The sequence below is a fragment of the Tamandua tetradactyla genome, chromosome 3, assembly GCF_023851605.1.
Source record: "Tamandua tetradactyla isolate mTamTet1 chromosome 3, mTamTet1.pri, whole genome shotgun sequence".
Classification (NCBI taxonomy): domain Eukaryota; kingdom Metazoa; phylum Chordata; class Mammalia; order Pilosa; family Myrmecophagidae; genus Tamandua; species Tamandua tetradactyla.
The window spans coordinates 118547341-118832058 of NC_135329.1; the positions used below are offsets into that span (position 1 = coordinate 118547341).

General features: G+C 37.8%; 1 protein-coding gene, 2 long non-coding RNA genes, 1 other non-coding gene and 1 pseudogene across 6 annotated transcripts; 3 read left to right on the forward strand and 2 right to left on the reverse strand.

Annotated features, from left to right (window-relative positions):
• The first annotated feature begins 4269 nt into the window (after window positions 1–4269).
• Window positions 4270–231272, forward strand: EPC2 (enhancer of polycomb 2). 3 transcript variants are annotated; one of them, XM_077153746.1, is made up of 14 exons: window positions 4270–4497; window positions 63272–63431; window positions 156026–156171; window positions 190596–190802; window positions 197823–197971; window positions 198684–198816; window positions 204100–204291; window positions 207938–208027; window positions 209345–209490; window positions 209600–209943; window positions 225282–225412; window positions 227010–227169; window positions 228718–229051; window positions 230007–231272. In XM_077153746.1, exons 1-14 carry the CDS (start codon window positions 4345–4347, stop codon window positions 230077–230079), a joined length of 2418 nt encoding a protein of 805 aa, XP_077009861.1. In that variant the 5' UTR covers window positions 4270–4344; the 3' UTR covers window positions 230080–231272. The 3 variants fall into 3 exon arrangements, with proteins under 3 accessions (XP_077009861.1, XP_077009860.1, XP_077009862.1); XM_077153745.1 differs by having other exon boundaries at window positions 4271–4497; window positions 225276–225412; XM_077153747.1 differs by lacking the exons at window positions 4270–4497; window positions 63272–63431 and adding an exon at window positions 65832–70784 and having other exon boundaries at window positions 225276–225412.
• LOC143678590 (U11 spliceosomal RNA) lies at window positions 228106–228238 on the forward strand. The gene has a single exon (XR_013173370.1). It is a non-coding gene; the product is annotated as a U11 spliceosomal RNA (small nuclear RNA).
• A 21094-nt stretch (window positions 231273–252366) lies between the features above and the next one.
• On the reverse strand, window positions 252367–262962 carry LOC143676310 (uncharacterized). The gene is made up of 4 exons (XR_013171994.1): window positions 262837–262962; window positions 254750–255055; window positions 253506–253824; window positions 252367–253092 (listed from the first exon to the last, which is right to left on the reverse strand). It is a non-coding gene; the product is annotated as an uncharacterized LOC143676310 (long non-coding RNA).
• On the forward strand, window positions 262518–275601 carry LOC143676311 (uncharacterized). Its single transcript, XR_013171995.1, has 3 exons — window positions 262518–262577; window positions 264662–265009; window positions 275379–275601. It is a non-coding gene; the product is annotated as an uncharacterized LOC143676311 (long non-coding RNA).
• LOC143676786 (RNA/RNP complex-1-interacting phosphatase pseudogene) lies at window positions 269645–270675 on the reverse strand (annotated as a pseudogene).
• Window positions 275602–284718: the final 9117 nt, after the last annotated feature.

Below are 284718 nucleotides of genomic sequence, written 5' to 3' on the forward strand. Positions count from 1 at the left end.
TCATCAGCTCTGTCACAAGAGCTTTACTTATTTCTGGTATCCCCATCCAAAAGCTTGAGTGAGCCACATCAATCTATTCCATGTGTGGACCAACGCCAGTGTTTTCCTGTCGGGGGTGCAGCAGCGAGTGGGGTGGGCTCTCGGTGTGATTCAAAACTGAGTATTGTGGACCCTTTGGAACTGCGTGTTTTCAAATCTGTTTCCGTTGATCACTTCTCATTTTTTCTTGGTTAATAAAATACAAAGCTTTGGGCTGATTATTTTTGTAGTGGAATTGGGAAGTAAATCGTCAGCTTATACACAAGGTGGCACCCTGTGATTCCTACCAGGTCTGAGAGGAGAGATGCTGCAAAGAGACTGAACCACAGCTACAAATTTCTGTTTACCATCTGGTATTCCCACTGTGGTGAATATAGAGGTGGAAGTACATGTTTGGCGTGCCACCTCTGAGTGCACTGTCTTTCCCCACAACACAAAGATTCAGAGCTGCCTCGGTAAAGGGCACTAGAACCAGGGGAGTGATTTCAATTGATTGCAAAGAACGCAAACTCCACATTCAGACTACATATGGAAAACAACACAGCTTTATTTGTTTATTGGTTTTGGGCTCCTTCTTGGGAATGAGGGGGAGGAGTGGGGAAGGCAGTTCACATACCAACCCAATTAACTTTCAATTGGGTTTGCTAAAACAGGGAGCCAATTAGAAAAGACATGACATTTAAGAAACTCTGAGATAGTTGAATGGTAACTGTGTTTACTAGTTTTAAGGTTCTTTTAAAAAAGTAATTTGTTCATTATTTGGAAGTTGCCTGCCCTGATAGCAGTACTGGGAAATAGAAAGTGGAATATAATCTCAATTCTTATAGTTACTTGACATTTATTCTAATTTTAGACCACATTTAGGCAATGGTTTTATTTTTGATATGGTTTATAACTGGTTCTAATTTTGGGGTGTTTATATAGATTACACTTGCTGGGCTAAATGCATGCCGTTTGGAATTGGTCTAGAGCATATCTGAAGTAGACTATGTGAAGGTCTGTACTCAGTGCATTGTACACTGAAATTAAAATAGGCTATTAAACTGCACAACCATTTTAAATAGACTTCGATAAAGACATTTTATAAGGTCTACTTTAGAAGTTGAAAAAGATATTTTCTGTTTGCAGCACTAAGAACTATATGGGTATTCAACAAATAGATTAGAAATAAACTTTATTTTATGAGAAATAATATTTATATACAAATAAAAGCTACTTTCCAAATGTGAAACAGAGGTACATTCTGGTTTGAGCACTGAACTGGAAGCCAAGAAAACACAGGCTGTGTCTCACTTGAAAAGCGTATTGTGTTATTTGACTCAAACTGTTTTATTCCCGCTCTATAATCATTGCCTACGAGGCAAAAAGGAAATGGAGCTTTGGGGAAGAAACCGATTACATGGTCAAAGCAAAAGAACAAAAGTAAAGCAACAACTACCTTAGCAAAAACCTGTCCCTATTATTGAATTTCAGATTTAAAAAAAGTTTATTTGAATTTCCTTAATTGGTTCAAAAATTCCTATACCCAAAGGTAGGAAGCTGGAGAGCAGGGTAGGTCCTAAGAGCAAATATTGGCAGCAGTGGTTAGGTCAGGTGACAGCCCAGTAAGGTACCTGAACTCTGTCTGAGATGGGGTGGAATGGGGTCAGTTTCACTGAATTTCCTGGTGGAATATCAGTCAACAACGTACGTTAGATGCCTGCTCTATGTTCAGATGTGATTGACAGAGCAGACAGTGTTCTTGCCCTTCCTGGGGCTATTACATCTTTAGGTTCTTGATTATACAATTTATAACCCATTGGTAGGAAGGGCTCAGTAATCTGGATCAACAACTTTGGAATACTGAATGGTCAATAAACAGAAGAGCTTGGCTAGCTGTGTAGGACTATTAAGAACACATGAGTTTTGGAGTAAAGCTAGACTTGGATTTGAATCTAGTCTGGATCTCAGCTTTCTTGCTGGTAAAATTACACTTCTTCACAGACTTATGAGAATTAAGTGGAATTCAATTACTTGAGCGAATACATCTATCCATTATAATATCTAGGATACTACAGAAACTCAATATTTTCTTTCTTGAGAAGGAGTAACAATAAATATAGGGAACAGAAGAAAACTATACTTTCTGAGAAGTGCTGGAAATTTAAATAGAAGTCCTGGATGACTCATTTATTTCTTCAACTATCACCTTAACTTTTCTCTCTTTCAGGCTTGAACCCAGTGCTGACCCTCTCCCAACAATGTCTTCCTTGCAGAGGACTGGAACTCCTTCAGAGTGCAGCAGTCCAGTAAGGGACATGTGCATAAGCTTAAGGAAGGTAAAGCTTACAAGAAGAAATGAGTCACAGCAACTCCATTGTTTCCAACAACAAAATGGATGGAAAACAGCTAAGCCCCAGAGTCTTGCTGGGCCAAACTGGTTAGACTGTTTAGACATAACCATGAACTCCATATCTACTATTCTGCCTTGAGGAGAGAAGAGGGCGTGAAAGGGGGAAGAGAAGGAGGAAGAGAAAGAAAAAAGGAGGGGAAAAGAAGGTAATAGAGGAAAAGATATAGTTTTGGCATCAAATGGAAATGACTGTAGGCATCTTTTTTTTTCTTTCACTGCTGGATTTAAGCAAACCATCTACCTTTCTTTGAGTTAGACAGAATATTTATCATGTATTACGAAATGTTAAGATGCATTACCCTCTTCCTAGGGATTTTGTGAGAAATCTGTAATGCTTAAGTCAAACCAAGAAACTAAACCAGATTACTTCAGCAAGAGCTCCTATTTATTTAAGACTCACCTTGATTTTCCTTTCTCCTTAGACCTTTCTCTGATCAGCTCAGGCTAAAAGTAATGTCTCCCTGCTCTGAACTCGCAATTATTGCTCGTACAACTCGTTTAGTAATCATGTGCTACTGCCTCATGTCACCTCTGGTATGGTGTTTTCAAGTATTTACATCTTTTGCTGTCATTTATCTTTCCAGCTGCCCGGTTCTTCAACTCTTTCTTTTAATGTTGTTCATCTTTCTAACTGTCCGTTAAAGTGAAAGATCATCGTGGGAAGGAATTTAATATCAAACTTCTTTGCGTCTTTCACAGCACCCAATATTTTACACAGATCTACCACTTCAAAAATGCCTACTGCCTTGGTCAAATTTTCTAAGTTTAACGTTAAAAAAAAATCTCCGCCTCAACCCGGCCCGAAATCAGAGATATATCTACCATCCTAAAAATATACTGAAGTTTGGAAGACCGGTACACTTGTTGCACCCAGCAGCCTGAAACCACTAACTCTCACTGCTGCCATTAGCATCCATACTCCCAGTGAAGGCGAGGATGAGCAAGGATGCCTTACCTTAGAGAGCTCTTTCGGTCAGGTATTAAAGAGAGTATGCGACGAAGAGGACTAGGACAGGACGAGCGTTTGGGGGTGGTGGGGGGTGTGTGGAGGGGAGGTCTGCTCCCCTCCGATTGGGCAGATTGAAAGGTCTTTTCACACTTCCAGGGGACGTGCGACTTGGAGGATGCGAATTAGCCTGCGCTCGGGCGTTTTGGAAATAAGCGCTTTATACGCACAACTTCGGGTGGTAGCTGTCGTAGCCCTGATCAGCATGTTCCATTCCCGCTCTCACACACACACACACACACACACACGCGCGCGCGCGCACACACACACACACACACTGCTCGGCACCGCCGGATTTTGCCGGAGCCTTCCTTCGGGGCGTCCAGAGAGCCGGGTGACCGGGCCGCGGAGGAAGAGGCGCACGCTCTGCCGGGCGGGATAACTTGCGCACCTGGCACCTGCCACACCGCGAGAGCGCAGGCTAGCGAGCCGAGGGTCGCCGCCGCCCCCTCTCCCCTGAGCGGCCCGAGACTGAGCAAGCTCCCGCGGGCCGGCAGCACCGCGGAGAGAGTGGGTGGGCAGGCGAGGGAGGGGAAGGGAGAGGAAGGAGGGAGGAAGGGAGGGAGAGGACGAGGCGCGTTCCTGCGACGGGGGCGCGCTCTCGCGCGGGCTGCCGGGATCGCTCGCCGCCGCTGTGGTAATGTCCGCCATGTTGGCCATGGCGCAGGGAGCGGATCGGGCGGGCGAGCGACGGATCTAGTGTGTGGAAGCGGCCGCGGGCGGCGGGGGGCTGTTTTCGGGCGGGGTGGGCGCCCATGCTGTGGCCGGGGGCAGTGAGGAGGAGGAGGAGGAGCGGGCCGGCCGCTCTGCACTGAGGAAGGAGGTGGAGGAGGAGGCGGGAGTCCTCCCCCCCTCCCCGCCCGCCCCGACGCCGCCGCCCGGGCTGTTCCTGTAAGGCGGGGAGACAATGAGTAAACTCTCCTTCCGAGCGCGGGCGCTGGACGCCGCCAAACCGCTGCCCATCTACCGCGGCAAGGATATGCCTGATCTCAACGACTGCGTCTCCATCAACCGGGCTGTGCCCCAGATGCCCACCGGGATGGAGAAGGAGGAGGAATCGGTAGGGACTCGAGTGTTTATTACCCCCCCTTCTCTCCTCCCCCCTCCCCTTTGTCAGTCGGGCCTCGCCATTCACAGAGCGCTTTACGCTCGCTGGAGGGCGCCGCTGCCGCTCCAACGCATGGGATCCTACGCCGGCGGAGTAGCGTAAACTCTCTCTGCCGGCGCAGCGCCCGCCCGCGGCCGCCATGTTGTTGCGTCCCAGTGTTGTGATTAGCTCGCAGCGCCGCTTACGCTGTCGTAAGGGGGCCTTGTCGTAAGCGGCGACCGGGAATGGCGCAGGGGATGCGCCGGCCGCACTTGGCGTAGGCCTCTGTTTACCTTTCTTTCCCCTGCCTCTGGCGCGGGGTTAATGGGTGAGGGATCCTTTGGTTCAGAAATATGTGTTCACTTCCCATTTTTAAATTTGGTTTTGCATTGGGTTCTTTTTAAAATGACGTATGGAACGTAAGGCGCTTTTAAAACAAATATTTTCCTCTCAGCAAGGTAATCCTCACTCCTCTTCCCCTCTGCCCGAGCTGGTGCAGCGGGATGAGGTGGTGCAGCATTGCGGCTGGGAGGGCGGGGGCAACGACTCCGGAGCGGGATGTAGCGTTGGAGCGGCGCGACGGGCTCGTACCTTGGCCGCGGCTCTGTTAACCTCGCCGGGACGGCCGCAGCGTTAGAAATGAACTAAGACGTTTCCGAGCGGCCGCCCGCGCTGCGCTGTGCCGGTGTTCGGTCTCGGAATTGTCAGCGGAGGGTAGTTTTTCAGAAGTTGAGGACCTAGTACTTCTAAATTGACAGATGTGTGTTTGATGAAATGCAGAAATGCTGCTTTGTCCTACCCTTATGGGTTGAATTTTGCATATGGATGAATTTCATCTGGCTTGACGAGAGTGTTTACGACTCTCGAGTGGTGTTACTTGCGTGCGAAGTTCATAGTAGCTGCATCCTCAAGAATTTCTTCAATGAACTTACGGTCCCGCCTTATTGTCAACCCCGGGTGTGTGTGGATTGGTTCTCTTGATTCTGTGACTGTCAAAAGAAGGCTCAAGGTCTCCGTGATTGGTTTTCTCTTTTGACTATTAATATTGCAGGAAATGCTTTTATGTCTTTGATTGGCTGCTGGAGTTCTGACCTCATTATGTTACCCTGTTATTACTACTTTCTGCTGTGATTTAATCGCATTTCTCTTTAGTGTTTGATTACTTGAGAGACTTAACCTTTTCAATAAAAATGAATAAAGCTGTAGTATAAGGGTGAACACTCAGTATTGTTTAAATATATAAAATAAAAATCCCAACATTTCTGCCTAAGGCTTTGAGCTGAATGCTATGTGAATTTTTTTTTTAAATTAAATTTGTTTCCAGCTTAGCTCAGTTTTCCATGCAGGATGGTTCACATAACTGAGTTTTCATTAATAACGTTTTAAAAAAGACAGGTTTGGATTTCACAAAGCTAAATTTCTATTAATATATTTTGAACCAAAAAGAAAGGTGGGTTATGAGTTTAGTATCAGTACTTTCTTTAGTTTCTTGAAATTAGTTGGGAAGAATTTGAGTCAAGAAACCTGTTCTAGAATGAACAGTTAACTCCTGGAAGATTACTTTTTGCAAACAATAATTAACAATATACCTGGTCTTTATTTTTTCGGTGTATCTTGGTATTTTATCTGAATTTAGAAGGAAAATCTGCAGTTCAATTATTTTTTTTTTATGTTGGTCATAAATAAGTTCTTAGCACCTGTTACGATTCTGTGCTATTATCTTTTTCAGTAAAACTTGTGAATTGCAGTCTAGGGCATGACTGCCAAAGTTGGATCTCTTCAGAATTGTTCAGTTTACTTCAGTTTGCTGCTGCATGCCTCAGTTTTTGAGGAAGAAGAAATCCAAATTCTGATAGAATTGAAACCCAGGACCTATGACTCTTTGTTTTGTCCTCTCTGCCTCTTTAAAGTCACTAGTGGAAGTTCTTAAACTTCCAAACAAAGCCAGACATTAAGATTTATAGTATAAAAGTCTTTTGCTTCCCAGAATGTTTAATTGGAGTGTTAGTTTTTTAAATTACATGTTAGTTTTTAATGTCAATTCATTTCTTAGTCTTATTTACAGAACTTCTTTATTAAGGAGATTTGTTCACTTTAAAACAAAATGCTATACCTTGATAAACAGTTCTAAGCAGCAGCAGTAAAGTATTTTGAATTTCACAAATTTTTGTGTTTCACTTGAATTGTATGTTCAACTGAACTTTCAGCATCTGTGTGATCCAGTTACTTTTATAAGTATTCTTAAAAATCACATGGAACTGTTTTTTTTTTTTTTTAAATCTTGGCTTATGTATTTACTAATAAACTTTACTAAAGTTTTTCCTATTTACTAATTTCTCCACAGTGTGACCACTATCTTGCTTGACTTTGCAAAATCCTGCCCTTTGACTTCGTGGATGGCTTCTGTTCCTCCACCCTACTCCCCAATAAAATTAAGTCTTCTCCTCTGTGCAGCCATTGAACTATCATCTTTGTTTATATAGTCATTGACTTGCTTTTTGAGTTACTTTCTGATATGCCTCAGGAAGGTAATCTAGGTGTTCTTTGGCATTGGTAGTGGTATTCTGTTAGTTCATTTTTTCTTTCAGACATGCAGGTATCTTTTACTGCTTTTCTTCCCTTTCCTTATTTTCGAAGGTTTGCCAGTTGGCATCTTCCTATAATTTGGTTTCTGAATTGATGCTTATGGCACTTGGTCTAAGTTAGATTATGTAAATTTATTATTTTTTTTTATTATTTTTTTTACATGGGCAGGCACCGGGAATTGAACCCGGGTCCTCGGGCTTGGCAGGCAAGCATTCTTACCTGCTGAGCCACCGTGGCCCGCCCTGTAAATTTATATTTATTCAGAATCTAAACAACCAGAAAGTTTAGGTGATCGGCAGTTCTGCCACCTCCCCATTACTGTTGCAGAGTGGTAGTTGATATTCTTAATAAAATTCTCCACTTGTTGAATATTTTTTCTGCCCCAGAAACTGTGCTAATGACTTTATTTATCTCATGTTATCCTTTTTAAAATCAGCTTTTTTGAGGTATAATTTATATACAGTAAAATATACCCATTTTAGGCATATAGTTTGATGAGTATTGCCAAATGTGAATGCCCATGTAAACACCACCACCATCAAGATAAAAAATATTTGTAGCACTCCTAAAAATTTCCCTCGTGGTCTTTGGCAGTCATTCATTTTCCACCCCTAGTCCCAAGCACCCATTGACTGACTTTCTTTCACTATAGATTGGTTTTGCTGTTTCTACAATTTCACATAAATGGAATCAGAATATTATTTTGTGTTTGGCTACTTGTGCTCAGCATGATACATTTGACACTCATCCATCCACCAGGTTGCATGTATTAGTCCCTTCTTTTTTGTTGCTGAATAGTAGTTGAGTGAATGGATATGCTATAATGTATCTATGCATTCATGTTGGATATTTACGTTGTTTCCAGTTTTTGATTATTTAATCCTTTAGCATCCCTGTGAAATGTCTCACTGCTAGTTTTGGTAGGACCTTAAATGTCAGAAAAGTCCATTCTCATAACCATTATGCTTCATTTTGACTTCTAAAGACTGCTGAATTATCTTCTCAACTATTATATAAGTATTAAGTTCATCATAGTTTTAACATATAGTGATTTACTTATTCTAATTTTGGGACTTTAAGAAATTATATTGATTTAGTCAGAATATTAAATGTAGTTTTTATATTAACTGTTTCTTGGCTGTTTCTTACAGTTCTTGACTTTTCAGATTTTCTTTCTCTCCCTTTTTTTCTTAGCAGTCCGTTAATTCTTTTTCTGTTTCAAAGACACGATTATGGTTATCTGAGTATATATGTTATCTTCAGCATATAAGAAATTTGTGGGAACTATCCTATTTTGTTATTTAGGTTTTCTCCTGCTAGAATATAAACTCCATAAGGGAAAGGATCTTTGCTTGTTTTGTTCAGTAATGTATTCCAGGTGCCCAGAATTGTGCCTGGCACCAGCATAATAATGTTCTTGGTAAATGCTTGTTAAATGCTAAGTGAGCTTCTGTTTCTTTTTCATTCCAAGAGTTAGGCTTTTGTGGAACACTGGTTCTGTATATGATTCATTAGCAGAATTTGGTAAAATCTTTCAGAGATTTTTTTTGGTTACTCACTGTGGTACTTTGTAGACTGAAATATTAAATCTTTTTTTCTTGGGTCAGAGGCCTCTTTATGTTTTTTCAGATGTAGATATGGCTGTGATATTAGTTTTATGTTGTGTTAATTAGCTCTCATAAGGGTACATATATTTGTATAATATTTTCATACATGAATGAATAAGCTACATGAAGCATATGATTCAGCTTATATTTTAGGAAAAGACCATTTGAATTACCATTTCTCTTCCCATGTTAATTGTCTTTTTTTTTGGCCATTATCTTAATATTAAGCAGTATTTTAAATAGTAGATTAGGACTGTATTCAGGTTTTCTACCTTTACAGAGTTATTAGTGACACTGATATACTTCATGTTTCATAATAGAAGGGTTCTAAAGAAAATATATCACAGATTTGTAAGTTGATATTGTAAAAACATTAAGCATTTCTTCTTTCAACAAAAGTAAATACCAGACTGTATGTGTGTGAAGATTTCTCAATAAAAATATATTTTTAAAAAAAGTTCATTTCAGGTGCCAGGTATTATTTAAATGCCAAGTGTTACCTATATAAGCTATGGGAAACTAAAGGGGTCTACATATGAAAAAGTATATGCAAGGCAGTGTGCTAAAGTGTTGAGATAAAAAGAAGAATAAAGCATAAACCATGACTTCATGGAACTTAAATGAGTCATTGAGCTCAAAAACATTTGTCTGAAAAATTAGTAAAAACTACTGGGCAAAGTCAACTTGACATTCATCAAAAGAACATTGGAACGTTAATATCAATGTCTTTGAGAGGAGGAACAACTATTACTAGGATGTATAGAGAAAGCTTCTTGGAGAGAGATTTAACAATTTGGGCTTCCAGTTTTTGGTTGAATTGGAGAAAAAGCAGAAGCTTTGCAGACATGATATATGTTAAATCAAATACATGAGCTCAGGAATGTTTAAAAGAAGTTCTATGGAGGTTAAGTAGACAGATGGAAAGTTCATCAGACTCATGTTTGGCTGTCGGCCTTTTTTGCTCCTGCTGATAGAAACTCCATAAGAGCAGGACTCTGTTCTCTGCTTAATCTTCAGCACCAGAAACAGTTCAGAAAGTAGGAAGCATTCAGTGATATTTGGTGAATGAATAAAGTTAGTTGGAGATTAGGTTGAAAGAAAAGTAGGATGATACCAGGTCTTAAGTAGTTTTGTATGTTAGACCAAGGAGTTTGTAGGGTGGTGTAGAAGAAAGCATTGAGGAGTCCTTATTTATAGTTCTGAGTGGTCCTGTAATCTGGGAAAGTTGCCCTTCTCTGAGCCCAGGTTGTTGTTCATTACTACCATCGCAGCTAACATTTATTGAGTATGTGTTGTTGAGCGTGTTGAACATGTGCCAGGCTTTGTGCTAAGCTCAGTAGATGGTTTAGAGCTCATTGTAAAACCCAGCTATATTTTCCTTTTCTGGAGGAAGACACTGAGGTTTTAGAGATTAAGTATGTTGTCCAAGGTCATCTGCCTAGAGATAGAACATGGTAGAGTCAGATTTTGAATGCAGATCCTTTGGGTGATTGGCTCCAGGGCTCGGATCTATACTGCAGTATGGTACTGCTTTATCTGTTATCATAAATGGTGGGGGACTTGCTGATTTGGAACTAGATGATATCTAAGGTTCATTATCTCTCCAGTGTTCTATCACTTATTATCCTGTTGGCATGGAGAAATCAGTAAAATTTGGGGAGTGATGTTATGAGAAAAAAAAGCTAAGGTGAATCCTTTTGTAAACACATTCCTTGTTAAAAAAAAATTAAAGACACAGTTTAGCCCTGGTGTAAGTTTAGATTTTGTCTGTATGAGCTTTTCTGAAAACGAGGCCTTTTTATATTTGACAATGAAATGATTAGGTTGGTTTCAAGTAACAGAGACCAAATTTGGTTACTTTAACAATCTTGGGGGTTGTTTTACAGTTACAGTTTACAGTCAGTTATTGGGAATGATAGGAGCCAAGGCAGATGTGGGCTCTTTATCAGCAAGGGCGATTAATGTCACTCAATTTGATTAATTTTCAATATTTGGAGAAGCGGTATAGGGTAGGAGTAAAGTACATGGGGTCAGGCTGTATGAGTTTGAGTCCCTAGGCAGGTTAATTTCATCTGTAAAATCTCATGGGATTGATGGGAGTATTAAATGAATTGTAGTGTGCTTGGAACTGAGCATTTAATTGATCTTAGCTGTTGTTAAGATTCTTTCAGATCAAAGTTCCAGATTCTTGACGTAGAGAATGTGATTGGTCTGGCTTGCTTCAGGTGTCTACCTGTAACATGCCATTCAGTGGTTCAGGGGAATTTAGTATACATATGCTAGTAAGGGCTACTTTCCTGAGAATGAGGCCTTAGCCAGGGAGCTGCTCTGAGAGATCTCCTACTGATGGGTGTATAACATCATGATCAAAATTAGTGACATAAAATTGTTTTAATGTCTGGTTTGTCCCAAGGTGAATTAGCATGCTCTGTATAGTTTTATGAACTTTACATTTGTAAGATGTTTTAATGAGATTGGAATATTTTGTATGTATTTACGTTTTTAAATGAAATTTGAATTAGGGACTAAAAGAAGTCTCAGTTTTTTTTTTAGAAGAAAACAAATACTTCATACTTACCAGTATTCAAAGTACCAAAGGATGAGTTTTGTCTGACCTCGAAAAAATTATTTAACCATTTTGGGTCCTTAGTTGTTTCATTTGTGAAAGTGAATTGAACTGAGTGAACTTCAAATTACCTTTGGCTCTACAAAGTACTTGCATCTGTGAATCCACATGTCTACCTACTGAGCATATTGTCCAGAATGTTAATAACATGAAAAGAACTAACAAATGTGAGACTTGATATTAGGAAGATGTTAATAAATCATAAGGCTTAACTCTTTAACACTACTGAGATGCCATCAGTTTGGTTTAGGGTCCTTTTTGTAAGCATTTATTACATTTATCCACTTCTGATAACCAATTTTTCTTACAGGTGAATAGAACAATCCATTCTGTAGGTTTTGCATATGCTTTGTTCTCTTTCATGACATTTTCTTTCACTAGTTTTACTTACTCATTACTGTAAATTTTCTGAATTTTGGTAGTACCTTTATTTAGTCCATACCCCTTGAATTTATTTTAATTTTAAAATATCTATTGTTTCCCATTTGGTGTGTATGTGTGTGCACGTGTGCACTTGAAAGGGGTGGGTGGGGTGGTTAGAAGCCTGTTTTCCCAACTACACTAAATGACTTAAGAAAGTATCTTAGCTTATACTTTGTTTTGTTCAGCGCCTAACACATGTTGGATTTCCCTCGTTTTTAATACAAGCACTGGTCATAACCCTGGCCACTAGGATTGAGATTGTATTCCCAAACATAGACTTCTGCATCTTCAATTCATTTTAAGTAGAGTTGAGATAGAAAAATTACAGTAGGTGCATAGAGGACATGTGGAAATGTTGATAGGTAGGAATAGGCCATAAAGGAGACCAGTGTGGATAATTGTCCATCATCTTACAGCTGATATTTGTCTTATTTACTATTTACACTATTTAAATGGAGCAGAACTTCAAATTTGCCTATGCTATCATGCAGGACTGTTCCTTCTGGAATAAATTCTGTGGAGGAAGATGACAGTCACTTCTAGATTCTCCTCAACACCATTTCTTTGTATCTGCTTTAGGTTTCTTCTGTCAGCTGGTGTTGCAGTTAAGTTAGAGGGGAATGCTAAGTTAGAGGGGAATGCTAGCCTCTGTGTTAGCTCTCCAACTCATACCATTGCTTCCAGGCTTCTTTTCTTCGTGGGCGAAGAAACATCAGGCTGTTGACTGGGGAGGTGACAAGCAGCACTCAGGTGTACTGCTAATTTGGTGAAGTGATCAGAACTTTGAAATAGTGACTTAGGTTCCAGTCCTGGCCTCTGCCACTTTCTGGGCAGGGTGAATTATTTAACTTCATTAAACCACATTTCTGCATCTGTTTAATGAGATGTACCTCAAAGGGTTGCTTTGAAGGATTACATTTTGTATAAATTATACAGTGTCCCCATGCATAATTAACAAAAACCATTCTGTTACATGGTTTCACTTTTTTCCCCTGCTTCACAGCTTTCAAGCATTAGCACATTGAATAGGTGTATTTTCCTCTCAGTTTGCAGACGCGGTAGTTAACAAATTGATTTTTTTTTTTTTTAATTAAGACTTTGAGAATTAGTGGCCAAAAAATTAAATCTTGAGCCAACCATTTGGGTAATAATTGGGTCCTGAATATTCGGTAGTTATATACTGTATTGGTTTTCCAGAAGTAATTTTTTTTTTGTAATTATCAGACAACTTAGTTGGTCAAGGGGGAAAATAGATTATGTAATGAAAATCTGGTCAGTGGGTGGTATAGATTAGAGAAGAGAATTAAGAGAGAGATGTTCTAATATACCAGTGGAGAATGAAGAGAGAGATGTTCTAATATACCAGTGAAGTCTTCAAGATGAGCACATAAGTTTGAAGGCTTTGGAAAGCAAGATACTGGTAAGATTAGTCATGCAATTTATTTGGTCTTTGAGATGTTTCTCATCTGTGATACCATTGTCGTTCAGTTTGTAGTTGGTTTTATACAGCTGATGCAGGCATGACAGGACATTTATTGTATCTATCCCCTGCCCACTAATTTCTGGTAGGATTCCATTTGGGATAACCCCCAAATGCTCCCTCCTTCAGGTTCCAGTTACCTGATTTGAGAAACATTATCCAGGGTTTCTTACCTTTCCTATACTGTGGACTCCTTTGGCAGTTGAGTGAAACTCCTCAGAATGATGTTTTAAATACATAAAATAAAATCAGATAAACCAGTCATTGGTATATAGATGTCAAAACGTTAAAACCATTTGTAATATATGTGCTTCTTTATTAATGCATTGATAAACAAGATCAAGAGTGAGATCTATTTACCTTAAATTTGAAGTAGTAATGAGTGTAAACAATATTTTAACAACTGCAGCCATTGTAATATGATATGAAAAGATCCGGGATTTCTCTTGGCAGAGTCACAGGAATTGCTAGTACTACTGTGGTCTGTTGCCTCCTTTAGTAATTGAAGGAGATGCTAAATTTTTGTTAGGAGTTAGTGGAATTAAAGAAATAATACTTTTCATGAAACCCTGAGTTCTTTCCACAGGCATTTTGGGAATTCATGACTCCAGGTTAAGAACTTCTCAAGAGAGAGTTTCCTTGGCAAATGGCAATCACTTTCTTTTGTCATCCTTGTCCTGAGTATATAGGCAGACTACAGATTTTATTTGCACCACTATAAAAGAGATGGTACTATAAACAGAATGGTATTATTTTCACATTTAAAACTTTTATACTATTACAATTGAAAAATAATTGACCCACATGTTTTAAAGATGAAAATTTAACATTAAAAAAGGATATACTTGAAAAATAAGTGCCCTTCCTTCCAGATATGCAAACCCTCCACAGAGGCAGCTGTTGTTTGCAGCTTGTGTGTACCCTAGAAAATTTCTAGACAAATGCTTTTTAGTTGGTAAAGTGGGGAAATATTTCTCTTGTACTCATTTTAAAAGTGAATAATAGGTGACCTTAAAGTTAATTTCTTAATCTACATAGAGTAAGAATTTAAATTAAATTTTTTTCTCTTTAAAATAGCTATGGAATTGAAAATCACATTGTAGCTTTCTGTTGGGTTGTTTGGCATTTGGATATGCAACACTTAACTTGTCATCCCCATATGAGGTTGTCTCTAAAGCCTTGCAATGTGCACGGGACTTTTGCTAATATTCTTAAATTAAAAATGTTAAAATCAGGTACTACTGATTAAATGACTTGTGTTTTTCTCTAGCTTTTTTTTTTTTTTATGTCGTCAAGTACTAGTTTGGGTCAGAAGAGCAACAGTAAGGATACCCCTTTGAAGAAGGCATTCTTATTTCAGTTATCATATTGGCAAGCCAGATCTTCCATACATACTGCATTTTCATTGTAGCTGTTAGTAAAGTTTGTTCATTTAATAGATAGCTCACTGAACACAGGGTCCTTTTCTGTATCACTTTGATATCACCCATCATCTGGTACAAGTGAACAGCGTGTGGTAGGTGCTCTTAAGTTTTAGCTGACTGGAAGAACATCTGCTCTGTGCTTTAGACATAGCAAAGGTTAAAATGTGGTGCCTGTCTTCAAGCAGCTTATAGTACAGTAGGAGAAAAAAGAATTGTATGCATATAACTCAATATGAGAGGTTAACATGTTATTTGGAAAATACCGTGGTGGATCTACCAAATGATTTGAACCAGAGTAAATGTGAATTCATGTAATAGCAAACTGAATGTAATGTATTATTGTATTAACTTTTACACATTAGTCTTGAAATTGTGTGTGCCAGGATACCATGAACTATTTTAGGCATGTTGTTCCTTTCATACAGTAAAGTTTGTGATACCCAGTACTGTTATTGGGTTGAAACAATTTTTAGAGTCTAGTGTAAGTTCACCTTTTAGAACAGGTTTATAAAATCCTATTATAAACAATGCCTAATAAAAGATTTCAAAAGAGAAGAAACTTTGTGTTATGGAGGATGGTTTAAAGAAATCTTGTTGCCCAATTATTATACAAGTAATGTGCAGTTTTAAGTATTTTGGTTTAAAGCCATTTTCCATTAAGAAAGTACTTGAAAGAGGATTGTCTTCAGTCAATGGCAGTTAACTTTCAGCTTTATTTGATTTTTTTCTTTTTTTTTTTTTTCATGGGCAGGCACTGGGAATTGAACCTGGGTCTCTGGCATGGCAGTGGAGAACTCTGCCTCCTGAGCCACCTTGGCTTGCCTTCAGCTTTATTTGATATAGCTTAGCCTCCTTTGCAGAATTATCAAGGTTTACGGAATGCCCCCAAAAGAAATACCAGAGAATTTAGGACAGTGATTCTCAAACTTTGACAATGCATCAAAATCACCTGGAGGGCTTGTTAAAACAAATCATTGGGTCCCACTCCTAGAAAGTCTGATTCAGTATGTCTGGAGTGGGGCTTGAAAACTTGCATTTTTAACAAGTTCCTAGATGATCCTGACTCAGCCTATTTGGGAACCCCTATTTAAAAACCACAATTTATGAGGTAGAATAGTTGTTTTTATCTTTGCTGTATGTCAGAATAACAAATGCTTTTAAAAAAGACACATGTAGGCTTTACCTTAGATCTGCCAACCAACTCATAATGTACAGGTGTTTGAGTCAATAGAATTGATTTGTCTAGGTAGAATAAAAGTTCATATGGCTATGAACCATGTCTATCTGCTTTACCATTTTACCACTCTTTTCAGGGGCTTTCTTGTGCTCAAATTCATTTGCATTTAAACTTTTTTTGACTGTTACTTATTGTGTGTATATGTGTAACTCAAACAGTACACTTTGTTACCCACACATACATACACGCATACTCATGCTTAGGTATTTTTTCCCTTTTCAGTTCTGTTTTATTTAAAATAGTTCTGTTCATAGGCTACTAAACCGATTTAATGATTTACTAATGGTTCAAACCACAGTTTGAAAAAACAATGTTCAGTGAATTCAAGAAGTATGAATTATATATCATTTGTTACTTATGCAAATGAAGAGTAGTAATTAATATTAAACTATATATATATAGCTAAATTTTCTTCATGCTAGAGCATATAAGGGTTTTATCTTGATGGGAAGGAAGACTTTTGCAGGGCATGTTAGTTATCAAATTTGTATTTGTAAAAAATCGTCATTTTGAGATGGACTGTGAGGAAGTATGTGATGGTGGTGGTAGCAGAATACTAGAGACAAAACTAGTTGGGCTAGTGCCGCAGGAATGTGACTTCTGTTATTTTCAGCAAATTTAACACAGCAGAAGCAACTTGGATGTCTTGTGGATTAAGGAATTTTCATTAAGTCTCCATTTTATATCAGGGTACCTCAACTGAGGTTCCTGGTACATAGAAAGACTTGAAGGGGTTTGTGAACTTCCCACAGTTTTACTTGTATACTCCCCTCTCCCGCACACCAAGATTCATCAGGTTATTAATGGAATAAGTGACCTAGAGGAGGTTAAGAATCTTATTTTAGGGCGGGCCACGGTGGCTCAGCAGGCAAGAATGCTCGCCTGCCATGCCAAAGGACCCAGGTTTGATTCCTGGTGCCTGCCCATGAAAAAAAAAAAAAGAATCTTATTTTAGTGATGAACAATGTAGCAGATTTTTTTTTATTGTTATATGAGTTCTAAAATTTCTAACTGAGTTTACATTGCTGTGAAATGCAGAATTCTATTTATTGATTCTTAATTTTTTTTTTTTTTTTTGCATGGGCAGGCTCTGGGAATTGAACCCGGGTCTGTGGCATGGCAGGCAAGAATTCTGCCACTGAGGCACCCTTGCACTGCCCTGATTCTTAATTTTTACACATGGAAATACATCACTGAAAAATGCACATACACAGAATATAAGGAGGATTCGTTCAAGTGCTAAAGTATTCTAGTTTGCTAGCTGCCAGAATGCAATATACCATAAACAGAATGGCTTTTAAAAGGGGGGATTTAATAAGTTGTTAGTTTACAGTTTTAAGGCTAAGAAAATGTCCAAATTAAAGCCAGTCTATAGAAATGTCCAATCAAAGTCATCCAGGGAAAGATACCTTGATTCACGAAGGCCGATGAAGTTCAGGGTTTCTCTATCATCTGGAAGGGCACATGGTGAACATGGTGTCCATCTGCTAGCTTCTTCTCCTGGCTTCCTGTTCCATGAAGCTCCCCGGGAGGCATTTTCCTTCTTCATCTCTAAAGGTCACTGGCTGGTGGACCCTGCTTCTCTTGGCTGCATTGTTCTGCTCTCTCAGAATTTCTCGTTCTCTGAAATGTTTCCTCTTTTATAGGACTCTAGAAATTCACCAAGACCCACCCAAATGGGTGGAGACGTGTCGTCACCTAATCCAGCTTCACTTTTGATTGAATCACAACTCCAGGGAGATGATCTAATTACAGTTTCAAACATACAGTATTGAACAGGGATTATTCTGCCTTTATGAAATGGGATTTTGATTAAAACATGGCTTTTCTAGGGTTCATACATCCTTTCAAACCAACACATAAAGTAAATAATTTTAGATATCTTTTGCCTGTATTGCAGTGGAGTCATGTTTAGAAACAGGAGCATAAAAGAGGTTGCCTAACTTCTCATTCCTTTTATTAACTGTTAGGACATAAAGTGAGTATAGGAAAGTGCTTATTCTAAAGCATGCTCAGCCACCTGAGAATAAGGTGAGACATTTTCTGTACTTGGAGAAATGAAGCCCTACAACATCCAACTTGTTTTATTCTGTTTTTAGGAATAATACACCCTCATTTCCCATTATAGCATGACCATATATTTGTTATTTGTAAAAATTCAGAATATTCAGGAAAGGTATAAAGAACACAGAGACCACATCTAGTCCTACCGTTCTGAGATACCTACAGTTGAGTAGTTGTACATCCTCACATGCTTTTTTCTGTATATTTATATATGTATAGGTATATGTGCATGTGCTGGTGTGTCTGTATCACATTTGTTTTTAACCTGTGTACTTGTGTTTGTATTGAGGTATCATGTTTGTTTTTAACCTGTTCCTTTCCATTAAAAAAAATCTAAATCTGTTTGGTGGGGAGGCAGGACAAGATGGCGACATAGGGAGATGTGACATTTAATTAGTCCTCTAAAGCAGCTAGTAAATAGCTAGGAACTGTCTGGAACAACTGTTTGGGGGACATCCATGACCAGACACAAATGATACACTAGTCTGGAATGAGTGCAAGGACTGACATAACAGCGCAGAACTGTAAATATAGCCTCTGAACTGTGAGGCTGGTGCCCCTTCCCCACTGGCATGGGAGACTGTGTTGGAGACACTTCCCTGTGGGGAAAAGAAGCAGTCTCAGCTAGGAACAAGGGAAACTAGCTCAAGCAAGCCCCAGTTGCAGTTTTAATGAACAAATTTGAACTGCTGAATAAAGACCCGTGCATAGAGAAACCCAGAGCAAGCAGGAAAGGAACCCTGAAGGAAAACAAACAAACAAACAAACTGGCTTTTGAAGTTGGCTGAGCTCAGAATGCTGGAAAAGAGCTGTTCCCCAAGAAAAAGGGCACATAGAGCTGGGTACCAACTCCAGCTCTTGACTGGCGAAACATGGGACCTGGGGACTGTCTGAAAAAAACAGTGGAGAAGTACAATAACATTTGAAGAAGCAGAAGAAAGGATTTGTGATCTAGGGGACAGGACATCTGAAATCCAACACACAAAAGAATAGATAGGGAAAAGAATGGAAAAATAACAGGTTCTCAGGGAATGGCTGATAACATGAAGCTTACATATTAAGAGAAGGAAAAGGGGCAGAAAGAATAATGAAGGAAATAATCACTGAAAATTTTCCATCTCTTATGAGAGACATAAAATTTCACATCAAAAATCACAGTGTACCCCCAAACAGAGTAGACCTGAATAGACCTACTCCTAGACACTTACTAATAAGTTTGTAAAATGTCAATCACAGCGTACCCCAAAACAGGATAGATCTGAATAGGCTTACTCCACGCACTAATCAGATTGTCAGATGTCAAAGACAAAGATAATTCTGAAAGCAGCAAGAGAAAAGCAGTCCATCACATACAAGGGAAGCTGATAAGACTGTGTGAATTACCCATCAGAAACCATGGAGGCGAGAAAGCATTGGCATGATATATTTGGAATACTGAAAGAGAAAAATTGCAAACCAAGAGTTTTATATCCAGCAAAACTGTCCTTCAAAAATGAGGGAGAGTTTAAAATACTTTCAGATGAACAGTTACTGAGACAGTTTGTGAAGAAGAGACTGTTGTACTAGAAATACCAAAGGAAACACTACAGGTAGATAGGAAAAGATAGATTTGGAGAAGAGTGCAGAAATGAAGATTATGAATAAAAGTTACAAAATAAAGTCATGATGCATACAACAACATGGATGAACCTCTAGAACATTATGTTGAGTGAAAGTCAGAAACAAAAGGACAAATACTGTATGGTTTCACTAATATGAATTAACATTAATAAGCTCACTTTGATAGTTAAAGTTGAGAACACAGGTTATCAGGAGATAGAAAGAGGCTAGAGATTGGGCATTTGGAGCTGGAGTGCAGGATGTTCAACAGGATTGATTGTAAAGATCCTGAAATGGATAGCACAATATTATCTGATGTGCTACCATATTATGCTGTTGTTTTAAGTACATGATATTTGTAAGTACAGTGAACAAAACTGAGTGTGAGTATAGTTGAAAGAGAAAGGCTAGACGCATGTATGACACTGGACGGAAAGATAGATGATAAAGACAGACTGTATCACATAGCGAAACAGACTGGACAATGATGGCGTGTAAATGTACAAATATAAAAGAATGTTTTACATGAGGGAGAACAAATGAATGTAAGCATTGCAAGGTGTTGGAAATGAAATGGTATATGTAAAAAATATAATCAGTGCATAATAGGATATATAGTGAACAATAACATTTTAATATGTGTCCATTAACTGTAACAAAGGCAATTTACCAAAACTAAATGTCAGTAAGAGGAGGATATAAAGGAGGGGTATGGGATTATTGGTGGTGGTGGTGGTGTTTCTTTTTTATTTTATTTTTTATTCTTTTTTTTCCCTTTTCTTTGTGGAAGAAATGGAAGAGTCCTCGTGTAGACTGTGGTGGTGAATGCATGTGATTATACTGGGAGCCATTGATTACTTAAGATGAACTGTATGGTGTGAATAAAGCATAAAAAAATAAATAGGACGATACAAGTGCTGGAGAAAATATGAAGAGAGATGTACCTATTTACTATTGGTAGGGAAGCAGAATGGTGCAGCCCCTCTGGAGGGCGAGAGGCTAAGTATAGGGTCACCATATGATCCTGCAACACAGTTGTTAGGTATATACTTGGAAGAACTGGAAGCAGGGACAAGAATGAACATTTACACAGTGGTGTTTATGGCAGTATTATTCACGATTTGCAATGGATGGAGGTGGCCTAAGGGTACATTGACTGACAGAAGGACAGCGAACTGTGATGTAAACATACAGTGGGATATTGAGCAACTGCAAGGAGAGAAGTTGTGAGCATCCACCTAGGTAAATGAACCTTTAGGACAGTATGTTGAGGGAAATAAGCCAGAAATGAAAAGACAAATATTATAATGCCTCCCTAATATGGACTAACTATAATGTTCAAACTCTGAGAATTGAATTCGAGAGTTTGTTATCGGGAGAGGGCTTATTGTAAAGGTTCCTAGATTGTAAGCTCTTAGAGCAGTCACATCTGTTCTGAGTTGTGATGGTTATTTCTAAATTCTGAGATGCTGAGCTCTTCGTGCATAACCTGGTCATCCCTGGAACTCTGGGTATCTGGGTGACACCTGAGGCTCAGAGCTAGCCTTCTGCAGCTAAGACAGGCAGCATTACCCCATACAGCAACTGTTAAAAATACTGAAAAAGTGATCAGACTTCAATTAGAGATATGAATGAAGCTGATCTGTTAGGACTAAGGTAAATCAGACTAAAGGGTAAAGAATGATATTGACTGTGTTTTAAAACTTCAACTTCTGTGTGAGACCAAAGGAAGAAATGTTTTGGTACAAAATTTTTATTTTCTGTAGCACACTGTCTAATTTAATTTATATGGTCAGTTTATTTGAACATGATAATTACATGGAACCTTGAATAGGAGTGAGATCTTGTTGGTTTGTACAGGTTAGTGTGATGCCCCGGTACATCTTAGAGTCATTTGAGCAGAAAATAAAAAAGTATTTGCAAAGTTCCCTTGAGGGACTGTGAAAAAAAGTGGAAATATTAAACTTTCCCACCTGGGGAATTCCTGCTATTCTTGAAAGCATTGGAGACTACCAATTTAATAGGCCACGCCATTGATCTTGGGGTTTGCCCTTATGAAACTTATTCCTGCAAAAGAGAAGCTAAGCTTACTTCTAAATATGTCTGCGAGTCACCGCCAGAGAGCCTCTTTCATTGCTCAGATATGACCTTTCTAAGCCAACTCAGCAGGTAAACTCACTGCCTTGCCCCCTACCTGGGATGCGACTTCCAGAGGTGTATATCTCCCTGGGAAAGTGGGACATGAGTCTCAGGAATGAGCCTGGACCTGGCATCGTGGGATTGAGAAAGGCTTCTTGACGGAAAGAGGGAAGAAAGATGAAACAAAGTTACAGTGACTGAGAGATTCCAGATAGAGTCAAGAGGTTATTCTGGAGGTTATTCTTTTGTGTTATTTAATACTCCTATTTAGTTTCTAGTTGTATTAGAATAGCTAGAAGGAAATATCTGAAGCTGTGGAACAATAATCCATAGTAGCCTTGATTCTTGAAGATGATTGTGAAAGTATATAGCTTTCACGTTGTGATTATAGAAAACCTTGTGTTACTGACACTGCCTTTATCTGGGATAGTCAGATGAGTACAAAAATAAAGATAAAAAATAAGTAAATCGTGGCAGGGGCAGGGGGTATGGGATGTTTTGGGTGTCCATTTTTATTTTTATTCTTGTCATTCATTGGTTTTGGAGTAATGAAAATGTTAAAAAATTGATTGTGGTCCTGAGTGTACAACTATATGATACTGTGATTGTACACTTTGGATGATCATATGGTATGTGAATATATCACAATAAAATTGCATTATTTAAAAACTGTCTTAATAAAACATCATATCTTAAGCCCCTTTATGACTATACTAGAGGCCCAATGTCCTCAAAGTATATGGAATTCTTTGTTCTAAAATCATATGCATATTGTGTCCGTGTACTCCTGCCCCTCTGTGGAATGCTATCCCTCCATACTGCCACACCAGAGACCCTCTCCAGTTCATAATTCCTAATAAATCTGTTTCTGAAAGAAAAAAAAGAATCTGTGTAGCCCAGCTTGAGTCATCTTGTCAAATGTTGGACTAGTCCTGTTCACTGTAGCCAGCTTGCATTTGAATCACTGATCATTTGAGAGGAAAGAGTGGTAGTTCCTCAAACCAAGAGAATTTATAAATAGTTGTGATCACTTGAGAAAGTCTCCTGAGCTGGACATTAATCCTAATTTGTTACTGCTTTAACTAGATGGTGTTCTAATTGTCTGTATTTACAACAATCAATTCTGTGTTGATAGATATTGATGGTTATATAATAAGGTTTTTCAGTTCTTAATTTAAAATGCCTCTGCTTTTGGAGTTAGAGAACTTTTCCCCTCTCATAGATTACTGATTTTCTCGGGTTTTCTTCTAGAACTCATTGTTCTGATATACACTTGTTTTAGTCTGAAAAGCTGCTGGAATGTGATATACCAGAAGCAGAGTGGCTTTTAAAAAGGAAAATTTAGTAAGTTGCAAGTTTACAGTTCTAAGACTATGAAAATATCCAAATTAAGACACCAACAAGAGGTTGCCTTCACTCAAGAATGGCTGATGAAGTTCGGGGTTTCTCTCTCGGCTGGCAGGACATATAGTGATGTCTGCTAACTTTCTCTACAGGCTTTTCCCCCAGGACTCTGTCAGTTCTTTTGGCTCTGTTGGTTCTGGTGGCTCTCAAACTTTTTCCACAATTGTTGCCTTTTAAAGGTCTCCAGTTAGAAACCCCACCTTGAATGGGTGGAGACACATCTCCATGGAAGCCATCTATTCAAAAGTTACCATCCACAATAGGGTGAATCATATCTCCGTGGAAACAATCAGAAAGCTCCCACCCAGTAATATTGAATGAGGATTAAAAAACTTGGCTTTTCTGGGGTACATAACAGATTCACACTAGCACAACACTGTTCTGTTAGATGTAAGTTTTTCATCCAACTGAACATCCAGATACTGTTTTCAGAAATAATCTCTTCTTACTGCTCTCTTTTCCTATGTTTTCCTGGCTATTCTTGCTTGTTTATTTTTCCATAAGAACTTTATAATTATTTTATCTAGCTTTTAAAAAGTTGGTGTTTTTATTGGTATTTATCTTTCCTTTATAAATTAAGCTTGGAGAATTGACATCTATATATTAGTTAGGGTTCTCTAGAGAAACAGAATCAACAGGAACTATCTGTAAATATAAAATTTATAAAAGTGTCTCACGTAACCTCGGGAACTTAGAGTCCAAAATCCATAGGGCAGGCTTTGAAGCCAATGACTCCATTGATGGATGGACTGGACGAACTCCACAGGAGAGGCTCACCTGCCGAAGCAGAAAGAGAGCCTGTCTCTTCCGAATCCTTCTTAAAAGGCTTCCAGTGAATAGATTAAGCATCACTCATTGCAGGAGACACTCCCCTTGGCTGATTACAGATGGAATCAGCTGTGGATGCAGTTGACATGATCATGATTTAATTCTATGAAATGTCCTCATAGCAACAGACAGGCCAGCACTTGCTCGACCAAACAGGTACCACCACCTGGCCAAGTTGACACATGAACCTGACCATGACAACATCTTTATGATGTTGACTTCCTACAGAAGAACATGTTTCATCTTTTCATTTGTGAAGTCTACTTATATATCCTTCAGTAGTGTTTTTCTTATAATGATTTGCACATTTTTTTGTGAAGCTTATTCCTAGGAATTTATTTACTTGGTGGCTATGTAAATGGCATCTCTTCTTCCATTATACCTTATAACTGGCTATTGCTTGTATTTAAGAAAGATTTTAATTTCCTTATGTTAATGTATGTCCTGTAGTTTTTCCTCAACTACCTTAATGTTTGTACTAGCTTTTGTATTGATTCTTTTGGATTATTGAGCTAGATACCACATCATCTGCTAATGTAATTTTATCTCTGTTTTTCCAAATGGTATGCCTCTAATTGTGTTCCTCTGTCTAATTCTATTGTCATGTATGTCCAATTACATGTTAAATAGCAGTGAAGATGGGCATTTTTTTTTTGTTTCTGACTTTGATGTAAATGTGTCAAGTGTTTATCCATTAAATGAGAGATTTTTTTGACTGATGTGTATGTAGAATAGAAAATAATACACATTTGTAATGATATAATAAAGAACATATTATATAAATAATGTATTAATATATACAATGTATATATAATCTTCAGTGTTTATATCATGAGCAAATGTTAAATTTTCTTAAATGACCTTTCTCGCATCTATGGAAGTGACCATATGATTTTTACCTTAGGTCTATTCATTATTGATGAATATTATAATACTGACATTACTGAAGTGAATCTCACTTGATAATGAGGTTTTTTTTTTGTTTTATTTTTGATGCTTTTGCTTTATTACTTTCTTCTCTGCAAAAGGACTTTTCAGAGCTTTGGCCTCATCTTGGCCAAAGGTAGGTAGTCACCCCCTTGCTTCTAATTTTATAGCTCTAAGCAACCAGTTCTGGCTAAGACTAGCAATTCTAAATTTCCAAGAAAATGGGATATGATTGGCCTTGTTCAGGTCACTTATCTAGCCAAGTTCACTCAGCTGTGTTTGGGGGTGTAGGATAAGGTGATTTCCTATCTTGGCTGATGGCATATCTGTGGGAGAAGATGGTAGCTCTTAGAGGACATTGGTATGAGGATGCTGACACTTCAAAAGGTATCTGCTGCAGTTTTGTATTTCACAATACCAATTTTATAGTCACAGCAAGCAAAACTCCAGTTTTAATGTACACATTAAGATATCCTTAGTACATAGCATTCTGTCACCTGGAATGCCACTGCCTTTTTTTTTTTTTTTACCTACTTTACAGTACAATTTCGGTGGTTATACTTGGAAAGTAAAATCTTAAAGGACCTCTGAATCACCTGCACCCTCTCCAAAAGGAGGCTCTTATTTTTAGTATATAGATATAATATGTATTATATGCAATTTTCAAAGAGTAAAAACTTATCTGTATTACATATAGTAGCATTATTTTAGGCAGAGTTTTGTATTAAAAAAATTCACTGAGATATAGTTGAAATATAAAGTGTATATATTGAAAAAGTGTACAGTTTGATCTGTTGACATATGTGTATACCTGTGAAACTATCAGTACAGTCAAGAATTTGAACATCTCCATCACATTTAAGAGGTGTTTCTTCATGCCCCTTTATAGCCCTTTCCCATCCTTGTTCCTTGGGCAAACACTGATCTACTGTCTATCACTGTTAAATTAGTAGTTCGCATTTTCTAGAATTTTATATAAATGGAATATATGATATGTACTCCTTTTTGGTCTGACTTGTTTTACTAAGAATAATTGTTTTGTTTCATCTATGCTGTAGCGTGTATCAGTAGTTCATTCCTTTTTATTGCTGGGTAGGCTTCCATTCTATGAATATATCACAGTTATTCATTCACCGTTGATGGATTTTTTGGCTTTTACAAATAAAGCTGTTGCTGTGAACATTTGTGTTCGGACATGTGCTCTCATTCATCTTGGGTAAAATGCCTAGAGATGAAATGGCTTGATCATAGATATTTTTAAAAGGTTTAACTTTCAAAAAAAACCCCATCGAACTGTTTTCCAGAGTTTACCGTAAGATACCTTTTTTGAAATGTTACTTAGTTTAGAATCTTGCTGCTCAAAGTTTGATCTACAGCATTGCATCACCTGGGAGAGCTTGTTAGAAATGCCCAATCTTAGGCCCCACCCTAGAACTATTGAATCAAACTTGTAATTTAACAAGATCTCCAGGTGGTTCAAATGCACGTTAAAATTGAGGTGCTTTTGTTTAGAATACTAGTCTCAACCTTTTTTTCTGCTGTTAAACACCTTAGGTCTTTTGTATGAGCTTCTCATATGGAACTTGGTAGAAATAGGATGGCATTTTTGTTTTGATTTGATCACGATGGATTTTGAAAAGTCTAATACATAATAAAGTTGGAGTATTCTGCTCACCCCACCCCACCCTTCATATGGCTGCTTCATAGTAATTTACTTATGGCAGTAAAGTATTTTTGACTTTTGCCGTTTTTGAATTTGGTATTTTGGTAGGCTACTCAAGCATTTTCAAGTGTAGAGCTCTCTAGCCTAACACAAATAATTTCTGTGGACATTATAGTATTCATTTTCTTTTTGTATAATTTCCATGTCAGTGAATGTTTGCTAGTCATATTTTTCATATATGAAAATAGCACAAGAATATAGGAGGCTAGAGGGTTTAAATATTTTTTTTTATCATCACGGTAGATTTTTTCTTTCTTTTTTAATGAAAAATAACCTATATACGAAAAAGCTATAAATTTAAAAGCACAGCACCGCAAATAGTTGTACAACATATTTCAGAATTTGACATGGGTTACAATTTCACAATTTTAAGTTTTTACTTCTAGCTGCTCTAAAATACTGGAGACTAAAAAAGATATCAATTTAATGATTTTCAGCATTCGTAGTCATTTGTTAAATCCTGTCATCTCTGTATAACTCCACCATCACCTTTGATCTTCCACCCCTCTCTTTAGGGGTGTTTGGGCTATAGCAGTTCTAAATTTTTCATATTGAAAAGGTCTGTCACTAATAATGGGGTAGGGAGTGGAACTATCTGATACTCTGGAGAGGATGGGCTAGGTTTCAGGACTTATCTGGACCAGGGTATCTGGAGGTTATAGGCTTCTGAAAAGTTACTCTGGTGCCTGGAACTGGTGTCCACCCTAGGTGTTCTTTACGATTGGCTGAAATGTTCCTGATTGGGGATTGGCAGGTTATTGTAGGTAGCAAGGTCTAACTGAAGTTTGCATTTAAGAGCAACCTCCAGAGTAGTCTCTCGACTCTATTTGAACTCTCTCTGCCACTGATACTTTATTAATTGCACTTCTTTATGCCCCTTTTGGTCAGGATGGAATTGTTGATCTTACAGTTCCAGGTCTTGATTCATCCCTGAGAGTCATCTCCCAGGTTGCCAGGGAGACTTTCACCCCTGGATGCCATGTCCCTCATGGGGGAGAAGGCAATGATTTCACTTGCAGAGTTGGGCTTAGAGAGACTGAGGCCACATCTGAGCAACAAAAAACGTTCTCCCAAAGTAACTCTTAGGCATGCCTATAGGTAATTGAAGCTTCTATGCTACCTATATAACTTCACAAGAGTAAGCCCCATGATCAAGGGCATGGCCTATTGATTTGGGTGTCCCTAAAGTTTGACACAGTATTAGGGAATTCCCTGATGGCAAGGTTTAATAGTTGCATATTCTTTCCCCCTTCTTCAGGGAACTTTGCCAATACTTTTTGATTATCTGCTTAATATACTCTAAGATATATGCAGACATTACAATAATGTATACAGAATTAAAGGACCCCTTTCTTATTCTGTGCTCCCTGTGTTTCAGTTGTTCAAATGAACTTTACAGATAGGTTGAATTAGATTATGCAGTACAGAAAATTTCAGTTCCAGACCAAATAAGCCTTTCTTCCAATGACCTCAAAGAGTATGTGTGGTTCTATAATATAGACACTGTTTTCCTTACTCCTGTATTCTGAATTACTTTAACCCAAACCTGTTCAGCTTCGTTCATATCTCTAAATCTAATAATCATCACTCCAGACTTAGCATGTCTGCTCTAAAAGCTTAGAGTCTAGGTCCCTGTTTTCTTATAAGCATTTTCTGAAGGTGACCATACCATTCTTGTTCTTTTCTTTATGGCTTGTTTTGTCTCACCAAATGTCCCACCTGCTCATTCACATTGTTGCATGCCTCAGGACTTTGTTCCTTTTTTGTAGTAGCACAACCTTCGTTCATAAGTATATACCATCATTCGCCAATCTACTTCTCCATCAGTTCACCCTTTAGGCACCTGAATTCATCGGGCATCATGTGTAGGGTCCAAAGTCCACAGTTCATCAATATTCTCAATTTTAGATAATTTCATTGTTCCCAAGAGAAAGAAAACCAATAAGCACAACCTGGCCAAATATGAAATCTAGACCTTCTCTTAACCCTTGTCCCTCCCCCCATTATTTACCTCTGCTGTTGCTCTCGTACTGCTGATGGTTTCCTTTTGAACACAGCTCATAGCATACAACAGCAGTTTTCTGCCTGTACCCTAGACTTAAACACTCTTTGTACAAGAATCATATTGTTGAAATAGTTCTTGCGAGAACTAATTCATATTTCTAGTATTAATCAATGGGACACATAGGTCTATACAACCCATTTCAGTCGTGTTCATCTTCAATGTAGTAGTATTACTTATAGACCCATTGGAGAACTATCTTCACTCCTCTCAATTCCTTTACAGTAGAATTAACCTCATTAGCTAACCGTTCATCCATTTCTAGCTTCTATGTATCTCTAAGTTCCCTTTATTCTGTATTATAAATCTCTGATTATACTTTTATGCTGGTCATAAAAGTGAAATCCTACAGTGTCTATCCTTTTGTGTCTGGCTAATTTCACTCACCATTATGTCCACAAGGCTCATCCATCTTGTCATGTGCTTCAGCACATCATTGGATCTTATTGCTGCATAATATTCCATTGTATGTATATACCACATTTTGTTGACTCACTTGTCTGTTGATGGACATTTGGTTTGTTTCCATCTTTTGACGATTATGAATAATGCTGCTATGAACATCACTGTGCAAATGTCCGTTTGTGTCGTTGCTTTCAACTGTTCTGGGTATATGCCAGTAATGCTATTGCTGGGTTGTAGAGCAACTCAATAGTTACCTAAGGAACTGCCAAACAGTCTTCCATAGTGGCTGCACCATTATATATTCCCACCAGCGATGCATAAGTGTCCCAGTTTCTCCACCTCCTCTCCAACATTTATAGTTTCCTGTTTGTTAATAGCAGCCATTCTTATAGGTGTGAGGTAGTATCTCATTGTAGTCTTGATCTGCATTTCTCTCATAGCCTATGAAAATGAACATCTCTTCATGTGATTTTGAGCCATCTGTATTTGCTCTTTAGAAAAATGCCTGTCCATATCTTATAGCCCATTTTATAATTGGGTTGTTTGTTGTTGAGTTGTGTGATTTCTCTATACAGGATATCAAACCTTTGTCCAATGTGTAAGTTTCAAATATTTTCTCCCATTGAGTTGGCTGCCTCTTCACCTTTTGAAGTCTTTTGAGGTGCAGAAGCATTTGATATTGAGGAGTTCCCATTTATCTATTTTTCTTTTATTGCTTGTGCTTTGGGTGTAAAGTTTAGGAAGCTACCTCCCATTAGTAGGTCTTGAAGATGTTTCCCTATATTTTCTTCTAGAAGCTTTATGGTGCTACTTCTTATATGTAGGTGTTTGATCCACTTTGAGTTAATTTTTATGTAGGGTGTAAGTTAGGGGTCCTCTTTCATTCTTTTGGCTTTTTATACCCAGTTCTTCCATGCCCAATTATTGCAAAGATTTTTTGTCTCTGTTCAGAATATTTGGGGGCCTTGTCAAAAATCCATTGACCATAGGTTTAGTGATCTATTTCTGCAGTCTCGATTTGATTCCATTGGTCAGTGCTTCTGTCTTTGTGCCGGTATTATGCTGTTTTGACCACTGTGGCTGTATAATAGATTTTAAAGTCAGGGAGTGTTAATCTTCCCACTTCGATCTTCTTTTTTAGGATGCTTTTAACTGTTCAGGGTCTCTTTCCCTTCTAGCTGTATTTGGTAATTAGCTTTTCCAAATCTTCAAAGTAGGTTGTTGGAATTTTGATTGGTACTGTGTTGGCTGTTTAGATCAGTTTGGGGAGAATTGACATCTTAACTATATTTAGCCTTCCTATGCATGAGCAGGGAATGTCTTTCCACCTATTTAGAGCTCCTTTGATTTCTTTTAGCAATGTTATGTAGTTTTCTGTGTACAAGTTCTTTATGTCCCTAGTTAAGTTCATCCCTAAGTAGTTGATTCTTTTAGTTGCTATTTGGAATGGAATTTTTTCATTAACTAACTCTTCCGCTAGGTCATTGCTTGTGTATAGAAATGTTACTGATTTTTGCACATTAATTTCATATCCCAACACCTTGCTGAATTTATTAGCTCAAATAACTTTGCTGTAGATTTCTTAGGATCTTCCAAGTATGGTATTATATAATCTGCAAATAATGAGAGTTTTACTTCTTCCCAGTTTGGATGCCTTTTATTTCTTTGTCCTGCCTGATTGCTCTAGCTAGAACTTCTGGCACAGTGTTGAATAATAGTGGTGACAGTGGGCATCCTTGTCTTATTTCTGATCTTAGGGAGAAAGCTATCAGTCTCTCTCCATTGATTATGATGCTGGCTATTGGTTTTTCATATATTCCCTTTATTATATTGAGGTAATTACCTTTGATTCCTATCTTTTGGAGTGTTTTTATCAGAGAAGTATGTTGAATTTTGTCAAATGCTTTTTCAGCAGCAATCGAGATGTTCTTGTGATTTTTCCCTTTTGATTTGTTAATGAGCTGTTTTACATTAATTATTGTCTTGTGTTGAACAATCCTTGTATTCCTGGTATAAACCCCACTTAATCATGGTGTATAATTCTTTGAATGTGTTGTTGGATTCGATTGCTTTAATTTTTTTTGAGAATTTCACTCCTTATGTTCGTTAGAGAGATTGGCCTGTAGTTTTCCTTTCTTATAGCATCTTTACCCAGTTTTGGTATTAAAATGATAAGAGCTTCATAAAGTACGTTAGGTAGAGTTCCTTTTTCCTCAAGTTTTTGGAAAAGTTTGAGCAGGATTGGTGTTAGTTCTTTTTTGAAATGTTTGGTAAAATTCCCCTGTGAAGCCATCTGGCCCTGGGTTTTTCTTTGTAGGAAGATTTTTGATGACTGATTGAATCTCTTTACTTGTGATTTGTTTGTTGAGAACCTCTGTTTCTTCCTGAGTCAGTGTAGCTTGTTTGTGTGTCTTGAGAAATGTGCCCATTTCATCTAAGTTGTCTAGTTTGTTGACATACAGTTGTTCATAGTATCCTCTTATGATTTCTTTTATTTCTTCAAGGTCTGTGGTAATGCACCCCTTCTCATTTCTGGTTTTGTTTTTTGCATCCTCTTTTTTTTCTTTGTCAGTCTTGCTAGTTGCCCGTCAATTTTTTTTTGATTTTTTATTAATTAAAAAAATAATTACAAGAAACACAAACATTCCCAACACATACACTCAGCAATTCACAATATCATCACATAGTTGCATATTCATCATCATGATCATTTCCCAGAACATTAGCATCAATTCAGAATAAGAAATAAAAGGACAACAGAAAAATAAAACAAACAGAAAAGAAATTTTTACATACCATACCCCTTGTCCCTCCCTTTCATTGATCACTAGCATTTCAAACTAAATTTATTTTGACATTTGTTCCCCCATTACTTATTTTTATTCCATATGTTCTACTCATCTGTTGACAAGGTAGATAAAAGGAGCATCAGACACAAGGTTTTCACAATCACACAGTCACATTGTGAAAGCTATATCATTATACAATCATCATCAAGAAACATGGCTACTAGAACACAGCTCTACATTTTCAGGCACTTCCCTCCAGCCTCTCCATTGCATCTTGGTTAACAAGGTGATATCTACTTAATGCATAAGAATAACCTCCAGGATAACCTCTAGACTCTGTTTGGAATCTCTCAGCCATTGATAGTTTGTCTCATTTCACTCTTCCCCCTTTTGGTCAAGAAGGTTTTCTCAATCCCTTGATGCTGGGTCTCAGCTCATTCTAGAGTTTTTCTCAATCCCTTGATGCTGAATTTCAGCTCATTCTAGGATTTCTGTCCCACGTTGCCAGGAAGGTCAACACCCCTGGGAGTCATGTCCCACGTAGACAGGGGGAGGGTGGAGAGTTCGCTTGCTGTGTTGGCTGGAGAGAGAGACCACATCTGAGCAACAAAAGAGGTTCTCTTAGGGGTGACTTGTAGACCCAATTTTAAGTAGGCTTGACCTATCCCCTGTGGGGTTAAGGTTCATATGAACAAACTCCAAGACTGGGGGCTCAGCCTAGAGCATTGCTTGCCCACACTGCTTGTGAGACTATCAAGAGTTCAACTTGGGGAAGTTGAGTTTTCCCCGTTCTCACCATTCCCCGAAGGGGACTTTGCAAACACTTTTCCACTCACTGATCAAATCACTCTGGGATTCATCAGGGCTTCACCTGGACAAACCAACAAAATCTCATGTCCTATACAAAGTTCCATGTACTTAAGGCGTTCAGTCAACTATCTACATAAGTTATATTAGGAGATGCACTAGTCAAAGTATAAATTTGTACCGAATAAACATTTTTTTGCTTTAGTCTCAAACATAAGTTGAAGTTTTAAAATATTAATTACCATCTATTTTCAGCATACTGCAGCAATGACATTCTTTTGTTCTTTCTCATGCAAAAACATTTTTTTAATTTGTACATTTAGTCACTAACATTATACACTCTAGGCATTCCTAGATTATACCATCTCAATCTTTATCATCTATCTTTCTTTGTGATTTCATTTATGCCCCAGCCCTCCTCCCTCTATCATTCTCGTATGCAGCTTCATTCAGTGTTTTAATATAATTGTATTACAGTTAGGTAATATTGTGCTGTCCATTTCTGAGTTTTGAATTCAGTACTATTGCTCAATCTGTATCCCTTCAGCTCCAGTTACCCTATATCTTACCCTGTTTCTATCTCCTGATGGTCTCTGTTACCAACGAAATATTCCAAGTTTATCCACTAATGTCAGTTCATATCAGTGAGACCATATGGTATTTGTCCTTTTGTTTCTGTCTAATCACAGTCAGCATAATGTCCTTAAGGTCCATTCATGTTGTTACGTACTTCACAACTTTATTCTGTCTTACAGCTGCATAATATCCCATCTTATGTAAATGCCACAGTTTGTTTAGCCAACCATCTGTTGATGGACATTGGCTGCTTCTATCTCTTGATAATTGTAAATAATGCTGCTATAAACATTTGTGTGTAAATGTCCATTTGTATCCTTGCCCTCAAGTCCTTTGAGTAGAGACAGCATATAGATGGGTCCTGTTTTTTAATCCATTCTGCCAGACTATGTCTTTTGATTGGAGAGTTTAATCCATTAACATTCAGTGTTATTACTGCATGGGGAGTACTTTCTTCTACTATTTTGCCTTCTGGATTTTATATGTCATATCTAATTTTTCTTCTTTTTACCTTTACTCATAGTCTTCCTTTCTACACTCTTCTCCACACCTCTCTCTTCTGTCTTCATATCTGTCTCTAATGCTCCCTCTAGTATTTCTTGCAGAGCTGGTCTCTTGGTCACAAATTCTCTCAGTGATTTTTTATTTGAAAATGTTTTAATTTCTCCCTCATTTTTTGAAGGACAGTTTTGCTGGGTATAGAATTCTTGGTTGGCAGTTTTTCTCTTTTAATAATTTAAATATATCATCCCACTGACTTCTCGCCTCCATGGTTTCTGCTGAGAGATCTGCGCATAGTCTTATTGGGCTTCCCTTGTATGTGATGGATTGCTTTTCTCTTGCTGCTTTCAAGATTCTCTCTTTCTCTTTGACCTCTGACATTCTGATTAGTAAATGTCTTGGAGTATGTCTATTTGTATCTCTTCTCTTTGGAGTACGCTGCACTCTTTGGATCTGTAATTTTAAGTCTTTCGTAAGAGTTGGGAAATTTTCAGTGATAATTTCCTCCATTAGTTTTTCTCCTCCTTTTCCCTTCTCTTCTCCTTCTGGGACACCCACAACACGTATATTCGTGTGCTTCATATTGTCTTTCAATTCCCTGAGTCCCTGCTCATATTTTTCCATTTTTTTCCCTATATTTTCTTTTTCTTGCCAGATTTCAGATATTCCTTCCTCTAGTTCACTAGTCCTATGTTCTGTCTCTTGAAATCTACCATTTTAGGTTTCAATTGTTTTTTTCATCTCTCCTACCTTGCCTTTCATTCCCAAAAGTTCTGATTTGTTTTTTCAGACTTTCAGTTTCTTCTTTTTGTTCATCCCTTGCCTTCTTTATATTCTCCCTCAATTCATTGATTTGGTTTTTGATGAGGTTTTCCATATCTGTTCGTATATTCTGAATTAATTATTTCAGCTCCTGTATATCATTTGAATTATTGGTTTGTTCCTTTGACTGGGCCATATCTTCAGTTTTCCTGTGTGATTTGTTATTTTTTTGCTGGTGTCTAGGCATTTAATTACCTTGATTAATTTATTCTGGAGATTGCTCTCACTTCTTTTACCTAGGGTTTTCTTGTGGATGAATTTGTTGTCTCTCTGTTCTTTGACATTCAGTTCAGCTTTATCTGGACCTCTAGCTTAAGTTTTTTTTAACAGAGGAGAATTTTTCAGTTCATGTTTTCTTGTGTTTTGCCCTGCTTGTGTGTTTCCTTTTCCCCCCACACCTAGGAGGGTGTACTTAGATATTATAGACGCCAGCTGGATTTTCCCAGACCAAACTGGCCTCCTAGCAGGAGGAAAGAATCACCTGCGTTGGTTTTCCCTGAGGGTGAAACCCAGTAGGTTGAAAGACTTTCCTGTGAAGTCTCTGGACTCTGTTTTTCTTATCCTGCCCAGTATGTGGCGCTTGTCTGCCTGCAGGTCCCACCAGCGTAAGATGATGCGGTACCTTTAACTTCGGCAGAGTCTCCCTGCTGGGGGCATGGTCGAGACAGATGAGAGGTTGTAGGCTGGTTTTAATGGCTTCAAATTACCAAGCCCTGTTGTCTGAATTCCTTGAGGGAGGGATTCCACCTGAGTTGGTGGCCCATCAATTTTTTTTTTTATGGTTTTCTTATACTTTAATGTTTCCCCACCAGTTATATCTTTGTCCATTGTATGTCCAAAAATGAAGATTTCTCATTACATTTTATGCATTTGCATTTCACCACTTGTGAGAAGTAAAAAGTGCAGTTGCGTACAAATCACTTCAGAAAAAAATTATAAAAGAAAAAGACTCATACATCCCATACCCCACACCACTTCCTCTCATTGACAACTGTTATTTCAATTTACCCAACTTTTTTACCCCTTATCCCCTATTATTCATTTATTTTTGTCCTTACTTTTTTAGTCATCTATTCATACCCTGAATAAAGGAAGCATCAGATACAAGGTTTTCACAATCACATGATCACATTGTAAAAACTATATATTTATACAGTCATCTTCAAGAATCAAGGCTTCTAGAACACAGTTAAACAGTTTCAGGTACTTCCCTCTAGTTACCCCAATACACCAAAATTCTAAAAGGGATGTTTACATAATACATAACAGCAACCTCCAGGATAACCTCTGAACTGTTTGAAATCTCTCAGTCATGCAAACTTTATTTCATCTCATATTTCTCTTCCCCTTTTTATCAAGAGGCTTTCATAATTCCACGATACTCTAGTTCCAGGCTCATCCTCAGGAGTCCTGTCCCATGTTGTCAGGGAAATTTGCACCCCTGGGAGTCATTTCCCATGTAGGAGGGAAGGTAGTAAGTTCACCTGCTAAAATGGCTTAGAGAGAAGGCATAAGCTTTTCTCTTCAACCTGAAAGATGATAATTTCCTTCTCTCTTCCCCAATCTCACTTGGCTGATGCATCTCTTTAGTCTGCTCACTTCTAGCCTCCTCTTGCTATTAATTGACCCTTGCATTTTAAGACTTCTCCCCAAGTTTATTTATTCCAGGCTAGAAGGGTGGCCCATCAATTTTATTGATTTTCTTAAAGAACCAACTTTTGGTTTTATTGTTTTTTTCTGTTGTTCTTTTGTTCTCCCATTTATTTAGCTCTGCGTTAATCTTTGTTTAATTCTTCTACTGGCTTTGGAGTTAGGTTGCTGTTCTTCCTGGAGTTCCTCCAGGTGTGCTAAACATACCTTTGCTGTACACCGTATGTTCTGATAAGTTATATTCTCATTTTCACTCATCTCCAGATAGCTGCTGATTTCTCTAGCAATTTTTTCTTTGACCCACTGCTTGTTTAAGAGTGGGTTATTTAATCTCCATATATTTGTGAATGTTCTCGTTCTTTGGTGATTGTTGAGAGCCAGCATTGTTCCATTGTAATCAGAAAAAGTGCTTTGAATAATTTCAGTGTTTTTAAATTTATAAAGATCTGTTTTGTGCCCCAGTATATGATCTATCCTGAAGAGTGTTCCATGAGCAGTAGAGAAAAATGTATATCCTTGTGCGTTGGGGTGCAATGACCTATATATGTCTGTTAGGTCTACCTTGTTTATCAAGTTATTGAACTTCTGTATTTCCTTGTTGATCTTCTGTCTGGTTGTTCTGTCTATAGAGGAGAGTGGTGTATTGAAGTCTGCTACTATTATTGTTGAAACATCTATCACTCCCTTCAGTTTTGTCATTGTCTGTCTCATGTACTTTGGAGCTCCTTGAGTGGGAGTATAAACATTTATGATTGTTAATAATTAGTATATAGTGTCCTTCCTTGTCTCTTATGATGTCTTAACATTTAAAGTATTTTGTATTAGTATAGCTACTCCTGCTTTCTTTTGGTTACAACTTGCCTGGAAAATCTTTTTCCATCCTTTCATTTTCAATTGATTTGTATCCTTGTGTCTAAGATGAGTCTCTTAAAAGCAGCGTATAGCTGGATTATGTTTCTTAATCCATTCTGCCAATCTGTATCTTTTAATTGGTAAGTGTAGTCCATTAACATTCAAAGTTATTACTGAAAATGTGTTTCTTGATTCAGCCATCTTACCTTTATTTGTCAGATCTGTATATTCTTTTCCCTCTTTGTCTTTATATTCTTTGAATTACCCTTAGTGGTACTCTTCAATTCTGTGCCCTCCTCCACACCTCCCTCTCTTTTGTCTTTTTTTTTTTTTTTTCAGCCAGCAGAACTCCTTTTAGTATTTCTTGTAGGGCCTGACTCTTGTTGACAAATTCTTTCAGAACTTCTTTGCCTGTGAAAACTTTAATCTCTCCCTAAGTTTTTTTTTTTTTTTTAACATGGGCAGGCACCAGAAATCGAACCCGGGTCCTTGAACTTGGCAGGCAAGCATTCTTACCTGCTGAGCCACCGTGGCCCGCCCTCCCTAAGTTTTTAAGGACAATTTTGCTGGGTACAGAACTCTTGGCTGGAAGTCTTTCTTTTTCAGGATGTTGAATATACCACTGCCTTCTCGCCTCCATGGTGCTAATTGGATGGTCTAAACTTATCTTATTTGGTTTCCCTTGTATGTAGTAGAAGTTCTTCTCTTGCCACTTTCAGGATTTTCTGCTTCTCTTCAACATTTGATAGACTGATTATTATGTGTCTCGGGGATTTATTCTGTTTGGAGTTCATTGGGCTTCTTTGACTTTTGTATATATATGTCCTTTATGAGAGTTGGGAATTTTCCCCCCTTATATCCTCAACTACTCTTCCTAGCCCTTTTCTCCTCTATTCTCCTTCTGGGACACCATTGATTCTTATATTTGTGCACTTTGTTTTGTCTATCATTTCCCTGATATACAATTCAATTTTTCCATCTTTTTTTGCCATTTGCTGGTTTGAATCCTCAAAGTCAGTTATCCTGCCCTCTATTTCACTTATTCTTTTTTCTGTCTCTTTAAATCTGGTGTTGTGTGCCTCTAGTATGTTGTTTATTTGGTCAACAACGTCTTTAATCTCTGTGATATCTGCTATTTTCTATTTATTCTTTCAAATTACTGTTTATGCTCTTCTGCTGTCTTCTTGAGCTCCTTTATGTCATTAACCATCCCATTTATTTTATTAAATTGAGTTGTATGAACATCTTTGATTAGTTGTTCCAATGTCTGTCCCCTCTGGCGGTTTAATTTGGTTATCAGTCAGGGCTATATCTGTCTGCATTGTAATATGCCTAGTGATCTTCTGCTGTCTTTGTGGCATGTAAATATCTTGATTTATTTACTTTGGGAATTGATTTCTTTCAGTAGTTTAAAGCCATATGTTTGTGGATGATTGTACAGCAGGGAGCAGGGTACGAGGTGGGGCACTTAGTGCAATGATTTGTTTCAAGGCAGGTATAGGCCTAGATTGGGGGTGTTACGCTGATGCTTGTGATCATGGGTACCCATTGGCCAGGGAGGATGTAGCTGTGCGGGTGTACTGATCTGGAGGGTGTAACCCTGGTGTGCGCTGGCCTAAGGCACAGTGCCCTTTGTGCACATGCATAGTGCTGTGGCAGCAGGTTGATGTTATGCCTTCATGGATTGGGGACAGATGTGACCCGGCTGTGCAGGTCAGCACTTTTTCAGAGCTGGGAAGTGTGGTTGAGGGCCATGTGCATGTGCGGTTCTAGGACTGCTGTAAAGTGCGGTTCTGAGAGCTGAATGATGTGATTGGGGGCCCATGCACATGTGTGGTCCTAAGAGTGCAGTAAACTGATCCGCAGAGCTCAAGGGAGGCAGGGTGAGGCTGTGTGACACTATGGACAGGGGGGGCAGGGGTAGCCTGGGTATGGATGTTAGTGTCCACGGCCTCTATACGCTGGCAACAGCTTGCAGGGAACAGGGACGGGGAGATAGTGCTCGGGAGGGGTTCAGGAGAGGTGGGTTGGGCTGCATTTGGGGTGGGGAATGGGAGCAGGTGACTGGGTTTGGGTGCATGGGGTGTGGCTTGAATTGCTGGTCATGGGACTGTGCTGGTGAGGGTAGCACGCCCAAGGAATGTGGTCTGGCTTACTTCCTAGTCCCCAGTTCCCGTCGGTGCACTTCCGTGGGCTCTGTACCTCCAAGCCAGGCTCCAGCTTTCTGCCTCTCATTTCCTTGGCCTCTGCATCCCGGGTACCTCATGAGGTACAGAATGTTCTCCCAAGTTAGCCGCACTCCTGAATTGCTGCCTCAGTCACCCTCCTCTCCCTTCTCTAACTTTTCTGCGGAGCAGGGCTAACTAATCTTGAGTTACTTTATTTGGCCATCTTCCCGAAAGACGACCTGGGTGAATTTTTGAGAGTGAACCATGGTACTGTTTTTAGTGTCACTTTCCTTAATTAATAGGCTGTGTTGGTATTGATGATTATGGTCTTAGTCATTAAGCATTGGGAAAGTCTCAGTTTGAGACAAGGTTTCAAAAACCCAGCAATTAGATATGGGAACAAAGGAGTAAACATTTCTTTGTTAGGCTCTGTGAAACAAGTAAGTGTTGTACAACTTATAATTGAGGTGTTTTCCAAAAGTTAATATATAAATCAGATATTCTAAAATTATAGTGCTTATGACAAAAATGTCTACACAATAAGATTATTTCACTTTCACCTTTACGTTTAAGAACGGCACCAGTTACTTAGACCATTAAAATCCTCCCTTCTTCCCTTCCTCACACTCTCCACAGGCAGTTAAGACAGAAAAAGAAATTATGGTTATTGAACTCTTATTTGTTTAAAATTTAATGTCACTGTTTTTCAGGAGAGAAAAACAACTACCATGTTGTTAAATCCTAAAAATAATTTATTGCAGATGGGCACTTATCTGTTCAGTTGATCAGTGTCTTCAAGTGCAGTTTCAGAAAAAAAAACAGGAACCTTAATAATGTGACTGTTAATTTTATTGATTTTCTGCCAAATTTAAGTATTTCTTTGGGAGACAAAGTTAGTGAAAACATGTGAGTTTACTACAAATACAGTACTTAGAATACTAGAGAAATGGATGAAAAGCATGTTCTTTAGACCAATGTTTTTCAAATTTTCTGTGGTGAAAGACCAGTTCTTTAAGTAATTCATTGCATACTAATACATTTTTAAAGTACAATTAAAATGAATTATTAGAAATTTTTCTTAAGATAGAAAATACAGGCCCACAATTTTTAAAAATTTACTGTGTAAAATATAGATAAAATTGGCAATTTTAACCATTTTTTCAAGTGTTTAATTCAGTGGCATTTAATTACGTTTACAATATTATGCAACCACCAACACCACCCATTTCCAAAGCCTTTTCATCTTATTTTCCCTTTCCATGGTTTATTCTTAAAAATATGTTTAGTTTCCAAATATTTAGTGATTTTACAGTTATCTTTCAGTTACTGATTTCTGGCTTTTTCTGTAGTGGTCTGAAAATTCTGAGTTGAATCCTTTTAAATTTATTGAAACTTCTATTATGGTTCACAGTATGTTTCTGTCTTGTTAAATGGTCCATGTGCACAAGGAAAGAATGTTTTTGTGCATTTGGTGGGTGGAGAGTAAGTGTCACTCAGTAATGGTGGAAATGTAAAATGAGGCAGCTGCTGTGAAAATCGTTTAACATTTCTTCAAAATGTTAGACATAGAATTATCATATGACCCAACAATTCCACTCTTAGGTGTATACCCAAGAGAATTGGAATTAGGGACTTGTAGTTGTGCACCAGTGTTCGTAACAGCATTATTGACAGTGGCCAAAAGATGGAACCAACCACTGTGCCCATCAATAAGTGAATGGAAAAACAAAATGTAGTATATACATACAATGAAATACTACTTAACCATGAAAAGAAATGAAGTTTTGGTGCATCCTACATTATGGATGAGCTTTGAAAACATTATGTTAAGTAAAGTAAGCCAGATACAAAAGGACAAATATCATGATTCTGTTTTATATAAAATAACAAGAATAGGCAGATTCATACAGAAAGTAGATTAGAGGTAACCTGAGGCCAGAAGGAGGGAGAATGAACAGTTATTGTTTAATGGATACATAGTTTCTGTTTGGGGTGAAGTAAACAATTTGATAATGGGTGGAGGTGATGGAAGCACAGCATTGTAAACCTAATTAATGCCATTGCATTGTACACTTAAAATTGGTTATAATGGCAAATTTTATGTTTTATAAATATATGTTGCCACAATAAAAATAAATGTTAAAAAGTCTGTCAGGTCAAGTTAGGTGTTTGTATTGTTAAAGTCTACTTTATCATCCTGATTTTCTGTCTGTTACTTGTCTATTTATTTTTGGGAGAACAGCATTGAAATCTCTGACAATAATTATGGATATCTGGCCTAGAAGATCAGAAGAGCCAAAGTTGAGAAATTCTGCTTTAGGGTTTATAATGTACATCTTTTACTTATCACAGTCATTTACCATATATGGTATAAGAACCTTACAGTAGTATAGCCCCCCTCACCCACCCGTTATCCTGTTCCATACATTTTATATTTATATATATTATACTGTTATATTAATTTGTTAAATTCTGCTGGAATGCAATATCCCAGAAATGAAGCGGCTTTTATAAAGGAAATTTATTAAGTTGCAAGTTTATAGCTCTAAGGCCATAAAATTGTCCCAACTCAGGCATTCAGAGAAAGATACCTTAACTCAAGAGAAGCCAATGTCTGTCACATGGGAAGGTACATAGCTGGTGTCTGCTTATTCTTGTTCCTGGTTCCATTGCTTCCAGCTTCTGATGCCAGTAGTTTCCGTTCTAAGCGTCTGTGGGCCTTCACTTAACTCCTTGGGGACACAACTCTGGGTTTGATTAGCTTACTGTCTCATGGGAAGGCACATGACAATGTCTGCTGGGCCTGCATCTTTAAACATCCAAGTCTAGGTGTCTGCTCTCTATTAACACGTCAAGCATCTCCAATGTCTTCATCTCTGTTGGCTCTCTAGCAGCTGTTCTCCAATCATCTGAGTTTCCTCCAAAATGATTCATTTCCCTTTTAAAGGACTCCAGTAAACTAATCAGGACCCACCTTGAATGGGCGGAGTCATGCCTCCATCTAATCAAAAGGTCCCACCCACAGCTGAGTGTGTCACGTCTCCATGGAAGCAATCCAGTCAAAAAGAGCCCACCCTGCAATCTTAAATCAGGATTAGAGAACATGGCTTTTCTGTAGTACATAACAGTTTCAAACCAGCACAAGTGTAATAAATTGTTATAATATATTGCTATTATTTTTGTCAAAACAGTTATCTTTCAAATAGTTTTAAATACTGTGGAAGAAAAGTCCTTATGGGACTTCACTCGTAATTATCATCCCTCATACTCTTCATTACTTTGCCTTAAATCCAGATTTCCATTTGGTATCATTGTCCTTCTTGAAGTACTTCCTTTAACATATCTTATACTGCAGGTCTGCTGATGATGAATCCTTTCAACTTTTGTATTTATTTTTAAATACATTATTAAAGTGTATCTATTTTGCCTTTTAAAAAATATTTTTATTGAGGAATCTTCATGCACATACTATCCAACCATATGATACAATCAATGGCTCATAATATCATTACATAGTTGTGTATTCATCGCCATGATCCTTTTTAGAACATCGCATCACTCCAGAGAAAGAGATAAAAAGAAAAAACTCATCCATTTCATACCCTCATCCCTCCCTCTCATTGACCGCTAGTATTTCAGCCTACCCAGCTTTTTACCCTTTACCTCCCCCCCATTATTTATTTAATTTTTAGTCTTATTGTTTACTCATCTGTCCATACCCTGGATAAAAGGAGCATCAGAAACAAGGTTTTCATAATCATACAATCACATTATAAAAGCTATTTAATTATACAGTCGTCTTCAAGAATCCAGGCTATTGGAATACATTTCAACAGTTTCATTGCCTCTGTTTTTGAAAGTTATTTTTCCTGGATTTAGCACTCCTTAGCTGGAATTCTAGATTGATTGTTTTTTCCTTTTTTTTTTTTTGGTTTCTTTGGCTGCTCAAGCAAATACCATGAAATGAGTGGCTTAAACAGTGGGAATTTATTAGCTTACAGTTTGAGGCTAGAGGACTGTCCAAATCAAGTCATCATCAAGATGGTTATTTCTTCCCAACTGCGGCATTCTGGGGCTGACTGCTGGCAATCTTTTTTTTTTTTTTATTTTTTATTAATGGAAAAAAAAAAAAGAAATTAACCCAACATTTAGAAATCATACCATTCTACATATGCAATCAGTAATTCTTAACATCATCACATAGATGCATGATCATCGTTTCTTAGTACATTTGCATCGGTTTAGAAGAACTAGCAACACACCAGAAAAAGATATAGAATGTTAGTGTAGAGAAAAGAAATAAAAGTAATAATAATAGTAAAAAAACAAACAAACAGACAAACAAACAAACAAAAAACCTATAGCTCAGATGCAGCTTCATTCAGTGTTTTAGCATGATTACTTTACAATTAGGTATTATTGTGCTGTCCATTTTTGAGTTTTTGTATCTAGTCCTGTTGCACAGTCTGTATCCCTTCAGCTCCAATTACCCATTATCTTACCCTGTTTCTAACTCCTGCTGGACTCTGTTACCAACTGCTGGCAATCTTTATCTCCTCTGTCTCATGACAAGGCACATGGAGGCATCTCCTGGTCTGTCCCTTTTCTTTTGAGTTCTGTGGATGTCCAGCCTCTTGTTTCTTTAAAGATGTTGCTTCACTGTCTTGTCTCTTTTATTGTTTCTGAAGAGAAATCTGATGGCATCCTTATTTTTGTTCATCTCTGTGTAGCATGTCTTGCCCCCCCCCAGCTGTTTTGAAGTTATTCTCATCATAACCAATTTTGAGCAATTTGATTATGATGTGCCTCAGTATAGTTTTCTTCATATTTTGTACTTGGGGTACAAAATTAAATTTGGACCATTATTTCTTCATTTATTGTATGCACCCTCCTTGCAAATGGGGACTCCAGTTACCTGTATGTAAGTCTTCTTGAAGTCCAACATCTCAATGATGTTCTTTTTTCTGTTTCATTTTGAATTGTTTCTATGGGTCTGCCTTCTAGTTATCTTTTCTTCTGTGTTGCCTGATTTGCTTTTGTTTGTTTTTTTGTGTGGCCAGGAATGTTTGTATGCTAAGAATGTTCGTGTTTGAAAAAGAAAAAAAGAGACAAGAATGATGTTAGCTGTGGGTTTTCCATTGATGTTTGCTGTTTATCAAGTTGAAATTTCTATTCCTTGCTTCTTAAAAGCTTTTATCATGAATGATATTGCAGAAGTTGTCTTTCAATTGTCAAATTTTAAAAAGTTGTATTTTTTGCTTTTATTCTGAAAATGGAACTATTTTGGCTATTTTCACCTTTATAATAATGTTTTAATTTTAAAAATCCCCTGTGTGCCATGTACTGTAAAATTAAATGGCCATCACAACAGCCTTATGAAGTTTATATTATTATTCAGGTTTTACATTGAAGAAACAGATGCAAAGTGGTTAAGAAACTTGCTCAAAGTTATACACTAATTAATAGAAGGTTCTGAGTGGGCAGGTCCTTCATTGCTTAAAAGTAAATAAAACAAAATTACTTTCCTTTTAGAAATAATTTCAGACTTTTAAAATATTGCAAAAATGTTGCAAAGAAGATCCATAATTCCTTTACCTGACTTCTGCAAAAGATCAAACTCTGGACCACATACTGCTTTGGAAGCCCCTTCCAAACTAGGACAATTCCTCTTTCTTTGTATTTCATAATCTTGAAACTTGAGGAGCCACTTATTTTGTGAAACATCTGTCAATTTTTGTTTGTCTGATGCAACTTTGTAATTAAATTCAGTTTAAATATTTTTAGCAGTTATACAGCAGAAGTGATGTCTTCTCAGCGTATTAGGAAGCACATGATGTCCTTATGAATGATTACTGATGATGATAACTGATCTCTGATCCCTTGCTTAAAGTAGTGTCTGCCACATTGCCCCTGTGTAAAGTTACCATTTCCCATTATAATTAGGTAAGTGTCTTCTGGGGATGATCTTTGTGACTCTCTAACGATCTGGTTTCTTATGCTTTTGGCCACAGTTTTTAGAATTGAGAATCCTTGTCTGTAGCAGTTTTTGTTGGGGTGTTTGGCAAATGATGATTTTACTTTTCTATCATTCTTTCTACATTTATTAGTTGGAATTCTACTGTTAGCAAGATATATTTTTTAAAAACTTTTCTGTTATATAGCATATATACAAAGCAAAGAAAGAAAAAGCAATAATTTTCAGAGCACTCTTTGACAAATAGTTACGATACAGATAGATCCTAGAGTTTGTCGTGGGCTACCATATCATCGTCTCTGATTTGTCTTTCTAGCTGCTCTAGGATATAGGAGGCTAGAAGGAATAAATATTTTTTTATTGCCACAACCAACTTATTTTCCTTTTTTGTGAAAAATAACATATATACAAAAAAGCAATAAATTTCAAAGCACACTATAACAATTAGTTGTAGAACAGATTTTGAAGTTTGCTATGGGTTACAGTTCCACAATTTTCTGTTTTTACTTCTAGCTGCTGTAAGATATTGGTGACTAAAAAAAATACCAATTTAATGATTCAGCAGTCATTTTTGTTTGTTAAACCCTACCTTCTCTGTATAATCCCACGATCCCACTCTTTAGGAGTATTTGGGCTATGGCTGTTCTAACTTTTTCATATTGGAAGGGCTGTCAGTAATATGGGGTAGGGAGATGGAACTAGCTGATATTCTGAGGGACTGGGTCCTCTAGGTGTCAGGTTATGTATATATATATAAGTTTTTCAAAGCCTCTCAAAATCCAGAAATAATAATTACCACTCTGGATTAAATGTGTATGCTGTAAAAGCTTACAGTTTAAGAGCCCTTCTTTTCTTGTAAACATTTTCTAAAGGAGACCATACCATTGTTGTTCTTTTGTTTCTGGCTTATTATGCCTTGCCAAATGTCCCACATGATCATTCACATCGTTGCTTGTGTCATTACTTCATTCCTTTTCTGTAGGAGCACAACATTCGTTCATAAGTATACACCATTATTCGCCAATCTACTTCTCTGTCAGTTCATCCTTCAGCCACCTTCATTCATTCGTCAGGGATCATGTATAGTGCCCAAAGTCTATAGTCTGTCAACACTCTAAATTTTAGATGATTTCATTGTTCCCAAGAGAAAGAAAACCAATAAACACACTCTTGCTAATAGGAAATCTAAACCTGCTCTTAACTCTTGTCCCTCCCCCCATTATTTTCCTCTGCTGTTGCTGTGGTTCTGCTGATGTTTTCCTATTAAGCATAGCTCATAGCATACAATAGCAGTTTTCCTCCTGTATCCTGAACTTAAACACTCTTTGTACACAAGTCATACCTTTGAGGTAGTTCTTGCAAAAATTTATTTATATTTCTAGTGTTAATCACTGGGACACATGGGTCTATACAACCCTTTTCAATCTTGTTCACCTTCAATATGGTAATAAGACTTATAGACCTACTAAAGAATTACCTTCATGTCTTTCTATTCCCCTATGTTGGAGTTCAACCTCATGAGCTAACCATTCACCCATCTCTAGCTTCTGTGTATCTCTAAGTCTCCTATAGTCTTTATTATGAGCCTCTGATTTTATCTTAACCGTGGTCATAAAAATGGAATCATATAGTATCTATCCTTTTGTGTCTGGCTTATTTCACTCACTGTTATGTCCTCAAGGCTTGTCCATCTTGTCATGTGCTTCAGGATGTCATTTCGTCTTACTGCTGCCTAATATTCCATCATATGCATATTCCACATTTTGCTAATCCACTCGTCTTTTGATGGGTGTTTGGTTTGTTTCCATCTTTTGGTGATTGTGAATAATGCTGCTGTGTACATCTGTGTGCAAATGTCCGTTTGTGTCATTGCTTTCAGGTCTTCTGGGTATATACCAAGTAGTAGTATTGCTGGATCATAGGGCAGCTCAATATTTAGTTTCCTAAGGAACTGTCAAACAGTCTTGTATGACATGTATAATGGCTGCACCATTATACATTCCTGCCAGCAGTGCATAAATGTTCCAATTTCTCCACATCCTCTCCAACATTTACAGTTTCCTGTTTGTTTAATAGCAGCCATTCTTACAGGTGTGAGGTGGTATCTCATTGTGGTCTTGATCTGCATTTCCCTTATAGCCAGTGAAAATGAACATCTCTTCATGTGCTTTTGAGCTATCTGTATTTGTGCTTTAGAAAAATGCCTATTCATATCTTTAGCCCATTTTATAATTGTGTTGTTTGTTCTTTTGTTGTTGAGTTGTATGATTTCTCTATGTATACAGGATGTCAAACAGTTGTCCAGTATGTGATTTCCAAATATTTCTCCCATTGAGTTGACTGCCTCTTCACCTTTTTGACCAAGTCTTTTGAGGTGCAGAAGCATTTGATTTTGAGGAGTTACCATTTATCAATTTTTTCTTTTGTTGCTTGTGCTTTGGGTATAAAGTTTAGGAAGCTACCTCCTATTACTAGGTCTTGAGGATGTTTCCCTTTATTTTCTTCTAGAAGCTTTATGGTGCTACTTCTTATATTTAGGTGTTTGATCCACTTAAAATTAATTTTTGTGTAGGTTGTAAGTTAGGTGTCCTCTTTCATTATTTTGGCTATTGATTTCCAGTCCTTCCATGCCCATTTATTGAAAAGACTATTTTTTCTCAGTGCAGAGTATTTGGCGGCCTTGTCAAAAATCAGTTGATCATAGATTTAGTGGTCTATTTCTGCACTCTTGTTTCAATTCCATTGGTCAGTGCTTCTGTCTTTGTGCCATTACCATGCTATTTTGACCACTATGGCTTTATAATAGGATTTAAAATCAGGAAGTGTTAATCCTCCCACTTCGTTCTTCTTTTTTAGGATGCTCTTAGCTATTTGGGTTCTCTTTTCCCTTCCAGGTGAACTTGGTAGCTAGCTTTTCCAAGCCTTCAAAGTAGGTTGTTGGAATTTTGATTGGTACTGTGTTGAATCTGAAGATCAGTTTGGGTAGAATTGATCCACGATCAGGGAATCTCTTTCCATTCTGTATACAAGTCCTTTATGTCCCTAGTTAAGTTCAATCCTTAGTACTTTATTTTTTTAGTTGTTGTTTTGAATGGGATTTTTTCCTCATTTCCTCATTTTCCTCTAACACATTGCTTGTGTATAGAAATGTCATTGCTATTTGCATATTAATTTTATATCCTGCCACCTTGCTGAATTTGTTTATTAGTTCACATAACTTTGCTGTACATTTTTCAAGATCTTCCAAGTATAGTATTATGTCATCTACAAATAATGAAAGTTTTACTCCTTCTTTTCCAATTTGGATGCCTTTCATTTCTGTGTCCTGCCTGATTACTCTAGCTAGAACTTCTAGCACAATGTTGAATAATAGTGGTGACAGTGGGCATCCTTGTTTCATTCCTGATCTTAGGGGGAAAGCTTTCAGTCTCTCCATTGAGTACAATGCTGGCTGTCAGCTTTTCATATATTCCCTTCATCATATTGAGATAGTTACCTTTGATTCCTATCTTTTGGAGTGTTTTTATCAGAAAAGGATGTTGAATTTTGTTGAATGCTTTTTCAGCATCAGTCGAGATGATCATGTGATTTTTCCCTTTCAATTTGTTAATGTGCTGTATTACATTAATTATTTTCTTGTGTTGAACCATCCTTGTATTCCTGGTATAAACCCCATTTGGTCATGGTGTATACTTTTTTTAATGTGTTGTTGGATGCGATTTGCTAATATTTTATTGAGAATTTTTGCATCTAAGTTCATCAAGGAGATTGGCCTGTAATATTCCTTTCTTATAGCATCATTACCTGGTTTTGATATTAAATATTAGCTCCATAAAATGAGTTTCCAAACGTTTTGAAAAGTTTGAGCACGATTCTTGTTAGTTCTTTTTGGAATGTTTGATAAAATTTTCCTTTGAAGCCATCTGGCCCTGGGCTTTTCTTTGTAGGAAGATTTTTGATGACTGATTGAATCTCTTTACATGTGATTGGTTTTGTTGAGATCTTTTTCTTCCTGAATCAGTGTAGCTTGTTTGTGTGTTTCCAGGAATTTGTCCATTTCATCTAAGTTTTGTTCGTTGGTGTACAGTGGTTCACTGTATCCTCTTATGATTTCTTTTATTTCTTCAGGGTGATGCATCCCTTCTCATTTCTGATTTTGCTTATTTGCATCCTCTCTCTTTTTTTCTTTGTCAGTCCTGCTAGTGGCCCATTGATTTTATTGATTTTCTCAAAGAACCAACTTTTGGTTTTATTGATTCTTTATATTGTTCCTTTGTTCTCTGATTCATTTACTTCTGCTTTAATCTTTGTTATTTCTCTTCTGTTTGCTTTGGAGTTAGTTTGCCGTTCTTTCTCAAGTTCCTCCAGATGAGCAGTTAAGTGCTCGATTTTTGTTGTTTCTTGTTTTTTAATATAGGCATTTAGGGCAATAAATTACCCTCTCAGCATAGCCTTTGCCACATCCCATAAGTTCTAATAAGTTGTATTCTCATTTTCATTTGTGTTCAGATAGTTACTGATTTCTCTAGCAATTTCTTCTTTGATCCACTGGTTGTTTAAGAGTATGTTATTTAATCTCCATGTTTGTGAATGTTCTTGTTCTTTGGTGGCTATTGAGATCCAGTTTCATTCCACTGTTATTAGAGAAAGTGCTTTGAATAATTTTAGTGTTTTTAAATTTATAAAGACCTGTTTTGTGCCCCAGCATATGATCTGTCTTGGGGAATGTTCCATGAGCATTAGAGAAGAATGTGTATCTTTGTGTTTTGATGTACAGTGCCCTATATATATATCTGTTAGGTCTAATTCATTTATCAAGTTGTTTAACTTCTCTTTTTCCTTGTTGGTCTTCAGTCTTGTTCTATCTGTAGAGGAGATTGGTGTATTGAAGTCTCCTACTATTATTGTTGAAACATCTGTTGCTCCCTTCAGTTTTGCCAATGTCTGTCTCATGTACTTTGGAGCTCCTTGATTGGGAGTGTAAACATTAATGTTTGTTTATCTTCTTGGTGAATTGGCCCTTTAATTAATATATAGTGTCCTTCCTTGTCTCTTATGATGTCTTTACATTTAAAGTCTATTTTGTCCGATATTAGTATAACTACTCCTGCTTTCTTTTGGTTGCAACTTGCATGGAAAATCTTTTTCCATCCTTTGACTTTCAATTTATTTGTGTTGTTGTGTCTAAGATGAATCTCTTGTAAACAGCATATAGCTGGATTACATTTCTTAATCCATTCTGCCAATCTGTATCCTTTGATTGGTAAGTGTAGTCCGTTAACATTCACAGTTATTACTGAAAAGGCGTTTCTTTTATCCACCATCTTATTTTTTTTACTTTGTCAGAAATATTCATTCTTTTCCCCCTTTCTCTTTTTATCCTTTAAGTCACCCTTACTGGCAATTCCGTGCTCTCCTCGAGATCTCCCTCTCCTGTCTTTTTTTCCAACTGTCAGAACTCCCTTTTGTATTTCTTATAGGGCCGGACTCTTGTTGACATATTCTTTCAGGATTTGTTTGTTTGTGAAAACTTTAATCTCTCCCTAAGTTTTGAAGGATAATTTTGCTGGATACAGAATTGTTTTTTTTTTTTTACATGGGCAGGTACCGGGAATCAAACCCAGGTCCTCGGGCATGACAGGCAAGCATTCTTTCCTGCTGAGCCACCATGGCCTGCCGTGGGTACAGAATTCTTGACTGGAAGTCTTTCTCTTTCAGGATCTTAAATATGTCATACCACTGCCTTCTCGCTTCTGTGGTGCCAGTTGAGTAGTCTGAATTCAGTCTTATGTGGTTTTCCTTGTAGGGTTCTCTAGCCTCTTTCAGAATTTTCTGCTTCTTTCAACATTTAACAGACTGGTTAGTATGTGTCTTGGGGAAGGCCTGCTTGGAGTTTGTTGGGCTTCTTTGACTTGAATATTTATGTTCTTTATAAGGGTTGGGAAGTTTTCCCCCATAATATCCTCAACTACTCTTCCTATCCCTTTAGTCCTCTCTTCTCTTTCTGGGACACCAATGATTCTTGTATTTGTGTGCTTTATGGTTTTTTATTTATTTTATTAATTTTTTTATTTTTTAAGAAATACCAAAAAAACCCCCAGCAAACAAATGCAAACATTCGTAATTTTTGATCATTTCGTTCTACATATATAATCAGTAATTCACAATATCATCACATAGTTGCATATTCATCATCATGATTATTTCTTGGAACATTTGCATCTATTCAGAAAAAGAAATGAAAACAGAAAAAAATTCATACATACCATACGCCCCACCCCTCCCCCTCACTGATCACCAGCATTTTGCTCTAAATTTAACATTTGTTCCCTCTATTATTCATCTTTATTCCATATATTTTACTCGTCTGTTGATAAGGTAGATAACAGGAGCATCAGACACAAGGTTTTCACAATCTGTGTGCTTTGTTTTGTCTATCATTTTCTTAAGATCCAATTCAAGTTTTTCCATCTTTTTTTTTTTTTTACTTTTTGCTGTTTTAAGTATTCAAGATCAGTTGTATTGTCCTCTATAACACTTATTCTTTCTTCTCTCTCTTCAAATCTGGTGTTGTGTGCCTCTAGTATGTTTTTTTATTTGTCAGCAGAGTCTTTAATCTCTGTGGTATCTGTTTTTTTTCCGTTTATTCTTTCAAACTCCTTTTTTATGCTCTTCTACTGTCTTGAGCTCTTTTATGTTAGCTGTCCCACTTATTAAGTAGAGTTATATGAACATCTTTCATGCTGTTCCAGTATCTGTGTCTCTGGTGATTTAATTTGGTGGTTAGGCTGGGCTATATCTGTGTGCATTGTGATATGCTTAGTAACTTCTGTTGTTTTTATTACATGTAAATATCTTGCTTAATTTACTTTGGGAGTTGATTTCCTTCATTAGCCTAAAGCCTTGTGTTTGTGGGGTGAATGTGTAGCAGAATGCAGGGTATGGGCAGGGCATAGCAGTGTGGTGATTCATTGCAGCGCAGAGGTAGGGAATAATATGTTGATGCTTGTGAATGTGTTGACCAGCGGCCAGGAAGGATGTAGCTGTGTGGGTGTACTGGTCTAGGGGGCGTAACCCTGGTGTGCACTGGTTAGGGCACAGGGCCTTTTTGCGCATGCACGCAGCTATGACAGTAGATCTGCGTTATGCCTTCATGAGCTGGGGGCAGATGTGCCCCAGTTGCGCAGGTCAGTGCTTTCTCAGAGTTGGGGAGCATGAATGAGGGCTGTGCACATGTGCAGGTCTAGAAGTGCTGCAAACTGGTGTTCCCAGAGCTGAGGGGCATGACTGGACCCAGAGCGCATGTGTGAGTCTAGGAGTGCTGTAAATTGATGCGCAGAGCTCGGGGTGTGGGATGAGGCTGTACAACACTATGGGCGGTATGGGTGTAGCCTGGGTATGGAGGTATGCACTCTTAGCCTTTATGTGCTGGCGACAGCCTGCAGGGAGCAGGGAGGGGGAGATAGTTCTCCGGAGTGGTGTGGGAAAGGTGGGTTGGGCTGCACTTGGGATGCGGGTGTGGGGCAGGTACAAGCTGGGAGTTGGTGGGGGCCGGGGTGCTTGGAGTGCAGGGAGTAGGGGTAGGTGACAGGGTTGAGGTACATGGGGTATGGGGTGAGTCGTGGGTCATGGGGATGCGCTGGTCAGGGTAGTGCATTCAAGGAACTTGACTTGGTTTACTTCCTAATCCCTATCTCCCCGTCTGTGCGTTCCTGTGGGCTCCATGCTTCGTGTTAGGCTCCAGTCCTTTGCCTCTCAGTTCCTCAGCCTCTTCAACCAGGGCTGCCCTGTGTGGTGCAGAAGGCTCTCTCATGTCAGCTGCACTCCTGCATCACCATCTCAGTTGCCCTCCCACCCCTTCCCTAACTTTTCCTTGGAGCAGGGCTGCATTTGATCTACTCTATTTGGTCATCTTCCTGGAACTCAGCCTATCATTACTTTTTTAAACATGTTTTTTATTGTTAAATATAACATATGTACAAAGAAAAGAAAGAAAAAGCAATGATTTTCAAAGTACACTTCAACAAGTAGATACAAAATAAATTTCAGAGTTTATGGGTTACCATTTCATGATTTCAGATTTTTCCTTCTAGCTACTCCACAACATATATTTTTCTTTTTTGGTGAAAAATAGCATAGATGCAAAAAAGCAGTAAATTTCAAAGCACATTACAGTTTGTTGTAGAACAGATTTCAGAGTTTGGTATTGGTTACAGTTGCACATTTTTGGTTTTACTTCTATCTGCTCTAAGATACTGGAGATTAAAAAATATCAGTGTAATGATTCAGCAGTCATACTTGTTTGTTAAACCCTAACTTCTCTGTATAATTCCACCATCACCTTTGATCTTTCTCCCAGTCTTTAGGGGTATTTGGGCTATACTCAGTCTAACTTTTTCATGTTGGAAGGGGTTGCTGATAATATGGGGTAGGGGGATGAAACTATTTGGTGTTCTGGAGAGACTTGCCCTTCTGATTTCAGGACCTGCCTGATCCAGGGACCCATCTAGAAGTTGTAGGTTTTTGGAAGTTCCTCTCATGCATAGATCCTTCGTAGAATTTTGTATAACACCCTGGGTATTCTTTAGGATTGGCTCAAATAGTTTTGGTTGAGGTTTGGCAAATTATGATTGGTAGCAGTGTCTAACTGAAGCTTGCCTAAGAGTGACCTCCAGAGTAGCTTCTTGACTCTATTTGAACTTTCTCAGACACTGATACCTTATTTGTTACACTTCTTTTCCCCCTTTTGATCAGAATGGCATTACCTTATTTGTTACACTTCTTTTCCCCCTTTTGATCAGAATGGCATTATTGATCCCACAGTGCCAGGGCCAGGCTCATCCCTTGTAGTCATCTCCTATGTCGCCAGGGAGACTTTCACCCCTGGATTTCATGTCCCATGTAGGGGGGAGGGCAATAATTTCACTTGCAGAATTGGGCTTAGAGAGAGAGGCCACATCTGAGCAATAGAAAGGTCCACCGGAAGTAACTCTGAAGCATAGATATAGATAGACTAAGCTTGTCCACTACATATAAAAGCTTTACAAGAGCAAGACTCAAGATCAAGAGCTTTGGCATATTGATTTGGGTGTCCCTAATGTTTGACACAGTATCACAAGTTTCCCAGGTAAGAAAATTTAATAGTTCCTTATTTTTTCTCCTACCCCTTAAGTCACTTTGCCAGTACTTTTTGATTATCTTCTTAATATACTCTGGGATATATCCAGGCATTACATTAAGCTATACAGTATTAATGGCCTTCATTCTTATTCTGGGCTCCCTGTGTTTGGATTGCTTAAATGATCTATCCAGACAGGTTGAATTAAGTTACGTGCTGCAGAATATTTAGGTTCTGGTCAAAAGAAATCTTTCTTCCTTTGGCCTCAAAGAGTAGATATTAACTTTTATGAATGTACCATGGGTAGTTGAGACGAAAGGATGTTGGGCGTAGAGTCCGATATATGTTATAAGATCTACCTTGTTGATTAAGTTTTTTAGGGCCTTTTTTATTGTTGTTGTTTACTTGTTTATGCTAAGAATGACAGAATAACTTACCAAAATTTCTTATCATTAGTATGTTTGTCTATGAATCTTTGCATAGACTGCAGCTTTTGTTTTATAACATGATTGCGTTACTTGATGCAGAGATGTGCATAAAATGTCTTTGCTTTGAATTGTGGCTTTTCACATTAGAAGATGCTTTTCTTTGTCATGTTTAATGCTCTTTGGTGCGAATTCTGGTTTCTGATATTAGAATCTACCTGTCTTATTTTATCCATTTACCTGATATACTTTTATCCATACCTTTATTTTTACCCCTTTTAACCATTTTTTTATGCTGAAAGAGTTTCCTCTATTCAACATATAGTTGGGTCTGAGATTATAACCCAAATTGAAACTGTTTCCTTTTACTACATTAGGTAAGTCCATTCACATTTATTGATACATTTGGTCTCAACTCTGTCACAATATTTTATTATTTTATGTATTTTTATATTCCTATTTTTCCTTCCTCTTTAGTTTTTAAATTTCTGATTCAGGTGATTTTTCGGGTCTCTAAAGGATTTTTCAAATTTCTGCACTTTTTTTTCAATACAGTAGAGGAAGTACAGGGAGAAAAAAGGTAGAACTCTGAAAACTTACAATAGCAGAAAGAAAAAAGTAAAGAACATAGGTAAAGAAATCAAGGAGAGAGAGAGAAAAAAATCTCTACACTTTTGAGTATATTTAAGTTTGGAATGTTTTCTTAGTTTTCTTCTGTTCTACCACACCAACTGTGGGGGTCCATTTTCACTTGTAAAGGTATTGTTGAATCTTGTTTTCTGATTTTTAAACAGTAACTGAATAGACTTAGTTTTCTCCTGCTCGTTTTTGGGGGCCTTTTCTCATCCTAATTGTTTCTAGTTTGTATTTCAAAATCCCCATCTTCTTCAGTTTTCTGCAGGGCAGCTAGGTTCAGTTTTTATTCTTCTTTTCAAGGATTTGAAAGTTTCTATGCACTTCTGTATCATACACTCTTAAATTTAATTTTGGTATCCCAGAATATTGATACACTCTCTGTTGTGCTAATCGCTCATCTCTCATTCTCTTTGTCATTGTGGTTTTATAAATTTCTAGTTCTTTACTAATAGGTTTGCTGTAACAGAGAGGTAGACTAGATAAGTATAGGTATTCAGTCTCTTATCTTCGGGTGAATTTTTAAAATACCAATGAATAATTTTTAACTTTCTATACAGCCTGAGAACTGATAGATTCTGACTCAACAAGAGGAGCATGAATTTTGCAAGGTGGGAAAGAACCAGACAAATAAAGATTTTGCTTGGCTCCTAAAAAGTCTCAGTTTAAATTTTACTTTATTTGGGCATCATTCAGTATCCTTCCAGACAAGTGGGTTAAAGGAGACATGCTGGTTAGGCTCAGACATGATTACATACTTAGATGTCTCTCTTTTCCTAGGTACATTCCTTAAAGGTAAAGGCTCTGTCTTATTCATATTCATTCTTGCAATTCTCAGTGACAGGAGTAATATGTGGTGCCTAGTATGTACTCAGAAATGTATTGAAAGAATAATTAATGTTGAATATTCTTAAGTTTCTACACTGCAGCATAGTCAGCCTCTCCTAGTTTTTTACTTTGATCTTCTTCTATAACTCAAGGCCAAACAAATGCTTATTTCTTTTGAGGATTAATGAATGTTCACTTTTAAAGTTTCCTGTGGTGCCAAAGGACATAAAATATTTTATACTGATAGCCCTAAGTGTAGAATGAAATTGACAGGAATCATTGGGAAGAACATAATTCTGATTAGCCATATATTCTGGGTGGGGTAAAATGAGAGCAAAGAGGGAATCAGATAAACTAAAGAAAATGGAAGGTTTGAGGGGCACAACAGACACAGTTCTTATTTGCTGTCCAGTGGGGAAGAAGGCATTATTCACATGATTACAAAAATGAATGTAAAACTAATAATCTAAGAAGCCTACATTGAAAAGCTGTATCATTCTCTGAGAATAGATAAAAGGAATTTTTTACTAAGGCTGGCAGAAAAGTTTTCACTGAGGAAGTGATATTTTAAGTGAGAACCTGAAGCATTATCATCTAGGAGAAGCAAGGGTTTGTGCAGGGGGATGGTTCTGGCAGGAGAGATAGCAATTTATGTTACTATTTTCACAGTTAAACAATCTTTTGAAGACTCTGTTTGTTTGATTTTCTTACATGCAGTGAGATTTTATCAAAACACATCAGATAGGTAGTTTGAATTATAGTTTTTAAAGACTTCTTACTGAGCCCAACTGTAAGAAATATATTTTACATACATATATAACTAAAATAAGTATTTCATAAAACAGTACTTATCCTCACTATGTGTAGTGCCTTCTGATTTTTTTCTATTCTCTTATTTTTAAAAAATCCTGGCTGCAACCTCTTAGTGGATGGTGACCTGCAGTTTGTAAAACATGAGCTTAAATGACCTATCACGTTACGTCCCATCTTGTTATTTTATGTTTGTTAAGTGGTTACCGGTATTCATAAGCCTTTATCGTCACCATTAATCAGTGAGCCATGTTTTTGATCCGTGATTATTGGAATGCATGGAATACGTAAGTGAACAGTTCTTGTTCAATCTTTAAATAGGTTTGCAAACTTCTACAATATATAGTGTTATATAGAAGTACTTTTTCTTTATTATTATTTTTTAAGGCAGAAACTCGGTTGCAGAGGGTTGACCTAGTAATATACCTCAGTTTATGGTACATTATCATTGGTCCTTGCAAAGGCCTTCTCTCTGTTTTAATTTTTATAATGGAAATTGCCGAACCTACCCAAAAGTAGAAAAAACAATAATGGATCTCCATATGCTCTTCTTCTTCTACAGTTTACGTATTGCCAGTCTTCTTCAGTCTTTAACATTATACCCTATCCAGCCTGGATTTAAAGGAAATTTAAGGCCCCTTCTCGTTTCATTTATTTATTCTTTTTTATCCCTTTTCTTCACTCTCTTTCCCCCCTCTGCTCTCTCTGATATGTTTTATGTGTCTCTTCTGGGAAAATGTATACTATTTTGTATGTATTTAATTTTCTATAAATGGTATATCTGATTTTATTTCTTACGGTTTTTCTTCACTCAACCCTGATTTAAAATCCATCCTGTTGCTGTCCTCTGGACTACTGTGTGGTATCACGGTATGCATCTAGTTCGTTTTGCTTTTCCACTTTATCAGTGATGGATACACACATTGCCTCTACTTCCCCCCACAACAAATACCACTTCAGTAGCTATATTCACTAATCAATCTGTGTGAGATTTTTTGGGGGTTATATATCCTAGACAGGAATTGCCAAAGGACAGAGTATGCGTATTTAATTTGACTAAGTAATGTCACGTTGCTCTCCGGAATGGTGCAGCAGCATGCACTTCCACAGTAAAGCATATAGGATTCTGTATTCCCACATCCCTGCTAAAACTTGGCATAATTCTTATTTCTAATTTTTCTAGTCTAATAGGTGTAAGTTGTCTCATTTTAATTTGTAGTTCTCTGATTAGTAATGAATTGAGCATATTTCACATGCTTTTGGGGTTTCTTCTTATGTAAATTCCCTGTTTATATCCTTTATCATAAATTTTTCTGTTGAAGTTGCTATCCTTTCCTTGTTGATCTGCTGGAGTTTCTTATATATTTGAGATATTAATCACTTAGACATTTTAGATATTGAAAATAACTTCTGCCATTGTTTAAATTTAACGATATCCATCATGTCCTTCATTGAACAGAAACCTTTAATTGGAATGTAACCTTTATTGTTTGTTTGTTTTTTTGCCTTATGGTTTGTACTGTGATTTTTTTGTTGGTATGGAGTGCAGCTCAGGCAGACCTTGGAGTGCAAGAGTGTGGTGGGAGGTGGATGGGGAGGCTTTGTAGATGCACTGGGGCCAGTGTGTTTGGGACAGAGGTTGGGACCCGGGGTGGGACAGGGTGTGTCCTTGCACAGGGAAAGAGGTCCAGAGGAGTCCTGGCTGCGGATCTGAGAGTGTATAGGGGTGGGCACAGATCAGCGGGGTTGTGGGACATGGGCTGGGGTCAGGTGATGGTGTCAGATGGGTGGTGCCCTGGCATGGGTGTACAGGTGTGCAGGGGGTTGGAGCAGGTGTGCCCGTGTATGCAGTGCAGGGACTATGTAGCACAGATTTGCCCGTGAGCACTGCCAGGTGTGGGAGCAAGACACTTGTGCCAGGGGATGAGGCAAATGTTTACGTTTGAGGTGTTGGGGTTGTAGTGCAGGGGTCAAATAGCACACGAATGCGTGGGTGCCTGGTAGCAGGAAGGATGTGGCTGTGCGGGTGTGCAGGTCTAGGGGGTGGGGCCCTGGTGTGCCCTGGTTTAGAGAGTGGGATCCTTGCATGCGCATGCACGGAGCTCGGGCAGTGGGTCCAGATTGTGTCTGCTTAGGTTGGGGGCAGGTGTGGCCTGGCTGCACCGATGAGCGCTTTTCCAGAGCTGGGAAGTGTGACTGGGGGCCTTGTGCGGATCTGGAAGGGCCGTAAACTGATGTCCACATGGGCATTGCTTAGGGGGGTGGGATGGGGTGGGGTTGCACAACTGTATGGGCTGGGGGTGGGTGTAGCCTGGGTATGAAGGTAAGCGCCCTTAGCCTTTATGTGCTGGTGACTGCCTGCAGGGAGCAGGGAGGGGAAGGTGGATCTCAGAAGAGGTTGGAGAGACTCTGCTTCTGGAGGAGAGATGGGTTGGGCTGGGGCAGGCATGCATGCACGTGGGGGGCGTGGGTGATGGGGTTGAGGTGTGTGGGGTGTAAGGTGAGTTGCAGGTTGCAGGGCTGCAACAATGAGGGTAGCGTGTTCAAGGAAAGTGCTTAGCTTACTTCCTAGCTTGGTTCACTAATCCCAGTCTCCTAGTCTGAGCACTCCACAGACCTCTCTGGGCTTCCATTTGTACGTTAGGCTGTTTGCACCAGCCAGGATGATTTCCAATTCTCTGCGCCTCAGTTCTTCAGCTTTTGCAACTAGGGCCTTCCTGTATGCTGTGGAAGACCCTCCCAGGTCACTTACACCCTAGAATCGCTGTCTCACTTGCCTTCCTGTTCCTTCTAGCAGGGGTGAACCCAACCTATCCTATTCCGCTATCTTCCCAGAACTCAATAGGTGTATTTTCCCTATATACTACTCTATTATTAACTCCCTATAATAGTTTCTTGCATTTGTTCTAGCTTATGGAAGAGAATTTTTATATTTGTACTGTTAATCTCAGTTAGCATCTACCTTGAGATTTACTGAATTATACAGTCCCATGTTTTTTTGCTCTTTTGTTTTTTGGAGGGGATGGTGCTTGGTCTGGTATACAAACCCAGGTCTCCCACATACAGTCTCATGTTTTAACCTTGGCTTTCATTCTGGTGACATTTGTGACTCTGAATTTTCCCTACAATCACATTCACACACAGTTTGGCACTGTTAATTATACTCCCAATAATGTGCTGCCATTAACTCCAGACATGTTCACTCATTTAAATTCCACCTGGATAAAAATTCTGCATGTCTTAAGCAACCATTCCCTACTCTCTAGTCTCATTCAATCTCCTGGTAACCTGTATTCTAGATTCTTTATCTGTGAGTTTACATAGTATAATTAGTTCATATTACCGAGATTATACAATATTTGTCCAACTTATTTCACTAAACATAATATCCTCAGGGTTGATCCATGTTGTCACGTGATTCAGGACTCCATTCTTCCTTCTTTCTGTTGAATAATACATTTTTAAGAAATCCTTCTCTCTTCCTACAGTACAAATATATTTTCCTTTTATCTTCAGCAGTTTAGCCTTTGCCCATTTGTTATGTGGTACTCTCTTTATCTTGTGTTAAGTTCCTGTTTATACATGGATCTGTGTGTGAGCACTGATCTGGTACGTTATTTATGTGAGGGGCAGCTTTCCTACTTATTGCCCAAATAATCTTTGACAGATCACTTACTCTCTCTTTAGTTTCCTCATCTAAGAAAATGGGAATAATGCTACCTATCTCACAAGGTTGTTATGAAATTTGAATGAATTAATGTTTTAAAGGGCCTGGTAACCATAGTAATTATTATATAGTGCTTATTAAATACATACTTACATGAATGTAAACTGTTTATTCTTTTGATACACTTATTTATTGCTATGGCTTTTATAAATATTTGTAATTTCTGATAGGTCCCCCTTCCTTCAATTTTTAAAAGGTTGATTTACCTTTTCCTGGACTTTTATTCTTCCATTTAAATTTTAGAGTATTTTTCTTTAGCATGCTTGTGTTTTCTTGATTTAAATTAGTCTGACAAAATGTCAATATGATGCTGATGGTGATATAGTACATATTATTTTTGTGACCTTTTGGAGGAAGCAGATAATACCAAGATATGACTTGATTTGAGCTAATGAAACAGAGAGTCTTAGTAACTGTCCTGGCTATACTGTCTATATCGTAAGAAACTGTTTCTTCACTTATTCATATCAGGTCTCTTTTCTTTATCTTGTATATCATCTGTGTCTCTGCTTGCATTACTAATAATGAGTGGCAGGAGATCATGGAATATAGTTCTTTTGTAATCATTACTTGATATTTACCCTCCTTTAGCAGCCTACCTTCCTTTAGAATATTGCTTTTAATCATGCTAATCTACTGTATGTGTTGCATTTAATGGACCATCAGTGTAGCTTTATTTCTTGCTGCATTAAAACTTTTCTTCTTAGATCATTACATTAATTCTTTTTAAATAACTTCACATACCCTAAAGGCTTGAACAAAATTAAGATCTTCAAATATCTTGGACTCTACAGAGTATCAGAAAATATGATTACTATAGTAGAATTAAGAATTTTGACTTTACTTGCAAATAACCCAAATTCATTTCTCTGTTTTTGTCACTTTTTGGCTATGTGACTTTGAATAAGTCACTAAAGTATCCTTATGCATCAGGTTTATTACGTGTTAAGTGTTTTGGATAACCTGGCATTTGATAAGAATTCAATAAAGATTTCATTTATTCATTCTTTTAATATGTAGTGAGTAGTCTTTATATGCCAACCACTATATATTAGGCACTAGGGATATAGAAATGAATTAAGCAAAAATCCTTGCCCTCTTGGAGCTTACATTATCTTTAGGAGAGTTGACAAATAAATTAGAGCTGTAATATGTCAGATAGTGCTGAGTGGTATGGAGAAAAAACAGGGACAGAGGATAGGGAGTGCTGGAGTGGAGGTATTCTTTTAGATAAGACTATCATGGAAAGCCTGTGAAATTTCATGGAAGTTAGGAAGCAAGCAGTTTGAATATTTAGGAAAAGCAAGGAAGATAGTGTGGCTAGAGTGAAGGATGGGAGGGCTGAGAGGGGTAGGAGTTGAGGTCAGAGGGATAGAGTGATTTTACCTTTTACCAAGAATACCATGGAAGCAGGTCCATTGGGTGTGACATGACCTAATTTACCTCAAAAGGTAAAGCACTTTTGTTAAGAATGGTCCATAGTGGGGCAAGGAAAGAAGTAGGGGAAAGACTTAGCAGACTATTGCAGTAAGTGGCAGAGGTAGTGAAAAGTTATTAGAAACTGGACATATATATATATTTTTCATTCTCAGCTTATGATCATTCCGTTCTACATATATAATTAGTAATTCACAATATCATCACATAGCTACAAATTTATCATCATGATCATTTCTTAGAACATTTGCATCAATTCAGAAAAAGAAATTAAAAGACAACAGAAAAAAATTTATACGTACCATACCCCTTACCTCTCCCTTCCATTGATCTCTAACATTTCAATCTAAATTTATTTTAACATTTGTTCCCCCTATTATTTATTTTTATTCCATATGTTTTACTCTTCTGTTGATAAGGTAGATAAAAGGAGCATCAGACACAAGGTTTTCACAATCAGTCACATTGTGAAAGCTGGTATCATTATACAATCATCTTCAAGAAACATGGCTACTGGAACACAGCTCTGCATTTTCAGGCAGTTCCCTCCAGCCTCAGAAACTGGATATATTTTTTATATGATTTTTTTTGTTGAACCTTTGTTAAAAACATTTCCAGCTCTGATAGTAATGCAATCTGTTGAATGTAATTTTATCCTACTTAGAAGTGTTCAGAATTTTGCAGTGTTGAAGCTTTCAAGTATACGAATGTGGAAAATACTTAAAAATCTGAAAACCAAATTCTTGTCTTGTGATTTGCATATTTTTCCTCACTCTTGTAGTAGTACAAATACCTCAGTTTCAAAAACCAGGGATTGATTGTCTTTTAATTGAGATTTGATATTCTGATTGGTAACTATGCATATATTTAATCTTTTTTTAGTCTATATTAAAAATGTTATTTAAGGGAATATCAACATGAGGACAAGTGTTAAGGGAGAGCGGTGGCAATGTTTTCTGTAGTCTGTAATACAGAGCTATTTATAATTGATCCTTAAAACCCCTGGTAATTATTAAGCATAGTAACATTTAAATAGAATTGTTCATTAAATTAGTATTATTAAAACAACGTATGTTGCCTGTTTTATATTTTTCAGGAACATCATTTACAACGAGCTATTTCAGCACAGCAAGTGTTTAGAGAAAAAAAAGAGAGCATGGTCATTCCAGTTCCTGAGGCAGAGAGCAACGTCAACTATTACAATCGCTTGTACAAAGGAGAGTTTAAACAGCCAAAGCAGTTCATTCATATTCAGCGTAAGTTTGTTAATTCATTGTTTTCTTTTTGTAACTTAAGATTTTATTGATTCAAAAATTTATCTCTCCTCTTGCCCAAAGAGATTTTAATTTTTCAGTTCATAACGTAGTAGGATTAATTTTATATTGATTAATAGAAATGTTAAACAGTAAAGAATGATGTCCTTCTAATGCTTGTGTCTGAGCTTTGAGGTCATTTTGAGTATTAGTATTTGAAGCATTTGATGTTTATGTAGAATAGAATTTTATATAGCACTTGTACTTTATTATATAGCTTAAAGGTGGCTTATTAGCATATCCAAATAAGATTTCTCTTTAAAGGCCCTCTGGCCACAATACCCAAGAGTAGGAGTAGTTTTCTAAAATTTTTTAGAATTAGATTTTATGGCTGTACCATCGTCTAGTTTTTATAAAACTCTGTCTGATTCTGGCTCCTTAATATAACTGTCTTATCTTTTCTTCATCTCTACTGTTACTTTTTGACGATCATCATCTCTTGAATTAACTGTTTCGAGAATTACTTAGTTATTTACTTCCCCCAATTCTCCACCTCTATTCGTTACCTTCTAATCTCTCTTCTCCACAAAGACCAGGACCAGAATAGTCTTCCTAAAATGTCTGTGATCAAATTATGCTCCTGCTTAAAAACCTCCTGAAGTTCTTCATTGCCTGTATGAATTTTCACCCTAATCAGCAGACACATCCTAGTGTCTTGATATCTTGTCTAGTTGCATATAAAACTTTCAGTGCCTTGTAACATAGATTTTAGGTCTTTACTTCAAGCCTGCCTATCTTTCTGAGAATCTCTGGGTATGCAGCCTGGTGGTGTGTATTTTTTTAAAGTTCCCATGGTAATTGTGAAACATTGCCAGATTTGAGATTGAATATAATAAGATCTGCTGGTTTTTATTGATTCTAAGTCACATCTTTTCATTTTTCATCTTTAAAATGGAATTGTGTCTTAAATTGCTGTTGTCCTAGATTGAAGTCCTGTTCTCCTAGAGAGAATTTGCATATTTCTGCTAGGTGGCTGCACCCAAGACCACTTTACATTAGTCTTCACATTGTTTTGCTTTGTTTCGTTAGTTTGGGACCACTCTGGTAGATTTAATTCAGGCTACAGACTTGCTTGTGCTTCAGTTCTCAGAGGAGATCTTTCATCAAAAGGCAGATTGAGAAATAAGAGGTTCCTTGCTGTCCCTTTCTGAGTGGCTGGCTTATTTCTCCTTTATCATACGCTGTGGGTATAGCTCTTTGATAGTGCAGCTTTTTGCAGGGGGGTTTAATTAAATTTCTCAATACATTCCCATATAGAGCTTTTTCCTTTTTTAGTGTTCATACAGTAATGGTGTGTCTTGTAATTGTTGGAGGTTTAGATTTAATAAAATTCAGTAATATCAATGTTCTCTAGTATTAATACAAGACCCTTTTCGTGATTTGTTCCCTGCCTACTCCTTTCACCTCATTTCCTACTTAAAATTACCATTTGCTTCATTGTTTCACATTTCATACTTCCCTGATGTGCTAGTCCAGTCTTACTTCTCTTCCTGTTCCTCGTTTAAGACCTAGCTCCTTTATGAAGCCTACCCTGACTTTTCTCCTTTTACCTTTCTTCTTATTACAGATTGATGTACATATCTCTATTTGAGAACTCACCATACTTTATTGCAGTTATTTATAACCATTCTTTCTCTCCTTTTAGACTGTGACCTACTTGAGAACAAACTATGTTTTGTTTTCTCTTTGTATCTTCAGATTGAAGTGCTTGGCCTATAGATGCTCAATAAATGCATGTATGTTGGCTGACTAGATTGTTTTGAAATGGCTTTTAAAAAAAACTTTAGGTATTAAGATCATTTTCCAGGGACTCATTTCTCTGAAACATTCAAGAGAAACACACAGGCAAAAATTCTTGTATGATTTATTTTCTCCGTGTTCTTGGACTTGAGTTCCTGTAGCTTGCTGAATTTGCCTTAACTTTTTGTGTCGAAAGAGACAGCTTGTTCATAATAGGAACTTTAGAAATTCCTCATAACCCAAATTATCGGAGGTTTTTGTATTTAACAACATAATCTAGTAGATAGCAGGATCATTTGTTTAAAAAAAAACATTCTAGGAAAGCAAGAACCAGAGATTGGATATAGCCCATCTGGGTCATGGCCACTGCATACAATAAACATTAACCTGGTATTGACTTTTTAAATTTTATTTTATGCTATTATCATTAAAAAAGGAATAAGAATAAAATTATTTAATCTTTTTTCTTTTATAGTCTGTCAGCATATTCTACATATAATACTATACAGTATCATACTGTCATCACACTACACAGTTTTTATTTTCTTTTCTTACATTTTAAGTTTTCAGAATTTTCCATAGTCTCTAATTGTCATTTTAAATGTTTATATAATTTTTTATCAAGTTGATATTCCATAATTTGCTTAACTGCATGCATGTTGGACTCAAGGTTATCTTTATTATTGAAACTTTTCTTTTCTCAAGGAAGATTTTGTTGTTGTTCTTTAACTTTTGTATAATTTCTTGCCGACCCCTTAGGTATAAGGAATTCCCCCGCCCCATACACACACCCCAAATAAAAGAACAGAATTCAGAATTTATCCTTCTTTTAGTGATGTATTTGAAAAAAATCTCCATTTACTTGACTAGAAAAAACATTGTAAAATTGCCTCGACTTCACAGTAGGGTGACTGGGTTCAGTCCCATCACATTTCTTGTCTGGTCTTTGACAGAAACCTCCTTATTGTTCTCTCTGCTCTAGTCCTGATGCTTTCCAGTCCATCATTCATACTGCTACTACTGGGATTATTACCCATTTCAGAATTTTTAAAAAACTCATTGCTTATAGAATGAAATTTTAGTGTCTTTGATATTTAAGGCCCTCCTTGTACCTCGCCAACCACATTTACCCATGTATTATTCTGTGATACCAACCTTATTGCATTTAACTCTTTGAGGGTTGTGATGGTTAGGTTCTGGTGTCATCTTGACCAAGTAATTTTGCCAGTTGTCTGGTCAGGGAAGCACTCACCTGACCATTGTTGCTGCAAGGATATTTCATGACTGTTTGATAAAATCAAAGGCTGGTGTATTAAATCATCAGTTGATTGCATTTGTGGCTGACTCCATCTGAGATTAACTAAGGCATGTCTCTCACAAAATAATCCAGTCAGTTGAAGACTTTTTAAGGAGGAAGAGAGACTTGTCTGCTTCTTCAGTTAGCAAACCTTTTCTGTGGAGCTCGTCCATACCTTTCACTGGAGCTCCAGCTTCACAGCCTGCCCTGCAGATTTTGGACTTTTCCATTCCCATGATTGCATGAGACGCCTTTATAAATCTCATATTTATGGATATCTCCTGATTTCTCTAGAGAACCCTGACTAACACAGCTTGGTACCAGAGTGGTTCCTGAGAAACAGAATCTTAAAAATGGGTTTTTACAATTGATTTTCTACTCTAATTAGACTCAGTAATCAGGATGGCACTGATAGTCCATGGGGTGAATTGGTAAGATAGATACTCAAAATATCACCGTTAAATTCTGCTAATTGTACACTTATACGAGGCTCTTGGGGAGAGTGTTTTTGCCACCTTTACAGAGTTTTGTGGAATTAAGAGTTACTATGATATTGGCTTATTGTTGTTAGCCAACAACAATACTGGATGCAGTAATGAGGGAAAGGGATGGGCTTTGAAGGCTTCAAACTTAAAACATAAGTACCTTATGAACAATGTAGAAGTTTCCATGTTTGCCCTGACAGAAAATCTTATTTCCAGACACAGTCTCATTGTGTGAATGACAGATTTGCAACATAAACTAAAATCTCAACCTTACACGGTATCTGTTGTTAAAAGTGAGGGCTTTGATTGGGAAAAAATGTGATAAAAATGGTGATATATGGCTTCATAATTATGGCAGTGGGGAAACGGGATCCCTGGAATCTGCTAAACCTTTGCTAGATAGACCTGTGATGGACTGCCCTGAGGAAAGAGCTTCCTGACTTCCAGGCTGCCTTGATGAAGCAGTTTCCCTAGACTCCAGTCTGCCCGGAGGAATCAGCCGTGCAACCTCCACCTAACAAGATTAAACTGCCTACTAACCCTGTAACCACCTCCCTTAGGGAAACAGCCCCCATTCCTCTGGAGCAACTAATCCTGTTTCACCAGATGAAACTGTAACAAAATGCTCTGAGGAATTTGGTGTGAAAGACGCTTCTATTTCTTTTCATGACCCACCCCCACCATTCCTCTTTTCTTCAAGACCTGTAACTAGGCTAGTGTCCCAACAGTCCCCAAAAGGTGAGGTACAAAGTGTGACCCATGAGGAGGTATGCTATATACACTCCAAAATAACTGCATGTGTTTTCCAATCTATATAAACATAAATCATAGGAATATGTGTGGGAATAAATAGTAAGGCTGTAGGATAATCATGGAAGGAATATAAAGTCAGATCAAACTGAATTTATTGATATAGGCCCACTAAGCAGAGATTTTGCATTCAGTGTTGTAGCTTGAGAGGTTAGGAAGGGCATTTGCAGTTTGAGTTGTTGGCTGAAACGTGGCCAAAGGTGGCCGATATTACTTGAGGTCGAAATGCCAGAACTGCCCTAGTATAATGTAGGTAAGGAGATCCAGAGGCTTAGAGAGATTGGAATGTTAGAGTGGGGTGCTCAAACACCCCAGGAGTGTCCAGAGGATATATCTTTGAGAAGTAAATTCATGAGACTACCTCCATCAACCATGAAGAGCTCTGTAGTCACCCTTCTCTGTAAGTCAGATATTACTCTGATAACTGCTGTCATTGAGCTGGAATCCTGTGGTGGGCCACTATAGGAGAATCAAAATGCAGACCCTTAGGATTTTGGAGCAGAGCTCCAGATCTGCTGCAGATAACTACTCTCCTTTTCAGAAACAGCTTTTAACCTGCTACTGGGCCCTTGTAGAGACTGAACAGTTAACCATGGGCCGCTAAGTTACCATGAAACCTGAGTTGCCTCTCCTGAGCTGGATGTTGTAGTTGGGCATGCACAGCAGCGCTCCATCATAAAATGGAAATGGTATATAAGAGATAAGTGATAAGGCTTGATCAGGTCCTGAAGGCAAATGCCCATGGCCGCATACATGCCATTATTACCTACTCTTTCCCAGACCAGAGCTGTGGCCTCTTGGGGAGTTCCTTTGTGAGTTGACTGAGAAAGAGAAAACTTGGGCATAATTTACTGAAGGTTCTGCATGACATACAGGAAACACCCAGATGTGGACAGCTGCAGCACTATAATCCTTTCTCAAATGTCCTTAAAGGGCAGTAGTGAGGGGAAATCCTCCCAGTGATGAAACTTCAGACAGTGCACCTGGTTGTTCATTTTGCTTGGAAGGAGAGCTGGCCAGAGGTGCATTTCTATATAGACTCATAGGCTGTTGCTAATGGTTTGGCTGGATGGTCAGGAACTTGGAAGGGGCATGATTGGAAAATTGGTCTGGGGAAGAAGTATGTGGATTGACCTTTCTGAGTGGGCAAAGAACATGAAGATATTTCTGTCCCATGTGAATGCTCACCAGAGGGTGACTTCAGCAGAGGAAGGTTTTAATAATCAGGTGGATAAGATGACCCCGGATATAAGTCATCCTCTTTTCCTCAGCCACTCTTGCCATTGCCGAATGGCCTCATGAACAAATTGGACTTGGTAGTAGGGATGGAGGTTATGCATGGGCTCAGTAACATGGACTTTCATTCACCGAGGCTGGCCTGGCTAAGGCCATTGCTGAGTGCTCAATCTGCCAGCAGCAGAGACCCAACTCAGTTCCCCATATGGCACCATTCCCTGAGGTGATCAGCCTGCTACCTAGTGACAGGTTGATTACATTTGACCACTTCCATCGTGGAAAGGTCAGCGATTTGTTCTAATTGGAATAGACACATACTCTGGATATGGGTTTGCCTTTTCTGCACTCAGTGCTTCTGCAAAAACTACCATATGTGGACTGACAGAATGCCTTATCTACCATCATGGTATTCCACACAGCATTGTTCTGATCAAGGAACCTATTTCACAGCAAAGAATTGCGCAATGGACACATGCTCATACAATTCTCTGGTCCCCATCATCCAGAGGTAGCTGCATTGATAGAATGGTGGAGTGACCTTTTAAAGACCCAGTTATGGTGCCAACTAGGCAGCCACACCTTGCAGGGCTACAGCAGTTTTCTTCTGGAGGCTGTGTATGCTCTGAATCAGTGTCCACTCTATGATGCTGTTTCTCCCACAGCCAGGATTCACCAGTTCAGGCATCAAGGGGTAGAAATGGGAGTGGCACCACTCACTATCACCCCTAATGAGCCACTAGGGAAAAATTTGCTTCCTGTCCCTGAAACCTTAAACTCTGCTGGTCTACAAGTCTTAGTTCCAAAAAGAGGAGTGCTCCTACCAGTAGACACAACAATGGTTCCATTAAACTGGAAGTTAAGATTGCTGCCTTGCCACTTTGGGCTTCTCATGACACTGATTGAACAAGCACAAAAGGGGATCCTGTCTGGTATGACTGATCCTGACTATCAGAGGGGAAATAGGACTTCATCTACATGGTGGAGATAAAGAAGAATTTTCCTGTAATACAAGAGATCCCCTAGGGCTTCTCTTAGTACTACCATGCCCTGTAATTAAAGTCGATGGAAAACTGTAACAACCCAGTCCAAGCAGGACTACCAAAGACCCAGAAACTTTCAGGGTCACTTCACCTGTCAGCACCCATGGCCTCCTGAAGTGCTTGCTGACGGCAAATGGAATATGGAATGGGTAGTAGAAGAAGGTAGACCACATGATCAGTTACAGAAACGAGGACTGTGATTGTATGAATATTTCCTCTCTGTTTTGTTATGTTTGCTCTGTACGTAAGCAAGTATCCTGTTTTCCTCTTCTCCTATGACATAAGTTGTATTGTTCATGTTATAGTATTTAATAGGATATGAAGTTTAACAGTGAATGCTATCTAAGGACTTGCAGCCCTATTCTGGAGAGATGTAGTGCATTTCTGGTTGTACACAGGACAGTTGAGTATTGTTAGGCAAAACATATGTCTGTTACTGTGTTCTTTTTGGAAATTAAGCGTGTTTCAAGGTTATGTGTATAGCTGCCAAGTTAACAAGGGGTGGATTATGATGGTTAGGTTCTGATGTCTACTTGGCCAAGTGATGATGCCCAGTTGTCTGGTCAGGCACACACTGGCCTGACCATTACTGCAAGGATACTTCATGGATTTTTGATAAACCAGAAGGCTGGTTTATTAAATCATCAGTTGATTGCATCTGTAGCTGACTAGTCTGCAGTCAACTAAGGTATGTTCCCCCACAACAAGATAATTCAATCAGTTGAAGGCTCTTTAAGGAGGAAGAGAGACTTTTGGCTGCTTCTTTAGTCAGCGAGCCTCTCCTGTTATACTCTTCCAGATCTTTCATCAAAGCTGCCAGCTTCACATCCTGCCCTGCAAATTTTGGACTCTTCCATTCCCACAGCTGGATGAGACACCTTTATAAATCTCATATTTACTGATATCTCCTGTTGGTTCTGTTTCTCTAAAGAACCCTAATGTAAGGTTTTTTTTTTCCTGCTCCTAAGGAGGCTATAAACTAGAGGAGGAACTTAATCTCTTTCAATTTAGTATCTACTTGGTCCAGTACAGTCACAAACTTCCATTTCAGTAAACTTTTTTTAAAAAGTTCACCTAATCCTTCACATTATAAGCTATGATAATATAATGAGCTTCTTGCTGTTTTTTTATTTATCCCTTGCTTTCTCATGTTTTCATGTCTTTACATAGCCCTTTATTTCTCTCTTCCACTTGTCAAAATACAGCTTGTTCTCCAAGTCTTGCCTTTAGGAGACTTTCCTGACCCCTCCAAGCAGAGTGAACGTCGGTTATCTCATGCCACACTGTTATGTGCATACCTTCATTGTGGCATTTGACCACCTTCAATTGTGGTTTTCCTCCCTCTGTTGCCTCACTATGCTGTAAAGCTCTTTGATGGTGGGGACTTGTTTTTTCTGTTTCTTAACTTCACTGGCTAGCACAGTACCTTGTATATGATTAGTTATGTATGTTGAGTTTGAAAGCTGCTGGAATGCGATATACCAGAACTGGAGCGGCTTTTGAAAAGAGACATTTGTTAAGTTACAAGTTTAGAGTTCTAAGGAAGTGAAGGTGTCCAGATTAAGGCAGCAACAAGAAGTTATCTTCACTCAAGAAAGCCTGATGGGTCAGAAACACCTCTGTCAGCTGGGTAGTCACGTAGCTGATAATGTGCTGGTCCATTGCTTCTGGGTTCCATTGTTTTTAGCCTCTGTTGCTGTAGGGGTTTCTCATTTTGCTTCTCTGGAGCTGGCTTTCATCTGTTGGCTTCCCTTGGCTCTCTCCAGGTTCTGGCTTGCTTAACATCTCATGGTAATGTCTGCTGGACTCCAAGGATCTCCATACACCTGCGTCTCTGTTCTCTGTATGTCTATATCTGAGTGAGGTCTCCTGTGAAGTTCCTGTCAACTCTGAGGCTTCTGTCATTTCTGACTGTCTCCAGAATGTTTCCTCTTTTAAAGGATTCCAGTAAACTAATCAAGAATGGGTGGAGTCAAATCCCCATCTAATCAGAAGTTTATACCCACAATTGAGCATCGCATCTCCACAGGGATATGTGACATTAAATTTCTCACAATTTTTTGAACATGAAGTAACTTGAGATAATGTTTCATAAGTATTCTGAAGTTAATTGCCATTCATTTTTAAACTTTTTAAATTTTTATTGACAAATCTTCACACATACAGTCCATACATAATGTACAGTCAATGGCTCACAATATCATCACATAGTGTATATTAATCACTATGATCATTTTTTAGAACATTTGTATCACTTCAGAGAAAGAGAGAAAAAAGGAAAATCTCATATATCTCATGCCCTTCACGAAGCCTCCCTCTCTTTGATCACTAGTTTTTCAGTCTACCCAATTTATTTTACCCTTATCCCTCATTATTATTATTTTTTTAATCCATATTTTTTTTACCCATCTGTCCATACCCTGAATAAAAGGAGCCTCAGCCTCAAAGTTTTCACAATCACACATTCACATTGTAAAAAGTTTTATCTTCATACAATCGTCTTCAAGAATCAAGGCAACTGGGACACAGCTCAACGGTTTCAGGTACTACCCTCCAGCCACTCCAGTACACCATAAACTAAAAATGGATATCTATATAATGCATAAGAATAACCTCCAGGATAACATCTCGACTATTTGAAGTCTCTCAGCCACTGAATCTTCATTTTGTCTCATTTCTCTCTTCTCCCTTTTGGTCAAGATGGCTTTCTCAGTCGCTGATGCCAGGTCCCAGCAAATCCCAGGAGTTCTGTCCCACGTTATCAGGGAGATTTACACCCCTTGAAATCATGTCCCAGGTAAAGGGGAGGCAGTGACTTCACCTGCTGCGTTGGCTTAGAGAGTGGCTACATCTGAGCAACAAAAGGGGTTTCTCTGACAGAGACTCCTAGGCCTAATTTTAAATATGCTTAACCTATCCTTTGCAGGAACAAGTTTCATAGGAACAAACCCCAAGATCGAGGGCTTGGCCTATTGATTTGGTTGTTGCCACTGCTTGTGAGAATGTCAGAAATTCTCCAAATGGGGAATTTGAACGTTTCTTTCTACCAGTCCCCCAAGGGGATTTAGCAAATAACTTCTTTTCTCACTGCCCAGATTACTCTGGGATATATCGGAGCATCGCACTAACTTGGGCAAAATCTCACACCCTATTCAAGATTCCCTGTTTCTGGTAACAGTTCTCTGTTTCTTGTTTTGAAATAAAGTTCTGCTCTCCTTACTACATGACACCTACAAACATAGCTCAGTAGACTGTCTCATCTGCTTCTTGGCTGAAAGAAAGGAGAGTCCAGAAAAAGGGGTCAGTTGGGGTAACTTCTTGTTTTGTCAGGCAAAGAGAGGAACTCACTCAAAGAAGATTGAATTTGCTGTTTGTGTTTCTTCAAAGTCAATAAACACCAGAGAAATTCCTCTGTATGTGTACTGTGCTGTACACCTTAATAAACTTGAAGCTGGCTCCTTCTCAATCCAATAAATCTGACTTTTGTCAAGTCTGCGTTGGAAAAAGAGGAAAATTTATAGTTATTCTTTTAAAGTGAATGTGTACATCCAGTAGACTTTCAGCAAAAGTGAGAATGATGCCAGCCAAATAACTGACTTCGTCTCATTGTTCTTGAAATGTCATTAACTTTTGTTATTCCTCTCATTTAATGAAAATGATAATAATTGACCCTTTGCTCTGATGAACATGTTTTGATTAGGAAGAATTGGAAAAGATCCCCAGTGAAAAGCATAGTTTTGTTTATAGTAAAACTCAGATGAAGAAGAATGCATTGCAGTTGCATTTTGTTGTAAAAATGACATTGGATGTATTCAGAAATTAGGTTCAGCACAAATCTCATGGAATAATATAATAGATTTAAATAAATAAATAAATAACAATTATTGGAAAAACAGTACCTCAAGTAAATGAGAACTTTTGAGGGATTCTTCAGTAGAAACTAGTTGTATCAAATTTGTCGAGAAGACATTCTAGATTGATGCTTGATCCCAAGTTGGGGTGGTTAGAATTATAACGGGTCAGTGAGTAAGACAAGGCCCAGAGGGTTGATTTCAGATAAGCTGGTTCTAAGGGCTCCTTCTCTCTTCTCAAAATTGGGCTGAGCTTGTAACTACCTTCTGTTGGATAAAAAAATGCTGTGTATAGGTACTGAGGCTGAAGCGTTAGAGCTGTAACCAGATAGCTACTAATCCAGAAAGGGAGAGCCTCAAAACTCAGAAGATATTAAAGCAATGCCAGGTGCTTTGAAAGAAGCAAAGTAATAATTTGGTAGTCTGAGGTAGAGAGATGAAAGAGAAGGGTGAGTAAAAGAACAGTGCCCCTTGGGCCTGTATACATTTAATTATGTCCACTATTTTTAAAAAAATAGAGCAATGAGATGATTTTGAATAAAATACATAAATTAGAAATCATGGTTAAAGAAATCAGAGAAAATAAAGATAACATAGTAAAAGGTAACTTTGATGCATAATGGTACATATTTTAATGTGAGGCAATTAATAGACAAAGTGAAAAATCAAGATCAGTCATAAGGTAGATATTTCAGGGCATGCTTTCACAAACTTAAGAATTAGAACTGTCTCTTGTGGGGCCTCACAAAGAAGATATTGTGATGTAACCCAGCACAGTTGATTGTGCCACCAGTAGGAGTTACCAGGAATAGGCTTTCAGCATATTCACCTAGCAACTAGCATCCCTGTGGAAGATTCTGCAGGGACACCACACTGCCCTGAGAATTGACACCTTTCAGCATCTTGTCTGTCTCCCTGTTCACTATAAAAGACTGAAGGGAATTTAACCTTTCCATCTTACCCCAGTATTATAATTTTATGGGCTAGCATACCCTATAAAAAATATTTTCTCATATTTATTTTCTGTAAATTTTAATAGAATACTAAATGCTTCCTTCTACAGTTGTGAGTAAATAACATAATAGAAAGCTAACATTTGCTGACCTCTTTTGCCTAGGTCCTGTGAGTGCTTTATATCTATTAGGCCAGTTACTCTTCAAAGAAACCTTACGAGGCAACTAATATTTTCACCCCATTTTTAAAATGAGAGATTAAATAAATAGCTCATGGTATACAGTTAGTAAGTGAAAGAGTCAGAATTCATACACAGGCCATCTGACTCTGAAGTCTGCCTGTTTTAATTACACTGCCTCTCAGTCATGGCTCATCATTATGAGATGCAAATATTTGATATGCATTGAACTTTGATAGAAACCCATTATTATTTAAATGTGGTTGGTAATAGAATGAACAATGGGATAATTTTTTTTTTTTTTTTTTGACGAATAACTGCAGTGTAGAGGATAGATTGCTTGCTGATAGAAAAAGGAGCCCTGTATATGAAAGGCAGATGCATACTGTTAAAAGATACTTTTCTGGTTTGACCTGGCACAGGATTAATGGATAGAAGGACAGTATGCACTGGGAGAGGTGAGAGCAAAAACTTGAAGAAGAAAAAGAAGCCATAAGAGAAATAGAAACAAGCCCTTCACATTTTGTTATTTTGTTTAGAGTAGTGAGAAGCTCTGTTGAAAGGCCACATTTACCTTTCAGGAAGGCCCAAGATCCAGTTTTTAAAAGAGCCTTTTAAGTTTGACATATCAAAGATAATGGAGGGAAAAGTGGGGGAGGAAGCCACCAAAACAACAATATAGGCTGAGCCTTTAAAAATAAAATTAGTCCCAACAAGCTCCTTGTCCCAGCACCCACCAGTACACATGCATGCTTATACACACACACACAGAACTAAGAGGATCTGCAGGACCTTTGAGCTGTAGGATTTAACTGAGCACAGGTAGAGAGAACCCTTCGGTGACTCTTGTTGACCTGGCTTGTTCCAAGTCCAACCCGTTTTTTGAAGATAGTCCTGTAATCCTAATTGAGTAAGGCCCAAGTTGGGAAATGGGTGTGTATCATTTATTCCTTTATAATCCCTCAAACAAGTGCTGTGCTTGGTACACAATAAAGGTTGCCTTGGTAAGAATGAATTGGACTTTGTAGACTTCATTTTCTCTATATGTTAAAAATAATATCAAAGTTGATAGGAGTTGTGAAACTGTAACCCATACCAAACTCTGAAATCTCTTCTGTAACTAATTGTTGTGGTGTGCTTTGAAATTTATTGCTTTTTTGTATATATGTTTTTTTCACAATTAAAAATAATAAGTTGATTAGAGAAAGCTAAAATGGCTAATAGAAGTGATGCAACTGATGTAAAATAGATAATAAAGATAATATAAAGGGTGAAAGAGTAACGAGAGCCGCCATGATGTTGCTTTTCCAATAGTCCAAGATACTATTTTAGTGATTATAATAATTTTGTTTTTTTCCGTCGGCAGTTTTCTTATCAGTAAAGTAATCAAAGTTGAAGGTATTTTCAGTGTCCCCTTCCCCAATGGGTTCAGTAATGCAACTTTTTCTCCCTAAATTGGAGTTGTTCAGAAATAGTTTTTCATCACTAGCTTAAGAATCTCCTTTGTTTCTCTAATAGAAACTTAAAAAACAGGGTTTTCTTTGAGAAGTTAATGTTTATAGTCTGATTATAATGAAAAGTAAAATGTGTATTGTAGGAAAAGTAATTTCCATTCCCTAAAGATAACCAACCAAGATAAAAATTGTGTGTCCTTTTTTTTTTTTTTTTTTATTAATTAAAAAAAGAATTAACAAAACAATTAGAAATCATTCCAATCTACATGTACAATCAGTAATTCTTAATAACATCACATAGTTGCATATTCATCATTTCTTAGTACATTTGCAGCATCGATTTAGAAAAAGAAATAAAAAGACAACAGAATAAGAATTAAAACAATAATAGAAAGAAAAAAAACCAAAAAAAAACAAAAACAAAAAACCTATACCTCACATGCAGCTTCATTCAGTGTTTTAACATAATTGCATTACAATTGGGTAGTATTGTGCTGTCCATTTCTGAGTTTTTATATCCAGTCCCGTTGTACAGTCTGTATCCCTTCAGCTCCAATTATCCCTTCTCTCTTTTTTTTTTTTTTAATTAACGGAAAAAAAGAAATTAACCCAACATTTAGAGATCATACCATTCTACATATGCAATCATTAATTCTTAACATCATCACATAGATGCATGATCATCATTTCTTAGTACATTTGCATTGGTTTAGAAGAACTAGCAACATAACCGAAAAAGATATAGAATGTTAATATAGAGAAAAAAATAAAAGTAATAATAGTAAAATCAAAACAAAACAAAACAAAACAAAACAAAAACCTATAGCTCAGATGCAGCTTCATTCAGTGTTTTAACATGATTACTTTACAATTAGGTATTATTGTGCTGTCCATTTTTGAGTTTTTGTATCTAGTCCTGTTGCACAGTCTGTATCCCTTCAGCTTCAATTACCCATTGTCTTACCCTGTTTCTAACTCCTGCTGAACTCTGTTACCAATGACATATTTCAAGTTTATTCTCGAATGTCGGTTCACATCAGTGGGACCATACAGTATTTGTCCTTTAGTTTTTGGCTGGATTCACTCAGCATAATATTCTCTAGGTCCATCCATGTTATTACATGGTTCATAAGTTTATCTTGTCTTAAAGCTGCATAATATTCCATCGTATGTATATACCACAGTTTGTTTAGCCACTCTTCTGTTGATGGAGATTTCGGCTGTTTCCATCTCTTTGCAATTGTAAATAATGCTGCTATAAACATTGGTGCGCAAATGTCCGTTTGTGTCTTTGCCCTTAAGTCCTTTGAGTAGATACCTAGCAATGGTATTGCTGGGTCGTATGACAATTCTATATTCAGCTTTTTGAGGAACCAGCCAAACTGCCTTCCACAGTGGTTGCACCCTTTGACATTCCCACCAACAGTGGATAAGTGTGCCTCTTTCTCCGCATCCTCTCCAGCACTTGTCATTTTCTGTTTTGTTGATAATGGCCATTCTGGTGGGTGTGAGATGATATCTCATTGTGGTTTTGATTTGCATTTCTCTAATGGCCAGGGACATTGAGCATCTCTTCATGTGCCTCTTGGCCATCCGTATTTCCTCTTCTGGTAGGTGTCTGTTCAAGTCTTTTTCCCATTTTGTAATTGGGTTGGCTGTCTTTTTGTTGTTGAGATGAACAATCTCTTTATAAATTCTGGATACTAGACCTTTATCTGATATATCATTTCCAAATATTGTCTCCAATTGTGAAGGCTGTCTTTCTACTTTCTTGATGAAGTTCTTTGATGCACAAAAGTGTTTAATTTTGAGGAGTTCCCATTTATTTATTTCCTTCTTCAGTGCTCTTGCTTTAGGTTTAAGGTCCATAAAACCGCCTCCAGTTGTAAGATCCATAAGATATCTCCCAACATTTTCCTCTAACTGTTTTATGGTCTTAGACCTAATGTTTAGATCTTTGATCCATTTTGAGTTAACTTTTGTATAGGGTGTGAGAGATGGGTCTTCTTTCATTCTTTTGCATATGGATATCCAGTTCTCTAGGCCCCATTTATTGAAGAGACTGCTCTGTCCCAGGTGAGTTGGCTTGACTGCCTTATCAAAGATCAAATGTCCATAGATGAGAGGGTCTATATCTGAGCACTCTATTTGATTCCATTGGTCGATATATCTATCTTTATGCCAATACCATGCTGTTTTGACCACTGTGGCTTCATAATATGCCTTAAAGTCAGGCAGCGCGAGACCTCCAGCTTCGTTTTTTTTCCTCAAGATGTTTTTAGCAATTCGGGGCACCCTGCCCTTCCAGATAAATTTGCTTATTGGTTTTTCTATTTCTGAAAAATAAGTTGTTGGGATTTTGATTGGTATTGCATTGAATCTGTAAATCAATTTAGGTAGGATTGGCATCTTAACTATATTTAGTCTTCTAATCCATGAACACGGTATGCCCTTCCATCTATTTAGGTCTTCTGTGATTTCTTTTAGCAGTTTTTTGTAGTTTTCTTGATATAGGTTTTTTGTCTCTTTAGTTAAATTTATTCCTAGGTATTTTATTCTTTTAGTTGCAATTGTAAATGGGATTCGTTTCTTGATTTCCCCCTCAGCTTGTTCATTACTAGTGTATAGAAATGCTACAGATTTTTGAATGTTGATCTTGTAACCTGCTACTTTGCTGTACTCATTTATTAGCTCTAGTAGTTTTGTTGTGGATTTTTCCGGGTTTTCAATGTATAGTATCATATCGTCTGCAAACAGTGATAGTTTTACTTTTTCCTTTCCAATTTTGATGCCTTGTATTTCTTTTTCTTGTCTAATTGCTCTGGCTAGAACCTCCAACACAATGTTGAATAATAGTGGTGATAGTGGACATCCTTGTCTTGTTCCTGATCTTAGGGGAAAGTTTTCAATTTTTCCCCATTGAGGATGATATTAGCTGTGGGTTTTTCATATATTCCCTCTATCATTTTAAGGAAGTTCCCTTGTATTCCTATCTTTTGAAGTGTTTTCAACAGGAAAGGATGTTGAATCTTGTCGAATGCCTTCTCTGCATCAATTGAGATGATCATGTGATTTTTCTGCTTTGATTTGTTGATATGGTGTATTACATTAATTGATTTTCTTACGTTGAACCATCCTTGCATACCTGGGATGAATCCTACTTGGTCATGATGTATAATTCTTTTAATGTGTTATTGGATACGATTTGCTAGAATTTTATTGAGGATTTTTGCATCTGTATTCATTAGAGAGATTGGTCTGTAGTTTTCTTTTTTTGTAATATCTTTGCCTGGTTTTGGTATGAGGGTGATGTTGGCTTCATAGAATGAATTAGGTAGTTTTCCCTCCACTTCGATTTTTTTGAAGAGTTTGAAGAGAATTGGTACTAATTCTTTCTGGAATGTTTGGTAGAATTCACATGTGAAGCCGTCTGGTCCTGGACTTTTCTTTTTAGGAAGCTTTTGAATGACTAATTCAATTTTTTTACTTGTGATTGGTTTGTTGAGGTCATCTATGTCTTCTTGAGTCAAAGTTGGTTGTTCATGTCTTTCCAGGAACCCGTCCATTTCCTCTAAATTGTTGTATTTATTAGCGTAAAGTTGTTCATAGTATCCTGTTATTACCTCCTTTATTTCTGTGAGGTCAGTAGTTATGTCTCCTCTTCCATTTCTGATCTTATTTATTTGCATCCTCTCTTTTCTTCTTTTTGTCAATCTTGATAGGGGCCCATCAATCTTATTGATTTTCTCATAGAACCAACTTCTGGTCTTATTGATTTTCTCTACTGTTTTCATATTTTCAATTTCATTTATTTGTGCTCTAATCTTTGTTATTTCTTTCCTTTTGCTTGCTTTGGGATTAGTTTGCTGTTCTTTCTCCAGTTCTTCCAATTGAACAGTTAATTCCTGCATTTTTGCCTTTTCTTCTTTTCTGATATAGGCATTTAGGGCAATAAATTTCCCTCTTAGCACTGCCTTTGCTGCATCCCATAAGTTTTGATATGTTGTGTTTTCATTTTCATTTGCCTCGAGGTATTTACTAATTTCTCTTGCAATTTCTTCTTTGACCCACTCGTTGTTTAAGAGTGTGTTGTGGAGCCTCCAGGTATTTGTGAATTTTCTGGCATTCCACCTATTATTGATTTCCAACTTCATTCCTTTATGATCCGAGAAAGTGTTGTGTATGATTTCAATCTTTTTAAATTTGTTAAGACTTGCTTTGTGACCCAGCATATGGTCTATCTTTGAGAATGATCCATGAGCACTTGTGAAAAAGGTGTATCCTGCTGTTGTGGAATGTAATGTCCTATAAATGTCTGTTAAGTCTAGCTCATTTATGGTAATATTCAGATTCTCTATTTCTTTATTGATCCTCTGTCTAGATGTTCTGTCCATTGATGAGAGTGGGGAATTGAAGTCTCCAACTATTATGGTATTTGTGTCTATTTCCCTTTTCAGTGTTTGCAGTGTATTCCTCACGTATTTTGGGGCATTCTGGTTCGGTGCATAAATATTTATGATTGTTATGTCTTCTTGTTTAATTGTTCCTTTTATTAGTATATAGTGTCCTTCTTTGTCTCTTTTAACTGTTTTACATTTGAAGTCTAACTTGTTGGATATTAGTATAGGCACTCCTACTATTTTCTGGTTGTTATTTGCATGAAATATCTTTTCCCAACCTTTCACTTTCAGCCTATGTTTATCTTTGGGTCTAAGATGTGTTTCCTGTAGACAGCATATAGAAGGATCCTGTTTTTTAATCCATTCTGCCAATCTATGTCTTTTGATTGGGGAATTCAGTCCATTAACATTTAGTGTTATTACTGTTTGGATAATATTTTCCTCTGCCATTTTGCCTTTTGTATTATATATATATCATATCTGACTTTCCTTCTTTCTACACTCTTCTCCATACCTCTCTCTTCTGTCTTTTTGGTTCTGACTCTAGTGCTCCCTTTAGTATTTCTTGCAGAGCTGGTCTCTTGGTCACAAATTCTCTCAGTGACTTTTTGTCTGAGAATGTTTTAATTTCTCCCTCATTTTTGAAGGACAATTTTGCTGGATATAGGAGTCTTGGTTGGCAGTTTTTCTCTTTTAGTAATTTAAATATATCATCCCACTGTCTTCTAGCCTCCATGGTTTCTGCTGAGAAATCTACACATAGTCTTATTGGGTTTCTCTTGTATGTGATGGATTGTTTTTCTCTTGCTGCTTTCAAGATCCTTTCTTTCTCTTTGACCTCTGACATTCTAACTAGTAAGTGTCTTGGAGAGCGCCTATTCGGGTCTAATCTCTTTGGGGTGCGCTGCACTTCTTGGATCTGTAATTTTAGGTCTTTCATAAGAGTTGGGAAATTTTCAGTGAAAATTTCTTCCATTAGTTTTTCTCCTCCTTTTCCCTTCTCTTCTCCTTCTGGGACACCCACAACACGTATATTTGTGCGGTTCATATTGTCCTTGAGTTCCCTGATACCCTGTTCAAATTTTTCCATTCTTTTCCCAATAGTTTCTGTTTCTTTTTGGAATTCAGATGTTCCATCCTCCAAGTCACTAATTCTATCTTCTGTCTCTTTGAATCTATCATTGTAGGTATCCATTGTTTTTTCTATCTTTTCTACTTTGTCCTTCACTTCCATAAGTTCTGTGATTTGCTTTTTCAGTTTTTCTATTTCTTCTTTATGTTCAGCCCATGTCTTCTTCATGTCCTCCCTCAATTTATCGATTTCGTTTTTGAAGAGGTTTTCCATTTCTGTTCGTATATTTAGCATTAGTTGTCTCAGCTCCTGTATCTCATTTGAACTATTGGTTTGTTCCTTTGACTGGGCCATATTTTCAATTATTTGAGCGTGATACGTTATCTTCTGTTGGCGTCTGCGCATTTAGACAGATTTCCCTGGGTATTGGATCCAAAAGTTTGGAAGATTTTTCTGTGAAATCTCTGGGTTCTGTTTTTCTTATCCTGCCCAGTAGGTGGCGCTCGTGGCACACGTTTGTCTGCGGGTCCCACCAGTAAAAGGTGCTGTGGGACCTTAAACTTTGGAAAACTCTCGCCATCCTGGGGGTTCGCTAGCCGAAGCGGCTTGAGCCGGCCCGGGTTCCGAACGCAGGGAGGGTTGCTGGTCGCCGCAGCCAGGGAAAGAGCCCGTCCGAATTTCCTAGTCGGCCCTGGGCAACAAGCGTGGCGGGAGGGCACCAGCGGCAGCGGCCCGCCCGAGAGAGTGCACGTTCCCCGGGAGTCACGGGTTTGGAAGGGGCCTCCCGCACCCGTCACCGTTCTCCACGGCCTGGGGGTTTCCGATCCAATTCTCTCAGTTGGTCCGGGGGCTGCGCGTGGTGTGGGCGCCAGCCGCCTTGGTTTCAGGGGACCGCCTCTCCAATTCTCCCAGCCGGCCCGGGAAGGGGGAAGGGAGTAACTCCGGCCGCTTGCCACCCCGCCCGGTAAGGCCCGCGCGCCTCGACGATCTCACCCGAGCTGCTTCTCTCAGCCAGCCAGCCGTTCCAGGATGGGGTACGCTGTGTTTTTTATCTCTGTTGTGGCTTTGGGCGCTTTCTGTATCGTTTCTACTCCCCTAGTAGGTGTCCTGGAGAAGAAACTAAGATCCGCGCGTCTTACTAAGCCGCCATCTTCCAGCTGTTTCCTTTCTTTTTATCTGAGCATATATTTTTGCAAATTTGCACTGTACTTTATATATGTATGTATATGTTTGTAGATTTGTGCATTGTTTTTGTTTTTGTTTTCACTTAGTATCATGGTGTAAGCATTTTCCCATGTCATTAATAAATTTTGAAAGCTGTCATATATAACAAGGCATTAGTTTTATATGCTTCAGTAGTTAGGAATATGTAAGAAAGAAAATTCAAAATTGAAGGTTTTTCTTATTAGTTTCCACCTTAATAAGGAGTTTGGGACTTATTTGTGATTTTGTTATATTAGCAAAATGTGATTTGCATATCAAGGAAGAAAATAATTTTAGGCTAATTTTTTTTACGTTAATAGGCTTTATTTTTAAAAAAATAAACACATATATTGCTTCCCCTATTATTAACATTTTGTATTAGTATTAATATTGATGCCTGATTAAATTAAGTCTCTAGTTTACATTAGGTTCATTCTTTGTATTGTACATTTCTGTGGATTCTGATGAATGCATAATCTCATGTATCTACCATTACAATATTATACAGAATAATTTCACCATTCTAAAAATCCCTTGACTTCACTTATTCATTCCTTCTTCCTTCCTAAACCCCTGGCAATCACTTATCTTTTTACTGTCCCTACAGTTTTGCCTTTTCCAGAATGTTATATCATTGAAATCATACAACATGTAGCCTTTTCAGACTGGCTTCTTTCACTTTTCAGTATTCATTTAAGGTCCCTCCATGGCTTAGCCTGACTTGATAGCTCATTTCCTCTTTTGGTGAGTAATATTCCATTGTATAGTACCACAGATTGCTTATCCATTGTTCTACTGAAGGACCAGTTTTTGGTTGCTTCTAGATTTTGGTTATAATGAGTAAAGCTGCTTATAAACATTCATTTGCAGGTTTTTGTGTAGATATAAGTTTTTAACTCATCTAGGTAAATAACGAGCACAGTTGTTAAATTGGATGGTAAACTTATGTTTAGCTTTGTAAGAAACTGCCAGAGTGTCTTCCCAAAAGTGGCTGTACCTTTTTGCATTACCCCCTGCAGTGACTGAGGCTTCTGACCATTTTACCGTCTCACCAGCATTCGGTATTGTCAATATTTTGGATTTTAGCCATTCTAACAGATGTATAGTAGTTTTTCATTGTTATTTTAATTTGCAGTTCCCTAATGATATCTGATGTTGAACATCCCTTCATATACTTATTTGCTTTGTGTATCTTCTTTGCTGAGATGTCTGTTCATATTTTTTGCCTGTTTCTTAAGTTTGTTTTCATATTGCTGAGTTTTAAGAGTTCTTTATATATTTTTGATGCAAGTTCTTTGTTAGGTAGGTGTTTTGCAAATAGTTTCTCCCAGTATGTGGCTTTTCTTTTTAAGACTTCATTCTTCATCACATTGCCCATAAATTCTGTTCATATTTTAAATAAACAAACTTTACTGCAAGTAGCACTTTACAAGTACTAGACTAAAAGTAGATGCAGAGCCAGAGTTCATTTGCAAATGTTTTTCCTCTTTTCTTTTTTAATTTTTGTTATTGATAATATAATATATACAAAGCAAAGAAAGAGAAACAGTAATTTTCAAAACACACTTCAAGTAGTTACATTACACATCCCAGAATTTGTCATGGACTACCATTCCATCATCTCCTATTTTTCCTTCTAGCTGCTTCAAAACACTGGAGGCTAGAAGAAATATTAATATAGTGTGATTCAGCAACCATATTCATTTGTTAAATCACCTTTTCTATTATACCTCCTCTTTCTCCTTTAATCCTTCTCCTATTCTTTAGGGATCTTCTGACCTTTTCATGTTGAGAAGGGGTATCTACACTGAAGGACAGAGAGATGTAATTAATTGATAGACCTGAGAGGCTGGTCCCTCTGGGTTTCAGGATTTATCTGATCTGGGAACCCTCTGGGAATTATATGTTCCAGGAAGGCAAATCTAGTACATGTTAACTTTATAGAGTCTCACTTTGAGCCCTATACGCTCTTAAGAGACAACAGAATGATCTTGGTTGGGGTTAGCAAACCATGACAATTAGCACTATCTAGCTAAAGCTTATATAGGGACAGCCTCCAGAACAGCCTCTTGACTCCCTTTGAGCTCTCTTGGCCACTGATGTCTTACTTTATTACACTTCTTTTCCCCCTTTTGATGAAGAAGGCGCTGTCGATCCCACAGTTCCCCTGGAACCACGCCCCAGATTGTCAGGAATATTTTCATCCCTGAATGGCTTGCACTACGTAGGGGAGAGGACAGTGATTTTCCTTGCAGAGTTGGGCTTAAAGAGAGGCCACATTTGGGCAATAAAGAGGCTTTCTGGAAGCAGCTCTTATGCTTCATTTTGAATAGTCTTAGCTTCTCCCATACAGAAATAAGTTCTTCTTAAGAGCAAGCCTCAAAATCCAGCACTTGATCTATTTTCTTGGGAGTCCCCACTGGTTGGGAGGGTCCTTGGGGTTTCTTTCAGATCCCCATGGGACTCTACCAGTACTTTTTTTTTTTTGGTGTATATGCAGTCTCTGGGTATCAAACCGGGTCTCCTGCATTGCAGGTGAGAAGTCTCCCACTGAGCTACCCTTGTACCACCCTCTACCAATACTTTTAAATTATCAGCCCACCACAGTCTTAAGATGCATCCTGGCACTACACCAAATCATAGAAAATCATAAGGCCTCATTCCCATCCTGGACTCCAGAATGGGCTGTCTAAGTGACCTATCCAGAGAGGCTGATTCAAGCTATCTGTTACAGAAAATTTAGGTTCTAGACATAATAAACCTCTGCCTTTGATCTCATACAGCAGCTGAAGGTCTAGAGTACATACACAATCATCTCTCGCCTTGCATTCTGATTTACCTTAGACCCAGCCAGATAGACTTTGTTTTAAACTCTCATTGAGGTTTGATCTCTTTGTTGGTTACTTCAACTGTTATTATATATAGCTATGCTAACTTTCAGGTCTGTGGCACTCTGTTTCTGGGACCCAGGTGTTACAGAGCTACTCGAAGTTCCAGGGAAATACCAGCTGATGGACATATATAGCTCAGAAACACATCTACAACTTCAGAACAAATATGGCTGCTATAAGGGCCCACAATCCAGGCTCTCATTTTTAAAAATAAGTATTATATGAGAGAGACCTTAGCATATTTGTTAGTTTGTTTTTGGCCCATTCTGCACAGCCCTTTGTCCCCAAGGTTTATTTAGTTCACCATAAACTTCTTCCCTTTTGTAGCCACATCAAATTCTATCTATGTGTATATACTATTCACCAATGTACTTCTCAGGTTCCCTCCATCTGTTGGGCAAAATAAACAAACGATGTCTTACAGTATCTTCGTTTGGTTGTACAATCAGCAGCACTATCAATTTTAGACAATTTTCACTGATCCATAATGACAAGGAACCAGCAAACATAACGTGACCAGCTATCGAATCAAAACTACCCCTTATCACTTGCCCCTCCCCAACTAGTTACCCCTGTAGTACTGTGGTACTGTTGATGTCTTCATGTTAACTATTGACCGTAGCACACTTGCAAGTAATTTTACAAGTATAAAAAGAGACTACACTTTACACATACTTTACTTGATTGAAACCTTTCTTATTATACATAATGTTTTGTGTAGTTGTCCATTTTGTTCATGCTAATTTCTGTAAATTGTATTTTGTTTTTTTTCTGCTCAAGTGCTGCTATTGCTGTTAGTTTCTTTTCTTCCAGGATCAGAGTGGGTGCTTTAACATAAAAATCTTATTTTTGACTCCTTCTGTGGCTATTCTTTCTTTGATTCTTAACTTTCTGTAATTATATCTACAGTGGAGCTAGCACCCTAAATTCACCAAAATAAATCCTCCTACTCCACCATTACAGGATCTTCTAATTCTTCTGGTTAAAAAAAAGCCAACCATGACAGATCATAATGAATGATAAAATATTGAATCTTGTGCACAGGGAATGTTATTGACATCTAAAATCCCCAGAATATTAAAGGACTGGGATAAAATAAAAGAACCTTCCCTTTCCTGGGCTTGCCAGGCTCCAACTTGGCCACCATGGGGACGAATAGTGCCCTCTTTTCATTTTTTTGACAATGTCTTCCGAAGAACAGAAATCGCTCTTTTTAATTAAGTCTAGTATACTGGTTTTTTTTTTTTCTTTCATAGACTGTGCTTTTGGTTTTGTGTTTGAAAACTCATCAGAAACCCAAAGTCATCTAGATTTTCTCCTATGTTATCTCTTGCAAGTTTTATAGTTTGCATTTACATTTAGGTCTGTGACTAATTTTGACTTCATTTTTGTGAAAAGTGTAAGGCAACATTGCAGCATCATTTGTTGAAAAGACTGTCCTTTCTCCATTGAGTTTTGCTCCTTTTGCTCTTTTGTTAAAGATCAGTTGATTATATTTGTGTGGGTCTATTTCTGGGTCCTCTTCTATTCCATTTATATAGTTGGCTTTTCTATCACCAGTATTACAGTGTCTTGATTACCTTAGCTATATAATAAGTCTTGGTGAAGTACAGTCAGTCCTCCAACTTGATTATTCCTTTTCAGTATTATGTTGGCTATTCTGGATCTTTTGCCTTTCCGTGTAAACATTAAGCAATCATTTTGTTGATATCCAGAAAATATAATGCTGGAATTTTTATTATCATTGTTTTGAATCTGTAGATCAAGTTGGGAAATACTGACATCTTGACAATATTGGGTCTTCCTATCCATGAACATGAACTATCTCATAATTTATCTAGATCCTCTTTGATTTCTTTCATCAGAGTTTTATAGTTTAGATCATATACATATTTTGTTATATTTATACCTACATATCCTCTTTTTTTGGTGCTAATGTAAATGGTATTGTGTTTTTAATATAAAATTCTAAGTGTTCATTGCTGATCTATAGGAAGACTGACTTGTGTATATTAATCTATATCCTGCAGCCTTTCTGTAATCTCTTATTAGTTCCATGATTTTTGTTGTTTTGTTGTTGATTCTTTGGGGGTTTCTACATAGTCATATCTATGGACAAAGTTTTATTTCTTCTGTCCTGGTCTGTATACCTTTTAATTTCTTTTCTTGCCTTATTGCATTAGCTTGGAGTGCCAGTGTGATGTTGAATAGGAGTGATGAAAGAGAACATCCATGCCTTATTGCCAGTCTTAGGGGAAAAGCATCTAGTTCCTTACCGTTAAGTATGATTTTTGCTATAGGCTTCTTTTTTATGTTGAGCTGTTAGCTTTTATTTTTGTTTAAGCAAAAATCCTAACACAGGTGCCTTAGTTTTCCAGGAACAAATACCACAGACTGGTTGGCTCAAACAACAGGAATTTATTGTCTCACAGTTTTGAAGGCTGGAAGTCCAAAATCAAGGCGATGGCAGGCTGGGCTTTCTCATCTGCAGTGTTCTCTGGTGGTGGCTCAGCCCTTGCTTCTGCCATATGATGACCTGTCTCCTTCTTTTTCCTCCTCTGGGCTCTAGTACTCTGTCTAAATTTTCTTTGCTATGACTTCAGTTATATTGGTTTAAGGACCCCCTTGCTACAGTTTGGTCTTTTCTCAATAGGATCTTTGAAGATCCCATTTACAAATGAGTGACACCCATAGGACTGACGCTTAGGATTTTAACAAGTCTATGTGGGGAACATGATTCAATGTCCAACAACAGGCATTAAAAAACTCCAAGTGTACAGAATAAAATCAGCTGTCCAAGATCACCTGGGGAACTGATTGATTCCATGGAAGGGGTGGGGAAGAGCACAGAATCTAATTTCACAAGCATTCCAAGTTATCCTTAAGATAACTTTGGAAATTTGGAAAATGCTGTTCCAACCCAGCTTGCACATTTCAATATGTTTTGCCTCACAGTGAATCTACTAATTTTGGCCTCCGGTATTTTTGGTCAACACAGATACAAAATCATTAAAAACATCTCTAATATGACTAACAGTTAACTTTTTTCCATCTTTTTTCAGTTGACTTTTTTAAAAAAGAAAGTGCCAGTACAATTAGTTTTAGAAAAGAAACTATTGCTACAAACAGTCCTGTCCATCTCTCTAAACAGTGAAGAAAAAATATTATCCTAGCAGAAGAGAATGGGATTAAAGGCTTCACAGAGCTTTTTTTTTATTATGTTTTGCTATGTCTGTGAAGTCAAAGTGGAAAAATTATGTGTGGGTCCGGGGGAAAGGGTGTTGGGATATGCTCGGTTAGGAAGAAGAAAGTTTTTTAAAGAGTATTCTGGTTGTATTAAGAGAGAAAAGTCCACTTTGAGTAGGAAAAAGGAAGTGAGCTGTTAGGCTTCTTTGACGAGATGATTTTTTTTTAATTGTGAAATATGACATATATACAAAAAAAGCAATAAGAGTTCTGGAAGATGGCAGAATAGGATAGGTCGAGTTCACACCTGCCCCCAAAACAGCTAGAGAAGGGACAGAAAGGTTACTGGGACAGCAATTCCAAGGTGTAAGTGATCTGGGAGGGTTTTCTACACCATATAGGGAGGCCCTGGTTGCGAAAGCTGAAGAATTGAGAAGCAGAGAACCGAAGACCATCGACTAGACAAACAACCTAGTGCACCCCTTTTGAAACTGACGCTGGGAGCCCTTAGGAGTGCACGAACAGGGAGACGAAGGTGAGGAAGTATGCCAAACTGCCCTCATGTGCACCACCCTTGCCCTGCGACTCCCTCCACACCCCATGCACTTGAACCCCATTACCTGCCCCCACCCCATGCTCCAAACATCCCCACCCTGACACCCCTCCATCGTGGCCCACCCCACACCCTTGCCCTGCATATGCGTAAGTGCACTGTCTCACCCTGCCCCTCCCAAGATTCACGCACCCATGTCCAGCCTCAGCTGCCCCTTGCAGGCAGTCACCAGTGTATTTGGGCTGCAGGTACTTACCTGCATGCCCGGGCCACAACCTGCCCCAGGCCCATGCAGTTATGCAACCCCACCATGCCCCCTCTCCCTACCCCAGCTCTGTGCACATTTACCTCTGTGTCCATGTCCCACAGTTGTGCACATGCACACACACACTGCAATGTCCCTAGCTCTGGACAAGTGCTGACTTGCATAGTAAGGCCACACCTGCCCATAGCCCACACAGGTGCAACCCCACCCGCTGTCCCGAGCTCTGCACATGTGCACAGCAGGGCCCTGCCATTCAGACCTGCAGATACAGGGCCCTGCCACCCAGACCTGTGCAAACAAGGGCTCCTCCACCGAGACCAACACACGCACACAACCACATCCTCCCCACTGGGCACACATGTATCCACATACTAATCTCTTGACTTCTGCACCCCAACCCCTGCCTCACACATATGCACACCCTTACCACACCCCCCGGCACAAGCGCCCTGCTTCCACACCTGACAGGTGTTCACGTGCACATATGTGCTATGTAGCCCCCACCCTGCACATTCATGTTATCACTGCCCCACCTCCCTCCACACCTGTGTACCCATGTCAGGACTCCACCCACCCTGCATCACCCTCCCCGACCCACATCCTGCAACCCCCATGCCCTTTGTCCTACCCCTACACACTCACACATCCGCATTCCAACCCCCCCCTGGATCCCTCCCCATACAAGAGAACATACTTGCACCCTGCCCTCCCTGTACCCCGACCTCTATGCCCTGTATCCCACACCCAGGTATCCACGACCCCCATGCTCCACACTCCAACCCACAATCTGCCTGTGCAGTTTGTTTAATAGCAGCCATTTTTATAGATATGAGATAATATCTCATTGTCATCTTGATTTGAATTTCCCATATAGCTTATGAAAATGAGCACCTCTTCATGTGCTTTTTTTTTTTTTTCACATGGGCAGGCACTGGGAATCGAACCCGGGTCCTCGGGTATGGTAGGCAAGCACTCTTACCTGCTGAGCCACCGTGGCCCACCCTTCATGTGCTTTTTATCCATCTGTATTTGCTCTTAAGGAAAGTGTTTATAACTTCTGCCCATTTTGTAATTGTGCTGTTTGTCCTTTGTTGTTGAGCAGTATAATTTCTTTATGTACACACAATAGCAAGCTTTTATCCAATACTTGGTTTCCGAATATTTTCTCCTATTGAGGCAGCTGCTTCTTCACTTTTTTAACAAAGTCCTTTGAAGCACAGAAGCTCTTGATATTAAAGAGTTCACATTTGTCTGTTTTTTTTCCTTTCACTGCTTGTGCTTTAGGTAAAGTTTAAGAAGCTACTTCCTATTACTAGATCTTGAAAATGTTTAATGAATTTTGAATTAATTTTTGTATATGGTACAAGGTGGAGTCCTTTTTCATTCTTTTGAGATCCAGTTTTCTTATGCCTGTTTATTAAAAAGATTCTTGTGTCCCAGTTCAGAGGATTTGTGGGCCTTATCAGACAGCAATTGTTCATAGATTTGGTGATCTATCTCTACACTCTTGATTTGCGTCCATTGGTCAATACTTCAGTCTTTGTGCCGATACCATGGTGATATGACCACTGTGGTTTTATAGTAAGCTTTAAAGTCGGGAAGTGTTAGTCCTTCCACTTTGCTCTCTTTTATTTAAAAAAATAGGATATTTTTACCTATTCAGGGTTTCTCTCCCTTCCAAATACATTTTTTGTTTCTTCTTGGTGAATTGTCCCTCTTATTAATATATAGTGTCTTTCTTTGTCTCTTACAATGTCTTTATATTTAAAGTTTATTTTGTCCTACATCTTTTGGTTACAGCTTGCATTGAACATCTTTTTCCATCCTTTCACTTCCAATCTATTTGTATCCTTCTGTTTAAAATGAGTCTCTTATAAACAGCATATGGCAGGATTATATTTCTTAATCCATTTTGCCCATCTGTATCTTTTAATTAGTAAGTTTAGTCCATAGACATTCAAAGTTATTACTGTAAAGGCATTTCTTAAATCTACCATCTTATCTTTTTCATTTTATTTGTCAGAAATATATACTTTTTCTCTCTCTCTTTTTATTCTTTAAGTTGCCATTAGTTCAATTCTGTACTCTCCTCCAGACCTCCCTCTCCTGTCTTTTCTTTTTTTTTCCAGCTGGCAGAACTCCCTTTAGTATTTCTTATAAGGCTGATCTCTTACTGACAAATTCTTCAAATATTTATTCGTCTTTGAAAATTTTAATCTTTCCCTCAGTTTTGAAGAGCATTTTGGCTGGATATATAATTCTTGGCTGGAAATCTTTCTCTTTTAGGGTCTTAAATTCATCATGCCTCTGCCTTCTGGCCTCCATAGTGTCAGGTGAGTAGTCCAAACTCAGTTTTATGTGGTTTCCCTTGTACATAATAGATTGTTTTTCTCTTGCTGCTTGCAGGATTTTCTGCTTCTCTTCAACATTTGACAGGCTGATTAGTATGTGTCTTGAGGTAGGCCTATTTGGCTTTATTTTTTTTTGAGTTTGGTTTTATTTGATTTGCATATTTATGTCCTTTATTAGGGTTGGGAAGTTCTCCCCATTACATCCTACACTAATCTTCCTAGCCCTTTACTGTTCTTCTGGGACACCAGTGATTCTTATATTTGTGTGCATTGTTTTGTCCATCATTTCCTTGAGATCTAATTCAAATTTTTCCTTTTTTTGCCATTTGCTCTTTTGTGCATTCGAAATCAGTTGTCTTTTCCTCTAATTCACTTATTCTTTCTTCTGCCTCTTCAAATCTGCTGTTGTGTGTCTCTAGTGTATTTTTTATTTGGTCTACTACATGTTTAATCACTGTGATATCTACTATTTCTATTTATTCTTTCAAATTCCTCTTTATACTCTTCCAGTGTCTTCTTGATCTCCTTTATGTCATTAGCCATCCCATTGATTTTATTTTGTAGCATTATATGAACATTTTTGATTAGTTATTCCAAAGTCTATGTCTCCTCTGGTGTTTTAATTTGGTTATTAGGCTGAGCTATATCTGTCTGCATAGTGATATGCTTAATGATCTTCTGTTGTCTTAGAGCCATGTAAATATCTTGATGGGGTTATTTTGGAAGTTGATTTCCTTCAGTAGGAAGGTATTTACAGTAGGTGGAGCAGGATGCAGGACACAGCAGTGCTGTGATGAGTTGCAGAACAGGTATAGACATGGGTCAGGGATGCTACGCTGGTGCCTGTGAGCCTGGGGTGGGGGACACGGGGTTGTGGAGGTGTGGTGTGGGGGCTGTGTAGGCAGGGTGTGGCGTGGGGGACACAGATAGGGCATTTCGGGAGGTGGTTGGGGTTACTGAGTGCATGCACAGGGGCTGGTGTGCAGGCAGGATGCGGGTGGGCATGTGGAGCATGGGGGTCGTGGGTATCAGGATGTAGGGTAGGTGGCACAGATTGGGGCACAAGGGATACAGAGCATGGGTGAATCCTTGCGTAGGGGGAGAGGTCCAAGGGGCCCAGGATGTGAGTGTGTAAGTGTTTAGGGGCAGGACGCAGCTTGCAGGGGTTGTGGGATGTGGGTCAGGGTGGGTAATTTTGGGTGAGTGGAGTCCTGATATGGATGTGCAGGCTCAAAGGGGGTGGGGCCCTTGTGTACACGTGAACAGAGGTCAGGGGCAGTGGGCTGGGGTTATACCTGCATGAACTGAGGGCAGGTGTGACTGAGATGTGCAGGTCAGTGTTTACCCAGAGCTGAAATGCATGGTGGGAGGTGTATGCATGCATGGGTCTGGGAGGGTCTTGACACTGATGTACATGTGTGGAGAGCTCAGGATTGGGGCGGAATTGCACAACTGTATGGGCCAGGGGCTGGTGTGGCCCAGATAATGATGAGAGCCCACGGCCTGGATGAACCACTGACCACTTGCAGAGGGTAGATAGAGGGAGGTGGGGTTGAGGTGCTGGGCACAGGAGAGGTTAGTTGGGCTGGGAAAGGCATGTGCACGTGTGGGGCAGGGGATGAGGCTAGGACCCACAGTGGGGGGGGTTGGGCCAAGAGAGCACGGTCGGGGGCCAGGTGACAGTGTTCAGTCACATGGGATGTGGTGGGAGTCGCAGGTTGCAGGACAGGGGTGGCGCATGTGATGGTAGTATGTTCAAGGAATATGGTTTGGCTTACTTCCTTGTCCCTGTCTCCCTGTCCATGTACTCCTGAGGGCTCCAGGCTTCCATTTTGAAAGAGGCATGTTAGGCTGTTTGCACTAGCTAGGCAGTCTCTAGTTCTCTCCCTCTGAATTCTTCAGCCTTTGCAACCAGTACCTTCCTGTATGTTGTAGAAGACCCTCACTTATACCCTGGAATTGCCATCCCAATCATTTTCCCGTCCCTTCTCTAGCTGTTCCTCAGAGCTGGGTGAGTTTGACCTATCCTTCTCCACCATCTTCCTGGAACTCCTTCCCATCCAAATAAATTTGATAACTAGCTTTTCCCAGTCTTCAAAGTAGGTTGAAGTTTTGATTGGCATTGCATTGAATCTGTTAATCAATTTGGGTAGACTTGACATCTTAATGATATTCAGCCTTCCTATCTATGAAAATGTAATATCTTTCTATCGATTGTCATCATTTTTAATTTTTTAGCAATGTTTTGTAGTTTTCTGTGTATAAGCCCTTGACATCTCTGGTTAGGCTTATTGCTAGACAACTAATTCTTTTAATCCTGATGCAATATAACAGGGTGGAGACTTTTAATTAGATTGAATTCACAGAGATTTGACATTCCCATTGTGAGTGTGGCCTTTTGATTAGATAGAGATGTGACTCCTATTCAAAGTGGGTCTTGATTAGTTTACTAGAGTCCTTTAAAAGGGGAAACATTTTGGAGAAATTTCAGATGCAGAAGCGTGGAGCACAGCGGTTTCAGAGCTGACAGAGACACGTATGTTTGGAGGTGCTTGGAGTGCTGACAGAGTAAGCAGATGCCTAGACCTTGGGCAGAGCCCAGCACACATTGCCATGTGCCTTCTATGAGATACTAAGCAATCCAGAACCCAGAGTTGTGTCCTGGAGAAAATAAGTGAAGGCCCACTGATGCTAAGAGGGGAAACTACTGGCATCAAAAGTGGAAGCAACAAACCAGAAACAAGGACTGGAAGATGCCAGCCACATAACTTCCCAGACTGGCTTTCCTTGAGCCAAGGTTTTTTTTTCTCTGGTTGCCTTAGTTTGGACATGTTTATGACCTTTTAACTATAAATTTTTTACCTTTTTTATTTTTTGCTTGGTTAGGCACCAGGAATCAAACCCGGGTCTCCGGCATGGCAGGCGAGAACTCTGCCTACTGAGCCACTGTAGCTCGCCCTTAACTATAAATTTTTAACTTCCTAAATTTCCTTTTTAAAAGCCATTCTGGCTGGTGGCCATCAGCCACACCAACACCACATGGCGCTGGCTCTCCCCCGCAACCCAGATTAGCGTGTGCGTCCAAGTCAGCGCCCTGCGCAGCACCAGGCGAGGGGCGACGCCTAGAGACAGACCTTTAAAAAGTACACATGGACTTCCGGAGAAGATGGCGGCTTAGTAAGACGCGCGAATCTTAGTTCCTCCTCCAGAACAGCTACTTAGGGGAGTAGAAACGATACAGAACAGCTCCCGGAGCCACGACAGAGATCAAAAAGACAGCGTTCCCCATCCTGGAACGACGGACTGGCTGAGAGAACCCACTCCGGTGAGATCGCCGAGGGGCGCGCGCTTCCCCGGGCCGGGGCGGCAAGCGGCCGGAGTCCCTCCATTCCTCCTTCCCGGGCCAGCTGTGACAATTGGACAGGCAGTCCCCTCAAGCCGCGGGGGCTGGCGCCCCCGCCACACGTGGCCCCCCAGACCAACTGGGAGAATTGGATCGGAGATCCCCAGGCCGCGGAGAACAGTGACCGGGGTTCCTTCCAAACACGTGACTTCCCGGTCCGGCTGGGAACGGTGCACTCTCCCGGGCTGCGGCGGCTGGCGCCCTCCTGCCATGCTTGGCGCCCCGGGCCGACTAGGAGATTCGGACGGGCGCTCTCTCGGGCTGCGGTGGCCGGCAACCCTCCCTGCGTTCGGATCCCTGGGCCAGCTGGCACTCTTCCAAGCTGCTTCGGCTGGCGAACCTCCCCCAGGGCGAGAGTTTTCCAAAGTTAAAGGACCCACAGCACCTTTTACTGGTGGGACCCGCAGACAAACGTGTACCACGAGTGCCACCTACTGGGCAGGATAAGAAAAACAGAACCCAGAGATTTCACAGAAAAATCTTTCAACCTGTTGGGTCCAACACCCAGGGAAATCTGACTAAATGCCCAGACACCAGCAGAAGATAACGGATCACGCTTAGAAAATTGAAAATATGGCTCAGTCAAAAGAACAAACCAACAGTTCAAATGAGATACAGGAGATGAGACAACTAATGCTGAATATACGAACAGAAATGGAAAACCTCTTCAAAAACGAAATCGATAAATTGAGGGAGGACATGAAGAAGACATGGGCTGAACAAAAAGAAGAAATAGAAAAACTGAAAAAACAAATCACAAAACTTATGAAAGTGAAGGATAAAGTAGAAAAGATGGAAAAACAATGGATGCATACAATGATAGATTTAAAGAGACAGAAGATAGAATTAGTGATTTGGAGGATGGAACATCTGAATTCCAAAAAGAAACAGAAACTATAGGGAAAAGAATGGAAAAATTTGAACAGGGGATCAGGGAACTGAAGGACAATTTGAACCGCACAAATATATGTGTTGTGGGTGTCCCAGAAGGAGAAGAGAAGGGAAAAGGAGGAGAAAAACTAATGGAAGAAATTATCACTGAAAATTTCCCAACTCTTATGAAAGACCTAAAATTACAGATCCAAGAAGTGCAGCGCACCCCAAAGAGATTAGACCCAAATAGGCGTTCTCCAAGACACTTACTAGTTAGAATGTCAGAGGTCAAAGAGAAAGAGAGGATCTTGAAAGCAGCAAGAGAAAAACAATCCATCACATACAAGGGAAACCCAATAAGACTGTGTGTAGATTTCTCAGCAGAAACCATGGAAGCTAGAAGACAGTGGGATGATGTATTTAAATTACTAAAAGAGAAAAACTGCCAGCCAAGACTCCTATATCCAGCAAAATTGTCCTTCAAAAATGAGGGAGAAATTAAAACATTCTCAGACAAAAAGTCACTGAGAGAATTTGTGACCAAGAGACCAGCTCTGCAAGAAATACTAAAGGGAGCACTAGAGTCAGAACCGAGAAGACAGAAGAGAGAGGTATGGAGAAGAGTGTAGAAAGAAGAAAAGTCAGATATGATATATATAATACAAAAGGCAAAATGGTAGAGGAAAATATTATCCAAACAGTAATAACACTAAATGTTAATGGACTGAACTCCCCAATCAAAAGACATAGATTGGCAGAATGGATTAAAAAACAGGATCCTGCTATATGCTGTCTACAGGAAACACATATTAGACCCAAAGATAAACATAGATTGAAAGTGAAAGGTTGGGAAAAGATATTTCATGCAAATAACAACCAGAAAAGAGCAGGAGTAGCTATACTAATATCCAACAAATTAGACTTCAAATGTAAAACAGTTAAAAGAGACAAAGAAGGACACTATCTACTAATAAAAGGAACAATTAAACAAGAAGACATAACAATCATAAATATTTATACACCGAACCAGAATGCCTCAAAATACGTGAGGAATACACTACAATCACTGAAAAGGGAAATACACACATCTACCATAATAGTTGGAGACTTCAATTCACCACTCTCATCAATGGACAGAACATCTAGACAGAGGATCAATAAAGAAATAAAGAATCTGAATATTACTATAAATGAGCTAGACTTAACAGACATTTATAGGACATTACATCCCACAACAGCAGGATACACCTTTTTCTCAAGTGCTCTGAATCATTCTCAAAGATAGACCATATGCTGGGTCACAAAGCAAGTCTTAACAAATTTAAAAAGATTGAAATCATACACAACACTTTCTCGGATCATAAAGGAATGAAGTTGGAAATCAATAATAGGTGGAATGCCAGAAAATTCACAAATACGTGGAGGCTCAACAACACACTCTTAAACAGCGAGTGGGTAAAGAGGAAATTGCAAGAGAAATTAGTAAATACCTCGAGGCAAATGAAAATGAAAACACAACATATCAAAACTTATGGGACGCAGCAAAGGCAGTGCAAAGAGGGAAATTTATTGCCCTAAATGCCTATATCGGAAAAGAAGAAAAGGCAAAAATTCAGGAATTAACTGTCCACTTGGAAGAATTGGAGAAAGAACAGCAAACTAACCCCAAAGCAAGCAAAAGGAAAGAAATAACAAAGATCAGAGCAGAAATAAATGAAATTGAAAACATGAAAACAATAGAGAAAATCAATAAGACCAGAAGTTGGTTCTATGAGAAAATCAATAAGATTGATGGGCCCTTAGCAAGATTGACAAAAGGAAGAAGAGAGAGGATGCAAATAAATAAGATCAGAAATGGAAGAGGAGACATAACTACTGACCTCACAGAAATAAAGGAGGTAATAACAGGATACTATGAACAACTTTACGCTAATAAATACAACAATTTAGATGAAATGGACGGGTTCCTGGAAAGACATGAACAACCAACTTTGACTCAAGAAGACATAGATGACCTCAACAAACCAATCACAAGTAAAGAAATTGAATCAGTCATTCAAAAGCTTCCTAAAAAGAAAAGTCCAGGACCAGACGGCGTCACATCTGAATTCTATCAAACATTCCAGAAAGAATTAGTACCAACTCTCCTCAAACTCTTCTAAAAAGTCGAAGCGGAGGGAAAACTACCTAATTCATTCTATGAAGCCAACATCACCCTCATACCAAAACCAGGCAAAGATATTACAAAAAAAGAAAACTACAGACCAATCTCTCTAATGAACATAGATGCAAAAATCCTCAGTAAAATTCTAGCAAATCGTATCCAACAACACATTCAAAGAATTATACATCATGACCAAGTAGGATTCATCCCAGGTATGCAAGGATGGTTCAACATAAGAAAATCAATTAATGTAATACACCATATCAACAAATCAAAGCAGAAAAATCACATGATCATCTCAATTGATGCAGAGAAGGCATTTGACAAGATTCAACATCCTTTCCTGTTGAAAACACTTCAAAGGATAGGAATACAAGGGAACTTCCTTAAAATGATAGAGGGAATATATGAAAAACCCACAGCTAATATCATCCTCAATGGGGAAAAATTGAAAACTTTCCCCCTAAGATCAGGAACAAGACAAGGATGTCCACTATCACCACTATTATTCAACATTGTGTTGGAGGTTCTAGCCAGAGTAATTAGACAAGAAAAAGAAATACAAGGCATCAAAATAGGAAAGGAAGAAGTAAAACTATCATTGTTTGCAGACGATATGATACCATACGTCGAAAACCCGGAAAAATCCACAACAAAACTACTAGAGCTAATAAATGAGTACAGCAAAGTAGCAGGTTACAAGATCAACATTCAAAAATCTGTAGCATTTCTATACACTAGTAATGAACAAGCTGAGGGGGAAATCAAGAAACGAATCCCATTTACAATTGCAACTAAAAGAATGAAATACCTAGGAATAAATTTAACTAAAGAGACAAAAAACCTATATCAAGAAAACTACAAAAAACTGCTAAAAGAAATCACAGAAGACCTAGATAGATGGAAGGGCATACCGTGTTCATGGATTGGAAGACTAAATATAGTTAAGATGTCAATCCTACCTAAATTGATCTACAGATTCAATGCAATACCAATCAAAATCCCAACAACTTATTTTTCGGAAATAGAAAAACCAATAAGCAAATTTATCTGGAAGGGCAGCGTGCCCCGAATTGCTAAAAACATCTTGAGGAAAAAAAACAAAACTGAAGGTCTCGCGCTGCCTGACTTTAAGGCATATTATGAAGCCACAGTGGTCAAAACAGCATGGTATTGGCATAAAGATAGATATATCGACCAATGGAATCGAATAGAGTGCTCAGGTATAAACCCTCTCATCTATGGACATTTGATCTTTGATAAGGCAGTCAAGCCAACTCACCTGGGACAGAGCAGTCTCTTCAATAAATGGTGCCTAGAGAACTGGATATCCATATACAAAAGAATGAAAGAGAGCCCGTATCTCACACCCTATACAAAAGTTAACTCAAAATGGATCAAAGATCTAAACATTAGGTCTAAGACCATAAAACAGTTAGAGGAAAATGTGGGGAGATATCTCATGAAACTAACAATTGGAGGCAGTTTTATGGACCTTAAATCTAAAGCAAGAGCACTGAAGAAGGAAATAAATAAATGGGAACTCCTCAAAATTAAACAGTTCTGTGCATCAAAGAACTTCATCAAGAAAGTAGAAAGACAGCCTACACAATGGGAGGCAATATTTGGAAATGACATATCAGATAAAGGTCTAGTATCCAGAATTTATAAAGAGATTGTTCATCTCAACAACAAAAAGACAGCCAACCCAATTACAAAATGGGAAAAAGACTTTAACAGATACCTCTCAGAAGAGGAAATACGGATGGCCAAGAGGCACATGAAGAGATGCTCAATGTCCCTGGCCATTAGAGAAATGCAAATCAAAACCACAATGAGATATCATCTCACACCCACCAGAATGGCCATTATCAACAAAACAGAAAATGACAAGTGCCGGAGAGGATGCTGAGAAAGAGGCACACTTATCCACTGTTCTTGGGAATGTCAAATGGTGCAACCACTGTGGAAGGCAGTTTGGCGGTTCCTCAAAAAGCTGAATATAGAATTGCCATACGACCCAGAAATACCATTGCTGGGTATCTACTCAAAGGACTTAAGGGCAAAGACACAAACGGACATTTGCACACCAATGTTTATAGCAGCGTTATTTACAATTGCAAAGAAATGGAAACAGCCAAAATGTCCATCAACAGACGAGTGGCTAAACAAACTGTAGTATATACATACGATGGAATATTATGCAGCTTTAAGACAGAATAAACTTATGAAGCATGTAATAACATGGATGGACCTAGAGAACATTATGCTGAGTGAGTCTAGCCAAAAACTAAAGGACAAATACTGTATGGTCCCACTGATGTGAACCGACATTAGAGAATAAACTTGGAATATGTCATTTGTAACAGAGTCCAGCAGGAGTTAGAAACAGGAATGAAGACTTAGTTTGCTTCAAAGATATCAAACAAGCAGCACCTCATCATATCTTGTAGTGCCAAAGAGGCATATTAGAAATTGCACAGAACTTAAGAAAGATGAAATAGAACTGGTTGAGAGCATGGTAATTGTTGGAAAGGCCATTCTTGGAAGGAGTAATTTCACTGACTTCAAAAACATGAGGATGGGTTTCCATATGCCGCCATTCTGTTCTATTTCCCACTTGCATCTTCATGTCCTGGCACCAGTCACTCAGCTTGGCTTCATATCAAATTTTGTTTATAGAGTCAGTTCCTACTGGTTTATCACAGCTGATTATTTGATTGATAAACTACGAACATGAAAATGTCGAATTAAGAAGACTTTCCTAATCATAGTCCAACATAAATTAATATTTTGATCCCTTTGAAGCCTACTTGCTATTTTAAGGTTTGTTGGGTTTTATAAGCAACTATTGCTGAGTAGCCTGAGATCTTTTCTGAATGTATGTTTCTTGGCCTATGATGTAGTTTAAATAAGTATCTGTCATTGACTTCTTTGTTTAAATGGTTTACACTTATCTGAAGTGTAAGATACTATGGGTAAAATCCCATAAAAAATTGTTAATCAGTAAGGGCTCTGTATTTTAAAAATTCAAATGTTTTCATCTCTCAATAGTTAGAGGAGTGATTTATTTATATGTTTCCACTATGAAGAAGAATAAACAAGTATAAAAAATACTTTATTAGAACCTTTATTACTTTGAAGAAGTAAAAAATTATTTATTGACGGTTCTTTAGTTTTAAACACAATTATTCAAAATATGGAATACTCCAATATAAAACAATCTCTGATCTTGTTGATGGAAAGAGGTTTATCATTTTTCACTTAAATTTCAGATGTTTGTTTTTAACTCCTAAAACCTAGCATTTTTGTAATATACTGATCCTGAAATTTGGGAACTGTGAATTTGTAATAACAATCACTGGGGCTAACAACAGAAGTCACTGCAATGGAATTTACTGTAGGAACATAAATGGGAAAGAAACACAAAGTGGTTATGTTAACATATTAAAACTGACAGAAACTATTGCTTCATGGCTTGATTTTTATGCCAAAGGAAAATTTAAAAGATTTCATCATGAAAAAGACCTCATTTGAAAGAAGAGATAGAGTTGGTTATTAAAATAAATTTTCATATCTACATTTTAATATTAAGGACATATCATTTCATGAGGTGTATTTCTTTAGGACTTGCCTGTTGGTGCTAAGCCATTTAAATACATCTGTGTATCTCCAGTAACTGTAGTGAATGTGAATGGAGAGTAAGTGCTGAGACCTAATCCTGCATTGTGTCAGTGTATAATGGGCCCATGTACCTGAATATAAATGGACATAAGGATTAATATATTGACGCTGGAAATAAGCTGAAATTACTAGTTTTCTTTCTTTGGGTGTTTGTGATGTAAAATATAGTTTTAAGAAATGAAATACTGCAGTGTTTGGCTGAAACATCTGGAGTCAATATTGTTTAGTTTGTTCATTCATTTATTTTTTCAGCAAACATTTGTTGAGTATTTAATGCATACTATGCCCTGTGATAGGATCAGGGAATAATAGAAATGAGAAGAGACAATCTGCTTCAACTGCTAATAAAGGGGTAAGACAAAATCAGTGGTTAGAATTTAGGGTAGAATGTGTTGTAATGGTTATGTGTCCAAAGAAGCGATTGGAGCAGGAAACACCTCTGAAAGCATGTGGCAGTGAAGCTGAGTAGGAAAGACTTAATGTTAGGCAGGCAGATTGTGGAAGTTTAGTTGAGGGACCACATGTACTTTTCTTGAGTTCTGCTTTTATTATTATTTACTTTACAATTGAAATGAATGTCAGTTTCATTTTAATCATTGGCAGTGGCGAAGGTAATTTGGAAGTTGGTATTATGGGCTGTCAAAGTTGGATTACAAGGTTTTCAGCATTGCTTTGTGAAGTAGCTCACCGAACACCTACTTGGATTAGCAGTTACAAGTTTCCATAAATCAGCTAAAATCTGACCAGCTATAGGAAAGGAATTTTCAACATGTGAAATTTGAGTGCTTAACTATGTATGCTTGCAATGATATAACTGACAATAGTATGAAAATAGTATACAAATTATTTAAGGTGTTTTGAAATGCCTTATGGACCTCTTTAATTTATATAGTTAATATTCATATGTTTTTCTTCTTTTTGGAGAGTCTCTGCTTTTACATGTAAAGATAATCAAATTGCTGCAATAAAAATTCACTTACCCTTTTCAAAAAAAAAAGCCATTCTGTTTCTGGTGTATGACATTCCAGCAGCTTTAGCAAACTAATATGCCACCATTTTGCTGAAGTTGTTTTTTATTAGCTGAGGTAGCTTTGCCATACATTTTTCAGAGTTTTCCAAGTATAGGATCATGTTGTCTATAATAATGACAGTTGTACTTCTTCTTTTCCTGTATGCCTTTTTGCTTCTTTCTCATGTCTCATTCCTCCAGCTAGGTCTTCCAAAACAGTGTTGAATAAGAGTAGTGACAATGGGTATCCTTGTCTCATTCCTGATCTTAGGGGAAAGGCTTTCAAGCCTTCACCATTAAGTTTGATGCTGACTAGGGGCTTTTCATGTATGCTTTTTATGATATTGAAGCAGTTTCCTTCGATTCCTACCTTTTATAGTGTTTTTATCAAGAAAGTATGCTGAATTTTGTCAAATGCTTTTTCAGTATCAGTTAGTATGATCATGTGATTTTTTTCCTATTCAGTTTGTTAGTTCAGTATTATGTTGATTGATTTTCCTGTGTTGAACCAGCTTTGCATTTCTGGTCTAAACACCACTTGGTCTTGATGTATGATTCTTTTGATGTGTTGTTGAATTTGATTTGCTAGTATTTTGTTGACAAGGTTTTCATCTATGTTCATTAGGGAGATTGGTCTGTAGTTTTCCTTTCTTGAAGTGTCTTTATCCTGTTTTGATATTAGAGTGGTGTTAATGTTATAAAATGAGTTAGATAGTATCCCTTTTTCCTCAAAAGTTTTTAAGCATTTGAGCAGGATTGCTATTAGTTTTTTGTTTGATAAAATTCCCCTGTGAAACTGTCTAGTCCTGGGCTTTTTTTCTTTGAAGGAAGATTTTTGATGACTGATTGAATCTCTTAACTTTTAATTGGTTTGTGGAAATCTTCCATTTCTTCTCACATCAGCATAGTCAGGCTGTATATTTCTAGGAATGTGTTTATTTCATCTAAATTGTGTAATTTGTTGGCATATAGTTGTTATAGTATTCTCATGGTTTTTAAAATTTCTTCAGGAACCATGATAACAACACCTCTTTCTTTTCTTATTTTGTTTATTTCTGCCTTTTTTTTTCTCTTTTGTTAGTCTAACTAGAGGTCCATCGAGTTTATTGATCTTTCTCAACCATTTTTAGTTTTGTTCATTTTTTCTATGTGGTTTTTTGTTGTTGTTGTTGTTCTCCACTTCGTTTCTTTCTGCTTTAATCTTTATTATTTCTCTTCTTTTATTTGCTTTGGGTAGTTTGTGGTTCTTTCTCTAATTTTCCAGGTGAGCAGTTAAAATCCTTGATTTTTTCCTCTTTTTTAATATAGGCATTTAGGGCAATGAAATTACTCTGAACTCAGTCTTATGTGTTTTCCCTTGTATGTAGTAGATCGCTTTTCTCATGCTGCTTTCAGGACTTCCTGCTTCTGTTCAACATTTAAAAGTCTGATTAGTATGTCTTGTAGTAGGCCTATTTGGATTTCTCTTATTTGGAGTTCATTGGGCCTCTAGAACTGCATATTTATGTCTTTTATAAGGGTTGGGAAGTTTTCCCCCATTATATCTTCAACTAACATTACCCACCCTTTACTCTTCTCTTCTACTTCTGAATCACCAATGCCAATGTTCTTGTATTTGTGTGCCTTCGTCTTTCTTGCCATTTGGTCTTTTGTGTGCTCTAGTTCAGTTGTTGTTTCTTCTATCTCACTTAGTCTTCCCTCTCATTCTTCAAAGCTACTATAGTGTGTCTCTAGTATATTTCTGATTGGTCTACTGTATAGATCTTTCTGAGATCTATTTTTCTACTTAATCTTTCAAATTCTTCTTAATGCTCTTCTAGTGTCTAGTGTCTTCCTGATATCCTTTATTTCTTTATTAATACCGTGGCATTGTTGTTCCATATTCTGTGTCTCTTCTGGTATTTTGATGTGGTCCTTTGGCTGGGCCATTTTTGCCAGGATCTTCATGTGCTTTGTTATTTTCTATTCTTTTTCAGGTATTTGATTTTCATAATAAGGTTATTTAGCAAGTTGGTTTCCTTCATTCATCAAAAGTAGTTGTTTTGTTTTTAACTTTTTTTAAAATTGTGAAATATAACATATATACAATTTCCAGTACATTTTAACAAGTGGCTAATACTTGGTTTTGTGTTAAAGGTTCCGTTTTGCACGTGGTTTGTCAGTAATTCCCCACCAAACCAAGGCCTGGATCTCATGTTTGAGGTACAATTCTACTTGAGGGTCTGTTAAAAGGTAGGCAGGGATGCATGGATAATTCAGTAGCAGAATGCCCACTAGCCATTGGGAGACCTGGGGTCATCTCCTGGCCCATGTACCCCACCACCATCACCAAAAAATAAAATAAAATAAAATAAAATAAAAATTATATGAAAAACAAAACACCTCAGCAGTAGTAGGCCCCAGTGACACAAAAAAACACCCCAAGATATAGTGGGAATGAACTCAGACTGTACCCACAGAAGAGAGAGAAAACTAAATAAATAATAGAAAATATATATAACTAAAAATAAAAAGCTAAAGTAATAATAATAGTAAATATGGAAAAATATATTTAAAAGAAATACACAAGTAAGGAGTTTGCCAGACTACACTTACCACTTCTTCCCAGCAGGTGGCACTCCTGAGGCACCTCTTCCCCTCAGGCCTACCCCTCCACTACTGCAGTGGCTAGCTGGGAAGATGGCCTGTGTTAGGGGGGTGGGAGGGGATATTCCTAGCGTGCAGCAACAGGATGGGAAAGCTGATCGCAATACCCAACAGATCTGCCATTCATCTTACCCAATGGGACACCTATTGCCATTGTCTGGCAGGATGCCTGATCCCTGTGCCTGGGGGCACAGCATTTTGCGGTGAACTACTAGTTATGCCCTTGGGCTTTCACAAATTTTAGCCAGTAATGATTATGACTTATATAAAAATTTGAATTTTTTAAATTAGGAGAAGAATGTAGTTAGTTAAATCATTTAATTCTTAAAATGATTAAGAACAACCATGATTATGGTATAAACGAGGAGTTTTTTTTTTTAGAACAAATTAACCAGTAGATAGAGTGACTTACACCACTATATAACTTTGAAGAAGGTAACTTTGAACACTTTTGTACCTCATTTCCATCATTTATAAAATGGATGTGGTGAGCAGTGTGAGTTAGATTTTTGTTCAACTCTTAAATTTCTAGGAAAGTTAGAAGAATTAAAATTATGAGTCTTAGGTACTAAAATTCAGTGCCTCAGTACAGCATTCAGAATTGCTAGACCTGGAGTCTAAGTCAGAACCCTGGAGAGCTCCAGGCAGAGCAGGCAATGGTGCTTGAGTTTCTTTTGAATTTTGAGATGCTTTAACTTGTCATTAGCTATCTGCAGATTATTTGAAGCCTCTAGGGACCGTCAAGATTTAAAATACTGTGAAGTTCTTCATATTGGTCTCAAGTGCAGTTTATAGTATTTTAGAGCAAAGACTGTGGGTTTTGAGCAGTGGCTCTCAACATGTAGTACATCATCACTTGGAAACTTGTGAGAATTGCAGATTCCGAAGTCCCAGCCAGACCTACTGAATCAGAAACTTTGAGGATCGGATCCAGTGATTGGTGTTTTGACAAGTGATCTGGTGAATGCTGAAGTTTAAGAAACACTGGTTTTAAGGCTTTGATGGTACTTATATCGGGGGGAACTTTTACATCTTTATCAGATCCCTGGAATTCTTAAGGTTAGGAAGTGTATAAGATGTGATGATACTGTGAACCATTCATTGTACACTTTGGATGATTACATGGTATATGAATATATAATGCATATCAATTAAAAATTTAAAAAAATTTAAAACCATTGATAAAAGAAGTGTATGGAATTTTGAGAAGATACTGTTTCAGACTACTTTCTAGTTCACAGGTCTATGTGGTCAGAGCTCATTTTAGTGTACACTAAGTTCCATTTAACTGAGATTTAGTTATGCAATAGCATTGTTGATGCTAGACTTCTTCAAACTGTTCAACACTGCTTTATTAAGAAATAACATATTTTATATTATGTGTGCTTACAGATTCACTGGACTGAATATTGTTCTGAATATTTATTCTATTCTTGGAAAGTGGGTGTGGATCATATAGCTTCCTCTCCATTCTCATGATTGATAATTTATATCCCTCATAATTAAGCATGTCTTCCCTACTTTCTTGTCTTTGCTCCTGCTGCTTTGTCTGCAATTCTCTTGTACCCACTTTCTCATGCAGATTTTATCTGTGCCTTGTGACAATATGTTTCAAAGTGTGGGCCTTGAGCCCCTAGTTTCAGAATTATCTGGGTGCTTATTACAGTACGTATTATCCCTTGGTTCTACCCCATCTTTTTTCTTTTTCATAATTGTTACCTCTTTCTGTATTCCCAGTCCTAGTTAATGACAGCATTATCAACCTAATTTAGAGTTGTATTAACATTTCATTCTTTCATTTTCTATAACTGATTCAATAAATTCTATCTAGTTTACTTTCATAGCATTGCTTTTTAAAAAACTTTTTTTTATTGTATAATATAACATTAAATACAAAGAAAAGACAGAGAAACGCAATACTTTTCAAAGCACTCTTCAAACAAGTAATTATAGGACAAATCCCAGAGTTTGTCATGGGCTATCATACCATCCTCTCAGATTTTTCCTTCTAGCTGTTCCAGAATGTAGGAGACTAGAGGGCGTAAATATTTTTTTTTTATTATCACAATTGACTTTTGTGTGTGTGTGTATGAAAAATAACATATATACAAAAAAAGCAATTAATTTTAAAGTACAGCACAACAGTTAGTTGTACAACAGATTTCAGAGTTTGGTATGTGTTACGATTCCACAATTTTCTGATTTTACTTCTGCTCTAAGATACTCAGACTGAAAAAAATAGCAGTTTAATGATTCAGCAATCATATTCATTTGTTAAACCCTACCTTCTCTGCATAACTCCACCAGCATTTTTGATCTGTCTGTCCCACTCTTTAAGGGTATTTGGGTTATGGCCATTCTAACTTTTTCATGTTGAAAAGGGCTGTCAATAATAAGGGGTAGGGGCAGGAAGGAGCCAAGATGGCGGCTTAGTGAGGTGTGAAATTTAGTTCTTCCTCCAGAGCAGCTAGTAAATAGCCAGGAACAGTACAGAACAACTGCTGAAGCCAAGTCATTGACCAGACACACAGCATACACCAGTCTGGGCAAGCTGGATCAGCTGCAATCTAACCCATTACCATGAGTCCCCAAGCTGTGGTGGCCGGTACCCCTCCCCCACAGGCTGCTTCCCAGAGTGGAAAGGAAAGGGACTTTACTAGCATGAAGGAGTTGAGCTCAAGCAATCTCGAATTTGTGGAATTCGTTTACAAATTCTGACTACTAAAGATAGACCCCCGGCTCAGCTGAACCTCAAATAAAAGCTGAGGTTGGTGTTTTTTGCCCTGGTGCACATGGGGCAGGGCTGACTGGAAAAAACAAAACAAAACGATAAAAAACACGGAGGTTTTTTGGGATCGGGCAGCACAAAATACTTGAAAGGATCTGGGCCCTGAAGGAAAGCGGGAGACACATAGGACCTGGAGATGCACAGAGCAACATACCAACTTCAGCTCTTGATTGGCAAACTCAAGCAACAGGCGGCCTTTTCTGAAAAGGATCTTTTTTCTTTTCTTTTCTTTTTCGTGGCTGTTTCTATGGCTTGACTGCTCTTTGGATACACCTGCGAGGCTTCTCAGGCTCCAAGTGCCCCAGGCAAGGGTGCAGTTAAGCTTATCTGAGAGTTTGTCTGGAGACTGTGCCATCCCCAGGAAAGGGGTGGGGCCCAAATCAGCTGGAATCCCTCCCTCAAGAAATTCAGACCCCAGGGTCTGGAAAGTGAAAGGATTAAAGCCAGCCTGCAACCTGTCCTCTGTCTTGACCACACCCCCAGTAGGAAGTGTCTGCTGAAGTTAGAGGTACCACATCACATTAAGCTGGGGTGACAACCGCCGCCTACTGGGCAGAATAGGAAAAAACACAGAGTCTAGAGGCTTCATAGGAAAGTCTTTGAAACTGCTGGTTCTCACCCTCAGAGAAAACTGATGCGGGTGACTCCTCCTGAGAGGAGGCCAGTTTGGTCTGGGAAAATCTGACTGAGGTCTGTAATACCTAAGTAGACCCTCTTAAGGGGAAAACAAAAAGGCAGGGCAAGAAACAAGAAAAAAAGAACTGAAAAATTCTGATCTGTTAAATCCTAAGCCAAAAGTCTAGAATAAGCTGAACTGAATGTCAAAGAACAGACAACCAAGTCATCCAGCAAGGAAATCCTAGGTAAAAAAAAAAAAAAAAAGGGAAAACAATCTCCAGAATAAACTAATTAAGGAAATTAAATGCCTAGATGCCAGCAAAAAAAAAAAAATAATAACAAATCATACTAGAAAAATTGAAAATATGGGCTAGTCAAAGGAACAAACCAACAATTCGAATGAGATGCAGTAGTTGAAATAATTAATTCAGAATGTTTGAACAGACATGGAAAACCTCATCAAAAATCAGATCAATGAATTGAGGGAGGCTATAAAGAAGGCAAGGGATGAACAAAAAAAAAAGAAATCAAAAGTCTGAAAGAACAAATCATAGAACTTATGGGAATGAAAGGCATAGTAGAAGAGATGAAAAACAATGGAAACCTACAATGTTAGATTTCAAAGGACAGAAGATAGTATTAGTGAACTGGAGGGCAGGACATCTGAAATCTGATAAGCAAAAGAAAATATAAGGGGAAAGAATGGGAAAATATGAACAGGGACTCAGGGAATTGAATGACAACATGAAGCACATAAATATATGTGTTGTGGGTGTCCCAGAGGAGAAGAGAAGGGAAAAGGAGGAGAAAACTAATGGAGGAAATTATCATTGAAAATTTCCCAATTCCTAAGAAAGATGTAAAATTACAGATCCAAGAAGTACAGCATACCTGAAACAGAATAGATCCAAATACATGTACTCCTAGACACTTATCACTTAGAATGTCAGATGTCAAAGAGAAAGAGAGAATCTTGAAAGCAGCAAGAGAAAAGCAGTCCATCCCATACAAGGGAAACCCAGTAAGACTATGTGTAGCTTTCTCAGCAGAAACCATGGAGGCAAGAAGACAGTGGGATGATATATTTAAGTTACTAAAAGAGAAAAACTGCTAACCAAGAATTCGATATCCAGCAAAATTGTCCTTCAAGAATGAGGGGGAAATTAAAACATTTTCCGAGAAAAAAATCACAGAATTTGTGACCAGGAGACGGGCTCTGCAAGAAATACTAAAGGGAACACTAGAGACAGGAGAGAGAGGTGTGGAGAAGAGTGTAGAAATGGAGACTTTCACTAAAGGTAAAAAGAAGAAAAATTAGATATGACATATATAATCCAAAAGGCAAAATGGTAGAAGAAAGTACTACCCTTACAGTAAGAACACTAATTCTTAATGGATTAAACTCCCCAATCAGAAGGCATACCCTGCAAGAATGGATTAAAAAACAGGACCCATCTATATGTTGTCTACAGGAAATGCATCTTAGACCCAAGGATAAACATAGATTGAAAGTGAAGATATTTCATGCAAACAACAATCAGAAAAGAGCAGAAGTAGCTATACTAATATCCAACAAATTAAACTTCAAATGTAAAGCAGTTAAAAGAGACAAAGAAGAACACTATATTTTAATAAAAGGAATAATTCAACAAGAAGACATAATCATAAATATTTATGCACCTAGCCAGAGTGATCCAAAATACATGAGGCAAACACTGAAAAGAGAAATAGACACATCTGCCATAATAGTTGGAGATTTCAATTCCCTGCTCTCATCAGTGGACAGAACATCTAGACAGAGGATCAATAAAGAAACAGATAATTTGAATAATACAATAAATGAGCTAGACTTAGCAGACATCTATAGAATATTATACCCCACAACAGCAGGATGCACCTTTTTCTCAGGTGCTCATGGATCATTCTCAAGAATAGACTATATGCTGGGTCACAAAGCAAGTCTCAATGAATTTAAAAAGATTGAAATCATATAAAACACTTTCTCAGATCATAAAGGAATGAAATTGGAAATCAATAATAGCAGAGTGCCAGAAAAAATATGGCACAAATATATAGAGGTTCAGCAACACACTCTTAAACAACCAAGGGTGAAGGAAGAAATTACAAGAGAAATGAGTAAATATCTCAAGGCAAATGAAAATGAAAACACAACATATCAAAATTTATTCATGCAGCAAAGGCAGTACTAACAGGGACATTTATTGCCCTGAATACCTATATCAAGGAAGAAGAAAGAGCAAAAATCAAGGCATTAACTCTCCACTTGGAAGAACTAGAGAAAGAACAGCAAACTAACCCCAAAGTAAGCAAAAGGAAAGAAATAATGAAGATTAGAGCAGAAATAAATGAAATTGAGAACATGAAAACAATCAAGAAAATCAACAAAACCAGAATTTGGTTCTCTGAGAAAATCAAAGATGGACGAACCCTTAGCGAGGTTGACAAAAAAAAGAGAGAGGATGCAAATAAGTAAAATCAGAAATGGAAGAGGAAACATGACCACTGACCCCGCAGAATTAAAAGAGATAGATAATGAGAGGATACTATGAACAATTTTATGCTAATAAACTAGACAATGTAGGTGAAATGGACAACTTCCTTCAAAGGTATGAACAGTCAACATTGACTTGAGAAGAAATACATGACCTCAACAAACCAATCACAAGTAAAGAAATTGAATTAGTCATTAAGAAGCTCCCCAAAAAGAAAATCCCAGGACCAGAGGGCTTCACATGTGAATTCTGCCAAACATTCAAGAAAGAATTAGTACCAATCCTGCCCAAACTCTTCAAAAAAATTGAAGAGGAGGGAAACCTACCTAACTTATTCTACAAAGCCAGCGTCACTCTCATACCAAAGCCAGACAAAGACACTACAAGAAAAGAAAATTACAGACCATTCTAATTATTATAGATGCAAAAATCCTCAACAAAATTCTTGCAAATCGAATCCAGCAGCACATTAAAAGAATTGTACACCATGACCAAGTAAGATTCATCCCAGGTATGCAAGGATGGTTCAACCTAAGAAAATCAATTAATATAATACACCATATCAACAAAACAAAGCAGAAAAACCACATGATCATCTCGATTGATGCAGAAAAGGCATTTGACAAATTCTTGTTGAAAACACTTCAAAGGATAGGAATAGAAGGGAACTTCCTCAACATGATAAAGGGAATTTATGAAAAAGCCACAGCTAATATCATCCTCAGTGGGGAAAAGCTGAAAACTTTCCCCTAAAATCAGGGACAAGACAAGGATATCCACTGTCACCATTGTTATTCAACATTGTTTTGGAAGTTCTAACCAGAGCAAGTAGGCAAGAAAAAGAAATAGAAGACATCAAAATTGGAAAGAGAAGAAGTAAAACTTTTAGCAGATGATATGATACTATCTGTCAAAAACCCCAAAAAATCCACAGGAAAACTACTAGAACTAATGAATGAATACAGCAAAGTGGCAGGTTACCAGATCAAGACTCAAAAATCTATAGTAATTACTATACACTAGTAATGAGCAATCTGAGGGGAAAATCAAGAAAAGATTCCATTTACAATTGCAACCAAAAGAATAAAATATTTAGGAATAAATTTGACTAAGGATACAAAAGACTTATACAAAGAAAACTACAAGAAATTGCTATAACAGATCATAGAAGACTTAAATAAATGGAAGGGCATACAGTGTTCATGGATTGGAAGGCTAAATATAGTTAAGATGTCCATTATACCTAAATTGATTAACAGAGTCAATGCAATACCGATTAAAATCCCAGAGACTTACTTTTTAGAAATAGAATAACCAATAACCAATATATTTGCAAGGGCAGGGTGCCCCAAATAACTAAAAATGTCCTAAGAAAGAAGAATGAAGTTGGAGGTCTCACACTACCTGACTTTAAGGCGTATTACGAAGCTACAGTGGTCAAAACAGCATGGTCCTGACATAAAGATAGATATACTGACCAATGGAATTGAATACAGTGTTCAGATATAGACTCTCTCATTTATGGGCAATTGATCTGATAAGGCTGTCAAACCAACTCACCTGAGAGAGAACAGTCTCTTCAATAGATGTTGCCTAGAGAGCTGGATATCCACATGCAAAAGAATGAAAGAGGATCCATATCTCACACCCTATACAAAAATTAACTCAAAATGGATCAAAGACCTAAACATTAGATCTAAGGCCATAAAACTTTTAGAAGAAAATGTGGGGAAATATCCAGAAATTTTATAATAGGAGGTTGTTTCCTAGATCTTACACCCAAAGCACGAGCATTGAAGAAAGAAATAATGGAAACTCCTCAAAATTAAACACTTTTGCACATCAAAGAAATACGTCAAGAAAGTAAAAGACAGCCTACACAATGGGAGACAGTATTTGGAAACAATGTATCAGATAAAGGTCTAGTATCCTAATATATAAAGAGGTTGTTCAACTCGACAACAAAAAGACAAACAACCCAGTTACAAAATGGGCAAAAGACATGAACAGACACTTCTCAGAAGAGGAAATACGAATGGCCCAGAGGCACATGAAAAGATGCTTCATTTCACTGGCTATTAGGGAAATGCAAATCAAAACCACAATGAGATATATTTGACACCAACCAGAATGGCCATTATCAATAAAACAGAAAACGACATAGTGCTGGAGAGGATGTGCAATAAGAGGCATACTTATCCATTGTTGTTGGGAATGTAAAATGGTATAACCACTGTGAAAGGCAGTTAGCAGTTCCTCTGGAAGCTAAGTATAGAATTGCCATATGATCTGGCGATACAATGCTAGGTATCTACTCAGACAACATGAGGGCAGAGACACAAACGGAGATTTACACACCAATGTTTACAGCAGCATTATTTACAATTTCCAAGAGATGGAAACAGCCCAAATGTCCATCAACATACAAGTGGCTAAACAAGCTGTGGTATGTACATACGATGGAATATTATGCAGCTGTAAGATAGAATAAAGATTTGAAGTATGTAACAACATGGATAGACCTTGAGGACATTATGCTGAGTGAGATTAGCCAGAGACAAAAGGACAAATACTATATGGTCTCACCGATATGAACTAACATTAATGAATGAACTTGGAGAATTTCAGTTAAGAACACAGACCATCAGAATATAGAAATAGGGTAGATATTGGGTAATTGGAGCTGAAGGGATACAGATTGTACAACAGGACTGATTGTAAAAGTTCAGAAATGGGTAGCACAATACTACCTAAGTATAATACAGTAATGTTAGTACACTGACTGAAGCTGAATGTGAGAATGATAGAGGAAGGAGGGCTGGGGACAGAAATGAAATCAGAAGGAAAGATAGATGATAAAGACTTGAGATGATATAATCTAGGAATGCCTAGAGTGTGCAAGGATAGTGATTAAATGTACAAATTAGAAAATATTTTTGTATGAGGAAGAACAAAGAAATGTCAGTATTGCGGAGTGTTGAAAATAGATAGTAATTCATATTTTAAAACTTTATATGTGAGACTAAACAAAAAATGCTTATTTGGTACAAAATTTATATTTTTACTAGTACATCTCCTAACATAATTTATATGAACAGTTTAATTGAACGCCATAAGTCCATGGAACCTTGAATAGGGCATGGGATTTTGTAGGTTTGTTCAGAGTGATTCCCTGATAAATCCCAGAGAGATTTGAACAGTGAATAAAAAAGTATTTGCAAAGTCCCCTTGGGGGAATGGTAAGAAAGGGAAAATTCAACTTCCCCTTATGTAGACAGCCTTCTATTCTCGCTAGCAGTGAGGACAACAAAATCAGTAGGCCAAACACTTGGTCTTAGGGGGTTTTTTTGTATGAAACATATCCCTGCAAAGGATAGGCTCAGCATACTTAGGGAACCTCTTGTTGCTCAGATGTGGCTTATCTCTTAGCTAACACAGTAAGCAAGCTCACATATACCTCTCGATGTGGTATATGGCTCCCAGGGGTGTAAATCTCCCTGGCAATGTGGGACAGAAATCCTAGAATGAGCTGGGACTCAGCATCAAGGGAATGAGAAAACCTTCTCAACTGAAAGGGGAAAGAGAGAAATGAGACAAAATAAAGAGTTATTCATTCTTACACATTGTATAGATAGCTCCTTTTAGTTGAAGGTGTATTTAGAGAGGCTAGAGGGAAGTACCTGAAACTGTAGAGCTGTGTACCAGTAGCCATGTTTCTTTAAGATGATTGTATAATGATATAGCTTTCGCAGGTGACTATGTGATTGTGAAAACTGTACTCTGATGTTCCTTTTATCTATGGTATAGACAGATGAGTAAAAAATATGGATTAAAAATAAATAATAGGGGAAACAAATGTTAAAATAAATTGGGTAGAGGGAAATACTAGTGGTCAGTGAGACATATGGGTAAGGGGTACTGTATGTATGAGCTTGTTCTTTTTTCTTTTTATTTCTTTTTCTGGAGTGGTGTAAATGTTCTGAGAAATGATCATAGGGATGAATATACAACTGTGTGATGATATCGTGAGCCATTGATTGCACACCAAGCATGGAATGTTCATATGTTAAGAATGTTCATGTTCTATGTTGATTGATTTTATTACTAAAAATTTAAAAAAGAAAGTTCCTTATGAGTAAATAAAGAGCTCTACATTCTTTGTAGTGTTTACACAGTATTATGATATATGAATATAACACGATTTTTTTACCTTTCATGGGTAGACATTTAGGTAGTTTACTATCTTAGAATTACCCCCCCCCCGCCCCCAAATACTGCAGTTAATAACTTGGTACAAAACCAGTTGGTACATGACATTTCATTTGGGTTTTGGTATATTAGTTCTCTTATTTATACGGGTTCTAGGTAATATACAGTTCTTCCTGTTTTATTTTTTTTATATTTGTTTTATGCTTGATTAGTTGGTTAGAAACTAACCAACACCCTAAATAATCTTGATAGAGCAACAAAGGATTTTCTACGAAAAGCAAAATTATGCTGATGGCCTTTATGTGAATATATGTTTAACCATTAGAGTTTAAGTAGGTGTTGATTTATCTTATAATGTTGGGAAGAAATGACATGTTAATCCAGGGAACCATGTGGTTTTGCATTCGCAAGAGCAGAAGGGTCATGCCTGCCTTCTTCACTTATCAAAATGTGCAGAATATTTCCCTGAAATTATGGTGTTCAGTGAATAAGTTCATTTTAACATTAACTTGGGGAAAAGTGAAGTGTTACTTAGGGTGTGTAGGAGGTCTTTGGGAATTCCTCCAAAGTTATTTATCTTAAAAGTCTTCAAAGGCTAAGTTCATATTGTGAGCCAGTGATATACTCTGGATGGACTGTATGATGTGTGAAGCTATCTCAATAAAAATATTTTAAGGAAAAATATATAATAATAAGGGGTAGGGAGATAGAACTAGCTGAAGTTCTGAAGAGGCTGGGTCCTGTAGGTTCCAGGATTTACCTGGTACAGAAACCCATCTGGAAGTTGTAGGTTTCTATAAAATTATCCTAGTGCATGAAACCTTAGTAAAACCATATATACTGCCCTAGGTGTTATTTAGGATTGACTGGAATGGTTTTGGCAAGTTGTGATAGGTAGCAATGTCTAACTGAAGCTTACATACTAGTGACCTCCAGAGTAGCTTCTTGACTCTCTTTGAACCCTCTCAGTCACTGATACTTTATTAGTTACGCTTCTTTTACCCCTTATTGTCATGATGAAATAATAGATCCCATGATGCCAGAGCCAGGCTCATCCCTGGGAGTCATCTCCCGCTCCTCCAGGAAGACTTTCACCCCTGGTTCCATGTAGAGGGAATGGCAATGGTTTAACTTGCAGAGTTGGGTTAGGGAGAGTGGGGCCACATCTAAGCAACTAAAGAGGTCCCCCAGAAGTAACTCTTAGGCATACTCTTAGGTAGGCTAAGCGTTTCTGTCTCATATATATATTTATATATAAGCTTCACAAGAGTAACCCTCAAGATCATGGGCTTGACCTACCGATTTGGGTGTCCCTAATGTTTGACATAGTATCAGGAGATTCCCTATTAGTAAAGTGTTAAAGTTCTATATTTTTCCTCCTATCCCTCAAAGGACTTTGCCAATACTTTTAGATTGTCTACATGTTCTAGAATATATCCAGCATTACATTAAGCTATACAGGATTAAAGGTCCTCATTCTTATTCTGGGTTCCCTGTGTTTTGTTTGTTCAAATGAGCTATCCAGACAGGTTGAGTTAGATTATGTGCTATAGAAAATTTAGGTTCCAGTTAAAATAATCTTTTCTTCCTAAGGCCTCAAAGAGTACGTGCCGTTCTAAAATATAGACAGTGTCTTCCTTTCCTCTGTGTTCTGAATTACCTTAATCCCTCTGTGTTCGGCTTTGTTCTTATCTCTAAATACCAGATTATAGATACATAAAACAGCCTCTCAAAATCCAAAAATAATAATTACCACTTTGGACTAAATGTGTCTTCTATAAGAGCTTACAATCTAGGCGTCTGTTTTCTTACAAGCATTTTCTAAAGGAGACCATACAATAATTGTTCCTTCATTTCTGGCTTATTTTGCCTAGCAAATGTCCCGCAGGTTCATTCACATCATTGCATGCCTCACGACTTCATTCCTTTTTGTAGCAGCACAATATTCAATCTTATGTATCATTCACCAATCTACTTCTCAGTCAATGCATCCTTCAGCCACCTGCATTCATTAGCATCGTGTATAATGCCCAAAATCTGCAGTCCATCAACACTCTCAATTTTAGATAATTTCATTGTTCCTAAGAGAAAGATAACCGATAAACACTCCCTCACCAAATAGGAAAACTAAACCTTTCCTTAATTCTTGTCTATCCCCTCATTATTTACCTCTGCTATTGCTGTGGTACTGCTGATGTTTTTCTGATAAACATAGCCCATAACATGCAATAGCAGTTTTCCCCCTGTACCTGGAAATTGAGCATTCTTTGTACACGAATCATACCTTTGAGGTAGTTCTTGCAAGAACTTATTTAAATTTCCAGTGTTAATCAGTGGGACACAAAGGTCTATATAACCCCCTTCAATCTTGTTCACCTTCAATATGGTAATATTACTTCTGGACCCACTAGAGAAGAGCTTATTCCCTTACATTTTGAGTTCACCCTCATTAGCTAACCACCCATCTCTGTCTTCTGTGTATCTCTAAATCCCCCTGTATTCTGCATTATAAGCCTCTGATTTTTTTCTTTACCGTGATCATAAAAGAGCAGTCATACAGTATCTATCCTTTTGTGTCTGGTCATAGTATTATGTTTATCTTACCGTTTTTCCTTTTCAACTTTCCATTCCCACTGCTGCTTCCTATTACCCAAGTGTCTCTCTGTTTCAGGTCTTATCTTCCACCTTACTACTAAATGTCTGTCTCTCTTTCTGTCTGTCTCTCTCTCTTTTTCTTTAAGGATTTTTCTCTCACACCCTTCATTTTTCTTCTTATTCCCCTTTCTCCAAGACTAAGTAGTATAGCCCAGTTGTAAGAGCCCTACTCTAGTTTCACATCCCAGCCCCCTGCTTACCAACTGGGTTGTACCTCTATTTTTGTAATCTTTTACAAATATTCTCATTCCTTCCCCCCTTGTAACCTCTAATCTGCTCTGTCTCTGCTAATTTGCTGTTTTTAGTCAGCTCTTACAAATGATACCATACAATTTTTGTGCTTATATACCTTAGTTGTTTCGCTAAGTATGTTTTCAAGGTTCTTCTATGTTGCACCATGTCTCATAACCTCATTCTTTCTTATGGCTGAATAATATATTCCCTTGTTAAGTATGTACCACATTTTGTTTATTCTTTTGTAGATGATGACTTGGCTTGTTTCCACCTTTTGACTGTTGTGATTAATGTTGCCACAGACATTGATGTACAAGTATGTGAGACCCTGTTTTCACTTTCTTTAGGTATATACCTAGGAGTGGAATTGTCAGGTAATGCAGTAATATTATATTTAACTTTCTGAGGAACTGTCATATTGCTTTCCATAGTGGGTACACCATTTTACATTCCCACCAACAATGAACTAGAGTAGCAGTTTCCCCACATCCTCTCCCAGCATTTGCTATTTTCCGTTGTTTTAATAATAGCTGTCCTTGGGATGGGAGAAAAATGTGGAACTATTAAATTTACCACCAAGGAAGCCCCGGTACTGTGTCAAACGTAAGGGACACGCAGATCAATAGGCCAAGCCCTTGCTTGAGTCTTGCTCTTGTGAAGCTAATGTATGTAGCGAAGAAGTTTTGTCTACCTGTAGGTATGCCTAAGAGTTACCTTCAGAAGACCTCTTGTGTTGCTCTGATGTGGCCTCTCTCTCTCTCTAAGCCCAACTCTACAAGTGAAACCATTGCCCTCCTCCCTATGTGGAACATGACATCCAGAGGTGAAAGTCTTCCTGGCAGTGTGGGAGATGACTCTGAGGGATGAGCTGGGCCCTTGCACCATGGGATCAGCAGCGCCATCCTGGCAAAAGGGGGGAAAGAAGTTTAACCAATAAGGTATCGGTTGCTCAGAGAGTTCAGAGAGAGTTGAGAGGCTGCTCTGGAGGTCGTTCTTATGCAATCTTCATTTTGACATTGCTATCTATCATAGCTTGTTCCAGACCCCAACCAAAACCATTCCTGCCAATCCTAAAGAGTACCTAGGGCATTATGTAAGATTCTACAAAGGTTCCATGCACTAGGGTAATTTTCCAGGAACGTACAACCTTTAGATGGGTCCCTGGACCCAATAAATCTTGAAACTTAGATGGGTCAGCTGTTTCAGAACATCAGCTGGCTCCATCTCCCTACCCTTATTATTGACAGCCCTTCCAACATGAAAAAGTTAGAATGGCCATAGCTCAAACACTCCTAAAGATGTGGGAGAAAGATCAAAAGATGATGGTGGAGTTGTACAGAGAAGGTAGGGTTTAACAAATGAATATGATTGCTGAATCACTATGTTGGTATTTCTTTTATCTCCAGTATCTGAGAGCAGCTAGAAGTAAAAACCATAAATTGTGGAATTGTAACCCATAGCAAACTCTGAAATTGTTCTACAATTTATTATTGTACTGTGCTTTAAAATTTATTGCTTTTAATTTTGTATATATGTTATTTTTTCACATATACAAAAAATTTCTTCTTGCCTCCAGTGTTTTGGAGCAGCTAGAAGGAAAAATCTGAAATTGTGGAATGGTAACCCATAACAGACTCTGAAATCTGTTTTGTAACTACTTGTTGAAGTGTGCTTTGAAAATCATTGCTTTTTCTTTCTTTTCTTTGTATTTATGTTATATTTAACAATTAAAAGACGATTTAAGAAAAAAGAACAAAAAAAGTTTTTTATACATTCTAGCTGTTAAGCACTTATCCTGGCTAGAAATTATTTTCTTCTAATCTTTTCATCTTAATGAATACTTCCTTTATTGCACAAAACTTTTTAGTTTTGATGAAATCATATTTATTTATTGTTTCTTTTGTTGGTTTTGTGCTTTTAGTGTCATATCTAAGAATCCATTGCCAAATCCTAGGTCATAAAGATTTCCCCCTATGCTATCATGTAAAATCTTAGTTCTTATATTTAGGTCCTTGATTTATTTTCGTGTTGGCTTTTGTATGTGGTGTGAGGTGTAAGGGTCTAACATCATCATTCTTAGTATATGGATATCCAGTTTTCCCATTTATTGAAGAGGCTATTCTTTCCCCACGGTGTGCACTTAACAACCTTGTTGAAAATCAGTTGGCCATAGATGTGTGGGTCTATTTCTGGACTTTAACTTCTGTTCCATTGATCTGTTTCACTGTCTTTATACCAGTAACACACTGTTCTGTAGTACAGAACTGTTGCTTTGAGTCCTCCAACTTTGTCACTTTTGCCAGATTCATTTTGGCTATTTGGGCCCATTGCAGATCCATATAAATTTAAGGGTTGGTTTTTCCATCTCTGCAGAAATGACTGCTGGAATTTTGATAGGAATTGTATTGAATTTTTATATTGCTTTAGGTAATAATAACATATGAGCAGTGTTAACTCTTCCAATCCATGAACATGAAATGTCTTGCCATTATTTAGGTCTTTTATAATTTCTTATAGTAGCATTTTGTAGTTTTCATTATACAAGTTTTTGTATCCTTGGTTACATTTATTCTTATTTATTTTTTTATATGCTGTTGTAAATGGAAATGTTTTCTTAATTTCCCCTTTGGATTGCTTATTATTAGTGTATAGGAACACAATAGATTTTTACCGATTGGTCTTGTACTTGGTCACTTTGTTGACTCAGATTAATTGCTCTGATAGTTTTCTTCTGGATTTTTAAATATTTTATATGTATATATTAATATATATGTCATCTATACATAGAGGTAGTTTTACTTTTTCCTTTCCAGTTAGATACGTTTTATTTCTTCTTCTTGCCTAATTGTTCTAGTTAAACTTCTAATACAATATTGAGCAACATTGGTAAAAGCAGATAACCCTTATCTCGTTCCTTTCTTAGAGGGAAAGCTTTAAGTCTTTCACCATTATGTATGATGTGAGCTGTGGGTTTTTAATAAATGGACTTTAACATGTTGAGAAGTTCCCTTCTATTCCTACGTTTCTGAGTTTTTATCAAGAAGGGTGCTAGATTTTGTCAGATGTGTTTTCTGTATCTGTTGAAATAATCATGTGGGTTTTTTCCTCTTCATCCTATTTATGTAATATATTACATTGATTGATTTTGATGTTAAAACACCCTTGCATTCCTGGATAAATCTCATTTGATCATGGTGTATAATCTTTTTACTGTGCTGTTGGGTTAGGTTTGCCAATATTTTGTTGAGGATTTTTACGTATATGTTCATAAGGCCACTTGATTCATAATTTTCTTTTCTTTTGATGTTTTTTCTAGGCTTTGGTATCAGAGTATTTCTGGCCTCACAGAATGAATTAGGAAATGTTTTCCTCCTTTTGAATTATTTGAAAGAGCTTGAGAAAGGATTAATGTTAATTCTTTAAATTTTAAAACTTTTGTAGAATTTCCTTGGTGAAGGTTTTTGATTATTGATTCAAACTCTCCTTGTTATATGTTTGTTGAAGTTTTCTATTTCTTCTTGAGTCAGTTTGGGAAATTTGTGTATTTTCTAGTTTGTTGGCATCCAGTTGTTCAGAATTTCTCTTACACTTTGTTATTTTTGTAAAGTCAGTAGTAATAACTATTTTCTTTTCTAATATTAGTTATTTGTGCCTTTCCTTTTTTTTTCTTTGCTAGTCTAGGTAAAGGCTTGTGAATTTTATTAACTTTTTTCAAACATAACTTTTGTTTGTTTGTTCTTTCTCTTATTTTTCTAGTCTCTGTTTCAGTTATCTCCACTCTAGTGTTAATTATTTCTTTCTTTCTGTTAACTTTGCATTTAGCTTGCTCTTCTTTTTCTAGTCCCTCAAGATATAAATTAGGTTATTTCAGATCTTTCTCTCTTTCAGTTTAGACACTTATAGCTATAAATTTCCCCCTGAGCACAGCCTTTACCACATCCCATAAGTTTTGATATGTTGTAGCTTTGTTTTCATTCATCTCTAAGTATTTTCTAGTTGTCCTTCTAATTACTTTTTTAGCCCATTGTTTGTTTAAGAGTGTGCTGTTTTATTTCCACACTATTGTAAATTTTCCAGTTTTCCTTGGTATTGATTTCTAGCTCCATTCCATAATGACCAGAGGAATTATTTTATATGATTTCAATATTTTTAAATTTATTGAGACTTCTCTTGTACCCTGGCACATGGGCAGAGAGGAATTAAGCTCTCCCACTTGAACCTGATGAGTGTGAAAGAATTTAAGGACAGTTTTTAAATATATAATACAGTTGCTTGTCCTCCTGTGAAAGCCTTCCCTATTCCTTAAAACCAGAAGTAATCTGTCTCATTTCTGTTCTCCTTGCAAATACTTCTTTTAGTACTTTTTACTTACATTAGTATATGAATACCTTATCTCAGTTATTGTAAGCTGCTCAAAGGCACTATTAATATGTCTTTTCTGTTATTTATTCTGTTTACTCTCCAAATAGTTAGATAACCTATTGTATACTATGCTCTGTGCCAGCTGCTGGTAACAGAATGGTGAATAAATTTTACCCTGTTCTCAAGTACTTTACCGTCTTTGGGGAAATTGAAAAATAAATAGGTAATTACCTTGTCATATGATAAGCACATTGATATAAGTATACAAAAGCAAATAGCTGTGGTTTCAAATCTGTTTAACCACTTAGAGGTTACACAGGGGTAAGGGAGATTACAGTTCCACAGAGGTTCATGAAGGAGATTATATCTGAACTGAGACCATAATAATAGTAACATTAAGTAGTCAGAAGGGTAGTATGAACAAAGGCTAGAAAGCACATAATTAGGTTTGGAAAACATATGATACCGTAGGTGAAATGGCTAGAGTTGTAAAGCTGGAGAGGTAAACATGGATCTAGATTATGCTAAGAAAGGAAATGAAGGGTATTTTGCTGAGGTATTATTGATCAGATTTTATTAAAAGCTCAATATGCAGATTAGGACTAAGAAGAGTAGGAATACCTGAAAATTCTGTTGTGATTCAACGAAAGAGAGAAAATCGTCTGTCCAAAAGATGTGCAAATGGGATTGAGATGAGTAGCTATCTAAAAAAGAAATTGATGGTATTTGATGATTGAATAATTTTATGGAAAAGAATGATGAAAGGGTGATAGAAGGAATAATGGTAATCGAAGTCACAGGAGTAGATGAACTCTCATCATGTACATAGAGTATTTAACATGTAGAACCCCTTCAGTAAGTATTGATGAATGAGCATTTAGAAATACTATAGGTATGTAAAATCCCATTTGACTAAATAGAAATGAATATGCATGAGTTTAAAATAAGCTCTTTATCTGTTACCAGCAATTGTCATCTATCTCTATCTGGGGATGATCCTTTTTTTTTTTTATTGGCAGAAAAAATTTTAACCTAAGTTCTATATTTTAAAAATTAATTGATCTGGACCCACCCCAGCTTCTTCATATGTACTAAAGGGAGTTGAAATAAATAATAAGACTTTTATGCTAGTGAATTGCTTGAGCTGCAATTTTTGTGCTTTTTCATAGTGATCATAAATGTGATTATTTTCTTATACTAGGTGGGGATGCCTTTATTTCTACTTATTTTCTGCTAAAAACAAAAACTGTTGCTCCTAGATTATACGAAACAAGATTGCCTATATTAAAACACATCAACAGTGTGCAGTTTCTCTGTCCTGGCTCAGTTGAAGTTAAGAGAGTTGATGCCAGAGTTTACCTTTAATACAAGTTTCTCAGTGATCTCTTGCTTCCTAGCTTGTCAAGAAATTACTTAATAACCAGTAGTTCTGTGCTTTCTTCTAGAAACATGGTAGTTTTAGATTTTAGATTATGAGCTATCTCAAACTGATTTTTGCATTTTGAATGAGATATAGGGGCTTAGGTTTACGTTTTGTACAAGTGTACAGTTTTTCCTGATCCTTTCCAATGCGCTTTCTTGGTGTTTTTGTTAGTAATCAGGTAACTTATAAATATGTGGATCTAACTTTAGACTCTGTTCTTCTGCCTCTTTGATCTTTCTGTATATCTGCATATCAGTACCACATTGTCTTTATGACTGTAAAAGCTGCAGTTCCACAGTGTCATCAGCTTATATTTGGGCTGGAATCTCTTTGTCCCAAACCAAGATAACCAAGTAAAGTCTTAAAATTAGGTAGTATAAGCACAGCATCTGACTTTGTTCTTCTTTTACAAGATTATTTTGGTTATTTTAAGCCCTGTGGCTTTCTGTATAAATTTCTAAATGAGCATGTCATTTTCCTAAGAATGAAAAACCTGCTGAGATTGTATTGGCTCTGTAGGGTTAATCTGAGTAGAATTGCCATCTTAACTGCTTTGAATTTTTCAGTTGGTGAACATGATATATCTCTTAATTTAATTAGGTCTCTAAATCCTCTCTGTAATGTTTTATAGTTTTCAGTATAGTCCCTATTATTATCTCCGTTTCTACTCACCCCCTGAACTACACACACAAACACACACAGAGCCTATCTGTGTCACCTAGTATGTTTTTTACGTAATAGGTTCTGTGTTATAATTACCAGAAAGTTTCTTTTATTAACCTTTGTCTTATGTTTTGTAATACAACCATATGTCACCTGTTTTATTATCTTTGTTTGTATAGGAAGACGATAAATGATTCTTTCATTAGAACCCACTTTCTTTTAACAAAGGTGTTGCTAATATTCCTTCAAGAAAAAAAGTGATTGAAGGTACATTATTTTCAGCTATCTTATATTTTATTCTTATGTTATGTGTGATTAGACTAATTCCTCTCTTATCTTCTATTTTAAAGGAATACAAATAATTTATGTTTTGAACTATAGGTAAAAAAGGAAGATACCAGTCAGTATCTTGTAGAAGCTAAGCCTGAGTTGAATAAAGGCCTCAAACCATATGAGGTATGTGGGTGGTGGGACAGATATTGAGGAGAGATGCTGGGAAAAGGAGCTTTATATGTAGTTAGTAGATACACATTGTACTGGTTTGAAACTGTTATTGTACCCCAGAAAAGCCATGTTCTTTAATCCTCATTCAATATTGCTGGATAGGATCCTTTTGATTAACTTATTTCCATGGAGATGTGAGCCACCTAATTGTGGGTGGGGCCTGTTGATTAGGTGGTTTCCATGGAGATGTATCTCCACCCATTCAGAATGGGGTTGCTTACTGGAGTCTTTTAAGACAGAACCATTTTGGGAAAAAGCTCTAGAGCCCACAGAACCAGAGACTTTGGAGGCGAAGAAAGAAAATGCCCCCAGGGAAGCTGTTTGAAACAAGAAGCCAAAAACTCCAGCAGATGCCAGCCACATGCCATCCTAGCTGACAGAGGTGTTCCAGACCCATCGGCCTTTCTTGAATTAAAGTACTTTTTCCTGTATGCCTTGGTTTGGACATTTGTATAGCCTTAGGACTGTAAACTTGCAACTTAATAAAATCCCTTTATGAAAGCCAACCCATTTCTGTATAATGCATTTCAGCAGCGTTTAAAAACTAAAACACATGTATAACACATGTGAATGACTTTTACGTATAGTATGTGCCAGTATATAATTGAGTGCTGATTTGCTTATAAGGACTAAATATCAAGTTAAGTATCTAGTTTAGTTTCTTGTTTACAATAGTTGGGACTAGACTTAGGTAGACTTTGGGGGTTTAGGATGGTGGAAGAGAAGAGGAAAAGCATTTTTCATGTGGGAAAGAGCACAAATGAGAGTAAACAAATAGGAGACCCAAATGAACATAATTGTTCATAGAACATAAGAATTTGGATATATACTAGGAGTAAGACATAAAATTAGAAATCTAGAGTCAGAAGAGGTTACTGAGTACTATACAAGCCTGGAGGAACTGGGTTGCCATAGTTTTTGAGATAGGAAGTGAAAATATATTTGTTTAAAAGGAATATTTCATGGAACCTGAGAGGAGGACTGCAGGTGACCCTCAGGAAGGAATGGATCCATGGATAGGATTGTTTTAGGAAGCCCAGGCAGAGTATTCTCTTATCTTCCCTTTCTCTATCCTCTTCCCTCTTCTCTTCTTTTTCTATCTTTCTTTCCCAACTTACTTTTAACCATAAGTGGAAAACATAGCTGAAGTTTTTACATTTCCCATATTGAAGAGATTAGCCTAGATTTAGTTCCAAACTAAGACAAGAGAGAAAAGGGAGAAGTTATGCCCAATTTATTTATGAATCTATCACCAGTAGTCAAGTGATTTGGAATAATATACTGAAACATGATTTATGTGAACCTCCTCCTGCATCCAAGTGAATTTGATGTGGGAACAAAACCCCATACATGTCCAGGACCTGTGAGTGAATTTTAAGGAATAATAGTTGACTAGTAATATGGCCAAATGACAGAGGATAATGATAATATTCCTAGTGGGAGGCAGGAAGGAATTGGAATAGGACAAGGACAGTGGTGAGAAGTGAATATAAAAAAAAAAAAAGCATGCATCATATACACAGGAGATACTGGAAGAGCAAGACTCTGAAATGCTCTTGATCATAATCACACTTTTTTTTCCTCATGTTAGTTAGCCACACATAGCTGTGAGTTAATTCAGAGTTGATAGACAGAATTCAGTTGTAAGATTAGGAGCAAATGGTCCAGCATACTTAAGTGATTTTTGAGAAAGGATTGAGTTCAATGTAGTGTTGGTTTCTAGCTTAATTTAGAAGAGAGCCTGTTGCATGTGTTGTATTTGAGGTATAGTCATTATTTTTGCTGGGTTCATTGGATTAGTAAATATAGTTTTGGAAAGTTGTGTAAGAAGAAATAGAGAGTTGAGAGAGTGTATAGAGGAGGATGTTTTTAAGTGAGTGGCATTCTTAGAAAGCACTGTTGTAAATACTTTCAAAAAGAAACCTTTAGGGACTTCCAGGAAGATGTCGAATAGGATAAGTCAAGTTCATTCCTGCTCCAGCAAACAGCTAGAGAAGAGACAGAAAAAAGACCTGGAGAGCAATTCCAGGATATAAGTGATCTGGGAGTGTCTTCTGCACCACATAGGGAGAGCCTGATTGAAAAAACAGAAGAATTGAGATGCAGAGAACCAGAGACTGGCCACCTAGCACAAACAGCCTAGCACATCCATTTCCAGACAGAGGCCCAGAGCTATCAGAAGTGCACCAACAGGGAGATGGGGGCTAGGAAGTCAGCCAAACCACATTCTGTGAGTGCACTACCCTCACATGCGCTGCCCCAGCCATGTGACCCATAACTTACTCCAACATAACACACACCTGAACACATCACCCACCCACCCCCACCGTGCTTCCAAGCACTTCCACCCTGACATCCCTCTCCACGCATTCCTGCCCCACACCCCTGCCCTGACTCACACTTATACACAAGCCTGTCCCAGTCTCTGCCACACAAGCACAGAGTGTTGCCTTGCCCCTCCTGAGACCAATGTAACTGTGGCCAGCCCCTCGACCTCCTCCTTCCCCTCCCTGTCCCTCAGCAGGTAGTCACTTGTGCATCCAGGCTGCAGGCATTCACCTTCATACCTAGGCCACAACTGCACCCAGCCCATACAGTCTTGCAACACTGTCCGGCCCCCCCTGAGCTTGGTGCACACACACATTAGCATCCAGCCCTCCAGATGCATGCATGTGCATGCACCCAATCATGCCACACCCCTTCAGCTCTGGGTAAGTGCACCCTCCTCAGCTAACGTAGGCACAGTCCCACCCCACGGCTCCCAAGCTCTGTGCATGTGGACACCAGATCCAGACATCAACACAGCCACTTCCTCTATGCTGGACACCCACATATCCATGCATGGATCTCTTGACCCCTGTACCCCACACTACCACCCCACATATGTGCACAGCCTTGCCTCACCTCATGGCACAAGTGCCCTTCTCCCATACCTATCAGGTGTTCTTGGGCACATCTGTAATATATAGCCTCTGCCCTGCACTAATGAGCACCTCTACCCCACCTCACCTCTGTACCTGTGGACCCGCACCAGATCCCCATCTACCTATCATCACCCACCCAACACACGTCTCACAACCTCCTCAATCTGTGCCCCACCCCTACACACTCATGCTTTCGCCTTCTGGCCCCTACCCCAGGCCCCTTCTCCTGCACAGGACACACTCATGCCCTAACCTCCTCTTACCCGTACTTGCTACTGTGCTCCAAGGCCTGCCTGAGCTGCACCTTGGCCCCCACAATGCACAAACACAAAACTGTGACCTGCATCCAGTGCTCGCAGACACCAGCGTAGATTCCTGGACCTGTTCTTGTACCTGCACTACAACCCATCACCACATTGTTGTGCCCCTTTCCATACCCTACATTCTGCTCCACACTCATCCCACTAATACAGTGCTTTAGACTACTGAAGGAAATTAACATCCAAAGTAACCCTATCAAGATATTTACATGCTCTGAAGACAACAGATGATCACTAACCATATGAAGATGCAGACATATACATACCAGTCTAATGAACAAAATAAAACACCAGAGGAGCCAAAGACGTTGGAATAACTAATCAGAGGTTCATATAATTTTACTGAATAAAATCAGTGGGATGACTAATGACGTAAGAGAGATCAAGAAGATACTAGAAGAGCATAAATAGAAATTCGAGAGAATAAATAGAAAAATCTCAGAAATCATAGAGATGAAAGATGCTGCAGAAAAATTAAAAATATACTAGAGACACACAACAGCAGATTTGAAGAGACAGAAGGAAGAATGAGTGAACTAGATGACAGGACAACTAATTTTGAACACGCAAAAGAGCAAATAACAAAAAAGATGGAAAAATTATCTCATGGAAATGATGGACGAAACAAACTGCACAAATATAAGAAACATCAGTATCCCAGAAGGAGAAGAGAAGAGTAAAGGGAATAGGAAGATTAGGATATAATGGGGAGAAACTTCTCAAACTTTATAGAAGACATAAATATGCAAATCATAGAAGCACAAAGAATTCCAAATAGAATAAATACAAATAGGCCTACCTGAAGACAAAAAGAGATTAAAATTTTCACAGACAAAGGCTGAATGAATATGTCAGCAAGAGAACCGCTCTACAAGAAATACTAAAGGGAGTTCTGCTAAAAAAGAGACAAGAGAGGTAGATCTGGACGATGGCACAGAATTGAAGAGTACCAGTAAGGACAACCTTAAGGATAGAAACAGAAAAAAGAAAAAGAACATATATATAGATCTGAGAAATAAAATCCAAAGGATAAAGTGGTGGGTTCAAGAAATGCCTTTACAGTAATAACTTTGAATGTTAATGGACTAAACTCACCAAATAAAAGACACAGATTGGCAGTATGAATTAAGAAATATAATCCAGCTATATATGCTGTTTACAAGAGACTCATCTTAGACACAAGGATGCACATAGATTGAAATTGAAAGGGTGGAAAAAGATATTCCATGCAAGCTGTAATCAAAAGAAAGCAGGAGTAGCTATGCTAATACCAGACAAAATAGACTTTAAATGACATCATAAGAGACAAAGAAGGACACTATGTATTAGTAAAAGGGAAAGTTGACCAAGAAGAAATAACAATCATAAATGTCTATGCTCCCAATCAAGGAGCTCCAAAGTACATTAGACAGACATTGGCAAAACGGAAGGGCGCAATACACATTTCAACAAAAATAGTAGGACATTTCAATACACTACTCTCCTCTGTTGACAGAACAACCAGACTGGAGATCAGCAAAGAAATAGGGAATTTAAACAATTTGGTAAATGAATTATTCCTAACAAACACATATAGGTCGTTATACCCCAAAATACCAGGATGTACGTTATTCTCTAGTGCTCATGGAACATTCTTCAGGATACAGCATATCCTGGGGCACAAAACAAGTCTTTAAATTTAAAAACATCAAAATATTTCATAGCACTTTCTCTGATCACAAGGGAGTGAAGCTGGAAATCAGTAACCACCAAAGAACAAGAAGTTTCACAAATATATGGAGATTAAATAACACGCTCTTAAACAACCAGTGAGTTGAAGAAGAAGAGATTGCAAGAGAAATCAGTGGCTACCTGGAGATGAATGAAAAGGACAATACAATATATCAGAATTTATGAGATGTGGCAGAGGCTTGCTGAGAGGGAAATTTATTGCCCTAAATGCCTATATTAAGAAAAGAAGAGGGTAGGCCACGGTGTCTCAGCAGACAGAGTTCTCTTTCTCTCGCCTGCCATGCCGGAGACCTGGGTTCGATTCCTGGTGCCTGCCCATGAGAAAAAAAGAAGAAAGAGCAAAAATTAAGGACTTGACTGCTCACCTGGAGGAACTTGAGAAAGAACTGTAAACTAACCCCAAAGCAAATAAAAGAAGAGAAATAACAAAAATTAAAGCAGAGATAAGTAAGTGGAAGAACAAAAGAACAATAGAAGGAATCAATAAAACCAAAAGTTGATTCTTTGGGAAAATCAATGGACCGCTAGCAAGGCTAACAAAGAAAAAAAAAAATGAGAGAAGATACAAATAAAAACAGAAATGAGAAACGAGAACAGGTGGTCATTAAGACAGACCCTGAAGAAATTAAAAAAAAAAAATCATAAGAGATACTGTGGACAACTATACGCCAACAAACTAGACAACTTAAATGAAATGCACCTTTGGAGATGAAGGAAAATGCCTCCCGGGGAGCTTCATGAAATAGGAAGCCAGGAGAAGAAGCTAGCAGATGATGCTGCGTTCGCCACGTGCCCTTCCAGATGAGAGAGGAGCCCTGACTGTGTTCACCATGTGCCTTCTCACTTGAGAGAGAAACCCTGAAGTTCATCAGCCTTCTTGAACCAAGTTATCATTCCCTGGATGGATACCTTTGATAGGACATTTCTGTAGACTTGCTTTAATTGCGACATTTTCTCAGCCTTAGAGCTGTAGACTAGCAACTTATTAAATTCCCCTTTTTAAAAGCCATTCTGTTTCTGGTATATTGCGTTCCTGCAGCTAGCAAACTAGAACACCTGGATATACACAAACTACATTGACTCAAGAAGAAATAGAAGATCTCAACAAACCAGTCACAAGTAAAGAGGTTCAAACAGTCATCAAAAATCTTCCTACATAAAAATGCCCAGGGCCAGATGGCTTCACAGGGAAATTTTATCAAACATTCCAAAAAGAACTAGCACCAATCCTGTTCATTCTTTTCAAAAAAAAATTGAGGAAAAAGGAATATTACCAAACTCATTTTATGAAGCTAATGTCACTTTATACCACAACCGGGTAACAATGCTACAAGAAAGAAAAATTATAGACCATTCTCCCTAATGAACACAGAGGCAAAAATTCTCAACAGAATATTAGCAAATTGATTCCAACAGCACATTAAGAAAATTATGCAGCGTGACCAAGTGGGGTTTATATCAGAAATGCGAGGTTGGTTCAACACAAGAAAATCAGTTAATGTAAAATCAGTTAACAAATCAAAAGGGAAAATTCATATGATCATCTCGATTGATGCTGAAAAATATTCGCAAAATTCATCATCCTTTCTGATAAAAACACTTCAGAAGGTAGGAATCAAAGGTAAATTCCTCAACATGTTAAAAGGCGTATATGAGAAACTCATAGCCAGCATCATACTCAGTGGTGAGAGGCTGAAGGCTTTCCCCCTAAGTTTGAGAACGACAGTGATGCTCTGTTTCACCACTCTTATTCAACATTGTACTGGAAGTTTTAGCAAGAGCAGTCAGGTGGGAAAAACAAATAAAAGGCATCTGAATTGGAAAGAAAGAAGTAAAACTTTCATTATTTGCAGATGACACGAAACTACTTGGAAAGCCCTGAGAAATGTACAGCAAAGTTACTTGAGCTAATAAACAAATTCAGCAAGGTGGCAGGTATAAAATTAATGTGCAAAAATCAGTAATATTTCTATACACAAGCAATGACCTGAGGAATCAATTAAGGAAAAAGTCCATTCAAAATAGCAACAAAAAGAATCAAGTATCTAGGAATGAACTTAACTAGAGATGTAAAGGACTTGTACACAGAGAACTAAATAACATTGTTAAAAGAAGTCAAGGAAGATCTAAATAGGTGGAAAGACATTCCATACTCATGAATAAGAAGGTTAAATGTAATTAAGAGGTCAGTTCTACCCAAACTGATCTCCAGATTCAATGCAGTACCAATCAAAATTCCATCAACCTTCTTTGAAGACTTTGGAAAAGCTAGTTACCAAATTCATCTGGAAGGGAAAGAGACCCTGAATAACTAAAAGGATCCTTTAACAAAAAAGGAATAAGTGGGAATATTAAAAGTACCTTATTTTAAAACTTATTATAAAGCCACAGTGGTCAAAACAGCATGGTACTGGCACAGAGATAGAAGTATTGACCAATGGAATCAAATTGAGAGTGCAGAAATAAACCGCCAAATCTATGGTCAACTTATCTTCAGCATGGCCCCCAAATACACTGAACTGGGACAAGATAGTCTTTTCAGTAAGTGGGCATGAGAAAACTAGTTATCACTAGCCAGAAGAATGAACAAGGACCCTTACCTTACTCCTAATATAAAAGTTAACTCCAATTAGATCAAACACCTAAATATAAGACCCAGTACCATAAAGCTCCTGGAAGAAAATGTAGGGGGACATCTTCAATACCTAATAATAGGAAGTAACTTCCTAAACTTTATATCCAAAGCACCAGCAACACAGGAAAAAAGAGTTAAATGGGAACTCCTCAAAATCAAATGCTTTTGCACCTCAAAAAACTTTGTCAAAAATCTCGAGCAAGTACTAAAAAGCACTTAAGAGATGGTCACTCTCATTAGCTATAAGGGAAATGCAGATCAAGAGTACAATGAGATACCATATCACACCTATAAGAATGGCTGCTATTAAACAAACAGGAAACTTACAAATGTTGAAGAGGATGTGGAGAAATTGGGACACTTACACATTGCTGGTGGGAATGTGTAATAGTACAGCCACTGTGGAAGACAGTCTGGCAGTTCCTCAGAAAACGAAGTATCAAGTTGCCCTATGACCGGGCAATACCACTACTTGGTATATATACCCAGAAGAGCTGAACGCGGTGACACTGAGATTTGCACACCAGTGTTCATAGCAGCACTATTCACAGTCACTAAAAGATGGAAACAATCCAAGTGTCCATAAGCAGAGGAGTGGATCAACAAAATGTGGTATATACATACAACGGAATGTTATGCAGCAGTAAGATGAAATAATGTCCTGAACCACGTGACAAGATGGATGAGCCTTGAGGACATAATGCTGAGTGAAATAAGCCAGATACAAAAGGATAGATACTGAATGATTTCACTTATATGACCATGGTAAAGGTAAAATTAGAGGATTATAGTTTAAAATATAATGGACCAGAGATACTTAGAAGCTTGGGATGGGTGAACAGTTTACTAATGAGGTTGAACTCCATTGTAAGGGAATAGACGGAAGTGTAAGCAGTTCACCAGTGGGTCTGTAAGTAATATTACCATATTGAAGGTGAACATGAGTGAAAGAGATGGTATAGACTCATGTGACTTACCAATTAACCAATTGTTATACAATTGTTATTGTATAACAATATAACTATAAATAAGTTCTTGCATGAACTACCGTAAAGATATGACTCTTGTATACAAAAGAATGTATAATTTCAGGGCATAAGGGTTAAATGATATTGCATGCTTTGCGCTGTGTTGAACAGGAAAACATCAACAGTACCACAGCATTACCATGGGTACAAGATGGGGGGAGGAACAAGAGTTAGGGGGATTTAGGTTTTCTGTTTGGTGAGGGTATGTTTATTGGTTATCTTTCTCTGGGAAAAATGAAACTATCTAATATTGAGAGTGTTGATGGACTGTTGACTTTGGACATTATACATGAAGCCCAGTAGATAAGGTGCCTGAAAAATGCACTGACTGAGAAGTAGATTGGTAGTGGATGGTTTAAACATATGATGGAATACGGTGCTGCTACAAAAAGCAACGAAGTTACAAGGCGTGCAAAAATGTGAATAGACTCTGTGGGACATTTGGTGGTAAAATAAACCAGAAACAAAAGAGCAGATATTGTATAATCTCATTTCAAAAATATTTATAACAAAACTGAGGCCTAGATTGTAAGCTGTTATAGCAGTCACATTTATCTGGAGTGGTAATTATTGTTTCTGGATTTTGGGGACTGTTTTATATATGTATAACCTGGTGTTTAGAGATAGAATAGAACCAACTGGGTCAATATTAAGGTAATTCAGAGTACAGGGGTAAAGAACTTCACCTACTCTTTGAGACTAAAGAAAAAAAGTTTTGTTATGTCCAGAACCTAGGTTTTCTTTGGCACATAATCTAACACAACCTGTCTGGATAGATCATTTAAACAGTCCAAACACAGGGAGCCCAATATAAGAATGAGAGCCTTTAATCCTGCATAGCTTAATATAATGTCTAGATACATCCCAGAGTATATTAAGCAGGTAATCAAAAAGTATTGGCAAAGTCCCTTGAGGGATGAGAGAAAAATTATTGAAATGTTAAACTTTACCACCAGGTGAACCCTGGATACTGTGCCAAACATTATGGACACCCAAATCAATAGGCCAAGCCCTTGATCTTGATGCTTGCTCACTTGAAGCTTATGCATGTAGTGAAGAAGGTTAGCCAACCTATAAATATGCCAAAGAGTCACCTCTGGAGGACCTCTTTTGTTGCTCAGATATGGCCTTTCTCTCTGAGCCCAACTCTGCAAGTGAAACCATTGCACCCCCACCCCACCCCATGTGGGGCATGACATCTAGGGATGAATGTCTCTTTTTATTTATTTATTTATTTTAATCAAATCTTTGAATGTCTGATGCACCCATGTATACTATAGGTTTCTTTCTCTCTCTCTCTTTCTTTTTAATAGCTTTTTAGTCAACTCTTAATTATTTCTTTTATTTCAGATCAATCTTTTTCCTTAACTTGGCTATTAAATATTATTTATAAGCTTAAATGTATGAGTCCAAAAGCATACAAAAACAATCTTTTGATTTTTAAATGTATGTAAATCAAATTATATATATATACTATATAAGCTATATGTATATCTTTGCTCTCCCTTTGATAGCTGAATTTTTCATTACTGCAATAATCACTAGAAGTGTTTAATTCAGTTTCTTAAATGGCGTAATGGGAAAAGTTCTGAGCACTGTAAGTGAAGATCCCGAAACCTTCTCTGAGTTTCCTGATCTGTAAGATAAGGTGTTTCCAACTCTGAATTATATAGCTGTTGATTACTTGTAAATTTTGTTTTTAAGTATGACCTTAGTAGTAGTATTTTAGAAAGAAAAAAAGATAGGAGGGATTGGGTAGGGAGGGGTGACAATACGTTCAAAATGGACTCCAGGAATAAAGAAAATTTTCTAAAAATGAAAAAAATGTAAAGAATTTTAACTTTTAGGAGTTATTGATTTTTAAGATTTTTACCCCCCATGTGCTAGAGAAGAATAACTGCTATGTAATAGGTTAAGCTAATTGGAATCTAGATATCCCGGCATATCTTTTTTTATTCTCATATTCCTATTGACAAGATGCACATAAATTAAGAATTTTTATTTTTAAGAATCAGGAAGCACTTATTCTGGGTATCTTAACCCCATCTCCTTCCTATTGCTGTTATCTAGCGTGTTATAGACCCTAAAGAATAGGAAAATCAGTTTGTAAGGGAAAGACTCTGAAAGTATAATAATAATTGATTCTCATTGCCTTTACTGTCTACAGCCTTATTGTTATATTTGATTGCTCTCCAGAAGACTTACACTTTTTAAGTTTAAAGAGAAAGTTCCTTATGTGAGTTGAGCAATTTTGATCATAAAAAAACAAAACAAAACATTTTAAACCAGTAATTGCCATTCTCTTATTTATATCATTGAATCCACTTTGAAACTGTTTTAAATCTCTGGGTTTTGCTACAATTTGTTGCCATTTCAGAGTGGGGGAGGGTGAATGTGTGCGGATGAGTGAATTTTTAGGTGAAAACTTTTCTTCTTAATGTCAGAGTAAAATGTAATAATGTTGAAGAGAGATGCGTTGGAGATTGAATCATGTACCCCAGAAAAGACACATTCAAGTCTAAATGTGTATTCCTCTGTGTATGAACCCATTTCTAAATAGGACCTTTTGAAGATGAAGATTTTAATTAATAGTTAAAATATGGCCAAATTTGTTCAAAATGGGCCTAAGTCCCTCCGTTTGGAGATCTCATTAAGAGAAGAAATCTGGGTGCAGTCAGAAATAAAAGCCTGAAGCTAGAGAAAAGAGAAAGATCATCACTTGATGGAGGACTGCCATCACCAGATGCTGCCAACATTCTAGTCAGCATGGCTTTGCTGACGTCTTGATTTGGGACTTCTAATCTTCAAAAGAGCAAGACAGTATTTATTGTTTAAGCCACTCCATTGTGTAGTATTTCTCATAGCAGCGCTACCAAGCTAAAATAAGATGTGAGAGAATAAAGTATTTAAGGCAAATTTTGGCTAGTGAAAGAAGAAAAAGCTGTCAACCAATAGAACTGGCTGCCTTCTTTCACTAGAAGTATCTAAGTTGGATCTGCTAGCCTTTTTGCCTTGTTTTATAACTCTATTATGCCAAACAGTTTTTACCATGTTGTCTGTCTGCTGGGTTTTTGTTTTGTTTTGTTTTGGAAAAACATGAGACAACTTCATTACATGAGCTAAGATGGGAGGTGGAGGGTTTGCTTCTCTTGGCCCTGATCATCCTTAAATGGATCTCCCACTCCTTGCTCTTTACCATATGCATTCTACTTAGCTTCTTAGCCATACTAGTCAGGCCTTGAAACAGTGCTCTCAAGAAGCTTGCCCTGATGGAACTCTCCTCCTGAAAGAGAGCAGTTCTATCCCAAAGAATTAAAATTCAGAAATATGTACCCAAGGTAAACTCTTTCCTGCAAATAACCAAAAAAAGAGTAGCATGTGACTTGATTGCTCCTCTGAATCAAGGGGCAGAAATCTAAATTGGAAACAATCAAGTAAATCAAAGAGTACAGTGTAACATTTTTTGGTGAAATGAAAAAACAAGACTCTAAGCATAGTGACCAAAAGGGGCGTCTGTGTGAAAAACCTTGATGGACACAGTTCTTTCCATACCCAGGTGTGTTTTACAAATAAGAGTCAGTGCTGTCATCTTCAGAAATGAGGGAATAGACCTCTAGAGCAGGGAGTTATCTTCTCAGCTACTTGAATTGGCACTGAGCTAGGCATTTAGTATATGGTTTTTTGTTTGTTTGTTTGTTTGTTTGTTTGCATCGGCAGGCACTGGCTATCGAACCCGGGTCTCTGGCATGGCAGGCTAGAACTCTGCTGCTGAGCCACTGTGGCCCACCCATTTAGTTTATGTTTTATAGACATCTTCTGATTCACTCTATAAACCATTCTTGTGATACCTGTAGGATATAGGTATGATTTTTATACAGTATTAAATAAATTCATATTTTTGACAAAATAACAAGGAAATTATGGATAAACTATTTTGGATACTAATTGAACAGGAATATTGATGTAGGTGTTTATTTGATTATGTAAATGATTGAGATACTGTTGTATATATTTATCTAATTTTATTCATTTGATAGGCTTTATAAGCAAATTCATTTAATTTTTTACAAAGAGCTATTACATAAATAATTTGGATTATTTAGGATATTATCATAAGAAAAATAATATCAGAGCAGATGATTCAGGTAAAATTATTCATTTTGTCCTTAGTAAGAGTTTTCTCGTACATTGTGTTATGCTGCACATGTTTCTATAATACCAGTTAGTTCAACAATTGGTCAAAGAGAAAATGATGTCAGTGCTACGTGAAATTTGTCTTGATTCTTTTATGATTTTTCCCTAACCAAGGGGGCCTGGAATAATGGGAGAAGAATTAAGATTTTCAGTTGGAAGGGAGAAAAACTTAAGCTTGGTTGCTCCGCACATGAGGCCCCCTTTCAAATTTATTTTAAGAAAATTAAAAATGAGTGCCTACACCTAGGGTTTCTTCCTCAGAGCGATGCAGCCAGTAGCCTTGCACAATTCTTGGTAAATAGCAGGTTGCATTTCCTTCTGTATTCACTTTAACAGTGGCCCCAGGAGCCCCAACTCAGAGCTCCATTTCCATCTGTGTTGTTTCAGTGTTCACAAGCCAGTAATTCCATTCTATTATTTATTTATTTATTTATTTATTTTTTGCAATTTTAGTATCCCCTGAGGTAGTATCCTGCCACGCTGAGTGGCTTACATGAGTGTCTAAGATAGCTCTGGTGCTTATTTGGACCTTGATAACAAAGTTACATAGGTTTGGGGTGCCTATTTTTTCCATAAGCCTTGTTATTTTTGGTGCTCAGTATTGCGTATAAAGACTTTTTTTTTTTTTTAAAGGAACTCAGGTTATAGGAGAAATAACTGTACCTTTTTCTGTCCTGCCTCTTCTATGAACTATTCCTCAGGTCTCTAAATGTTGGGGGGCAGGGGAGCTTCTCTGTATAGAAATATTCTAACTCAAATAAATGAAGAGGGAATGATAGAATATCACTATTTTGCAACCCCTAATGAATTAATGGATCGCACAATAGTCATCAATGGTTGCCAGTATCACAAAAGAAAAGACGTCCAAAATTTATGTACTTCGTGATAAGAGGTTGGTTTCTTAGTACCCACCAAGATTTGTTTTGCTTTAGAATCATTATGAATCACAGATTTACATATATTTTTGTTGCATTTCAATCCATTGCATTATTATCCATTTTAATATTCACCCATTTTTTTGAAGATAGGGATCTATTATATTAGCTCCTGAATCCTTTTGGCATGGCGTGTCATACCAAAAAGCTAGAATGCTAAAATGTTCCATGCTCATCTTATACGTTTTGACCCAGTCTGGCATCTACCATTTCTTTAGGTAATTCAGTTTCCTTTTACTGGAAAACTGTATTTAGAGACTCCAGTCTGGGCACTAGGAGTGTTCATTGCTTCTAGGTTATCCATTGTTTCTAAGCTTTTTAGTGGGCCTAAACTGGGAAATATGAAAAGAAATTTTTAAATATAAAAAAAATCATGAAGTTGGGCCATGCTGACTCAGCAGGCAGAGTTTTCACCTGCCATGCCAGAGACCTGGATTTGATTCTTGGTGCCTGCCCAAGAAAAAAAAGAAAAAAAATTGTGATTCGATTGTATAGAAGTTCAGTGCACTATGATTACTTTCCAGAAATCTACTCCCTCCACATGGGTTCCTAGGCCAGATGTATCCTGAAATGCAGGAGAGGCCAGCCTCTCCAGAACATCAACTAGTTCCATCCGCCTATCCCGTATTATCGACAGCCCTTCCCAACATGAAAAAATTCTAATGGGTATTACCTAAATACCTCTAAAAATTGGGAGAAAAATCAAAAGAGAAGGTGGAGTTATAACAGAGAAGATAGGATTTAACAAGTAAGTATGATTGCTGAATTATACTAATATCTTTTATTCTCTAGTATCTTGGATCAGCTAGAAAGAAAAACCTAAAATTGTGGAATTGTAACCCATACTAAACTCTGAAATCTGTTCTACAACTGATTGTTGCAGTGTGCTTTAAATTTTTTTGTTTTTTTGGTTTTTTTTTTTGTATAGATGTTGTTTTTCACAATTAACAAACAAACAAACCAGTCTGTGGTGATAGCGGTCATGATAGTGGTTACATTTGTCAGAGAAGAGAGGAGATGATGATTGGAAGGGGGGAGGGGGCAGATTTTAGTGTATTAGTTATGTTCTATTTCTTGACCTACATGGAAGTTTCACATGTTCTATTCATTTTGTAATAATCCATTGAACTCTGATTTGTGCAAAAAAACATGAATTCGTGCTGATATTTCTTCCTCAAATTCAAGACAGCAATGCTTTACTTACTTATCCTTATGTATTTAGAACTTTCTTCCTTATCCAGTATAGCAGTTCTCAGTGACATCCTCATAATTCCCATATGGCAGATACAACTGTCTCATAATAATAATCCCAGCATGTTCACCAATACTATTATTATTGGAAACAGTTTACAGGGTTTTGTTTTGTTTTGTTTGGAGGTTGGTTTGTTTGGGCTTTTTGTCCTTAGAATAGATCCCATTTGATATGTATAGTCACTGTTCTGTATTTTAAAGATACTTGAAATAGAACCCAAGCAAACAATTGAGTTTATTTGTTCTATTTTATTTTTAGATATTTATTTTGTTTTGTAATTATGTAAAATACTTACATTGGTCTGAAAGTCATATCTATAAAGCAAAGTATGTTTAAAAGTTGCTATTCCTATCACCTCTGTCCTATTCCTCACTTCTCCTTAGAGTTAACTCTTTCTAAAGATTTTGGAGTTTGAGACAGTAATCTCTTATTCCAAGATCAATAAATAGACCAGTGAAGCCGTGAAAGAGGGTCAACAGTGAAAGATTTCACAAATATATGGAAATCTAGTATGTGACCAAAGAGGCATTACAAAATGAGTGGGGAAAAGTTGGAAATATTTTATATAGTACTGGGATGTTTGGTTTTCAATCTGGGGAAAAAATTAAAATGAATTGAAGAATAAATATCATGAATAAATAAACAAAATGTGATATATACACAGGATGGAATATTACTCAGCCACAAAAGAGAATGAAGTTTTGATACATGCTACAGCATGAATGAACCTTGAAAACAGCATTTTGAGTGAAGTAAGTAAGACACAAAGGGACAGATATTGTATGATTTCACTTATATGAAATATCTAGAGTATGCAAATTGAGAAAAACAGAAAGTAGAGTATAGGTTACTGGGGATGGGAAGGGGAGGATGGATACCCTTTATAATGCATAAAGGGTACAGAGTTTCTGATTTGGGGTGATGGAAAATTCTGCTAATGGATGGTAGTACAACATTCTGAATGTAATTAATCCCACTGAATTATGTGCTTAGAAGTGATAGGATGGGAAATTTTATGTTATATATATGTTTCCCCAATTAAAAAAAGAGAGACGAAAAAATAATGACAATTGAATGCAATATGTGAGCCTGGGCCAAATTTAATAATAGAGGAGAAAATACCCAAAAGGACATTATTGGAACGTATGAAATAATTGAATTATAGAGTGTAAGCTTTATATCAGTGTTAAATTTCCTGATAATTGTATGTAAGGTGGTTATATAAGTGTGAATATCCTTGTTCTTAGGAAATGTACGTGGAAGTATTAAGTGTTTAAAGAGCATCATACATAAACCTACTCTCAGATGTTTAGAAAATAGATATATAAATCGATTGTTAGGTAAGTGGATGGGTAGGGAGATGGATAGATACAATAATAAGGCAGATGTAGCAAAATAATAAATGTTGGTGGATCTGGGTATCTGGAGTGGGGGGATATGTTGAACTTCTCTCTTATAGAATTTGTATTGTTTTTGCAGCTGTCCTGTAAGTTGAAGATATTTTGAAATAGAGTTTTTTTTTTTAAATCGCCAAGGCTTGTAATGAAACCCTATATATACACCAACAGCTCTTGCTGAATCAATGCAATTAAATTTGTTTTGGCAAACATTAGTGGCTACTGAATATGTACAAGGCAGAGTACTAGACAGGAGCTTTGGGTTGATATAATCACATTAAGACTTGGTGTTTTCCTCCAGGCACTGGAGATCAAAGGAGGAAATGCCACAGTCCTCCGGTCTATGTTTTGCATAATCATGCTACTTCTTGAAAAATACAAGTTTAGAACCCATGAGAAGCTGATTGTTATTTTGTCAAAGATATGAGTTGCTGCATTCCCCTTAAATCAGGTTCTCAAGATATATCTACTTTTTTTCTAACCTTTTGTATATGTATTTATTATAACATCATTGGATTCTTTTCATGGAATAACATGTTCCATCACATTTCCTAGATAAATGTGAACATTGTATTGTTGTGTACCCTTTAAATATGTATTGCTCTATGATTAAATAAAGGAAGAATAAATGTGAAAAGCAAACTTAAAACATTTTTAGTAGAAAATATAACAGCATACTTTTATTATCTAAAGATAAAGAATTCTTAAAACAAAAAAGATTTATAAATTGCACATTAAAATTTCACTAGTGAGGAAAGGCCACTTGTATTTCTAGAACAGACTGGATTTTATGCAACCTTTTTTCCTTGAATTAACAGCAATAAAAAAAATGAAAAACAAAAAAAAAATTTCAGTAGTGATCAGTGAAAGGGGGGAGTAAGGGATATGGTATGTATAAGTTTTTTCTTTTTATTTCTTTTTCTGGAGTGATGTAAATGTTCTGAGAAATGATCATGGTGATGAATATACAACTATGTGATGATATTGTGAGCCATTGATTGCACACCAAGTATAGAATGTTCATATGTTAAGAATGTTCGTGTTCAGGTGCAGATGTTCCAATAAATGATCATGATAATGAATATGCAACTATGTGATGATATTGTGAATTACTGATTATGTATGTAGAACGGAATGATCAAAAGTTAGGAATATTTCCGTTTGCTTGGTGTTTTTTGGTATTTTTAAAAATATTAAAAAACAAGTAACAAACAAAAAAGGATGTCCGTGTTCTATGTTGATTGGTTTTATGATAAAAATTTTTTTAATAATTCAAATTTGTATGCAGGAGAAGACATCATAAACAAAACAAACCATCTCTAGAACTCATAAATGTACTCCTTTTGCAGTAGAGGGAAACATCATGGGTTTGGGAAGCCAACAGACTTAGGTACAAGTTCTATCTGTGTGGCCTGGTGCAGATTAATTAAAATACCTTGAACTCTCAGTTTCTTTTTATGTAAAATGAAGATGCAAGTACTATTCCCTTCAGAATTTTGTGAGGATTAGAGAAAAGTATGTAAAGCATACATTTAGGAATGGGAATTGTATAAATAGTAACCATTGTCATGAATAATTATAATTATACTACTTACAAGCAATAACAGCATTAGGATTTTATTGTTACTTAAAATTAATCAAAATGTTTAGGGTTGCAAACAAAATGAAAAAAATAAAATTCTGCTTTAGAGACCCCATGAAAACCTAGAAATAAAAGTTTCTCATGGAAGTTTATTTTTTGTGTTTTAAGTAGGCACTTTTGATCATTAGGTTGGAGACAACTCATATAACTAAAATTAAAAAAAGAATTGTGAGGATTCTTAATTGTTAGGGTACTTGTGAATTAGAATTGGAACTTAACATTGCACTATTTTCTCGCTAATTGCTGTTATTATACAACTATGGTGTTCTGTGATCCATGTTATAATAAATAGCATCTTTTCATCTCTTTGCTACCCCATCAACTATCTTATTGTCTGTTTTTTCTTATTATTTTTTGTTATTTTAGTTTTTATATTTCTTTTATTTTTTGTCTAAGTAATACATATATTATTAAGCTTACTTAATTTTTTTTTCTAGAAAGGGCAGTATACATACATATACATATATGTATATATGTAACATATATACAAAGCAAAGAAATAACAAAGCAAGAATTTTCAAAGCACACTCCAACAAGTAGTTACAGGACAGATCCCAGAATTTGTCATGGGCTAGCATATAATCCTATCATATTTTTCCTTCTAGCTGCTCTACAATATAGGAGGCTAGAAAGCTTAAATATTTTTTTATCACCACAATTGACTTTTTTTCTTTCTTTTTTTGTGAAAAGTAACATATATACAAAAAAGCAATAAATTTCAAAGCACAGCACCACAGTTAGTTGTAGAACGTATTTCAGAGTTTGACATGGGTTACAATTCCACATTTTTAGGTTTTTACTTCTAGCTGCTCTAAGATACTGGAGACTATAAGAAATATCAGTACAATGATTCAGCAGTCATGTTCATTTTTTTTTTTTTATTAATTAAAAAAAGAATTAACAAAACAATTAGAAATCATTCCAATCTACATGTACAATCAGTGATTCTTAATAACATCACATAGTTGCATATTCATCATTTCTTAGTACATTTGCATCGATTTAGAAAAAGAAATAAAAAGACAACAGAATAAGAATTAAAACAATAATAGAAAGAAAAAAAACAAAAAAAACAAAAACAAAAAACCTATACCTCACATGCAGCTTCATTCAGTGTTTTAACATAATTGCATTACAATTGGGTAGTATTGTGCTGTCCATTTCTGAGTTTTTATATCCAGTCCCGTTGTACAGTCTGTATCCCTTCAGCTCCAATTATCCCTTCTCTTTTTTTTTTTTTTTTAATTAACGGAAAAAAAGAAATTAACCCAACATTTAGAGATCATACCATTCTACACATGCAATCATTAATTCTTAACATCATCACATAGATGCATGATCATCATTTCTTAGTACATTTGCATTGGTTTAGAAGAACTAGCAACATAACCGAAAAAGATATAGAATGTTAATATAGAGAAAAAAATAAAAGTAATAATAGTAAAATCAAAACAAAACAAAACAAAACAAGAACCTATAGCTCAGATGCAGCTTCATTCAGTGTTTTAACATGATTACTTTACATTTAGGTATTATTGTGCTGTCCATTTTTGAGTTTTTGTATCTAGTCCTGTTGCACAGTCTGTATCCCTTCAGCTTCAATTACCCATTGTCTTACCCTGTTTCTAACTCCTGCTGAACTCTGTTACCAATGACATATTTCAAGTTTATTCTCGAATGTCCGTTCACATCAGTGGGACCATACAGTATTTGTCCTTTAGTTTTTGGCTGGATTCACTCAGCATAATATTCTCTAGGTCCATCCATGTTATTACATGGTTCATAAGTTTATCTTGTCTTATAGCTGCATAATATTCCATCGTATGTATATACCACAGTTTGTTTAGCCACTCTTCTGTTGATGGAGATTTTGGCTGTTTCCATCTCTTTGCAATTGTAAATAATGCTGCTATAAACATTGGTGTGCAAATGTCCGTTTGTGTCTTTGCCCTTAAGTCCTTTGAGTAGATACCTAGCAATGGTATTGCTGGGTCGTATGGCAATTCTATATTCAGCTTTTTGAGGAACCGCCAAACTGCCTTCCACAGTGGTTGCACCCTTTGACATTCCCACCAACAGTGGATAAGTGTGCCTCTTTCTCCGCATCCTCTCCAGCACTTGTCATCTTCTGTTTTGTTGATAATGGCCATTCTGGTGGGTGTGAGATGATATCTCATTGTGGTTTTGATTTGCATTTCTCTAATGGCCAGGGACATTGAGCATCTCTTCATGTGCCTCTTGGCCATCCGTATTTCCTCTTCTGAGAGGTGTCTGTTCAAGTCTTTTTCCCATTTTGTAATTGGGTTGGCTGTCTTTTTGTTGTTGAGATGAACAATCTCTTTATAAATTCTGGATACTAGACCTTTATCTGATATATCATTTCCAAATATTGTCTCCCATTGTGAAGGCTGTCTTTCTACTTTCTTGATGAAGTTCTTTGATGCACAAAAGTGTTTAATTTTGAGGAGCTCCCATTTATTTATTTCCTTCTTCAGTGCTCTTGCTTTAGGTTTAAGGTCCATAAAACCGCCTCCAGTTGTAAGATCCATAAGATATCTCCCAACATTTTCCTCTAACTGTTTTATGGTCTTAGACCTAATGTTTAGATCTTTGATCCATTTTGAGTTAACTTTTGTATAGGGTGTGAGAGATGGGTCTTCTTTCATTCTTTTGCATATGGATATCCAGTTCTCTAGGCACCATTTATTGAAGAGACTGCTCTGTCCCAGGTGAGTTGGCTTGACTGCCTTATCAAAGATCAAATGTCCATAGATGAGAGGGTCTATATCTGAGCACTCTATTCGATTCCATTGGTCGATATATCTATCTTTATGCCAATACCATGCTGTTTTGACCACTGTGGCTTCATAATATGCCTTAAAGTCAGACAGCGCGAGACCTCCAGCTTCGTTTTTTTTCCTCAAGATGTTTTTAGCAATTCGGGGCACCCTGCCCTTCCAGATAAATTTGCTTATTGGTTTTTCTATTTCTGAAAAATACGTTGTTGGGATTTTGATTGGTATTGCATTGAATCTGTAAATCAATTTAGGTAGGATTGACATCTTAACTTTCTTAGTCTTCCAATCCATGAACACGGTATGCCCTTCCATCTATTTAGGTCTTCTGTGATTTCTTTTAGCAGTTTTTTGTAGTTTTCTTTATATAGGTTTTTTGTCTCTTTAGTTAAATTTATTCCTAGGTATTTTATTCTTTTAGTTGCAATTGTAAATGGGATTCGTTTCTTGATTTCCCCCTCAGCTTGTTCATTACTAGTGTATAGAAATGCTACAGATTTTTGAATGTTGATCTTGTAACCTGCTACTTTGCTGTACTCATTTATTAGCTCTAGTAGTTTTGTTGTGGATTTTTCCGGGTTTTCGACGTATAGTATCATATCGTCTGCAAACAGTGATAGTTTTACTTCTTCCTTTCCAATTTTGATGCCTTGTATTTCTTTTTCTTGTCTAATTGCTCTGGCTAGAACATCCAACACAATGTTGAATAATAGTGGTGATAGTGGACATCCTTGTCTTGTTCCTGATCTTAGGGGGAAAGTTTTCAATTTTTCCCCATTGAGGATGATATTAGCTGTGGGTTTTTCATATATTCCCTCTATCATTTTAAGGAAGTTCCCTTGTATTCCTATCCTTTGAAGTGTTTTCAACAGGAAAGGATGTTGAATCTTGTCGAATGCCTTCTCTGCATCAATTGAGATGATCATGTGATTTTTCTGCTTTGATTTGTTGATATGGTGTATTACATTAATTGATTTTCTTATGTTGAACCATCCTTGCATACCTGGGATGAATCCTACTTGGTCATGATGTATAATTCTTTTAATGTGTTGTTGGATACGATTTGCTAGAATTTTATTGAGGATTTTTGCATCTGTATTCATTAGAGAGATTGGTCTGTAGTTTTCTTTTTTTGTAATATCTTTGCCTGGTTTTGGTATGAGGGTGATGTTGGCTTCATAGAATGAATTAGGTAGTTTTCCCTCCGCTTCGATTTTTTTGAAGAGTTTGAAGAGAATTGGTACTAATTCTTTCTGGAACGTTTGGTAGAATTCACATGTGAAGCCATCTGGTCCTGGACTTTTCTTTTTAGGAAGCTTTTGAATGACTACTTCAATTTCTTTACTTGTGATTGGTTTGTTGAGGTCATCTATGTCTTCTTGAGTCAAAGTTGGTTGTTCATGTCTTTCCAGGAACCCGTCCATTTCCTCTAAATTGTTGTATTTATTAGCGTAAAGTTGTTCATAGTATCCTGTTATTACCTCCTTTATTTCTGTGAGGTCAGTAGTTATGTCTCCTCTTCCATTTCTGATCTTATTTATTTGCATCCTCTCTCTTCTTCTTTTTGTCAATCTTGATAGGGGCCCATCAATCTTATTGATTTTCTCATAGAACCAACTTCTGGTCTTATTGATTTTCTCTACTGTTTTCATGTTTTCAATTTCAGTTATTTCTGCTCTGATCTTTGTTATTTCTTTCCTTTTGCTTGCTTTGGGATTAGTTTGCTGTTCTTTCTCCAGTTCTTCCAATTGAACAGTTAATTCCTGCATTTTTGCCTTTTCTTCTTTTCTGATATAGGCATTTAGGGCAATAAATTTCCCTCTTAGCACTGCCTTTGCTGCATCCCATAAGTTTTGATATGTTGTGTTTTCATTTTCATTTGCCTCGAGGTATTTACTAATTTCTCTTGCAATTTCTTCGTTGACCCACTCGTTGTTTAAGAGTGTGTTGTTGAGCCTCCAGGTATTTGTGAATTTTCTGGCATTCTGCCTATTATTGATTTCCAACTTCATTCCTTTATGATCCGAGAAAGTGTTGTGTATGATTTCAATCTTTTTAAATTTGTTAAGACTTGCTTTGTGACCCAGCATATGGTCTATCTTTGAGAATGATCCATGAGCACTTGAGAAAAAGGTGTATCCTCCTGTTGTGGGATGTAATGTCCTATAAATGTCTGTTAAGTCTAGCTCATTTATAGTAATATTCAGATTCTCTATTTCTTTATTGATCCTCTGTCTAGATGTTCTGTCCATTGATGAGAGTGGGGAATTGAAGTCTCCAACTATTATGGTATTTGTGTCTATTTCCCTTTTCAGTGTTTGCAGTGTATTCCTCACGTATTTTGGGGCATTCTGGTTCGGTGCGTAAATATTTATGATTGTTATGTCTTCTTGTTTAATTGTCCCTTTTATTAGTATATAGTGTCCTTCTTTGTCTCTTTTAACTGTTTTACATTTGAAGTCTAACTTGTTGGATATTAGTATAGCCACTCCTGCTATTTTCTGGTTGTTATTTGCATGAAATATCTTTTCCCAACCTTTCACTTTCAACCTATGTTTATCTTTGGGTCTAAGATGTGTTTCCTGTAGACAGCATATAGAAGGATCCTGTTTTTTAATCCATTCTGCCAATCTATGTCTTTTGATTGGGGAATTCAGTCCATTAACATTTAGTGTTATTACTGTTTGGATAATATTTTCCTCTGCCATTTTACCTTTTGTATTATATATATATCATATCTGACTTTCCTTCTTTCTACACTCTTCTCCATACCTCTCTCTTCTGTCTTTTTGGTTCTGACTCTAGTGCTCCCTTTAGTATTTCTTGCAGAGCTGGTCTCTTGGTCACAAATTCTCTCAGTGACTTTTTGTCTGAGAATGTTTTAATTTCTCCCTCATTTTTGAGGGACAATTTTGCTGGATATAGGAGTCTTGGTTGGCAGTTTTTCTCTTTTAGTATTTTAAATATATCATCCCACTGTCTTCTAGCCTCCATGGTTTCTGCTGAGAAATCTACACACAGTCTTATTGGGTTTCCCTTGTATGTGATGGATTGTTTTTCTCTTGCTGCTTTCAAGATCCTCTCTTTCTCTTTGACCTCTGACATTCTAACTATTAAGTGTCTTGGAGAACGCCTATTCGGGTCTAATCTCTTTGGGGTGCGCTGCACTTCTTGGATCTGTAATTTTAGGTCTTTCATAAGAGTTGGGAAATTTTCAGTGAAAATTTTTTCCATTAGTTTTTCTCCTCCTTTTCCCTTCTCTTCTCCTTCTGGGACACCCACAACACGTATATTTGTGCGGTTCATATTGTCCTTGAGTTCCCTGATACCCTGTTCAAATTTTTCCATTCTTTTCCCAATAGTTTCTGTTTCTTTTTGGAATTCAGATGTTCCATCCTCCAAATCACTAATTCTATCTTCTGTCTCTTTGAATCTATCATTGTAGGTATCCATTGTTTTTTCTATCTTTTCTACTTTGTCCTTCACTTCCATAAGTTCTGTGATTTGCTTTTTCAGTTTTTCTATTTCTTCTTTATGTTCAGCCCATGTCTTCTTCATGTCCTCCCTCAATTTATCGATTTCGGTTTGAAGAGGTTTTCCATTTCTGTTCGTATATTTAGCATTAGTTGTCTCAGCTCCTGTATCTCATTTGAACTATTGGTTTGTTCCTTTGACTGGGCCATATTTTCAATTATTTGAGCGTGATCTGTTATCTTCTGTTGGCGTCTGCACATTTAGACAGATTTCTCTGGGTATTGGATCCAAAAGTTTGGAAGATTTTTCTGTGAAATCTCTGGGTTCTGTTTTTCTTATCCTGCCCAGTAGGTGGCGCTCGTGGCACACGTTTGTCTGCGGGTCCCACCAGTAAAAGGTGCTGTGGGACCTTAAACTTTGGAAAACTCTCGCCGTCCTGGGGGTTCGCTAGCCAAAGCGGCTTGAGCCGGCCTGCGGTCCGAACGCAGGGAGGGTTGCTGGTCGCCGCAGCCAGGGAAAGAGCCCGTCCGAATTTCCTAGTCGGCCCTGGGCAACAAGCGTGGCGGGAGGGCGCCAGCGGCAGCGGCCCGCCCGAGAGAGTGCACGTTCCCCGGGAGTCACGGGTTTGGAAGGGGCCTCCCGCACCCGTCACCGTTCTCCACGGCCTGGGGGTTTCCGATCCAATTCTCTCAGTTGGTCCGGGGGCTGCGCGTGGTGTGGGCGCCAGCCGCCTTGGTTTCAGGGGACCGCCTCTCCAATTCTCCCAGCCGGCCCGGGAAGGGGGAAGGGAGTAACTCCGGCCGCTTGCCACCCCGCCCGGTAAGGCCCGCGCGCCTCGGCGATCTCACCCGAGCTGCTTCTCTCAGCCAGCCAGCCGTTCCAGGATGGGGTACGCTGTCTTTTTTATCTCTGTTGTGGCTTTGGGCGCTTTCTGTATTGTTTCTACTCCCCTAGTAGGTGTCCTGGAGAAGAAACTAAGATCCGCGCGTCTTACTAAGCCGCCATCTTCCAGGAAGTCCCTCATGTTCATTTTTTAAACCCTACCTTCTCTGTATAACTCCACCATCACCTTTAATCTTTCTCCCACCCTTTTGCAGTGTTTAGGCTATGCCCATTTCAACTTTTTCATGTTGGATGGGGCAGTCAGTAATATGGGATGGAGGGTGGAACTAGTTGTTCTGGAGAGGCTGGCCCCTCTCCAAAAAAAAAAAAAATCTCTTCATGTGCTTTTTAGCCATCTTCACACACATGCTTTCTATACATGATGTACAATCAGTGACTTACAGTATCATCACATAGCTGTGTATTCATCACCATGATCTTTTTTAAAAACTATTTTTATTAATAAATGACCACATACAAGCATGAGCATTCTTAACATAAAAACATTCCATACATTATGTACAATCAGTGGCTCACAATATCATCACATAGTTGTGTGTTCATCACACAGTGATCACTTTTTAGAACATTCGCACACTCCAGAAAAAGAAATAAAAAGAAAAAACTCATATGTACCCTTACCCCTCCTTCTCATTGACCACTAATATTTCCATCTAACCAATTTATTTTGACATTTGTTCCTCCTATTTGTTTTGTTTTTTTTTTTATCCAGATTGTTTACTCATCTTTTCATACTCTAGATAAAGGGTACATCAGATTTTCACAATCACATTGTAAAAGCTGTATCATTATACACTCATCTTCAAGAAACAAGGCTACTGGAACACAGCTCTGTAGTTTCAGGTACTTCCCTTTAGCCACTCAAATACACCATAAACTGAAAAAAGATATCTATATAATGCATAAGAATAACCTCCAGACTTGGTTTGAAACTCTCCACCACTGACACTTAATTTTTTCTCATGTCTCTTTTCCCCTTCTTAGTTAAGAAGGCTTTCTCAGTCCCTTGATACTGGGTCCCAGCTCATCCTGCGATTTCTGTCCCACACTGCCAGGGAGATTTACATGCTGGGAGTCATGTCCCACATAGAGGGGGAGGGCAGTGGATTCCCCTGCTGTGTTGACTTAGAGAGAGAGAGGCCACATCTGAGAAACAAAAGAGATTCTCTTGGGGGTGACTCTTAGGCCTAATTTTAAGTAGGCTTAGCCTATCCTTTGCAGGAATAAGTTTCTCCCATACCTGTTTATGTCCCAGTTCAGTGGATTTGGGGCCTTATCAAATATAAATTGTTATAGAATTGGTGGTCTATCTCCATACTCTCGATTTGATTCTGTTGGTTGATTCTTCTATCTTTGTGCCAATATCATGGTGTTTTGACCACTGTGACTTTATAGTAAGCTTTAAGTCAGGAAGTGTTGTTCCTCCCACTACTTTCTACCTTTTTTAGGATATCTTTAGCTATTCAGGGTCTCTTTCCCTTCCAAATAAATTTGATAGCCAGCTTTTCCAAGCCTTTGAAAGTAGGGTGTTTGGATCTTGATTGGTATGCGTTGAATCTGTAGATCAGTTCGGGTAGAATTGGCATCTTAACAACATTCAACCTTCCTATCCATGAATATGGAATTCTTTCCATCTGTTTGGGTCATTTCTTAGTTCTTTTAGCAGTGTTTTGTAATTTTCTGTGTACAAGTCCTGGTTAGGCTTATTCCTAGATATCTGATTCTTTTGGTCACCATTTTGAATGGAATTTTTTTCCTGAATTGTCTCCTCAGATAGGTCATTACTTGTGTATAGAAATGTTACTGATTTTTGTATATTATTGGTGTATCCCGTCACTTTGCTGAATTTATTTGTTGAGGTAGCTTTGTCATAGATTTCTCAGGATTTTCCAAGTATAGGATTGTGTCATCTATAAATAATGAGTTTTACTTCTTCTTTTCCTGTTTGAATGCCTTTTCTTTCTTTCTCCTGTCTAATCACTCCAGCTAGGACTTCTAGTACAATGTTGAATAATAGTGGTGACGGTGGGCACCAGTGTCTCATTCCCAATTTTAGGGGGAAGATTTTCAGTCTCTCACCATTAACTATGATGCTGGCTATGGGTTTTTTGTATATGCCCCTTTTGATATTGAGGAAATTTCCTTTAATTCCTACCTTTTGAAGTGTTTTTATCAGGAAAGGATGCTGAATTTTGTCAAATGCATTTTCAGCATCAAGCAGTATGATCATGTCATCTTGCCCTTGTGACTTTTGAAAACTTTTTAACTCAGAAGTGCATTATACTGGGTTAATTCTACTTGACAGTTTTTAAAATCTTTCTCTAAAAAGTTGTCTAGTTGTATCAACTACCTGATTTTATTGACTATTTGTGGACTAAAGGCAGGTCATTGCACTTTCGTTTACATGCTTTTTCAAATACAAGAGCCCTTTTTGGAAGGAAGAGTAAATTTTAGAAATCCTTATAGTTTATGGGGGCTGCATAATCTGTGGTTGAGTTTGAGGCAGATTGGATTGACTTTAAAAACACACTTTCAAATTATTGTCAAAAAATAAAGATTGGTAAATTTATTTTCAGTAGTATTTTAAATGACTTATGCATACAAAATAAGGTGTGAGACTAGCTCACCAACAGCTATAATACCTGATTTTCTAACTTTATTGTGTACTTTACAATATAAGTCAAATAAAATAATTTTAAGTTTTAGAATGTGAAATTCATTTGGTAGATGCTACCTACCTAATGCTTCCTACCACACAGGGTGGTATGAAATTTAAATTAATATGTAGTAGGTATAAAGCACTTTGAACACTGTTAAGCCCATATTAAGTGCTGTGTATATTTATAAGTGTTAGCAAACACAATTTTTGTTTTTGTTGTTGCATAATTTTAAAGAAGTTAACCCCAGATTTCATATTTGTAAGATAGAGTTGTTTGCCTTATAATTAATTAGTTTTGCTTTTTAGCCTATCATTATCATGTGTAGTGGGGTGCTGATTTTGCTAAAATTATATTGTTGTATTATAAATTGCTTTTAAGAATGTCATGTTGAATCTGAGACTGCCAAGACATTTTAATCTTAGCAAGGTATGACTGTGAGATACTCATTCATACATTGATCCACAGGCAGTCTTAAAATAGCCATATACTGATGACATAATTTGGGTATGCATTTTTTCTCCTTTTTAATTGATATTTTAAGCATTAATACATGTACATGCTTAAAATGTCAAAGAATACAAAAGGGAACAAAGAAAAATTTTTAATTCTTTCCACCATCCTGGAATCCTATTCCCACAGTCTTGCTACCCTGAAGTAGAAAACTTGTATTCTTCCAAAAATATACGCATTTACATCCATATGCATATATATGGATATATGTATCTTTGCCCTTTTATAAACACAAAATCTTAGTATACTGTATACACTGTTTGTACCTTAGTTTTTCTCACTTAATATTCTTGAAGGTGAGTTTTATTCTGTATCAGTCTACATAGGTGAATGTCATTCTTTTTCAGGGCTTCAGTGTATTCCATGTACATATCTTTTTTTACTTAATAATTTTTACTTCAGACAGTTTCATAGCTAGTATTTTTGACTCTGTGTGAATCTGTCAACAGGATAAATTCCTAGAAATAAGATTGCCAAGTTAAGAAGCACATTATATAATGAACTAAATATCAGCTTATAATCTCATCTTCACAGTTTTTAAGTGAGCTTCCTTCCCCCATTTTTGATCTTCTCAAACTGATGGGTGAAACATAACTATCTTGTTATTGTATTTGCATTTGTTGAGAGGTAGGTTGAACTTTATTTTTCATGTTTACAAGTCGTTGGTAATTCTTCACTAAAATTCAGATCCTCCGATTTTTCTGTTCAGTTAGTGGATTTTTCTTACTTATAAGAAATTGCTAATAAAATCAGCTCCTTGCATGTATGTTACATTTTTTTCTGTTTGTTCTTTGTCTTTTGACTTAGTTTATTACATTCTCCCTGTAGAAATTGATAATATATATAATCAAATTAATCTGTTTCTATTCAGTTTTAATGGCTTTTGAGTTTGTATCTGCCCAAACAAAATTTTCCCATGTTTTTTTTTTTTCTAGTAATTTTACAGATTTTAGCTTTTGCTGTAACAATTTAATTGAATGTGTCACTTTATTGGTATGTTAAGAGTAAGGTAGGAATCCAACTTAATTTTTTTTTAAGATATCTAGTCTGTTATGCTCAACAGATTTTTAAGGTTTTTGTTTTTTGTTTTGGTAATTTAATTTGTCTTAACCTCAGTGATTTAAAGTGCCATTTCTATCATATAAATGCTACTTTATTTTTTTACATATATTTATGGTACTTTACTTTTTAAATAAACAGTTTATTATTGTTTTTACTATTCTTTTAAACTTTATACCATATATGAATCAAAATTTTATGACAAAACTATGCAGTTTGTCTCTGAAACCAGTTTTTAGACATTTGCTCATGATGCCTCTCTAGTCAATGTATTGTAATTTAGTAGTATTCTGAGGTCAAATTTGATTTAACACTGGATACCTTCATAATTTCTCCTTAACTTGAAATTTTTTTTCTTTTCTAGCCTTTAATCTAGACAACGAGCAACCAGATTATGATATGGATTCAGAAGATGAGACCTTATTAAATAGACTTAATAGAAAGATGGAAATTAAGCCTTTGCAATTTGAAATTATGATTGACAGACTTGAAAAAGCCAGTTCTAATCAGGTACTGTACCGTGTAAACTGTATCTTGTCTTATAATTAACCCAATTAGCTTTTTTTCCCATTTTCTTTAGACCTGAGTATATTGAATTTTTCTTTTGAATTTCTTTTCCTAATATCCTGGCATCTCTGTTTATAATGGCCATTGAACTGAATACTTAAGCCTAGTTTCTTTGTGTAGGAGTATAATACTAGTTACAACGTTACATTATCTTCATAGTCCTTTCTATAGGATTATCCTTTAGGTGCTTCAGTAACTAAATTTGTATAAGTCTCTGAGGCAGTCATCTCATCAGTTTCTGCTCAGTTGCTCAGATTTATATTAGATACTCTTATAATCATTTCAAATAAATTTTAATTTTAAATATGTATATGTCACTTAAAATTTTAAGTGATGGAAAATTACAAAGTAATTTATTTTTAATAAGGCATTCTCATATGTGACATTGGAAATTTAAAATGGTATAGCCTTTCTGGAAAGCACTTTAGCCAGTATATGTCAGGAACCTTAAAATATTTATACCTTTGATTTTGTAATCCTACCTTTAGAAGTTGATATCAAGAATAATTAATGAAAATGTCAAAGATCTTTGAACAGGAATGTTCCAAATTACGGGTTGTCTGTATGGTAAAATATTATGCAGCCATTTAAAAATTCTTGTTTTGAAAGGATATCAAACCATGAGAAAGTGCAAATTATACAATGTTAGATTTTAAAACAGGATACAGAATTATTTATGTAAAAAAATTGGGGCGTTTTTTTAAAGTATTTGTATGGTGAAAAAGACTAAGAATATGCAGCAGAATGTCAGCAGTAGGCTATATATGGATGCTGGAGTTATTGGTGATTTATCTTTTTAATGAATTTGTGTTGATATCTGTTATCAAACTTAAAAAATAAACTTTCAAAAATATAATTGTGTATCGTAATCATTGTTATGTACTAAGAATTTACATAAGTTACACATTAATAAAGGTGCAAGTAAACTTTTTACACAGGACTGTTTATTAAAACTTCTGAATACTTTACCACACAAATTTTTCCCTCACCCAGTAACCAAATTATTAAAATCCCTGAGGTTAAGCATTATAAGCTCTTTAGAAATATTTCCATAAATTTTCTGTTCTAAAATGACTGCTGCATATTTGGCCTTATATTCCTCCGCCCCCGCCCCCCCCCCCCCGTTTTTATAGAAAATAATATCCAGTGAACTATCCAGAGTAGTATGTTGAAAATGAGTTTTGTAAAATTCAACCTATTGGTTTGCTTTACTACTGTTTTTATTTATTGGGAATTTATTTCAGTTAGCAAATCGGTATTCATTAGAACTAGTGCCAATTAGTTTTCCTGAAGTTTCTTGTTTGTTTGTTTGTTTACTGTATTGAGATATAGTTCATTTTTTTCTTCTTTAGATGCCTATTTTCCTGGGTATCTTGGACTGGATCAGCCAGGGATCAGATCCCGTATTCCCCATATGGGAATATTGTTCTCATCACTGCTGCTGTGGCTTACTCAGTGATTTCTTTTTTCCCCCCTTTCTCTGGTTTTCTGCTCCAAAAGAGTTAATACACTTAAGTGTTGAAGCATTTAAAAACTGTTAACAGTGGGATGATCAATTACAAAAACATTTTAAACATGTTATAATGTGATTGTGTCCATCTAGTGAAAATTAAAGTACAGCTTCCTAGCATTCACTCAAAATCTAAACTCCCTTTTCTCCACATCTATGTCTAGTATCCTATTACCTTCTTGAAAACAGCAGTTCGTTATTGTTTCTTTTTAGATGATGGTGCTCAGAATTTAATTCAGAACTTCAGATATAGTTTGATATATGCAAAATACAATGGAACTCTTATTCCCAGATTCTGTATATGTTCCTGCTTTTGTGTGTCTACATGTGGCTAATATGGCGTTTTGGTAATTTAATAGCTCTACTTCACAGTGTTGATTTGTACTAGGTATGTTTTCACCTAAAAGAAACTATGATTGTATAATTTTTTTAGGCTAATAGTTGTCTGTTAGCTTATCTTTTTCTCCATAAAATTCCACTTTGTGGTTTTCGAACCACTGTCAACCCATTGAGATGACATTGAATCTTTAATTTTATCAGCTGTGATTTTCTCCCTTCTGCGTTTTTATCCTCATCAGTTTTCATAGGTATGCCTTTATGGAGGTCATTGGTAATGTCAAACAAGTGAGACTTCAAATCAGCATTTTAAGGGCCTTCCACTGGAGACCTGTCACATGGACAAAAAAACTGTTCATTGGCAATTTTGAATATGTTTTCAAATTCTTTCATCAACATTATTTAATCTGTTTGTCCTTATCTTAGCCATAAGGATACAAGCTTTTTTTTGGCATGGGCAGGCTCTGGGAATCGAACCCAGGTCTCCAGCATGGCAGGCAAGAATCCTGCCACTGTTGTACTGCCCAGGATACATACATTTTTATCATAGGAAAGCAGCTACATTAGTTTATATTTTCTTAATCTCCCTATTTAATAACTCTTATAGTAAGTTATGCCTTGTTTCTCTTAAACTAATAATAGAGCCATGTTGACCCCTAATGGCTTCTTCCTTCTAAATATTGTGAGTGGATAACCTTTACTTTTCAAGGATCTACATTTTTTCTCTTCCCTCCTGCCATTTTATTGGGCTTATTCATGTTTGTTTAGGGGATATTGGCATATTTCAGTCTTCTGATATTTCTGTTTTCCGTGATTGCTCAGATTACCCATGGCAGCAGAGATTACATCATCAAAAGTCTTCAACTCTCTGTAATTTGTTTTTATTCAGTCGGCAATACTTATTTGGTATACGGGTGAATAAGACAGGTGATAGAGAGGTGACAAAAGGTCCTGACCTTATGGAGCTTATTTTCTAAGTAGGGTCATGATAAACAATATAGCATGTAAACAATACATGCCTTACGTATTCAGCACCATCCAGTTAGTAGTTTTCTTTGCTCAGAAACAAGCTTATAGGCTGTAAAACAACTTGCTGACACAGTACCAAATAGTGTCTTCTTGCAGCAGTAGAGATAAAGGTGGAGATTTATTCTGTTACTAGAACCAAGGATTGGAGATGCTATAGGGCTGTCCTCATTCCTGATTTGTGGATTCTCAGATCTCTATTTTTCCCATGTAGGGGCTGGCAAAGCACCAGAACCCAGGGCAAGGAATTAAGTTTCTGGCCAAACCAATATTTATTAGGTTGGTACAGAAAGACATGAAAGAGTGCCCCCATCAGTATGTGGAGAGACTATTTCAATGAAGTAATTCTTGAAAACTTCCCATTGCCAAATGCCATGATTATTTTCAGTCCCCATCTGTTTATCTTATTTGAGTTCTTCTCTTTGAGCTCTTCTTATTTCTTAAAACTTTCTTTACTTTCAATTTCTTGAGTATAATACAGTCCCTCATAGTTTCCTTATCACTTCTCATGACCATCCCTTCTCACTTTCCTTTGCAGACTCCTCTTTCACTCAAATCCTATAAATACCAGGATTTCTCTAAATTTTTTCCCTGATGTTCTTATCCTGTGTAATTTGGGGTATTATCATCACTTCAGTGAGTGTTTTTGTGGACATAATCCACATATCTTTAGCCTTGACCTCTTTCTCCATCTCCAGATTTTTTTTCCTTCTTTTGTGCTTTGTGTTGGGCATCTCCACCTAGAGGTCCTCAGACCTCTCAAATTTAGTCTTTCCAAACTGTACTTACTCTTCTTGCCTGAGATGATCCTGTATTCCTTGTCTCCCCATGGACTCCCAGATCTCAGAATCATGTATGTTTTTTCATTTGTTTTATTCAGTCCCTAAATTTAATTGTTTATCAAATCCTTTTGATTTTATTTTTAAAATATGTTTTTTTAGACAGAACAGCCAATTGCAATACTTGATCTGGGACTGGATTCTCTATTGAAGGAGAAAAAATATATAGAGGTCATTGTTGCGTCATTTGCAAAATTGGAATATGGGTGCTATAAAGAACCTATGTTAAATTTACTGAATTTAATAACTGCACATGGTTGGTAGGAGAATATACCTATTGTTGAGAAATTTATGCTGAAGTATTTAGTGGTGAAGAGCCATGTCGTACCCTCAAATGAATCAGAAAAAAAAATTGCATGTATTTAGAGTGTGCAAACAAATGTTAAAGCAAAAAGGTTTAGGAGATGAGTCTGGGTAAAGGGTATACAGGTGCTCTTTGAAATGGTTTCATTCTTGTAAATTTCTTTAAGTTTGAGATTATTTCTAAAAAGATTTTTTTTTAATCACTAACCACCTTAATAGAATTCATTCATATAATTTCCTCTAAAATACCTTATGAAACACTTGTTAAGAAATAAAATTTTCTTTCTAAATCCTCAATGTCTTAATTTATAGACCCCTTTCTAAAATTATCAGTTATTTAACCTTCAATATTCTTTTGACCTTTCACTGCTCTCCACTTAAATCATACATTCCCGTACAGCTAGACTTTGTCATTACTCCTTTCCTTCCAGCACCCCTGTCCAAAACAGAGCACCTTGCCTCCAACATCATGAAGAAATAGATTATCAGCCTCATGAGTCCCATCATTTTCCTTCCCTACTACTTCCATATCACCTTTTCTCCTCTTATACAAGGGTTAATCCTAAATCCTTTCTAATTGTAACTCTTTCTGTCACTGTACCTGTTACTATTCCTTCAATATTTCATCTCCAATGTTCTGTTCTCAATATGTACTCAAGGGTCCCTAACTTTCAAAAGAACCTTTTTATTTTTGTATTTTTTACTAAACTACCACCCTGTGTCTCACAATTAAATGTCTGAAAAATTAGCCATACTCATTGCTTCCTACCGTTACTTTTTATTCATACTACAGTCTGTTTCACTGTACTGAAGTTGGGCTCTTAGAGCTCCATACTGACCTCTTAAATGTTATTCAAGAGCCTCCTTTCAGCCATTATGCTATTTTGTATCCTTGTGGTATTGTATGCTGTTGACTAACATTTTCCCGATTCGTGTCTTTTTCTTTTTTCACCTACAGTTCCATTGTTCCTCTGCATCTTTTGTTACTATTTCTTTTGGTATCTGTGCTTGTATCTTAAGCTACCACCAATTTAGTACTGATTCTCAAATCCATGCCTCTAACCAACTAAGCTCCAGAACATTTTTCATATGGGTCTTCTCCACCTAAATATCCCGCAGATATTTCAGCTTCAGCCAATCTAGAGCTTCTCTATGTCCCTCAGATTTGCTTTTCCTATCTCAATTAATGACATCATCATCTTCCATCTAGTTGACCAACTTTGTGATTTGAGAACTTGACTTCTTACTAATCTTCCATATCCAGATATCATTAAGTCAAACCAGTATGTTTTCCCCAAATATAATGTATTTCTTGTCTGTAATTCACAAACCCTTTTTTATTAACTCTCACCTGGAACACTGCTATTCTACCACTAGTTGGATTGTTTGGCTTTTGTTTTGTTTCATTTTAATTGGTCATCTTCTTTTAAAACAACAACACAAGGCAGAGAAAGATGGCAGCTTAGTGAGGTCTGGAATTTAGTTCATCCTCCAGAGCAGCTAGTAAATAGCCAGGAAAAGTACAGAACAATTGCTGGAGGCCACTTCAGTGACCAGACACAGGACATACACCAATCTGGACCAGGGGAAACAGCTGACACCCACACGGAACTCTCTGTAGATAGAACTGGAAGCGCACTCTCAGGCTCCAGCACTGTTCCAGGCAAGGGCACAATTAAGCTTCTCTGAATATCTTCCTCAAGAGAAAGGTGGGGCCCAGCTGAAGTGGAATCCCTCCTTCAAGTAATTCAGGCAAATGGATTGGAAAACTGAAACAATTAATACCAATTTACAATCTCACCTTTATTTCAACCATGTCACCAACAGAGAGTCTGCTGAAATTAAAGGCACCACCATCACTTTACACTAGTGGGAAGCCACAGGCAGACAAGTACCGCATGCTGGACTGGATGATAAAAGCACAGAGTCTAGAGGCTTCTTAGAAAAGACAGACAACCTGCTGGGTCTCACCCTCAGGGAAAACTCATGCGAGCGACTCCTTCCTCTTGAGACTTGGGCCTGTCTGGTCTATAAGAACACCAGCCTTCAAAAAAAAAAAAAAAGGCTCCGTATAGGCAGGGCAAGAAACAGAAAAACAGTTAAACAGAGCCTATGCTAGAGATCTAGGTTACGTTGAACTGAATGTCAAAGAACAGATAGAGAACAAAGCTATCCAGCAAGAAAATCCTAGGTAAAAGAGTGAAAACAACCTCCAGAATAAACTAATTAAGGAAATCAAATTCCTAGATGCCAGGAAAAGTAGCGAGTCATACTAGGAAAGTTGAAGATATAGCCCAGTCAAAGGAACAAACCAGCACTTCAAATGTACAGGTATTAAAAGAGCTAATTCAGTATATTTGAACAGACTTGGAACATTTCATCTAAAATCAACTCAGCAGGTTGAGGAAGGATATAAAGAATACATTGGGCAGACAAAAAGAACAACTTGAAAGTTTGAAAAACAAATCACAGAACTTACAGGAATGAAAGGCACGGTAGAAGAGATTTAAAAAACAATGGACACCTACAGCAACAGATTTGAAGAGGCAGAAGAAAGGATTAGTGAACTCGAAGACTGGACAGCCGAAATCCGACACACAAAAGAAAATATAGGAAAAAAATGAAAAAATATGAGCAGTGTGTCAGAAAATCAAATGACGACATGAAATACACAAGTATACGCATTGTGGAGGTCTCAGAAGGAAAAGAGAAGGGAAAAGGAGTAGGAGAATAATGGCAGAAACAATTAGTCACAATTTCTCATCACTTAGGAAAGACATAAAATTACAGATCCAAGAAGTACAGCATATGCCAAAGAAAATATATGCAAATAGACATACTCCAAGATACTTACTAATCAGATTGTCAGATGTCAAGAGAATGAGAGAATTTTGAAAGCTCCAAGAGAAAAGCAATCCACATACAAGGGAAATCCAGTAAGACTATGCGTGGATTTTTCAGCAGAAACCATGTTGGCGAGAAGGCAGTGGAATGATATATTTAAGATTCTAGAAAAGAAAATCTGCCAACCAAGAATTCTCTATCCAGCAAAACTGTCCTTCAAAAATGAGGGTAGGTTAAAATATATTCAGACAAACAATCACTTTGAGAATTTGTGACTAAGAAACTGGCTCTGCAAGAAATACTAAGGGAAGCACTAAAAGTAGATAGGAAAAGGCAGGAGAGAGAGGTCTGGAGAATTGTGTAGAAATCTGTGAAGATAAAAAGAAAAAAACTAGACATGATATAAAAAATCCTAAAGATAACGTGGTATAGAAGAGAGCATTGCCTTTACAGTAGTAACATAAAATGTTAATGGATTACACTCCCCAATCAGAAGATGTAGACTGACAGAATGGATTGCAAAGGACCCATCTATATGCTATCTATAGGAGACTCATTTTAGACCCGAGGACAAAAATAGGTCGAAAGTGAAAGGTTGGGAAAAGATATTTCATACAAACAATCAGAAAACATCAGGAGTAGCTATACTAATATCTGACAAATTAGATTTCAAATGTAAAACAAAAGAGACAAAGAAGGGCATTATATATTAATAAAAGGAACAATTCAGTAAGAAGACATAGCAATCATAAATATTTATACACTAAGCCAGAGTGCTCCAAAGTACATGAGGCAAACACTGACAACACTGAAGGGAGAAATAGACATTTCTGTCATAATCACTGGAGACTTGAATTCCCCATTCTAGTCAATGGATAAAACATCTAGACAGGATCAATAAAGAAACAGAATCCGAATGATATGATAAATGAAGTAGACTTAACAGACATTTACAGAACATTCCCCACAATAGCAGGAAACACCTTTTACTCAAGTGCTTATGGATCATTCTCTAGGATGGACCATATGCTAGGTCACAGAGCAAGTCTCAATAAATTTAAAAGGATTGAAATCATGCAAAATGCTCTCTTGGATCATAATGGAATGAAAATGGAAATCAATAACAGGCAGAGGGCCAGAAATTCACAAACATAAGAAAGCTAAACAACACGCTCTTAAACAACCAATGGGTCAAAGAAGAAACTATAAGATAAATCATTAAGTATCTCAAAGCAAATGAAAACTCAACACATCAAAATTTATGGGATTCAAAGATAAAAATACAAAAAAAAAAAACGAAAAAAAATTTATGGGATTCAGCAAAGGCAGCAAAATGAAAGAGCAGAAATCAAGAAATTAACTGTTCACTTGGAATGACTAGAGAAAGAACAGCAAACTGACCCCAAAGCACACAAACGGAAAGAAATAATGAAGATTAGAGGCGAAATAAATGAAATTGAGAACATAAAAATAATTGAGAAAAAAAAAGTCGGTTCTTTGAGAAAATCAATGAAACCAATGGACTCTTAGCTAGGTTGACAAAAAAAGGAAAGAGAGAGAGAGAAAGAATGCAAATAAATGTAAGAGGAGAAATAACTACTGACCCAGCAGAAATAAAGGAGGCAATGAGAATATAACTATGAGCAACCAAATGCTAATAAACTAGATAACGAAGATGAAATGGACAACTTCCTAGATAACGAAGATGAAATGGACAACTTCCTAGAAAGGCATGAACAATCAACATTGACTAGAGAAGAAATAGATGACCTCAACTAACTGATCACAAGTAAAGATATTGAATCAGTCATCAGAAGCTCCCAAAAAAGAAAAGTCCAGGACCAAATGGCTTCACATGTGAATTCTACCAAACAGTCAAGAAAAAATTAGGCCAATCCTGCTCAAGCTCTTCAGAAAAGTTGACGAGGAGGGAATGCTACCTAACTCATTCTGTGAAGCCAACATCACTCTAATACCAAAGCCAGACAAAGATACTACAAGAACAGAATATTGCAGACCAATCTCTCTAATGAATATAGATGCAAAAATCCTCAAAAAAAATACTTGCAAATCAAATCCAGCACCACATTAAAAAAATTGTACACCATGGTGAAGTGGAATTTATTTTAGGTATGTAAGGATGGTTCAGCATAGGGAAGTCAATTAGTATAATGCACCATATCAACAAATCAAAGCAGAAAATTCACATGATCATCTTGTTTGTTGCAGAAAGGCATTTAGCAAAATTATAACATCCTTTCTTGATGAAAACATTTCCAATAATAGGAATAGAAGGTAACATCCTCCACATGATAAAGGGAATATAAGAAAAACCCATAGCTAACATCATCCTCAATATGAAAGACTGGAAGCTTTCCCTGTAAGATTAGGAACAAAACAAAGATGCCCATTGTCACCATTGTTATTCAGCATTGAACTGGAAGTTCTAGCCAGGGCAGTTAGACAAGAAAAAGAAATAAAAAGCATCCAAATTGGAAAGGAAGAAGTAAAATGCTTACTGTCTGCAGATAATATGATCCTATATGTCCAAAGTCTACTAGATCTAATGAGTGACTACAGCAGGGTGGCAGGGTACAAGATCAACACCCCCAAATCAGTAGCATTTCTATACACTAGTAATGAGCAGCCTGAGGAAGAACTCAAGGAAAACATTCCGTTTGCAATAGCAACCAAAAGAATCAGATATTTAGAAATAAATTTAATTGATATTAAAGACCTATGCACAGAGAACTACAAGAAATTGCTGAAAGAAATCATGGAAGACCTGAATAAATGGAAGGGCATACCATAGATTGGAAGACTAAATATAGTTAAAATGTCTGTTCTACCAAAATCAATATATAGGTTCAATGCCATACCAATTAAAATCCAAAAAATTTGCTTTGCAGAAATAGAAAAAAAACAATAACTAAATTTATTTGGAAGGGGAGCAAGATATTTTCAGCAATTTCCCCTAAATTGCTGAAAATATCTTGAAAAGGAAAAATAAGGTGGAAGGACACAACACTACCTGATTTTAAAACATGTTATGAAGGTGCTATGGTCAAAACAGCATCCCATAAAGACAGAGTGACCAATGGAATCAAATAGAGCAGCCTCTTGAATAAATGGAGTGTGGAGAACAGGATATCTATATGCACAAGAAGAAGAAAGGATCCATATCACATCCTATACAAAAATTAATTCAAATTGAATCAAGTACCTAAACATTAGAGTTAAGAGCATAAAGCTTTTAGAAGAAAATGTAGGGAAATAACTTATAAATCTTGTAATAGGAGGTGGTTTCCTAGACCTTACAAGCATTGAAGACAGAAATAGATGAAGGGGAACCCGTCAAAATTAAACACTTTTGTGCATCAAAGAACTTTGTCAAGAAAGTAAAAAGTCAGCCTACGCAGTGGGAGACAATATTTGGAATTCACATGTCAGATGAGGGTTTCATATCCAGAATATGTAAAGAGATTCTCCAACTCAACAACAAAAAGACAAACAACCCAGTTTAAAAATGGGTAAAAGACATGAACAGACACTTCTCAGAAGAGGAAATACAAATGTCTATAAGATACATGAAAAGTTGTTCAGCTTCACTGGCTATTAAGGAAATGCAGATCAAAACCACAGTGAGATATCATCTGATACCTACTAAGGATGCCATTTTCTAGAAACAGAAAATGACATGTGTTGGAGAGGATGCGGAGAAAGAGGTACACTTATCCACTATTGGTGGGAATGTAAAATGGTACATCTCTAGAGGTGGTTCCTTAGGAAGCAAAGTATAGAATTGCCATATGATCCAGCAATCCTATTGCTAGGTATATATTCAGAGGACCTGAGGGCAAGGACACAAACAGACATTTGCATGCCAATGTTTATAGTAGCATTGCTTACGATAGTCAAGCCATGGAAACAGCCCAAATGTCCATCAATGGATGAGTAACTGAACAAGCCGTGTATATACATTTAATGGAATATTACGCAGCTGTAAGACAGAATAAGTCATGAAGCCGTGTGGATGAACCTTGAGGACGTTATGCTGAGTGAATCCAGAAACAAAAGGACAAATACCATGTGGTCTCACTAATATGAACTAACATTAAGGAGTGAACTTTGTGAATTGAAGTTAAGAACACAAGAAATAGGGTAGAGATTGTGTAATTGGTGCTGAAGGAATACAAATTTACAATACAGGTGGTTGTAAAAATTCAGAAATAGTACAATACTACCTGATTGTAGCACAATAATGTAAATACACTGGAAGAAGCTGAATGTGAGTATGATAGAGGGAGAAGGCTAGGGGCATATGAAACCAGAAGGAAAGATAGACATAAATACTGAGGCAGTATAGTTTAGGAACGCCCAGAGTGTACAATGATGGTGATTAAAAATAAAAATACAAAAGTGTTTTTGTATGAGGGAGAACAAATGAATATTATTATTGCAGGGTATTGAAAATAGATGGTATATGTGAAAAAGTGCAATCAGTGCAAGCTAGAGTCTATAGTCAACAGTAATATATAATATGCTTCCACTGAATGTAACAAAGACGTTATGCCAAAACTAAATGTCAGCAGGTGGGGGCATGGGGAAGAAAAGGAAATGTCTTCATATAAATTATGGTCCTGACGCCATTTCAATACACTGAGGTTGAATTGTATGGTGTGTGAATAAAACTGTTTAAAAATGAACTGAGAAAAACAAGTTCTAGAGAATGCGGAGAGAGAGAGAGATACCTATTCACTGTCAGTAGAGAAATGAGAGGTCTAATCCCTTGGAGGACAGTGTGGTAGTTCCACAGGAGGCTAGGGATGGGTTTGCTGTATGATCCTGAAACCCTGTTGCTCAGTATATTCCTGGAGAAACTGAATCTGGAGATAAGAATAGACGTTTGCACACTGGGGGTTATGGTGGCAGTGTTCCTGATCTACAGTGATTGGAGGTGGCCCAAGGGTACAAGGTTAAGGAATGGAAGGGGGAACAATGGTGAGTACATACAATGGACTACTGAGTGACCACAAGAAGAAATGAAGTTGTGAGGCATGCAGCCAGATGAATAACCTTAAGAGCTGTATGTTGAAAGAAATGTCAGGAAAAAAGACAAATATTATCGTGCCTCAGTCATGTGGACTAACTTTAATATTAAAATTCAGTGAACTAAATTTGAGAGTATAGGTTATCAGATTGGGGCTTATTGTAAAGGGTCCTAAATTGTAAGCTCTTGCAGCAGTCACATATATTCAGAGGTGTAACTGTTAATTCTAAATTGTGAGATATTGAGCTGTTTGTATATAACATGGTCTTTCCCAAAGACTTTGGGTACTTATGTGACACCTGAGACTCAGTCTTGAAGTTCTGAAACCATGTAAGTGAGCAGTACCCCATACAGGAACTGTTTAAAAAACTTGCAAAGGGGATCGTACTTCGAGAAACAAATGAAACTGATATATATAGGACTAAGGTATATCAGAAAACTGGGTAAAGGATGATGTCATCTATATTTTTCAACCTCAACTTCTAGGTTAGACTGGAGGGTGAGTGTTTATTTGGTGCAAAATTTTTATTTTGGGTAGTGCATTTCCTGATTTAACTTGTATGGTCAGTTTAGTTGAACACCATAAGTGCATGGAATCCTTAACAGGTAATAAGATTTTGTTGGTTTGTCCAAGTTAGTATGATACCCTGAGAATCCCAGAGTGATTTGGGCATTGAATAAAGAAGTATTTGTGGGGTCCCCTTGGAGGAATGGGGAGAAGCGGCAAGGTGTTCAGCTTCCCCATTTGGAGAATTTCTGATATTCTCACAACTGGTGGGGATAACCAAGTCAGTAGGCCACGCCCTCGATCTTAGGGTTCATCCCTTATTAAACTTACTCCTGCAAAGGATAAGCTAAGCCTACTTAAAATTATGCCTAATTCTCTCACCCCCCAGAGAACCTCTTTTGTTGCTCAGATGTGACCTCTCTCTCTAAGTCAACTCAGCATGTGAACTCCCTGCCTTTCCACCTACGCGAGACATGATGCCCAGGAATATAAATCTCCCTGGCAATGTGGGACAGAAAGCTTGGGTATAAGCCAGGACCCGGGATCAAGAGATTAAGAAAACTTTCTTGACTGAAAGGAGAATAGAGAAATGAGAAGAAATAACGTTTCAGTGGCTGGGAGATTTCAGAGTCAAGAGGTTATCTTGAAGGTTAACCCTTTTTATATCCTTTTTTAGTTTATAGTGTATTGGAGTGGCTAGAGGGAAGTACCTCAAACTGTTGAGCTGTGTTCCAGTAGCTGAGATTCTTGACAACTGTATAACAATGACGTTTATTAATGTGACTGTGTGATTATGAGAACCTTGTGTCTGATGGTTCTTATATTCCAGGTATGGATAGATGAGTGAAAAGTATGGATAAATTAAATACGTAACATTGTTATGTACCCACTGTGCTAGGCATTTTACTTATGTCTAAAGAGCCAATGCTAATGAGTTTCTCAAATACCTGAACAGTGTAATCCTCATCACATCTATACACATTATTGATTAATAAAAGAAATATCCAGAAAAAAATACATAAATATTTTTTTGTATATTTATGGGGAGAGGGTAAAATAAATTGGGTAGATGGAAACACTAGTGGTCAATGAGAGGGAGGGAAGTAAGATATATGGTATGTTTGACTTTTTATTTCTTTTTCTGGATTGATATAAATGTTCTAAAAAATGATCATGGTGACATATACACAACTATGTGATATTGTGAGCCATTAATTGTGCGCCATGTATAGAAGGTATGTGCATGAAGATTTTTCTCAATATTAAAGAAAAAGCTAAAAAAAAAAAAACAGAGAAACAACAAAAACATTTTTAATAGTTTCCACTCTCTATAAAATCAAATCAAATCCAAATGGTGGTTGAAGGATGCACTGAGAAGTAGAATGGTGAAGAGTGGTGTATACATATATTACAGAAAGGAACAAAGTTGTGAAGCATGCAGCGTTGTGACTGAACCTATGGGAAATTGTTTGATTAAAAATAATCCAGAAACAAAAGAGCAAATATTGTATGATCTCATTTAGAAAATACTTATAAGAAAATTGGGCCCTAAACTCTTAAAGCAGTCACATTTACCAGAGTGGTCATTGTTATTTCTAGATTGTGAGATGCTCTGTTACATATGTATAACCTGGTATTTCCCTGGAACTTTCAGTACCTGTGTGACACCTAAGACTCGTAGTAGTAATTCTGCAGTTCTGAAGGTCAGATTGTCACATACAATAACTGTTAAAGAAATTGAAAAAGAGATCAAGCTTCTGTTAGAGATAAGAATGAAGCTGATTAAGTCGGATTAAGGTAGTTCAGAATACAGGGGTAAGGAAGACATTGTCTGTATTTTAGAACTACACCTACTTTGTGAGACTATAGGAAGAAAGAGTTATTTTTTCCAGAACCTACATTTATTTTTTATTTTTTATTTTTTTAGCCTTTTTTTTTATTAATTAAAAAAAGAATTAACAAAACAATTAGAAATCATTCCAATCTACATGTACAATCAGTAATTCTTAATAACATCACATAGTTGCATATTCATCATTTCTTAGTACATTTGCATCAATTTAGAAAAAGAAATAAAAAGACAACAGAATAAGAATTAAAACAATAATAGAAAGAAAAAAAAACAAAAAAAACAAAAGCAAAAAACCTATACCTCACATGCAGCTTCATTCAGTGTTTTAACATAATTGCATTACAATTGGGTAGTATTGTGCTGTCCATTTCTGAGTTTTATATCCAGTCCAGTTGTACAGTCTGTATCCCTTCATCTCCAATTATCCCTTCTCTTTTTTTTTTTTTTTAATTAACGGAAAAAAAGAAATTAACCCAACATTTAGAGATCATACCATTCTACACATGCAATCATTAATTCTTAACATCATCACATAGATGCATGATCATCATTTCTTAGTACATTTGCATTGGTTTAGAAGAACTAGCAACATAACCGAAAAAGATATAGAATGTTAATATAGAGAAAAAAATAAAAGTAATAATAGCAAAATCAAAACAAAACAAAACAAGAACCTATAGCTCAGATGCAGCTTCATTCAGTGTTTTAACATGATTACTTTACATTTAGGTATTATTGTGCTGTCCATTTTTGAGTTTTTGTATCTAGTCCTGTTGCACAGTCTGTATCCCTTCAGCTTCAATTACCCATTGTCTTACCCTGTTTCTAACTCCTGCTGAACTCTGTTACCAATGACATATTTCAAGTTTATTCTCGAATGTCCGTTCACATCAGTGGGACCATACAGTATTTGTCCTTTAGTTTTTGGCTGGATTCACTCAGCATAATATTCTCTAGGTCCATCCATGTTATTACATGGTTCATAAGTTTATCTTGTCTTAAAGCTGCATAATATTCCATCGTATGTATATACCACAGTTTGTTTAGCCACTCTTCTGTTGATGGAGATTTTGGCTGTTTCCATCTCTTTGCAATTGTAAATAATGCTGCTATAAACATTGGTGTGCAAATGTCCGTTTGTGTCTTTGCCCTTAAGTCCTTTGAGTAGATACCTAGCAATGGTATTGCTGGGTCGTATGGCAATTCTATATTCAGCTTTTTGAGGAACCGCCAAACTGCCTTCCACAGTGGTTGCACCCTTTGACATTCCCACCAACAGTGGATAAGTGTGCCTCTTTCTCCGCATCCTCTCCAGCACTTGTCATCTTCTGTTTTGTTGATAATGGCCATTCTGGTGGGTGTGAGATGATATCTCATTGTGGTTTTGATTTGCATTTCTCTAATGGCCAGGGACATTGAGCATCTCTTCATGTGCCTCTTGGCCATCCGTATTTCCTCTTCTGAGAGGTGTCTGTTCAAGTCTTTTTCCCATTTTGTAATTGGGTTGGCTGTCTTTTTGTTGTTGAGATGAACAATCTCTTTATAAATTCTGGATACTAGACCTTTATCTGATATATCATTTCCAAATATTGTCTCCCATTGTGAAGGCTGTCTTTCTACTTTCTTGATGAAGTTCTTTGATGCACAAAAGTGTTTAATTTTGAGGAGCTCCCATTTATTTATTTCCTTCTTCAGTGCTCTTGCTTTAGGTTTAAGGTCCATAAAACCGCCTCCAGTTGTAAGATCCATAAGATATCTCCCAACATTTTCCTCTAACTGTTTTATGGTCTTAGACCTAATGTTTAGATCTTTGATCCATTTTGAGTTAACTTTTGTATAAGGTGTGAGAAATGGGTCTTCTTTCATTCTTTTGCATATGAATATCCAGTTCTCTAGGCACCATTTATTGAAGAGACTGCTCTGTCCCAGGTGAGTTGGCTTGACTGCCTTATCAAAGATCAAATGTCCATAGATGAGAGGGTCTATATCTGAGCACTCTATTCGATTCCATTGGTCGATATATCTATCTTTATGCCAATACCATGCTGTTTTGACCACTGTGGCTTCATAATATGCCTTAAAGTCAGGCAGCGCGAGATCTCCAGCTTCGTTTTTTTTCCTCAAGATGTTTTTAGCAATTCGGGGCACCCTGCCCTTCCAGATAAATTTGCTTATTGGTTTTTCTATTTCTGAAAAATAAGTTGTTGGGATTTTGATTGGTATTGCATTGAATCTGTAAATCAATTTAGGTAGGATTGACATCTTAACTATATTTAGTTTTCCAATCCATGAACACGGTATGCCCTTCCATCTGTTTAGGTCTTCTGTGATTTCTTTTAGCAGTTTTTTGTAGTTTTCTTTATATAGGTTTTTTGTCTCTTTAGTTAAATTTATTCCTAGGTATTTTATTCTTTTAGTTGCAATTGTAAATGGGATTCGTTTCTTGATTTCCCCCTCAGCTTGTTCATTACTAGTGTATAGAAATGCTACAGATTTTTGAATGTTGATCTTGTAACCTGCTACTTTGCTGTACTCATTTATTAGCTCTAGTAGTTTTGTTGTGGATTTTTCCGGGTTTTCGACGTATAGTATCATATCGTCTGCAAACAGTGATAGTTTTACTTCTTCCTTTCCAATTTTGATGCCTTGTATTTCTTTTTCTTGTCTAATTGCTCTGGCTAGAACCTCCAACACAATGTTGAATAATAGTGGTGATAGTGGACATCCTTGTCTTGTTCCTGATCTTAGGGGGAAAGTTTTCAATTTTTCCCCATTGAGGATGATATTAGCTGTGGGTTTTTCATATATTCCCTCTATCATTTTAAGGAAGTTCCCTTGTATTCCTATCTTTTGAAGTGTTTTCAACAGGAAAGGATGTTGAATCTTGTCGAATGCCTTCTCTGCATCAATTGAGATGATCATGTGATTTTTCTGATTTGTTGATATGGTGTATTACATTAATTGATTTTCTTATGTTGAACCATCCTTGCATACCTGGAATGAATCCTACTTGGTCATGATGTATAATTCTTTTAATGTGTTGTTGGATACGATTTGCTAGAATTTTATTGAGGATTTTTGCATCTGTATTCATTAGAGAGATTGGTCTGTAGTTTTCTTTTTTTGTAATATCTTTGCCTGGTTTTGGTATGAGGGTGATGTTGGCTTCATAGAATGAATTAGGTAGTTTTCCCTCCACTTCGATTTTTTTGAAGAGTTTGAAGAGAATTGGTACTAATTCTTTCTGGAACGTTTGGTAGAATTCACATGTGAAGCCATCTGGTCCTGGACTTTTCTTTTTAGGAAGCTTTTGAATGACTACTTCAATTTCTTTACTTGTGATTGGTTTGTTGAGGTCATCTATGTCTTCTTGAGTCAAAGTTGGTTGTTCATGTCTTTCCAGGAACCCGTCCATTTCCTCTAAATTGTTGTATTTATTAGCGTAAAGTTGTTCATAGTATCCTGTTATTACCTCCTTTATTTCTGTGAGGTCAGTAGTTATGTCTCCTCTTCCATTTCTGATCTTATTTATTTGCATCCTCTCTCTTCTTCTTTTTGTCAATCTTGCTAAGGGCCCATCAATCTTATTGATTTTCTCATAGAACCAACTTCTGGCCTTATTGATTTTCTCTATTGTTTTCATGTTTTCAATTTCGTTTATTTGTGCTCTAATCTTTGTTATTTCTTTCCTTTTGCTTGCTTTGGGGTTAGCTTGCTGTTCTTTCTCCAGTTCTTCCAAATGGATAGTTAATTCCTGAATTTTTGCCTTTTCTTCTTTTCTGATATAGGCATTTAGAGCAATAAATTTCCCTCTTAGCACTGCCTTTGCTGCGTCCCATAAGTTTTGATATGTTGTGTTTTCATTTTCATTCGCCTCGAGGTATTTGCTAATTTCTCTTGCAATTTCTTCTTTGACCCAGTCGTTGTTTAGGAGTGTGTTGTTGAGCCTCCACGTATTTGTGAATTTTCTGGCACTCTGCCTATTATTGATTTCCAACATCATTCCTTTATGGTCCGAGAAAGTGTTGTGTAAGATTTCAATCTTTTTAAATTTGTTAAGACTTGCTTTGTGACCCAGCATATGGTCTATCTTTGAGAATGATCCATGAGCACTTGAGAAAAAGGTGTATCCTGCTGTTGTGGGATGTAATGTCCTATAAATGTCTATTAAGTCTAGTTCATTTATAGTAATATTCAGATTCTCTATTTCTTTGTTGATCCTCTGTCTAGATGTTCTGTCCCTTGATGAGAGTGGTGAGTTGAAGTCTCCAACTATTATGGTATATGAGTCTATTTCCCTTTTCAGTGTTTGCAGTATATTCCTCACGTATTTTGGGGCATTCTGATTCGGTGCGTAAATATTTATGATTGTTATGTCTTCTTGTTTAATTGTTCCTTTTATAAGTATATAGTGTCCTTCTTTGTCTCTTTTAACTGTTTTACATTTGAAGTCTAATTTGTTGGATATTAGTATAGCCACTCCTGCTCTTTTCTGGTTGTTATTTGCATGAAATATCTTTTCCCAACCTTTCACTTTCAACCTGTGTTTATCTTTGGGTCTAAGATGTGTTTCCTGTAGACAGCATATAGAAGGATCCTGTTTTTTAATCCATTCTACCATTCTATGTCTTTTGATTGGGGAATTCAGTCCATTGACATTTAGTGTTATTACTGTTTGGATAATATTTTCCTCTAACATTTTGCCTTTTGTATTATATATATCATATCTGATTTTCCTTCTTTCTACACTCTTTTCCATATCTCTCTCTTCTGTCTTTTTGTATCTGACTCTAGTGCTCCCTTTAGTATTTCTTGCAGAGCTGGTCTCTTGGTCACAAATTCTTTCAGTGACTTTTTGTCTGAGAATGTTTTAATTTCTCCCTCATTTTTGAAGGATAATTTTGCTGGATATAGGAGTCTTGGTTGGCAGTTTTTCTCTTTTAGTATTTTAAATATATCATCCCACTGTCTTCTAGCTTCCATGGTTTCTGCTGAGAAATCTACACAAAGTCTTATTGGGTTTCCCTTGTATGTAATGGATTGTTTTTCTCTTGCTGCTTTCAAGATCTTCTCTTTCTCTTTGACCTCTGACATTCTAACTAGTAAGTGTCTTGGAGAACGCCTATTTGGGTCTACTCTCTTTGGGGTGCGCTGCACTTCTTGGATCTGTAATTTTAGGTCTTTCATAAGAGTTGGGAAATTTTCAGTGATAATTTCTTCCATTAGTTTTTCTCCTCCTTTTCCCTTCTCTTCTCCTTCTGGGACACCCACAACACGTATATTTGTGCGGTTCATATTGTCCTTGAGTTCCCTGATACCCTGTTCAAGTATTTCCATTCTTTTCCCTATAGTTTCTGTTTCTTTTTGGAATTCAGATGTTCCATCCTCCAAATCACTAATTCTATCTTCTGTCTCTTTAAATCTATCATTGTAGCTATCCATTATTTTTTCTATGTTTGCTACTTTATCCTTCACTTCCATAAGTTCTGCGATTTGTTTTTTCAGTTTTTCTATTTCTTCTTTATGTTCAGCCCATGTCCTCTTCATGTCCTCCCTCAATTTATCGATTTCATTTTTGAAGAGGTTTTCCATTTCTGTTCGTATATTCAGCATTAGTTGTCTCAGCTCTTGTGTCTCATTTGAGCTATTGGTTTGTTCCTTTGACTGAGCCATATTCTCAGTCTTTTGAGCGTGGACAGTTATCTTCTGCTGCTGGCGTCTGGGCATTTATTCAGATTTCTCTTGGTGTTGGACCCAGCAAGGTTGTAATATTTTTCTGTGGAATCTCTGGGTTCTGTTTTTCTTATCCTGCCCAGTAGGTGGCGCTCGTGGCACACGTTTGTCTGCGGGTCCCACCAGTAAAAGGTGCTGTGGAACCTTAAACTTTGGACAACTCTCGCCGTCCTGGGGGTTCGCTAGCCGAAGCGGCTTGAGCCGGCCCCGGGTCCGAACGCAGGGAGGGTTGCTGGTCGCCGCAGCCAGGGAAAGAGCCCGTCCGAATTTCCTAGTCGGCCCTGGGCAACAAGCGTGGCGGGAGGGCGCCAGCGGCAGCGGCCCGCCCGAGAGAGTGCACGTTCCCCGGGAGTCACGGGGTCACCGTTCTCCGCGGCCTGGGGGTTTCCGATCCAATTCTCTCAGTTGGTCCGGGGGCTGCGCGTGGTGTGGGCGCCAGCCGCCTTGGTTTCAGGGGACCGCCTCTCCAATTCTCCCAGCCGGCCCGGGAAGGGGGAAGGGAGTAACTCCGGCCGCTTGCCACCCCGCCCGGTAAGGCCCGCGCGCCTCGGCGATCTCACCCGAGCTGCTTCTCTCAGCCAGCCAGCCGTTCCAGGATGGGGTACGCTGTCTTTTTTATCTCTGTTGTGGCTTTGGGCGCTTTCTGTATTGTTTCTACTCCCCTAGTAGGTGTCCTGGAGAAGAAACTAAGATCCGCGCGTCTTACTAAGCCGCCATCTTCCAGGGTTTTAGCCTTTTTATCATATAACATAACATATATATACAAAGCAAAGAAATAAAATAGCAATAGTTTTCAAAGTACTCTTCAACCAGTAGTTACAGGACAGATCCTAGAGTTTGTCATGGGCTACCATTCGATCATCTCAGATTTTTCCTTCCAACTGCTCCAGAATACAGGAGGCTAGAAGGCTTAAGTATTTTTTTATCGCCATTATCAACTTTTTTCTGTTGTTTTTGTGAAAAATAACGTATATACAGAAAAGCTGTAGATTTTAAAGCACAACACCACAATTAGTTGTAGAACATTTCAGAGTTTGACATAGGTTACAATTCCACAATTTTAAGTTTTTACTTCTAGCTGCTCTAAGATACTGAAGACTAAAAGCGATATCAGTGTAATGATTCAGCAACCATATTCATTTGTTAAATCCTATCTTTTCTGTATAATTCCACCATCACCTTCGATCTTTCTATCCCTTTCTTTAGGGGTGTTTGGACTATGACCATTCTAACTTTTTCATGTTGGAAGAGTCTATCACTAATATGGGGTAGGAAGATAGAACTATCTGATGTTCTGGAGCAGCTAGGTCCTCTAGGTTTTAGGACTTACCTGGTGCAGGGACCCATCTGGAAGTTGTGGGTTTCTGGAAAGTTACACTGGTGCATGGAACCCTTGTGGAATCTTATATATTGCCCTAGGTGTTCTTTAGGATTGGTTGGAATGGTCCTGGTTCGGGTTTGGCAGGTAATGATAGGTAGCAGTGTCTAACTGAAGTTTATGTAAGAGCAACCTCCAGAGTAACTCTTGACTCTATTTGAACTCTCTCTGCCACTGATAATTTGTTAGTTACACTTCTTTTCCCCCTTTTGGTCAGGATGGAATTGTTGAAACCATGGTGCCAAAGCTGGATTCATCCCTAAAAATCGTCATCCACATCACCCAAAACCTCAGTTTCCTCAGCCTATCTGAATGGATCATTTAAACAACCCAAACACAGGGAGCCCAGAATCGGAATGAGGGCCTGTAATTCTTTATAGCTTAATGTAATGTCCGTGTACATCCCAGAGTATGTTAAGCAGACAATCAAAAATTATTGGCAGGGTGGGCCACAGTGGCTCAGTGGCAGAGCTCTTGCCTGCCATGCCAGAGACCTGGGTTCAATTCCTGGTGCCTGCCCATGTATTAAAAAAAAAAAAAAAAAAAATTATTGGCAGAGTCAGTTGAGGGATGGAAGAAAAAATACGGAGTTGTTTGTTAAACTTTACCTCCAGAGGAACCCCCTGATGCTATCTCATACATTATGGACTCCAAAGTCAGTAGGCTGAGTCCGTGATCTTGAGGCTTGCTCTTATGAAGCTTGTATGTAGTGGAGAAGCTTAGCCTACCTAAGGTTATGCCTAAGAGTTACTTCCCGAGGACCTCTTTTATTGCTCAAAATGTGTTCTCTCTCTCTCCAAACCTAACTCTTCAAGTGAAATCATTACCCTCCACCCTACATGGGACATGACTCCCAGGGATGAGCCTGGCCCTGGCACCAGGGAATGGACAATGCCATCCTGACCAAAAACAGGAAAGCAGGTATTAATGGCTGAGAGATTTTGATTAGGGTTGAGAGGCTATTCTGGAGGCCACTCTTATGCAAGCTTCAGCTAGACATTGCTACCTATCATTGTTAGTGAAACCCCAACCAAACCTCTCTCTTCAGCCAACACAGCAAGCAGACTCATCACTCTCTCCCTGTCTATGTGGGACATGACTACCTTGGGTGTGGATCTTCCTGGCAGCGTGGGACAGAAATCCCAGAATGAGCTGAGATTCAGCATCAAAGGATTGAGAAAAACTCTAGAATGAGCTGAGAATTAGCATCAAAGGATTGAGAAAACCTTCTTGACCAAAAGGGGGAAGAGTGAAATGAGACAAACTGTCAATGGCTGAGAGATTCCAAACAGAGTCAAGAGGTTATCCTGGAGGCTATTCTTATGCATTAAGTAGATATCACCTTGTTATCCAAGATGTAATGGAGAGGCTGGAGGGAACTGCCTGAAAATGTAGAGCTGTGTTCCAGTAGCCATGTTTCTTGATGATGATTGTATAATGATATAGCTTTCACAGTGTGACTGTGGGATTGTGAAAACCTTGTGTCTGATGCTCCTTTTATCTACCTCGTCAACAGATGAGAGAAACATATGGAATAAAAATAAATAATAGGGGGAACAAATGTTAAAATAGATTTAATTTGAAATGCTAGTGATCAGTAAAAGGGATCAGTAAGGGGTATGGCCTGTAAAAATTTTTTTTTTTCTGTTTGTTACATTTTTCTGTTGTCTTTTTATTTCTTTTTCTGAATTGATGCTAATATTCTGGGAAATGATCATGATGATGAATATGCAACTATGTGATGATATTGTGAATTGCTGAGTGTATGTGTTGGGAATGTTTGTTTCTTGTAATTTTTTTTAATTACTAAAAAATTAAAAATAAATAAATAAATAAAAATTAAAAAAAAAAAAACCCCAACCAAAACCATTCCTACCAACTCTAGGAACACCTAGGGCTTTATCTGAGATTCTACAAAGGTTCCATGCACTATTATTACTTTCTAGAAACCTCCAACCTTCAGATGGGTCCCTAGACCGGATAGGTCCTGAAACCCAACAGGGTCTGCCTCTCCAGAACATCAACTAGCTCCATCCCCCTATCCCATATTTTCAACAGCCCCTTACAATTTGAATAAGTTAGAATGGGCATAGCCCAAATAACTCTATATAAAGATTGGAAGAAAGATCTAAGGAAAAGGTAGAAGTTATACAGAGAAGATAGGGTTTAACAAATGAGTATGATTGCTGAATTATTTATATTAATATTTCTTTTAGTCTCCAGTGTCTTGGAGCAGCTAAAGGTAAAAACCTAAAATTGTGAAAATTTTTAATTAATAAAAAATTTAAAATAAATAAATAAATAAATAAAAATTAAAAAAAAAAAAAAACCCAACCAAAACCATTCCTACCAACTCTAGGAACAAATTCTATACCAAATTTTATACCAAATTCTGAAATATGTCCTATAACTAATTGTTGCTGTGTGCTTTGAAACTTATTATTTTTTTTTGTATATGTGTTGTTTTTCACACACACACACAAAATCCATGTTCCACCTGACCCCAGCCTATCTCTGCAGTCTTGTTTCATTTTACTCTTCATTATCTCCCTTCACTCCTGCTGCTCTGGACATCTCTCTGGTTCTCTAACGTCCTGTGCCCTTTTATAGCTCTAAGCTATTCCTTCTGTCTAGAATGTCAGGTCCTACATTTCTTCTCGTAGTGTGATTTGAGTAAATATGTAGTCTACATCCCAAGATTCCGTAGGTAACAGTTTTACTAAATATTTCACAATCACTTAGTGAGTGGAACATACCTCAAGCAGATAAACCAAATCAGGGTGGCATTAAGTGAAAGGTGGTTCACATGTGCTTTAGTAACAGCTAATATATTCCTACATGGGAGAGGAAGTTTCTAGTGTGTTTAAATTTAGCATACAGCCTATTTAAATGGGATTGTTATTTATTATGGCTTTTAAATATTTATATATTAAAGATGGAATTGGGTCTAGATCTTTTGAAGCCGCCCCAAAGAGCCTAACTACATAATACTGTTTTAATGTATCCTGTACTGTATAAGATAATGATAAAATGATTTAATTATAAAAACAATTTGAATTTAATATTTTTCTTCCATTTCAGTTATTTGAAATGTTGTCTTAACCAGATTTTTTCTTTTTTTTAAACATTCAGTAAATGTTAAAGTCTTAAACTAAACCATACAAAGAAACTTTCTTAATCTGAAAAGTGTATATCCAAAAACTAGCACAAGCATCATTCTTATTGCTGAAATTTTAGAAGCTTTTCATTTACAATTAGGAACAAGTCAAGGATCTTCACTTTTTTTTGTTTTTTTTTTGAGTTCAGTGTTTTTAGTTTATTCATTTTACTTAATATTTACATACAATTGAGTACACATTTTAAGTGATGAGTTTTAACAAATTTATATATGTACTCATATGTACTCCAAAGTCTATCAAATTACAGACCAATGACCCTTACAACATAAAGTATTCTCATGTCAAAACCAACCTTGTGAACAGTTTAAAAAGTTCAAAAAAATGATCAGACATTCAAGTAGAGATATGAATGAAACTGATCTGAATAGGACTAAGGTATATCAGAAGACTGGGTAAAGGATTGATTGCATTCATTCACTAAAACTTCAACTTCACTGTGAGACTAAAGGGAGAGATGTTTATTTGATGCAAAATTTATATTTTTCCTAATTTAACTTTATGGTCTGTTCAGTTGAACATTGTAAGTACAAGGAATCTTGAATAGGGCATGAGATTTTGTTGGTTAGTTTAGGTTTGTGATGCCCCAATAAATCCCAGAGTGATTTGGACAATGAATAAAGAAGTATTGCAGAGTCCCCTTAGAGGAATGGGGAGAAAGGGGGAAAGATTAAGCTTCCTCATTTGGAGAATCTCTGATACTCTCACAAGCAGTGGGAACCTCTGGAAACCTCTTTTGTTGCTCAGATGTAGCCTCTCTAAGCCAACACAGTAAGGGAACCCACTGCCCTCCCCTCCTACGTGGTACATGACTCCCAGGGGTGTGAATCTCCCTGGCAACAGGGACAGAAATCCCGAAATGAGCTGGGCCCTGGCATCAAGGGATTGAGAAAACCTTCTTGACCAAAGGGGGAAGAGAGAAATGAGAAAAAATAAAGTGTCAGTGGCTGAGAGATTTCAGAGTCGAGAGATTATCCTGGAGGTTATTCTTACGTATTATATAAATATCCCTTTTCAGTTTATGGTGTATTTGAGTGGCTAAAGGGAAGTACCTGAAACTGTAGAGCTATGCTCCAGTAGATGATTGTATAAAGATATAACATTTACAGTGTGACTGTGTGATTGTGAAAACCTTGTGTCTGATGTTCCCTTTATCTAGGGTATGGACAGTTGAATAAAAAAAATGGATAAAAAATAAATAAATAATGGGGAAACAAAGGTTAAAATATATTAGGTAGATGGAAATACTATTGGTCAATGAGAGGGTAAGAAGTATGGTGTGTATGGGTTTTTTCTTTTTTTCTTTTTATTTCTTTCTCTTGAGTGATGCAAATGTTCTAAGAAATGATCACAGTGATGAATATACAACTATGTGATGATACTGTGAGCCATTGCTTGTCTACCAAGTATGGAATGTTGGTATGTTAAGAATGTCTGTGTTTGTATGTTATTTTATCAATGAAAATATTAAACAAACAAAAAACCTACCTTGTCAATATGATCTCTATTTCTACAAAGATATCTAGTGTTCTATTTTTTCCCCAAAGGGAATAACTTTTTAATGTTTTAGGGATTCATGTTCTAGGAAATCATACGTTATGAACTGTTAGGTGAAACTTCTTTCACTCAGTATAAGAATACTTTCACTCAGTATAAGAATATATCAGAAGTTAATTCTTTTTAATATTTAGAAATTTTCAATTTTAAGAATTACCATCAATTATTTATTTATTTTCCTATTGTTGTAAGCCTGGACTGTTTCCACTTTGGGGCTGTTAGGAATAAATATACTGTGACCATATTTGTAGCTATCATTTCATAGCATTCTTACAGTGATTGGAGATAAATGCTGTCATTTATTGGGAGTTTGAGTACCAGAGGAGAAAATTTGCCCATGGTCAGACAACAATTCCCAGAAGTCTCAAGTATGTCTTTAACATCACTGATTTCTGCTATGCTAAGGTCCTACAACTGGCCAGGCCAAGGTTTTTATTCTTTCTTACCTTGTCTCCACTGGTTTCCCATACACCTTCCCCCCACCCCCACAGCACTGTTTATAATAGTAGAAAAATAGAAATAGCTACCAATAGGAAATTGGTTTTTAAAAGTACAGTTCATCTATTCAATGAAATATATGAGGCCATTATAAATTATATAGAGTTCACAGCTTTTTTATGATATTGAATTGGAGTTCGCAACCAGTGCTTTTAAGAGTCTTGAGTTCACATTTTCTAGGGGGTTCACATTAAGTCATATGGTCTGTATCCTTTTGTGCCTGGCTAATTTCATTCAGCGTTATGTCCTCAAGGTTCATCAGTGTTATATGCTTCAGGGCCTCATTTCCTCTTACTGCTTCTTACTTATTCCATTGTATGTATATAGCACAGTTTATCTACTCATCTCATGACAGACACTTGAATTGTTTCCATCTTTTAGCAATTGTGAATAATGCTGCTATGAACATTGGTGTGCAAATGTCTATTCATGTCATTACTTTCAGATTTTCTGGGTATATCCTGAGTAGTAGAATTGCTGGGTCATAGGGTAACTCGATATTTAGTTTTCTGAGGAACCTCCAAACTGTCTTCCCTAGCAGCTGTGCCATTATACATTCCCACCAGCAGTGGATAGATGTTCTGATTTCTCCACATCCTCTCCAACATTTGTAGTTTTCATTTGTTTAATGGCAGCCATTCATAGAGGTGTGAGATGATATCTCATTGTGGTTTTGATTTGCATTTCCCTCATAGCTAATGAATGTGAACATCTTTTCTTGTGCTTTAGAGCTATTTGTATTTCCTCTTGAGAATAATGTCTGTTCGTAACTTTTCCCCGTTTTATAATTGGGTTGTTTGTTCTTTTATTGTTGAGTTTTAGAATTTCTTTATACATACTGAATATTGAATACTTATCAGATACATGGTTTTCAAATATTTTCTCCCATTGAGTTGGCTGCCTCTTCACCTTTTTTAACAAAGTCCTTTGCAGCACAGAAGCATTTGATTTTGAGGAATTCCCACCAGATTTGTTTTTAATTCTGTATTTTTAAAAGATAAGGTGAGGGTACAGTGCGATGGTGGCTCAGTGGCAGATTCTTGCTTGCCATACGCGGAGACTTAGGTTCTATTCCCAGTGCCTGCCCGTACGAAAAAAATAAATAAATAAGGGGGTGGGGGTTTCTGTTGAAGAGTGCTGTGAAAAGTATTGATTTTTTTTTCTTTGCTTTATATATTTATACAATTAAACAGTTAAAAAAAAATAAAAATTAAAAAAGATGAGGGGGTCATTTCTGTCACTGTAGAGAAGGTCAATTACAACATGTCAGCAATCTGTCAGTATTTAAAACTTTGTTATAAATAATAATTTGAGGTATCTTTTGGCAATTCATAAGACCTCAGAAGATTGCTCATGGAATTGAAGAGAAGCTTTATTCTGATCATCTTACCATTATGATTTCATTATTCGGTGATCCCTGTAATTCAGCAATGGGCTGGCAATGTTAAGAGGCAATGAACTGACTTCCGGAGAAGATGGCGGCTTAGTAAGACGCGCGGGTCTTAGTTCCTCCTCCAGAAAAGCAACTAAAGAAACAGAAACAATACGAAACAGCTCCCGGAGTCACGACAGAGACCAAAAAGACAGCGTACCCCACTCTGGAACAGCTGAACAGGCAGGGAGAATCCGCTCTGGTGAGATACTCGAGGGGCGCGCGTTTTCCCGGCCGGGGCGGCTGGCGACAGGGGTCCCCTCCACGCACGTGGCTCCCCGGTCTGACTGGGAACGTTGGATAGCGGGGCCCTCCCATCACGCTTGGCGTTTCGGGCCAGCTGGGCAATTAGGACCGGCACTCTCCCAAGCCGCGGCGGCCAGCGACCCCCGCCTTCACGCGCGGTTTCCCGGGCCGACTGCCGTGCAGACAGATGAGCGCCACGAGCGCCACCTACTGGGCAGGAAAAGAAAAACAGAGCCCAGAGATTTCACAGAAAAACCTTTCAACCAGCTGGGTCCCACACCCAGGGAAATCTGATCAAATGCCCAGACACCAGCAGAAAATAATGGATGACGCTCGGAAAATTGAAGATATGGCCCAGTCAAAGGAACAAACCAATAGTTCAAATGAGATACAGGAGCTGAGACAACTAATGCTGAATATACGAACAGAAATGGAAGAAGTCTTCAAAAACCAAATCAATAAATTGAGGGAGGACATGAAGAAGACATGGGCTGAACAAAAAGAAGGAATAGAAAATCTGAAAAAACAAATCACAGAACTTACGGGAGTGAAGGACAAAGAAGAAAAAATGGAAAAAACAATGGATACCTACAATGGTAGATCTAAAGAGACAGAAGCTACAATTAGTGAACTGGAGGATGGAACATCTGAATTCCAAAAAGAGACAGAAACTATAGGGAAAAGAATGGAAAAACTTGAGCAGGGGATCAGGGAACTGAATGACAATATGAAGCGCACAAATATACGTGTTGTGGGCGTCCCAGAAGGAGAAGAGATGGGAAAAGGAGGAGAAAAACCAATGGAAGAAATTATCACTGAAAATTTCCCAACTCTTACGAAAGACCTAAATTTGCAGATCCAAGAAGTACAGCGCACCCCAAAGAGAATAGACCCAAATAGGCGTTCTCCAAGACACTTACTAGTTAGAATGTCAGAGGTCAAAGAGAAAGAGAGGATCTTGAAAGCAGCAAGAGAAAAACAATCTGTCACATACAAGGGAAACCCAATAAGACTATGTGTAGATTTCTCAGCAGAAACCATGGAAGCTAGAAGACAGTGGGATGATATATTTAAATTACTAAAAGAGAAAAACTGCCAACCAAGACTCCTATATCCAGCAAAATTGTCCTTCAAAAATGAAGGAGAAATTAAAACATTTATAGACAAAAAGTCACTGAGAGAATTTGTGACCAAGAGACCAGCTCTGCAAGAAATACTAAAGGGAGCACTAGAGTCAGATACGAAAAAACAGAAAAGAGAGGTGTGGAGTAAAGTGTAGAAAGAAGGAAAATCAGATATGATATATATAATACAAAAGCCAAAATGGTAGAGGAAAATATTATCCAAACAGTAATAATACTAAAAGTTAATGGACTGAATTTCCCAATCAAAAGACGTAGAATGGCAGAATGGATTACGACCCAGCAATACCACTGCTAGGTATCTACTCAAAGGACTTAAGGGCAAAGACACAGACGGACATTTGCACACCAGTGTTTATAGCAGCATTATCTACAATTGCAAAGAGATGGAAACAGCCAAAATGTTCATCAACAGACGAGTGGCTAAACAAACTGTGGCATATACCTACGATGGAATATTATGCAGCTTTAAGACAGACTAAACTTATGAAGCATGTAGTAACATGGATGGACCTAGAGAACATTATGCTGAGTGAGTCTAGCCCAAAACTAAAGGACAAATACTGTAAGGTCCCACTGATGTGAACCGACATTCGAGAATCAGCTTGGAATATATCATTGGTAACAGAGACCAGCAGGAGTTAGAAACAGGGTAAGATAATGGGTAATTGGAGCTGAAGGGATACAGACTGTGCAACAGGACTAGATACAAAAACTCAAAAATGGACAGCACAATAATACCTAGGTGTAATGTAACTAGGTTGGAACACTGAATGAAGCTGCACCTGAAATATGGTTTTTTGTTTGTATGTGTGTTGGTATCTTTTGTTTTTGTTTTTTTCTTTTTCCTTTATATATAGATATATGTATTTTATTAGTATTATTATTTTAATTCTCTTCTCTATATTAACATTCTATATCTTTTTCTGCTGTTTTGCTAGTTCTTTTCCTAAAGCGATGCAAATGTACTAAGAAATGATGATCATACATCTATGTGATGATACTAAGAATTACTGAGTGCATTTGTAGAATGGAATGATTTCTAAATGTTGCGTTAATTTCTTTTCTTTTTTTTGATTAATAAAAAAACTAAAAAAAGGCAATGAACTAGCTGTGTTCATTGACCTTGATGATAATTGTATAAAGATAGAGCATTTGCAGTGTGACTGTGTGATTGTTGAAGCTCTGTGTCTGGTGCTCTTGTTATCCAGGGTATGGACAGATGAGTTTAAAAAATGTGGATAAAAAAATAACTAATATGGAAACAAAGGGTAAAATAAATTGGGTAGAGGGCAATACAGTGGTCAGTGATAGGGAGGGGTAAGGTGTGTGGTGTGTATGAGATTTTTCTTTTTATTTATTTTCCTAGAGTGATGCAAATGTTGTAAAAAATGGTCATGGTAATGAATATGCAACTATGTGATGATATTGTGAGCTATTGTTTATGTACATCATGTGTGGAATGTCTATGTATGAAGATTTCTCAATAAAATATTTTTTTAAAGTCAAACTATAGTGGAAGGAAACATAGCAGGATAGAATGACTTGATAAACGTATCCTCCCAAAAGTCATCTCAAGCATAGAGATAAGTGGAATAGTCTGAATTTTACCATTGAAATTAATAGAACGAGAAAAGCTTATTTATTTAGATGTACCATTTAACAGTCTTAGAATTTCAACAGGTATTTTCTTTTTTGATTTGGGCAGCTACTCCTTGAAAAAATAGTGCATGGTTCTTATTTGAGTGCTTGCCCAAAGGCAAGAGAACTTTATGATTCTACTAAATCTTTGTTGCTGTAATTGAAGTTATTTTTTCTTTTCTAAATCTTTGATGAAAATAATGCATTATCTTAATTTAATATTTATAGAATACTCTGAATAACTGCACATTTTAACCTCATTGAAGGGCTGATGTTTTTCTTCTTAGATTGTTTTTTCCATAATTTTGTGGCATTGTGTAAATTAGAGGTCATTCAGTAAGAATGTTTCCATAGCTAACTTTTTTAATGGTCACATCACAATTTCATTGGGTTGATTTTGAGCTGTCGTCATTCATTTTGGGAGACTATACGGTGAAAGGTGATCATTTGACCCGTTTTGAATTAAATTTGAAGACTTCAGGTACTCAGAAACCTGACTTTTTTTTCTAGTGTGTGGGTTATTATGGATATGATAAACCATTAGATTTGAAAGAAGCCAAGTGAAAAAGGAAAGAAGGTAGCAGAGGGAAAGGTCACTTATGAACATTGAAAAGAAACACAAGTTCTCTCATGGAATTTCTTTTTCACTCTATATCTTACTGCACTTATACTCAATACCAGAGTTCTCACATTTTTCTCTTAGTGTTTAGTTTATATTTCTCTTGCCTTTACAGCCTATTGTGAGTTACTATAGGTAATGAATTCATCTAACTTAGAGTTTTTTCCTTAAATTCTTCACAGTTGACAGGCTTGTAGTAATTGATTATTGAGTACTTATTGATTATTTGACTTTATAAGTAAAAGACATTGAATTTTACATGTAATTTATTTGTGCATTCACAATATATTTATTGAAATTGCTAGACTTCTGGTTTGGGTTATATCAGCAAACTAAATGGTCTTTGCCCTCATGTTGCTAATAGCAATCTAGAGGAAAAGCCTGAATGGTAGAATAATTTTTATTTCCTCATCCCGAAAATAAATAACGCAAATCAGCAACTTAGAGCTGACTGGAAAATAACTAGCTTCCAGTTTTTTCTGATAGATAAAGTAGTGAATGATAGAACTTTTTCTGTAGTATATAAATGTGGTAAGATTCTGATTATGTGGATTTTTAATCATGTGACATAATTTGCGACTCATCTCCAGATAGTTCTTGCCCACATGAGTTGAGGCTGTCACCCTGATAATAGAGATGCAGTGGTACCAGTTGCCTTAGAATAGCTAAAGATAATTTTTTCAGAATGCATTAAAACCTAGATTATCCCCTAAAATAAAAATTTGTTGTATAACAACATAAAAACAGCAGTTAATTTGGGGAAGAAAATACAGTTAGCATGGGATGTTTACCTTTGGACTGTGTGTTTAGTTCTTATTGCCCAAGATATTAAGAGGGCATTTAACAGCAAGACTATAGGACATTGTAAACAGGAAGCATATAGAAAGAAATCTGAGCAAGTGTTTTAGTTCCCTGACATGTCATTTGGGAGACAAGAAAGCAGTGTTAATTTGATTGTATTGTTATTTAAGAAACTCAACTACTATTCTGTTGATTGGTGAAAGACTCTTTACCTTCTGCTCACTTTAATGTGAGATTAAGTTCTTGATTTAATTAGTGATAGTTACTAAATTTTATCAGAAACAGAATGACCACATAGATTGAAACACAAGTTGCATATCATAGCATTATTTCCCCTGCTCCTCAGAGTACAGCAGCGTTATCAGTGTTGCTGTCAGCATGAGGTAGAATTTTACTAACTCCAGAATGCTGAATTCTTACTCTACCACTGTCCTCACAGACTTTGGAATCTACATTACCATTCCAGAAGAACTTCAGTTTTCAGTAGAAAGTTCCATTTAAAGGGGATATTTAGAAATATTGGTTCTTTTGGTTTGGTATATGTTCCAGGTTGTGTTCCTCCACTTTAAAGACCAAGTTACTCAGCCTCTCAGGTGTATTTAAGCTGCATCTCCCAAGACTTTGGGGGAACCAAAGAATAGCCTCTTATTATTTTACTGTACTAAATATAATTGTCCTGGGGACTAAAATACTTGAGTTCACGTTGTCAGCATATTCATATGTGCCATTATGATAAGAATCCAACTGTTATTCCTAGACACCACCATCACAAGGCTTGAAGTCCAGATTATCAGAGTGTTAATTCTATGAAGTTAGTCCAACATGAGGAGTCAGATAAAAATCAGAAATTTGTTGAGTCTTGCTTCTTTCAGATGAGTTCATAGAACACTCAGAACAATTTGGAAGTTGATCTTAGAAGCAAATTTTTTTCCTTTCATTTCTAGGTTCTAGGGAAACATTTCTTAGGAGATATCTCAATTTATTTTGAAAATTAATCTTTTCTCTAAAATTATAGAAATAAAAATATTTATATAGTATCACTTCTACATGGTTCTCCAGCTCCATGATCATTTCTAAAGTCCACTGCTAGGTCTGATGTGCCTGTCTGAACTTCACAAGGAGCAGGATAACATGTGACCAAGCAAAATTTTAGTAACAGTAATTTAATATATGTCACCTTTGTGCTGGCTTCATTGATAGGGAAGAGGTAGGTACTATGAGATCACCAGTTTCAGTGCTCTTAGGAAAACAATGTCATTAGCTAAATGAGCGATATGTTCCTATCACTTTATTTCCTGGTCATTTTATCAGCTTGGGTAGAGGATTGCTGATATACTAAGTTTGTCCTTTTCTATATCACTTCCCAAAAAGGCATAGTATATTAAGTTGCCATAACTTAGAGAATATCTATTTACCTTTTATTTTGAAGGTAGGTTAAAAAAAAAAGCCATCTATATCTCCTATATTCTGTTTCAAAAACATAAAATGCAGAAAAAAGCTAGTAGAATAAAAAACTAGTGCTCCTCGAGTGTATAGAATTACAGAATATCAGAACTGGGAAGGACCTTGGATGTCTTCTACTCCAAGCCTTACCCAAAGCGTAAATCTGTTGTAGTCTTCTCAACTATCCTTCATCCAGACTGCTTAAATATTTTCAGAGTTTTGGAACTCACTACTTCTCAAAATATTATTTTTAAGGATATCTCCTTATTAGTAAATCCTTTGTTAGGTTGAATTGAAATCTGTCTTCTCCTGCTATTGTAATACCTAATCATAATTGTTAGAACTGATCATATATTTTTCTCTAAGTGTAGTTTAACTTTGATTTCTCTTTTTCAGACATTGTCATTGATAACTTTTCATATTTTTCATTTAGCTTGTAACACTTCAAGAAGCAAAACTGCTGCTAAATGAGGATGATTATCTTATTAAAGCTGTATATGACTACTGGGTGAGAAAACGTAAAAACTGTAGGGGGCCATCCCTCATTCCTCAGATAAAGCAAGAGAAAAGAGATGGCTCTACCAACAATGACCCCTATGTTGCCTTTCGGAGGAGAACAGAGAAAATGCAGACTCGAAAGGTAATGTGCAAATTAGATTTAATTGAATGTTGTTTAACGGTATTTAAGATCAGTAGTTCATTTCTGCTCATTTTAAGCTTGTAGTTGAAATTATATAAGAAATTATGTGTCCTTACGAACCTCAGAAGTTTTGAGTTTTTCAGTAAACCATATATTCTATCTTGCATCCACCCTGTTTGGGAAACTGATAGTTTGAAATAATACTACTTTTTCTTTGGGGGTACTTAAAAGCTCAAAGTTCTTTTGAAGCTAGATTCTAATTCTTTCAGGTAAAAATGGACTCTCCTGCCCCTAACTATTATGGGGTCATGGGAAGTGGGGAAAGGTTCATTTTTAAGCTTTTTCTACCAGCAGCAAAAAGTAATACAGTGGAATCTTTCTTTCCTTTTCTGCTTTGTCAGTTGTGTTAGATTTCAAATAGATGAACATGTTCCCATCTTGCTTTCAGAAGCGCCGTGAGCCAGAATTTTAAGTAAGAGAAATAGGATCTTATACTGTGGAATGATGTGGTATAGAGTAAGCATTATTTCAGGGATGGGGTAGAAAAATCACAAGATCACTGTCTTCCATTTATCATAACAGTAACACCGCACATGATATCACATTCTCTAAGGTTGCAAAATATCAGGAAAATTATAAATGTAAAAACCATGAAGAATTCTATTTGGAGATGAGCTATTTTCTCTGAATTCTTATTTCTCCAAACATGAAAAGATTGTCTTTGTCAGCTGTTAATGTAACAGCTGTGAAGCATAACAGCTGCCAGGGACAGTATATTTTCCCAGTCATTAATAACTAGAGCTTCTACAGTTCTTTCTTATGGATATGATTTTCTTAAAACATCATAGGATGGATTTCCCATGTCTAGATAACATTTCCTAACCCAGGCTGAATTTTAAAATTGGCATTCTAGTTCTTAACTGAGGAAATCTAAAATACTTTATGAAGGTTTAGCCTTACTTAAAAAAGATTGCAGTGAAATAAGTAAAATTTTTCAAATGTGGTCTATTAGGCACAAAGAAGGAGAGGCTTGATGAACCATTGAAAAATCTGAATTATCAGTTGCTTTTTTATTTTTAAATCATTATTGTGGCAACACTTATACAACATAAAATTTCCCATTTTATCCAATTTCAAATATAAATTGAGTGGTATTAATTACTGTCATGATGTCTTGCTACCATCACTACCATCCTTTACCAAAACTTCTCTATCAACCCAAACAGAAACTGCATTCAGTAAGCATTAACTCCTCATTCTCATCCTACCCCTATCCCACCTCCACCAATTGCTTTTTAAAAGAAATGTAGTTAATTTAGGTATATTGCAAACATAGACTGTTAGAGATGTCTTTTGAAGTAAAAGTACTATTGGACATCCTTTAATTAATGTGTTTGCTGTATTTGTAATTGGCAGTATTTCTGGGCATACAATATTATGCATTTTTAAATACGTCTTATTCTTAAATAAGTTTAATTGATGTTTTCTAACCAGGGCATACTGAGAATTACTAGTATCTAGTTCCTGTGTTTAGGCCCTTTGACTCTGTAATAATAGTCAGTCTTCATTCCCAGATTCTCTGTTTCCTGCCGTTTCTCTTACCTGTTATTTTTATCGTCCTCTGTAGAGTGGTAGATTTTATTTTCTAATGCTTTCTACTCTTTATTCCTCTCTGCCTTCAATTGTAGAACCAAAGACTACTCCCCATCATTCTGTGGTGCGATCAGTCAGAAATATTTATGTATGTTTCAAAAAAGAAAAATGGGAAAGCAGTGAAAAAGAAACACTACTTCCTAAGTGTTCTGAAAGTAGGCAAGCATTAGGGTATACAAAAATGAATACAGCTGTCAAAAGCTCTCTGTTTCCTTGTTTGTTTCCACAAACTTAACAACACTTGTATGGCTGATGCATAGGCTAAGAACTCCTGAAATATTTGCTTTTTAATCTACAATTTAATTTCAGTTCACTAAATTATTGTTTGATTTGGGAGTTCTTAAGTTTAGGTACTTTAGGACGTTCTTAAGTGAGATACTTTTAAAGCACCAGCTTGTCTGAATGCACTGATGAGGGAATCCTGAGTCACCATATCTGCTTAATATGTTTAACCCCATAGGCAGAATTATTAGTGTCTCTGCTGGCTGTACAGAAAAGCTGTCTTCCTTTTATGTGACTCAAAAGATGTAAGATAGAGAATCGAAAGAGGAAATTCTGAGGGTCTTAATTCTCAGTTCTGGCTGTGCATAGCAATCACCTGTGATCATCCTTGGCTGTAAAAACAGTTACAGTTAATTCTAAGTGCAGCAGTTTGTGAACAATGACCTAGGAATTTGGCAGTAGACACAGAATTATAAAATGTAACTGGAATAAGAAGAAAGGATTAAAGACATTTGTGAGGAAGGGGCAAGAAGGTAGATAGGTTTAAATGCAAGGAGTAGATCTGTCTCAAAAGAATAGAAAAGATATTAGTATGAACTCATGGTTTTTATAATATTGATAGAGCCAAAAATAGTTATAGAACTCTGTGTGTATGTATGTACATATATTATACACATACTTCTGTTGCACCGTTCACTGAGAGGGTCTAGAAGCAGTGATACCTGAACAGTGGACATGCAGATCTTTTTTTTTTTTTTACACTTTTTTGTTGTGAAATGTAACATATATACAAAAAAAGGAATAAATTTCGAAGTACATTGTAACAAGTAGTTATAGAACAGATTTCAGAGTTTGATATGGGTTATAGTTCCACAATTTTAGTTTCTTTCCTTCTAGCTGCTGCAAGACACTGGAGACTAAAAGAAATATCAATATAATGATTCAGCAGTCATACTCATTTGTTAAATCCTGTCTTCTATGTTGTAACTCCTCTGTCTCCTTTGATCCTTCTCCGAATTTTAGGGGTATTTGGGCTATGCCCATTCTGACTTTTTCATGATTCATACCCTTGAAGTAGTTCATGCAAGAACTTACTCATATTTATAGTGTTAATTGGTAGGAAACATGGCTCTATACAATGCCTTTCGATCATATTCACCTTCACTATGGCAATAGTACTTATGAATACCCACTACTGAACTACCGTCACTTCTATCTATTCCCATACATTTAAATTCAACTTCATTAGGAACGTTCTCCCATCTCTAGCTTCTGTGTATCTCTACATCCCTTATATTCTATATTATAAGTCTCTGAGTTTACTTATCAAGGTCATAATAGTGAAGTCATGTAGTATCTATCCCTTTGTGTCTGGTTTATTTCACTCAGCGTTAGGACATGCAGATCTTGATTTTAAATACCATTTTCCATGAAAAGGAACCACGTCTTCTTGAGAAAATGGCTGATTCCAGGTATGGAGCTTGGAAAGTATATAAAGATAAACCTGGAATATTCTGCTATGTCAGAAAATAAGGACATGAATGAAGGATGTTGGAGCCATGTTAAAAAGGCATAATCCAACTTGAACAGTGACTCCCACTGGTCAAGCCTGGGAAAATTTGAGCATCAAAATAAAAAGTGACAATAACAGATTATAACCAATAAGGTAAAATAACTCATGTGTCTATTGAGATGGATGGATGGATGATGGAAGTGAAGGAAAAATCTTTTTCTTACAGAATTACAACTTACAAATGTAGAAAGAATAATGAAGTTTAAAAATTACCATTTGGCAACCATTGTAGCAATAATTTCAGTCAAAAGTTAGAATTAGTGGATATTAAATTAATGGGCTCGAGATTGGATAAGAAACAGTATATTTACATAGTCCCACAACATACTTATTAATTAAAAAAGAAAAAAATAGTAACTTGACTAGAGAAACCTGGCAGATACATTCTCAATCAAATGATGAAAGTTAACATCAACTGACTCCCAGGGATGAGTCTGACCCTGGCACCATGGGATCAGCAATGCCATCCTGACCACACAGGGAGATAGAAATATAACAAATAAGGTATCAGTGGCTGAGAGAGTTCAAATAGAGTCGAGGGAGGCTACTCTGGAGTTCACTCTTATGCACTCTTCAGTTAGACATTGCCACCTATCATAACTTGCCAAACCCCAACCAAAACCATTCCAGCCAATCCTAAAGTGTTATATAAGTTTCTGCAAAGGTTCCATGCACTAGGGTAATTTTCCAGGAACTTATAACCTCCACATGGGTCCCTGAACCAGATAAGTCCTGAAACCTAGAGCACCCAGCCTCTCCAGAACATCAGATAGTTCCATCTCCCTATATCTCTCTACCCCATATTAATGATAGCCCCTTCCAACATGAAAAAGTTAGAATGGCTATAGCCCAAATATCCTTAAAGAATGGTGGAGGTGATGGTGGAGTTAGATAGAGAAGGTAGGATTTAACAAATGAATATGATTGCTGAATCACTAAATTGCTATTTTTCTTAGTCTCCAGTATCTTAGAGCAGTTAGAAGTAAAATTGTGGAATTGTAACCCATACCAAACTCTGAAATCTGTTTGACAGCTAGTTGTTGTGCTGTGCTTCGAAATATATTGCTATTTTTTGTATATGTTATTTTTCACAAAAAGGGAAAAAGACAGTTGATTGTGCTGATAAAAAAAATATTCCTTCGAGCCTCCTATATTATGAATCAGCTAGAAAGAAAAATCTGAGATGATTGTATGGTAGGTAACCCATGACAACTCTAGGGTCTGTCTTGTAACTAGTTGTTGAAGAGTGCTTTGAAAACTATTGCTTTTTTCCTTCTTTGCTTTGTGTATATGTTATCTTATACAATAAAAAAAAAAACTTAACATCAGCAGTAATAGGCCAAATAGATATCATTTACCTCTAAGTATGATATGAGAGGCACACAACATCACTTCTGTGGTAGTCCTTCCAAAAATGCATAACCTAAATTTAATTATAGAAAAACACACATAAACACAATAATTGAGGGGCTTTACGCAAAAATAGATGACCTCTTAAAAAATGCCAGAGTCATGATTACCACAGAAAAATGAAGGAACTATTCCAGATTAAAGGAGATTAAAGAGACCTGACAGCTAGAAGTACTTTGTAAATCTGGAACAGATCCTAGACCACAAAAAAGAAAACATATATTGCTAATTTACATACAGAGAGAAAATTGTTGCTGTAAAGGACATTAGTGGAATAATTTGTGAGCTATGAATAAGGTCTGTAAATTGGCTAACAGGATTATATTGATGTTAATGTATTGATTTTTTTGTAATTGTGCTGTGGTTATGTAAGAGAATGCCATTGTTTTTAGGAAATACACACTAAAATGTTTGGGTATAAAGGGACATTGTATCTGCAACATATATAAAGCCAACATGGTAATTAACCTTCAGGGAATCTGGGTGAAGATAAATGGGTTTTCTTTGTATTATTTTTGTAACTTTTTTATAAATCTGAAATTATTTCAAAATAAGTGGAAACAGGAAGAGTAGAAAGGAAGACGGAGAGAAGAAAGAGATGAAAAGGAAAGTTAAAGGCGGGCCTCTGCCTGCCATGCCAGAGGACCTGGGTTCGATTCCCAGTGCCTGCCCATGTAAAAAAAATAAAAAGAAAGTTAATTGTAGGCCTAAAGAGAACAAGAAATGAATATGATAAGGCAGAAGTGTATAGGAACACTTACTGAAGGTGCAGGGTGGGGGGCAATATTAGAAGGCCCTAGTGCACTTTTGAATATTAACTGTCACCTAGCATCTAACCTTGTTTTATTTTTCATTTTCTGATACTCTCATTTTTATTAGACTTTAAAACCTCTTGAGCATAGAGAGCATATGCAATACCCTACACAAAGTGGGCACACTTACATTTTGCTGTTGGTACTGCTAGTTTTTTTTTAATTGGCAGGTATTGTTGCTGCCTATTTACTACCCACCCCCAAATTGCTTAAAACTATACTTTAGATTTGTCTTTCATCGTTTGGTACCAAATAAAAAACATATTAATCTCCTTTTGATTATATAAAGGAATGGTTTAGTGACAACATAGCATTTTTGAATGTTCTGTATGCAATATCTTAATGAAACTTAGTTTTGATTATTTTTAATAGGTGATGATTATTTTCCAAAGGCAGGAAAGCTATACACAAAAGAAAAGAGTAAATCTTTGGATCTTTTACTATTTCTATTTCCTCTTTTATGATCTTCCAATATGAAACCTCTGGCTTTCTTTTTTGTAGTTATTTGTTTATTTGTTTGTTTGTTTTATTGACTCAAGGATGGAGTGACTTAAGTGTTCTTCTGTCTAGACACATACATTAAGGGATAGGAGTAGCTATATTTTTGACCAAATAATTCAATGCTTGATCTAAAGTAAGTACAATTGAGCCTGCTCTAGTTATTAAACAGAACTTCCAATTTGTAAGTTAGTTAAAGTTACTGCTTATGCTTAAAAGTAAGAATTTTTTAATAGTACTCTGAAATTTAGAATTTTCACTCTATCTCTTTTCTGTTCTGCAGTGAGATACTATATTGAAGCATGATAATCCTATTTCTTGAGATGTTTGACATCCTGCTTTCAATTTTTATCTGTTTTTGATGTGAAGCTTGTCTTGACATTGCTTTACATTGTAGCATATTCAGCCTTTGAGTTCCCAGTTACAGAGATGGATGAATGGACAAAGACTTGTTTTGGCCATTTTTAGGTACCATGATCTTGACAGAACTATTTCTCTCTGTCAATGGAAAAATACCTTGCCTCAATATGAATGGGTTGCATTTTCTAATACACTAGTTTTGTTTTAGGTGGGTATTTTTGTATTTGCTTAAGTGACCACACACATTAGAATTTTTCCTTCTATTCCATTCCATCTTTTGTAATACCTGTCAGCATTTTTAAATGAATAATTATGAGATACTTACTTGTACTTGTATTTTCAGAGTACCAAATAGATAGGTTCCCTTATATAATTGCTGTGTAGATATTATCTACATAGAGTGAACTTGGGTCTGCTCTTGTATTTTTGAATGAAGGTGGAAATGTGGATAAATTCGGTTGTTTATTCTTATAAAATTATTGTTTTTAATAGAATCGTAAGAATGATGAGGCCTCTTATGAAAAGATGTTGAAACTGAGACGGGAGTTTAGTAGAGCCATAACAATTTTGGAAATGATTAAGAGAAGAGAGAAAACAAAACGAGAATTACTGCACTTAACCTTAGAAGTTGTGGAAAAAAGGTAACTTTAACCTAATATTGGGCAAAATGTAACAAAATGACCTTTTTTTGCTAAATTTATGATGACGTATTGATTCTCTAAGAAAATTTACATTTTTTTGAAAATTATTTGTACTAGTTGATCAACTTGGATTGTAAATTTGTGTGTGTATGGTATAGATCCTTTAATACACAAATTTTTTTTTTTTTGCAGAATCACATGCTTATTTAGAAACAAACCTAGAGATCCTTTTGTCCAATTCTCTGTGTTAAAATTTCTGTTAAACAAAACTTGAAGGAAATGAATGTTTAATTGATTTTATTTTCTCACTAGGTAGAAAATACCTCTTGTTTCCATTCTTTTTGATATGTGTTCTGAAATGTAATAGTCATTTTCCTGTATAATTAAAATAGACTATAATAAACCTAACAAAACTTTGTGTTATTCCTGAGGTAAGCATTCTAAACATCATTTGCCAATGCTTGATAATATAAAGTATACAGGAAATTAGTCTTCTGTGAACCTTAGAAGTTTTTGTTTTTGTTTTTTTGTTTTTACTAAATCTAAATATGAGCTTCTTTAATCTCTGTATATTTACTCTTTTAAAAACGATCTGATTAATTGTGGGCTCTATTTGATTGCTTATGTTCCAATTAGTTGAGATATCATTGATTTTTCTTTCATTATTTTTTGAACTGTGCCACATGTCCTTTTATTTTGTTACCTTTTCAAGGTATCATTTGGGAGACTATGGTGGTGAAATCCTTAATGAAGTGAAAATCAGTAGATCAGAAAAAGAGTTATATGCCACTCCAGCAACTCTTCATAATGGAAATCATCACAAAGTTCAAGAATGTAAAACTAAGGTGACTAAATTCTGGGGAGAAGCACATAAGATAATATCGATCAGTTAATTATTGATTTCAGCAGTTGTCTTAATATAGTTTGATTAAGAAAAAAAGAATTTACATTTAGTACTTACTATTTGCCAGCCCTTTGCTAGTAGTTTTTACATAAATGACCCATTACTCTTTATAACAATCCTTTAAGAAAGATTCTACTGCATGACTTCTATATCGTATATCCAGTAAATAGCAGATTAAAGGTTTGAAGCCAGTTTTAACGCCAAAGTTATGCACTTTCCATTATACTATCTACTTCCCTGGAGAGATTAATTAAAGTTTGGTTATCATCATTAACTTTAACAGCCCTTCATTGTAGTGGCAGGCATTAAAATCTAAAATTAAAGCTTTCTTCATTGAGACTGTTAAAAGTTGCTCTTGGTGTCATCATTTTGCCTGAGCCAGCATTTGTCAGCCACTGTCCAGCAGAGTGACTTTAAGATAGTCCTCTAACTTCTGGACCACAGTTTCTTCTAGTATTGACTGAAGCATCTAGACAATAGTGCTTGACTATATAGCAGGATTTAAAAAGTGACTTAGCAGAGTGCGAGGGTAGTTCAGTGGTAGAATTCTTGCTTGCCATGTGGGAGACTTTGGATTAGATTCCTGGCCCGTGTACTTCAAAAAAAAAAAAAAAAAAATCAACAAATGGTGCTACAGTGGTGCTACACAGCATTAGAGAAAAAAGGTGACTTAGGGTGTTTGTGGAAAATTCATCTTTTAAAAACTCATCCTCATTTTTCATGGGTTCATTCTTAAAGGTCAAGGGAGAAAGTGGACCAGGTAGAGTCCTCTTTTATTCAACTTATTAATTCAAATACCAAAGTTCTTAATCACAGGCATGTAGCTATCCACCTAATTCCATTTAAATCACACTTGCTTCTATAGCCAAAATGCTATCAATGCAACACGTGTCATTATGTAAGTTATTTTGAAAAAACCCACTTTATATAAATAAGTTTCCTAGGTATATGATTTGTAGACATAGATTAATAATTTTAATCCAAAATTCCTACAAAATAAGCCTTTATTATATATTGATTCTTATATTAGAACTTCTCTAAGGATAGACAGCCTAAGTACTAACCTTAGAGATACAGTTGCATCCATTGTTGTCATACTCCACTGATACATAGTTGACTATATTTATTTTGTCACATGCCTCCCTAAAATATGAAAAGTTTCTAAGAAGTTGTATTTTTCTTCTTCTTTTTAAAACTTTTTATTTTGAACTGCTTTCAAACTTACCAAGACAGTTAAAAAAATAATACAAAACACATTCAGAGAACTCCAGTATTACCCACCTACCCCCAGGTATCCATATCCATCAATTTAAAATTTTGCCATACTTGCTATATCTGTTGATCTGTCTGTCTCTATTTATCAACCCATTTTCTGAACACTTGTGTAAGTTGGTTACCAATCTTAAGAAATTTAGCATTGATATGAAGCTTACAGTCTATAATCTAATCTTTTCATATTCCTGATCATGTCCCTTTAAGCCTTTTCTTTTCCCTTGTTAGACCCATCCAAGGTCATGTATTACATTTAATTTTCATTGTCTCTTTAGTCGTTCCTTTCCTTTTTAATTACAGCAATGTATATATAACATAAATTTTCCCTTTTCAGTCACTCCCAAGTATGCCACTGAATGGAATTAATCACATTCACAGTACTACAGTACCCTCATGACCTTCCGTTACTTAAGCTTACCCATCCGCCCAAACAGAAACCCTATATCCACTATGTATTACCTCCCCATTTCCCCTGCTCCTAACCCCTGGCAACCTGTACTCATAATTTCTGTCTCTCTTAACTTGCCCGTTCTCCAGTATTTTCTTTGTAGTTATCATGGGGCTTGAAAATAACATTCTAGATCTTTAATACTCTGCTTTGATACTGTTTTAAATTTCTCATCGCAAACGCAAATATCATGCAGTGGGTTGACTTACACAACAAGAATTTATTGGCTCATGATTTTGAGGCTAGCGGAAGTCCAAATTAAAGCATCTTCAGGGTGATCCTTTCTTCCCAAAAACTGGTGTTCTGGGGCTGGCTGCCAGTGGTCCTTGGTGCTGGGTCTTCTGACACATGACAACGCCCATAGAGGCCTCTCACGGCTGCTCTGTCTGTGACTTTCTCTCTATCTGTATGAATTTCAGTACACTTACCAAGAATGCCAGTAGTCAGATTAAGACCCATCCTGATTGAGGTGAGCCACACCTTAACTGAAGTAATATCATCAGAAGGTCCTGTTTGCAATGGATTCACATCCACAGGACTGGATTTAAGTTTAAGGACTTGTTTTTCTCGGGTACTTAACTCCAGAGCACGACAGATACCAACTTAACTTCAATACTATGTTCCAACTATATGCTATACCCTCCCCAACCTTTATGTAGTTCTTGTCACAAATTATGTATTATACATTTTGAATCTAAAATAACTGATTTTTCATTACATTTTGTGTATTTGCCTTTTAGGTACTTTAGGAAGTGAAAAGTGGAGTTACAAACCAAAAATTCAGTAGTATTGGCATTTATATTTACCCATGTTCTTACTGTCACTGGAGATCTTTATTTCTTCATGTAGTTTTGGTCTATTTATTGTCCTTTCCTTTCAACCTGCAGAATTCTCTTTAGCATCTCTTATAGTATCAGTCTAGTGCTAACAAATTCCCTCAGCTTTTGCTTATCTGGGAATGTCTTAATCTCTCCTTCATTTTTTGAAGAACATCTTTGCCAGATACAGAATTACTGGTTGGCAATTTCTTGCTGTCAGCACTTTAAATATGTCATCTTACTGCCTTCTTGCCGCTATGGTTTTCAATAAGAAATCAGCACATAATTTTATTGAGTCTCTCTTGTCCGTGACATGTTGCTTCTCTCTGATAACTTTCTGAATTCCTCTTTATCTTTGGCATTTGACAGTTTGATTATAATATGTATGGCATGGGTCTATTTAGTATGTATGGCTTGGGTGTATCCTGTTGAGTTCATTGAGCATCTTGAATGTGTGTATTCCTCATTAAATATGGGAAGTTTTAAGCCATTATTTCTTTGCATATTCTCTCTGCCCCTTTCTCTCTCTTCTCCTTCTGGGATCCCCACAATAAATTTAATGGTACATTGACAGTGTCCCACAGGTTTCTCAAGCTCTGTTTACTTTTCTTCGTTTTTCCTTCTATTCCTCAGACTGGATGATTTCAGTTGTCTTTAGGTTTTCTGGTTCTTTTGCCAGCTCCAATCTGCTGTTGAACATCTCTAGGAAATTTTTCATTTCTGTAACTGTGGTCTTCAACTCCGTTTGATTCCTTTTCAGAATTTCTGTTTCTGTATTAATATTCTTTGTATTTATCTGTTTCTTTCCTGATTTCCTTTAGTTCTTTGTTGATGTTTTCCTTTAGCTCTTTGAGCATGTAGGGCCTTTTTTTTTTTTACAGTCTTTATCTGGTATGTCCCAGATCTGGTCCTCCTAGTTGATGGTTTCTAATGCTTAATCTTCTCCATCGCCTGGGCCATTGCTTCCTGTTTCTTTGTATGTTCTGCAACCTTCTGAAACCTGTACATTTTGAGCTGTCTTTTCTTTAAGCTTGCATACAGCTAGTGTCATGACAGTTTTCCCTGAAGGCCAGGAGCTAATGATAAAAAATGAGGAAAAAAAGAAAACACCTTCCCCATTCCCCATATCACCTTGTGAATGCTTTCTTTAAGGCTTATCCATACAGTGAGTTTTAGAGAACAGCTCCAGGAAAAAGCTTGTGGACCTCCCCAGTTCTTTCTGCACGTGTCTTGTCTTGTATATGAGCAAGTGGCCCTAGGGATTCCTCTATTTGCATAGTTATAAATGTCTCTCTTCCCTAGGAAACCGTTTTCTCACAATCCCAGGCATTGTGGTTTTTAGGCCTTTGGCAGCACAAGTTGACTCTCTCCTGCAGCATTCTGTAAGAGAGTTCATGAGCTGCCTTCTATGTGCAGGGCAAGTTCTGGGGCAGTGAGACCATCAGGCCACTGTAAGACAGACTGGTCTAGGCATTCATGCTTCCAGTATGTGCATAAGGGTTACTATGCTCCCTCTGGAACTGGAACCAAGGATCTGCACAGGGAGTATGGGCCAGCTCCACCCAAGGTGGTAAGGGGTGTAAAAGGGTCAGCCAGAGCTCCTTGCAATCCTCCTGTTATTAATTACCCGTTTTCTTGATTCATCTCTTGCCCTGATACTGCAGTCCTTTACTGTTTTCTAGAGCTTTGAGAAAGATGTTTCTGTCCATTCTTTGCAGGTTGTTAAAAGCTTCTGTGGAGGGACAAAGCCTGGAAGCATCTCTGCCATTTGATGGGATGGGGCTGAACTTTTCTTATTAATTACAAATATATATCCATTGTATAAAACAGTTTATAGCTCACTAAATAATGTGGCATTTAAGAAACATTTTCATTGTGTATACCATTTTTGACTATTATGGTTTTAATACTGGTCTACATGGAGTAATGTATTATGTCTTAAATATTCTTAGGCTTTCATTATTGCTTATATTTTGGTGCTTAGAGCAGTCATTTTCAAACTTTTCAGAGTGATAATTCTCTCTTATAAGAAATGCAAATATGTTAAAACAGATAAAAACAGAATTTCTCTGTTTGTGGGTTAGGGAACACACAGGAGACTTTTAGAAACCACCCTTTCAGCCGATCTCTTACCATTTGACCTCTCAAGTACCTTCACATAACCTTTGAGCACTAAGAACAGTTTAATTATTATTCATTTAAAGTTATTATAAATTCTAAAAAGTGAAGGTTTTTTTCCTTGTTAATGTTAATTTTTCTCAAAAAATTACCTACCATCAGAATAAAAATGATAAATAAATTTAGAAATGAGCTAATGAATTTATAATCCAATTCTGGTTATTTAAAAAATAAAAATAGTTGTTAATTTTCATCATTAGTAATTTAAATAAGAATTGAGCTTAATTTTTAAATGTTGAATTGTGTAGATAATACTCAGAAAATCACTAATTTCTTATTTAAGTATCATAACAATATAAAAACTAAATATAAGTACCATTATTTTTCATTGTAGCTTGCAGAAATTAAGATTTTTTTTTCAATTTATGATCACAGAATAATTTTTGCATATTAAAAAAATCACTACCTGGGTAAAAATATGTCATTTTCAAAGAGTAATATGGTTTTTCATAATGTCTAAAATGATTTTCATTTCTTCCTTCTGGGGGAAAAATTATCATGTAAACAGCACCCTCATCATTTGTCTTTGAAAGAAGAGACTTCTGATGTGGTTCGTCAAAAGAAGAAGTATCCAAAGAAGCCTAAAGCAGAGGCTTTGATAACATCTCAGCAACCCACTCCTGAGACATTGCCTGTGATCAATAAGAGTGACATCAAGCAATATGACTTTCACAGCTCAGATGAAGATGAATTTCCACAGGTACTTTGTTAAAAACTATTTAAAAACTATTTCCAACTAATCTTTTTATGGCTATATATTTTTAAATATAATTGACATATTTGGGTTTTGATTTGTACTTTGTTCACCTAATATTATAGCATAAACATTTTCCACCTTATTTATGTAACCACTGAGAGAGTATTTACTAACGTTCTGTTATTTTCCATCAGCTGGATAGAATTTATTCTATTGTGAAGCATTTAAATGGTTTTCAATTTTTCTCGTTTATAAAAAAATGTGCATCTTTATCTTTTTCCTTGGTATTTAAAATAGATTTTAGAATTAGAATTAAGTCAAAAAATATCACTATTTTAAGACATTTACTATGTAATTGTAAATTTCGCATTGCTTACAGTAATTGCCTTTTTCACCGTATGCCACCAACATATTTTTACAACTTTTAGTTTAAATTTTGCTGATTTGTTGGCAATAATTACTTGATTCTAAAGAAGATTTAGAAGAACCGGTTCAATTTTTAACTTAAGGTAATTCTTTAGTTTTATTACAAAAGTATTATAGCAAAATGTTTATAGTTTTAAAATCTTGATTTTATTTTTTTAAAAAGTGTTACTGTGGCTCAGCAGACAGAGTTCTCACCTGTCATGCCAGAGATCCGGGTTTGATTCCTGGTGCCTGCCCATGCAAAAAAACAACAACAACAAAACAAACAAACAAAAACAAAAAGTGTTACTTTTACAAATCTTTATTTTATATTTAAAAGAATTCTTTTAAAAACAAAACAGTGTTTAGCACATGGTACAATACTATCTTCTTTTTTGTCTTTTTTCAGTATAGTATAGGAAGCATAAAGAAAATACCGTAACAAAAACCTTGAACCCAATGCTGGCTTTATCATATGTCAACATTTTGATTTATTTTATTTAAAAGATTTTTTTTTAACACCAACATCACAGATATGTTTGGAAACCAGACAATTTGTAAAGTACTTTATTGCTGTAACTATTTAAAACTTAGAGCTTAGGTGATACTACGTTTACTTTTTTTTTAGTGATTTAGTTTTTTGTAATATTTTGATGTTCATATGCATAGTAACAAATGTACAAAGATATATTTACTTTACTGTACTCTTGAAAAGCACTTAATGAAATCGTTCATTACTTTTTAGTCAGAGGATCACACAGTTAGACTCCAGGAGAGCTTTTTTTTTTTAGAAGGAAGGAAGGAAGGAAGAAAGGGAAACATTTTTAAACATTTTCTTGTTTTTATTGTATTCTGTTTCTCCGTTTTTGTTACATGGGCTGGGGCCGGGAATCGAACCGAGGTCCTCCGGCATAGCAGGCAAGCACTTTGCCCGCTGAGCCACCGCGGCCCGCCCTCCAGGAGAGCTTTTAATACCCTTAGAATGTTAACTCAGATGACCATTTTGAAGGAATGAGGGAAATAGTGCCCTAACAAAGTTTTCTATGAAAAAAGTGTAAGGAAATACCTTGTAGGCAGAGAAAACAGTATGTTAGAGGAGACTGCTAGCTGTTTGGCATTGCTGATGCATAGGACACAGAAGAGAGGATGGAAGAATTGATGCCTGGAATAGCAGCCAGATAGAAGAATGACCTTTATCTGTGTTGTTCAAGGTAGAGAATTATTAAAGAATTTCAAGTGAGAAAATGACTAGGTTAGATATATTTATGTTTAATAGTCAAATAATATTTTATCTTGGTTGTTCTAATGAGAACCTGGAAAGTTTTATTATATATTCCCAGACCTTTAAGAATGGTGCCTTGGGAAACTACAACCTGTGGAAACTTTTTCCTTGTTTCTAGAATTAGAATCCAGCCTGATAGTAGGGCTCACTCAGCATACTAGTATATTCCTCATGCATTAAAGAAGCTTCATTTCTGTTCTAAATTCTTTTTTTTTTTTTCATATAGCCCCCAACCCTCATCCTCTAATGAAAATTGCATTTTGAAACTTAGGTTCCTGAGTCCCCGTACTGGTTTTTTTGCAACCCCTCATTAATTTTTATAACGATATAAGTAAGCATTTACCTATGGTTGGATATCATTCAGTGGTACAGATAGTTAGAAGATAGCTCTGTTAAAATCAGGATTTTGCTGTTTAAAAGATCATTAAAAAAAAAAAAGATCATTAAAGCAATCATATCTGCTGCTTTGTCCAGTAAACAAGAAATAAAGTAATAGGGAGTCTTAAGAGGATGAATATTTTAACCAGACTTATCCAGTTGATTTGCAACAGAACCAAACCAAAAACTGTCTCTTCATAATATTTCTGATTCTCCTAACATCAGCTCTCTTCCTATGCCCTATATTAACTCCCACAATCCACTCCTGAGAGATCTCAGTGAGGGGGAGGAAGGGGTGATAATGCTTTATGCAAAGAATTTCTTAGACCTTGTTAGTAACACTTTCTGTGTGTATTTTAGAAGAGGTAGATGGTTTATAAAGGAACCAAAGTATAAAATTCACATTTAGGATTTGCTTTCAGATTTCATATTGGGGCTAGGTTCCTCAGGAAGAAGAGTCAGCCTCAGCTTACTGTTTCTATGTCTCCATCATAGGGTTGGTGGAGGTATATTGAAACCTCAAACAAATGCCTTTCTCCCCTGGATGACCCTGCTTAGTGGTAATTACCACAGTTTGGAAATAATGTACAGAAAGCATTTTTCCTCTCAAAATAGGAAGAGAGGGATTTGTGAGGTTCAAAAATTTGCAAGTTAAATATGGTTGAGCCAACGTTATCAAAAAATGAAATGTACTGCAAAGTGAAATTGCGAGACAACTGAAACTTAAGTACCAAGTTTTTTTTATTTTAACCATTATGGGTAGAAATATATCTAAAACATTCTTTCCCTGCCATATCAAAGTATATTTGTATATCATTTCATCTGTTTTGGGTAACATTTATTTATAAAGTACAGTTTAATATATCAATGTCCTCACGGTGGTCCATTCAGATTATACAGAGATATTTAATTTACCATCATACAGCCCTAGGCAGAATGCTTTTCAATATGTGACTGCTTTTTTTGAAAAGTCTTTGTTTATTCTTTTCCTGTCAGGTTGTGGGTTTTTCTCTCTGCTCCTAGTCTGCTTATCTTGAGTAAACCTTTCCTCTTCTAATTTTTTACTTCTTATCTGCTGAGTTAAAAAAAGTCATTAAAAAAAAAAAGCAAGTGGGAAAAATAAGAAGTTCATTCCCTTTTTGCATAAAATGCATGGCCTTGTTTTAATTCCTAGTTTTCAATTTTATTACAGAGATAAAGTTGCTAGATAAAAATCACACCTACTTAGAGGTGAACCATAACTGTCATTTTCAAGTATTCATAGCCATATGCATTATTTACAAAATATAAATGGGGTATATAAAAACTGTTCTAGTTGTTTCTAAGCCTATGACCTTTCCTGTCTAGAAGCAGTTAAGCAAGCAATATCATATGTACTTACCTGCAGGAACAACTTCATTGGGAATAATGATTTTTAACCATATTAGGAAGTTTCTGCTAGTCTGTAAATGTTTGGGGGAAGTTCGCTGCCTACTATATGCAGAAATGATTCACTGTTTGTGATAAGTATTTTCATTTTAGATCATTATAAAGATTGATCTTTGGACTTTTATTAACCCCTAAATGGAATACATCTTTTACTAGGTACCATCTCCAGTATCAGAACCCGAAGAAGAAAATGATCCTGATGGTCCCTGTGCTTTCAGAAGGCGGGCAGGATGCCAGTATTATGCTGTAAGAACTTTATTTTTTTAGTTGTTTTTGTGAAGTAGAATTAATAGAAACTAGAATTAACCTATGTCAAGATGGCTTAGTCTTGATCCAAAAATGACAAGTGTGTCAGCATTATAGCATTCCCTATGTGGATACCAGTAAAAGATGCTAAAAAGTAAGGGTGCACAGGCGAGTTCAGAGAATGCTCGCCTGCCATGCGGGAGACCTGGGTTTGATTCCGGACAATGCATTCCCCCGCACCACCCCCCAAAAAAGATGCTAAAAAATACTGAGTCCTTCCAAAGGGTGTTAAACTACTTTATTTGGAAATTCATAATTCCTCATATATTTAGAAACCTTTCACTTTAGGTTTAACTAAAGCTTCAGCATTTGCTAAAAATTACTCAGTTTGTCCCTGCTAGAATTAGATAAACTCAGAATCTCTTAATTGGCCGTGGAACCTTTGGTGGCTGCTGATTGCTTATTGAAATTTATTGTTGTACAAGCCCATCTTGTACATACATGCTCGGTAAGTATCAAAGTAATTTTGAAACTTCATTATGGCAATTTTTTGTCTAATAATTGTATTCATAACTTTCTGACACTTGAGAAATTGCTTTATGCTATTAAGTAAAGTTTTGATACTGTATTATATCTAGGAGCATTACATCATTCCCAAATGCTCAGGCTTTTAGATAAGCTATAGGGTAATGAAGTCAGCATCTGTATATGACAACACAGTATTGTTGCATTATGATAAACATATAAATTGACAACTTTTTCAGCGTGTGTGTGTTTAATGTAGGAGAGGTAGGAAGTTGTTTATCTCACTATGTCTGTGCTGAGGAGAGAAGGAAAAATTCCTGGGACAGGGGCAGAAGTGATAAAATACAGAAAAATAGAAATAAGAGGAAAGGAGAGCAAATAAATGGGCTGTATGTTTCATCTTGAAAGTGAAAAAGAGGCTTTCAGCTTGACCCATGCATGCTTGAAGTATACACGAAAAAATTTCCCTCAGGTTTATCACAAAAGGAAGCCTGCAAATTACTAACTTTAATATCTCTACTTTTTGGAATACATATTAAAAACCATAATGTTCTTTACAGATGTATTTCTTTTAAAATAACTCTTAATTCAGTTTTGTTTATTTTGGTGAGTGAACTTTTGATTTGGTATTGTAGAATTTTACCTAGCTAGTATAATTTAAGTTCCAGCTTTACAATTTTACATTAGATTTTAATTGTTCTACTTTATGGTACAGCTACTTTATTTTTATCATGATTTAACTTTTTTGCATTTCAGATTTACTCCATGAGGTTTTTTTGTCTTTCTTTGCAGCCTCGTTTGGACCAAAATAAGCATTCATTTGAAAATTCGGACTTGGCAGATTTGGATAAGTTGAGATACAGGCATTGCCTTACAACACTTACAGTCCCAAGAAGATGTATAGGATTTGCAAGGAGGCGAATTGGTAGAGGTGGAAGGTAAGCTCTTTGTTTTGAGGTGGGTTTTATTTACAAGTTAGAAGGGATGTATAGAGAAAATGTTGGTAAAATTCTTCTAGTTAATACTTGGTTTTATGTTGCTTTTCAGGGTCATAATGGACCGAATATCCACAGAACATGATTCAGTCCTGAAACAGATAGACCCTGAAATGCTAAATGGGTTTTCAAGCTCTTCCCAAACTGTAGACTTTTCTTCTAATTTCTCTCGGACCAATGCTTCCAGTAAACATTGTGAAAATAGACTGTCCCTTTCTGAAATATTAAGCAATATCAGATCATGTCGACTACAGTGTTTCCAGCCAAGGCTACTAAATTTACAGGACAGTGATAGTGAAGAATGTACCTCAAGAAAACCAGGGCAGACTGTGAACAATAAAAGAGTTTCTGCAGCATCTGTAGCTTTATTGAACACCAGCAAGAATGGCATATCAGGTAGGCTATCACTGTGCTAAGAGTATATCCTACTATTTTAATTTTCATTCCCTATCCACTCAATTAACTCGCAGGGTAAATTTTAAAGGTTTACTCTTCTAATCCCACTCAGGAAAGGAATTTTATCTTAACTTACTTTTTTTTTCCCTAAATTAAGAAACAAAACTCTATTATGGTTCACATTTTTTTTTTATTAATTAACGGGAAAAAAAAAAAAAGAAAGAAAGAAATTAACCCAACATTTAGAAATCATACCATTGTGATGATGTTAAGAATTACTGATTGCATATGTAGAATGGTATGGTTCACATTTTAACCAACGTGTCAACCAGTAGGTCTGGAATGGCAAATGTGTAGGCAGAATGGGCAGGGCAACAAATTGATTAGAAGCTGCCAGATCAACAAAGCATGATGTTATCTGCTTCTTTTGTGAAAGAAAATCTTCCGCTTTGTATATTAACTTTGCCTAAATGTAGGCATTGTTCCTTGAAAAAGCTCTGTTTTTCAAAAATGATTTTTTAAGTGGCTCCTACAAATAGTTGTAATTTTTGTCTGATAGTTTACCTCTCTACTTGAAATTAGGAAGGTTTTTTTTCCTTTTAAGAGACATTGTGCTCATATTTAGTATTTTTATGACATGTGCAATGTGAATAATGTATAATATCTAGAGGATCTACAGTGTAATTTTGACTTGATTTCTTCTGTAGATAGTCTTCTCTTTATGGCATGTGTACAAGTATGTATAATTTATAAATATTCTGATTATGTATACATTGTAAATAATGCATGGATATCCAGAGACAAAAGTACATGTGACTTGACTTATATTGTTGATAAGCTTTCTTTGTGTAAAATGTATGTATTTCTAAATTATTTCCTGGATGGTAGGTTTTAGTATGTACAATTATTATATTAAACTGCTATAAAGTGATTTTAAATCATTTTAGCTTGAAATTTGGTCTCAATAGTGTTCAGTCATTTTTCAGTTACTGAACTGCTTCTTTTCAAACTTGACTTAGACATTTATCTGTTTAAAGGTTGTAAGGGAAAATTAGATTTGTTTGCATGATTGGAAGTTGACGTATCATTTCTTCAAATTAGTTAGTTAATTTTCTCCTAGATGAACTTAGGTACAGAGAACAGCATCCCATTACATAAAGTTCATGTATCTGTGAAGTTAAATGAGCTTTTGAAGCTAAACTGGATAACCTAATGAGCGGAGGTGGCAGGATTCTTAGAAATCGAAGGATAGTAGGAAGTTGACAAATATTAGGTCAAATCTTTTTTCACCCAACTCTAAGAGATTGTTTCAGTTATTTAACTAATCTGGAATTCCTGTACCAAATGTTAACACAAAATAATTTTGCCAAATGTATGAATTTTTTCCTGTTTTCTGTTTATTTCTTTTTCTGAATAGATGCAAATGTTCCAAGAAATGATCATGATGATGAATAGGCAACTATGTGATGATATTGTGAATTACTGATCATATATATATAGAATGGAATGATCAAAAGTTAAGAATGTTTGCATTTGATGTTTTTTGGTATTTTTTAAAAATTTAAAAATTTTTAAAAAAATACATACTCTAGGATGTTTCTAGGCATTACAATAATCTATACAGGATTAAAGAACCTCTTTCTTAAAAAAAAAAATTTTTGCCAAATAGGAAGTTTTTAAATGTATCACATATAGCCATTTATTATTAAATTTGACCATAAGCTGAATTTCTTTTCTACTGGTGTTTACCATACCAAAAAAAAACTAATTATTTTGATATGTTTCTACTCAACTTGAACATGGCCACATATTTACTGTAAATTCCTGGTATAATCTAGATCTAATATTTAACTTAACTCTTTTGCAGAAATTTTTTTTTTTTTTTTTTTAACATGGGCAGGCACTGGGACTCGAACCTGGGTCTTTGGGCATGGGAGGCAAGCATTCTTGCCTGCTGAGCCACCGTGGCCCCCCCTCTTTTGCAGAAAATTTATATATATATTATATTGTATATGTTTTGATAACAAGTAAAACAGTGTAATTGAAATAATAACATAATAACCAGCTCTAAAGTTTTGCTGTGGATCAATGTAAAATAAGGATTTAAAATATTATTTTGAGGCATATGTGTTCTTTTTTGGGCTTAAATCACAACTGAATAGTGTTAATTTTATTTCCATTTAACAAACAGAATGCATCATGGGCTGTAAGATTTATTTTTGCCTTTCTCCTACAATCAGAAAAAAAACTCTGGTCTTTCGTAATTTTTCAGGTTTTATAATCTTTAATACTTTCAACATGATACTATTTTGTCTTCAAAACGTTAAGGTTAAAGCAACAGCTAAATTGTATTAGAAGGCAATTTTTTTAATCTGGACTTTCAAAATATATATTAATAACATGTTAAGAGTAAAGAATTTTGTTTGAAGTTTTCCTGCTTTACTGACTGTGAATTTCATCATTGAGGCCACAAGGTTTTGTTGGGTTTTTTGTTTGTTTTTAATTTCTTAATTAGGCACTGGAATATAAATACGTAATGAATGCTCAAGAGCATTTTTGTAGAAAAGCTGTAGTAGTTTTTTTGTTTTGTTTTGTTTTTTGGCTACAGTGGTTTTAGGTATCCATTTATTCCAGTTATATTAATGACATAGTTTTCTCACTTTTTAATTTTAAATGGACATAGTTTTCTCACTTCTTAATTTTAAATACTGATAGAAGTTTCTCTCATATCTGCCACCTCCACCGCCAAAAAAGGAATGTAAAACTCTATTTGTATTTTTTAATTTTATAGACATACACAAAAGAATTGAATTCTTACATGTTTGTGTTTCTTTTAGTCTGTCTTTGATACTTGTGCCTTCTGTTCATTCTCAGTGGCCATGGTTGATGAAAGCTTGTGTTTCTCTAATAATACTGAGACCATATTTTTACCTAGCAGAGAGTATCGATCATAAGTACTGAATTTCCTGTTTCACAGCTGGGGAGTTGACAATACCTAGGAAATGGAAGGGTCCAATCAGAAATAGAAATCTAACATACTTAAGAGTAATGTTTATTTGTATCACAGTTCCTTATTTCTTTAAAGAAAGAGAGAGTGCGAGCATGGCATCTGTTGTGCACTTGAGGATGAGTGACAAAAAATTTCCTTTTTTGTGATAAGTACCCTGGCTAATGTTTTTCGGTATATTTTTGAAAATATGTATTAATATATTTTCTAAAATAATATATTTTCTAAATATATTCCACTTATTATTTTTGATACTCTACTTAAGGGGCTTAGAGAACTAAAATTGAAATGTGTGTCCCTAGGATATAGAAGAACTAAAACTAAAGAGATGGATTCTCTTAGTATTAAGTAAATTAAAGGTACGTTTTCTTAATTGAAAAATGATTTTCAAAGAATAGAAGCAGGGACTTCCGGAGAAGATGGCGGCTTAGTAAGACGCGCGGGTCTTAGTTCCTCCTCCAGAAAAGCAACTAAAGAAACAGAAACAATATGAAACAGCTCCCGGAGTCACGACAGAGACCAAAAAGACAGCGTACCCCATTCTGGAACAGCTGAACGGGCAGGGAGAATCTGCTGCGGTGAGATACCCGAGGGGCGCGCGTTTTCCCGGCCGGGGTGGCTGGCGACTGGGGTCCCCTCCACGCAGTGGCTCCCCGGTCTGACTGGGAACGTTGGATAGCGGGGCCCTCCCGTCACGCTTGGCGTTTCGGGCCAGCTGGGCAATTAGGACCGGCACTCTCCCAAGCCGCGGCGGCCAGCGACCCCCGCCTCCACGCACGGTTTCCCGGGCCGACTGCCGTGCAGACAGACGAGCGCCACCTACTGGGCAGGAAAAGAAAAACAGAGCCCAGAGATTTCACAGAAAAAGCTTTCAACCAGCTGGGTCCCACACCCAGGGAAATCTGATCAAATGCCCAGACACCAGCAGAAAATAATGGATGACGCTCGGAAAATTGAAGATATGGCCCAGTCAAAGGAACAAACCAATAGTTCAAATGAGATACAGGAGCTGAGACAACTAATGCTGAATATACGAACAGAAATGGAAAAACTCTTCAAAAACCAAATCAATAAATTGAGGGAGGACATGAAGAAGACATGGGCTGAACAAAAAGAAGAAATAGAAAATCTGAAAAAACAAATCTCAGAACTTATGGGAGTGAAGGACAAAGAAGAAAAAATGGAAAAAACAATGGATACCTACAATGGTAGATCTAAAGAGACAGAAGCTACAATTAGTGAACTGGAGGATGGAACATCTGAATTCCAAAAAGAAACAGAAACTATAGGGAAAAGAATGGAAAAACTTGAGCAGGGGATCAGGGAACTGAATGACAATATGAAGCGCACAAATATACGTGTTGTGGGTGTCCCAGAAGGAGAAGAGAAGGGAAAAGGAGGAGAAAAACTAATGGAAGAAATTATCACTGAAAATTTCCCAACTCTTATGAAAGACCTAAATTTGCAGATCCAAGAAGTACAGCGCACCCCAAAGAGAATAGACCCAAATAGGTGTTCTCCAAGACACTTACTAGTTAGAATGTCAGAGGTCAAAGAGAAAGAGAGGATCTTGAAAGCAGCAAGAGAAAAACAATCTGTCACATACAAGGGAAACCCAATAAGACTATGTGTAGATTTCTCAGCAGAAACCATGGAAGCTAGAAGACAGTGGGATGATATATTTAAATTACTAAAAGAGAAAAACTGCCAACCAAGACTCCTATATCCAGCAAAATTGTCCTTCAAAAATGAAGGAGAAATTAAAACATTTATAGACAAAAAGTCACTGAGAGAATTTGTGACCAAGAGACCAGCTCTGCAAGAAATACTAAAGGGAGCACTAGAGTCAGATACGAAAAGACAGAAGAGAGAGGTATGGAGTAAAGTGTAGAAAGAAGGGAAATCAGATATGATATATATAATACAAAAGCCAAAATGGTAGAGGAAAATATTATCCAAACAGTAATAATACTAAAAGTTAATGGACTGAATTTCCCAATCAAAAGACATAGAATGGCAGAATGGATTACGACCCAGCAATACCACTGCTAGGTATCTACTCAAGGGACTTAAGGGCAAAGACACAGACGGACATTTGCACACCAGTGTTTATAGCAGCATTATCTACAATTGCAAAGAGATGGAAACAGCCAAAATGTTCATCAACAGACGAGTGGCTAAACAAACTGTGGCGTATACCTACAATGGAATATTATGCAGCTTTAAGACAGACTAAACTTATGAAGCATGTAATAACATGGATGGACCTAGAGAACATTATGCTGAGTGAGTCTAGCCCAAAACTAAAGGACAAATACTGTAAGGTCCCACTGATGTGAACCGACATTCGAGAATCAGCTTGGAATATATCATTGGTAACAGAGACCAGCAGGAGTTAGAAACAGGGTAAGATAATGGGTAATTGGAGCTGAAGGGACACAGACTGTGCAACAGGACTAGATACAAAAACTCAAAAATGGACAGCACAATAATACCTAAGTGTAATGTAACTAGGTTGGAACACTGAATGAAGCTGCACCTGAAATATGGTTTTTTGTTTTGTGTTTGTGTGTTTGTATCTTTTGTTTTTGTTTTTTTTTCTTTTTCCTTTTTATATATATATATATAATTAGTATTATTATTTTAATTCTCTTCTCTATATTAACATTCTATATCTTTTTCTGCTGTTTTGCTAGTTCTTTTCCTAAATCGATGCAAATGTACTAAGAAATGATGATCATACATCTATGTGATGATACTAAGAATTACTGAGTGCATTTGTAGAATGGAATGATTTCTAAATGTTGTGTTAATTTCTTTTCTTTTTTTTTGATTAATAAAAAAATTAAAAAAAAAAAAAGAATAGAAGCAGGAGAGAGAAAGCTAGAATGTTTTAAACATGGCAGATGACTAACCAAAGAAAATTAATTTTATAATTTTTAACAATCTATTATATTTAGAGTAGTTACAGGGCAGATTCCAGAGTTCGTCATGGGCTACCATGCCATCATCTCAGATTTTTCCTAATAGCTGCTCCAGAACATAGGAAACTAGAAGGAATAAATATTTTTTTTATCATCACAATCTATTTCTTTTCTTTTTCGTGAAAAATAACATATATCAAAAAAAAGCAATAAGTTTTGAAGCACAACACAACAATTAGTTGTAGAATAGATTTCAAAGTTTGGTATGGGTTGCAATTTCACAATTTTAGGTTTTTACTTCTAGCTGCTCTAAAATACTGGGGACTGAAAAATAATAGGTTTAGTGATTCAGCAATCGTACTCATTTGTTAAACTCTAACTTCTCTGTATAACTCCAACAACAACTTTGATGTTTCTCTCCCACTCTTTAGGGATATTTGGGCTATGGCCATTCTAACTTTTTCATGTTGGAAGGGTCTGTCACTAATATGGGGCAGGGAGATGAAACTAGCTGATGATTTAGAGAGGCTGAGTGCTCTAGGTTTCAGGACTTCTCTGGTCCAGAGACCCATCTAGAGGTTGTAGGTTTCTGGAAGGTTACCCTAATGCATGGAACCTTTTAAAAATCATATATATTGCCCTAGGTGTTCTTTAGGATTGGCTAGAATGGTTTTGGATGGAGTTTGGCAAGTTATGAAAGGTAGCACTGTCTATCTGAAGCTTGCATAAGAGTGACCTCCAGTGTAGCCTCTCAGTGCTCTTTGAACTCTCTCAGCTACTGATATTTTATTAGTTATACTTCTTTTCCCCCTTTTGGTCAGGATCCCATGGTGCCATGACCGGACTCATCCCTGGAAGTCATCTCTTATGCTACCAGGGAGACTTACACCCCTGGATGTCATGTCCCATGTGAGGGGTAGGGCAGTGATTTCACTTGCAGAATTGGCTTAGAGAGAGCGAGGCCACATCTGAACAACAGAAGAGGTCCTCCAGAGGTAATTCCTTAGGCATACCTATAGGTAGGCTAAGCTTCTCTGCTGCATACATAAATAAGCTTCACAAGTATAAGCCTCAATATCAAGGGCTTGGCTTATTGATTTGTGTGTCCCTAATGTTTGACACAGTATCAGAGGTTTCCCCAATAGTGAAGTTTAATAATTCCATATTTTTTCTCCCATCCCTCAAGGAACTTGCCAATACTTTTTTTTTTTTTTTTCACATGGGCAGGCACTGGGAATCAAACCAGGGTCTCTGGCATGCCATTGAGCCACCATCGCACCACCCATCAATATTTTTTTTTTATTATCTGCTCAATATATTATAGAATGTATCCAGGCATTACATTAAGCTATACAGGATTAAAGGCCCTCATTCTTATTCTGGGTGCCCTGTGTTTCAGTTGTTCATATGAGCTGTCCAGACAGGTTAGGTTAGATTATGTGCTACAGAAAATTTAGGTTCCAGACAAAATAAACCTTTCTTCCTTTGGTCTCAAGGAGTAGGTGTGATTCTAAACATAGACAATGTCTTCCTTACCCCTGCTTTCTAAATTACCTTAATCCCAGCCTGATTGGCTTCATTCTTATCTCTAAATACCAGGTTATACATATATAAAAAAGCCTCTCAAAATCCAGAAATAATAATTACCACCCCAGACTACTGCTATAAAAGCTTAGAATCTGGGCCTATAATTGTTCTTTCATTTCTGCTTATTTTACCTTAGCAAATGTTCTACAGATTCATTCACATCCTTATATGTGTCACAACTTTGTTCCTTTTTTGTAGCCACACAATATTCAATCATAAGTATGCACCATCTTTCGCCAGTCTACTTCTCAGTCAGTGTATCCTTCAGCCTTCTGCATTAATTAGACATCATACATAGTGCCCAAAGTCCACAGTCCAGCAACAGTCTCAATTTTAGATAATTTCATTGTCCCCAGAGAAAGATAACCAATAAAAATACCCTCACCAAATAGGAGCTCTTAACCTCCCCTTAACTCTTGCCCCTCCCCCCCTTATTTATCCCTGGTGTTGCTGTGGTACTGCCAATCTTTTCCTGTTAAACATAGCCTGCAGTAGCAGTTTTCCCCCTGTACTCTGGACTTAAAACACTTTTTGTACAGGAATCATATCTTTGAAGTGTTCTTGCAAGAACTTATTTATATTTCTAGTGTTAATCAGTGGCACACATAGGTCTAGACAACCCATTTCAATCTTGTTCACCTTCAATATGGTAATATTACTTATAGACCTACTAGAGAACTGCCATCACTTCTTTCTCTTCCTTTACTTTTGAGTTCAACCTCATTAGCTAACTTTTCACCCATCTCTAGCTTCTGTGTGTCTCTAAGACCTCCGTATTATAAGTCTCCAATTTTACCTTTACCATGGTCATGAAAGTGGAGTCATACAGTATCTATCCTTTTATGTCTGGCTTGTTTCACTCAACATTATGTCCTTAAGAGTCATCCATCTTGTCATGTGCTTCAGGATGTCATTTTGTCTTACAGCTGCATGGTATTCCATCATGTGTATATACTACATTTTGTTAATCCACTCATCTTTGATGGGCGTTTGGATTGTTTCCATCTTTTGGCAATTGTGAATAATGCTGCTATGAACATTGGTGTGCAAATGTCTGTCTGTGTCATTGCTTTCAGCTCTTCTGGGTATATACCAAGTAGTGGTATTGCTTGGTCATAGGGCAACTCAATATTTGGTTTCCAAAGGGATGCCAAGCTGTCTTCCATAGCAGCTGTACCATTATACATTCCCACCTTCAAGAAGTTTACCACACATAATTCATATAAATAGCAGATAAAGATTTAAGCCATTTGAAACTACAGTATTTATTTGTTCTTTGAGATTATGCTTTTATATCCAAAACTCAACAAAATGTGTTTCACATCTAAAACTAACTTTCCTTGTTAAGACTTGAAAAGCCATATTGATTTATATTTATCTTGGTTTTTAATTAATGCATGGTTGCAAATTAACATGTTTTCATTTTTCTTTTTTTGCATTTTTTAAATTATTTATTTATTTTTTATGTATATTATATATTCACATAGCATGTAATCATCCAACGTGTGCACTCAGTGGTTCACAATATCAGCATGTAACTGTGCATTTATCATCATAGTCAACTATTTTTTTCTTTTTTGTGAAAAGTAACATATATACAAAAAAAACATTTCAAAGCACATCACAACAATTGTAGAACAGATTTCAGAGTTTGATATGGGTTACAATCCCACAATTTTAGGTTTTTACTTCTAACTGCCCAAAGATACTGGAGACTAAAAGAAACATCAGTATGATGATTCAGCACTCATGTTCATTTGTTAAACTTAACCTTCTCTGTATTACTCCACCATCACCTTTCATCTTTCTCCCACTCATTAAGAGTATTTGGGCTATGCCCATTCTAACTTTTTCGTGTTGGAAGGAGCTGTTGATAATATGGGATGGGGGGTGGCACTAGTTTAAATTCTAGAGAGGCTGGGCTTTCTGCATTTTAGTACTTATCTCATCCAGGGACCCATCTGGAGGTTATAGGTTTCTGAAGAGTTACCCTAGTCCTTGGAACCTTTGTAGAATCTTATATAACACCCTGGGTGTTCTTTAGGATTGGCAGGAATGGTTTTGGTTGGGGTCTGGCATTTTATGATGGTTAGCAATGTCTAACTGAAGCTTGCTTAAGAGTGACCTTCAGAGTAGCTTCTTGACTATTTGAACTCTCTCAGACAGATACCTTATTTGTTATACTTCTTTTCCTCTTTTGGTCAGGATGACATTGTTGATTCCACAGTGCCAGAACCAGCCTCATCCCTGGGATTTGTCTCCCATGCCACCAGAAAGACTTTCACCCCTGGATATCATGTCTCACGTAGTGGGGAGGGCAGTGGTTTTACTTGTAGAGTTGGGCTTGGAGTGAGAGGCCACATTTAAGCCACAAAAGAGGTCTTCTGGTAGTATTTGGCGAATTTTAATATACTGAATAATATAGATAGCAACAGCCCTTTTGACTAGCTCCAAATATCTTAATATTGTCAATTTGAAAATTATTAGAACATATTGTAATTTTCCAAGAGAAGTGCCTTTTTATTTATCCAGTTTCTCTTGCCGTTCCTCTTAAATGTCCGTAAAATATTTGCAAGCATCAAAGTTTCATTTATGATGGGTAAAACTTTAACAACTAAATGAGAATTTATTTTTTGGTTTAGCAGTACTTCGAAAGGTGAGAAATGGATTTAGACATCAAGGAGTAGGAATTTAATGAATGTTGAAGGAAATAATGGTGGAGCTTTCTGTTAACTATTTAGCTTGGGTGTAAGAAGTTTATATGGACCTTTAGTTTGTTTTCATTATTCTTACATTCCCTTGGTTCCTCATCTTCCATCCCCCTTACTTTTGCAGTTTATTCCATAGTATGCCTTTTGCTATGAGAGTTACATTTACAGACTTTTAGTCCAGGACAGATAATGTTAACTTGCAAAGATTAGATTTGTCCTTACAGCACTGTAAGCCAAATAGTGATCTAGGGTTTTATAATTTACATGAGTATAACATCTCATAACATGTACTCAAAGAATACATTTGGTGAATCACTGTCAGACCATGGCAGGGAACTATGATGAAGGGTCAACCCAGGCAGGTCACCATATAAGAACCACATACCTGAAGCTAAAGAATGAAATGAGGGATGCCTGGGACTTTTGAAAACTAGATTAACATTACAAGAATGGTCACAGGTATTCTGAGAAAAGTATAATGGATTCATCTAAGGAGTAAAAGCACTGATAAATCCAAGATAGATGATGAGCCAGAGATATAGAAAATATCCAGAAAGGTTAGAGACATTAGTGAAAGAGACTTGAATTATAAGCACAAGATATTTAGAAATACAAGAATTTTACTGGTGTATAGAATGGTATATTTGGATACATGAAAATTATATTAAATTACATATTAGGTGTATCTGTTTTTAGAATTTGTTATCCAGAGAGATTTGCAAAACTTCTTACTTAGAGAAGAGACATTTACCATTTATCTGGAATAGTGAAACCCTGCCACCATCACAAAAATGAGATTTATGGTTACTTTTAGACTGATAGGATTGGAGGAATTGTGAATGGGGATGGATTAATGACCAACAGCATGAATTTCACTTTTAAGCTAACAACATAAGAGCAACCAGTGAAAGAATTTGTTTGGGCCTTAAGCAAGAGAAACAGATAATGTTTCTCCTTTCTCCTTTCCTACTTCCTCTCTGCACCACCGTTGCTCCATTGCCAACCCACTGAAACAGATTTGTTCACTCTATAGCTATGACCTTTCCTGATTATTTTAATGCATGCCTCTTTTCCTGTTTTTTTTTTTGTTGTTGTTGTTGTTTGTTTTTTTTTTTACATGGGCAGTCACCCGGAATTGAATCTGGGTCTCCAGCATGGCAGACAAGAACTCTGCCTGCTGAACTATCATGGCCTTCCCTAATGCATGCATGCCTTTTAATGGCTAAAAATCTGTATAAAAATTAATCTCTGATGGAAGTATTTCAGTATCTTTATGAAAGGAAAAATAATAAGTGGAGAAGTTGCTTTCAAATCAAATTACCACCCTCTACCTACCTACCAGCAAGTCAGTTCTGATAATCCTGAGAACAGCAATTCGATACTGTGTCTTTGCCATTAAAATCATGTTTCTTTTCCCTTCCCCATCACTCCAACAGAGAGAAGGGGTCAGTTAGGATGTTTTTTACGTGTTCCAATTTTGTGTTACAATTACTGTTTGCTATTTTGTTGTAAAAAATGAAATAATAAACAGTGCTCTAGAAAATTCTGGATGAGGAGCACCAGCTTTTTTGTAAAGCACAAAACACCTTACTAGTAAAGAAAGAGCAAGGTGTCAAGAACAGATATCACATATTGATTATGGGACAGGAGGAAAGAGAGAACATCAATGTAAGTTTTTAAAGAATAGTGATATTATAAAATTAAACTAACCTAAGTTTACATCAGTGATTTTCAGCCAGGAATGGGATCAGGGGTGAGGTTTTTTTCTTTGCCTCAAAGTCAAACTAAATTTTAAAAAGTTGAGAAACACTGACTTATTCATTTGAATAATTTGGATTGTATCTAGGTTGGAATTTTATAAGTTTTCTATAGAACAAAGAGTGGGGTTTCTGAGCAAATTAATGATCTCAGCAAGATAGGGAAATAATTGTAGCTATATCAGAAAGCAGGCAATTTTATCACCATCCATTTCTATTATACACGAAATGATCATCTGTTCATAAAACCAAGTAGTAGACTTCTAGTTGGCATTACTTTGTTAGCTCTGGACTGCCAAACCCCCAAAATAATTGTTTTAATGCAATTTGGCTTTTTCACTCATTTAGGTACATAATTTATTCTGAATTAGTAAAATTTTTTTAGTGACTTAAGAGGTTTTGAAGATTCTTATTCTCATTTCTTTCTTTTAAAATAGTTGCTAAAAGTGCATTTTCTTTATTCAGTTTCTTGCTCAATTAAAGCTGGCTACTGTTACTCTCACCTTTTTTCACCACACCATAAACGTCAGCTCGATACAAACTTAACACTAGATTTTAGAGATTAGACATTGCTAACATCAGATTCCAAGTCCATCTCCTTTGAATTGGTATACCCTGTACACGTGACCTAAACACATTTATTTGGATTTAACTTTAGATTTTTCTTCTTGCCTTTGTATCTAATAAACTGTTTTTCATCTCTTTCCCCAAGGTTTTCAAGCCCCTGGAAATTCATGAATACTTCAAATTTTTATTTGATTTTGAAGATTGTAAATTTAGAATTAAAACTATTTTTTTTCATTTACAAACAGAACATTTGCAGTGAATTTAACACATACAAAGAAAGACATTTGATTTGGTTGATAATTCAGTAAAATAACTTATGCATACTTCCGAAATACAGGTAATATTAAAATTTCAGAGTGAGCAGTATAATAGCCCCAGCTTTTTGAATCTTCCGAAACTAAAATTACTATCTATCTGAGAACTGTTTTCCCCTCACAGTCCAATACCAATTTTAATGATCATGTAATAGAACAAAAATGAGGGTATATCTACAGATTTGTCCATTTCTAGGGCGTAACACTCACTTTTCATGAAATATATACTATGCTGAACATATTATATGACTAATTTTATCTTCGAAATTTCCTTTTTTGTTTTTGCTATCCCACTAAATAGAAAACTTTGGGGAGTAGTTTAAGTAATTTAGGTTGAGGGTGTCACTTTCTCTAGAACTCCTTTAGGTAATATGATTAGATTGCTTTATTGTATGTAAAGGTTGACTCATATTAGCTGGTATTTCTTTATATGTATCCTTTGTTGATTCATATTATTGGTATTTCTTTTTATGTATCCTTTATTACCAAATACTGTAGAACTTCATAGCAGCAAGTATCTTCTTAATTTACTTTTCCCTGTATTCACTGTGACTCTTGGTGCAGCACTCTGCATCATAGTTGATACTCAGTAAATTCTTGTTTATTGAGTGAAGTAGTCAGGAGAGGGGAAAGAAGGCAATAAAGAAAAATAAAGCAAAATTACAATAGTAGTGCATTCTAACAATGTACCACTGCCTATAGAAGTAGTTTTTTTGTTCTCTAAATGGGTTTATCAATGATCAACTTAAATACCAGTGAATGAAGGTTTATTGATATTTCTTGGACAGAATGTTTTCTTATACTGTTGCTTAGTGAATCTGTTGAAACAAAAGTTTCTAGATGTCTTTTTTTTAACACACTTTGAACATGGCATAATTGATTGTAGCTGAAGATACATTGTATCCTTAATTTCCTGAATATTTCTCTGACTCTTAGCCCATATTCGTATAGATAGGTCTTTATTTTAGAGGTTGAACCCACTGGGTTAGACTTTGGTTTATGGTTATGTTAGATGGACATGTTTGTCCTCTGCTTTGATTTATAATCAGAAAAGAATTTCATTCCGCTCTCATATATGAAAACTAGCAGTAAAAGTCATTTACAGTCTTGCACATGGTCCTGCCTTCTTATTAAGGATATTATGTAGTCATTATTATTTGCTTTAATCAAAGTTTTTCTCATTATACAGTTACCATAATGTAGAAAATTAATAGTGATCGCACAGATACAAAGTCTGAATAAAAAGTAAACTCTCCATATTAAGATTGTGTATAGAAAATCCCAGGAAGATTTAACAGTGAATAAAAATGTATTTGCAGAATACCCTTGGGGGAATGGTGAGAAAGGGGGAAAATTGAGCTTCCCCAAGTGGAAACTTCTTGATATTCTCACAAGCAGTGGGGACAACCAAAACAGTAGGCAGAGCCCCTTATCTTGGGATTTGTTCATATGAACTTAACCCCACAAATGATAGGCTAAGCCTACTTAAAATTAGGCCTAAGAGTCACCCCCAAGAGAACCTCTTCTGTTGCTCAGATGTGGCCTCTCTCTCTCAACCAACACAAGCAAACTCACTGCCTCCGCCCCCCTCCCCACCAGGTGGGACATGACTCCCAGGTGTGTGGGTCTTCCTGGCAACATGGGACAGAAATCCTAGAATGAGCTGGGACTCAGCACTAAGGGATTGAGAAAACCTTCTCAACTGAAACGGGGAAGAGAGAAATGAGACAAAATAGAATGCAAATGGCTGAGAGATTCCAAACAAAGTCGAGAGGTTATCCTGGAGGTTATTCTTACGCATTAAATAGATATTACCTTTTTAGTTAAGGCTTAATGGAGAGGCTGAAGGAAACTGCCTGAAAATGTAGATCTGTATTCTAGTAGCCATGTTTCTTGAAGATGATTGTATAATGATATAGCTTTTACAATGTGACTGTGTGATTGTGAAAACCTTGTGTCTGGTGCTTCTTTTATCTACCTTATGGACAGATGAGTAAAACATGGATTAAAAGTAAATAAATAATAGGGAAACAAATGTTAAATTAAATTTAGTAGATTGAAATGCTAGTGATCAATGAAAGGGAGGGGTAAGGGGTATGGTATGTATGAATTTTTTTCTGATTTCTTTCTATTTCTTTTTCTGAATTGATGCACGTGTTCTAAGAAATCATGATGAATATACAACTATGTGATAAAAAAGAATGTTCATATTGTGTGTTGATTGGTTTTATTAATAAAAATTTTTTAAAAAGATTGTGTAGAGTAAAAAACACAGGATATTTTTGCATGTGATTCTAAAGATGCCATGGATATCAGTATAAGGCACTTCTGCTGAATGTTTTGTTATTATTGGGTTCTTTATGATTTGTTTTTCTTCTTAATTGTGAAATAAGTTTATACTGTATTCTACTTATGTTATTAAAAATACTTTAAAACATAGTTCTGAAATTAATATCCTTTGCCAGTAACAGGTGGTATCACAGAAGAGCAGTTTCAGACACATCAACAGCAGTTAGTTCAAATGCAAAGGCAACAACTTGCTCAGCTTCAGCAGAAACAGCAATCTCAGCATTCCTCACAACAGACACATCCAAAAGCACAGGTAAACCCAACTTTTAATCATGGTTATGTCTCTTCTTTGTTTCATGAGTCTGTAGTTTTGTTTAGTTTTTTAAAAGTTACAGAAGTAACCTTGATATTGCCACTCTTGATTTGGGGAGTGTGACCTAAGTTTCAGTTAATTTACAGAATTTTACAGGTTGTTAACTAGTCACTTCATATTTTATGAGTTTTATAATATGAAAAGAGCATTATAGTCAGATAACAGTGTGTTTTATTTAGGAGAGCAATAAATTTGGATTCGGGGAAGGGTTATTGAGAATTCATAGGGGAAGTAATTCCATAGTTTTAGAACTGTCATCCCCTACCTTCACTGCCCCCCGCCAAAAATTTTTTTAAAGATAATAGCTTTCTTAACCCCTTCCTAAATTGTGTGTTTAAGTGCCATGTGGACATGCGCCATGAGGTGAAAGATAATTCTCTTGAATTTTGTAATAAATCTAAACAACTTAGCCATCTGCCTCTTTGAATCATGTTTTCCTATAGGAAAAAAACTTGCCACTAAGGAAAGTTGTCCATGAACACCATTAAAGAAAAACATTAGGAATAAGAATTTTAAAAATCTACCTAAAACTGTAATTGGGAATATATTTCAAATTTGAGGTATCTGAAAAATAAACCTTGAATTTCGGTCTTAAGTTTTATTGTTCTGTATGTGTTTTTTTTCACATGGGCAGGCACCAGGAATCGAACCCAGGTCCTCTGGCATGGCAGGCAAGCATTCTTGCCTGCTGAGCCACCGTGGCCCACCCTCTGTATGTGTTTTGATATAAATGTTCTCACTTTGCTTCTCAATTTATCACAACTTTGGTGAGATTCTAAGATAATAACTAAAATGAACTCAATCTCAGTTGTAATCTGTAAGCTATTAGACTAAGATCTGCCCATGCTGGTGGTTCAGCTTATTCTCATTAATCTCTCGTCCAAAAAGCCTGAAAATCAAAATAACATTATTTCTTATACACTGACCTCGATGATCCTGAGTCTAACAACATGAAAATCTCAGTGACCCTAGGACCCCATTGAACATTCCTGTAATAGCTAGTGGATCTGGGAGTGGGCCACTGTCTGAGGCTCTTGGCTGGTGCCTCAGTTCATCTGTTTTCTGTCAGAATCAAGGAGGAATGGTCATTTAACTTTCCTATGTTTCCTTTTTCTGAGTCTCTTGAGAAGCCAGGCTAAAGTGTTTTCAGCATCCTCCAAGGTTAGGCTTAATATTTTTACATTGTGGCAAAAATGACTACTAGTCATCTCTGCATGATTTCATGTAGACTGTGGTTTCTAGATTAAGTATTTTCTCAAAGTATTCATTAATACTTGTGGAAAGAATTAATAGAGCATTTAAGGCTTGAGTTTTATTTTATCCCCTCATTCTTTTCAGAAATAGTTTCTTACCAGTTTTTAATCACTTCCCTGTTTTGTATGCCAAAAATATCCTGTGGAATCCAAGAGTGCTTAATATAAATGGTTCTAACTGTTCAAGATTAAAAAGGCAGTAGCATCTTGGTTTGGCCACATTTCTTAATATATTCATGAATTCACATCCAAAAAATAAGAGATTAAATGTATTCATTTTACAGGGCTCAGGCACCTCTGACTGTATGTCTAAAACACTTGACTCAGCCAGCGCTCACTTTGCTGCATCTGCAGTGGTCAGTGCACCTGTTCCAAGTCGCAGTGAGTTAGCCAAGGAACAGAATACCGGCCATACCAACATAAACGGTGTTGTCCAGCCATCAGGTAAGGCTGTGGTTTCATGTGGTACTTGCTAGCTTGAAGTTGTAGCTCACAGACTTGGGATATGGTTTTTCTTTTTATTTATATTTGTGTATATATTTTATTAGAGAAGTTGTAGTTTACAGAAAAATCATGCGTAAAATGCACCTATTATTAACACCTTTCATTAGTAAAGTGCATTTGTTTTGGGTTTTTTAGTTTTTTAAATCCAAAAGGGAAATGTTTTAAAGAAGTAAATCAGGACTCCAGATATTCTTTGGAGAGGTGTGGGGGAATGAGTGGGTGTTTTCTAGAATTCACATGGAGCCTGCTTCCTCTTTCCTCGCACACCCACTGAATGCCTATCTGTGTAACTTTTCACCCTTCTTCATTTCATCCATCTAGTGTCACATTCTTCACACCTTATAGCAAACCTATCAAGCTAAGCACTGACTATCACCATCAAATCATCCATACATTGATTAAAAAAAAAAAGTAAAAATACAATCCAAGACAGTCTGTCAGTAAGTTAGAAATAGGACTTGCCTTCCCAATATTGCATACTGATAGGCGTACTTTCCCTGACGCCCTCCTTTTGCAATACAGTATTGTTGTGAAACTCTGCTTGCTTCTTACTGAGTCCTCAAAGAATACCTGTCATCCCTCAGCTAACTCTTAGACACTAGTTTTCTAGTTGCATTACCATATACACACAATCCTGATTGCCCATCCTTCCTAGTGTTCATGTATCTGTGAATTCTTATGGAAATCCACCTGTCATTTCTCAAACCCTCAACCTCCATAGAGCATCTGTGACTTCAAGGACTTCTCTGTCCTATTATGTTCACCTCCAACTTCATGAAATGGAGGCAGCATAATACCTTATAACCCTTTCGTACGTACAGGGTTATAACAGGTCCTTGAATACTTTGGACTTGATGATCAAGAAGCTGTCTTTGAAAAAAGGGCTTCTGTCGTGAGTGGCACACGTAGGGCGCCTCGATTGCTCTTCGTACGGAATCAACATCAAGAGATTTCGGAAGCATAATTTTTGTTGCCAGGGCAGCTGGTGATCGTTGGTCCCGGCGCCTTTGTCTGCTTGCTCTTGAAAAGACAGATTTAGGTGTTAAGAGTTGCGAAGTTTTTTTTTAAACAGTTTACATTTCTGGAAGTTCTAGATTTTGGCTTTCTGTAGGGTTATGTAAACGTTCCGTTTTATACATTTTGTTTGTTTGTTTGTTTGTTTTTATCTATTTTGTAGTGTTCGATTTTCAGTTGGATATTCCTTGTTCTACCGGCTTGTATTCTATGCTTAGGTTTCGGGCGGTGTGGGGATTTTAGTGATGGGCTAGTAACTGGGGAGGCAGGTCTTTGGGAAAAGATTGTCTTTTTTTCTTTTTTGAGAAAAAAAAAAGCTGTCTTTGGAGTGGCCATTATGTGGACATTTAACTTGGTATTTAATAAGAATACAAATGTTTGCATTTATTTTTATTGTTAAACTCCTGATGTTTTATCAGAGTTTTATTAAAATGTCGCATGACATAAATTGAATTTTTTTTTCCTCTTTTTCAGGAACCTCTAAAACATTGTACTCCACCAACATGGCTTTATCATCCAGCCCAGGGATTTCAGCTGTACAACTTGTAAGGACAGTAGGCCACACCACTACAAACCACTTAATCCCAGCATTGTGCACAAGCAGTCCTCAAACACTTCCCATGAACAATTCCTGCCTAACAAATGCAGTGCACCTCAATAACGTCAGTGTTGTTTCTCCAGTCAATGTGCACATCAATACAAGGACTTCAGCACCATCGCCAACAGCCTTAAAACTTGCCACAGTTGCTGCCAGTATGGACAGAGTGCCAAAGGTTACTCCCAGCAGTGCCATCAGCAGCATAGCAAGGTGGGTGTGTTTCACGTATCATTTTATCCCTTTGTCCTGATTTTCCTCTTGGGAAGAAAAAGACATTTTTTCTTACTGCTCAAGCAGTAGGTATCTGTTGACTTACTTGCTTTTCAACAGATATTGAGGATCTGCTTCATGTAGTGCTCTGTAATTTTGATTGTTGAAGGTAGCTAGTAATATGTTTTAAATGCCAGCCAGAATTGTAAAAAGCAAAACAAGAAAAATATCACATTGATACATACATCAAAGAGACTCTCGCTTTTAGAAGCTTCAGTTATTATGGCTTTTTTGTAGTTTAGGCATTCTGGAGGGTTAGAGTTGTTACTTTATTTATTATTTATGCCAGAGTTGTAGTTTCAAACAAAACTTATGTTTTCTTTGATATTACATATAAAGGGTATTACAAATAAAGGGTATATAAGGTAAATTTATTCTATCTATATATTAAAATTGAAAATATTCTGGGATTGACAAGATCTATGATAATGTATTTTAGAATGTATTTTTGTATTCCTTTCTAAGACAAGGAACGCAGTAAGTCAGGAAAAATATTTAATTGCATGTATTGATAAGTGCATAATCTTAAAGCCATGAAATCAAACTACAGTGGAAAATAATTTAAGTAATGTACTCTTAATGATTATTCTTTTCGACCCATCATATGTTCCATCTATTGTAAAAAAAAAAAAAAAAAAAAACTTAGATTTTCCTGTGTTGTATATTTCATAAGTAATTCACTTTATCATATTGAATTTTTATCTTTCGTAAGTAAATAGTTATAATCAAGTGATTAAGAATTAGGATTTCTGAGCTGAAGAAAAATTCCTCATTCCAGGCTAGTAATTATAAAAATATGAAATGTAGTCATATAAAAAATTTCTGTAAGTACTAAATGATAAGAGCATGCACTAAAGAGTATTAATGTTTATTTTATTCTTTGTCTTGTTTATAGAGAGAATCATGAACCAGAAAGATTGGGTTTAAATGGAATAGCAGAGACAACAGTAGCTATGGAAGTGACATAACCTACACTGTGTGGCTTTGACTTTTGCTGTTGGTGTGCAGTCATCCATATTCCAGCCGAATGCAAAAGGCAACAACACTCTGTGGACCACAGAGTGTTACAGTGGACCTAAACGGACTACAGTATATCGGATATTAAATCGATATATAATGTATATTTTGTAAAATTGGGAAAATCACTACCTTGTAAAATAGTTTATTTGTATCATCAATATTATTTCTGTTACTTGAATAGTAGATATTCATCATCATGCTTTTGCACTTGAATTTGCAACTGAATGGATTTAAAAAAATAATTCTTTAATGGGATCATGAGCATGAAATGGGATCCTGCATCACTTGTTTTAACTATTTATTTTGCCATGTTTACATTTTATATCTTGTAAAAAATAAATCCAACTTTGTGTCTAAAAAGTTAAAGATTCATAGCTAGGAAATGAAATTCTTGTAATTTTTTTCTAAAGGAACTGTAAAGTTTTCACTTGGTTCATTTTGTTTCACAATTTGACTAGATGGACTTTTTGGTAAATACTTTAGTGGCATTTCACTGTCAAATATGAAGTTCAAGGCAAAATAGTATTTTCTATTACTGTGCAGGGGAAAGGGATGGATCGATACATGCAAATTTAATGTAGTAACTCACTTTTCCATATATTTTGAATGTATATTTCTATTTATAATACCAGTTTATAAAAAATAATTACACAGAAAAAACGGACTAGGAAAAATTATGCATCTAGCACATTTAAACTGTGCAGATATGAGAATTTTTCAAGGATTACATTTTATCTGAAGACTGCATATTTTAACTGGCTTTAAAACTGTAACACACCTCATAAAGGATATTTTACCAGGTATGTATTGCATTATATCATTGCAATAATTATTGGAAGTCTAGATATCGAGCCATCCCAGGTGTTGGGGGTGGGGGGAGGGTTGTGGCAAGATTGTCTTTTCAATTTTGGAGAGTTTTCCTGTGGCTACAAGGCAAGTAACGGGTTGGAAAAAGTCTGACTGTAAGCGTTGGACACCTTCATAGTGTAGTGTTTTAGTGACTTTTTTTATACGGTTCTTGTAAATTAGATACGTGTAGTGGTGTTTCAGAATGTTTGTTTATGCACTAGTTCAGACAACTTTCCCTGTTACTTGTTCTTGATAAGTGAAAACTGCAGGGAAATAAAAATACATATCAAAACATGGACATGCTGCATATGTGTTTATTTCACATTGTGCACACAGTGTAAGCAAAAATTTAAGGGAGATGGTAGCACTTAACGGCACTTTTCATTTTCACAGTGCTTTCCAAGCATTAATGAAAAGAATTATTAGAAGCTCATCTATGGGCACTATTGGGTTTCAGATAATCCAATATAAACTACCTTTGATAAGAAAAGATATTTTACAGAATGTAAGTAATTTGCAGTATAACATTCATTGAAATCTCATAAATGAACCTCATTTTATAAATAAAACTTTAGAGTAGAATTATATTGCAAGGGGGTTTTGTCAAGTAAATACTGGGAAATGTAAATATTTTTAATGAATACAATTAAAACCATTTCAAATTTACATAATTTTATACTTTACATTTTTATATCTGCAGTCCTGAAAGTTGTAAATTGATATGTTAGTTGAATTAATGGGCCAGGATTTCTGCTGAGAGTGGTGTTATTCAGGTCCTAAATGTGTACAATTTATAGCCAAAACCATAGAAAAAAAATAAATTTAATTTCTTCATTGGTTGTTACCTGATAGGATCCATGCTCTTTTCTGCCATACTACCTCTGGAGTTACTCATTGCTGATTATATAAAGGAAATAATGTTGATTTGATACGTATTATGACTGTTCATTCTGCTTACAGTTGGATGTATCTCCTTGCTATTAAGAACTTAAAAAACCTTCAGTGCCAATCTTCAGAGAAAGATTTTTCTATTTTACTGAAGTAAAGTGTGAAGTGAATTTGCCTTATGTGATATATGTTTAAATAATTTAAGTAAAACAAAATAATTATCCTTTTGTACAGGACAGTTTCTGGATTTGGTAGCAAATCCAGAATTTATCAGACTAATGACTAAATTATTTGTTCCTTTTAACAAAGGAAATAAGCCTCCCTTATTTTGATGGTTGTATCTATTTCACAGATGGCATTTTGGTTACTTGCATACACAATTTTCCAGGGTTTTTAAAAATAAGTGACAAATAATTGTTTCCACCTTATTAAACTGAAGAATAGTTTATTTTACATTTGTTCTATACCAACTCTGAGGAAACTAGTATTGGTACTTACACCGTAATAAGCTTCTAGAATCCCTAATAAATGTGTTTTTTGAGGCGGCAGTAGGATTTTTTTTTTTTTTTTTGACTAACAAAGGGGTAAAACTCATGTGTTGAGATATTTTTTCATTCAGTGTAGATAAAAATATCTGTAGACTGTAGTTTTCTGCCTTCCTAAAGAGAGTACCTCTTCCTTTCCTAGTAATTCTAGATCATTTTTATGACATAGTTCTAAGTATATTTGAGGATGTAATGCATAATCTTTCCTTTGCAAAAGACCAAGGGAAAAAAAGAAAATGTTTGGGAGCACATTTCTTTTAAATATACATAAAGCACAGATATATTTGTATATTCTTTTTTTTTCTTAATAAGTATCATACTTGCAGTTGTGCTTAAGTGTTTTTTAATTACTGAGGGTTTTTTTTTGTTTTCTTGATAAGAGTAGAGGGGACAAGGAGGACTAACATTTCATAAGCTTCTATGAGGTATTTAACTACATTTAACTGCTATATTTGAATATAATGCTATACCTTTGAACAAAAATTTTTTATTATACACTTTTTAAATTTTTATTTTGAAATACTTTCAAACTTACAGGACAGTTGTAAAAATATTCAAAACTCATACAAAGAATTCCAATGTACCCTCCACCCAGATATGCAGATCCACCGACTTTTAACGTTTTGCCACATTTGCCCCATCTATCTATACACACATAAATCCATACATACATCCATACATCTATCCATCTATTCAGTAATACACTGTTGACTGATGTGTTTTGTTTTCCCTTAACTGACCTGGAAAACTACTGAATTTCAAATTGTAAGGATGTCTCAAGGAATTCTGAATAGTATGCTCTATAAGACTATAGACATGATTTTTCATTAAACCCTCTGCCCCCCCCCAAAAAAAGAACATCGTAGTGGCCTATTAATCTTCACATTTTACAGATGATGAAAATGAAACGTAGAGAAGTTAAATAATTTGTGCTATGTCACGTAGCTGGTAAGTTTACTAAGCCAGGAGTTAAACCTAGGCATTCACTATTGTTATAACCACTGCCTCTGTCTTAAAGGCAAAAGAAGTATTTAATGTACCTGACAGTTCATTTAATTGGCATCATCTATAGCAGAGTTTTTAATTTCACTTAGAAAACAACTCCCACTCTTACACGACCAGGCAATTAATGTTAGTTTCTCACTTCCCAGCCTGAGTCCATTAGAGCTAAATAATAACGGCTTCTCCTCATCTGCCAAGCAAACCCAAACCAATCAGCTTATCCTCCTCTGTCTGCAGAGCCTAGCCAGTAGGTGCTAGACCTCTAAATAAGCACAAGGCACAATGGGAGCTGGGTCTGGGCCAGAATCTGACTGAGTTTGGACCTTAGTTTCCCAGTCTATAAAATGAGCAAGTTCCTGGAGCTACACAAAGGAGGCCACACTGAGGAACCCTGGTGAAGTTGTCCATATGCCTCGTGTCATTGGTAGCTCAACAAGGAAGTATTTGATGTGGGCTCAAAGGCTGAACATGTAATTACTCCTGAGTTCTCTTAACAAGGTAAGTGTTGAAAGGTCACATCAGCAAGGCTGAAGACAATATGGGCAATTATATAACATCATGTAATATAGCCAATCATGATATAACCTGTGCTGAATTAATAATTTAACCATCTTCAGTGACTTCAAGTTCTAAAAGGGCACAAGAAATACTTTTCAAAGGGGACATTGAGGGGAACATGGAAGAGACAGGCAATGCAGAGAGTTTGGAGAGATTTGGGTTTTAAAATCTGCCATTTAACTGGCTATTTTATCATTTATCTCTGAATTTATATGCTATGATGAATGGGTGGAATTAAATAACCTCTAACATCTCTCAGTTCCCATGTTACAGGAATCTAATCTTCCCCACCACCACCACCACCCCCAGTGGCTCCCTTGTTTTTTAGAAAATCACCTTCTCTGCTATTTTCAGTGTCCATTGACTTACAGCACCATTCAAATGCATCAATAAGAAATCAGACCCTATATACCCTCCAGCTACTACTTTTCCTTACCCTATTTTTCTGAATAGAGGAATAGTTCTTATTTCAAATATATGGGCTTGAGTTTTGTGACTTACTGCAAAGCTTGGTGTTTTAACATAGGGAAAAGGAAGGTAACAATACTAGGCCACATAATTCTCAAGCCACAATATTATTTGGTACAGAATTTCAGGCTTGGGCTACATCAAAATGGGTCTTTTATGGTGTAGCAAAATTGAAAGTTATATGTGTAATTAAAGATGTCTTGTTATTCTCATAAACCTTATAATGTCACTGCATGTTTGAATAAGGCCCCTACTATACTGGCTGACTCAGTAACATTGCAGGACAAGAATATGATAAAATATGTCAGAACAGTGACTCTCCCTCAAGGAAAACCTGATATCTACAGGAAAGCCTAGGATTCTACAGTTACCTTCCCCTGTTGAAACAAGAGATTGCCATCACAAAAAAAATTTTCTCACCTTCATTGTACAAACTACTGACTCAATGAACAGTATTCTAGTGTAATGATGCTTTCCATTTATCAATGTTGAAAACCTTTAACCATTAGTGTATAGAATAACACACTGTTCTTCCTCTGCTCAGTACTGGGGCCACCAGGGCACACTGGCACACACTGTTCCTCTTACTAATGCTTATCTTCTGTGTGCAACTCTCACTTAAGTAGGTTTTGGTCAATGGCCAAGTGAGTCCATGATAGCCAAGATGCAGGGATTCGGCTTTTAACATTTTGAGGTTCAGGTAGGATATCTGTATTATCTATTGCTGAGTAACAAACTGTGCAAACTTATTGCTGAGTAACAAACTGTGCAAACTTAAAACCACAACATACTATCTTAGTTTCTGTAAGTCAGGGGTCCAGGCATAAGGCTGAAATTAGGGTCTCAGATGGGCTATGTTCTCATATGGAGGCCTGAATAGGGAAGAAGCTATTTTGAGTTCCCTCAGGTTGTTCATAGACTAGAATTCATGGCAGCCTGCTTTTTGAAAGTCTCATACTTTAGGGAAGGCCTAGACCCTCTTAAAGGGCTCACCTGATTAGGTCAGGCTCATCCATAACAATGTTTTCATTTATTCAAAGCCAACTGATTTGAAATCTTAACTGCACCTGTAAAATCTCTTCATTTCTGCCACACTCTATTAGAAGCAGGTCCCAGGCCTTATCCATACTCAAGGGAAAGAGATTGCACAAGATGAGGATTCTAGGAGACAGAAATCATGGAACCACCCTGTGATGTGGCCACCACAATTATGTGGTTAGGTAAACTCCATCCCACTATCACTCACTCCAGTTTTCCCCCATGGCAGGACCCTGGACTTACGGTTGTGTCTTTCCATATTTTTATAAATAAGGAAAAAAAGTTAAGGTATCCCCAGGTGCATATGTTCTGTGATTTTTATAAATCATAAATCTTACAGTGCAGGATATTGGTCAGAAGTCCAGGCCAAGACTAGAGGTAAGTGATGAATTCTCAAAAAAATCTTTTTTGGAAACTACAATGGATGAGTTCAATTAGAGAGAGAGTCAACTGGGAAAAGGAGTCGTGTGAACAGCAGACATTTAGCAGCTATATGTTGAGGGTGGGGAGCGACAGGGAGAGACCGGGAAGCATTGGGCAAGGAGTGGGGGGAGGGGAGGATGTCTGGTGATCCAGGAGGTCCTAATTTCCTATATTAGAGTCAGGCAGAAAATCAAGTGCAAGTGAGGTTGGAATGGTAAGGAAATAGGTAATTAGAGTTTAGCAGTGATGGGAGTTTAGCAGTGATGATAAAAGTAAAGGATTGAGGACACAGTTCAGAAATCTAGGACAAGTCCTATCCCATGGTCCTGGGTATTAGAAGCAGCTAGGAGAGCATTTTAAAATACAAATGTGTGGGTCTCATCCAAGGCTAGTTGAATCCAGAGTCAGGATACCTGTTCTTTTTGTTATTTCGTTGGTTAGTTAGGTTTTTGTTGTAAACTCAAAAGACAGTATGGATTTTAGTTAAGATTGGGAAAAACTGGTCTAATCTTTCCGTAACCATGGACAAGTAACTTTACTGAACAGCTCAGAATTTATTTCTTCACTTGCAAAATAAGACTTTGTCAAATTCTTTTCCCAGCTCCATCAGATCCAAGGTTACACAGAGAATGTCACATACTGGGCAAAGTCCATTCCTACCAGAAATAGTGTTGACTGCAATGAGTTTCTTACGACAAATGCTCTTTCCTGCCCTTTTAAAGTTGTGAGCGTGTATGCTCTTAGGAAAATAATTCAGTCTTGGTTCATTACAGATTAAAATTATGGTTACTTAGATTCTCTACAGCAATTTTTAAATTTATTTCACAACTTCCCATTCCAAGAAATCTGAAGTTCCCAAATCACCCCCAGAACATCAACATGGCCAGAGAGAGAATTGTTTCCTACAGTGATCTACCACTTTTCAGGTGCTCATTGATTGCCAAGACCAGAGATTCTTCCCAGCCCTCTAGACCATGCTGTCAGCAAAACCTTTCCAATCATGATTTGTTACTGTGATGTTTGATTACAATGACAAAAGTTAACTGTTCTTAAGAAGCTGTTTAGGAGAATTTTGCTTGCTTTATATTTACACATGTTGGGGATCCTTCGGGGATTTTCCTAGATCCTCTTTGCTTCTACCTCCCACACATGGATTTAAATACATTTTTATCCTAGTGACTTCAAAATTTTTATCTTTAGCTTGGAATTCCATTCTCTTATATCCAAATGCTTTGTTAACATCACTTGAAAGTCTTAGTCATGCTGCAACTTAACCATGTGCAAAATGGTTCTTCCAACATTCTCCCAAATCTGTTTCAACCACCAGTCCATCCCACCACCACTTACCCTAGTCTTCCTCATCTCAGGATATGGTACCACCATCTAGAGTTATCTTGGTTCCTTCCTACCTAACTACCCCCCACCCTCCATTCCAATCCACCATGTCATGTGACATGAACTCCAAAATATAGATTGAATCCATCTGTTTTTCTCCTTGTCCTGAGTAGCACCCACTGGTCCAGACCACTGACATTGCTGGCTCTGTGGCAGCCTCTTAACCCTTCTCCCCACTTCCATTTGTGTCCATTTCCAAGCAAATATTTTAATTATATCAATTTCCAATACTTTAATATTGGAAATAAAGCCTTTCCAATGGCTTCCCTTGTTCCTAACATCCCTATTTCTACTATGACCGTGAAGTCTGGCATGTTCCTACCCTGAACTCCCCAAACTCATCTCACACCACTTTCCTGATCCACCTGACCACTGGTACATCTGGTCCTGGACTTAAACACACCATTCCTGCCTCAATGACTTTGTACATGGAATTTCCTTCTGCCTAGAATACTCTCTTCACCTATTAACACTTTCTCTTCTTTTAGGCTTTGAGGGTCCCCTTTTCAGAGAGTTGTTCACTGACCATCTTCTATCTAAACAAAGTCCCCTCTCCATCATTCTCTGACCCAGCCCTCATCTGTGAGTGTGATGTAGAAAATAATTTGTGATTATGTTATTTGTTCACTGGTTCTTTCATGTGTTTCCCTGAGACTCAACAAGGTAGGAACCGGTTCTCTGCTCTATCTCCTGCACTTAGCCCAGAGCTTGGTCCACAATAGTTGCTCAAACGCTTGTTAAATATATAAATGAATGAATAACAAGTCATTCTATTAAACAGGTCAATATTAAAATGTAAAAATTTACTTTTTATTTATTTTTCTATTCTTTTCACTGTTCTTTTAAACCAAAGCATGGTGATCACTAAATAGTAGGTTCATTGCTCTTGGGACTTATTGGCCAAACTTTTGAAATCTGAAATAGTCTAATTGTGCTTAAAATGACTGACCTAAAGCTCCAGAAATGGTTTCCTGGTGAAGCTTCCTTATGCATCTGCTACCATCTCATACGGCTTTAATGGAGTCTAGCAGATGGTCGTGGGTGGGGAGTGGCAGAAAATAGGCTTTGTTTTAAGATTCCCAAAAGCTATTTTTCTATTTATATTTATTTATACAGAATTAGACACTGTACTCAAGTGTAAGAAAACCTAGGAGCAAGTTGGATGGCTGCTGGCTTTGTCCCTGTGTTTGTTAGCTAGGAATGTTTCTTCATCAATGATTGCTGCAAGACTCATATCTAAGGTCTATTGGCTAATCATTGTTTCCTTCTGCATTGTGATCTTGGGGTATAATTTTGTCAAAAAATCAGATTTAGGTGCAATTAGGAATTTAGTGGATTAGCAAAGTTTTCTGCTTAAGCTATTTTGTAGGTAAGCTGCTCACTCACACCAAAGACACATCAGACATTCACCAAAAATACAAATGCCATTTGTACCCAGCTGCTGATATTTAACTCAAGTTCTCTTCCAGATGCAGCTTGACATGGGGTTAACTTTCCATCTGTAAACTGTTCTGTCCTGGCTGTTGTAGAGAGCGCGGTTCTCCTCCTCCATCACTGGAGAGGAAATATGTTTCAATACTTATGAATAAGGAACAACCCTTTCTTTAAGGCTTTTCCCTGTCTCCATTCTGTCTAGGGAAGAGATTGCATAGAGTTTTTCTAACTAAAAAAAAAAAAAGTCTCCTCCAGGGGACTTCATCCACTGTCTTTTCCAAAGACTCCAGGTAAAAGATATAGTCCATCTGGGTTTGATTCCCAGAGCCTGCCCATGCAAAAAGAAAAAAAAAATGATCTAGTTCATCTTTGTTATTTTGCATATGAAGAAACTGAGACTCAGAGAGGTGAAGGAGCTTGCTAAAGTCACAGAGCTAGAAGACACCTGATTTGGGTCTGACCCTAGAAGGAAGCCTATTCTAAGGTAGCCAGTTCTCACATGCTTACCATTATCTCTTGATCCAAAAAAATGGTCACTTAAATGGTTTTCAATTTAGTCATAAGAGCTAGTTTGAAAGCATCAGGTGACCATGTTACTAATTGATATTTAGATAGATTATCTTACACATTATACAGGTGAGTATATTCTTTGGGACCCTCCTTAAATACTGTTTGCTTTGAAATTAATATATTAAATGTCCATTTGCATTAAGGTTGATATTTAAGATTACTATATATATGGAGAAATTTGTCAAATTACACACTTTTTTAAAAAGTTGCAAGTCAACTATTCTAAACTTTTACATTTATTCAATAATTGAGCCTAATTTTGTTGTATTACATGAACTAAACATAGTTTTACACTACCCTTATTTTCATGTATCTAAATTAGGTATATCTTTCAAATTAGCAATTTCACTGGAGTAGTGAACCTCTGCTAATGATCTATAAGAATCCATACAAGAGGGGGCCAAGATGGTGGCTTAATGAGGTGTGGGATTTGGTTCATTCTACAGAGCAGCTAATAAATAGCCAGGAACAGTATAGAACAACTGCCGGGGCCACGTTAGTGCCAGACACACAGCGTAACCCAGTCTGGATCAGCTGGACTGACTGCGAGCCCGTCCAGAACTATAAGCCCCCCCAGTCATGGTGGCCAGTGCCCCTTCTCTACAGGCTGCTTCCCAGAAGGGAAAGGAAAGAGACTTGACTAGCAACAGGGGCTGAGCGCAACCAAGTTCCAATTGTGGAGTTAACAAATTCTGACTATTAAAAATAGGCCCCCAGCTCAGCTGAACCTTGAGTAAAAACTGAGGGTGCTGGTTTTTGCCCCAATGCAAAGAGGGCAGGGCTAATGGAAAAAGAAAAAAAAAAACTGTTTTTTTTTTTGGATTGGACAGCACAAAATACTTGAAAGGGTCTGAGCCCTGAAGGAAAGGAGGGGGCACATAGGACCCAGAGATACACAGAACAATGTACCAACTTAAGCTCATGATTAGCACGAGGGGGTCCTACTTTGAAAAGGATTTTTCTTTTTCTTTCTTCTGGCTGTGTTTCTATGGATTGACCACTCTTTTGGATACAGTCTCAGGGCTTCTCAGGCTCCAACTGCCCCAGGCATGGGCAGAATTAAGCTTGTTTGAGTGTTTGTCTGGAGCCTGTGCCTTCCCCAGGAGAGGGGTGAGGCCCAGCTCAGGTGGAATTCCTCCCTTGAGGAATTCAGATCCCAGGGTCTGGAAAACTGAAGCGATTAAAGCCAGCCTACAGGGCAGGCCACGGTGGCTCAGCAGGCAGGAATGCTTGCCTGTGATGCCAGAGGACCCAGGTTCGATTCCCGGTGCCTGCCCATGTAAAAAAAAAAAAAAAAAAAAGCCAGAGTACAACCTCTCCTCTGTCTCAACCACGCCCCCAGCAGGGAGAGTCTGCTGAGATTACAGGTACCACATCACGCATCACTTTATGCTGGTGGGAGCTACAGGCAGACAAGCACCACATACCAGGCAGGATAGGAAAAACAGAGTCCAGGGGCTTCATAAGAAACTCTTTCAACCTGCTGGGTCTCCCCCTTAGGGAAAACTGATGCAGGTGACTCTTTGCTCCTGACAGGAGGCCAGTTTGGTCTGGATAAATCTGGCTGGGGTCTATAACACCTAAGTAAACCCTCTTAAGGTGGGGGAAAAGGCACCATACAGGCAGGGCAAGAAACAAGAAAACAAGAACTGAAAAATTCTGCTCTGTTAAACAAAACCTAAGCTAGAGGTCTAGAATAAGCTAAACTGAATATCAAAGAACAGATAGACAACAAAGTCATCCAGCAAGAAAATCCTAGGTAAAAGAAAGTGTAAACTAATTAAGGAAATTAAATGCCTAGATGCCAGCAAAAAAATAATGAATCATACCAGGATTATTGAAGATATGGCCCAGTTAAAGGAACAAATCAACATTTCAAATGATATACAGGAGTTGAAACAATCAATTCAGAATGTTTGAACAGACATGGAAAACCTCATTAATAATCAAATCAATGAATTGAGGGAGGATATAAAGAAGGCAAAGGATGAACAAAAAGAAGAAATTGAAAGTCTGAAAAACAAATCACAGAACTTATGGGAATGAAAGGCACAGTAGAAGAGATGGAAAAAACAATGGAAACCTACAATGTTAGATTTCAAGAGGCAGAACATAGGATTAGTGAACTGGAGGACAGCATATCTGAAATCTGACAAGCAAAAGAAAATAAAAGGAAAAGAATGGAAAAATATGAGCAGGGACTCAGAGAATTAAATGACAACATGAAGCACATGAATATAGGTGTTGTGGGTGTCCCAGAAGGAAAAGAGGAGGGAAAAGGAGGAGAAAAACTAATGGATGAAATTATCACTGAAAATTTCCCAACTTTTATGAAAGATTTAAAATTAAAGATCCAAGAAGTGCAGCATACCCCAAGCAGAATAGATCCAAATAGATGTACTCCAAGACACTTACTAGTCAGAATGTCAGATGTCAAAGAAAAAGTGAGAATCTTGAAAGCAGCAAGAGAAAAGCAATCCATCACATACAAGAGAAGCCCAATAAGACTATTTGTAGATTTCTCAGCAGAAACCATGAAGGTGAGAAGACAGTGGGATGATATATTTAAGTTACTAAAAGAGAAAAACTGCCAACCAAGAATTCAATATCCATAAAAACAGTCATTCAAAAATGAGGGGGAAATTAAAACATTTTCAGACAAAAAATCACAGAGAGAATTTGTGACCAAGAGACCAGCTCTGCAAGAAATACTAAAGGGAGCTCTAGAGATAAATAGGAAAAGACAGGAAAGAGAGGTGTGGAGAAGAGTATAGAAATGAAGACTATCAGTAAAGGTAAAAAGAAAAATTAGATATGACATATATAATCCAAAAATCAAAATTGTAGAAGAAAGTACTGCCCTTACAGTAATAACACTAAATGTTAATGGATTAAACTCCCCAATCAAAAGACATAGACTGTCAGAATGGATTAAAAAACAGGACCCATCTATATGCTGTCTACAGGAGATGCATCTTAGACCCAAGGATAGATATAGGTTGAAAGTGGAAGGTTGGGAAAAGATATTTCATGCAAACAACAATCAGAAAAGAGCAGGAGTAGCTATACTAATATTCAGTAAATTAGACTTCAAATGCAAAACAAAAGAGGCAAGGAAGGATACTATATATTAAGAAAAGGAACAATTCAACAAGAAGACATAACAATCATAAATATTTATGCACCAAGCCAGAGTGCTCCAAAATACATGAGGCAAACACTGAAAAGAGAAATAGACACATCTACCGTAATAGTTGGAGACTTCAATTCCTTGCTGTCATCAACGGACAGAACATCTAGACAGAGAATCAATAAAGAAACAGAGAATTTGAATAATACAATAAATGAGCTAGACTTAACAGATATTTATAGAACATTACACTCCACAACAGCAGGATATACCTTTCTCTCAAGTGCTCATGGATCATTCTCAAGGATAGACCATATGCTGGGTCATAAAGCAAGTCTCAACAAATTTAAAAAGATTGAAATCATACAAAACACGTTCTCAGATCATAAGGGAATAAAGTTAGAAATCAATAATAGGCAAAGTGCCAGAAAATTCACAAATATAAGGAGGCTCAACAACACACTCTTAAACAACCAGTGGGTCAAGGAAGAAATGACAAGAGAAATCAGTAAATATCTCAAGGCAAATGAAAATGAAAATGAAAACACAGCATATCAAAATTTATGGGATGCAACAAAGGCAGTGCTAAGAGGGAAATTTATTGCCCTAAATGCCTTTATCAAGAATCCATACATAATTGTACTAAAGTGTGGACCTCCCTCTTCTTTTGCTGCCTTTATTCACTAATTTTTCAGAATATCTTAATTTGCTTATTATTTCATTCAACAGGTATCTATTGAGTGCTTCCTGTGTGTTGGGGATGGAAAAATTTAAGAGGCTTGGTCACCTGGGAAAAAAGATGCATGGGATAAACCAATAAGGAAGACGGGAAGAGAAATCAGCTGACCTGGGTCCTTGTCCCCAACTCCTACTTCTGCACAAGTAATGTTAAATCCCCTTAACATAATTCTCAAGCTCCAGGACTTCACCTTACTCAAAATAAAAAGCAAATTCCTGCTCTGGCCCTCAACACAGCTCTTCTTGCCCTGCTCCCTGCCCACAGTTTAGATCTCATTAATCTCTATTTCTCTCCTGTGGCCTCTTTGACTTTCTCCAAATGGCACCCACCAAGCTTGAGCCCACCACTGGGCCTTTGCACTAGCTGTCCCCTCTGTCTAGAACACACTTTCTTCCTGTCTTCATATGACAAGCTCCCTCTGACATAGCTCTCAGTTCAAATATCTCCTCCAGGGGACTTCCTCCACTGTCTTTTCCATAGACTCCACTCAAATTCTTTATCTAGTTAAACTTCACCCCATTTGCTTTCTTTTCTTCATAGCGTATGTTGCTACCTGAAATTATCTTGCATATTTGCTTATTTACTTATTTGTTGCCTGTCTCCACCCTCTAGTCTGCTGGTCTCATTCGAGCTGGGATCTTGTCTGTCTTATTCCTGAATATATCGTCATCCCCTAGCACAGTAGCCTGGCCCATAGAAAGCCTGCCGTAAATCACTGTTGAATGAATAAATGAATGAATGGTGTTAGGCTCATTACATGATTCCTTGATCTGTCTCGGACTTCAAAGTGAATTGAAGTCTCCAATTATTATTGTTTGAGTCTATTTCAACTTGTGTCTTTTATAGTTCCTGATTTATTAATACTATATTGTGTTATTTTGTCTATGGATTTTCATAACTGTGTCAACTCACTGTGAATCGTTGTCATTAGCATTTTAGAGTGCCCTTCTTTTTCATTTTTAATGATTTCTGGTCTAAAATACTACCCCCCCCCCCCCCCCCCCCCCCCCCCCCCGATATCAAGGCAAGAACCCCTTCCTTCCTTATGTCTGAATTTGCCAGATGAACTTTGGCCCATTGTTTTATTTGTAATCTTTCTGATTTATATTGTTTGGGGCATATCTCCTAATACAGCATCCAGTTGTGTATTGCTTTTAATTGCTCATTTAAGTCCATTTACATTTTTAATATGAGTTATATTTTATCTCACTTCTTTCATATTATTTTATATGTAATGTTGACATCAATGTTCATGTGTGTATGTGCTTGTTTCATTATGTGGTTTGGTTTCTTTGTTCATTTGTTACTGCCACAGTTCTCCTTGTATTTAGGAAGCTACCTATTTTTGTTTTAGTGGTCCCCTTTATACTAATGTCTTTATATGATGCCTTTACTTTCCTCTTTCTTCAAACAGCATCTCTTGGTTCTCTACTGTGCGTGGCAGTTTAATTAGCTAATGTCTTCCTTGCCTGCTTCCTCTCTCTTCTCTCCATCACTCAGTTTTCATCAGTGATATTAATTTTTTTCCTTTATCTTTATATTCTAAAAATGCTTAAGCTTACATAACTGAAAATAACATCTATGATTACAAGCTATTCACATAAGGCTATCACTAGGCTTATTTTACTTCCCACTTTCTCATTTTTATTAGTTTTATTATTTCTATGTTGGTAGATACGTAACATTAACCCCTTATTCTCACTTGTTACTTATTTGTGTTTTGTTTTTTTTTTTTTTTTTTTAAGACAGAGAAGGAAGGAAGGATGGAAGAAGGAAAGGAGGAAGAAAGGGAAACATTTTTAAACATTTTCTTGTTTTTATTATATTTTGTTTGTTTGTTTGTTTTTTACATGGGCTGGGGCCGGGAATCGAACCGGGGTCCTCCGGCACGGCAGGCAAGCACTCTTGCCCGCTGAGCCACCGCGGCCCGCCCCTTATTTGTGTTTTTAACAGTTCTTAATATCTAGTGGATTAAAGATAACAGTTTTTAATAACCTTGGCTATTCTTGAAACTTATCTTTCCATATGAATCTTAGAATCTAAACTCTAAAGATAAACTTGGTAGGGGATTTGCTTGAATTGGCATTGGATTTTGGATAAATTGGATAGAATTTAATCCATAATTGTCTGTGCATATTTGTTGATGGTCTTCCTACTAGGTATGGTTTGCGTTGCTATTGCAAATTACTTGAAAAACTATGGTTTCTACATTGATTTATTGTATGTTTTTTTCCATAAACCAATGGGATGCCTGACCTCCACTTCCCCTTGCTACTCTTTGCATTTAACACTGAGTTGTCCCCAGTCCCTCTTCCTTTGGGGCACCTCCACCCCGTCACATGGCCCCACATGTCACTGCCTTGTCGTGCCGTTCGTCCATCCTGTAGATTCTGGCCAGTGAGCACACAGGCCTGTCTGCTATCACGATGGGTCCAAGATCACAGTCTTCAGTCTTAAAATGTCACCTTATGTGTGAGACTAAAGCAAAAAATATTCGTTACAATATTTATATTTTGACTACTGCATTTCCTGATCCTTGCTTTTTAATGAGCTCCATTGTTTTTAATGAGAAGGCTGTTGTTTCAGGCTAGTCAGGGACCCTTAGCTGGCAGAGTCAAGAGGTGAGAGAATATGGAGGTAAAACTTGCAGAATTGGCAAGTGGTGAAGCGTGGGAAGTGAGGGAGAGATAGAGGGACGAGGCCATCTCACTTGCTTTCCACTTCATGCACTTAAGACTCTCACAGGCTCAGGAGTGGACACCACCCTCTCCCTCCAGGCCCTGTGTCCCTCCCCCACCTCTCCTTTCTACCCCCAGTTCTGCCGCTGCAGTCCTGCAGACTCTGGGCTCCTTGGCTGCTATGCCCTCGGAATATATTTGAATAAAGGAATGAAAGCTATTGCATACGTTAGTGTCTTTGTACCTCTGGAGCATGTGAGGTTGGCAAAATCATGCCCAAAACATGCTTGGCACTAATGTGAACCCTGCACAAAGGAGATGAATGTGCTGTCTCAAGGCCATGAGGCCCATTTTTTTGAGTGTGTGCTATTCCCTCAGGTAGAAACAGGGCCTCTGCCCTTCAGGTACCTCTCGTTTTGTTATTCAAAACGAGATGGCCTTCAGATGAGATTACATTCTCTTTGCTTCCCTTTCACAGCACTCAAACTTTAATTCAGTAATGACCTTATCCACCTCTAAGCTCCTTGAGGACAAGGAGGGACTGGCAGCCTCCTTACACCAGAGCCTGGCATATATTGGGCACAAAATCAATAACCTATTGTGTGGCATGAAATGCATGAATTGAATTTTTTCTACCAATGCGAAGGAGAAAACTCTTTTTTTAAGATCCTTCCTCTTCTGGACTACCTAGAAGTTTCTCTCTCCTATGTTAAGAGAGCCCTCCATTAAGGGCTCCCACCCTCAGCTCACTACAGGATGGGACCCAGGACTGCAGGTCACATTGGCACAGAGGCCAGCACTGGTCATGCTGTGACAAAGCTGCCCAGTGCAGATGGCTACTGGCCGGGGCACAGGGTCCTCCGCAGCTCAGGGTTTCCATTACAGCCTGGAGGCAGCTGTCCTCTGCCGTTGGCACGGGCTGCCTCGGGCCCCTTACTCCCTCACAATTACTTGAGAAGCCTGCCTGCAACCGACACCAGCCAGGGCTCCTGAATCCAGCGCCAAGAAACCTTTTGTGCTAATTTATAACCATAGTGGCCAAGAAGCCTGACCTTGGGGATGTCCGTAGAGCACGCACGCTGCTCAGGGCTGGCAGCTACACAAGAACGCCTGGGCATGAGGGCTGCTGGGCAGCGGAAGCCCAACACGGTGGCCACAGGGCTGCTTGAGGCCCTCCATCCCAGCTCTCAAATCTCCCATCTCTGCTGTCCCTTGGCTCCGTCAGACCCGGCTACTGGCCTGCAGCCAAGAGGGACCAGCCAGGGTCTTGGACAGTCCTCATGGACTGAGCTGCCCTGAAATGTTGCAAATTGCTTCTGGCCCTCATGTTTCTGCTGCGTTATGGGAACTGAGCTAGGTTTCTCACCCTCCAGAAATTGCTTGAGCATGACTTTTTCTCAGCCATGTCCACATCTCCTGCCTCTCCCCAACTTTCTCCTAGACCCTGATGGGCATATTGCCAATTCCCAGGGAGGCTGTAAGGGTCATCCTCCAAAGAAAGAAGGCCTAGGACTGTGTTTTGCCCTGTGAATGCCCACCTCCCAGGCATCCCACATTTTGTTGTTGCTGTTTTATGATTTTACTTCCAATCACTGTTACATGAGTAGACCAGCACAGCACGGACCAATAAAAATACAATGGGAGCCACATGTGCAATTTAAAATTTCCTAGTAGGCGCACCCAAAAAATAAATAAGTAAATAAATAAAAGGAAGCAGGTGAAATTAATTTTAATAATATAATTTATTTAACCCAATATGTCCAAAATGGTATATGTCAGCATGAAATCAATATAAAAATAATGAGCTGCTTTACACTCTTTTTCAATGTAGTATTTTACATAACTTTAGTTTTTAAATTTATCTTAGTTAAAACTAAATAAAAATTTAAAACTCAGTTCCTTAGTCATTCCAACCACATTTCAAGGGCTCGATAGTCGTGTGCAGCTAGCACGGAACGGCACAGCTATAGGCAGCAGGCAGCAATGTGGTGGGCGCAATTAAGTAGACGAGCTTTCAGACTCTTACTTCGTTATCCTAGTATCTGGCTCATCCTCCTTTTCACGGACAGGAGCCCCAAACCCTGGTGTCCTCCTTCATGTCTCTTCTTTGTTCTGAGGATGACCCTCCCATAGGTTCAAGCTCCTATTTCCTGAGCAGGGCTGCCACATACAGTTGTGTAGGTTGTGTACTGCAGCCAGTTGGGGCTCATATCTGGCCTGCCTGGGGTTGGCCACGGGTGATGCCTTTCTCTATGGGTTGATGAGACTCTGCCTAAGATCCTTCTTCTCATTCCCTCTCCCCATCCCTGGCTCATAATGTAGCCCCTCCAGATGCATTGGAGAATCTTGTGTCCCTAAAACAGAAGGCAGGATGCTACACATATATATGCTTTATCATTGCACTAGGACACATCCTCCTTCCACAGGGAAAAATCTGCAGGAACCTGACTGGAACAGCCTGGAGCTGCTGTGTCAATAAGAAAAGTGCTTCCCTCCTCCCAGGTTCTCTGCTCCTGTGGTGGAATCCTCACCTTCAACCCACCCAATTCCACTCCCATCCTCATTTATACTAAGGTGTAAATGACTCAAAATTGCTTGAAGCAGCACCCTTTCCCAGGGTTTTCCATAATTTGATAGGACTCAAATTGTCCAAGAATGGTGCTCTAGAACCTAGGCTAAATCCAATGATTCTCAACCTTTAAGATGCATCAGAATTTGGGGGAGGGCTTGTTAAAACACAAATTGCTGGGCACCACTCATAGAGTTTCTCTTCTCTTTTTTTACATGCTTCATGACTTTATTCTGTCTTACAACTGCATAATATTCCATCGTATATATATATATATATATATACCATAGCTTGTTTAGCCACTCATCTGTTGATGGACATTTTTTTTCTTTTTAATATATTTTATTTATCAAATGTACCAACATTTAACATTCTTACCATATGATCATTCCATTCTTGGTATATAATCAATAACTCACAATATCATCACATAGTTGTATATTCATCACCATGGTCATTTCTTAGAACATTTGCATCAATTCAGAAAAAGAAATAAGAAGTAAAAAAAAAAAAAAACCTCATACATATCATACCCCTTACCCCTACCTCTCATTGACTGCTAGTATTTCCATCTACCCAATATATTTTAGACTTTGTTTCCCCTTCTTTTTTCTATACCCCTTACCACTCCATTTCATTGATCACTAGCATTTCAATCTACTCAATTTATTTTAACATTTGCTCCCCCATCATTTATTTATTTTTATCCCTGTGTTTTACTTATCTGTCCATACTGTGGATAAAAACAGCACCAGACACAGGTTTTCATGGTCACACAGTCACATTGTGAAAGCTGTATCATTGTACAATCACCCACAGAGTTTCTTGATCTGGGATGGGGCCTGGGAATCTGCATTTCTACAAAGTCCTGGGGCCCACAGCTTGAAAACCACTGCCAGGTGGTTAATAAGATTCAAACAAGCAACAGCAGCAAAAATAAATCAAATTGGTCCCCATTAGCAGATCCTGGGAACCAACCCATTATTTTGAAAACCGGTAAATGTAGGGGGAAGAGTAAGCGTTTATCCTGCCTTCACTTTACTAGCTATACCACATGGTTAAACAGGTAGGCAAGGAGAAGTTTAACTTTATACAAGTATTTCAGCTAATAAATAATAGTGGAATTTGAGTATCACAATTTTGAACTTAGCATTGAGCATTGTCAGCCTCTAATACACAAAAAGAAGGACAAACAAACACTATGTGCCTCCTGTTGGAAGCACTCACCACCATCTATCAAGCATTCTTGTTAAAAATATCTAGCCTGAATCTGATCAGGCCTCTAGATCTAACTACCAACACAGGGGACTGAGGAACTTGTTCATTGCCACCCATGGGATGCAATCAGCAAATCAAGACTTAGAAAACTTTAGGACACACAACCTAGTGCTTCAACAAATGAATTGGAAGGAAAAAAAGAGAGGGAAGGAAGGGAAACCTATAGATTAAAAGAGATTTAAAGACCCCAAACAATTGCAATGTGTGGGCTTTATTTGGATCCCAATTCAAATGAAATGTAGAAAAAAAGAAGACATGAATGAGTTATGAGCTCTTTGGAATTCTGGATATTATTAGATATATAGTAATATTTCTTAGGTGTGAGATTAATATTGTAGCTATATAAAAAGGAGTCCTTGTGCCTCTTTTTAGAAAGATTTTGAGAAACTTACAGCATGTCTGCGATATGCTTCAAAATAATATGGGAGGAAGAGCTGTGTGGAACTATCAATGCAACAAGATTGCCCATGAGGAGGACTGAGGGAGGTGTCATGCTCTTCAGTCTACTCTTCTTGTTTGTATTTGAAATTCTCCATAAAGAAAAGCTCATTTATAGTGGAGGAATGGGACAAAATTCTGATAGTGGTATTACCCTGTTTGAGCATGAAGCGTATACCTGCTGGTTAATTTTCAATGTTAATAGAAAAAATGCTTAATATCTTTGTCAAAACCTGTAAGTGTAACATCAGATAAATAAAGTTCCTAATTTTTAGGTAATAAGGGAGGGAAAGAATAGAAATTCCTAAAACTCCAGCAAAAGGCAGAAGTTAAATAAAAGAACAACACAAGAAAGCTTTCTTGTGCTTAGTTAATATGATTCTATTTGCACGAGGAAGACCCATATTGTTTGTAAATGCAGAGAAGAAAAATGGAAGCTCAGACTCTTAGCAGGGGTTACCTCCAGGGAGAAGAGGGGGATTTCAATGGGAATGAAGGCAGGCTTTTATTTTATTTTAGTTACCCTAGATTACTTGAATTTTTCGTGTGCTTATTACTTCTATGAACTTTATAAAACTTTATAAAAATATTTTGAAATGATGACAGGCTTCCAGTTACACATAGCTACTGGTTGGTCTTGAATTTCACACTCACTTTCTTAAAAATCCACCTTTTCACCTCTGCCCCAGGTGATTCTATGGAGGTAAACCAAGAATCAAAATTGAAGAAGCCTAGTCGAGGGGTTGGCGGCCTTGTCAAGGCTGAGAGCATATTATGGGAATGAGGGAGAAGCAAAGATAGCTGGGCAGCAGGCTATTGTGAGAGGTGGAACAGACAGTCTCCAGACCCCCTGTCCTATGTATCCTCTGCCACCTCCCACCCTAACCTGGAACCTTTTAGGTGTTCAATAAACGAATGTGTGAATAAGTGCACAAATGGATGGGGATTGGAACTGCTGTAAAGTATCACAAATTCCAGGGAAAGGGGTTGGAGGCTGCTGAAGTGGAGTAGGGCTAAGGGTATTAGGGTAGACCAGATTGACATGATATAAATCACTGATGGGAAGACAAAAGCCACCAGCACCATGGCATGAAGCTTCCATTTCACCATTTATCAGAGACAATAATGGTATCTACCTCATGGAGTTTTGTGAGGAAAACATATGTGTATCATAGATGTTCATGTATTATTTAGCAATGTACTAAGTGTTCAGTGACTGTATTGTTTCTATTATTATTATTACTAAAACATTGACCTGATGTCCAGGTCCTCAGCAAATGTGGTAGAGATTTGTAAATGATTGCAATCAAGACAAGAAGTAATGGAGCTGGGTGGCAGAAGCTCAAAGATGAGGGATTTTACATAAAACTTGTAGATTGTGAGGGTCTGGAAGCCACCAGCAAGGTTCTATAAAAGACCACCCATCTCCCAGCCCTAAAACTTGCCAGTGGAAGAATGCCCCTTCAGAAGTATTTGGGGCCAAGTCAGATGTTGGTTAGGGTTCGAGGTTGAATTAATATTTTCAAAAACATGATTCTCTCCATCCCGTACTTCTTTATCACCAATCCTTGACCTTCAGGGCACCAAGAATCTAAATTCTTCTGACTCTGGATCATCCTTCCAATAGGTGAACTAAGTAAGATTGTGGGAGATGAGGTGAATTTGAAGCTTGAAGTGTATATTATACCCTTTAGGTGTCAAAATTTTATTGAGAATTGTCCATTAGATGCTGTGGTTTGTGGCTTTTTTTTCTTTAAAGACAAATTCTGAGGTATTAGGCCAGAGTCTTTTTATAAATAAACCTTCTTGTGTTTACCTATTCTGGCATTAAAATTTAGCTTTACTCAGCTATGAAAGACCAACAATAAACTGAACATGTTAAAAGGGTCTGATCGGGGTGCACGGGTATTTCTGTGGTAGAATGCTCGCCTTCCATGTGGGAGACTCGGGTTCGATTCCTGGACCATGCACCCCCCCCCCAAAAAAAGAGTGTATGATTGATATATTTAGATACAGGCATACAATCGTGAAGCCTCAGCACGGCTGGGCTGATTTAAAACGAATTCAAAGTAGGGCAGTTGTCTCTTTAGTAACAGGCACACCCATGCACACACTTTCACACATACCCACACACAAACTCCAATGTTTTCATATGATAGGAAGGACTAACAACCAGAATTTACTTTTAGGGAAAGCGTACACAGAACAGTCAATACTCAAAAGATTTGCTCATTTGTTCATTTAATAGACCTTTTATTTTAGAATAGTTTTAGATTTACAACAAAGTTTCAAAGACAGTTTCCATATACACCAACCCAGTAAGACTGTTACATCTTAGGATACGATGGTGCATTTACCACAACTAGTGAAGCAGTATTCACACATGATTATTAATTAAACTGCCTCCTTTGTTCAGATTTCCTTAGTTCTTCCCTGTGCCTTTTTCTGCTCGAGGCTCCCACCCAGGATGCCGCGTTCAGTTGCCAGGACTCCAAACTCCTCTTGGCTGTGACGGTTTCTCAGACTTTTCTTGTTTTTGATGACCTTGAAAGTTTTGAGGAGTCCTGAGAGGGACTGAATCGTGCCCCCCCCCCCCCAAAAAAAAAGGAAAAAAAAAAAAGACATGACCAAGTCCTAACCCCTGGTCCCATGAACGAGATCGTCTGTGGAAAGAGGATTTTTGAGGATGATATTAGTTCAGATGAGGCCAAAGAGATCAGGGCGGGCCCCCCCTGGATGGGTGTCTTTAGAAGAAGCGGAGGATGGGGCAGGGGCAGGCGGAGAGCCACCGGCCGCGCGCGGGAGGCAGCGACTGGGCGGTGCATCGGACCCTGCAGCCTTCCGAGGAGCCGTGAGCTGCCCGCGCCGCAGGTGCCGCGCATCCGCCCGCCAGAGCGGTGAGCCCAGGAGGTCCTGCAGTTTTAAACCACCCAGTCTGTGGCCCTTTGTCCTGGCAGCCCTAGGAAACGAAAACAAGTACTGGTCAGGATTGTGAAACTATCCCTCAATCCGGGTTTCTTTGGAGTCGTTCTCAACTTTAGCCTGGGGTTGTGGGCGTGGGAGAGGAGGAGACCCGGGCCACGTGCCCTCCCGCCCCTCCCGTCCAGGGCCCCGGCTCGTGCGCGCGCCGCCCGCGGGAAGCCCGGATCCCAGGTGTTCTGTGCCGGATGAAATCGCCGCGAATATATTGCCAGACAAGATTCTTACTCATGCTCGTTTTTAACGAGATCAAAGTAAATGTGAAATATTCCATTGAGTCTGACGTAGTTATAATTGCTTTGTGGTTTCACACAGCCTAGTGAAAGGATAGGACAAGAGCACAAGCGAAGAGTTAATTGGGGCAACTACACCCCTAAAACTATCTAGACTGACCCCAGCTGCTGCTTCCCGTGCTCTTCTCCCCTCACTGGGCGGCAGCATCCTCCAGGGCAGGGGGGCGTGTGTTCAGATTAATTTGTCTGGGTATCAGCTCCAACTCTCCACAGTTCAGCACCCGCATTCAGTAGGTGGCCGCTCCATGCTCGCCAGACAGCAGAGCAGGTGTTTAATTAATGGTGTGGGATGGGCGGGGTCCTGTCTCCTGGCCTCGCCTCTCTGGGCCTTCTCAGGGAGAGGGTGTTAGAGAGACCCCACAACAGAGAGATGACTCCCGGGGATGAGCCTGGTCCTGGCACCGTGGGATCGACAATGCCTTTGTGACCAAAAGGGGGAAAATAAGTGTAACAAATAAGGTATCAGTGGCTGAGAGGGTTCAAATAGAGTCGAGAGGTTGCGCTTATGCAAGCTTCAGCTAGACATTGCTGCCTATCATAGCTTGCCAGATCCTAACCAAAACCATTCCAGCCAACCCTAAAGAACACTAGGCTCTATCTGAAATTCTATAAAGGTTCCATGCACGATGATTACTTTCCAGAAACCTACAACCTCCGGATGGGTTCCTAGGCTAGATAAGTCCTGACACCCAGAAGGGCCAGCCTCTCCAGAACATCAGCCAATTCCATCCCCCTATCCCATATTATCCACAGCCCTTTCCAACGTGAAAAAGTTAGAATGGGCATAGCCCAAATACTCCTAAATATTAGGTGAAAGATCAAAGGAGAAGGAGGAGTTATAATAGAGAAAATAGGATTTAACAAATGAGTATGAGTGCTGAATCATTATATTGATATTTCTTTTAGTCTCCAGTGTCTTGGAGCAGCTAGAAGGAAAAACCTAAAATTGTGTGACTGTAACCCAGACCAAACTCTGAAATCTGTTCTGTAACTAATTGTTGTGGTGTGCTTTGAAAATCTATTGCTTTATATATATATATATATATATATATATATATATATATATATATATATATATTATTTTACACATTAAAAAAGAGAAAGCCCTCATGACAGGATGTGGGTTTTAAGTGGGTAATTTGAGAGAGCTCTAAGGAGGTGGGGTTTATTCTGGACTGGGTGCTCTCAGAAAGCGGGGCAATTCTATAATCAAAAAATCTTATCTATAGAGGGCAGATGAGAGCCAGGCTCAGCTGTTATTTGGTGAGGAGGCCGCAGTCACTCATTTGAGTGGGCAGAGTGGGTGTTTGTACGGGTTGGGCAGTGACCTTGCTCTTGTGTCACCTTCTCAGAGTGGCTGCCTCTGATGTTGACGTCCTGCTGAGTTGTCCTTGTCCAGCAGGAGAGCCGCACCACCTCGCTGGGAGCGTCAGCCCGGCTCACAGCTGTTGGGGCTGCTTTTTTCTTTCTCAGTCCCTTGGATGCTGTTTTCCTCTTCCGAGAGCTTTATGTGGATTATCCCTTTTAATCCTTACAACTGTCTCATAAGGAAGCTACTTGTCTTAGTTTGGCCTTGCTGGTCCCAGAGCCTGAGACAAGGCTGGAGCTTGTCCATTAGAAAGGGAATCCCTGGAAGCAGGAGGGAGGAACCTAAAGGGAAGATACAGGGAAAGAGGGAAAGTCAATCCAGTCTCGCTTATGGAGGTTGCTGCTGTAGGCAAGAGAGGTTCGAAGTACTGGGCTCCTCCAGCTCATCTCCCGGGGCTGGGGACATTAACTCACCCCCAGCCCCTGGGCTCCTATCCCTCCTTTGGTGGAGAGTTGCAGCTGGGGGGCAATCACTTCCCCCGCACTTGCAGAGCAGCTATGCCTTTGCTTCAGAAAAGACCCTGAGGCACAGCGGCCAATGCCTACAAGCCAAGAAGTCCCTGGCACCTTCCTCAAGCACGGAGAGGACCCATGGACCCATCCTCCCCAGCTGCAGCTAAAACCAGAGGTGACCCTCGGGGAGGTGAGCAGGTACCAGAAGGCCTATCAGAATCATCTTTTTTACAGATGAGGGAAGTGAGGCTTAGTGAGGTTAATTACCTTATCTAAAGTCACACAGCTTGTAAATTGTACAACCAAGATGTTGATAACCATGTCTCTAATTCAATCCGTATCTTTAACCATTATGCTTCTGTGCCCACTGTTTTCGTGGCACTTACAGCAATATGGTTTCTCACTTATGCCTTGTGGTTAACATTCAATAACCTCATCATGATGTCCTTTCCCCTGGTCCCCCAGACCTTCATTTCTTACTTGGCACAGGCCCTCCTGGTCCATTCATCTCCCTTTCCCCCGTACTGTTGAGCCTCCTCCGGGCAGCCTCCTGGGCCTGAAGTGCTCCTTTCCCAGCCCAGCCTACCTAAGCCAGTTCTATTTCCAATTAAGTAAGCAATCTTGATATTCCCACCCATGCTGTAAAGGTTGCCTAGATTGGGAATTGATTGTTGATACGTGTTAAGGAAGAGGAGCTCATAACTTTCTTTCACCCACGTCAGGGTGCACATGGAGCTTCCATGCCTTTCACCTTGTCTGCATCCCCTGAGACTGGTTTCACATACTCCATTCACCCCAAACCTGCTGATCTGTCTGTGGTGTCAATATATCATTGACCACTCTCTTCTTGGGCTGATGGTTTTTATTCTGCTGACCTTCCTTTACCTTTCTATCTTAAGTTCCAAATTCCTAGATGTCACAGGCCATCTCTGTACATCTGTTGTAAGAGATAGGGAAAGAGGCTTGCTGTCACCTTGCACCCAAGTAAAATTTCCCAGGGTCAGTGAAAAAATAAGTGCATAGAAATAACACAGATATCCATCAACAGATGAATGGCCAAGCAAAATGTGGTATATACATCCCAGAGAACAGTACTCAGTCTTCAAAAGGAATGATGTTCTGATACATGCTACAACATGTATGAATCTTGAAGACATAATGTTGAGTGAAATAAGTCACTAAAAGGGCCAAATATTGTATGATTCCACTTATATGAAATATCTAGAGTAAGCAAATCTAGAGCCAGACAGTAGATTAGAGGTTACCAAGAGCCAGGAGTAGGGGTAATGGGGAGTTATTGCTTAATGGGTTCAGGGTTTCTGCTTGGGGCAATGAAAAGCTTTTGTAATGAATGGTGGTATTGGTAGCACAATATTGTAAGTGAAATTAATGCCACTGCATTGTACACTTAAAACTGGTTAAAATGGCAAGTTTTGTGTTACAGATATGTTACCACAATAAATTAAAAAATAAGTAGACACTGGTGGAGCCCAGAGCAGGGTGGTTATTTTCATGCAACAAAGTTGACTAAGTATCAATGTGTTTTGTGAGTAAGCTTTCAAGGTATATCTATTTTATTAGCTCCTAGAGGGGAATGATGACATATTTGCTTTTTCCTTTCTATCCCCAAAGTGTGACCAGTCATGAGATGTGAGTACATGTGCACCCACGGCAGCCTCCTGTGTCCCAGCCATTGGCCAAGAAGTTGAACAGGGAGGTTGTATGCCATCTAATGGGCTTGGGCAATTCATTGGTAAGGGAGGGGACTGGTGATCTGAGCAAATAAGGAGAAAGCCCAGACACTGAGAGAATGATGTGTAAAATGTGTAAGTCTGGTTAAGGGGCCAAGTCTAGAATCTGAAATCAGTCAGAAGGCAACAGAAAAATACCAAGTGTTCCATCAGACAAGATTCAGATTCCAGGAACACCCCAGAGCCAGTGACCCACAAGTGCAGTAAGGGAGTGGCTGGGGACATTAGAATTAGAGCAGGGGCCCCCTCATTCAGGTCCGTCCTTTGTTAGGGCGTGGAGTGATTGCCAGGCATGCCCCTGCAGCCTGGGCCAAGCTCTGCAACATTTTCAAGTCTGGAAAGGATTAAGGTGGAGCTGGTCTGGAGCTCTTCTGGCTCTTGGTCTTGGCTTCTTCATCTCCTGTGTCATAAGGTCTGGCTTTCCCTCCCCAGAGCCCACACTCTGGCAGGCTCTTCCTGAGTTGCTCACTGTCTATAGGTCCAGAGGTGGGCAGAGCCCACAAGGAGGCAGCTGGCAGGTGCAAGCACCAGGATCCTGGGGAGGGGGCTGGGGAGGGCCGGGCACTGGAGCCCACCCATGCTCCAGAGGCTTTGCTGTTCCTCCAGGAATTCAGCTGCCCAGTGTCCATTAGTGCTCACAGCCAAAGCGCCTTGTCGGGCTCAGCGGTCATAATGGTATTGAAAGGAGGTTGGAGTAGTGCAAGAAAGTAAAGTGCTGGCATGCTCCTTAGCATTCTTGTTTAAGAATTTGGAAAGCCCAAGGGTTGCTGAAACAGTTTCATAATCTGATAAATTTTAGAGGAAGGTGAATAGGAGAGCAAAGCTTGGGGGGGCCACCTCAGGCAAATGTGCAGCTTTTGTCTTTGGTTCTTCCCTGCTTGTTGGGATTTGTCCTCCTTGTGCAAATCTCTCCCACCCTCTGTCATCAGTGATGTTAGCAAATGTGGACTGTGCAACTGCCAGGCATATATGCAGGTGCTGAGAACGAAGAAAGAAATGAGACCATCCCTGACCTCTGGGGACTCGCAGCTGGGGAGGAGTGATTTTTTTTTTTTAAATAAGGGATCTGGGATCAGAGCCAGGCAGGGAACCAGGATGTGGCAGCTGCTCCACTGCTGCCCTCATGGTGACAGAGGGCTGAGCTGCTCCACTGTTGCCCGCATGGTGACGGAGGGCTGTGCTCCTCCTTTAATTTCCGTGCCCTCTCAATTGCCAGCATCCATTGTGTGGCAGCCTTTTCTGGGGTCAGGGTTCTCAAGGATGGTTCACCTGCTGCCAGAAGTATCAAGCCATGCATATTAGGCAACTCACTAATCCTCTCTGAACCTCGGTTTCCTCATCTGTAAAAGGAGGCAGATGAGCTTTTGAGTGGACACCTATCAGAGGCCTTTTAAAGACTAGGTAGAGCACTGCTCCTCGAACTGTAATGTGGGGTTCAATCTCCCAGAGAGTTATCAAAATGCAGATTCTGATTCAGTAGGTCTGGGCAAGACCTGAGATTCTGTATTTTGAACAGAGTCCTGAGTCCTGCTGCTGTGGCTGGTTCCTGGACTACACTTTAAGGTGCAAGGAAATCTATCCTATTGCATAGGAGGTGTCATGGTCAGTTTCATGGGTCAACTTGGCCAGGTAGTGGTGCTCGGTCATCTGGTCAGGCAAGTGCTGGCCTGTCTGTTGCTATAAGGACATTCCATGGACTTAAATCATGATCATGTCGGCTGCATCCACAGCTGATTGCATTTGTAATCAGCCAAGGGGAGTGTCTTCTACAACAAGTAACACTTAATCTAATCTCTAGAGGGCTTCTAAGGAGGATTCAGACGAGACAGTCACTCTTGCTACTTCAGCCAGCCAGCCTCTCCTGTTGAGATCATCTAGACCCTTCATTGGAGTCCTCAGCTTCACAGCCTTCCCTATAGATTTTGGACTCTTCCATTCCTTCGGTTGCCCAGCCAGCCTCTCCTGAGAGTTTGTTAAGGAACTTCATCGGAGTTATCAGCTTGCGGTCTGCCCTACAGACCTTGGACTCTACGTTCCCCTGGTTACATGAGATACTTTTATAAATTTTATATCCATGGATATCTCCTGCTGATTCTGTTTCTCTAGAGAACCCTAGATAATACAGGTGGGTAGTAGGAAGAGCCAACACTTCCAATCAAATAGCCCTGGGTTTGAAGTCCAAAGCTGCTACTACTACTGTGCAAACTTGGACAGGTTCCTTAACTTCTCCAAGCCTCAGTTTCCTCATCTGTAAAATGGAGGTGATACTGCTGTGCTTGAAGGTTTGTGATGAGAGATAAATTACTGTTTGTGAAATGGGTGGCAAATGTTGGCATATAGTAAACACTGAATAACTGAGGGCTCTGCCTATCCCTCCTTCCCAGAAACCCCTCCATACCTCCATAAGCATCACCAGAAAAAAAAATCCAATTACTTCCCCAGGCCCGCTCCAAGAGAAATTGCTGGGGCTGGGTGTGCAGGGAGTTGACTTTGTATCCTTGGATTCTACAGAGTCATGCAGATCGGAAGCTCCTTTAGCAGAAATGTCCCCAATGTGGCTGGGGCTGCTTCTCATAGGTGCAGTGAGCCTCAGTAGGCTTTGCCCTGCCCCCTGCCCGAGGAGATCCGCCACACCCTCGGGAGGCCTCGGTTGCCTTGGACACCCACCCGCATCCTGTTATAACAGTTCTCAGTGTAATTCCTGGTTGTCTGTGAGACCCGTGGGTACACTCATGCAGTGATCTAACTTGAGGATTGGTTTAAAATGTATTCCAGTGCGGTGCAAGAGTAGCTGAGTGGTAGAATTCTCACCTGCTATGTGGGAGACCCGGGTTCAATTTCTGTCCCATGCACATCCCCCCCAAAAAAAAACAAAAATGTATTCCAGCTTGTCTCATTTAATGGAAATGAAAAACCATCCCACACTTCTTGATGCTTCCCAACAGCAACAGAGGCAAAACATCTTGTTTATACATACGTATACTAGGTGTATCTCCTAGTCCCCATTTCAACCAACAGATCCATTGATTGATCTCTTTCCTTGCAAAGTTCTCCTCCAGCATGCTCCTGGCTAACTCATTGCTATTTGGCATCTGTTCCCCCAAACCCAATGTATCAGCAACTCCTCTCAGCTGTGCTTTCAGAATACATCAGGAAGCAGACCTGACTCACCTACTCCCTGTCCCAATACCTGCTTCTCCTATTTGAACTTTTGCCAATAGCCACCTAATAGGTGTCCCCTGCTTCCACACTTAGCCAGCGCCCTTTCATTTTCCATATAGGTCTGTCTGTAATGTAAATCAGGCCACATCACTCCCATGGCTTCTCATTCCACGTAAACCCCTTAACTGCCCACTGGCTTCCATGGCTGACACCTTCTACCCCATCTCCTGTCACCCTCTGCCCACCCTACTGTGCTCTTGCTGTTCCCAAGCCCTCAGGTTCATTCCTGCCTCGAGCAGCCCCTCTGTCTGGGGTGCTTGTCATAGCGCTAACACTTTCTCATCACTCAAATCTCAACTCAAATGCCACCTCTTCAGAGCAGCCTGCCTCACTTACCATCACTCTGATTTAATTTTGTCATGGCAGCTTTATTGCCTCCATAGCGTTCATCACTAGCTGATGTTAAATTGTGTAGTTTTACGTACCTATTCTATGTTGCCTACTTCTACCAGGCTGAAGGTCCCACCAGGGTGGGTTCTTAAGCCCCGCTATATCCATAAAGCGTGGATCATGGCAGTTGCTCAATAAATATTTGATGAATGAATGAATGAGTGAATGAATGAACATGCTGGCTCACCTGGTGAACTTCTCTATTTTCCACACTAGGCCCATTTTTTTCCTTTTCTTCATGATGTGTCACCCTTCCCGATTCCCCCAGTAAATGTCAATGCTGCTGATTAATGAGGTAGTGAATTCTCCTCTTTTTTTTTTACTTTTTATTTTTAAATAATTTCTTAAATTATTTTTGCAACTTACAGAGCAGTTGCAAAAATAATACAAAACCTATACAGAGAACCTCCAACATACCTCCACCCAGATATCCAGATCCACCAACTTTTAACATTTTGCCACATTTGCCATACCATTCTGTTTATCTATTTATCCATCCATCCATCCATCTGTCCATGTCTGTCTATCTGTTTATCTATCTGTTTTCTAAACATCTGAGAGTAGGTTGTGTACAACATTTGAATGGAAATTTTAGTTATACAAATGTAAAGCAAAGATCCCCCCCCCTTTTTTCCAGGTGCTTAAATATTTAATAGCAGACAAAATAGAATTCAATATGAAAAGCACTATATGAGACAAAGGTGATTTTATAAAATTAATAACAGAACAATCCACTGAAAATCATGAATCTTTATGCATCTAACAATAGCTTCAAAATATATAAAACAAATACTTTGAGAAAGAGAAACTGAGAAATCTACAAGTACAGAGAGAAACATAAACATATTTCTAGAAATTAACAAATCATGTAGATAAAAGCAATAGCTAACCCTTATAAGGATCCCCTTTTAAAATGAAGCTTTGAGACTACAACCAGGGAGCTAAAATTTCTTAAGATTCAAAAGAATAGAATATTGTCCCTGCTATATGCTGAGTATTATCTATGCAAACTAATTGCTTTTAGAGAAAATAGGGGATGATAATGATGGACTTGCTAGCATAGTTTCTGAGCCCTGTATTAATCAGAGGGATGGGGGTTAGGAGATAATGGAACTATGTTCACGGAAAAATTAGTGATACTCAGGGCTCAAGTCACACTTTCAGGTCAGGTGAAAAAGTGTGGCTGAGAGCTAACGGTAAAAGAATGTTCTTAATATTATGACTAATAATAATAAGAATAGCAAATGCTTCTATAGGGCTTTTCTATGCCAAGCACTGATCCTAACGCTTTATGGATATTATCTCATTTATCCTTATAATAATCTGTGAAGTGATACAATTATTATCCTCATTTTATGGATGAGGTTATTGAGGCACAGATTGGTTAGGTAACTTGCTCAAAGTCACACAGATAAGAAGAGGAGTTGGGATCACGCAGTCTACCTCCCGAGCCTGGGCCATTCCTCCTTTCCTATCTGGTTATGGAGAGTGTCCATTTCTCTCCCTCTACATGAATCCCTGAGGATTGGCAGATCTTGTCAGTGGCATCCCATTTCCCTCATGGAAGTGAATATCGCCATTAAACAGAATGCTTTTCATCTCTTTATTTTTATCTGGCCACCTGATTGAACTCTTGTATCCATTCTATTAGCTTTGCAGCTAATTCTCCTATGCTTTAGACAGGCAGTAATCATCTTTCCTGCAATTATTTATAATTTCACTTCCATTTTACCTATAGCTATACCTTTCATTTCCATTTGCGGCCTTATCACATTGGCTCTAATTTATGGAAAAATAATAAATGGAATTCAGTTTCAGAGTGGCTACATCAGATCAGAGAACAGAGGGGCAGAGTGCACAGTTGGGAAACTAATACAATAAGGTGTGATGTCATAATGGCTGAGCCTAGGATGGTTGCTAAGGACATAGAAAAGGAAGGAATATGTGAGAAAGATGTTTTAGATAAAGAATTTCCTGGACTTGGTGATGTAAGTGAACATTAAAATAAATGCATCCTTGAAACCTAATGCCCTCCCTGATGGTGACAGTTCATAACATACATCAATATCTATTGAAAACCTGTATCTGGTCGTCTAAAAAGAGCAGAGAAGAAGGAAATGAATAACAAGTCTCAGCTTAAGACAGCAGATCAAATCTCCATAGTTCCCTCTTTGGTCCCTGAACCAGCCAGCCCCATTGCCTGTCTGCCTGTCCCAGCCTCATGAACTTCTCTTTTTCCCTCCAAACCTCCAATATCCTTCCCTGCTCGGGAGCATCAGAGTCTTTGCACATGCTGTTCCCTATTCTTCCAGTGGTCTTCCTTTAAACTGCACTTGCTGAGGGAGCCCTCCCCTGACCTGCCCACCCTCCGTCTCACTGTCTCTTAGCAGCCAGAGCTTTTCTTTCCAAAGCACTTGCCACTGTCACAGTTTGGCAGTCATAGATGTGATTGTTTGATGCTTGTTTCCCTCACTTGGCCATAAGCTGCGTGAGGCCATGAGGCAAAGTGGTATTTGTCCTGCTCTGTCCCCAATTCTAGCACAGTAGCTGGAATATAGAATATATCAATAAATATGTGAAGGAATTCATGACGAATTTAAAGCCTATCTTAAATGATTAGCACTTGTACAGTGCTTTTCTAGTGTATAGATGAACAATTTACATCTCTTGGATCTCACCTGTTCGTCATGTCAACCCTGTGAGAAATGCAGCTGTGGAGCATGCAGCGGCACCTTAGAGATGTACAGTATTTCTACCTGCATCCTCTCACTGGGGGCTCATGTAGACCCTTAAAGTTTATGCTCCAGCAGAACTGGGCTCTGTACACAAGACGCACTGTCACACTTCTCCATCTTTGCACATGCAGGTCCTTCCCTCTGCTTAGCATGTCCCCCTGTGTGGGGGACAACCCTGTGCCCATTCAGACCCCCTTTACCCAGTCACTGGGAGAGTTGGCTGTTAACAGCTCACAGCTGTTCCCTTCTCTAGAGAATTACCTAAGAACAGAGAACAAGTCTCACCTGAGAAGAGGAATCACACAGCCAACCACCGCCTGACACAGGGATACCAAAGGGTGCCTCCTTGTCTCCAGGTGGGATAGCTCTGGGGCAATTGATGTGCCTGAGGTTCCTCCCGGGACCAGGCAGAAGCCCATCTCCTGTGAGTCTGCATCCCTGCTTCCTCACTTTCCACAAGGACCCCTGTCTCTGTTCTGTTTCTAGGGAGCCCAAGCTAAGACCCAATTGTCTTGTCCACCATGCAAATCTCTATCTGCCCTGCAGAGCTTCTCCATGGAGAAAAACTTTCCTCTTTCCTGGAGGTGCAAAGTCGGGTGAATGGGGGGCTAGGTGGGTCCCAGCAGGTGTGGAGGGATGTCTACAGAGTGGGAATTTGTGGAAGCCACTTTGCCGGCCCCAAGGGCTGAGGAAACCAGGAAATGATCTTCCATATGTCTCCGAGGCCCACACTTTCTTGCTTGGTGAACTGACTCCTGTAATTGAAGACAAACAATATTCATTCCTTAGCCTCCCTTCTCCCATTTATGATGCCTGGGAAGAAAGGAAGGGGGTCTTTGGGTTGCACCTGGGGCTTACAAGTATGAGACCCCACTATCTTATGTCCCATCACTACTGGTCCCCTTATCATCCAGGCCTCCAAACAGGCCCAGGGAGAAGCTGGAACCTTCTCCCACCTGCCTGAGGTCCACTTTCCTTCTCTGTGGTGCTGACAGTGGGTATGTCTGCCCCCTCAGGTGAGACCCTACCTATCTCCCACAAGAACGTGGTTTTACCTTGGGAATGCCACCGGTCCACTCCTCCACGTGTGAGTCAGAAAGCCCAAAATTCATCTCAGAGAGGCAGATATACAATTGTTTCCCTATTTTTGTTCCTCAGCTAAATGAAAAACTCCAGGAAGGCAGGAACCATGTCATGTTCATCTTTGTACCTAACACAAAAGCAAGGATATAATTGTGTTGGAAGAGTCCTTAGAAAATAGGTGGTACAATTTCCTAGGGCAGATACTTGTGATTAATTCTCATTAAATGAGTGGCTGAATGTTTTCTTTTTAATAGGATCTTGCAATAACTTAACCCATGGGACATTGTTATGGTGTCCTGTTTTTCGGCCAAGCAAACACTGGCCTGATTATTACCGTGAAGATATTTATTAAGTTAATTGCATGTCTGGCTGATAACATCTGCACTCAACTAAGAAGATTGCCTTCAACAAGGAGAGCAGTCAACATCCAATCAGTTAAATGCCTTAAAAGGAGAAGGGATGACTTCAGCAGTCAGAAGCAAGAATTTTCATCTCTACTTTAGCCAGCCAGCTTCTCCTGGGGAATTCACAGGAAATCTTCACAGGACTGCCCAGCTTGTAGCCCACCCTATGGACTACGGACTTGTTCATCCCACAGCCATGTGAGCCAATTCCTATCATCTATCTCATAATATTTACATTGTATATGTCCTGTCTGTTCTGTTTCCCTGGAGAACCCTGACTGATGCAGATATTAAAGTGGGTATGCTCGTTGGAGCCAATTTTATATGAATATTTTAAGGCAGAGAGGCCTATAGGTGTACTCGAACTAAATTATATAGAAGACATCTTTTAAAAAATCTATGTCTAAGGCTTGCCTGACATTTTGAAAATTGGAAGAGAGTGGACATGATCAGTTAGAACCAAAACTTTTGCAAAACAGTCTGTCTTGTTCCATGCTTGGAAAATCTGCAAGCCATTTCTATTTGTTTTTTTTTAATAAAGTGACCAGTCCCTGTCTCTTTCTCTGGTAGCCTCAGCCATAGCTGGAGACTTAGTGCACAATCCACTTTCAGATAAGAGGGTGGAATTTATTCATTTTTTGACTAGTCACATTTTTAAAATTTGCTAAGACTGCCAAAATGAAGTATAACACACTTGACAATTTAAAACAGCAGAAATTTATTGTCTCACAGTTCTGGAGTCTGGAAGTACAAAATCAAGGTGTTGGCAGGGCTACGCTCCCTCTGAAACCTGTAGGGGGAGGATCTTTCATTGCCACTTCCTAGCTTCTGGCAAACCTTGGCGTTTCTTGGCACCTCAGTCTTTGCTACTGTTGTCACATGGTGTTCTCCCCTTGTCTGTGTGTCCCCTTCTTATAAGGGAGTCAGTCATATTGAATTAGGACCCATCTTCATTCAGTCTGACCTCATCCTAATTTTTTAAACATTTTTTTAATTGTAAAATATAGCATATACACAAAGTAAAGAAAGAAAAAAGCAATAATTTTCAAAACGCGCTTCAACAAGCAGCTATAAAACAGATCCCAGAGTTTGTCATGGGCTACCGTCCCATCATCTCAGATTTTTCCTTCTAGCTGCTCCAAAACACTGGAGGCTGGAAGAATATTAATATAGTGATTCAGCAGCCATACTCATTTGTAAAATCCTTTTTTCTCTGTTATACCTCCTCCCTCTCCTTTAATCCCTCTCCCACATTATAGGGACCCTTGGGAAATGTCCATTCCAACTCTCATGCTGAGAAGGGGTGTCCACATTGAAGGATAGGGTTGCAATCAACTGACAATCCTGGAGAGGCTGGTCCCTCTGGGTTTCAGGATATATCTTGACCTGGGAACCCTCTTGGAAGTATATGTTCCAGAAAGGCAAACTTACTGCACAAAACCTTTGTAGAGTCTCTGTTCAAGCCCCAGGTGCTCTTAGGAGACAACAGGAGTAAGGTTGATGGGGTTTAGCAAACCATGACTGTTAGCACTAGCTGCCTGTTCACTATCGGCATAGCATGCATTTTTAGTTTTCCCCCATATCCCTCTACCGTTGACTCCTTGTCCACTATCAAACCATTGAAATAGTTCATGTGTGAACTTACGTATAATTATAAATCCAATCATTGGGATGCACGGCACTACACATCCCCTTTCAGTCATAGTCACCTTCAATATGCAATGGTACTTACAAACCCACTAATTAGTTACCGTCACTTCTATCCACTCCCTTGCATTTAGATTTAACCTCTTTAGGTAGCCTTTCCTCCATATGTAGCTTCTATGTATCTCTAGGTCCCCTATATTCTATGGTTAGCCTCTGAGATGACCTTTACCAGAGCCATAATAACAAACTCATACAGTATCTGTCCTTTTGTGTCTGACTTATTTCACTCAGCAGTATGTCTTCAAGGTTCATTCAATGTTGCCATATGTTTTGGAACATTATTTCGACTTACTAATGTACAACATTACATCATACATATATACTACATTCTGTTTATCCACTCAACTGTTGACAGGCACTTGGATTGTTTCCATCTCCTGGCAATTATGAATAGTGTCCCTATGAACATCAGCGTGCAAATGTCTGTTTGTGTCACTGCCTCAGGTCTTCTGGGTATACACCAAGTATTGATATTGCCGGGTCTTGGGCAAGTCAGTATTTAATTTTCTGGGCATCTACCAAACTTTCTTCCACAGTGTCTGTACCATTACACATTCCCACCAGCAGTGAATGTGTTCCAATTTCTCCACATCCTTTCCAACATTTATAGTTTCCTGTTTGTTTAATAGCAGCCATTCTTTTTTTGTTTGCTTGTTTGTTTGTTTTTGTTTTTTCTTTTTTAATTTTTGTTAATAAAACCAATCAACATACAATATGAACATTTTTTCATCACATAGTTGTGTATTCATCATGATCATTTCTTAGAACTTTTGCATCAATGCAGAAAAAGAAATAAAAAGAAAACAAAAAAATTCATGCATACCATACCCCTTACCCCTCCCTTTCATTGATCACTAGCATTTCAATCTACTAAATTTATTTTAACATTTGTTCTCCCTATTATTTATTTATTTTTAATCCATATGTTTTACTCATCTGTCCGTAAGGTAGATAACAGAAGCATCAGACACAAGGTTTTCACAATCATACAGTCACATTGCAAAAGCTATATCATTATACAGTCATCTTCAAGAAACATGGCTACTGGAACACAGCTCTACATTTTCAGGCAGTTCCCTTCAGCCTCTTTGTTATGCCTTAACTAAAAAAGTTGTAAGAATAACCTCCAGGATAACCTCTTGACTCTGTGGAATCTCTCAGCCATTGACACTTAATTTTGTCTTATTTCTCTCTTCCCTCTTTGGGTCAAGAAGGTTTTCTCAATCCCTTGGTGCTGAGTCCCAGCTCATTCTAGGATTTCTGTCCCACGTTGCTAGGAAGGTTCACATCCCTGGGAGTCATGTCCCACGTAGACGGGGGAGGGTGGTGTGTTTGCTTGTTGTGTTGGCTGAGAGAGAGAGGCCACATCTGAGCCACAAAAGAGGTTCTCTTGGGGGTGACTCTTAGGCCTAATTTTAAGTAGGCTTAGCCTATCCTTTGCAGGGTTAAATTTCATATGAACAAACCCCAAGATTGGGGGCTCAGACTTTTGCTTTGGTTGTCCCCACTGCTTGTGAGAATATCAAGAATTCTCCAGTTGGGGAAGTTGAATTTTCCCCCTTTCTCACCATTCCCCCAAGGGGACTTAATACCAGCCGTTCTTATAGGTGTGAGGTGATAATTCACTGTCGTCTTAATAATCTCCCTTATAGACAATGAAGATGAGCAGCTCTTCATATGCTTTTTAGCCATTTGGAGACTAGTTTTGAATAAGTCATGTTGACAACTGAAAAGGGCAAGAGGTCTGAGGGGGCTATAGGGTCAAGAAATGTTGTTTGTAGGTGGTAGTGCATTTTTCCTGGTGATGTCCTCCTTAGAAACTGCTTTATCAAAGACCACTTAAAATGCTTTAGACTAGTTAGTCTCCCCATACCTGCCTCTGTTTGTTCTTTTTATACCTCACCAGTTGTCTTTCTTCAGTGTCTTTCCACCTGGGGAACAATTCCACAATAAGAGTTTTTGTTCCTCTGTTAAATGTGGGGGACAAAAGCTTTATGAGCAATCACTTATATAAAGCATAGCAGCTTGACTGAGCTAATTAGATACAGACAAGGGAGGCAGGTGAGATAGAGTACTTCCTTGAGATCAGGTTCCTTGTCTTTTTTTCTTCAAATATAAAGGAGACTGGAGAATTTAACTATCATGTGCAGTATCAGAATGTATGACACAAATCCTCAAAATCAGAGGCTTTATAAAACAAAGCCAAGTTGCTCAAGGATTCATCAAATACTTACTAAGGCTTAACGCATCATGATGGGCAGACACTTCCTCATGCAAGCAAAGGTTTCCAGCTTCCTTTGCAACTAAAAGATAACTAATATCCTTCTAAGTAACCCATCTATGTGTTTCAGAGGCATGCCAGCAGAAGAGACCATTTAGAAAAAGTCAAGGTAAAGACATCCTTCCTTCATGACAGGCAGCTAGGAGAAGATCCGCGCAGGTTATGTGCAGTAGAGGAGCAGAGACACAAAGAGCCGTGCAAGTCTTCCCAGATATACAGGCTGCTGTCATAGTCTATTCTGTTTATCAAGCAATCTTTGTAATCGATAAAAGTTTTCACGTTTTTGGAATAGTTCTATCCAGTTGATGACAGTTATCTTGTCAGGGAAATTACCTACTATAATTTAATAAATCAGCATTCTGGTTTATCAGTCTCTCTTACCCATGTGACAATCAGTCCCTAAAAGTTTATCTATTCCGTATTGGATGGCATATTTGACAATTCAGTGAAAGGGAGTTAGTAAAATCTAAACAATGGACTGACAAAGAGATATCTGATTGCATAAAATATCATAATTAATTATAGACAGTGACTAGATTTTATTGCATTTTATTTTATTTGTTTTTTATTTGTTGTGTGACTAGGTTCTAAAGAGATTGTCTCCTAGGGAGATTTTAGGAGAAATTTTAAACTTCCAAAACTTCTGAAATATCTTTCTTTAAAAAAAATTAAGATTTGAATAACAGATTTTTCTTTCATTGTTGCAATTACTGCAATTACATTGCATTGTTGCAATTATATTGCAACACTGGCACAACTACTAATTATCAGCATAATTGTTCCTTAAGCTTGAATGCATAAGGGAGCAATGAAATAGATAATAAACCTCATTTGACCTGATCTACTTAAAAGTCATTCCATCTGTCCTCAGTCCAGCTCTGCTCTCCTGATAGATTTCTAGAATAGAATCGTGTCACTGGGGTCCATCCCCAACTGTTGCAGTAATTGTAAGGGTGCTGTAATCTTTTATTCTGGGTTGCTTGGCTAGTACTTGACTTTACATTCCAAGATTATCTCCTCTGTGAGTAGTCTGTGAATAGACCAGAAGGTGGAATAAGACCTCTCTGGTAAAAGTTCTGATTCTGTGAAAACTTCCTGCGTGACTGTTGCAAATCTCGGGTATTGAATTGGAACTGCCGGGAAGGTGCTGGGTAACCTTTGGTCCGATATACGTTATTTTGAGGTCCTTGGTTAACAGGCTTATTGACTGGTTCCAGGATTTGTGGTGATTCTTTGAAACTACCGGATACACTGGAAGCCCCATACTTTCTGACAGGACCATTCTGAAGGTCTTCAATGTAGTCCTGTCTTGCTAAGCAATGTTCCCGGCACCTATTGAATAATTCAATTGCATCATCTGGCCTCATGCCTTCTACAGCAATCAGATATCTGCAGACGAGAGAGCCCGTCCTGTTTAAACCATGGGTGCAGTGGACCCCAACAAGTTTGTCATTATCTTTATTTTCTTTCAAAAACCCATTAATAGCACATTTGAATTTTCAAATAGTGTCATTATCAGGTACCTTATGCCCAACTCTAAAAATTTTAAGGAATTGTTTCTGGTAACTCCTCTGGTTTATAATAGCATTGTATATAAGGAAAATCAATTATCAGTCCAAGTTCTTCATTTTGTTGTTGTATTTTGTTAAAAGGATTCAGCGGGGAAAAACATTCTTCTGGAGCAAGAGTCCCTTCAAAACTTTTTCAAAGGAACTTTGAAAGCTATGAAATGAGTCCCAGGCATCCATTGTCTGTCTAGGAGATACTTTTTCTACCTTTCGGGAATGTGGTTTCTGCCTTTCCCTTTGGGTGAGAAACCTGCAGAAGAGACACGTCCCTGGCTATAGCCGCAGCAGGCTTGACGCCAGTGGCTCATGTGGGCTCCAAGCTGCCGTCCACCCAATGCCAACAGTGAGAAGGTGACCAGCTTCCTCTCTGAGAATGACCTCATCTTAATTTAATCACATCTTCAAAGACCTTATTTTCAAATAAGGTCACATTCATGGGCTGTGAATTAGGACAGTAACTTATCTTTTTGGGAGGACACAAGTCAACCCATAACTTCCTTCCTTCCTCTTTCCCTGTTTCCTTCCTTCTTTTCTTCTTCTGGTAAATGGTTATATTAATGTCTTCAGTAAGTGGACTCTTTGTAGCCATGCTTTTGCCCTATAACTTTGCTGTCACCTCTCCCTCAGATTCTGTTCTCAGTTATATGACTTACTTTGGCCAATGAAAAGTTAGCAAATTTGAGGCAAGTGGAGACTTGAAAAGTGCATGTATATTTCCACCCTCACACAACCGGGTTTGCTCATCCTTGCACCTCTGCCTTAATGTCCAACTATGCCTGGGCTGGCCTGGAGTGATGAGAGAGACACACAGAAAAGAGCCAAGATCATCCTAGAGCAGATGACAACCAGCTAAATCCTCAAAATGTGAGAGAGCCCAGCCCGGATCAACTGGCCACGGCCTGGTACAACAGAACTGCCCAGCTGACTGACAGACCCCTGAGAAATAATAGACGGCTGTTGTTCAGGCCATTACATTTGGGGGTGGTCTGTCACACAGCAATAGCTAACTAAAATCCTCTTTCTATTCATTTCTCAGTCCCTTCTTTTTAAATATTTTAATGTATGCATGGTGCTGTTTTTCCTACATTTCTTCTTCTGTTACAGTTCAAGTATTGAAGCATATTTTCAAGTTTTTTATTTCCTGATCACCAGAACTGGAATAGCACCCACCACCCTCTCTATTCCGTACTTGTCTTTGTTATACTTATTACTACTTGACATCTCATCCATACCATTATTAGTTCCTTGTAATTTAAGCCTCCGGTAGAATGTAAGTCACATGAGGGCTTAGACCATTGCCTGCCCTACACCTAGAACAGTGCCTGGCACATAGAAGGCACCTTATAGATAATCTGTTAAATGAATGACTGAATGTTTCAAAATACTAGAAAAGAGCTCTCTGTCCAATATATGTATTGCTGAGTGATATATGATGGATTAAATGGAGTAAACCAGAACCTAAGATATAAATTTTGAGCCCAGAGCTAGAATTTTGCTGAGGCGGCCAGATGAATGTCAGTAAAAGTGGACAAAGAAACAGAACAAACTGTTAGTTTTCATTAATCAGAAATAAATGGCTGAATGTTGCCAATATGTGTACCACAGGGGTAAGAAGGCCTTCAAAAAGGGCTAGGAGAATCATTTGCCAAATGGGTCCAAGCTGTCACTCCATCCACAAATATGTGCTTACACAAAGAGCATGTGGGTGCTTCACCAGTGTTGACAGGCTTGGTTTTTAAAAATATTATACCAAATGCCTCTCTTTTCTGGGTCAGTTTAGAGCGTCTTATTCAGTTAATTCTTTGAGAATTCAGTTTCTTCCTCAAAGTGAAATGCATCATTTAAGGGACAAATAAAGCCACCCTCACAATCTTCAATGATGATAGAGCAGTTGGACTAAGTAAATCGCTTGGCTTTGCCAAGCAGAGACTGTTGGCACCAGGCTGTACTAATAGCCACATCAGGGGCTTTAAAATTAGATCAGGATTTTATTGACTGTCATTCAATAATTTGTGGGGGGTGGGGTGGGGGAGGGGGCGTTGGCAGTAAAGAGCAGAAGGAGCAGAATCTTCCAGACTCTGTTAGAATTGAATCTGAAATGAGTGCTATTATGGAGGTATATAGCATCAGATTGTTGCATCAGCATCCATCGTGGGAAGAATTCCTCAGGGGAAGGATGAGATCTGTCTCATGGCTTCCCTCACTCCCCAAGTTCATTGACATCAATGCCATGCTTGTTGTCCTCGTGTTTCCCCTTCTTGAGACACGCCCTTCCACCCAATCCACTTGCTTACGGATTACTTCTGACAATCGTGATTTTTCTACATGATGTTACCCTTGGTCAGAGTTGAGTTGTCCAACAGGGGCTCCTGACTTGAGCTGAGGTGAGAGTCCTACCAAAACTGAAATCAGGGCTCAGAAAGAGAGCCCTTCATAGTGCTCCAAGTGGTTGGACATACAAAGTCTTCAAAGCTGATAGAAGTTGAATATTCTGTGATATGGGCTGGAAAAGCCAAGGAACTGGTGGTAGGTTGACTTGTGTACCCCACTCTGGGCATGTTGTTGGTCCACATTCTAGTGGGTGTGGACCTGTCGTCAATAGGATCTTTTACAGATGTTACTTCAGTTAAGATGTGGCCCAACTGAATCAAGTTGGGCTTTAATCCAGTACTAGAGTCCTTTATAAGTGTAGTGAAAATCAGACAGCAGAGAAGCCAAGGGGAGCAGTGAGAACCTGGAAGTCAACAGAATCTGGAAAAGAAAGAAATGCTGCCATGTGCATTGCCATGTGACAGAAAAGCCAAGGAACCCCAAAGGTTGTCAGCTAGCCAGAAGATACCAGCCCAGGAGGAAGCAAGCCTTCTAGCCTCTGAAACCATGAGCTAATAAAATCCTGTTGTTAAGCCAACCCATGGTATGGTATTTGTTTTAGCAGTTGGGAAACTAATAGAACCCAATAAATATGCTAAGACAAAAAGAAGAAGGTATGTGCTCAGAAAAGAGCCCAGACAAAGAGTAGAAGTCTTCCCTGATTCCAGTCCATTTCTTAGCCCAGGTGCAGTTTGGTCCTATTTTCTCAAATTATAATTAATTCTTCCCTTTTTTTTTTTTGGCTTGAGCTAGCTCTGGTAGAATTCTGTTGCTTGCAACCCAAACAGTCCTAATACACCCTGGGATTATGTACCTCGATTGCTGCCTATGGTGGTATGTGGAAAGTGAAATCTGACTCACATGTCCAAAGGACTCAACTGTCAGGGATCAAAGAAACTCAAAGGGCTGGAGCCATTCATCCAAGCCCCATTCAGCAAGCAGGACAATCTGCTGGTGGGAGGGTGAGAGACCCTCTGGAGAATGGTAAATATCTCCTGTCCTTTGCTGGGTTCACAGTATTTCATCGGTTGTTCTCACTGTGCTTAGAGCACTGCTCTCATATAACTACTCCCCTACTTAAAAACTTCCACTGCCAGTTGCATGTCACTATGACCTGAGACTTAGACTAAGTCACTTAGACTATTGTCTAAGATTCTCATTGATTTGACATTGACCTGCTTTCCCACACTGAGTCCCTGCATGTCCCTACACAATTTTGCTCTACTTGCTCCCTGAAGGTGCAAGTGCTGGCATGCCGGGTGCCTCTAACACTTTCAGCAGGGAAGTGTTTTAAGGGTTTGGATTTATATTGCCCTTCCAAAAAATTACATCTATCCTCCCACTTTACCGCATTGGAAATTACAGTTCTTTGTAATCTTTGTCAATTTAATAGGCATTCCTTTGGGTTACTAACAAGGCTGAATAATTTTCATGCATTTAAGGATAATTTGTAATTCTTTTATGACTTGTACTTTTATGCTTATGCTAATTTTTCTATGCATTTACAATTGCCATATTGGTTTATAAGAATTCTTTATTAGTTATATTGACTCGTTCTCAGATATATTCCAAAACCTTCCCTAGTTGACATTTTAAATTATATTATGTATGGTTGTTGATGTATAGTATTTTCTATAAGGTTAAATAGATCTCTCTCTTTTTTTATTTTTAACCTTTAATGGTTAAAAAAATACCCAAGATGACTATCTTGGGTAGTTTGTTAGAATGGCTGTTAATTTTCTTTCAATCTCTTAGAATCTCTCCCAAATAACTGAAACTTTTTGAGGAAAAGGGTCAGTTTTGTTTTCCAAGTTGCATCTGCTGACTCTACTGTCTGCCCACTTTTGTGTAAGGGGTCAGTAAGTAATTGCTAATTCATTTATTTGTTCCTGTGGCAGGCAGCCTTCTAAGATGGTCTGTAGTGACCCATGTCTCCTGGTATTCACATCTTTGCATAATCCCTCCCCTTTGAACATGTACTGGATCTAATGACTTGCTTCTAATTGATAAAATCTGGCAAAAATGATGACATGAGATTAGGATGGAAAACACTTGTGATTTCTGTCTTGTTCTTTCCCTCTCTGTCCCTGTCACTGGCTCTGATAATGCCAGCTTTTGTTGGCAGGCCCAGTGAGAAACAACTGATTGCAGGCTCTGGACAACAACCAGCGAGGGAGGACCTGCATCCTTCCAAGACCACATGAGTGAGCTTGGAAGTGGGCGCTTCTGCAGTCAAGCCATGAGGTGACTGCAGCCCTGGCTGACACCTTGATTGAAGACAGAGAAAGAACTTGAGCCACAGGTCCCAATTAAGTGGTGCCTGGCTTCCTAACCCACAGAAACTGTGAGATTATAAATGTTGGCATTTTAAGGCACTAAGTATGGGGGTCATTTGTTATGCAGCAATAGATGACTAATGCAGTTGTTGGTAACAGGCTTCTGGCCTTTGATCCCTGTTGAAGAAGACCTCATCTCATGTACTGTTTCAAAAAGAGAAGGAGAATATGTTTAGGGTACCACATCAACCTTGGAAGTCTCTCAAGTGTCTCTAATCTATTTATAAGAAACTGACTTGGAGTGGATGCTGTTGTATTCCTCCAAAGCAGGTAATATAAAGCATGTTCATTCTTTTTTCCCACAGTCTCTGAGGAGGGTGGATTTGCTGACTAGAGCTCTCCTTGTTCTGCTGAGCACGGTGATGGGTTTGGGTCTGCAAACCCAGGACAGACCTGGGACCTCATGGACAAGCTCTGCATCAGGGAGGAGAGTCCAAGAGAAAGCAGGACCTGGGAGAGAGGAGCTACATGGGGTGTGGGGAGGGAAAGGGACCCTCAGTGGCTGTGTGATGGAGATGGGAATTTGAAGACATGAAGTCTATCTAATAATTTTCAAGTATGAAATAGAAACCCATCGTCTGTGTTTTCCTGTGCATTTTTAGTAAAATTAAATTGCTCTTGAGTGCTTTCCTGTGAGTGGATCTTTAGAGGACTTGCCAGCGCTGATGAGTTCTATATCCAGGTGGGGCCTGAATGAATGTAGACTCGGGGAGTTGGAAGAGGAGGAGAAGCCAACATCAGTGTCAGGTCACCCCCTCCTCTCCTGCACCTCGGCTCCAAACACGACCTGGTTCCTGGTACTCACATGCGGCCCTGTGATAGCCCAATGCTAATTCATCAGTTCCCTTCCTCCCCTGGTACACAAGAGTAGCTTTTCTCTCTTCTTTTCCTCCATAAACGCAATGGTTCCCTTCTAATGTCTGCGAGGATGAGTGCTGAAAGCCTAATGGAGCAAAAATTATGCTCAGTTAATGTGTCAATTCCCCTAGAAGAGAAAGGGCTTTTCTCCTTCAGATCAACTGTCACGTTAAAGGAACGTGATAGACTCACCTTCTTCCCCACTGAGCTAGATTATCTGGGCATCCTGAACTGAGGCAATACGTTGTAAAAGACATCTGGGTTTTCTATTCCATGGCAGTAGGTGATATTTGTAAAATTTAAAGGAATTTCTCCACATCTTTAAAAACACTTTCACCCATTTGTTTGGATTTTAATCCTTCCCAGGGCCAGATATTTTTTGTACTTGTAGGAACAGGGCAGGGCCTAGGCAATCAAAAATCATTCAACCCACATGGCAACCTGCAGCACCAGGACTTGAGTTAAATGGCTACCCCAGTGAGTGCCAAAGGCAGGGAGCTGACATGAAAATTGAAGCAATTATCTAGATCACTCAGGCAGAAGAATTTCTGAGGCTCTTTTTCCTTGAACAATCCAGATAATTGCTTCAATTTACACCTCTTACGGGCAGTAGAGTCCTGGACAGAAACTGCTCTCTCAAGTGAGGCTGAATATATAGGGAGACAGAGTGCTCAGAAAATGCTTCTGATAACTCAATAGAAGAAAAGGAGGGAAAATAATTCGCATGCTTTGGCCTCAGTTTTTATCAGTCTCAAGCAAGTCAAAGTGAGACTGTTCATTTTTGCCTGAATGATCCAGATAATTCCCCGTTTTCTGTTTCATCTTAATAACGAAGCTTTAGGGCATGCAAGCATTGCTGGTGGAGGTATCAGAACAAATTATCGGGGCGAGCTTCAAATCCATTTGCGATCCTTATGCTGAACCAGCTTGTGAGAGTGTCAGTTCATTAGCCACTTTCAAAGGATGGAAATCCTTGCAGGGACAAGACCTGGCTGGGTCAGGAAGCAGATGAGTGGGATGGGTGCTGTCCTTAGTTAATTTAACCATGAGCAAAAAATCAGGGCAGCAGGAGGTAATTATTCCTTGAAGCAAACAGTTTATTTATTAGGACCGTAGGGGATTCGTTTCTGCAACTGAGTAGCCACATTTGTTGAATGAATGGATGATAAATGAATAAAAGATATTTACTGAGTTGCTACATTGTGCCTGGCATTATGTCGAGTTTTGTAAGAATAATGTAACTTTATATTAATACAGACTTCTTTTTCCTCTTTTTTGGGGGGGTGGGGTGGGGTGAGTCTGCCAATCTTTTTACAGTTTCTCCCAGCATTTATTTCCATAGCATCTTCTCACATATTTCTTTCAATTCTCACTTATCCAGAATAGGTAATACTTTTAGCAACATTTCAACAGATGGGGTTAAGAAAAAAAAGTCCAGAGAATCGATTAAATTTTCCAAAGTCCCAGAACTTGTTAGCAGCAGACCTGGAGTGAAAATTAGGATCTTGAGCCCAAGTCTCCATCTTCAGGGCAACATCACGTCTTCCAGGTTCATGTGCTCTTTCATTTATCCTGGTCTCCATCTTGTTATGATAGACATGGAGAGATCGTTAAAAACATATTGATCAAGCAAGAAAATAATACATGATCCCATGACAATGATAAAGGAGCAAGGTGGTCATGAGACATTTGACATGAAGAAAAATACTATGAAATAGAAAGAGCTGGAAAGCAGGGCCAGACAATAATACGAAAAGGATTCCAAGGCTGTGAGGGATCAGAAAGGTTTCATAGAGCACTTTTCTAGACTTCTCCCAGATGTTTAAGGTTCAGAGAGACAGACAGACAAGAGGAAGTCAATGGGCCTTGTGTAAAGGGACAGAGCCCATGAAGTGCGCATGGTGTGGGAGTGGGGGGGGTTGTGAAGGAGGGTACCGAGCAGCAAGGACAGGGACTCGTGGGATTCTTCTCTGTACAACAGCTAGATTCATCCTTCCCTTTGCCCTTCACGGTCACCTTCCTCTGACACATCTGGGGAAAGGGAGCAGGTCTCACATCCTCCCTTGAGGGAAAGCTACTTCTCAGTGCTTGTGGCTCCTACACCGCCCTCTCAGCTCCGCTGTGCAGTCTCCGCTAGGCTCTGCTCACTGTCTCCAGGATTCTGGTCCTCCACCAACATGCTGCTGCTGTTAGGATCTCAGCCGGGGAGCAGGGGGGCAGGTGGCCCTTCTAGTCCCCACCCTGCACTGTAATTCCTGCAAGCACATTGCATAAGATTGCTGGGTGCCGGACCTCACTGATGGAGGGGACAGGAGGACATTTCACGATGAGGGCAGGTCGGTTTCAATCTGTGGTGGACCCAAAAAAAGCCATGTCCTTTAATCTTCATTCAGTAGTTCTGGCTGGGAGCTTTGTGATTGTTCCCATGGAGATGTGACCTACCCAGTTGTGGGTGGTAACTTAACTCTGTCACTGAGCCACCGTCGCACCGCCTGGGGGGTAACTTTTGATTAGATGATTTCCATGGAGGTGTGTCTCTACTGTTGGAAGATGGGGTTGCTTACTGGAATCCTTTAAAAGAGGAACCATTTTGGAAAGAGTCCCTTTTGAGAGCCATGCAAAAGCCACAGCAGAGCCGAGCAGGGCCACGAGGCCAAAAGAATCACAGAGTCCACCAGCCAGCGACCTTTAGAGACGAAGAAGGAGAACGGCCCGCGGGAGCTTCATGAAACAAGAAGCCTGCAGGGAAAGCTAGCAGACCGTTTTCATGTTTGCCCCGTGCCTTCCCGGGTGAGAGAGGAATGCTGAACCCATCAGCTTTTCATGAATGAAGGTAACTTCTTCTTGGTGCCTTAATTTGGAAATTTTTATAGACTTGCTTTAATTGAAATTTTTAAATTTAATTTTAAGAAAATTTTTAAAAGACATTTTCTCGGCCTTTGAACTATAAACTAGCAACTTATTAAATTCCCCTTTTAAAAAGCCATTCCATTTCTGGTATATTGTATTTGGCAGCTGGCAAAATAGAACAGGGAGAACCTTCAAAACCAGATTTCAAGTGTAACTGTTCACAGAGTCCAGTGGATTAGGATCATCCATAGGACACAATAATACTTACCAGGACATTTTCTGAATCTGATTCACTGACCAAATTGGGCTGGTACTAGCATCCAGACCAGTGCTGTTCAATAAAAATGTAATGCTAGCTATGCATATAATTTTCCAGTGGTTAACTGAAAAAGGAAAAAGAAATAGGAAGATATCATCTGTGTTTTAGAACTCCACCTACTCTATGAGACCAAAGGAAGAAAAGTTTATTCTGTCCCAAACCTAAATTTTCTGTAACACATTATCTAACTCAACCTGTCTGGAATGGTCATTTAAACAACCCAAACAGAGGGAGCCCAGAATGGGAATGAGGCCTTGTGGTTCTGTATAGCTGAATGTAATACCCAGCTACATCCAGAATATGTTGACCAGATAATTAAAAAGTATTGGCAAGTGCCCTGAGGGATGAGAAAAAAATATATGGATGTATTAAACTTTACCACCAGGGAACCCCCAGATACAGTCTCAAACATTAGGCATCCCCAAGTCAATAGGCCACACCTTCAATCTTGAGGCTTGCTCTTGTGAAGTTTATTTATGTAGCAGAGAAGCTTAGCCTACCTAAGGTTATGCCTAAGAGTTACTGCCAGGAAACCTCTGTTGTTGCTCAGCTGTGGCCTCTCTCTCTCTCTAAGCCCAACTCTGCAAGTGAAATCATTGCCCTCTCCACTATGTGAGACAAGACATCTCCAGGGGTGAGAGTCTCCCTGGCAACGTGGGATATGACTTCCAAGGATGAGCCTGGCTCTGGCACTGTGGAACTGACAATGCTTTCCTAACCAAAAGGGGGGAAAGAATTGTACCAAATAAGGTATCAGCGGCTGAGAGGGTTCAAACAGAGTCAAGAGGCTACTCTGGATGCTACTCATATGAAAGCTTCAGCTAGACATTGCTACTTATGGTTTATGAGATTCCAACCAAAAAACCATTCCTACTAACTCTAAAGAACACCTAGGGCATTATCTGAGATTCTACAAAGTTTCCATGCGCTATGGTCACTTTCCAGAAACTGGCAACCTCCATATGGATTGTAAGTCCTGAAACCCAGAGGGCCCAGCCTCTTCAGAACATCAACTAGTTCCATCGTCCTGTCCCATATTATTAACAGCCCTTTCCAACATGGGAAAGTTAGAATGGGCAAAGCCCAGATAACCCTAAATACTGGGAGAAAGTTCAAAGGAGAAGGTGGGTCATAACAGAGAAGATAGGATTTAACAAATGAGTATGATTGCTGAATCATTATATTGATATTTTCTTTACTCTCCAGTGTCTTGGAGCAGCTAGAAGTAAAAACCTAAAATTGTGAAATTGTATCTCATACCCAACTCTGAAATCTGTACTACAACTAATTGTGGCAGTGTGCTTGGAAATTTTTTGTATATATATATTGTATATATTGCTTTTTTGCAAATGTGTTATTTTTCACAGTAAAAAAATGTGTTTCATTTAACCCAACATTTCCAAAGTATTTTCATTTTAATATGTAAGCAATATAGAATAATTATTTATGAGTTATTTTACATTCTTTTTCATACATAAGTCTTCAAAATCCTGTTTTGTTTTTTTTTTAATATAGCACATCTGGTTTTGGGCACTAAATTTTTATGAGAAATGCTTGCTGTGTATTTAGATTTCAAAAAATTTACAATTGAAAAGGTAGATTCACATACCAAATTATTCCATATACTTAAAAATTTTCCAATAATTGAGCATTGGTTTATAAATTTAAATTTTAATTAATTAAAATGAATAAAATAAAAATTCACCTCCCAGCTTCATTTTAAGTGCTTAGTAGCTACCAGTGGCTCGCGGAGGTCTGGAGAGTATAAGGTCACAGAACCAAATGCCATAAATGCTGTGATTGATTGATTTGCTTTGTGTCCAGAGATGGTTCCAGCTTAGCCCAATGATAAAAATCCTTAGTTTGACCTTTAAGTTTTTTCATGTCTGGAAACTAACTTGCCTTTTGACTTAATCTCTTACTAATCCCACTCAGGTTGCATTGGTCTCCTCACTGTCCCTGGCCATGCCAAGCTTTATCTGATCTCTATACCTTGGCCCTTGTTGTCCTCTCCCCTAACTATTCTCTTGTATCAGTTGAGACGTTTTCAGCCGCAACTAACAGAACACTGACTTAAGGGATAGGCAAGTTTATCACTCATGAACAAGAAGTCTAGAGTAGAGCAGGTGTTGGGTTTGGCAGATTCACCAGTTTGAGGACCCAAATTTTTGGGTCTCTTGGCTCCTGCTGTCCCGCAGCTTTGGCTTTATTTTAAGTCTAATTCTCCATGTGGTCACAGCATGTTTCCAGTAGCTGGGGAGTGATGGTTGAGTAATAGAATGTCTTTCCAAACTTCTGGCAAACTTGTACCTTTGTCTCCTTTGCCTAAACTGGCATTAGCCTGCCCATCCTGAACCAATCCCTGGCAAAAAGGCAGGGATGACTACGTTTGACTGACAGATTAGAGTCCATACCTGGAGCAAGGGACAATTCTCCAACCATGTTCATGCTACACAGTACGGGAGGGGTGGAAAGGATGTCAGGGAATTAACCCCAATGACCAAAATATCTCCCTCCCTCCCTTCCTTTCCTTTTGTGACTACTACCTAGCCCATCTCCTTGATGAAGTCTTCCCAGGTACCACTAAGACTTCATCCTCTGCCCCCCAACTTGTTTCTAAGTTCTCTGAGGGCAGCAACTATTTTGCAACTCCTACCTAAGTGGGGAACCTGTGGTAGTCCTCTTGAAAAAAGGCTCACTTTATAGCCTTACATTTATATAGCAGCAAATGTCACTTGCACATTAATATTGGATGGATGGATGAACACATGAATGAAGAGTGAACTCAGTCAATGCAGGTAGATCTCTGTCCACCTCAAGGGTTTCCACGATTTTGACCACCTCAGACAGACCAGATAGCTGGTGGGCTGTGTGTGAGCTTCTGGGCATTCTCTGCTGGGCCCAGGGAGGCTGGAGATTAGACTGCCTTCTCCAGTATCTCATGAAGCTGACCACTGAATATGCTGGTTCCCTAGCCAGCACCTTAGAACTACTTCATGTGAAAACAGATGAGAGTGGCACTTGGGCCTTCTTTAACCTACTTTCACTGCATCTGAGAACAGGAAACCAAATTGGTGCTGCGTACAGTAGTTCATAACAGTGAATTTTATTAAGCGTGTCCTCTCTGCTAGTCAGAGGACTTGTATTCTGAGGTATACCTGGATTTAAGCAAAAGATGTGATCCTAAAATTAACTAAATAACTATTACATAATTTTTTGTTGCACACCCAATAATAATAATAGTAATTGACATTCAAAGGTTTATACCATGTATGTGTCAGGGGTCATGGCCACATGTTTCAATGCCTGACAGAGACAGGCTTTTGATTCTGGTAGTTTCGGTCCAGAACCCATACCATTACCCACAAAGCCACATTCCTTCTATTTCGTATCAGGGATCATTTTAGGGGCCTTCAAAGCATTATTTCCTTTCATTCACTCAAAAACCCTATGAGATGATATTATTATTCCAATGACAGAGATGAGGAAATTGAGTCTTAAAAAAATTCAGTACATTGCTATGGGTCTAGTAAGTGACAGAACTGGGTATAGCTCAATCACTCAGGTGTAACTTCCTCCTAAACTGGATTTCTTACTCACTATATGCTGCCTACTAAGTGCTAGAGACCCAAAGATGAAGCAGATGACATTACCTGTGGAAGTGCCATGATAGAGACATGCACAGGAGACTATGGGAACCTCAAGGAGGACCACCAGCTCTGTGCTGGCATTTAGTGAGTCAGGGAAGGCTTCATAGAATAGGGAGGGTTGAGCTGAGTCTTAGAGGAAAAGGCAGCACTGGCAAGTTAGAGTGGACACCTCATCGTTCTGCCAGCCCAGCATCACACCCTTCTACTGGGACTAGCATCCTCTTTTGGGATTTCTCCATGGTTTTACAGAGTCCCTAGCTCTGGTTGATTGTGTATGGGCAGTCACCAACTCAAGCGCAGGTCAATCAGAGACTCTCCCTAGGATTTTTCAGCCAAAACTCTGAACAAGAATCTATCCTCTAATGGTAGAAACTGAAAAATGAACCTCAAGGGCTGTTGGAAGCTGGGTTTCCTGCCATGTAGAGGGAGGCTGTAGAGTGAGAAAGAGTAAGAGAACAGGGAGCAGAGGAGGAGAAGAGAGTCCTGGTGGCCTGCCCTGCCTCTGGCTCAGTTGCTCAATCATATCTTGAATAAGCAAGATACATCTGTATCCTTTTGGAAAACTCCCTCTTTGCCTGATTGGGTCAAGGGGCCTTTCTATTGCTTTCCATCATAAGAGCCCTGACACATTTACCTAGTGTCTCAGTACCATAAATTGGATGGCTTAAAACACAGAAATTTATTGTCTCATGGTTGTGGAGACTATAAGTCTGAAATCTGTAGGGGAGAATCTTCTCTTGCTTCTTCCAGTTTCTGGTGTTTGTTGGCAAAACTTGGCATTTCTTGGCCTCGGTCTTTGCCTCAGTCACCACATAGTCTTCTCCCCTGTGTCTGAATTGGTGACTCCTCTTCCTTCTTATAAGGACCCTGATCAGACTGGTCTCATCTTGACTAACTGCATCCTCCAAAGACCGTATTTCCAAATGAAGTCACATTCACAGGGTTGGGAGTTAGGGCTTGAACATGTCTTTTGGTGGGATACAATTCAACCCGTAACACTTAGTAATGGGCATGAATGGGTGGAGAAATTCCAGGAGAGCAAATGGCCTAAACAAAGTATCAGAATCAAGAGGTAACATGGTAAATGGAGAAAGCCACACATAGTCTGGTATTTGTCAGAGTGTAAAAGGCAAGTAGTGGCAAGAGACGAGGCTAAATAAATAGGCAAAAATCGGATCATGGGGGTCTGGGTGTATCCTGTGAAGGAATTTGGACTTGATCTGAACAAATTCTGTTTATTCTGCAGAATCCTAAGTAGAAATTTAGGTGGAATTCTATAATCTTAACTGCATTTAATAGTATTTAAGAGTTTCTTAACCTAGGAGTGACAGGTAGGCTTCAGCTGTCCTGGAGACTTCTGAATAGCACGCAAAATCATGTGGTTGTTTAAGGCTATTTTATTTTATTTTTTTTGCCATGGAAAATTTTCCTAACTTTCATCAGAAATAAGCTGAGGCCCCGACCCAAAATATGTTATGAATCCTTTGTATATACAGGCAAACCCAGGTATAACTGGTTTCAAATATCCATGGCAAATCTCATCCTCCACCCCTGCCCCCCGATTTACTCACAACTCCTACAACAGTCTTCAGAGCAAAGAAAATGCTGGATGACAGTTCTGGTTGGACACTGTCTTAATAAGTGGTTCTCCTTTGGAATCAGGAGAAGTGGTAAGAGATTATATAGACATGGTTTTCTATATAAATTTTAACTGGGAATATTGGATATGACCTTCCATCCAGTTCTTGGCTTGGGCAGTCAGACCAGACTTGTAGGCTCTCGGAAATCGCACCTGGTGCACCACCCTGTTCCCGAAAGCTAACTACAAGTGTCCTTGACGTTCCACCTGCACATGCAGCGACTACAAGTCCCGAGATGCGCGGCGCTACGCTGAGAGCCGGGCAGGGGCGGGGCAGGCCCCGCAGTGACGTCACCGTCCCGGGGCGGGCCGCAGGGCGGGGGGCGTGC

What these genes read in the sequence shown, in the direction of transcription:
- EPC2 (XM_077153745.1), top strand. Translation starts at nt 4,345, where the DNA reads ATGAGTAAACTCTCCTTCCGAGCGCGGGCGCTGGACGCCGCCAAACCG. An exon ending in AAAAAGCCAGTTCTAATCAG is followed by an intron (nt 156,172 to 190,595) that starts GTACTGTACCGT and finishes TTTTTCATTTAG; the next exon opens with CTTGTAACACTTCAAGAAGC. An exon ending in GCCATCAGCAGCATAGCAAG is followed by an intron (nt 229,052 to 230,006) that starts GTGGGTGTGTTT and finishes TCTTGTTTATAG; the next exon opens with AGAGAATCATGAACCAGAAA.